We start from the raw sequence: 268,807 nt of genomic DNA on the forward strand, positions 1-268,807 counted from the left end.
GACACAGTTCTCTTTATGACAAAACAAACCTAATACACCGAAACAATCACAAAGTTCGTTTTTTTTATCTTTTCTCCTCCTCAAAGAGAAAAAAAAAGAGCAAAGATTTAAAACCGAAAATTAGACCTAACTTTTCAAAAAAAATTATATTTTAATAAAAATTAATTTAAGAAAGCAAAAAATATTAAAAAATTATTTAATTTTTTTACATAAGTTTACGTTTAAAAATTATTGTTTTTTAAAATCAAAAAATAATAAAATTATTTACAAATTAATTAAGGTTTAAAATTAATTTTATTTTTTTTAATAAATATTTTAATTAAATAAACCGCAGTCAAGTGTAAAATAAATGACTCTTAATCAAAAACAAGAAAACTTAATAAAAAAAGAAAAAAGGGAGAGATTAGGATTTGTTTACATTAAGATATTATCAAAAGTAAGTCTTTTAAATAAACATTATTTACACATTAAATTTAAACGACTTACCGTTGAAAATTATGCAAAATTTCGAAAAATTTAACTTTTATTACATTATTTGTTGTAAATAAGATTATGTTACCGTTTCGGTATGTTAAATATTTAAGTAAAACTTACAATTTTTTGTCAAGTTTAAAAGATTTAAAAACTAAATTTTACCCCATAAAATAATAATATTAAGTTATCAAACTATTCATAATTAACAACAAACAATAAATTAAAAAATTTGTTGAAAATAAGATAAATAAATATAACTAAATATAAATTTCATTTTAACATCAAAATAAATCATATTGTTTGAAATTAAAACATTTGAATATTAATTTTAAAAGATTTTACCAAATACATTTTTTTTAAATATTTTTAAAGTGTTTTTTGTTCATTTACACGGGTTCTATTTACTTCCTAGCGCTTAATATGCTTACACTACACAGCATATCAAATTTCTCTTACAAGATAAAGAAAGAGAAAGGCGAGAGGAAAAAAGAGAAAGGTGAGTAATTTCTAGCTATCGAGTAGTTTCCTAAACTGAAATAAATTGATCTATTGAGGGCTTGATTTTAATTTTCTTAATCTTTAACCCTTTAAAACTTGTATGTTAAATTAATTAACACAAGATTAAATATACTGAAATTAAATTTCAAATTAATTACATACTAAAAAATAACTTAAAATCTCCAATAAAAATTATAATAACAAATAAAATAATTTTAAATAGTGAAAAATTTGTAGATGCCTTTATATTTTATAAAGAAAATATACAATTATTTAAAATTATTATTTTTATATCTTGAGGTTAACCGCAATTAAAATGTTTTAACATCTGTTTACATATGATTTTATTTCCCAACAGAATATAAAGTTGAATTTGGTGTATTTTAAAATCACTAAAACTATCCTAAAGTGTTAAAATAAATAATTTATAATTTAAATTTAAAAAAGATAGTTAGAAATATATGTTTAAAGTTGTATAAAGTTACACAGAAATTTTAAAAATCAAATTTTTTTGAAAATAAAATAAAAACGTTTTTTCTGTGTATATTGAAATCGTTAACACAAAATGTTATATGTAAATTAATTACATTTGCTTAGAAACAAATTATTCTTGATACTCATAAATTAAAAATTTTGTGCAAATTTTTTTGGCATGTTTTTAAAAACGGACAAATATTAAATTTCAATCGCTTCCTCTTAATAAAAAAGTGAGAGAATAAAAGAGAAAAAAAAAGGGAGGAAGAGAGTTCTCTTATCTTACTTTGCACAATGCCATCTGTTTATTAAGGCAAACGAATTATAATATCACTAACTATGAAATATTAAAGAAATAAACAATGTTTTTGTACTGTTAACAATGCCAACAATGGGTTATTTAACAATGAAATTAAACTTCGAAAACACGCTGTCCATCTGTGTTTACATAAAATGAATTTAAAACTATTTTAAAAGTAAAAAACTGTTCATTTTTGGAATTTTTGTGGTAAAAAATTTCATTTTTTGTACGCTGGTATTGAATTGTTTTTGTAGTATTTTAAAAAGGGGGTTTTCTACATTTTGCCTTTCCAATAAATGTCATCAAAAAAAGGAACCCAATTTTCAATTTAAAAAAATAAATTTCCAAATAATTATGACGTCATAGCGAACACAAAACGGACACCTTTTAACGCTTTGTCACTGATATTGTTAACAATCAGCGACATTAACGTGATAATACCGCGTTTTATGACGTCACAAACAAAAAATCGCGGTCACGGACCGACGGACGCGAAGAATAAAAGCCGAAAGAAAATTCTGCGGTGTAATAAATCAAAATCGCCGTGAAAAGCAAAACAATCTGACGGTGTAATATTAAGCATCGAAAAAAGATAAAAACAGCGGTAAATAAATATGATCAGGAAATAAATGTAAATACCAATTTTTTTTATCGTCAGAAACTGTTAAAAGGCCGCATTTAAATTAAAATCATTAAAAAAATTAATTAAAATAATAAATTCTTTCCTATTGTAAAATGTGTGTATATTTTTAACTGGCCAATGTTTTACAAAAAAATCTGCCAAAGCTTTATAATTACCAAAAAACCACATGTATTTAAAATTATAATACTTCGAATTTTAAATTAAATTGTTCTCTATAACCCTTAGGATTTCAAATCAAATTAAACGCAACAGTGAATATTAGATTGGCAAAAATCGATTTCAAAAAATAAACTAATTAGAAGATTTTAAAAATAATTTTCTTTACAAAAGTTTAAATTATTAAACTATTTATGTAACAAAAAATTTGACATACTTTTGCATTTATTTACAATTTTTAAAACTACATAAAAATAATTTGTTTAAATTTAAATCTAAAATCTATTTTTTTGTGTTATTTTATTTAAATTTGAATTTTTTTGATTTTTTAATTTTGAATATTCTTTTCTACCTCGCGGTCGCATTGTTGTTGTGACATAACAATGGAATTTCGCGGTTCGCTGACGTCCGACATCGATCGCAAATTACGATCGTTTAAAGTTTCGCTTCGCCGTAATTAAATAACAAAAGCGAAAAAAAGATTTTCTCGCATATTGATAATTTCGCGAAAATGAAATTAACTTTGACTGTGACGTCATAGAAAGTGTTCGTCACGTGATTCGTTAAGTCAATAAACAACAACGTTTATTTACAAAATCAAAAACAATCAAGCATTTTAAAAATTTTTGAAAAATTAATTTTAATTTAATTTAACAACTTAAAAAAAAATATGAAAAAGGTTTTTTAAGAAAAACTTTTTTAATTTTATCGATAATATAAAAGGTTTTTGTAAACCCCAACATTTGTAATATTATAAATTGTATTTTTTAACATAAAAATATATTAAACCAATGTGACCCAATTTACAAGCTTTTGTTTAGCAATTCTAGCGTGAAAAACAAAATATTTTTCAAAATAACATTTTTTAAACAATTTTAATTTAAATTTATTTTTAACAATTTTTGTCCAAATTAAAATTAATTTTTTACAATCTTTTTGCCGTTTTAAGGCATATCCACAACTCGTCAATCCAGTTAAATTATTTAAAAATTTTAAAAGCGAAATAAAGCCATATTAAAGCTTAAAATAAACGCTAAAATGGTATGCGGTTTTACGCATACAGACTTAGTTTTATTAAATAAATAAACCAAACAAAAAATGAAAACAATTTTGTCAGAACTTAGCAGGAAGTAAGCGAGACGGTTAATTATTTTACAAGCTGTTTGTTTATATTAACACAATAGAACAGATTTTTTATGAAAAAGTTAATCCTTAAAACAAGTAAGTAGTGATATAAAATATAAGACCTACACAATGTATTGCTAATCTGTTTCGAATCAACTTAATTCTTAATTTTAAAAAATCGTGTTTAAAATTTTTTTTTTTTAATTATTGTAATAATTATTTAAACTAAACGTTAGATAATGTTTTAATCTATATTATTATTTTCCATTTATGTTAACAAATGCGTTAAAAAGATTAAAATGAAACAAGATATTCTTTAAATAAAGCAAACCAAACACGGATCTTTAAGCCTGATAACCCTAGTCTATTTTCAAATACCTGACGCAAAAAAATTGACCTATTTATAAAGTGATCACCCCTTTGTAAAGTTTTTAAAGTAATAATTAACATTTTATTTAATAAGTTTTCAAAAAATGTTGAGTTTGAATTGCAAAATTACCAATAAATTTAAATGTCTCATGACATTTTTATTTGAATGTTATTAATTGCTTAATTTTCTAATTTTAAATTGAGTCCAACTAAAATCGATTTGATTTCTCTGATAAGAATTTAAATTAATTATGCAGTAAAAATTGAAAAACCGTTTATCTTTTAATAAAACAAAAATTAAAATTAAAAAAAATTTAAATTTTTACAAATTTTGACATTGTTTTAATTTAATTCAACATTTGCTTATAATATTTTTTAGTAAAACCAAATACACAAAAAAAAACAAAATGTTAAATAAAATAAATTCTTCAAAACCTTAAATGTAAAACCATCAACGTCGCGTTAAAAACACAAGTGGTGCTTACAAAGTACTTTAAACAAGCCTATCATAACGTAGTAGTTAAGTACCATAGCCTAGCTTACTTAAAGCGCATGCATTTAGCTACAGGGGGCCTATAAACACTCAAGATTTGGGCTATAAAGTATCATAAACGAGCGTATAACAACATTGTTTATTAGTTCTTACAAATTTTATAAGATGATTAATAAATCTACTTTCTTTGTATTAAACAAAAAAATGGCTTTAACATTGTTTTATATTGAATATAAAACGTGACTTCCTTTTTTTAAGAGTTAAATAGCTCAAAATTTTAACAAATAAAGGTCAATAGTCTGCCTTGTTTAATAAAAATTTTAATATAAACAGTGTCAAAGCAAGTTATATCAAGACATTTTTTTAAATTCAAGTATCATAAACAGCTTAATTCTAATATAGTTTAAATTTCCATTACAAATTAAAAATCAATTTTTAGGTCAATATTGAATTTAATCGATTTAAAACACATTTTACTTAATACAACATAAACCCAACCAAATATATTATCATACAACCATTGTCAAACTTTGTAAAATATCAAAAACTTATCAGTCTATTTAACAAGTTCTTACCTCGCCGTGCGTTGAGTTTCTTCCTGCAGGTGTAGTCTCGGGCAGGTAATACAGCCTCGTCGACACTAAGTCCTGTCCTGAATGTTTATCATGCCACAAGAGCTGAAGTTCTCCGACACAAACCGGATCTTCCGGACGACATTGCACGAAAAAGAATTCCCCCAACGCTAAAATCCGCTCATCCGGTGTTGTGTTATTCTCACTCGACTCCGACTGCTCCGAGTTCGATTCCTCGCCTACGCCATTTGTTTTTGCGTCGATGACGTCACTATAGCTGTTGTGACGTCGGTCGCCGCGCGAGGATCGACTGCGAACCGTGACGTTCGAGTTTGCGTTTTGCGATGACGTCATTTGTGGACATAGACGGAAACGGAAAGCTTTGTAGAACACGTAAGATCCATGTCTTCCGCAACTATTTCCAACCCACTAAAATAAATTTAAAAAAAATTTTAAAAATAAAAAAAAAATTAAAAAAATTAACAAAAAAAATGTATATATAAAATAAATTTGGTTCAAACTGTTAATATTTAGACAGCATTAAACTATATTTAACTTTTTTTTTTAACTATAATTTTTTAACTCCTTAAAAGTAAGACTGGGACGAAGTGACACATGTCGTTAACTCGCTCCTATAACACTCCGTTTTAGGTTGTTTATTGAGGTTGCACAATTTAAAAAGAAATAAATTTGACAAAGGACGCGCAGTTAAAACGATGACAGCTATAAAGTTAAACCATAAATTTAAAATCACCTCCATTTAAACTTTACACACAGTTTTTTTATGTATTTATATCACCTTAAGTTCTAATTCAAAAGTTATTAAATATTAATTACACAAATATACCCAGTCATGTCTAATTATGAAACATTATTATATCACAACGTCATCAATAATATTAGCAATTGATCTCTTAGCACCGTGCGCGGTAATGCAGTTACGACGGGGTCACGTGACCGCTAATACGTCACGCTTGACGGTAATCCTCGCCGCGCAAATAACATGCATTATTAAAGCGACAAATATAACATATTGAATAAAACGTATTTGCGCTATTAGCCGAGATCTTATATTAAGACAGGTTAAGACAAAATCAATATTTTTCAAGTATTTCCAATTTTCATTTTGCAAATATATCGATATAATAATTCAAATATTACTAGCTCCCAGATATTTCAAGTGAATATTTGGTTATAAAAGTAATTTTAAAAAACGCATTTTTTTAGGGACAAATAAGGTATATTTCGTGTAAAATAATTTGTCATTAAAAACGATAAAAATTGAGCAAAATTCAGTTATTTTGTTTCGATAATTAAAAAACCTTATCTAAGGATTTAGGAAATAATTTGTTAAGTAAAAATGCAGATTTAAATATTTGCATAAATTACCGTAACTGCTAGATCCCTCTGTGTGTTATTGCTTCGAAACGAGTTCGAAGTTTGGTACCTATTCGTCATTTCTTTTTACTTGTTTCTTTTATTCTCTTTGAGGAGCGAAAATGAGGAGCTCTTTTCCTATATTGCGCTCACACTAATTTGGTGTACGCAATTTTAAATCAAAGTGTCAGTGGTAGACCCTAAATGTTAGATTTCTAACCAAGTTCTTGTTAAAATCCAGTGTATATTGTCCATCTTTTTGTCATTTTTTGCCTTTGAAAAAACTTCGATTTCAATAAAATAATCCAAAATTTCAAATAAAAACTCTAATATCAATCAGTTATTTTTTCTTTAAATAAATTACAATTTATATAATCTAGAAAATAAAAATAAGGGTATTACCTATATAGACATCTTTATACACATTATATTCAAACTAGCAAATGGTGATACTGGTAATTAATCATTTCTTTATTTATACCACTTCCTTGCTTGTAATATATGGACAAGACAGACTAATCATTTTGTAATACACTTAACTTTTATGTCTTAAACTAAACAAAATTATTCTAATTTTACCCTTTCGTGTATATCAATAATGTTTACGCTTCTTTCTTTACGAGCCTTCTTTTTTACGCCTTTGTCGCCGCGCTCTCTCACAATGCCAAATTATGACGTCATAACACCAAACAATGGCGCATTTAAAACTTGGGCGTTTAAAGTGATATTTTTTCGGTTATGTTTATCGTGAAGTGATTCATTCGATTTTTATTCAATGTTTACGTTATAGTTTTGATCTTACGCGCTAATGATAATGTCACAATTCTTTAACAGACTTAATTATAATTCTAATTTTAAATAATTAACAGTCTTGCCTTAATTTAAAACTATTACTTGAAACTCTAAAATCTTATATCATATAGATTTATAATATTTTTTTCATTTTTGACCTTACTAATTTGGTTAAATTTAATACTATTATCCTATTTGTTTAATATATAAACAACTACTTATAAATAATTGATGTCTCAATAAAATATTAACTGTCATGTTAAAACCTGATTTCTAAAAAAAATTCATGTCGCTTATTTTTAAATCACGAGTAAATTTTAAAAAGAAATTCTTTAAAAACTTCTCTACGTAGTTATTCATTGATTGCCCCTTAAAATAAAATGTCTTTCGAGCACAATGACATAACTAAAACAGCACTGTTAAATTGTGCGCTCTCGTTTTCTTCTTTTTTTCTCTCTTCCTTTCTCTTTCTTTCTCCTGCGCGCTCTCATTTCCTTTCTTTCTTTTGTCAATCAACTGCCCCGAAATCGTTTCTCCTTTAAAGCGAAATTTAAATCAAGTTTTGTCAAATCAAAAACCTTATGTTTAAATTAAAATTTATATAAAATCACTTTACCCTATAAAGTAAACCACGATTTAAACTTATATTAACGCAGGAACTATGTTCATTATTCCGCTAACTTACACATACACGCTAAATAAACATTCACTAAAGCTGTTATCTCAAAATTTAATCTACAACTGTAACAGTAACCTAACCTTTAAAATAATTCGAATTTCAGGTAAAGTTATATTTAAAATGAAAACTACCCAAGAATATTTAATTATCTATAACTTAGGTTGTCTCCTATATAACCAAATTTACTATACAATACAGTTTACGACATTGCAATAAAAATTGCTGTAAAATATTATGCTGACTCTTAAAAATTCGCTCAAACAAAACTAGGAGTCAATAATAACAATAAAAAAACTTTAAACAACAGCAACAACAAACTTGTTTCAAATTAACTTCAAATCAAAAAAACACAAGCACATATTTCTAGTAATTACCCCCGTAAATTGAATTGTAATCTGCTCTAGCACTAAACCGATTTGAAGATTGGCCGCGCAAAGGCCGGTAGCTAAAAAGTGCGCAGTACAGGAAACACGTAACAGAATTGTGTGTATAGTATGTTGTGTGGCTATTAGCATACTGTTGTTGGCGTGCAGAATGCAATTTCAAAAGCGTTATGTCATTTTAAAAATTTGCTCCAAAAAAACAAAAAAAATTTAAAATAAAATTACGATTTTCCTAATAACAATAAGTCTTTTTTTTTTATAAACAACACATAATAGAAGAGAGTGGATATGTCGCCCTATTTAAGCATTGCAAATGGCCTGTCGCCTTTGTTCAACTGTGGCTAATAGAAAACTATTTACAACACCTTTTTATATTTTAAAATACACAATCAATACCGTACAGTTTAATCAAAGACCTATCTTAAAAAAAATTAAAAAATTACAAGATAAAGAGATTACCAACAATATTATATGGCTTTAAATCGAAATTCGTGAAACTTAAATCGAATTCGAAATCTAAAAATACCGCTTCACGGTCATTGATTTTGACTGTTACGTCACAGAGTTCTTACAGCTGCAAGACAATGCCAGTTTATTTACTTTTAAAATCAAAAATCGCCAATCGTCATTTTAGCACCTTGTGTGTTAGGAAAAAATAAAAACGTCTTGATAATTTATTTATTCTAATCTTATTTTTAACGTAATCTCTTTTACATTTAAAAAATCAATTTTATTTTGACCACTATTAAAATATCACATAAACTTTACGGTCCTAACTAAATTTCTTATTCTTTTACGGTTCTTTAAAATATATATTTATATATATACTCTTACCCTATATATACATTAAATATATGTATGCTAACTCAACAATATGTCTAATAATAGAAGATTATTTTTTAATCCAAGTATAAATAATAATTTTTTTATTTTTTTTTTCTGAATGTTTATTTTTAAATAACATATTAATATTTACGTAAAATGTTTAACAGTTTGTTTAAAAATTCACTAAAATACGAGAATTATCATAACGCCACACTTAATTCTAATTCTTAAAATAGGCCGAATTTTTAATTGTTTTAAAACAATACCTACTCGAAATAAAGCGGTGTAGTAATATAACAATGACAATCGTCATACACACAATAACACCATTATTACGTCACAGCTGGTTCTATGACGCTTTGACAGCGCGGAAATGTAGCTATCAGTTATAAAGCAAATCTATATGTTAGTAAAATAAAATATCTAATAATTTAAAAATTAGAAAAAAATGATAAAATTTTTAGATTCTTTGCTTTTTAATACTACTTGTCTATCATAAATAACTGCCCTAATTTTAATTAACTTTATAATGAATAATACATATTACATAATTATCGTATTTTAAACGATGATTTTTACAAAAGAAATATTTTTTAAAGATATTATTAAATAAAATTCATTTTATAATTACTTTATTTTTTTTTACATTATTTTAATAAATCACCGGTCTAACTTACTTTTGTATTTCTAATTCTGTGTACACGTAAAACTAAATGGTTAGTAATTAAAGTATTAAAACCACGCCGTAGAAATCAATATCTTAAAATTTATTACCGTCGTTTTAAAGCACAAAAATTTTCGCGTTATCAATTTGAAACCCTGGCTTGCAAAATCGTTTAAAACTTAATTTAAATCTAAACTACTGAAATTACTAGATCAAAATCTAATATAAAAACATGTGGTACTTATGTATAGCATAGCGACTCAATTTAATCACTTTTTCCGTCGGCGCAGCGCTCTTTTTTTGTGACGTCACAAAGCGTGTTTGTTTCTTTTATTATCTTTGAGTATTTGTCACTTTTTTGCCGAAGTGCCCCAAATGGTATGTTCGATGTTTTTATTTCTCGGATTTTGAATTTTTGTGTAATCAAAATCAAAGTGAATATTGAATACATAAATATATTTATAGGACTAAAACCGAATATAAATCTATACAAAAACATATCTGAAGTAAGTAAAACATAAATGAATTAAAATTTTTTAAACACAATAAATTTTTTTTAATATTTGCATTTATGTGTTAATATTATATTAATATTAACTTTACTTAAAATGATTTTAATTTTAATTCAAGTTTTACTAATGTCAAATTTATAATCTAATGGATTTAATTTATTATATGACGCCAATTTACAAAACGTGCTAAGCTCTTAAATCCCTTTGCAAGGCCAACAAACTCTTTAATTATCAATGCTCAACGCCATGCGTTAAATTATTTTTAAAACTCACTTAAATTAGCTGACGTTATAATTTTACAACCTTGGAACGAATACGTTAATTACATATCGATAACCTATGTAAAAAAACAACTATTAAAATATGTTCAAATTCTTTCAAGTAATGTTATTATATTAACATACAAACTAGGCTTAGAGCATAATGTATTGTGCGCTTTGATAATGTAATCGATAGTTTAGTTCAATAAGGTATTATTCTCTTATAATACGTCCGCCAATTGTGTATTACCCGACTTAACTTAACAGTTTGTGTTACAGAATAACATACTATGATATGTTTAAGCTATTTTCTTCAAATAACATGCAAAAATTTAAGGTATTTTTATATACCTTTTTGACGAAAAGGCCTGTTAAGATTAAATGTAAATATTTAAACTGGTTATTATCTGAATTTTAAAATGAAAGGTTTTCTTAAACTATATTATTACCTCAATTCAAAGTATTGATTACATGAACTAATCAATAGACTGTTTTAAATATAAAATTACATTCAAAAAAGGATTTAATTAAAACAAAAATCAAATCCTTATTTATCATTTGTTCATAAAAAAGAAATTTTTAAATTGTCAGCAACTTTTTTTATGTTTTTGATTTAGGTTCAAGTAAATTAAAAGCCAAGATTTCGGCTATACCAATAATCTTTTTATTTCGCTTTACACGGCAATTACGCGATGTTTACATACTTTAGTGTGCTCTGTATGAGACTATTAACAGCCGTGTGGTTTATTTACGACATGTCAACATTCGTGATTAACTTACAACATTTTGAGTTATACAAGTTTCGGAGAAACAAATTATAAATTTTTTACAAAAAAAAATAAAAATAAAATTTCGATCAAAATTTTAATTTTTTTTGGATCAAGTATGTCTTTTTACATAATATTTTGTTTTGAAGTTTATTTTTACCTAATACAGTGTTTACGCATATAATTTATTAACAACAACATTTCGAACACTCTATTTAAATTCGTTGCGCATAAAAGCTGAATATTAATAACTTTGTAAAGATAATCAATAAAGATTACGATGTCGATAACTGTCAATATTAGCCTTATAAGATAAAATAATCCAACCAGTCAATGTTATCTAGTTGTTCATTATAAGCAATTACATTTTAGCAACTACATTTTTGTAATAAAACCTTTGAATTTTTGTTAAATCCAAAATTGTTATTAAAATACCAAGTAATATAATGTGGTGAATTAAAGTTTTTTTAATTTTTTTTTAAGTATTCTTTGTGTAAAGTTTGCTGTTGTATTTCCTTATTTTAACACAACACCAAACAAACGAAATTAAATGGGGCAGAGAATCTAATTTAGAACGACAAGGCCTTATCAGCTGTCGGTTTAAACGACTTGAAAGCATTGAACCTTAACAAATAGAAGAGAACCTTATCTTACAACAAAAAATATCCTACTGGGCATAAAAAATCAAAAATTATTCATGAAATTTTAAATTTAATTTGACACAACAAAACAATTATTAAGTATAGAAAAAAAATTAATTTTAAATTTTTTTTTAAAAGTAGCTTTATTTGTAAATTAATTTTAGCATCACAAAAATTTCGTTTTGATTTCGGCGAAATTTTTTCTGAAACGGGATTTCTTGGTTAATTTACTTTCAATTTAAACCTCGCTTCAATTTGAAATATTCAACCGTTTGTTAAATAAAGTTTGCGGTCTGGCTTATATTCAATACAGAAGTGAGGTTAATACACTTACCGTTGCTTAAATCAGATATACATAGCTTACAATAATATTTATACTACCAAACCAAATTCAAAAAGTTATCTCAAATTTTTTGGAAAGTTTATATATTTTAAATCTTTTAGAAATAAACAAAATAAATATTAATTATTAATTTAAATAAATTTTAAAAACACAATTTTTCTTTTTTTTATATTGGTAATAATGTTACTACATTACAATGTCTTTAAAATTTAAAATGAAATTACACGATTTAAGATTAACTATGACAGGCAAAGATAAACATTCAACATTTTAAAACACAATATTCACGTTAAAAGAAAATTAATTTTTAATACGAAACAGCGCTGCGGTTTTAGACACAAATGTGCCAAAGTGGCTTTTATCTATCTTTGCCTTTTATATGTGGTTCACATTTATTAGAGGTATTTCAATAAACATGGTGTATACGGATAATATATTAAATTTAAACATAAATATCACATGATATTATTTAAATATTCCTAATATTTATAATTTTACTTGTAATAAATGTTCAACATACATTAATTTGCATAGATATATATGCATGTAAATATGTTAAATCATATTGTGATATTGTAATTATAATTTTCCTTAAATTTATGCAACTAAAATCAAAGACCTGTTTTTCGAATACTTTATGCAATGTTATAGTAGAACATACAGGCCCTAATTAGTCATATCCTTGATATATGATACGAAAGGAAATTGTTGGGCTTACTTGATAATAACCCAAAAAAAACTTCAAAATAAATGATTTTTATTTATAGCGTTATGTTATAGTCATTTATATCAAGTGTTATATATGTCTGGAAATAAAAATTGATTTTTAAAACACGCGTAATTTAACTTTGAGTGTTTATTTTAAATTAATATTTATGTTTTGTATTATTAAATTATTACCATCATAATATGCAAAAAAAACTTCGGTGCTTTAGAATACTGTTAATTACTATTTGCATTGATTTAAAATAAATTTCTACTTCAATCAATATTGTTTAACGGTCGATATTTCTATAGTTTAAAAATCAAACCAACATATTTCGAATTATTTACCACATAAAATTCAAAACCTAACACAAAAATTATAAAGTAAAAAATTCTATGTGAAACATAGCACATTTTTATAAAATTTATTAGATGTTGACAATCCCTTAACCACTTCGTTTGTTTAGTTACGCAATTGTGTGTGCGTGTTTATTCAGTTAAGATTAGGACAACATGACAAGGAGATTATAATTAGTGTTCTGCTACAATGCTGGGTCAATAATTTATCCATTGTACACAATATATATATTCAGAATTACTTTGTTTACTAAAATAATATATGACCTAAAAAAATAATTTTCCATTTTAAAAATTTATATTTTGTAGTGTTATTTTGAATTTATTAAAAAAAATAATTTAAATCGGTTCATTATAAAGGTTTACACAAATTCACATTATCACATATGTTAAAGTCAAATTTCAAACACTCAAACTTTGTAATTTAAATTTTAAATAAAAAACATAAAATTACAACATATTTACATATGTTGTATATTGACATATTTCCAAAGCGTAACAGCATATGAACATGTATGTAGTAGTCGTTACTCAAAGCCCTGTAAGTGGTAAACTATTTAGTCGACACGAGATCAGGTTACAGCGTTCGCTTAACACAGTAATTCTAATAAGCCATTCACGCCGCTAAACAAACAGACATATTGGATTCAAGACTGTGTAATTAATTTTCACGCTTTAAAATCGTTAAGGTATAAATAACATTACTGATGTTAAACTTGTAATAATAATAATGGTATTTTAAGAATTTTTTTTATACAATTGATCCTAATAGTTAAAACAATATAATAAGCAAAAATAAATTATGCTAAAACATAGTTATTAAGATTATTTATATGGTTCATAGTTTAACATAAAGTTTCTGCCAAATCCTATGTTATTATTAGCATAAGAATTATTGTGTTTTTTTTTATTTATTAATTGAAAACTTAATGCATTTTAGCCTAATGCATTTTAAATAAAATTTCTGTTTGTGCCAAATTTTTAATACAGATGTTAGAAAACTCTAAACAAAAACACAAACAAATTGAGGTAATAAAAAAAGCTTAAGTAGCCATAAAACCACGTGGTCGGAAAATAATTCTGGTACGAAATTTTACAAGGCTTTTCAAGTAAAGAGAAAGCTGTCGAAGTGATTAAAGTTTTATTGTACTTTAGGTACCGCATATAAATAGCAATACCCATACATTACTTTCTGATGTAGATTTTTACTTACAAATGAAAAATTAATAAAATAAAAGATGTAATTTATACTGTTGTAATTGTATAGGCGAAAATTACTTTTATATGATAATATTGGGAAAGCTTAGTTAACAGCTTAAATTTAAGGTATTTTAATATAACCTAACCCAGTTTCAAATTACCAACGCCTACTTAAGATATTACTAATCTTATAAGCCTGTAAATCCGTGAAAAAAAAATTAAAAAATTAAAAATTTACAAATTTAAAAAATATTGCTAAAAATTTAAAAAAACTTAAATTTAAATTTTTGTTTACTACAATTGTTCACGTAATATGACGTCACTATTAAACAATAATCACTTTAACAGATAAGGCTTTAAGGCGTTACATTATCAACGTGTTAATATTTATAATTCGAGTTCTAATCCGGTTTTGTATACAATATGCGGTCTAAAAAATAACACGTCAGCGATTTTTTATTAGCTTGAATTTTACCTCCTTTTAGAGTTATGTTTATCAATTTACAGTTACTATAAAATTTAAGTACAAAATTAAGTTAAATTGTGTGTTTGTATATTATATATTTTAAGTTAATTCTGATAGTTCTTTTAATTAAAATAATTTTTTTAAATATTTTTTTATTATTTTAAAAATTTTTACGTGATTTTAATATTGTCATTACTAATCCAATAAATGTCACAAATTTAAAAGTTAGAATTAATAAAAATGTCATTTACGAGAAATTCGCGATCAAAGAAAAGTGAATTATTTACGCTACACGGCACCGAAAGCGCGCGCAAAGATAAAAAAGAGAAAAGGGGAGAAAAAAAACGTGAAAAGAGGAGATAAACAGATTGAGTATTAAAACGAGAGAATCGCATTGGCCATTGTGACATTACAACACGTAACAATGGGCATTATTACTTCCCGTTATTTTAGCGGAAATACTTTGCGCAAGCATATGCAGTCATTGTTCAAATTCAATTCTTGTTTATTTTTTTTTAATTTAGCAAAATTTCAGCAATATAGTTATCAAAAACAACAGACCTTTAAAAATTCGTGTAATTTCAAGCTGTTTGTATTTAAAAAACACTATAACATTAAAGATACAATTTTTTACCTTATTTTTTATATATTAGTTTTTTTTAAATTCTTGCAAAATCTTAACGAAAATTGTTGTTAATTAAGTTAAACTCAATGTTAAAGTGCCGAGGTTGAAACTTAATATTTTAGTTCATTCAATTACAATGAACCGAAAATAAATTCACAACAAATTTCTCAATAGGGCACTCATATTATTACAACCATAAAATAGGAATATACATTATTGAAAATAAAAAAAAACTTAAAGTGATAAATTTAAACATTTTTTTAAATAAAATTTTATCTAAAAAAGTTTTAAAATTTTTTTATTTAATTTCATTGACCTATTATTACAAAATAAAAAGAAGTCAGTTGTGTTTACACAGACGTTAGCTATTTAAATACAACTCCACCCTTTAAAGTGTAATAACTCGCTAACTCGTTTGATTTATTACACACCTTAAATTTAAACATAAATTATTCATAACAGTGAAAATATAGAAGCACAATTCAACCTTGTATATTGGCTAATTGCCCTAACAATGCAATTTAAATAATTTTTTTTTTATATTGTTTAAATAAAAACATTATAATTTAAATATTATCCTAAACATAATACTTTAAAGGTTAATTAACGGTATAATCCAATTTGCACACAGAAAAATTAATCATGTTTTCAAATAATGACGTCAATTTAAAAAAAATAATTAATTATCATTAATTATATATCAATTAAATAATATTTTTTTAAATCTATATATAATAAATAATACACAAGCATTTATTTAAAAAAATAATAACAATATTACCTTATTTAGTTATACTTTTTTCTTTATTAATCAATTTTATCGGTGTATCTGTTTTTTTTAAGTAAAAATACTTCAATTGTTATGATGACAATTTGTAAACAATCATTAAATAGCTAACAATAGAACAATTAGCTATCGTCGCATACCATTGCCTTTTTACCAAACAAACATATTTGACCAGTAAATTTAAACCAGCACTTTTAAATTCCACTTTTTAAGCATAATTTATTTAAAATATATATTCTAACTATCTCAATCACTTTGAAATTGATAATTCAACTTAGCTAACCGCTAACTCGTTATAAATCGTGCGTAAACGTTTTACATTTAACGTTTTAAAACAACTTCAAAACGGCAAACTATATACTACATACACTTAATAATAAGTAAACCCTTAAAAGTAATAGTATAACATTAATTTACATATTTAGATATATATATATTCATATAACGATATATATCTTATCTGAACTATATAAAATCCAATACTTTCATCTTATCTAACATTAACCTTTACTAAGAAGAAACGCACGGTAAATGACGTGAATTTAAACATATATAAAACATAGCCCACAAATTTTCAATTTTAAAATAGCAGCTCTACTTTTAACAGTTAAATTTTAGCCCATCGTAGTAAAAAATCTACAATTACATTCCCTTAAAGCCACAATTAATTTCAAGAAAAAACTGAGGGATACTTCAAGCGATCAGTAAAAAACTTGTTTTTTGTTTGTGTGTGGTCGTAATATTACGTCATAATATTTACGCTTAAATCGAATTTGAAACCATTAAGCACAAAATACTAACTGCTTAGCTTTTTGGTATAAGTTTAATGTTTATGTTAAGCTTTGAGTAGAAATTTTAGGCTATAAATACACTTGTAATATTTATATGTGGGTATAGGAATGTATTAAACTATTTTTAAAAGAGCATAGGAAATTTATTATTTTTTTATATGTCTTATAATGTACTGGGGTTAATATTATATTTAGAAATATCAAATTTCATACATAATATATCTGGTTAAAATCCTGTGGCTATTTAAACAGCTAACACATACAACACACTCACAGAACCAATAAACCATGACGTCATTGTTTAGTTAAGAATTAAACTCGTTTGTGGCAATTTAAGTGTGTTCCTTATTTAGGTAAGCTAAAAGTCAGAAAACAAAAAAAATACTTAAAAAATTAAATTTTTTGTGATGTTTTTAAATCGATAGAAAAAGTAATTTGAAAAACGATTGAAATTATCGATTTCCTATTTGGCTTATGTACTTAATTCTTTATAACTAACAGCATTTCGCTATGTTGTTTGGTCTTAAGCCAACTCTTACAGACTTAATTAAATTAAGGTTAGGCGGGGTTAAATTATAGTATTTGCTATGATATTTAATTGCAATAAACAATTTAAACAAAAATTACCGAATTTTTAAAACATACAAATTTTGAAATTATACATTGATTCAAAAATTCATAATTTGGCTTCATAATTTAGTATTTATTAAATATACTTAAAGGGCTTTTAAATTTGGACAAATATTGTTTAAATTCAATGGAATTGCGTTAATTTTTAACTTTAAAATCCAAATTTCTATTTCTGTCAAGATAAAAAAACATTCCTAAATCGAATCGATATCAAATCAATGCGGTTCGCTCTCTCGAAAATCACTTGCTCTCTCACTTTTTCTCCCCTTTTCTCTTTTTTTACTCCAAAAAAGAGAAGTGCGAACAGATGTAATTTTGCGTTTAAAATAGGTTGAGATCATAAACCCTATAATTACTTACATAATTTAACGATTTTACAATTCTCTTCTGAAATAAGTCAATTTTAATGTAAACAATATGGTACATTTGCCTGTTATGATGTAATTTAAAATTGCAAAAACATATATAAAAGTCAAACTAAAAAAATATCAATTTTAGTAAAAATTCAAATTTTTTTTGTAATTTAGTTTTAAAAAATGAAACAAAAAGTCGTCTGGCTTGTTAAACGTTAAAAGGATTTAAATTTTGTTAAGTACCCTCTTAGCAGTGTGATTATATGTTTTGCAGGCGGTTTAAAGTTTATAAATGACTTTGCTAAAATAAATATTTGCCAGGAGTCAATATTTCGTTTACATTTTTAACAACGAATTCTGTTTTATCAGTTTTTTAAATAAAGTAGCCCAATGATAAAAACTTATTAATTAAAAATTTATCATTTATAATATCATCGATTTAAAACTTTTAATGTCAATTGTTTAATTTTTTTTTAAATTAATAATTAAAAAAAAGAAAAAAATATTTTTATACAAACAACACGTTTTATTAATAATAGGGAAATAGGAAATTATAAAAACGTGATTTAAAAGAAATATCACAAATTTCTAAAAATAATTCATTTGATATTTTGGTCAAATTTCTTCGGTTTAGATATTAGCCTTTTAATTATTGATTCGATTTTTTGTCTGTGTACAATCTTAGACTATTGCGAATACAAAATTTTACACATTCATGAATTATAAATCAAATACATTTGAAAAAGGTTATTAATGTATTTGAAAATGCCAGTATAATTTAAGCATTTGATGGCCACATTTAAAATTTTTAAAAAATGTAAAAAATTTAAAATAATTGTAGTTGTTTGTAAAAATGATCAAACAATTTTATTAACACTTAACTGTCAATAAATAAGACTTCAGTGTGTGTGTAAATAGCGCGCACGAGTAATATAGTTGTTTACTTTATAAGATCGCTCTTTTTAAATGAAGGACGACGACAATTTAAATAATGATATTTAAAAATCAACTTTGGATCACTTTTTGGTTCTCGTCAATTTCTTATTACTTTTATGGTTCTCAAAAAATATATTGATATTCTATATAGTTTCTAATTTCCCAACTCTATAATCGTTATTTATCTAATATTAGGTTATTGTAATTTTATAATTGTGATAATTGCTACATGTTATACTTGTTAAGTTTACGGATCTTTACGCCTATTTAAATTTACGGTCCGAGTTTTTGGGGACCGTAAACTACAAGTGACCCCCTTTTTAATTTTTTTATGTTTTATAAATTGAGCGTGTTGGTTATTAAATTATAAATTAAAAATAAAAAATTCTATTTATAAAAACTTAACATTCACGTATTTAATTTTTGTTTCAATTTAAACCTCCTAAATAATTTCCGTATTGACCAAATTGGTTTAAAAATAGATTTCAAATAGTTTATTATATTGATGAAATTTAAATCACATTGATTTGATGGTAAATTAATTTATTACGTAATCCAAAAATTGACTAAAAACTTCACAATATTTTTGTATTTATAAATTTATAGTCAGTATAGAATTTTTTTTTATAAAAAAAACTTTATGTATTTTGGTTACCAATTTAAACTTTACTTTTTGTTCAAGAAATGCGAAGTGTAAACAATCGTTAAGAATGAATAGAAATTCTCTCTCACTTCTGCTTTCTTGTTTTTTTACTTTCTCTTTTATCTTGAAAAACAAAATGCGCAAACCTCGGAGAAAAAGATTAATTTCGCGGCAAAAAAGGGTCGAAATCGCGGCAAATTTTTACGTTCGCCCCCGTTGAAATTTCTAAAGATATTTGATATGTTATTAACCTCTTAAAATCAACTCAGGTACTTAAAAACCACACACGGAAAGGGTAACAAGGAAAATATTTGCCCCTTATTCAAGCAAGGTACCCCAAGGATCATTAATTTTGTTTTTTTTCAAGATAATTCCAAAAAATATTAAAAATCCGATAAAATTGTTAAAATTTTTTTTATATTAATCTTTTTAGCGCCTTCCTTTAAAATAGCGATTTAAATTAGCGGCGTATTATGACGTCATGAAAGGAGATTACGTCGGAACAATGGCGGTAAATCCACGATAAGTGGACCCGGCCGAGCGATTAGCGGGTAATAATATAAAAAGTTAATTTTAACTCAGACAATTTTTTAAATTAAAATAAAACGAAATAGATTATTTAAAAATTACAAATTAAACCAATAACGACAACAAAACAAGAATAAATTTTTATTTTATTTTTTCAAAATAGTTTTTTATTAAATTTTAAAAATTTTAACCGAACTTTGATTCTTAATATTTTGACACGTATATAGCAATGTTTCTTAGTCAATGATCCGACGCAAAACAAACAAAGCATTGTGACGTAACAAAGGTGTATGGGGGTTTGTCTTCACTCAAATACCAGTTTGTAAAAAATATTTTCAAAAAAGAGTTCAAAATTTTTTGTTAAAATTTTATAAAAAGAAATATTTAAAAAAAATTCCAAATTAAAAAAAAAATGTAAATTATTTTTTAAATTTTATTGAAGTATTTTTTAATTATTAAATTATCGAAACCGCTTCAACAATTTCCAAATATTTTAAAGTTTTTTATTTGCCAGACAAACGAACGATCCAATTTAGTTTACACTTAATAACTAAACCAATATTGACATACCACGCTTCTTTATGACGTCACCCAACGATTGAAGGCAAATAATGGAACACGTGATCCGTTTAATTTAATAAGCTTGTGTAGTTGTAACAAAAATTAGACAAAAAAAATTAAATTAATTTTTAAAGTAAACTTTTATGACAGCACATTTAATTGTGACGTCATAATTAATATGCCACTACGTAGAGCTGTCAAAATTTTGTTATCAATTAGGATATTAATCATTTCTTAACACAAAAATTAAATTTGAAAGTTATTCAAACATAAATTATTTAATGAAATTTAAAACCAAATAATTAAATTATTTTACAAAGTGTATTAAAATTTCAAAACCTAAAAATACAAGTGTATCGTATATAACACTTATATAATTTAATAATAAAACCCAACCATAAAATATTTTATTATTCAAGATAGATCTAAATGTGCTTAATATTTACCCAAAAATTGCCAAAATTATAAATTTTATTTTATTTTTTAAATATATTTTGTGTAATATCTTGGTTTTATTTTATGTTTTTACAGTATTTATACAGTATTAATGACCTGTAAATAACGACTACCAATAATGTTGTAAATTAAACAAGAAAATGTCAATTTTGTTTTTAAGTGTACGCCGCATTTATTTTGCTGATACGAGAAATAGTTGTTCGTTTTTTCTCCAAAGAGAAAGAAGGAGAATAGAAGAGAAAAAAGAGTGAGAGATAACGATCAATATTATATTTTATAAGGGAGTAATGCGAAATCAATGTCGTGAAATTTGTAAATTGTTTTGATTTTGACTTTACTAAGAATAAAAACAAAATTAAATGCTGATTTTTATAGCCCTAATATATACCTAAAAAAACACAACATTTTTAGAATTATAATATATTGAAATTAATATAGAAAGTACAATACTATTATTAACTTTAAGTACTTTGGCTAAAAAGTATGGTGAAAAAGCAATAAGCCTAAAAACTGTTAAGTCAGCTTTAATACAAAAATTTACAAAAAAGAAGAAAAAAATGCAGTGAAGAGTTTATTTTTAAACTAATATTTTGCTTTTCCAATTGGTAATAATTGTTTAAACATTTTAAATTAGCAACATTATAAAAAAACAACACAATTTTAAAGTAATTAAAACTTAACATTATAAAAATTGTTATTATTTATTTTTGTATGTTTAACTCTTATTACTAATCTCACAATTTCCGGTTTAAAAAATCAACTTTTCAAATTTAAATTCCAAATTTGACCCCCCGCATATTTCTTGCTTGACCTTTGGAAACGTCTCGTTAAAACAAGTTGCCTTTGTGACGTCCTATTTAAATATCACGTGACCTTTTCCCGACTGCATTGTTAGCAAGTAGAGAAAAGGAAATCGATAACAGATTAGTATAACAATTTCCAAAAAATTCGAATATTTAAATATTTTTTGAAACAAATATTTTTTTTAATTTTATATATATTATTTCTTACAAATTAATTTTCATTTCAGTTTATTTTATCTTTTATTTGTTTAATAAAGTCGGTTAAAGCCGCAATATTTGTAAAATGAGTTTTCCAATTTTGAGATGACGATAAGGCCCATACTTTACCTGATAAGAGTTAGTAAAATAACACTGGAACGGACTCTATTATGTAAATAAAAGATATCTTTAATTCTTTGCGATAAAATTACTGAACAATTTGTTTAAAATATTTAAAACTAAATGCACGAAAATTATTTTAAAATTTAAATCAAATTTGAATAAAAAAATTTAAAAAATAGTATATGTATGTTTTTTTAAACAAAGTAAAATTTTAGTGTGATATTTAATATGTGCTTAAAATATCTAATTTCAAAATTGGCTGCCCCTTAATTAAACACGCGATTTAATAATGATTCTTAAACCTTAATTATTGGTGTTTAATAAATTATTAATAAAGTAAGACCTGTTCGCAAAATAAAATAATATCTTTCAAATATATCATGATTTGTCTAAATTTTCCGTATATTTTAATCCTATCAATCTTATTTATTAAAACCGTGTTAGTGCTATTTGTGGAATAATTCAAATATTAAGTTTTAAAATTAAAAATCAAAAAAGTTAAAGCCAAAATTAAAAAAAATTGAAAATTCGAAAAAATTTAAAAAATTTTACTTTTACTTTTGGGATAATATTTTTACAGTTAAAAATCATGGTTTAGTCATTTTAATCGTGTTATTACAGATAGTCATGTAAATATTAAATCATAACCCACACAAAAAATGTATTTTAATAACACAGTTTATAAATGATAGTTTAAATTTCGATAAGTTACCTATACCCAAATTTAAATTTATCTTTATCCAAATATGTATTTAGGTATTTAGTTATATGATTAACAATTTAATTTTATTCTATTTTAAGGTATAAATATTTAAAAATGTTTTATATTTTCAAAGAAATTTTAAAAAACTTGTTTGAGTGACGAATTACACACAAAGTGTAGATTACTTTGTAAACAAACAGGTTTTTGTGACGTCATAATCGTGTTTAGCAAGCCTTTCAAGGCGGTATTATTACATTTGCATAACGAGACAGTTTTTAAATTAAAATAAAGAAACAAAAAAGAGAACAATTTAGCAAAACCTTATTCTGAAATCAATAATGTAATTATAACCTTTCAAAAAGATAATTTAAACAAATATTATTATTTTTAAATTTAATCTAGCATTTTAATAATCTAAAATTATTTAATATATTAAGTTATTTAAATATTTTAACAAAAAAACAACTAACTGACTTTTATATTAGTAAGTTTTTAACATAATTTATATTGACAATTTTTTTTAAATTTATATAATTTAAAATACCATTTTCCAAGTTTTTTTATTTAATAAAAAATTCATTAAAAAAGTAAAATTTTTGCCCATCAATCAGTTGTTATTATCACAAACTAATTCCTAGAAACGCGGCACTTTGCTTAAAATACCGTGAAATACAACTTTTCAATTCGAGTTATTTTTAGAAAATTTCTGTCATTTTTTAACGAGATTCCAATTCTCAGATACAAATAATGCCAATACGGTAATTAATTTAAAATTTCATGTAGTTTATAAAATGTTAATATTTTTACCGTTAACAAATTAATTTGTAATAAAATTATGTTGCAATTTTAGATACAACTAAGACAACGTTGCAAAATTAAAATTTATTATTGCGCAATTGCGCATTTATTGTAAGTACTTAGCTATTACCGCAGCTCAATACCGTGTTATTATCTCAATTACGTTTGTTTATAATAATACCCTTTGTATAAAGAACAACAACAATTTTAATTGTTATAGAAAATAAACTGTTATTGTATTAAGATACTTTTTGAATTATTTTAATTCTCGATGTAGAAGAGCCGACTTTACGGCCTTAACATATGATAATATTTGTTACCTGAACCAAGTCTAGAGTCGACCTTTAAAGTTTAAGATATTATTGATGTTACAACTGCCCGATAATTAATCTGCTGAAGTTCATATCGGTAGCGCCTTACTCAAGAGCCAACAAAATCGCATAAATTTAACTATTGTTAAATACTCTTCAAATGTTGGATTTGATTTAAGTGTAGTGGTAGTATTTTATTTATTGTAAAATTCCTATAAATTTTAATAAAAGTTTTATACGTTTTGCTAGCTAGGGTAAAATGTAAATAATAAAACAGCACGTACACAAAGTAAATATTTATATTTCCCAACATTCTGTATGTATTGCAATAAAATCCATGTCTTACAATATATAAATAACCGTTTAACATATTTATTTATTAAAATCAAAATTATATACAAATTTCGTTTACCTTTTAAATTAAAACTGCGTTTAAATTAATATTCAAAGAGACACTTGATCTAGTGACTCCTGCATGCCATCATGCGGGAGTCAATTTTCTTATAAAATATGTATGCAAACGAACGATGGTAGCAGAGAAACTTAAAGGTACTCGATACTCGACACGACAATATAATCAGCTTGTCAATTAAAAACATGCCTATATTATTATTTTAATGTCGCGAGATAAAGCTTTTTATTAATTTTTTGTTATAAAGCATAAACTAAAGTAAATAATTTTACATTTTGGTCTAGTTAAAATTTAAATCAATACAAGTAATAAAACTGTATTTGACCTTAAAACTGCATACGTGCAGTAGCGCCCTTGAGTAAAGCCTTAGAAACAGTATAACTCCTGCTAAACCCAAGACCAATAAGCGTATTAATTTTTGGGCAATTGTAATCAGTAAAATCAAAACTACCAAAATTAAATTGAGACTGGGTTTGGGTAAAAAATGTAACTCTATGCTAAGGCAGTGAAGTCAATTATTTTATATAACCAATTTTTAAGTATAAAAAATAGAAAGAAATTAAATTAACAAACAAATTTTACATATATACATTAAATCGAATTGTAATAAAAACCATTCTCTAATTAAAGTAAAAAGAAGAATAAGTAATCCAAACAACATGGTCATGTTTCTATCAACGCACGTCCATTAGCGAACCTCTAATTACATGCTCCATTATAATTACATGCTAACTAACGATGAATAATGGATAGATGGATTTATAAATTATTAAAAGGGTCAATCAAACGTGGTTCAAAATAAAATAATAGCTTTTAAGAATAAGCCAAAAAATATAGAAAAATAATAACTGTTTTCTGTATAATGCAATAATGTATAGATCCTCAGATACAGCAAAAATAGGGGCAAATTAATTATAAATGTATATATATACCTGCTATAATTTTTCTACAAAACAAAATATTTTTTCTGCTTCTTTTAAAATATTGTTTTATTTTTTATGACACTTATAAAATTAAAAATAGTTTTCTTAAGGCCCATATTGAGCCCGGATAAAAAAAAATCGTTTTCAATTTATAAATAAATTAAACCTTTTAGACAAAGTATTCGCTATCGATTTAAAACCATCTGTAGGATTTAATTTAGACCAAGAACAAAAAACTATCAAATAAATTACCCAATTCGCGCATTTAAATTAAATATTATTGTGTCAGCGGCAAATAAATACACTTTTTCCTTATAGAAAAAAAATATATGTATAACTAATTACTAGATTGTAGAAATATCGTATTTTAAAAGTATATAGCGTAGAGCGGCAACAACAAAACAACTATGAATTATTCATAGGCCCTTGGTTTACCTTTGTATATACGAATTCATTCAACAGAGAATTAGATGTAAGGCAAAAAAAAATAAACTAAAGAAAACAAATCGAAAGATTAAAAAAAGTAAAAAACAGAATAAAATCAGTTTTTTTAAGTTTTATTTACAGAAAAGTTATGAGTCCCTTAACAAGTTAATTAGTTTTTTTTAGTACGCTCTAAATGCAATCAATGTTTTTTTAATTGACTTCTCTTATTACCATCACTTTAATTTCCCCTGCCTACGTAGGTCCCTTAGTGTAAGTTATATTAATCAATACCTTACAAGAAAGGTTAATTAACTATTGCCATGTATATATTTATAATGTTAGATTTAATTTACTTTTGCATAAAAGTTAGTTTTTATATTAACTTTGCTGTAACATCGTGTCATATTTTAGTTATGTTTTTTAGAAAATTTCGACAAATTATATATAATAATCCAATCTTACTAAAATTATAAAGCACATTAATACTGAAGCTATTATTTTATTGTTACACCAAGCATAGCGGATTAGAGTTACAATAGTGTCAAAGGTATCAACAAAGGTAATGTCAGTTACTCCTAGTATATCGTTCAAGAAAAAGGGAAGACTTTTCCGTTTAGATTGTTAATTACTTTTTGCGGTTACTTAAATGACACGGCCTATTGACAGCCTAAATACCCTTGGCAATAGAATACAACAAATAAGTCTTGCGCGCAAAACTCAAACAGTTGCGAAAAAATCAATAAAAAAATCAATACAGCATTAAAATAGTTATATAAATGCAGAAGCTTTTGTGCCAAGCAACGCATATTAAACGAGCTTTTAAAAAAGTAGTATTGTATTTATGCTTATAGATATAAAACTGCAGTTTTAGAGAAATATAAATCAGATTTATAAACAAAAGAACAGAGTTCAGCAAATACAAATTTGGATGAAAATAGAATTTTTGAATAAAGTTTTGAATAAGGAAATTTAAAGATAAGTTACAGAATGTTGCAATGCGGCATAGGTTACGTTGTATTTAGTAACCTAACTATAAAATGACCTTTTTGGATATTTACATTGAATTCAATTATTTATATGCTTACGTCACAGATATAAATAATTTAAATTATTTGTTTAGACTAAGGCACTAAATATAAAAAAAATTCTTCAAAAATCCACCAGAAATTTTTTATAAAACTATTGTATTCTATAATGTAATAACCACATATATTTTTCTTTACAGATTTGTTAAGACACTTACATAAAAGCTATTGATTTTAAATTGAAATTTAAATATGGATTTCATAGTAAAGCAAGCCCTAGGAGGTAAGAAAATCATTCATATTTGACCGTTAAGAAATTCATAGGCGTTTGGTTTGTTTTTATTTGAAATTTTAACACGATATCAATGAATTTTAATTTAAATTTTTTATAAAGCTTGAAAGCATATAATATGAGTATGGCATATGTTATATAACATCTTGGATTTGAAATATAAATTTTTAATCGATTTAAAAAGCCTGGATAAACAAATCTAATTAACTTCATAAATAATTAAAGCCCACTTTGCATAAGTGCCTATACCATATGAATTTACCATGACGGTAGTAAATACAAATCTTCGTATCAAGTGTAATATAATATGTATCGCATGCAGAATGTAAAACGTAATTGCGTGAGTTTGGCATATCTATGCGCCCATTTTAGATAACATATGGTTTTTAATAACTACAATTTTGTTATTATAAAAAGTTTTAACATATAAAGGCTGTTTAATAAACGCCGAACATCCTTATATATATAGAAACTTAGTGGACATTAATATATATGTATGTCCAACTTATATGCCTGCAAAATAAAACAAACTTCCGTTTGTGGTACGTGGGTAAATTATCGCGGGCATATATTAGTTAAGGGTTGCGAATATGTTACGACAATTAAAATGCCGATCATGGATCGGGCTATCCCTAGTTTTAATAATTAAAATATTAAAAAAATAATTTAAAAGTCTAAATCCTATTAATTTTTTTTTCAGGAGCAACAAAAGACCTTAACAAGATGATGGACAAAGGAGGCTCAGAAGAAGCAGATCCAAAGCAGTTGGAGGCAGAAAAAGAGCATTTAGAAGCAATGGCGGAGCAAGAAGCAGAGAGGAAAGCAAAACATCAGAAAGCTGAGATCGAACGAGAAAAAGAACGACAGAGAATAAGAGACAAGGTTCGAATCCCACTGAGAGACATTTTTAATTTTTTTTTAAATTAATATTTTTTAACATTTTATATTTTCAAACTAAAATTAAGTTATTTAAAACGACATAATATAGAAAAATGATGCTAATAAGACTTAATATAAAACCACAGTAATATTACAGAATATGTTTAAAATATTAATTATAAATGTCTCTTAAACTATAATCTTTGACGCACTTACTTTCAATCAATATCGTCATCTCAATCTTTTAAGCTCAACCTTAAATCAATAAATCGTTAGATTTTAAATGACTACTCATATTAACTTGCCAATTATCTCCTATGGAAGGTTACATAATATCAGATAATCGAGAAATCAATACAAATAAACAAATTGATTTTGGAATATAGCTAAGACTAAAAATGCAAAAAATTTGGGTAAAAATTATTTTTTTTAAATTACATAATAATAATATTTTTTAGTATGGTTTAAAACGTAAAGACGAAATTGAGGCCGAAGAAAAAGCAAACCGCGAGAGGGAGACAGAGGGCAGGTTGACGAGATCCAAAAAGCCCTCAGTTGATGAAGATCAAGAAGAAGAGGAAGAAAGTAAGTATCTAAAAACGGGGACTACACAATCTTGAGTTTGAATCCCAACAAACCCACTTTTTAATAGCTTTTAATTTTTAATCTTTAATTTATAAAATCATATACCATACAATATTGGGACAATTAAATAACATTAAAAAAACATTTTAAATTTATTATATTTTTCTATAAAGCTGTACTAGGTCAAGCCGAAAAACACTTCAACGAATTACAACAAAAAGTTACAACAGCAACCGAAAACTGTATTATATCATAAAAAAAACAGGAGTACCAAAAATTCCAAAATTTCTTCATTTTAAAATATACCTACACTGTTATATTACAAATTCTGAATTAAATTTTAAAAATTTTGTACATTATATACAATAAACTATTGCATTTTATTTATATACATATTTACAATAGCCATATTTTATTTTTAGTAATATTATAACAATCATATGCGTAAATTTTTCTTGCTAAGAGCTATAATTTAATTAAAATAGAGTTTATTTATTGATTTATTGTATTAACAAAACATAGTCGATTTATATTGATCTAAAATTCCATTTAAACAAATTAATATCGATTTTATTTTCACTTTTAAAAACAATATTTTTTTGCTCGTTTTTGTTTAGTTTATATGTGTTTGTGTTGATTTAAATAAAAACTAAAATTTTAAAATTGTAAATTTTTTATTTTGGTGACGTCACTTTTAATGACGTCATGTTATTTGCTGGTGCGTTGGTATAATACAAAACCAACTTTAAATATTGTTATTTTTTTTGTAGAAAAACATTTAAAGCAATAAAGGGTTACAACTTTAAATAATAAAAATTCACAACAAAATATAAAAACGTGGTGTAGTGACTAAAACATTTTCTACACCACATGAGGTCCGTGGTTCGATCCCTAGTGATCTCATGCTGCAGCGCCTTTGAGTAAGGCGCTATAAACGGTATAAACCCCTGCTAAGCCAGCATTTAATTAGCAGCGTAATTATTGGGCAATTATAATCTATAATATCCAAAACTGGCCCAGGACATCAAGACTGGGTCGGGTCATTTGTTGTTACTCTATGTTTAGGTCGCGCATTCGACCTTCCCACATCGAGAATAAATATATATATATATATGCAAAAAAAATTAAAAACGAGCAAACATTGGCTTTAGAATAACCCTTATGTAATATATCAATTCCCTGTATTATAACGTTATATTAATAAAACAATAACGCAGATCAATTTTATCGCATTAACAACGAATCAAAAATTCCCAATTTTTTTGTTTATGTTTTTCATTGATAATAAATTCAACTCAGTGAGTTATTTAACGTTTTTTTAAACGTTAATTTATTTTCCTACACAACAACAACAGCGCTCATTTTATGACGATATCAACCAAGATATAACAACAATGGCTCATCAGTAAAATATATTTAAACATCATTTAGCCATTTTTTGTGCAAATTAAATAAGTTGCTAACTATATGATTTTCTATCTTAATTTAATCTAAAATTTTGCATTAATATGCCACAAAAAAATTTACAAAAGTATTACAACTTAATTTTTGGGCATATACTTTTGCCTTGGTTCAATAATAAGTATAGTTTGTACAAGTTACTAAGTCCATTTTTATATAAGTTATCCTAAATGAGTAGTCATTTACCATGTAAACATTACGTACTTCTTGATAATATGCACTTTTACGGTTTAAATCTTGCATTTTAAGCTTTAAACATAGCACTGTGCAGGTAAAACGTTATTGATATGCAGCGCTACCACAGAGCATTATTATACATCTGACTTCTCAAAAGACGGATTTTCTTGACCTACTGAAACGTCAGTCTCTACGTTAACTGGGTCGTTCTCAATGATATTTATAATCGAATCAGCAACAACACCAGAGTCTTGGTTTTCCGACGATATGTCCGCTTTATCGTCAATGACTGGCGTCTTATCCCCTTCATTTTTATCTTTAGTTATTTTTCGTTTCACGTTATCGATAACATTTAACGATACCCTTCGTATATGTGTAATGGAGGCTGTTTTAAACGCTTTCACGTCGTTTAATATTTTTTCACTTTTTTCCACACCTTTGTATCTTAAAAACGCAACCAGTAACAATCCTTCTGTCAGTTGGAATACAGAATACAAAAGTGGAAATACGAAAAAACTTCCAATTAAGTGGTTTGGGAACGCTACTTTAAGAATAGCACAGCCAAGTTGACCGTTTTGGCAAGAAGTCTCTATCGCCACCGTGCGGCGTTCAACATCGCTGAGTCGCGCAAAAGCCGACAGCGAAAAACCGAGACTAAATCTATATCGAAAAAATATTTTCAGTAACAAAGTATAACATGAGCGTTATATAATAGGACATGCCAAATAAAGCTTTAACATACCCAATAACTGGCATAAATACACATATAAGCCAAAGTTCCTTCGGCATTAGTCTAAGTAGACTGTCTCCATATAAAACAGCAGCAAGGATTGCCAAACTTATAATTGTAAGAACAAGCAAAACTTTACAACCCTGAAAAAAATAAAATAAATAAACTATATATCAGGAACCGCTACAATTAGGAATAACATATCGCAAGCTTAAATTAGTTTGCTTACCGTTACTATTTTGGAAGCAATACCAGGCTGTTTCCAGTTCAATATAATTCCTATACATACTGGTACCATCATAAGTATAAGAGATAATACCACGGAGGGTATAGGAATTAAATTTCCATAATTTGTGTTTTCAGGAAGCCAGTGGGACCCGTATACGAATAAGTTAAATGGGATAAAGGCAAATGCAAGCATCGATGAGCACGTGGTCATTAACATACTGTAATAATAATCTCGTTACTTAATTAGCAAAATTCTAAAACAGCAACAAGGATTTGTTTATTACCTTAAGGCTAAGTCTCCTTTAATTAAGTAAGCCAGTATATTAGACAGGCTGCCTCCCGGTACGCTTGCCGTTATTAATAAAACAATAGCTGCTACCCTTGGTAGGCTAAACATCTTTGCCAAGCCGAATGCTATTAAAGGCATAAGAACAAATTGGGTTAAGGCAGCAAGACCAACGCCTACTGGCCTTTTTATGTGGTCCTTTAGTACTTTTACATCCACGGTACACCCTAAGAAAAAGAAAATAATAGGTGACGATATGAACTTGACGTAGGCGCTATAAACAGTATAAACTCCTGCTGAGCCAACACGTAATCACAGGCAACTCGAGACTGGGTCGGGGTAACAGTTGTTACCCTATGTTAAGATCGCTCATTCGACCTTCCCACATCGAGGATAAGGTGTATACAAAAATATAAGTCTATAACCTCATAAGATGTATACAAGGCAAATTTAATTACCTAAACCCAACATGACTTCAGCTAGAATGCAGATAGACAGCCATTTTATAGCATGATCAATCCTTAATTTTTCCGGATCGTTCGAAAAGTCGGCAAAATTGTCAGCCGGTATCAAGTTGATGTACTTATCCCAATCGTAAAAAGTCCCATTACCAGTTATGTTGAACGAAGGTAATTGAGATTGGTTTATATTTTGTATTAATCTACCGAATGCATCATAACTGGCCATAATAAGTTAGTACTAAATTCCGATTCTTAGAAAAAAAAAAACAGATTTAAAATTTTATTTAATCGCAGATTCTATCAACTTGGTTCTATACTAAATTATAAACTGTATATCTATATGCCTAGTAGTTAGTACTACAATTTAGTAAGTTTTAAATTTAAATCAGCTTATATTTCTTTATTCTCTATTGAAAATATTTTTAAACAGCACCGCAATCCTTTATTTAATCTTAGGAAATCGTACTAAGCCTATTTTTGTATTTCGTAGCATATTTGTATATAACTGCTTCTAGATAACAGACTTTACTTACTACTTTTTTGGTTATTACACTTTTTGCAGTGCTTTTAAAATAGGATTTATTTCTACAGCTAAAATTAAAGGTATAACTTAAGTTCTTATTCTAGAAGGTTGGCTGACTGGCGCTTAACAAAAGAATATTATAACGTAAGCGCTAATTACATTCGCAGGCAATTACACTGCCTATTAATTCAATATGTCGTCAGAATGCACGTAATGCTTAATAAGACCCCATACTATTGCTTACACTACTAATGAAGTAACTGTACTATAACGCCGCGCATATCTAGTGACTGAATTAACATAACAGGCTGCTATTCTTTCCGTTTCATAACAAATCATCATTAAACGTTGGCAGGAAGCCATAGTTGATATCATCATGAACACTTCGGCCATGACACCTTAGAACGTCAAAAAGTTAATCATTTTGGCAAATGATTAAATCATTTTTTAAATAATTCTATGAATGTCAGAATGTTAAACTTGTTATAGTTTTGTAAAAATGAAACTTAAAATATAGATTTTTAAATTTGGGTACTTGACTAGGGTAGCGGTTGAATTTGAGTGGTACTTTTCTAGGTGTATTGAATTTAGTAGCCATGTTTAACTAAACCGATAATTTTTATGATTTAACAATACTAGTTTTGCACAACCTACCTTCCAATAAAAAATCAAAATACCCAAAAGATATAGCATATCAAACTGACAATAATTTTAATTTAAAAACCAAACATTATCTTCTATTTTTTTTTATTTTTAAACTCTTTTTAGTAATTTTAAATCGGCATTGGCAACGGTTCGTCCATCTCTTTATCTCTACATTCAGCACTCTGTAATTGTCGTCTGATTTCGAAGGTAATTTGGTCATGTGACCTGTGACGTATTAACTCTAATAAACTCTCTCGCTGCTCACTTGAAATATCACTCCTGTAAAAATTAAAACAAACTTAATAAAACATATTCTATGACCAATACAGTTAGATATTATATAATTTACCTATAAATTTCAGAAAAAGTTAATAAAGACTGATGCCATAAAACTGGTAGTGGTCTGTGTTCAGTTCGAAAACTCAAAAAATGAAACACCTAAAAGAAATTCTTGTTGTTAAATTTGGTTCTACAAATAAATAAAAAACTAAATATTTTGTTCACTTACCAATGCATCGATTACACGAAAAGGTAAGGCGTATTTTTTAGTAAGAAGAATTCGTAAGAAGATACTATTAGCACCACTATATTTCATTTCGGCAATTTTTAATAAGGCAGCGCTAAAACATAATAAATAATTCAAATTTAGAATAAAAATTTTAATTTTAATATAAACTAAAAGTGCTTACCTAGCATGTAAAACAGGTATTGAACATTTAGCCATTACGCTTCCAATGATAGTGGCTTCTCGTAATGAGCAAGTACCATCTTCACATAAGGGTAAAAGAATGCCTTTAAAAAATGCTGCTGGTCTAAATAAGGTCTTTTTTAATGCCTGTATAAAAATATAAAATAAATAAATATCTAATAAACAAACTTTATAATTTAAACAATAAACAGAATAATTACTTACCATAAATAAATGAAAATTCAGTTTTTTATAATATTGGATGTCGTCTCTTATTCTTGGTAGTAAAACTAAAAAGTAAAATCGTTGTGCCATATGCACGTTCATGTTTGAGGCAAATATTCTTGTTGCCTAGTAACAAAAAAAATTAAGAAAGTCAATATTAAATTCATAATTAAAAAATTGAACCAGCAGCATGGTGTAGTGGTAAGAACTCTTGCTACACCACCATGAAGTCGGGGGTTTAATCCCCACTGCTCTTATGTTGTAGCTTTCTTAAGTAAGGTGCTATAAACGGTATGAAGTCCTGCTAAGCCCACACTTAATCAGCAGCATAATTATAAGGCAATTATAATCAATAATACCTGGATGTTACTCCAGTTAGGTCGCACATTTGACCTTCACAAATTGAGGATAAAAATATATATATAGAAAAAATACAAATTCATATAGTTCATTACCGCTGGGCTGATGGACAAGTTATGTGGCTCGAACATGAAACCCTTCAGCTTATAGCCTTAACCAGCAAACCACACTACATAACAATTTAAAAAACTAACTAAAAAATTGCCAACCTGATACATAGCTGCAGCACTCCAAGTGTCAGGTTCTGTTACATATAAGATTTCTTCCCAATTTCTTAAGTGGGGAATAACCTACAGAACATAATTTATTAGTTACATATAACTAACAGAAGAAAATTACAAATGTAATGAAATAAAATTACAACTTTAATAGTAAACATTAAAATATATTAAATTTTGTCTATTTTGATAGAAACTACCTTAAAAGCTTTGGGTAGTTTGCCACATCTATATCGCACCAAAATAGTTTTAACATCTCTATAAACTTCTAATATTCTGGGATCCATATCGGGCATCGGTTTTTCAAGATCTGGCATTAAAGTTGACACGTCTGTCTGTTTTTCTATTTGGATAATAATGTATTGTTTGAAATTAACTAAAGTGAAGTAGTTAAAAATAAATTTAAATAAAGAAAATTCTTAAAATTTTCAAATTAATTTTTTTTAAATATTACACAGAATTTTGTTAAAGAAAATACCGTTAATTTTTTCCATGATAATATCTGAGAGAGTTCTTCTGGATGGTGGATTCAGATTCATGAAAGCCTCCAATGCTTCCTGATCTCCCGCATCCAAACTTAATTCCTCTTTAAACCCAACTTGATCTTCTCTTCCTCCAGACTCAAGTTGAGGCCACTCTTCTTCCCCCTCCTCCTCTTCAGATTCATGATTTTGCTGAAAATATTCAATTTTTTGTAAAAAAAATTTTAACTGTTAAAACTTTTAGTTAATCATAATTATTTTTTTTAATATATTATGTATTCAAGAAAAGTTACCAATCTAAGTTTAGTAAGTGGTTTAGAAATATTTGTTGTTTGTTTCATGTCTTCTAATTCATCTTGTTGTTTGCGAGCTGCATCCAGAATCTTTTTCGTAAGTTTGTCGTTAACATATTCACTTTCTTCCTGAAAAACACCAAAACTTTTTTTTATTTCAATGACATCCATTATGGATATCACTAAGTCTAAAGTTAAAAAGCAATAAGCTTTTTGTATATTTGTTCTGTGTTATTTGCTGTATATATAATTTAAATGCCAGCATTGGTAATTAAACCAGCTACGTTAGGTTTTAGGCATCTAGAAAAAAATACATCATATCAAAAATCATTTAAAATACCTGCCGATTTCTTTCTTTGCTTCTTTTTTCCTTTAACTCTTTTTCACTGCTTATTGATCCCTCCAAATCAGTTCCATGTTTGCTTCCATGGGGACCTACTCTGTTCCTCAGCTTTTTTACTTTTCCCATTTTAATAAAATTTCTTATATCTGGAATTTCAAACAAGTACAGTTTTCATACATACTCAAGTTACTTATTAATATTTGAGAATTGACATATAGAAAATGTGTTTAAAAATGAAGAGACTTGACACACGAAAAAAGGAGACTTTAAAATATAACTAACCAGTAAAATCAGCTTAAAAATGTAACAGAATTGGTAACCAAAAACATAAAATCAATAATTACCAGATACATAAGTTTTAACTTAAAACCAACTTGTAAGAAATTGAGAATAATTTTAAGAGCTATATTATCAGACTTGGTAAACAATATATACAAACAGCAAATTACAATTTAAATTAGTTGTGTGTTGTGAATTCTACTTAAATTGTTTCAACATTTAATCAAATATATTTATAACCAAACTAGGGGTGCAGATATTAAACGTTTAATAATCAAGAAACTGCAGGACTTAATCCCAGATGAAGATTTTCAATCTCTGTACTCCCGATCCCCGCCTCTTTGATTTCCATATCTCTGTTGACTACCGTATCCGCGTTGGTTGTGTCCACCATCATTGTAGTCACGATTGTAACCACCACCTCCACCACGGCGATCCCGACCTTCACCCCTGTATCCTCCATCTCCTCTGTATCCTCCTCCTCCTCCTCCACTGTGGTATCCTCCTCCGCCTCCACTGTTATATCCTCCACCTCCTCTTGGAGGACCTCTTGACTTTTTCTCAGCCTTCCTTACATTGAGTTCTCGTCCCATCAGATCAACTCCGTTGAAATCATTTATAGCTTGGTCCACTGATTCCGGCTCACCAAAACGAACAAAACCGAATCCGCGAGAACGCTGAGTATTTTTATCAAAAATGACCACACAGTCTTTACATTCAAGACCCCTACTCTCAAAAAGATCTTTTAGATTTTCGTCTCTAGCATCCCATGATAAGTTTCCCACAAACACCTTGCAATCATCTTCATCGTAATAATCCCCCATTTTAAATATAAGTGGTTATTGAAATTTTAAATTTGCCTGCTTCAACGAAATATTTCTCTAATTATATAATTTAATTTTACTGAAGATAAATTTTACCATTAAACCAGGAGATATAAATTAACAATAGCATTTATAGCGAACTGCCAATACTGATTCGCACCTCTCCTTGAACTGCTCGTCTTAAGTTGAAATCTGTATATTCGGACATTAAAAATTAGGAAAGTTTTATATGAATGTTAGGTTTACACTTCAACATATTATACCTTTGCTATAAAAAGTAATTGGCTGACTGTCTAAAACATTACCCGATTAACAGAAAAATTTAAAAAAAATTTTTTATATATAAATATGTTAAATAAACCGAATAACAAATTATTCTAACACAAAATTAATTTAAATATTAAACAAACCAAACCTTAAGTGCATGATTATGTATCATAAACAAGTTCCAAAGTAACTTACATACTCCATTTTAATTAATTTTATTCTTTTTAACCGCCATTAATTCACTAGGCCACGAGGGTTTCAGACAAACTAAAAAAAATTTTATATCTTTAGAGTTGCCAACATTTTTAAATAAGTTTATTTAAAATCGATATGTAGTTCACATATTTCAAAATACCTTTCTACTTAAATACTATAAACAAGTAATAAATTATATTTAAAGATGTTTAAAATTGTATAAAGACATAAATAATACGTTATTACAATTTTCGTTTACTTTACAAATATTTAACGGAAACATTTCTTAACTTGTTTACTAGTATAAAAGTTTTTATTATTTATATCTTTATCCTCGATATGGGACGGTCGACTTAACGATCAAAACATAGAGTAGCCTTCAATAACTAAAATACTGAACAAATGCTGGCTCAGCATGAGTTAATACTGTTTATTGTGCCTTACTTAAGGGCGCTACAGCATGAGAGCAGTGGGGACTGAACCAACGATCTCTTGCAGTGTAGCAAGTGTTCTGGCTTAAAGATGCCATAATATATAAATTTTAGTAATTAAACTTTTTCCCAAGAACAAAACTCCATCAATAATATTTATTTTAAAACTCCTGTCTTATAATTTACAAGAATACCTAAATCTGTATAGTAGCAAGACAAACACGATGCGCATAATTTATGAACTTTTACTGCTGTAAAAATAGAAAGTTAAAAATAAATTACGGACCAACGATATCACAAAAACAGTTGTCAAACTTTTTTAAAAAAGCGTAGACAAAATAAAAATCACCAAAATAACCTTTTTTCCGAAAACAAACAAGTAAGTGCATTAAGGAAATTCAAGAAGACGTTTCAATAGAAGAAACAGACAATAAACGGTCTTTACTATGGCTGTCCAATGAGAATGCCTGATCGGTGTTACGTAACTGTGACGTCACAGAATGAATATGGTCAGCTGATGTCTCAGGTCGATCGGAATTACCGATACCGGTCGCAAAATCGGCAGTTTCCATATGTAGTATATAGGGTATAATTGAGTCTATCTGAACGTTGCCTATCAGGCCAGCGAAAAAAACTTCTTCAGTGACATCAGAGCTAAAAGAACGTAGCAGTGGAAGCATAATAAGAAGGTTTGAAATCCTAAAAAAAAATTTATTGTTGGGGTTAATTGATAGAAGGCAAGTTTAAGCAAAATTAAAAAAAAAATACCTGTCGTGGTCGTCAGGTGAATTTTTTGATTCGTGTTCACGAAATTCTGTTATTGTTCGATTTTGAAATCTTTGGATTTGGGTTTTGTGGGCAGGCTCGACATGGTCTTAAATAATAAACAATTTTACTTAACAAATTTAACACAATTAATGTTAGATTACAATTGTTTTAGTTGTTCAATTTTATATTCAATACAAAAATAAAATTTTTAGGGGGGTACAAGTCAACTAGCATAGTTAATTTTTTTTCGTCTTTTAAAACCAAAGGCTTTGGGTTCGATTCTATCTGATGTTATAGCGCTTTTATTAAGAAATCAAACAGTGTTTTTAAGTTTTAAAAAAAAGTAATATTTGTTAAGTTAAAGTACCTGGACTAAATAAGGTTAATGCTTTGAGGTAAGCATATTCATAATGTGTTATATCCAATTTCTGCATTCTTGAAACAAATTCCTTTAAAGTTTTGATATGTGTCGTGATGTGTTTAACTCTATTAGCTGATAGCTTGCCTAAAAAATTAAAATATAAAATTTTTTATAATTAAAATATTTTTACTTGAAGTTTTTTTACATGCTCAATACAAAGTTTTTAACATTTATTCAAAATTGTTTTGAAAAAGTCAACTTCACAGGCCTAATAAGTGCAGCTGTTGTTACCCTGACTAAATCTAAAGTAGCCTCTGCTATTTTGGGAGTTTTTTAAACTACCTTGATCTAATCCTAAATATTTTTTTTCATTTTAGGAATATTTACAAGTGGTCTTGTTTCTTCATTGTCTTATAACTTAATTCTGTCTTAGTATAAGATCTTACTTAAATTTGCTACAGAACCTAGATATTAACCCTTACCTTGATGCAAATTTAACTTCATGTGTTTAATAATTGCGGTGATTATTTTATTAAGGTCCATTGTTCTCGAACATTGAGCCAGTCCCAATGTAAATAACTCATGCCAACATTCTTTAAGTAAAGAGGTATGACAATCAGGCCTGAAAATAAAGAAATCTAGTATTAAAAATAAAATTAACATATATATTAGTTAAAAAATTAAACACATAAAGTTAAATGTATATACACCCAATATTATAAAAATATTTTACTTAATTTGAAATTTTTCTAGAAGAAAAATAATAAACCTTAATAATTGGAATGCAAATATCGATCTTGCCCACTGAGCCGATAAGAATAATAGTCTGGAAGCAGACTCACAGATGTAATGAACGTTAAATGGGTCACGTGATACTGGAACAGGCATGCTTAACTCGAAACTAAAATTGTCTTCTGTCATTAACGGGCCCTAAAAAAAAGCAAAAACTTATTAAAAAAAATTAAAAAGATATTTTTTCTATTTTACTTTAACTGAATTTGGAACATTTTTTAACTAATTGAAAAATAAATTTAATTTCTGAACACAATGTTTTAATTTAAAAAAATTATTAAAAAAAATTAAAATAAAAAAAAAAAAAAAAACAATCTTAAGTTTTTGTTGAAATAGCGGTTTATATTTGGAAAAAAGGTTACAGTCAGGGCATGGAAATAATTATTAACAAAGTTCAAAGTGACATATTTTCAAAGTCTCCTCATGATAAAAATAGAAAACTGTTTGTTATTTGGTTTGTGGGCAAAACCAAAGACTAAAGTTCATATTTAAACCATAAAGTTATATAAAAAAGTGTTTACTAACTACTAATATGCAAAAAAAAATTAAAAAGGTAAAAAATTTGAAATTTAAATATGTTAACACATAAGGTTATAGTATTTATAAGTTTGTGGGGTATACGTTATACAAGTATAGTGATATTAAATAATGTTTAACTTTAAATCAAATATTTTTGTTACCTCAAAGTCTAGTACTGGAGTTTGTGTAAAAATAGATTCCGGTAAATCGATTTTGCTTAAAGTTTCGTTTAATAATTCCATTGCACTAAAACATAAAAAATTTGGGTATTCTTTTGCAAAAATTAAATTTTTTTTTTAATATTTAATATTTTATTTTAAATTTTTTTACCTTGCTATTTCTTCTTTTCTCTCATCCTCTATATTTCTATGATTTTCCTTACTTCTAACTTTATTTTTACCATCTAAGTACCCCGTTCTATTCATATGAGCCATAGATGATACTACATTGGCTAGCGTACGTAAATTGCCCTGAAATTAAAAGTGAAAGAGTTAAAATAAAAAAAGGTCACAGAAGAAAATTTTTTAAAAATTCTTATTTATAGTCCACTTTAAAAAAAGTCAAATTTTTGTTTTTTAATTTTTAACAAAATATTATAAATTTTAAAATAAATAAATTCTTACCTTATCAAAATGATCAAGGGCAGGATTTGATCTAAAATATAAAAAAAAATAAATTGTAAATATTTTATATTTTTAATTTTAACAAATTTTACCCCTTTTATTATTTTTATCATATTTACTATTCATCAATTTAGTTTTTTTAGTTCACACTATAACAAAAAACAATTTAGTTTACACTATAACAAAAACTAATAAATAAAAAATTAACTTACTCGTCAAATTGGGAATTTCGACCCAATTGTGTTTTATAAAAACCACCACTCAATAATTTCGAATTTTCTTCATATTTATGCATTGGTGATCGTTCACACTGTACAGCTTTAAAAATATAATTAATAAAAATTTTAAAAAAATGAGGGTTTCAAAATTTAAAAGTTTTATATTAAAATATAAAAAAAAAGAATTATTTTAAGAATTATTATTTTTTTTTTTTTTAAGAATTATTTTTTTTTTGTAATATTAAAAAAAATTTATGAAAAAAAATTAATTGAAAAAATTTCCAAACTTACAGTCTGATTTCATGCCCATTGAGATACACTTTTGTAGCCTGCAATATTGACATCTGTTTCTGTGTGTTTTATTTACAGAGCAATCTCTACTTCCTCTGCATGTGTATGCTAGTTTTTTGCGAATACTTCGTTTAAAAAAACCCTTACAGCCTTCGCAACTTTTTGCGCCGTAATGGCGGCCTAAAAATAAATATTTATTTTAAAGTGTTTTTCAATTTCTTCACTATGTAATGAGCCAAAAATAAGGCCTAAAGTTTATACTATCTGACCAAATTACCGCAAACCATTTAATCGAATGTACATATTTCCTTAAGAACCAAAAGCTTAAAACCGCCATTTTACTGAAAAATGGCAACTTTTGGCCTGGGGTTTTTAGTCACATGTCTACTAAGTAAATTGTTTTTTTGGTGATATGACAGTTATCCAAGTAAAACAAACTTTTTCGACATTTTCGTGTTTAAATAACAACAAAATATTAAAACAGATAAAGTATCTTAATAGTAAACCACGTTAGCAAGGGTTGTGCCATAATACTTAAAAAAAGCAGTAAAAAACTTGTAGTACTAAAAATTGGTTTAAGGTAACAAAATAATCTTGTCTAAAACAGCCCAGCCTTAAAACATCAAAACAAATTTCAAATAAAAAGGCCTTAAAATTCGTTTACATACCTGAGGCTCTGTCCCCACACACAACACAAACGTCGTGGGTTTGTTGTTGCTCACCCATCTCATCCTCATGTTTTATCACCCCCAATCTATCCAACCCCAGGGGATGGCTTCCCCCGGTGACCAAGTTACTGCCCCTGGTGCTTACTATAAACGAAGACGTAGGGCCGGCAACTGGTGCTATCTGTAAACCAGAAAATTTTAAATTAAAAATTTTTTTTAATTTTTTTAAATATTTTTAAGACACTTGCCTGTAGTAATCCCTTGTTTTGCAGTTCTATAAGTTTCTCTGGAGTCAGCTGATCGAGGGTAAATATCTGGTTTGCCCCACCTAGTGTTGAAAGTGCATGAGATTGGGCCGAGGAAACCATGATGTCATCGACCACTTGTGAGTTGGGGTTAATACCTCGAGACACGACCATCGATGGCGCTACAATTATTAAAATGTTTTTTTTAATATTTGAGTCCAGAAGTGTGGTATGCCAGCAATGAGGTTGATTTACGAACTAAAAAGTTTCGAGTTCGAGCCTCACTAATGTCATTTTTTTTTTATATGCTTAACATTTTTAAAAAGCTTTAACATATCAAAAACAGAAACTCTTTTCCTTTAAATTTAAAACCTATCGCTTTAAGATGATATAGAAATAAATTTTAATTTCTGCATGCATTTTTTTTAAGAATTTTGTAATAATGTAAAATTGGAAAATTTGTGAAATAAAAAATCCTAAATTCTTACAGTTATCTTCAGAAATTGTGACAGTTTCAAGAATTGAATTCTCTTCCCTGCTTCCATTTGATTCTGTTCTTATTAGAAACATTTTCCCATCACAGTCTAACTCTGCCTAAAAATTAAAAAAATTAATTTTAGGTTAACAAAAAATTTTAATTTTTAAGAAAAACATTTTTTTTTATTAAATAATTTGACTTACTGTAGAAAAATTAGATTCTTCTAGTTGTTTTTCATTAATATCTTCAACTGAAATTGTATCTACCAACACCTCACCATTTCTATAACTCTATAACAAATAACAACAGGTTTTAATAAATTATAAACCTATGTTAATACTGCAGGAAAAAAATAAATTATATAAAATTATTTTAGAAAAATTCCACTTCTATTAGTTTAGGGCTAAGGTTAATACATAATATGATAGGTATTAAGTAGCTTTTAATAATAGAATGCCGACGATGTATTAATAATTAATTATTAGTCGACCATTTTGTTTAATTTCATATTTTTAAGAAATGATTTCAGGCAGCGGCCAAAATTCCAAAAACAATGAAATTAATTAGATGAAGGGATTTATAAAACTAGTTTTAGTAAATTACAAATAAAATTTGGTGAAAAGAGTAAATAAATTACAAAACCGCACAAAAATTAAAAAATAAAAATAAAAAAATTTATAACCTGTGGAGAAATATTTGTGTGAGTTGAATTATTATTTTCTTCTGTATTTTCTATTTCATTTAAACTTGTATCAAGCATAGCAGACATTCTAAATAAAATTGAAAAAAAAAACAATTTAAAGTTAAAACTTCTGTCTAAAGTTTATTTAAAAATTCCTAAAAAAAATATTTTTAGCGCTTAACAATTAATTAACTAAGCACCCTATCCCAAACATTTTAATTTAATAAGACAAAATTTAAAAATTGAAAAACATAAAAAACATTATTTGACAGGACATTTATAGCTATTTTAACCACACTGCCCAGACAATTGTTTAATACAAATTGTATATAACATTTAACTTGTTCTATTACAATTGATATCAATAAAAAACAATAAAAAATTTAAATAGACATTTATCCTTATGAACTAGCTAAAAGGCTAACTGTAACCACATTTAAAAATAGTTTTTTTTATTCCTAAACAAAACAAAACCAAAACATTCAACACAATTTAGGGTTAAGGAAAGGTGAAATGCTTAAAAACCCGCCAAAAAACAAAAAAAAATTAAGCGCTTTTAATTACTTGTCCAACTAACCGCGTTGGAAAAGATTTTTTTCCCACATTTTTTAAGCACTTTATTTGTAATAAACCTAACAATAACAGTATATTATATTAATAGTATATATTATATTTATCATAAGGTCATTAGTTTAACTGACTGCAAAACCACATGGCACTGTCACTGACGTATAATACAAACATGTTTAATAAATGCAATGTCACGTCAGAACTTTAAAAAATTTTCAGAACTTAAAACAAAGAAGTCAAAATTCGCTGTTAGCCATTTCATCATTAATACTTTAAAGCCATTACTTTTACTGAAATTCTTGTTTTTCTTAGCGCTATGCATTAAACCTGTTTTATTATATAAAGCAGTCTGTTGAGAAATTAATAGTAGTTTAATGTCGTTTTCTAAAACATAAGTTAGGCGACGTGCTGTTATTTCTAACCTGCTTTATAACAAGCCCAATTTTAATTTAAACATCAACAAAAGGCTACATAATACACTAAAAAGCACACTACCTTAACGCTAACAATAATAATTCTCTTTAAGATCCGAGTACATTATACAGACGACCTTTTTAGCAGCTTCGCCTTTCTTTCTCTCTTACCGTAAAGGTCACGACTGTGACGTCATAGTTCGCGGCACGGCGAACAGAGGTCGATGACGTCACAGCTTAAACAAATCAATGAATACGTGTGTGTCATGGCGTAGGCATAACAATAGTTATAAATGATATCATAGAGAAATGTAGGAAACAAAACAGCGGGGAGTTTTGGAATGGCAAACTTTGTGACGTCATAAAAAAGCAATTTTTGGTTTTGGAATGTTCAAAACCGCGCGTCCTAAAAATCCCCAATTTTTAAAAGTTTTGCAAAATTTACAAAATTTTATTAACTTTTTTCCGTGTTTTAAATTTTTAATTAAAATAGATAAAAATTTGCGCAAATTTAACGTTAGTATATTGATTTTAGGCAGACATTTAAACCTTGACCTAGTAACTCGAATGAACTGATCGAACGCTTTTTCCAGTAAATCAACACAAAAACTCCTGTTTAAATAAACCGAACATGTCGTACAATAGGCCATAGGCCATAAGGTTAAAGTGCAAAAAAATACATTTAAATTCAACAAGTGATCACATAGAAAGGAAAAAATATATATAAAATATTTAAAAAAAAATTTGTTTGTGAAAAACAGCTTAAATTTTTTTTTCATTTTAGAAAATAACTTAAATTAAAAACAAGATTGTTATTTCATTTTATTTAAAAATTGCTAAATAAAGTTCAATAGTAAAGTTTTATATAACGTTATTTAAACTTAATAAATAAAAGCGGTAAATTGCACTAAAATATTAAATAAACATTATGTTAAGTATGCTTAAGTTCATTTTAGTATTGAAAATTGTTTTACTAAAAACATATACATATTTAATGCATGAAAAATAAAATTTCTAAGCTGTTTTTTAAAAACTTGGTTTAAAAATTTTTTTATAACAAAAAACTGCCAATCAACTTTTATTGATTTCTGTAAGAAAAAAAAAATATTTTAAAGTGTGATGAAGTGTTAGAAATTGACCTTTTAACTAAAGGGCAAAAAGCCAGGGTCAAAAGTCAAATGCTAAAAGCCTAAAAGTAAAATAAAAATAAATTCTAAAAAAAAACATTTATGTTATAGTCTAAACGACAAGGCTAACATTTAATAATTTAAAATATTGACTTTTAAGTTACTAAAATAATAAAAACACAATATAACAGTAAGACAGCCTAATAATATAAATCCATACCAAAATAAAAATATATATAATTTAATAATAAACGATATCTAAAAGTCAAATCTTTTCGTATTTAAAATTCAATTCATATTAATTTAACCAAAACATTCAATTGTCGAATTAAACTAAGTGTAAACGCATGTAGATGTATAAAGAATATGTTATACTGATTTCCTATACAAACAAGTGTACTGGTGGTCATGTGACACCAAAAAAACGGAAAAACGACTGACAATTAAAACAATATGGCGAGATAATGTGCGTAATTAAAAATAAAATATGCGCGAAATATTAACATCATATTTTTTGAAATTTTTAAATATAAAAAAACTTGCACCAAATTTAAATAACTTGTAAAAAATATAAAAATTTTAATTGTGAAATTTAAAATATTTTTTTAAATAAAGCACACAAAAATATATAAATTATTTTAATTTTTGAAGTGGATTTTTTTTAATAATTTTACAAAAAATTTAAATATCTTTAAATTCTAAAGTGCAAAATTGTATACACATAATTTATAATACTCCAAAAAAACAATTAAAAGACCCCTATAATAAATTTTACAAAACCGGTTTTCAAATTTCGCTTTTAAGAATTTTCTCGAAAAAAAAAACAACATTCAGGAACTTCTCGTCTTAAGCCTAAAAGCCTGAGTTCAAAAGTTTAAGTTAAGGGTCTTTAAAGTCGTGACCGGGTCGAATAAATAAAATCCCGCGATAAAAACAAACCGCATCGCGTCATTTCGTGGAGATATAATTTGATAGTAAAACCGCATTACATACATTTATACCCTCGCTTTTAACGACCTTTGGAATGTGTTAAAATTCGAAGTCATTTAAAAAAATACATAAAAATATAAAAAAATTAATATTCTTTTTATAGGGGCGCTTATTTTTTAAATTTAACTAGAACTACATACCAAATATTAAATTATTTTAAATTATTAATTTAAAAATAAATTATTATACAATCATTGACGTTTTTATCACCAAAACTTATATATATTATTTTTACCCCCATAAGTTCGTTTTTTTAAACAAACTAAGATGACTTCGCAAACTTGCCATACAGTAAAGGTCAAATACAGGTTACTTATTAAAGAGTTGGCCAGATGTTAGGAAAATTAAATTTGTTTTAATTTTGTTTGATTGCTCTACGCACACATTTGTTTTCCGGCATTTGAAACTGTTTGCAATTAAAAATATTAACTAATTCGTTTTAAATATTTTGATTTCTAAATAAATTAAATCGTTAAAAAAACTTAAAATAAACGATTAATTTGATTAAACAAAAAAGTTACAAAGTTTACAAATTTTTAAAGCCTAATTTTAATTTATTATTTTTATTTTTTTATTTTCTTTATTTTTTTTCCGCATTTATATTGGTTAATACAAATTTACAATAAATATGACATTAATGCTAGAAGAAAAAAATGACAAAATCAACTTCATAATTTAAAACATGCCATAAGTATTAATGTTTACCTAAAGATTTCAAGTTTGTTATAGCATGGTCACTAAAGCCACATCAAAAAATTATAAAAAAATACAATAAGCAAAAAAAATGTTGTTAAACTAGACAAACCAAACCAATATGCACTGTGAAAAACGTGACACTAGCTAATATTTGAACATCATGGTTCAAAACAGGGCCAAATGGTGAATTAATAACAAAACTGCTGCCAACTATAGAGTTAGCAAAGGTCGCGAATATGCTAGAGACGTTTCAACCTCTATTTTATATCCGATTTGAAAAACGTGAAATACTGCGCGGAAGTAAAGGTAACATTAAAAGTGCGTTCGCAGGTCGTAATTTCTATATTTAAGTTCGCGATATATGATAAGCAAGTACGTCTATTCAATGGTCTGCATTACACAAAATATTCGGCTGAATGTTACAAAAAAAAATTAAAAATTGTATTTTTTTTACAAATTGAACAAGAAAGATATATGTTATTTTTTGTTATCGCATTTGTAAACTACCAATTAAAATAAGAAAATCTAATTTTGGACCACCGAATACAAAAACGTCGATAACTGCAAATTGGCAAGTAACCCACGGTCCCCAATTAAGTAACACAAAGCGTGTGAATACCACTTCCCTATTTATTCAACCCGGGTTCAAAAGCTGTTATTGTCCGGCCTACAAAGTCTGTAGTGACTCAAAATACGCACAATTGGCGCGTGGCCCTTGTTCAGGATACGTCGTTAACCTTTTTGCTACATTACAGTATGTCACATATACAGCCGTGATATAGTATACTGAGTGATATAAATACAGGCATATGCGCGCAATTACCTTTGCGCTCCAAGGTCGTGTACTTCAAGGTCATAGGCGGGACAATTATGGGTCATTTGCCGCCGAAATTAGCAAGAAACCGACCCTTGCACGCTATTACTTGGCAAGGTTTTATACAGCTAATTATAATAAGGCAATTAGGTATAAAAATAACAACAGGAGATAAAAATAATTACGTCTTTGGCTAGACTACAAGAAAAATACATTTTTATATCAAATTTATATGCTAAACAAAAAATGAAATGGCCTTACATAAAATATTATATGCAAATTTTTGCTTTGTAATATAGTTTAATTTTGTATAGTAAACTAACTAAAGGATTAATTCAACATTTTAAACAAAGATAAATAAAGATTCAACAACAGCTTTGAATTTCAAAGCTATAATCTTAATCTGAAATATTTTAAATAAAAGTTGAATATTTACCAATATTACACATACAAATACTAATGCCCCAATTCCAATAAATAACTTAAATATTGACTTTTTAAACCAAACTTTTACCCTTCTTATATTAAGTATTTACCAATGGTATCTTACATTATACTTGCTAAATATCTGGTTTAGTTCTAATATATATAATATTATATATGTGACAATATAAATATAAACAAAATAAAATTATTGTCGGTTTTGTATTTTTCTTTAAACAAAGCAATGTATTATCAAGTTTATATTATATTATAGTTAACCATTTCTATATATAAACCAACAATAATCACTGTTCTTCTAACAACACCACATTGAAAAAAAAAACAACTGTTATTACAAATCACAAATATTAAAAACAAAAAAATACAAAAGCTCATTTTGGGAATACATAAGAGAAACAACAAAATTTAATATTGTTTTACTACAACTACCAACAATTTTACTAACATAGTTTTAGAAAAAAAGGTTCTAAAAAGATTTCTTTTCATATTTACTTATTCTTGTTGTGCGAAGGTCGACTTCACGACCTAAACATAGAGTAACATCCGTTACCCCAACACAACATCAAGTTGACTTTGGCAGTTTAATAAATAATAAATTATAACTGTCTTTATTATTAAACTGCTAATTAGTTTTTGGCTCAAGTTTATATCGCTTATAGGACCTTACTTAAAAGCGCCACATTAAGAAAGCAGTAAGGAATAAACCCAGGACCTCAAGTTGTGAAGCCAAGCATCTTTACCACCACAACATGCAATTTTAAAGCCAAACAATGTAATTAGTTTTAAAGGCCAGAGTTTTAAATACTATTTTTAACTCCCAACTTTCGTCATAACCCTAATTTACATATAACCTTAATCCGGGTAAATATTTATTCATTTGTTTATTTGGTGTTTGGGGTCAGAGAGACAAACAAAGAAAAAAAATTGGCATACCTTGTCAGCCTGTTGTGTTACTTCTGTATGAATATATAGAATTAATATCTAAATAACAGTGAGAATATGATTGTATCGTTCTTAACAGATATGAAAATACAGAACTACCAGATTAGAAGTCTGCAAGTTACTCTTTAACAAATTATTAGATTATGTTAACTAACATTCTGAAAAAATAACAATACTGTTAACACTGGCTGTCAAAAAGTCACTTTGAAGTCATTTATTTCTAATTTTGATCTCAATAATGGCCCAATTTAATTTGAAAATTAATTTACTAATAAACTACCACGTTTTAGCAGTTTATGACCCTGTCTATTGTCAACAACTTTTCTAAAAACACTTGGACGTATTGACAAAAGAGGATAAAGTATATTTCACAACGATTCAAACGAAAAATCAGAATTTTTATTTATCGATCAATTTAAAATTACTTCAAATGTTTTTATCACTATAAAATACCAAAAAGGTCTTTTAATATTATATATCATACACCTTCCAAAACTAAACTCCTCCTTATGCTTTTATTTTCCTAATTTAATTAGGCAATACAAAACACAACATAGTTTTTAATTTGTTTTATTTTATTTCAACTTATTCTATCATTTCTTCTTCTGATTCTGACTCCTCATCAGAAGTTACATCGGGATCAGATGCTTGTAAAACACATTTCGTACACTGGCAAACAAACAAGTAGTTCTCCCTGCAAAATAAAAAAAAGTTGTGTATTGTCGATACTTCAAAACTAAAAAACAATGCTTTCTAGTAAAAAAAACTACTTACTTTAAATAGGCTTGCCTTGAATGCCTGCTTCTATTTAATTCACATTCACTTAAATATGAAATATTTATTTCTTCGCCTTCTTTTATATCTTGTGTTGCTTTTAACGAAAGCCTTTAAAATATAAACTAAATTTTTTTAAAAAGGTATAGAAATCAAAGATATAAGATGGTAAATAATGTCATAGCATAAATAAACAGTTCGTAGGTTGGTAATAAGACAATTTTACAAAGTAATAAATATTCAAATATCAAACAGCAAAGTAGTTATTAAGTAATTATAGTCTATAATATTCCATACTGCCTGAAACAATTCGAGACTGGGTCAGGGTAACTGATGTTAGTCTAAGTTTAAGTCGTAAAGTTAGGCTTCACACATCAAGGACAAAAAATTTTAAACTGCTAGGAAACTTATGTTTAACATTTAAAGAAAAAGGCAAATGCATAACCAATTTTTAAGTACAACATACAACAAAAATAATAATAAATGTTTCTTACTTATGATTGTTATAAAGAAAATTGACCTCGGCATTCGGCATACAACTATGATTACTTTTACTCTGATTCAAAAACAATCCAGAACCTTCACAGTTTAAAAAATCTCCAGCAACTACAAAAAGCATTCAAAATTAACATTTAAATTATATTTACAAAATAGAACTTTATAAATATTTTTTACCATTGCCTAATTCTTCATATATATTGTCAATTAACTTATCCAAATCCTGTCTTTGCATTTCTGGTATTTTTAAATCGTCACAATTATGAACCCAAACACTCAGTGAACTTGTCCCAATACCTTGTTGGTTGGTACCAAGTAAAGCAAACAAAGACTGAAAACCTTCACTAGTAAACCAGTGCTCTACTATAGGATCATAAATTACCTCTTTAAGTTTGGTTCGTAGCATTTCGAGTTGAGCTGCAAAAAGGAATTTTTTTACACTGGTCTAGTTCTAAGAAGCCATTGCTTTAATAACTTTTGGAAAGTTTAAAATCTTTTTTTAAACTAAATTTTGTCACAATATTTTACACAATTTTCCAATTAAACTTGCTTTGAAATTTTTCCCCTAGCAGTTTGTGTACAATTTGTGTTGTTTCATTCTTATATTGATGACAAAAAGATTCAATTTGGCGAACAAAATCTTCTTTATTTTCCAACTAAATCCAAAAAATAAACTAAAAATATTATAACAAAATCATTTAATTTTAATAAACATACAATTTTTTTATATTTACTTATGCTTAATGTGGAAGGGATGAGTTCGCACCTTAAAAATAAAGTAACAACAGTTACCTCGACCCAGTCTTAAGTTGCCTGAGCAGTTTGGGATATTATAGATTATAATTAACTGCTATTTAAGCTAGCGATTAAGTATTGGCTCAGCAGGAGTTAATACCGCCTTACTCAAGGGCGCTACAGCATGAGAGCAGTTTGGATCAAACTTAGTACCTCATGTAAAAGCCAAGTGTGCCTTTTTTATTAAATTTAAGGTAACGCTAAAAGGTAAATAACCTGCTTAAGTTTAGCTATTAAACGAACAATAAGCATAATGGAAGTAGTTTCAGGGGGGTAATGTATTTCTCTCCACATTTTATCAAGTTCTTCCAAAGCTAATTGATTACAATGTGGTTGGCCAGCACATAAAGTCTAAAAAATAAAAAACAAAAACATATTTACAAACTAGAAAAATAATTTACACAAATAGTTATATATATGTAGTTATGTAGGCAGCGTTTACTCAAATATTATTGCTTTTACAAATTAAAAAAATTAAAAAAAGGTTAAAAAAATAAAAAAATTGTCAGCTTACCATATGGTATTCTTTGGATGCCCTTTTCTGGCATTCAACTGAACAATACATAATCTAAAGTAAACAAAAATATAAAAATTAAATAAGACCAAGTTAAATACCACCATGAGGTCGTGGGTTCAGTTCCCACTGCTCTCATGCTGTAGCGCCCTTGAGTGAGGCGTTATAAACGGTATGAACTCCTGCTGAGCCAGTATTTAATCAGCAGCATAATTATCAGGCAATTATAATCTATAATATCCCAAACTGCCACAGGCAACTCGAGACTGGGTCAGAGTAACTGATGTTAATCTATGTTTAAGTCGCGCATTCGACTTTCTCACATCGAAGATAAAGATTATATTCAAAAAAAAAAAAAATCGTTGTTCCACATTTAGTTTTAATAACAGTATTTTAAATTTATGCTTAAATGCATTATTTTATTACCATATTTATTAGCTAAAATAAGCAAAGTATAAAATAACACAAATCAAAAATAAGACAATTAAACTATTACTACAATTTTTATAAATAGATTACTTTACAAGAAGGGCAAGTAACAATATCATCAGGTTTGGAAGGGCAACATTCAGGATGTGGTAACGCAATTGAAATATTTTGTGCCAAACGCTTGCACATTGCCTCAGCTGTTTCTAGCGATTTCATACAATATTCACAAGCCTGTAAAAAATATTTTTCAAAAAATATTTATTAAACTTCAAAAAATATTTATTTAATGTATAGTTTTTACAGTTTAAACATAGAATCACATTTTTATATTTACAATAAATTATATTTTATTTTTTTAGAAAATGAGATAAAGACAAAATACTTAAACAGCCGAGTTAAAAAAAGTTAACTTGAATGTTAAACAAATATTAAAATTAAAAATTGCAGGGTTTAAATACTTTTAACATTTTTTTCTTTGTTTACAAATTTTCCCAAATTAAAAAAAAAAAAAAAAATTCTAGTCCAAAAAAGTTATTTTTTTTGAAAAAATTTCTGATATATCCGGTATTGAACTGGTTCTGATTCAAGTTTGTAAATGTAGTATGAATTGCCTGAATGAATAGGTATTTGGCGTGCATGAACTTGATAAACACAACTTAGAAAATTATGCTATTTATAAATGTTGCCAACAATCAAGACCGATGTTTACATTGAAAAAGGTAATTTCGAATTTTTTCATTAACGAAAATATGATGTTTATGTATTTTATTTATTTTTAAAGTATTTATCAACAAGATAACAAAGTAAATTCCTTTTAAAAAAATATTATTTTAATTTTTTTAACAAATCTATTTTAACAAAAGGGTTTCTATTTTTATTAAATTATTCAATTCAAAACTTTATTTTGACATAAAAATATCACAACCCCACCCGCTATCACAGGCAATAACGGAGGCTAACTTAACTTTCTGTTTTTTACAATATGACACATTAAAAATTGGCTTTAAATCAAATTGTACTATATTTAAACTAATTTTAACTTAAAATGAATGACGACGAAGAAAAACACATTCAATTTATTGGAGAAGATATAGGTTACAAACCCGTTCAGTGTTTACCTGGAATTGATGAAGTTAACAATTGTCACTTGCACAACAAAGGAATAGTCCTGGTATATTCAAACATTGTTATGTTACTAAAACTTAATATTATTAAAACAAACAAACTCCTTTTAAATCTTTGAACATATTAAGAAATTGGATAGAAATGGTTAATTTTTGAAACAATTTTAAAGAAAAATGGTAAACATATAAAAAAAGTTTTATTATCCCGCATTTTTTTTAAAAGTTTAACAAAAATGACATTTATTATTACCAAGACAAAACAAGTGTTCTTAACCATAATTTTTATCCTGATTTAAATTACACATGTTGTACCAGGCTTCTCAAGTATTTCAAATATACAAAGAGTTAAATAAAGATGAAACAGCATTTATTGTTTGCATGCAGAGAACTTATCAAACTCCCTATCCAGACTGCAGACTGATCTATAATTGTCTACACCAATGGAGTAAAAATTTTGATTTTTCATAATTCACATTTTTTTAAATTATAAAGTTAAAAAAAAAGCTTCTGTTAAATTTATTTTATTTTTAATAAAAAATGGTTTCGTTCACATTCTAATTGTTTTATTTCATTAGGCAGTGAAATGTCTGCTTTCATAAATTACTTTATGCAGTATTCTTAACACAGTACATACAATTACATACAAAAACAGTTATATATATTACAGGTTATAAAAGACTGAAATAAAATAAAAAAACAAAATATATAAACAATGTTTAAAATCAAAAATATTAATAATATCATAATAATCACCAGATATTTATATAATTTGTTCCATGAGAACTGACAACTGATAATAGGTTCCTCCTCGAATATTATTGTTCCATTTTCAATATTGCTACTTGCAAACATCCCATAACCCTAAAACGTAACAAAAAATTTAAAAAAAAAAAAAATTTTGATAATTATTTCCAAATAAATTCACAAAGTATTTAAATATTTTTTTAATTATTTTTCACTTTTCAAATTTAGTATATATCAAATTTAAAGATTTGCTTAGAGCTAACAAAATTAAAATCAAAAAAAATTTTAATAAATTGTTTTACCTTTTCTTCGCTTATATGTTTTATATGCCACATTTTTATACAAATATCACTCAAGCTGTTTTAAAATAAAAAAAAACAAATTAAATGTGATTAAGTATAAGAATTACAGTGTACAAAATGTAATATAATACATATAAACAATAGTATCACAAAAATATTTTAATATAAAAACTGCATTATATAACATTGTTTTTTACACATTATTACAACTACCCATAATGTCATGATATATTTATGATTAGCATGTTAAGTTAAAAAAAAATAAGAAAATTACATTGCTCAGTAATATTGCTATATTCCAGTTTTAATCTTTAAGCATAATATTTATATTACATTGTCCTTTACCACATAATGAAATCCAAAAACTAACAATTATTAAATAATAAGTAACTATTTTAAATTACTTCTTAATAGTATGATATTTTGTCGAAATGATGATTTTTAAAATTAAATAATAGCCTATATTTTTTATATCATTTATAATTATTAAGTCATGTTTTAAAAAACATTTACACAAAAAACAAAGTAAAGTTGCATAATATAAACATAATTTTTTTTACTTTACGTTTACTTTAATATCGAAAATTAAAAGGCTAGATTATAAAAATATATTATAAATACCAATATTAATTCATATTAATAAAGTAGGCATAACAAAAAAAAATTATAGTATAATACATTACAACAACATAGCAAAACAATTAAACAAATAGTACCTTTGAACAATCTCAAATTTTATAAAAAAATTAATATTTATAAACCAAATATAAAAAAGATTTAAAAATGAAGATATTTCATTGAGGCAGAAAATTTTATCTTAGCGGCACTTTTTAGCTCTTCAAAAATAACAATCTCATTTTGACCTTGCTTCAGCCATGGTGCAGGCAAATAAAGGCATAATTGTGGCCCAATTGACCAATACCTACCTAAATTTTTACCGTTTATAAATACAACACCTTTTCCCCATTTAGACATATCAATATAGGTGTCCAATGGTGTTTCAGTAATCTTAAAAGTTGCCTTGTAAAAATACGGAAATTTTAAAGTACCAGTTTCTTTTAATACTTTCCACAAAATAGATTCAGATAACTGATTTATAAATTCAGGTTTCATTTCATAAGGAAAAATGGTCCATTCTTTAACAGGTTTGTCATTGACTAATAATGGACCAATTAACCCCTTTCTCTGTTCATTAAAAGATTTCCAATTCGTTCGGCCTGCATTTTCAACTAAAATATCGACTTGAATTTCGGAATTACCAGTTAGCTTACCAAGATTAAAGTTATTCGATCTGTTATTTGCGTCAATATATAAAGTTTTAATTTCATCAATCATTAAAATACCCTGATCTTTTACGTTATCGATTCCACTTATTTCTACAGAAGTTCCACTGTTAATATTAACTTTAGATCTGTAGAAAATGTAACCGTAAGACTGTCCGGCTTTGTCATTTATATCTAGCATTTCCATACAAATAGGATCCTGTGACATTAATCGTGGAACGACGTTTAGACTGTCCCAAATAGAGAGTGACAAAAAGTTGTCAATTGTCGGGTATGCACGCATATCAACTTTCATTGGAATATCATGGTCATTAGAAGTTGGTGGAAAATAATGATCAATTATTTTTTTAGCCTTAAAATACTTCTCTGTTAGATCTCCGTTTTCTGCTATAAGCGCATCATAATCGTAACTCGTTGTCACAGAAATGTACCCTTCTTTTCTAGGAAAAGCCCCATTCATAAACCCAAAATTAGTACCTCCATAAAACATGTAAAAATTTACAGAAGCCCCAGCACTAAAAATTCCGTTCAGTGATTCGGAGAATTCTTGAATTGATAAAGTCTGATGTACTTTGCCCCAATTGTCAAACCAACCCGTCCAGAATTCCATTACCATCATCGGAGCATCAGGTTGAATAGACTGCAATTGCTCAAAGTGATCTTCCAAGTATTTAAAATTCACAGTCCTTAGCACGTCAGGAATATTTTTCTGCGTAATCAAACCATTATTATTATCAGACAAAAACAGAAGCTCTTGTATTCCATGCTTTATAAAAAGCTCCTTTAGAAAATAAACATGCTCAGGGTCTTCGTAATATGATCCGTATTCGTTTTCAATTTGAAAAGCAATTATAGGACCACCACTTTTGTATTGGAGAGGTCTTACCATAGGAAGTAACTTAGAAAAATAATTAACGACAGCGTCCAAGTAGTTAGGGTACAAAGTTCGTACTTTCATTAATGGGTCCCTCAATAACCAAGAGGGTAAGCCCCCAAAGTCCCATTCTGAACATATGTAAGGCCCCGGTCTTAAGATAACAAGAAAGTCGAGTTTATAAGCAAGTAGCAAAAATCTCGTTAAATCGAGGTCACCGCTAAAATCAAAATTCCCCGGCGTAGGTTCGTGCAAATTCCAAGGCACGTAAGTCTCTATTGTATTTAACCCACATGCTTTCATTTTCATTAACCTATCTTGCCAATATTCAGCAGGCATGCGAAAATAATGAACAGCCCCACTAATAAGGGTCAATGGAACCCCATCTAACTTAAAACGAGGTCCATTTGCTGTTAACCCAGTCCGTTGTGAAATTGCATTAAATTTAGAATTTGAGATTTTTTTGCCAAGCAGTTTTATTACTCTGGATTCATCTAAGTTAGATATTTGAGTTTGCCATGCAAATAATATCCAAACAATCCCCATACAAAGTAGAAACCCAACGAAATACTTAAACCTACTTGGCCGCAAATTAAATATATGAAATTTAGACATTTTTTCTGCAAATGAAATAACACGTGTCAACTTTATCATTTAAATTTGTTAATTGCGTTATATAATCAAAAAACTAAACAATTAATCCGTTTTATTACCTAAAAAGTATAGCTTATTTTTTTAAATAATTACCCTTATCTAACAGTCTAACTAATTCTTGACATACTTTAGCTAGCTTGACTAATTTGATTTCGTTAAAAATGTAAACAACTTTATTTTGCATTAGCAAAACAACGTGATAGTAATATGTTAATTCAAGCGATACTGAATAGCGACAATATATTTTTAATTTTTTTTTAAATAATTTGTGTACTAGTGATTTTATAAATGCACTTAATTGCACAGTGTGAATCGACCTATGTACCGTATTATTAAAAGCAAGAACAAAGTCCATCTTAATAAAAAAAAACAAGTATTTAAAATGTACGTATTACACCACACTACACTTCTATTCGCACATGTGTAGAGTAAATAACTTTTACTAAATTAAAACTGAAATCGATTTAGGTATGTGAAATAAAAACAAAAATAGTGATTTTGAATAAAATGATTATATAAAATAGTGATTCTGCATAAAATAATTCCTTGATAATAATAATACGACGTGCAAAAAAATAAAAGTCTAGTTGCTATTATATATAAATAAAAGGCTAGTTGCTGTCATATACAAATTGAAATATAAAAATTGCATATTTATGACACTTATTTAAAAACGTTATCACAAAAATTTGATATTATTTTTTTGCTAAAAAATATTTGTACAAATAGCCATAGTTTTTAGACAAATATGGGGCCCTATTGGGTTTATAAAAGGTTTTTGATTTGTTAAAGTATCAACATATTCAGCATATGGAAAACTTTTAATTGTTCTGAAATTTAAATTTTGTAAGATTTTCTGGGAAAATGCTGAGGTTGCTATAGCAATAAGATAGCGGTAGTTTTCGGCTTCAACTGCTGATAATATTCTAAAAATAAAAAACAATAAAAACTTACTAACTGCAATATCATAAACAACAAGGTCAATATATACTACAAATCATTCTATCAGTACAAAATATTAAAAATAAATCACCCTCTGACTAATTGTGTGGCAATCCCACGCTTTTGATAACTTTTATCTACAATTAGATAGTCTAGCATAGCGCAATTATTCTTCTGCAAAATTTTTTCCACTGGTTTCAAGGAATGGTCGTACAACTGCAAAAATGAACAGTTTTATTTATTTTAAATAACATATACACCTACTAGAAATCAAATTGTCCATACCCTTGATATAGTTTGCAGTTTGTCGCTCAATATATTCGTTTTTTCGTATTTTCCAGCATAAGTATATGCCACAACAATACCACATATATGTTTGTTTGTTGTATCAAATGCTATAATGGAGTGTCCATTTAGCAGAATGTCCTGTAAAAGGCAATATTATAAAAAAAATGTTTCTATAAACAATGATACTATAATAAAATACTTTAAAGCCTACCAAAAACAATATTTAGCATTTTTAGATTATGTTGAGTCATATTTTTAACATATTTTATACCTTAAGTTCAGTGTCGTTATCTGACAAGGCTTCTTCTTTTGTTACGTTTAACATTTTTTCTGGAGGCTCAACATTGGTATTCTGTCTAACAAATTCAAATACACTGTTAAAGTACTGTGCATTTAGCTTAAAATACTCAATACATACATTATCTTCCATTCTAAGCTGTTGTTACTGGTTATTTAGTAACAGGTAAGTAAATCTTTAATAAAAATTTTATTCTTGGCAAGGTATTAAACATTTCTAGGCCTTTTATATAGCCTACGGTGTTAATTTTGCGTTTTTTATCTTACCACAAATAATTTATTACATAAATGACATAACAAAATTACTACAGCCACGTAAAACAGCGTCATAATTATTAATTAACATCATGCGCCTAATAACGAGTAAACCTTTGGTTTTTATCAGAATTTACTACGTACAGGATACGTAATATACGCAAGTGATTAATAATGCTAAACTGTGAGTAAGAATTATAAAGTCTGAACTTTTGTTGAAAAAACGTAGTAAATACATATAAATAAAAATTGCATTTTTTGCAAAAAGTATTTAAATTCTTATTTTTTAAATACGCAGTGAAATGTCGTATTTATTTTATCACGTGGTCTATCCTTTAAATGACGTCATAATAATTTAAATCACAGCTGATAAGCCTAAAATTCTTTGCTTGAATGTTTTTGCAACAAAATATGAACCTAACACCATATTTTTGAACCTAACATATGAACCTTACACCATATAAATGAATGAAAATAGGTTTGCAGCTAAATTAATATGAAGCAGATAGTCATTTTATTAACAGTATTGGGACATTTTATTATACCAGTTCAACCTGAACAAAGTAGGTTAAGTTAACTTAATTTTAACTAAAGTAAACTACTAAATTGGAAATTTTTCTTGATTTTTGAAATAACTTTTGTTGTAGAACTGGAATGTTATGATTGCAGTGGAATGTCCGATAACGACCAATGTAACTTAAATAAAGCTACTTGTAGCTCTAGTGAGGTATTGGACAACCTGTTTAATACAAACTAACCTTAAGTAAATTATGACATGGTTTTTACATTATTTAAATCTATATTTTTGTTCTTTAGAAATCGTGTATGAACGAAATTCGGATTGTCAGCAACGTTAAACAGATTTCAAAAACTTGCAAAGACTTAAGTAGTTGTAACGCTCAGACACTACAAAACGAAAATTTCTGTCATTCGAACGGGTCAGATTCTGTATGTTATTTCTGTTGCCAAAGTCCTTTGTGTAATGCAATGGAAAATACAACAGGTATAAAAGTATGTTGTTTAGGCTACTAGATATGATGCCATGTTGTAATTTTACTAAGTAAAGTAACCAATAACCTATTTAAACATTTAAAAAATGGATATTCTATATAAGGGAACAACTTGTTTACTTATTAGGACAATTGAATGGGCCATTTTATATTATAAGTTTATTTTAAAATATTTAAAAGTTTTTTAATCTTTTTTTGTATTTGCTTTAGCCTTAACTACTGCAGCATTCACAACAACAATACAGCCATCAACAACACAAACAACAACTGTGACATCACAGATAGTACAATTAACAGGAATCAGCGACCATCGAGTGTTTTGGTGGGGAGGTGTCATAAAATGGGAGACTTGAAGTCGTGTTAGTTTGTTTTACCTAGCTAAAAGACTAAATATAATTCGACTAGGTTAGATATTTGAATTTTCTATGTAAATAATATTCCAACAACTTCTATACAAAGTATTTAATCAATAACTTATCTTGTATACAATCTTAAAGAAATGAAATCAAATTAGATAACAAAACTGCTTTTAAATGAAAAAAAGTTGAGCTGCATCTTATAAAAAATTCAATGTACGCTACATGCGTTTTATTATGTATTTAAAATATGACGTAGAAGAAAATACTCGCTTACTAATGTAGTGTAACTTTACTATTAGCAAAAAGAAATAAGGTAAATTTTGACAACGTACTTCTTATTTTTTTTCATAACCATTTTATATTGCTAAAATGCTCACCTTTTATAAAATAAAACTTATTTTATTTTTTTAACGTTAGTTTTGATTTATTTCAGCAAAAAAATAAACAATCAAACAACATTTTAGTTTAAAATTTAACTCAAATGGAACGGAAACAAATGGAACAGAAACAAATAGAACAAGAACGATTAATACGAAAACAAATAAAACAGATTTTAATGAAGCGGACTTTAGACAAATATTTTTTAGCGAAAAAAAAAGCTAATGAAATGAATCTCAGTTCAGCAAAACAATTATATTTAAAGCTAAAACTGTTATTAACTTAAACTATACCCCAACTTTTCTTAATTCTATAAAAATCTTAGTCTATTACCCTAAATGTTTACCAAACAACTCAGTTGAATACCTTTGCCCAGTAGGCTATACTGTTTTTGGTACTTTGTTTTGCATTAGAACACGCTTCGTGGCTTTTAAAAAAAAATAAGTTACTTAATACGTTGCAAAAACATTTCAAAAATATCCAATAACGCATAAAAAACGTCCCGTAATTATAAAAAAGGGCAATACAACACTTATATTTAAGAACTTGTCTAGGCAAAAACGGCTTAAAAACTTTGCCTTTACTTTTTGATAATAAATTTATTGCTAATTTTTTTTTAAACTTTACAACATAACTCAACCAGTTTATTTTCTCTTTGCTGTATTTTGTGTGGAATACCTTTTTATAAGTAACATGTTGAAATAAGTTATCAAAATATATCTAGTAAGTGAAAACTTTAATGCTAATTTAGTAGTGGCCAGGCATTTAAACCTCTTTTACATAAACACCTTACATTTAAATCCATGTAAGAAATTTAAATAGAGGTTTAAATAAGAAGGGTTTAAATAAAAGTTGGTATGTAAAAGGTTTAAATTAAAAGGGTTCAAATAAATTTGTTAAAATGTTAAGGGTGTAATTAAAAGGGTTCAAATAAATTGGTTAAAATGTTAAGAGCGTAATTAAATAAAGTTTAAATAAAAAGATATTAAAAAAGAGGTTCAAATGTATAGGGTATATATATTTATGGGATTCAAAAAAAAAAAGATTAAAAAATAAGGTTTAAATGATGGGGTTTAAAGTTTTAAGGGGTTTTAAAGTAAAGAATTTAAATGTGAGGGGTTTAAACGTAAGGAGTCTAGTTTAAAGGGGTTTTAAGGTAAAGAATTCAAATATAAGAGGTTTAATTGTAAGAAGTCAAGTTTAAAGGTGTTTTAAAATAAAAAATTTTAATGTGAGGGGTTTGAATGTAAGGAGTCCAGTTTAAGGGGTTTTAAAGTAAAGAATTTAAATGTTAGGGGTTTAAATGTAATTTATTTAGTTTTAAGAAGTTAATAATTTATATCACCTGCTGTGTATATACAACCTGGTTCAAATAATTGTTCAGTTTTAAGGGGTTTAAATAAAGTGGTTTATTTGTAAATTAATAAATGTAAAAGGTTTAAATATCACAAAACCAAGTAATACATATATACTCTTTTTTAAACAATTATAAATTTATCTATTAATGGCTCGCTTTAAAACCAACTGCAACACTGTTAATGGTTAAATAAACTTTAGTTTAAACTTATATAACTTATTAATAAACAGTTAACAACTTAATTTTTAAATATAGAACTAAATACATAAGGCAGACATCACTACTTAGTACTCAACGTTGATTTATTTTATTAACATGTTATTTTATTAACAATCGCTCCAAATTTTGGTAAATTAAAATTGTTTCAAAGTAAATGTTTTTTTTTAATATTTTTTCATTTCTTCTTTATTTGCACACATTGTTATTCCATTATTTTCTTTTCGGTGTAAGGCCCATTTTGCATCTTTGCCAATTGATTTTTTTTATAAACATTGTTAGCTGTCTTTTTAGGCATTGTATTAATATTTTCTTTACGTTTAGTTTAAATATTGTTCCTGTATATACTTTTCTTAGTCAAACAAAAGCAAACAAAGAAAAGAAATTTCTTGGCGCCTTTTTTATTGTTTTAGCTAAAAGTTGCTTTTTTTTTATCTCCCACGTTTTTTTTATCCTCAATATTATATTTACCCTATCTCGATTTTTTGTTGTAACAATTGGTATTTTAAAAAACAAAACGCAAATACTTTTGATTTTGTTATTTTAAGAAATTTTTAAGAATCGTAAAGTTAATATTATTCAAACAAAGGTAAATATTCAACAGATTAATTTACCAATTAAATAAAAAAGCGATGCATTTTTATTGCCTTTAAGCAAAAAAAATTGAGCTTCGCCTACTAAAAAATTCAATTTAGGTTTCATAAGTTTAATAACGTAATACAAAATACGAGATTGAGAAAAATTCTTGCAACTAATGGAATGCAACTTTATTATCAGCAAAACTAGATATGCCAAATTTTAACAATGTTCTTTTTTTTATCATTAAAAGACACTTTATAGCTAAACGCCCGCTTTTTTAAAATAAAACCCCCCATTTAAAAAAAATAAAACCCGCCTTTTTTAAAAGAACCCCCCATTTTTGACCTTGTGGTTGATTTATTTTATCAAATTGAATATGCAGTCAAAAAGCTTTTAAGTTTTGACAAACATCGACTATTATTGTGGTTCATCAGATGTGAAGCTTTTCTCCTTTCGAAGAGAAACCGAAACCTTGGTAACACGTTGTCGAGTTGGGCTTGCGTTCATTTTAGCTGTACTTTGCCTCTTAGTCTTTATTGGCCTGTTAATTGTCTTTCGGGTCATTTTTTAGATATTTATGCCTATTGGTTTAACACTTAAGTATTTCAGAAAATAAGCCCTCTGGTTCTGAATGTTGAGCTTATATATTGTCGCCCTACATTCTTTTTGCAGTATGCATTGCGTTGCAAGTTTTAGTAATACTTTTATTTGCTAGATGAGGTTGCAAAATAGATTATACTGTTTGCAAAACTTTGTTCTATTTTTCAAACAAACTGAAAACATAATTACGGTTGGCTGTTTTAACAGCAAAAATAATTTGCAATAATGCAAAAATACAAAAATTAAAAAGGTAAATAAGTTTTGACTTAAAACCAAATATAAATTAAATATTTGTATCACGTCTTTTAACAAAATTCCTTTAAATTAGTAACGTGATATGTAACACAATTTTGCCCTGAAAATATTTGACTTAATTTGATTACCTTAAAATCTGACTAATGTAGTTTGTAGTATAAACGTTTTTTTGCCAGCATACTTGCTTTCATAAAAATAAAATCATTACTTTTTAATTGAGATTGATTTATTTTTTATAAACTGGATACGATCACACAAGATTTTGCTAAATTAAAGAGTTTCCAAATCAATACATTTTTCATTTTTTGCACACATTTTCTTTTATTTCTTTTTAGGTGCAGTAACTTTAACAGTCTGGGTTTGGGTATTTCTGACTTGAACCCTGTGACCGCTTGGAGTAGTATGACAATTAGTTGCAACTCTCTGATGAGAAACACTTGCAGAGTTCCTATTCTGGGATCTTGCAACAGAATTATTGCTGGATGTCTTTTTAGGCATTGTATTAATAGTTCCTTCACTTTTAGTTAATCTTCTAGATCTAGTATTTTCAAAGAAATGACAACTGGTTTAAATATTGGTCCTATATATATATCGGTTTCCAAGCCAATGAATTTTTTTAGACAATGTGTTGCAATGTTAACTCTGTGCCTAAATATGATTGGACAAAATGTAAAAAATATTTGCTTACCGGTTTATACTGTTTACAATACTTTATTTTTGACTTCGGGAAATTACCGAACGAGAAATTTTTCTTTTTTATTATCCAATATTGTTTGTTTTGTCATTTACCCATTCTTTATACCTACATTAGATTTTATTAGATTTTTTTTCATTTATTTACATTTGGAAAATGTTACATAACATAGTATACTACTCAAAAAAATAATTTAAAACTGCGTGACCCCAAGTTAAAGTTTAATTACTAACGTAGGCCACCGTTCAACTGATGTTTTTTTTATAAAACTCACATTTTAATTATTTGATACTTGCTTTTTTTAGAAAGAAACTTAACTTTTTTCGTTTTTCCTCTTTTTTTAAAACGAAGATACTATCACACAAATTCATTATTTTTTGTTTACTTCTGCTTTCGTGGAATAACTACTGTATTGTTTGCGAAACTGTATTTCCATAAAAAAAACAAATTTTAAATATAAAAGAAAAGGATGTTTCATATATCTTTACAAACTTAAAAACAATTTTTTTAAATTTTTGTTGTTGATTTATTTTATCAAAATGAAAACGTCATACAGAAATGATTTATACAAAATGATATTATTAAATTTTTTTCTCTAGATATTTTTGTTTCGTTTTTTTTTTAGAAATTCTTGTATCAAAAATATGTTTTTTTCTTTTATTTTTTCTTAGGCTCAAAAACTTTGACTTCGCGAATGTGATTATCCCTGACCCGTGCTATTTTTCCATTGGGAAGACTTCTTTCAGCTACAACAATATTTTCTTGACGTAACCTTGCAACAGGCACCTTGCTGTCATTTAAAGCAACTTGCCGCAGGTTGCTAGAACCAGAATTACTATTTCCCGACTTTTTTGGCATTTTATTGACTTTTTCAATATTTTAGCCTAACAATTGCAATGGATAATCGCAAGAATAAACTACAGATTTTAGTGCTTGTATTATATTTACCCTATCTCTAAAACAAAAATTTGTTAAAAATTATGCTGCCATTTCTATTTATAATACGTATAAGTATTTAATTTTTGAAACAAGGTTTACTTGAAAAAATAACTAGTAACAATTTGTAAAATTTTAAATTCCATAGGTTGAACTTAAAAGACTAATCTTCATGGCAACCCTGTGCTTCGAGTCCCGAATATATCATTTCTTTACAATCAGTAAAACTTTATATATAGGTCCTTCCAATAAAGGTTCTTTCAAGCCAATAAATTATCTTAGACTATAGGTTGCATAGTTTAATCTGTGCCGAAATGTGATTGGATGAAGTGTAAAAATTATTTGCCTACCGGTTTATACCGTTTACAATACTTTATTTTTGACTTAGGGAAGTTACCGAACGAAAAATTTTTCTTTTTTATTATCCAATATTGTTTGTTTTGTCATTTACCCATTCTTTATACCTACATTAAGTTTCATTTATTTACATTTGGAAAATGTTGCATAACATAGTATACTACTCAAAAAAATAATTTAAAACTGCGTGACCCCAAGTTAAAGTTTAATTACTAACGTAGGCCACCGTTCAACTGATGTTTTTTTTATAAAACTCACATTTTAATTATTTGATACTTGCTTTTTTTACTTGCTTTTTTTAGAAAGAAACTTAACTTTTTTCGTTTTTCCAATTTTTTTAAAACGAATATACTTTTGTTTACTTCTGCTTTTGTGGAATAACTACTGTATTGTTTGCGAAACTGTATTTCCATAAAAAAGCTAATTTTAAATATAAAAGAAAATGATGATTTATTTATCTTTACAAACTTGAAAACATTTTTTTTTAATTTTTGTTGTTGATTTATTTTATCAAAATGAAAACGTCATACAGAACGATTTATAAAAAATGATATTATTAAATTTTTTTCTCTAGATATTTTTGTTTCGTTTTTTTTAGAAATTCTTGTTTCGAAAATATGTTTTTTTTTTTTATTTTTTCTTAGGGTCAAAAACTTTGACTTCGTGAATGTGGTTATCCCTGAACCGTGCTATTTGTCCATTGGGAAGTCTTTTTTCAGCTACAACAATATTTTCTTGACGTAACCTTGCAACAGGCACCTTGCTGTCATTTAAAGCAACTTGCCGCTGGTTGCTAGAACCAGAATTACTATTTCCCGACTTTTTTGGCATTTTATTGACTTTTTCGTATCTTTTTGCTTAACAATTCCAATAGATATTCGCAAAAATAAACCACAGATTTTAGTGCTTGTTTTATATTTACCCTATCTTTAAAACAAAAATTTGTTAAAAATTATGCTGCCATTTCTATTTATAATACGACCCTTAAGTTTAAGAATTTAATTTTGAAACAAGGTTTTCTTGAAAAAATAACTTGTAACAATTTGTAAAATTTTAAATTCCATAGGTTGAACTTGAAAGACTAATCTTCATGGCAACCCTGTGCTTCGCGTCCCGAATATATCATTTCTTTACAATCAGTAAAACTTTATAAATAGGTCCTTTCAAGTCAATAAATTATCTTAGACTATAGGTTGCATAGTTTAACCTGTGCCGAAATGTGATTGGATGAAGTGTAAAAAAATATTTTCCTACCGGTTTATACTGTTTACAATACTTTATTTTTGACTTAGGGAAATTACCGAACGAAAAATTTTTCTTTTTTATTATCCATATTGTTTGTTTTGTCATTTACCCATTCTTTATACCTATATAGGTTTCATTTATTTACATTTGGAAAATGTTGCATAACATAGTATACTACTCAAAAAAATAATTTAAAACTGCGTGACCCCAAGTTAAAGTTTAATTACTAACGTAGGCCACCGTTCAACTGATGTTTTTTTTTATAAAACTCACATTTTAATTATTTGATACTTGCTTTTTTTACTTGCTTTTTTTAGAAAGAAACTTAACTTTTTTCGTTTTTCTATTTTTTTAAAACGAATATACTTTTGTTTACTTCTGCTTTTGTGGAATAACTACTGTATGGTTTGAGAAACTGTATTTCCATAAAAAAACAAATTTTAAATATAAAAGAAAATGATGATTTATATATCTTCACAAACTTGAAAACATTTTTTTTAAATTTTTGTTGTTGATTTATTTTATCAAAATGAAAACATCATACAGAATGATTTATAAAAAATAATATTATTAAATGTTTTTCTCTAGATATATTTGTTTCGTTTTTTTTAGAAATTCTTGTTTCGAAAATATGTTTTTTTCTTTTATTTTTTCTTAGGGTCAAAAACTTTGACTTCGTGAATGTGGTTATCCCTGACCCGTGCTATTTGTCCATTGGGAAGTCTTCTTTCAGCTACAACAATATTTTCTTGACGTAACCTTGCAACAGGCACCTTGCTGTCATTTAAAGCAACTTGCCGCTGGTTGCTAGAACCAGAATTACTATTTCCCGACTTTTTTGGCATTTTATTGACTTTTTCGTATCTTTTTGCTTAACAATTCCAATAGATATTCGCAAAAATAAACCACAGATTTTAGTGCTTGTTTTATATTTACCCTATCTTTAAAACAAAAATTTGTTAAAAATTATGCTGCCATTTCTATTTATAATACGACCCTTAAGTATAAGTATTTTATTTTTGAAACAAGGTTTTCTTGAAAAAATAACTTGTAACAATTTGTAAAATTTTAAATTCCATAGGTTGAACTTGAAAGACTAATCTTCATGGCAACCCTGTGCTTCGCGTCCCAAATATATCATTTCTTTACAATCAGTAAAACTTTATAAATAGGTCCTTTCAAGTCAATAAATTATCTTAGACTATAGGTTGCATAGTTTAACCTGTGCCGAAATGTGATTGGATGAAGTGTAAAAAAATATTTTCCTACCGGTTTATACTGTTTACAATACTTTATTTTTGACTTAGGGAAATTACCGAACGAAAAATTTTTCTTTTTTATTATCCATATTGTTTGTTTTGTCATTTACCCATTCTTTATACCTATATAGGTTTCATTTATTTACATTTGGAAAATGTTGCATAACATAGTATACTACTCAAATAAATAATTTAAAACTGCGTGACCCCAAGTTAAAGTTTAATTACTAACGTAGGCCACCGTTCAACTGATGTTTTTTTTTTTATAAAACTCACATTTTAATTATTTGATACTTGCTTTTTTTACTTGCTTTTTTTAGAAAGAAACTTAACTTTTTTCGTTTTTCTATTTTTTTAAAACGAATATACTTTTGTTTACTTCTGCTTTTGTGGAATAACTACTGTATGGTTTGCGAAACTGTATTTCCATAAAAAAACAAATTTTAAATATAAAAGAAAATGATGATTTATATATCTTCACAAACTTGAAAACATTTTTTTTAAATTTTTGTTGTTGATTTATTTTATCAAAATGAAAACATCATACAGAATGATTTATAAAAAATGATATTATTAAATTTTTTTTTCTAGATATTTTGTTTCGTTTTTTTTAGAAATTCTTGTTTCGAAAATATGTTTTTTTCTTTTATTTTTTCTTAGGCTCATAAACTTTGACTTCGTGAATGTGGTTATCCCTAACCCGTTCTACTTGTCCATTGGAAAGACTTCTTTCAGCTACAACAATATTTTCTTGACGTAACCTTGCAACAGGCACCTTGCTGTCATTCAAAGCAACTTGCCGCTGGTTGCTAGAACCAGAATTACTATTTCCCGACTTTTTTGGCATTTTATTGACTTTTTCGTATCTTTTAGCCTAACAATTGCAATAGATATTCGCAAAAATAAACCACAGATTTTAGTGCTTGTTTTATATTTACCCTATCTTTAAAACAAAAAAAATTTAACACTTTGTAAAAGTTTGAATTCTAAAAGTTTAATTTAAAAGACTAATTTTCATGGCAATACTGTGCTTCGCGTCCCGAATACATCATTTCTTTACAGTTAGTGAAACTTACGAAGTTAACAAACACACACGAATCAACTGTAACGCTAAGTTGAATAGAATTTTAACTGTATACCACTGTCTTATGGTAATTAAATCTTTGTAACTAAAAAAACTTGTTTTCTGTTTGTAAATTACAAAGAATTTCTTTAATTGATTAAAAAATTCACACGAGTCAATATAACGCTAAATTAAAAAGATTAAGTTACTTCGTAATCAAACTTTTGTAACTGATGAAACTTGTTTTATTTTTGTAAATTAAAAAAAATTACTTTATTAGTTGAGAAGCTGTTGCTATGTTATATACTTATGCAAAATCTAGTATAGTATCACACAAAAAATAAGTAATCAAGTTATTTATAATTAACAGATTTTTTATAATTTTTTAAATTTGTTTTTCTTTTATTCCTTTTTTTTTTTTATTCCTTTTTAGGTTTAAAGACTGTGACAATCAATGATATTGTTTTCTGTTACATCTGTAATCGGAACAGTAGTTGAATCAATAGCAGTTTTTTGTTGAGAATCGTTCGCAACCTCTTGATTAGAAGAGAAAGAAGGACTACAATTTGATATCTTCTTTGATGTTTGTTTCTTGTCCATTTTTTTCTAATGGTTTTTAAAAAAGCATACACAAATATAAGCCAAATATATAATTTATTTACAAATATTTTTTGAACAAGCATACGCAAATATAGGGCCTGTATGTTTAAATATTAGTCTTATATAGATTTTTTAAGCCAATAAAATAACTTGGATAATATGTTGCAAAATTTAATTGATGCCAAAAAAAATGTTTAATGTATAACAATACTAAATATTTATAATATTTGCGAAACTTTGTTTTCAGAAGAGGGTTAAATATATCAAAAGGTTAATACACATAAAATAAAATTCCCGAACGAGAAAGTTTTTTTCGCTCATTGTGGTTTCGTTTTATCAAAATATCTAAAACTAATTTAAACAAAACTTTATAAAAGGTGTGTGTAAAACACAAGTTTCGTATATGGGATTTTATACTTGTAGCTCTTTATGCTTTTGTTGAATAAAATTACATCACCTGTTTGTAGTTTTTATTATGTTAAAAATGTTATTATTTTAAATGGCGTGACGTTTTATGAGTTAGTTAACTGGTTTATAAAAGTTTAGTGTAATTGTGAAATTTTTACAAATACTTAATTGTATTGTTATATAGTAGCTTTGTAACGTAAAAATAAAGCCCAACGTATTAAGTTATCATTTTTATTTACTTTCTCAAAAATAGATATACAATCATCCACAATGAGAGTGATTTATGTTTTTCTTATTATCATAATGACAATGTACAATTTTGCTATTCTTGTGATTTTTTTCTAAGAATAAGAACTGTTAAAAATATTAATTGTTCTTCTTTTTACTCTTCTTTTTCCTTTGCGTATTTTGATATTTTTTACCCGGTATAGCACTTTTCTTTCTCTTTGCAGAAGTAGAAGATTTTAAAGAGGACAGATTGCCCTTTCTTTTTCCAGGAACTTCGTTTTTCTTTTTTAATTTTGTGCTTTTTTTAGGTCCCATTTTCTTTGTTATTCCCTTTTCCGGCTTATTTTTTGCCAGCACCCGTTCTACCCCCATTGTAATAATTCTTCGATTTACTTAGTATTTTGACCCTAACATTTAACAAAAACAAGACTGGCAGTTCTTAAATTTGCATTTATAACCCTTTTCAAATAACACATTTCAAAAAGTGTTGCAATATTTTACGATTGTGACGTCATTGTTTGTTCAGTAGCGCAATATTTAATAGCGCGCTGATCAAAATATTTGCTGAACTGTTGACGTTACTTTTTAAAGGGGATTTTTTTGAAGGTGAAATACTTGTAATAAAACACCTGATTTAAAAGTTTTTTTATTTGTATTGTCGTTTGACCGTTTTTCTAATATTTAATTTTTATCTAACTTTGTTGATGTATTTTATTGATTTAAATTAAGTTGTCCAAATTAAAAAACAAAAAGTTGTCTATCCAAAAATTTTAAGAATATAAAGATAAGACTTGATTAGTACTTTTGTGAAACAAGTTTTTCAGGCAAAAACTATAAGTTCACTTCGTTAAATTAACGTCTAAAAAATCTAAAAAATATGTTTTAGGGTACACTATAACTTACAAGTAATCCATTTTCTCCATAAATAAATGCGCGCCAACTTTTTAAATTAAATAAATGCGCACCAAATATTTAAATCAAATAAATGCCCGCCAAATTTTTAAACTATTAACAACCTTGATTTACATGGTGGCATTTCATTGCTTTTTGGTAGACATGCTTTTTCATGTGAATACATTCCAATACTTTAATTTTAATTGTAATTTATTACATTAATATGAATATACAATCACAAAAAATTTAAGTAATCGAGTTTTTAACAATTAAAATTTTACAAACATTTTTTTATTTCTCATTATTTTTTTACGTTGTTTAATTTTATTTCTTTTTAGACGGAGTAACTTTGATGGTCTCTGTTACTGTTTTTGTAGCTGTAACTCTTTCTCCAGTTGGAAGATCAACTGTAGAAGAAGAACGCTGTTGTTGAGAAGCTCTTGCAACATCTTGTGATCTCGCGACTTGTTGTCTCAAGGAAGAAGTAGAAGAGGAAAAAGAACTACTGCTTGATGTATTTTTAGATTTAGCTGCCTTTTTCGGTGTTGGTTTCTTGGGCGACATTTTTATTGTAATTTCTTATTTCAATGTTATAACTCTCTAGCAAATATTCACAAATATAAGCCTGCGTGCTTCGATATTAGTCTTTTATACATCTTCCATACCAATAAAATGACTTGAATAAAAAGTTGCATTGTTTAGTTGGAAGCATAAAACATGTATCTGTTTGATGTTTAAAGTTATTTAATATTTAGTTTATTTGCAAAACTTTATTTTCGAATAAGGGATAAATTTATTTAGAGGTGAATACAGACAAAATAAAATACCCGAAATGAAAAGTTTTCTTTTCGCTTATTGTAAATATTTGTTTTGGCAATTGGTTTCGTTTTGTCAAAGTATTTCAAAACTTTTTTAAACGCTTTAAAGGAATTATTTATAATATAATATGTTCGCAAAACTTTAGTTTCACATCTGGGATTTTATATTTATATATGTCAAAAGCACGAGAATAAAATAAAAAATTGTTGAAGCCGTTTTTACTTCAGAGCTTTTGTTTTGCAATAGTTTATATTGTGCAAAAATGTTTACTTTTTATGGCATGAGATTTGCTGGGCTTAAAATAAATTGTTCTTTTTTACATAAAGTTGGGTATAACTGCAAAAACTTTATTGATTCCAATAAAATCTCAAATTGTTGTTTAGTAGCTTTGGTATTTTAAATACGATCTATTTTATGAATGTCGATAACGTAAAAATACAACCCAACGTAATTTTTTTTTGTTAATTTATTAGATCAAAAGAAGGATATACGATTAATTGGAGTAATTTAAATCTTATTCATTATGGTAGGTACAGATTTTCCATTCTTTTTATTTTTTCCCAGGTTGATAAGTACGATTTGAAAAGGTAATAGTTTTCCTTTCTACATTTCTTTTCCCATTTTCACGAGAAGTAGAAGCTTCAACAGAGAATTGACTAGTAACCCTTTTCTTAGTTATTTTGCTTATCTTTTTTGGTTTTGTAATTCTTTTACACCCCCTTTTACTAGCAGCCACTTTGCCCCCATTAATTTTACCGGCAACCTTTCTTCCCATATTTTATTAATACTTCATTAAACTACTGCAAAAATCCTCACACTAAAATTTTTCTAAAACATAGCTGTTGGTTTAAAAGAATTGTATTTATACTCCTTTCTAAATAAACACATTTCAAAATGTGTTGCAATAATAAATAAGTCTGACGTCACTGTTTGTTCAACAGCGCAATATTTGCACAAAATATTTACTAAACAACTATTAACGGTATTTGTTATTGGAAATTTTTTGGAGGTAAAAATCATTTAGTAAAATACCCAGATTAAAGTTTTTCTTTGTTTGTATTTTGGCCGTTTTTTTAATTAAATATTTTTTTTTATTCTTGTTGATGAATTTATTAATTTAAAAAAAGTTGTCCAAAATTTAAAAATAAAAAAAAGTAGTCGAACCAAAAATTTTAGGAATATAAAAAAGACTTTTTTGTTCTTTTTGCATAAGAGGTTTTTAAAAAAATCTAGGTAAAAACTAAATTCACTCCCTCAGCAGCAAAATGCAGAAGACCTAAAAAAAATTAAAAAAAATTAAAATCACAAAAAAATAATATAAGTTAAAAATTAATTAGAAGAAAAAAAATTAATTAACTTACCAGCCAAGGCCCCCTGGAATCCAGCATTGTAGTCGGTAGCTACTTCATTACTGATAAAATCACTTCTATCATCATCGTAGTTTCCGTTTATGTCAGGACCTCCTACCAGAGCCCCATATAAAACAAATGGGTTGGGTCCTGGGTTGTTAAATGCGTTCCAACTACATACCGGGGGGTTGGGGGAAGTCCATTCAGGGCAGGAACTTGATTTAAAATTTGGGGTTAAAAATTGAAACATTTTTGAGCTTATTTTTTGGATATTTTTTGTTTGAAATTTATTAAAGTGTTATATTGGAGACTTTTGCAATTTTGTAGGTGATATATAGATAGCACGTTATTTTAGTTAAGATGAACATTAAAAACCAGGTTACCATATTTTTTGTTTGACGTAGAAAGTACCAACTGAGCGTAGTGAGTGCATACAAGCTAGTACTTTATACGCCTTTACAAACACGGCTTCAATTTAATTAAATTTTTTTAAAGTTCTATAACTTTAAAAATATGTAAAATTATTTAATTTTAAAATCATTTTCGTGTTCAGTGACACCAACTTTGTCAAGTTTTGAGTAAAAAGAAATTGCCAATATATGATTTTTAGATGTTAAAAAAATTAAACTTAAGTACCTTGATCTATGATGTGGCCTTTTGGGGGAATTCCCCTCCATCCCGACAACGTAACTTGCTCCATACTCATTCAAACCCAACATATAGTTAATCTGCCTGGCAGCATATTCGATATAAGAATCCCTGTTTTGTATTTGGGGTTCCAATGTGGCTGCTTGCAAGGCAATAAACGCGTAGTTGGCGGCGTATCTGTTTGGACCCCACTGTATTCTCCAGGTAAGCCCCATAGGGGTTTTGGGTAAATTGTTGACGAAGTTCATAAAGGATGCTACGTTGTCTATGTATTTTTGTTCACCAGTACATTCAGCCATCAAGACCTTCAATCAAGAAAAGTTATATATCTTGATAATTATAGATAAAATTTGCAAGATAAACAAGACAAAATTTGTACATAGTAGCTTACAGTAATTTAACATTAAAACCTTGAATATTAAAAATTTAAAGGAAATACCAAACCATAAGGGTTAAAAATGTAAAAGTAAACTTAGTAAAATTCACAATCAAACTGTGTTACGTTATTTGAAGTAAAATTACATTTACAAAAGTTGAATTAATTTTTGACAAGGTACCAAAAATATTATTCAAAAAATTAAAAAAATTGTTTATACCTGCACACCAGGAAATTTGTTATCCCAAGAATATTCCTGAGCGGTAGAGCTGGCTCCAAAGTTGTTGTAATTATTCTCTGCATAATTAAGGTAAGTGTTGTCACCGGTAGCTTTAAACAACCAGACAGCAGCCCATAACAACTCGTCTTGGTATCCACTCCAGGATCTGTAGAATTGGGCAGCTTTGGGGACTGAAACGTGGTACGAACCCCTTTTAAGTAAAAAAAAGTTGTTAAATTATTTTAAAGTTGATTTATATTATAAGTTTGATCACTACACAACCCAAAGTAAGTTTGCTCTTTGTTTGGCTAGTCGCAAAATTCTTTAAATTATGCCCAATTTGTGTTATTTTGAATTCTTAACAGTTTTAAATTCAATTAAATAAAAATGCTTGCAGTGGGAATCAAACCCTTCTCCTCTTGGACAAACTTCCCATTTTTACGGATAAAATTTTATTTATTCGCCATTGTAAATTTTTAACTTTGGCTTACCTATATTGATCAGCAAAATCAAATAATTGCTTGGCATGTCTGATCAATTCGTCAGAATATGCTTGATCGTCGCTAAACACAAGAGATGCTGCTGCCATTGCCGCTGCGCTCTCTGCCGCCACCTCGCTACCAGGATTATTCACATCAATTTTGTAAGACATTCGAACGAAGTCTGCATCTTCGGGTCTCATCCACTGACCGTGATCTCGGTCTGGGTCTCCAACCTATATTAAAATCAATTGTAAATATAAGAACTACCATAACATTGTCTATATAATTACATGTATTATACTCATCTATATACTAGTCGACAGCCCTTCCAATAGTCGGAATTTTATTTATCGTAATATAGTCAACTAATATTGTTCACGATAATTTACCTGCGCACCACAAACGGCAGTTTTTTTATATTGCAGGGCTTTAAATTGGACATCGTCCACTAAGCTACATTGAATATATATAAAGCATTCAACCAACTGTACCTGGACGTATAATTCATTAGCAGATGAATGGGCTTTGATAAGATAATCTGTCACCCATCTCAAGTTACTTCTTGCTTCATCGTATTCACCTCCTTCTATGTAAGCATCTTCAAAAGACAACATACCCCAAGCAAGTGTGGTTGCTGAATAAGCCATTGGGAAGCCAAATTTAACATTGTCACCAGCTAAAAATAATAAAATAAAAAATAAAAACGATTTCTAAATATTTGAAAAAATTTTCAAAAAGTTAGAAATGCCAGTTACCTATAAAAAATGCCATTAATAATATTATTGATATTTATTTTCTAAACAAAAAAAGTGTAAAGTTAGTTGAAAATGATTTTAAGAATTACTTATTTTGCAGAAATTTTTCAAAAAATTTAACATAATGAATAACAGGTTATGACACAATAGCTGACACAGTAATAAGTTAGTTGAATCATTTGTTGTTTACCACTTTAACAATCTACCTATGATTAACATAAAATACCCCAAATATTAAAAACAAAGAAAAGAAAATGACTCAACATTGTTTTCTAGAAAACTTTAATATATAATTTTTTTAAATTTTTTTAACAATTTTTTTTTAAATGTCAAAAAAATATTTCTTTTAAATTTAATAATTTTAAAACCAAAAAAACTTGAATCACGTGACTTACCATCATACCATCCTCCAGTCAGATCACGACCTACATCACATCCGTCCTTGAGTCCGGAGTCACCTCTCCACGGGATGCGGTTGTTGTTGGGTTGGCTTCCGGAGCGCTGAGCCTCGTAGAAGAGATTCGAAAGATGAAGGACCTCATTGTAATCAAACAAAGTAGGATCTAAAAAAAAATATCAAAAATTAAAAAAATATTTAAAAATTAAATTCCTTTTTTTCAAGTTAATTTCTATTAAAATTTTTTTAATTTTTTTTTATATTAACTTACATGTCGATCCGATAAAGTTATTTGGATTTGTCTGAGCAGAGGAAGATGGCAAACCACCAAAAGATGATGAAGACTGACATCTAGTGGCAGATCCCGGAGCTTGAGTGGAAGATGAGACAACTACCTGGGAAGTGGTTGTGGTGACCGGAGGTTGGGTGGTGGTGGTGACCGTAGCGCTCCCGGATAATCCGGTACCGGGGTTGGCTCCATTTCGGCAGAATGTAAATCGAGCTAAAAATTAAAAAAACGTTGAATTAAATGCAACAACTTAGTTTAATATAACAAACTCCCAAATTGTTGTATAGCGGTTATGGCATTGGCCTATGAGCCAAAAGGTTCCGGGTTCAAACCGCACCAATGCCACACTATTCGCCTTAAAGTTTTCAAATAAAACGAAACATGCTACAAGAGCACACTCAAAATATAAAACCTATTATCTTAAGGTGATATAAAAAACGGAAATTTGTAAGTATAGTTAAAGTACTAGACACTAAATATTGTAAAAACTGTGGACTTTAATACGATCCCAAATGCTCGCGTCCTTGCTTACGTCTGTCATGCAGAAAAAATTTAAATATCTAAGTTTAAGAAATTTAACTTTATTTACCGTTAGGAGCGGTGTTTCCAGTTGTAGAAGCGAGCATAGAAACTTGAAGGGGGCTTCTTCCCTCTCCGTTACCAACTCCGTCATTGTAGTCCATAGGATGCATCAACCACACTAATCCACCTTCGAACGGGCCTTCCTTTCGGGCAACAGAAGGCTGTAAAACATTATAAATTAAATAAAGTTAGTATAAATCCGAAAAATATACCAAAAAATCTATTTTTTTAAAACTTTAAAGCCAATACTATATTATGTATTATTCAAGATACTAAAGCGAATTTATAAAATACTTGGACCAATTGTACTCTACGGTTCTCGGTAAAACTTAGAACCGTAAATTACGAAAGAGAATTAGGTAGGACCGTAAAGTACAAAAGAAAATTATGGAGAATCATATTGTGCCAAACAATATTTGCTAGGACCTTTAAGTACGACAGTAGTTTAAAAACCGTAAAGTACAAGTGGTCCGAACACTTAAACAGAAACAGTTTACTCTTAATACCTGAATGTCAGAAACTGGGAATTCAAATTCCAATTTCATGATCCAGTTTGCCAAAAGTCCCTTGTTGTCTGGGAACTTGTCAGCTCTAGCGGAAAATTTCCAAGAGTTGCCATCATTCCATCCCGGATTCAAAATCTTAAATCCCTCCTCATCCATAGGAGCGTTGCTAGGTAAAACTAAAAATAAAAAAAATATTTAAATTTTTTTTTTATATTTACTTGGTTATAAACTTTTATATAACTAGCTTTGGAAAAGTTGATAAACAAATAAGTCAAACAGCAATTTTTAAAAGTTTCAGATAATCGATGTAATTAAATAAGCTGCGTGGTAAAGTGGTCTAAACCCGTGGCTTTACTACAAAAGGTCTTAAGAGTTCGATCCCCACTGCTCTTATGCTAATAGCGCCCTTGTAAAAAATTAAACCAGCACTTAATTAGCAACTTTATTATAAGGCAATTATAAACTATAATATCTCAAATTGCCAAAAACAACTTAAAACTGGGTCGGGTTAACAATTGTTCCCCTATGTTTGGGTCATAAAGTAAACCTTCCCACTTTGAGAATAAATAAAAAAAAAATTGTATTTCTTTTTTTTTCCATATCACCTTAAGGTGATAGGTTATATATTTTTTATTGGGGGAGGGTGTGCAGTTGTGACGTGTTTTGAGCTATCCGTAAACGCCGGGCTCAAGGGCGAATAGTGTGACGTTGGTGCGGCTCGAACCCGAACCTTTCGGCTCGTAGTCCGACGCCATGACCGGTTCGCCACACTACCCGACAAAATAAAAAAAAATTGTATTTCTTACCTTCACAGTCTGGGCTTTCAGTTGGTGGTCCTTGAGTGGTAGTAGTAGTCGTTGTTGGTTGAGTGGTAGTGGGCGCTCTTGTAGTAGTAGTTGTCGACATTATAGTTGACCTCGTGGTTGATTGAATGGTGGCAGTAGAGGACTGTGCGGAGGTAGATGTAGTTGAAGCAGTGGTTGTAGTTGGTAAAGGGCGAAGGGGGCTGATGACTTGAATGCACGAAGCGTCTTCAATAATATGGTCATAAAACAAGGCCATAGCTAAAAAAACAAAATAAAATCGATACAAATATTCCATTTTGTAACATTTTAAACATTTTTATCGATACTTCAAAACTTTAAATATGCTTGTTAGTTATAATATACCTGAATAAGCAGATTGGCTTATATCTTCAGGCATGTTATCGATATGAAGATAGAAAGAATAAACTTCCAAACTAGAAATGTCCATATTATCATCCATGCTGTTAAAAGTTACAATTTTTCGATCACTGCTCATGGATCGAACCATAACATTACCAGATTCAATATCAACATTTTCAGGCAAAGGTCTAGAAATAATAAAAATAATTAATTTGACGAACTACTTTAAAAATCTTAACAAAATTTGAAATAAGTACATTTGCAACTCTAAATAGAGTAAGGGTTTAATCAATAAATAAGCCAATTTTTCTTAAAAAAAGGTGCGAAAAAAACAACTTACGATTGAAACATTAGTGCGACTGACCACCCTTGCGAGGCTGAAACTGGAGGCAAAATATTCACTCGTAAGATGGCGCCCTTGGGCCACACATCGACAACAGCGTAAGCTGCGGCCATAAAATCAGGAATTGGACATTGAATAAGATCAGGAGCCTCTGCACAAATAACAAAAAAATTATTTTATTTATTTAAATTTAAATTCCTTTTTTGTTATTACTAGATAGATAAATATTTTAATTCGGTTAAAATAAATAAATAAATCAATCATGTTTATGTTTGTGTATTTTAAAACCTAATTAGCGGAAGTTTATAATAATAATAATATTTTTTGTTTATAAAATGTTTAGAACGAGAAAATTGTCATCAACCACGGCCGATCATGTTAGTTTACTAAACAATTTAGAATCATTCTAAGCATATAAACAATCAACAAAGTATTTTTAAACTTTGATTTATTCATAACAAACTATATCGTTTTTTTTCAACAATATTTTAAAAACAAAATCTTTAATGCCGATTTTTAATATTTTTAACGTACACTAATTAAATATTTTTTACTTTAATCAACACATAAATATATTTTTTTGTACACCCAACAGGTATGTTGGGTTTTTATTAAAAAATACGTGTCATATGCATATATTACTAACCTTTATGAGTAAGCCGCCTAATAAGGAAAATTTGGTATTAATTTTTAATGATATTTCTAATAAGTTATACGTGTTGGGGTTATCACAAGTTAAATGAATCATTTCTTGTTTTAACTTTTATGACGTCACTTATTATATTAATAATGTAATGACGTAAACTGTCTTTATATGTTTAGGTGAACGCGTATGACATTTTTTAAATAACGAAGATTAAAGAAAAATTAGTTTTTAATTTAAATTTTAACCTACAATAAAAAGTCTTGAAAATGTCATTTTAAAATATAATTAAAAACCATAATTTTGTGACAATTTTATCGTATAGAATTGGTGCGATTCGAACAACGAACCTATCGGACTGTTTCATGACAGACAACAAAAGTTTAATACTTACAAAATTTAAAAAATTTTGGTCGAAATTATTTTTTTGTAGTACATTAAAATAAACCTTTAAAATTCATATGTTTAAAAACACCAAATTTCGCAAAAAAATCGCAGAAAATGACAAATAATTCCAAAATTTAACCAACTTTTTTTCCCGTATCACCTTAAAATAATAACTTTTTATATTTTTATTGGAAAAGAATGTGCTGTTGGGACGTGTTTTAAACTAATTGTGAACGCCAGGTTCAAAAGCGAATAATGTAGCGTTGCTGCGGCTCGAACCCGATACCTCACGCCTCGTAGTCCGCTGCCATGACCGGTATACTACACTACCAAACTTACGATGAAAAAAACCCAAAAAATTAACTTACGAAATTCACAAACAGCTTCGTTTCCTCGCCAAGTACACACATCTTGGCTAGTACATCGACATCTTCGGTTCCGCGAGCTGTCAGCAGAGAGTTCATATCCTTCATCACAGCTTGTGGTACATCTGCTAAGTTCTTGTGCCCCCTCAGTGCAGGAAATTGTTCCGTACCTGGGAGGTTCAAGGGGCAAACACTCCCTTTGAGCTGTGGGGAAAATAATGTTTAGTTGCAGTATTACTAATTTATAAATTCTATTTACGTTAAAAAAATAAAAAAAATAATTTTGTTTTCATTTATTAATTTAACACGAGTTTGTGCTTTTTTTACTATTTAATAAACTATTTTATTCAAACTGCAATATTAATAATACAATATTTAAAAGAAGTTTAGCATATTACAAAGCTGCTCAAGCTAAAAAATATTTTATTCTATTTTCAAAATTTTATAACCCGAAATCTCTTATTTAAAACGATCTTAAATCAAAAAATTAACAAAACAAAGTAATCTAAAAACTCTTATTTATTTACCTTGTACAAAATGGCTCATATATAAAACACATATTGCTGAAAACAGCAAAAAACTGACAAAACTTCTCATAATTCGTCGAAGTTAAATTTTATCTATCTCAAAAAATATATTTTCTTTATAATGTTCTCTTTATAATAATGTCTTTAGACTGAGTCTACCTTTTTTTACAACAGCTTTTAAACAGAGCTTATGATTGTAAAATCGCCATATTTAGCTATTCGAGAAAAAAAGAAAATATCCTTGCATTGTCATAACCTTATGAGTAAGCATGGGCATTGTTATTAACAATTAAAACAATGACGTCATAGTTATGGTTCGCTGTTCGGTGATATTTCGCGGAAATGCGTTTTAGAACAGGTCATTCCGGCAGAGTGTTTATTTGTAAAGTTGAGTTAAATAATAGTGCTTATAACGCATAAGGTAAATAAAGGTAATGTACGTACGAATATTGTATATGCAAATATTATTTGCTTAAAACCTTTATTAAAAATATTATTCTTTTAAAAAAAAAAAGTTAATAAAATAACTCAAACTTTTAAGTAATAAAACTCCTGATTTTTTTAATATTATTCTAACTTTAAAAATTACTTAGATTGATTACGCATCAATTAAAATTTAAAACTTATTTGCCATCTGAAACAGATATAACAAGTAAGCAAATTAATTTTGTAAATTACATTTAAAAAAAGAACAAAATATATAAATATGGTTTAATTATTTAAACTCAGTTTACTAGAGCTATGTCATATATGGCAAACCCGTTTGACATTCCCAAAATAATTGAGTTTATTTAAAAAACGTGATGCTAGCAGATCCTATCATTTCCTAACTAAACTGTTTCTATTTCCTTAATAGTAACTATCTACGTAATGAACTCGTTTTAGATTTTTTTAGATTTACTAAAATATGTAAATGCAAATTCTTAGAAATTAAAATAAACCAACGGAAAACTTTTTAAAACGATTTCCTTATTTGAGCAAGTTTTTACCTGGTGTGCCAGTAGAAGCTGCTGTTGTTGTTGTAGGTGCTGCTGTTGTTAATGTGGTTGTTGGTGTGGCTGGTGTTGTCGCTGGTGTTGTCGCTGGTGTTGTCGCTGGTGTTGTCGCTGGTGTTGTCGCTGGTGTTGTCGCTGGTGTTGTCGCTGGTGTTGTCGCTGGTGTTGTCGCTGGTGTTGTCGCTGGTGTGGTCGCTGGTGTGGTCGCTGGTGTGGTCGCTGGTGTGGTCGCTGGTGTGGTCGCTGGTGTGGTCGCTGGTGTGGTCGCTGGTGCGGTCGCTGGTGCGGTCGCTGGTGCGGTCGCTGGTGCGGTCGCTGGTGCGGTCGCTGGTGCGGTCGTTGGTGCGGTCGTTGGTGTGGTCGTTGGTGTGGTCGTTGGTGTGGTCGATGGTGTTGTTGTTGTTGGTGTGGTTGTTGGTGTGGTTACATTAACCGAGATAGTAGTAGGGGGTTCTAAATGACACATTTATAAATACCTTTATACATACAAATGCCACATCAAATTTTTATTAAAATGAAAATTACAATACCCGTGGCATCTTCCAATTCGTTACAGTAATCTCCCAAACAACAATAATAACAAACAGAGTTGACTGTACCATCGTTACAAGAGTTAATATTCTGTTGTAATTGGTTTTCACAAGCTTCTGTCTGCTTGCAAGTTTTTGTGATTCTTTTAACGTTGTTATTCACTCGTATTTCGTTTAAACATGTGGGCTAAAATATTGTAAAAGCACATTAATGATTTTAAACATTATCTATTTGCTGCTAAGTAACAATTAAAAATAGCAAAAATTAAGTGCATTTATTCATATGTGAACAAAGTCTTAAAACTAACAGGACAAAATAAACTAAAACAAATCCTTCACTTGACATTATATTATAACTTAAAGTTAAAAGCACTTAACCTAACTAGGCCTACATGCTCAGCTTAACTACATTTTTAATGCTTATACATAGTTGAATCCAAGGGCAATCAACGCCTAAATTTTGCCAGTACAACGTGCTTTTGCACTTGGAGCATTTTTACTTTTCGCAAAAAAGGTTTTTTACTTAGCAGCTGGAGCTTTAGCCTTGATTTTAAGCATAACTATTGTGCAATTTCGCTTAGGCCGTCAAAAGCCTTAATTTAAAAAAACAAATATACATTACCTGCAAGTACTTAACAAAAATATAACTTATTTTTTTACCTCGTTATCGGGACATGTTCTAATATTCTGATTACATTCTTCATTGTCTGTTAGACTGTTACATGAATAACATTCCGTACCTAAAAATATAATAAATACATGAACAAAATTGGCAATTGCTTTCTATGTTAATAAATGAATACATTTGAAAAAGCTGCATATTTTTATGAATATTATCTTTATGAAATGTATCTAGACTATCTTGTACATAGATAAGGCAAATTATATCGATTTACTTATTTTTCTTACCAAAAGCCGGGGTATACTCTAAATTTAAAGCAATTAAAACAACTGCTAACCAATATATTATACTCATTCTTGTTCTTTATAGGCTTAAGAAGTATTTTAAGGTTAAAATAGTAGCTTAAGGTTAAAATACTTTTTAGCAAGTAATTTCGAAATAGACAAAGGAAAAATAAACAACCTAGAAACGTTACCAATAACATCACAAACAAATCGAAAATATTATTCACTTTGGGATATTACGTCAAAGAAAATGGGTTCCACGTCAATTTAAATGTAATGGTTCTAAATGTAAACAGTAAGAAATCATCTAACTACCTCTTTCACAACCATAAGATTACGTTAGCAATAAAACAACATATAGACTGGCATGATAAGGCACATATTTAGTTAAAGGGTTTAAATAAAGACAGTGTGCTAACAAAAAGGTGATTCATTATTTTGCAGTTTCTCTAAATACCCTTTTTACTTTTTTAAATTGGTTGTGTATTTTCCTTTTAATATATCATAAGCAATAAAGTGAACAACAAAAACTTTAATAAAACTTTTTTAAATTAATTAAGGATAAAGCCAATTACAAACTTTATCGGGAAATTCCCAAAGCAAAAAACACAAGTCAGCTTATTTGTTTTTATTTTTTAAGTAAACAATTTTAAATTTAACGATTTTTAATGCTTTAAACATGAATTGGACACGACACCATATTGTGATCTTTGTTTTAACATTTTTCAGGTAATATGAAGATGTTATTTAATTTCTGATTTTAATAACTAGAAATTAAGCCTAATAATTAATTTATATTTTTCTTTTTTAACCTAATAAAATGTAATATTTTTAGTTATTCGTTGTTTCATGCTACACGGAAAACGTTTAGTAATATAAAAGATGATTTATCAAATGAGTGGACCCCTATTTCATGTAATAAATCGTGGCCTTGCCCTTTGCCAAAAGAGGTTTACAAAACTGAATAAACATTCTATATAAATTGCAAAACAATTTTTTTCTAACAATCAAAAAAATACATTTGGTATTTATTTTTAGAGATTTAAATATATTTAAAATAGATAGTTAAGTTTTAAATTTGATGTATTAAATTTTAATTATTTCAAAGAGATGGGCAGCACATAATATGTTTGGTGATTATAAAGATGCTGAACCTTTCTTGGGCATACTTGATACTGTGTTCATGTTTTCATATGCTGTGGTAAGATTTATTATAAAGTTTTTAAATATAAAAAAAGTTCTATAATCATTCTTACTGTGATTCTTCTTTTTATTATCAAGTTTATATTTGTGGTAACTTTAATTGGTATTTAAAAAAAGTAAGCTAACAATTTTTTTAAATTGACTGTTTTTCAGGGTTTGTACTTCAGCGGAATTATAGGAGATAGGTATTAATAAAAATTGCTTTAAGTGTTATTTTAAATGTTTAAATCTATAGAGTATAATATTGTAAAGAAATCAAATTAACTTTTTTGTGATAAAATGTTAAAAAACATTTTTTTAGAATTGATTTAAGAAAAGTTTTATCTTTTGGGATGTGTTCATCAGCTTGTATGGTACTTAACATTTTATTGACTTCAAATAATAAATCCTAACAGAATTTATTAAAAACAAAATAATAAAATTAACAACAAAATAAAATTGATTTTTATTCGATTATTTAACAACCAACAAAGGTGGGAACTAAATCGTTAACCGTTGATTAACAAATTTCACTTTTTTAATACAATTTAACTTTTAAGTTAAATTTGAAAATTATAAACGGACCTCTTAACTTTCGTTACATTGTGCTTCTGTTAGTTACAGTACGTTAGTACCAAAAATGTCTTAAATAAACGAGTTTTATGTGATTTATTGACATCTTACGAATTAAAAAAACGTTGTTTTCGAACAGAAATGCGCCACAAAAACGAATTAGTCGTTATAATATAGAGGTTTACTTGAAACTTGCCTTCAATAAGCAAAGCAGATGGACATGTTACTTCAATAAATTGTTTTTTTCGTTGCAACGTTTTAAAGATAACTTGCATACTTATATTGTAAAAGGTGGCGCAACAAAATAAAAACATGACAAATGTGGCGCAGTTTGGTTAAGTTTTTATTGGCTTCTTGTTGCGCCATAACGGTATGTTCGATTATAAAGACTGTTAAGTTTAATGGTACTGTCGACAGTAACATTTTTAAAATCAGTTTTGCATAGGCATTACATTAACCTAAATTTACTTAATAACCAGACTTAGGTAGTTTTAAAGTTTGGACGAAGTAAACGATATTTTTGTGCTGCGTAAAACTTCTAGCTTTTCCGCGTGAATTAAGTTTAATATCTAAAATAATCCTTTGTATCTTTAATAAAACGTGATTTCTGCAACTGGCCGTCTCCATTTTGTTTTGGAATACAAAAAGAATTATAACGCTCTCGGTAACTTTCGATATATTCGTGTTTAAGTAACGGAAGGGTGTAGTTTTATCGAAGTTTACGATTTCATTAACGGAACACCTGTTATAGAAGTTTATGTTTCAAGTAACGGTGCCCACCTATGACAACCAAGTAAAAATACTTTTTTTACATTTTTCGATATTTTTAGGTTTTTATATTTGGGACCTTAACTGAATGGACCCATTTTTATCAAAAACCATTCTACATTGTAATATGGGGTATTGGGGGATTTCTACAGTCAACAGGGTGGCCTAGTAGTGTAGCTATCATGGGTAACTGGTTTGGGAAATCGGGACAGGGTCTAATATTTGGATTATGGAGTGCATGTGCTTCAGTTGGGGATATTTTTGGATTGTTAATGGCAATTGCACTTAATAAATATGGATATGAGGTTTTAACTTGTTTAAAATTAATATCAAAATGTGGTATATATAGTATATGCTGTATAGTTTCCAGTAATACTGTGTAGGTGTTATGTAACATAATTAGTATTTTTGAAAGTTACAAACTAACCTTCAGAAATTGATACCATTCCAATTAAATAGTTTATATTAAAGCATTTACTTAATATTATTTTTAAAAATATTTGATTTTTTTGTAGGAGGTAATGTTATGTTCTTCCTTTGCTTTATGTAGTGGAGGAATTGTTGTATTTTTTGGTCTGGTTAACTCACCTACTGAACTTGGACTGGAAAGCCCAGTAAATAACGATGGAAATTCGGATACAAGTATAATTGCCCAACTTTATTATACACCAGGTATTTGTAAACAATTTTTTTTATCAAGATATTGTTTTTTTTAATGTGGAAAAGCCAGATTTACAGCTTTACCTTGACCTAGTTTCAGGTTGCCTTTTTTGGAATATTATAAACCTTTAATATAACCTCCACCAGTATTTATTTCTTAAAAGGCTAAAATTTTGAATTGTGACAAATTTTTAACCTAATATAATTATATTAGTTGAAAATGAGGATACTGTTGAAGAAACAACGTCTAATGACAAAGAGTTAATTTCAAGTGAAAAAACAAAACCAATCAATTTTTTTCGAGCTTTTTTACTGCCTGGTGTAATACCTGTAAGTAAATATTGACTAAATATTTGTTTACATTTATTTGGAAAGGTTGACTTTACAACCTAAACATAGAGTAACATCAGTTACTCTGGTTTCGAGTTGTCTTTAGCAGTTTAAGAAGTTGGCTAATAATTAAGCTGCTGATTAAGTGCTGGCTCAGAAGGAGTTTATACTGTTTATAGTGCTTTATTCAATGGGCAGTATAGCTTGATTGCAGTTGGGATCAAACCCAAGACCCATTACAATACTTTGATACCCTTATTTTACATACTATAATTATACTTAAGCAACACTATTAATAGTTGGCCCAGTATAAATGTGCTAAGTTTGCAAAAAAGATATTTTAATATTCAGCATTTTTATTTTTAGTATGCTTTTGCTAATGCTTGTGTAAAATTAGTCAACTATGCATTTTTGTTTTGGCTACCTTATTACTTAACCAATGAATATCACTGGGCTGACAGTAAAGCTGATGAAATTTCTATTTGGTATGATGTTGGTGGAATTATAGGTAAAAAAATTGGTAAAATTTATTAATATTTTACAAGAAAAATATTTCTTAAGGTAATTTCTCTTATTAATTTGGATTAAAATAATATTCCACTGTTAGTTAAAAGTATTTTTTGTACATTGTGATAATTTTAAATTCTTATTCTTTAGGTGGTGTTTTATTTGGTTTATTGACCGACTATTTTGGGACCAGAAGTCCAACTTTAATATTTATGTTGGTGGCTGCACCGTTTGCTATATGGGGATATCAAAGTATGATAAGTTAATTTAAAATAACTGTATTATGTTTTTTTTTCGTAAATATCTTTATCCTCGATGTGAAAAAGTCGAATGCGCAACTTAAACATAGAGTAACATCAGTTACTCCGACCCAGTCTCGAGTTGCCTGTGGCAGTTTGGGATATTTACAATACTTACATTGATTAAATCGCTCTAAAAATTAACAAGTTAATAGGTTGGGTTGACAGAATATCAAGGTTGACAGCATATCAAACCACAAAAGAAACTTTACGACTAAAAAAGGGTAGAAAATTTTTTCTATAATAGAGGGGTAGTTTGCGGTCTTTAAAAGAAAGAAAAGATATATCATTGTTGAAAAATTTTCTTTAATAGACTCCCCCAACAATGTGCTAATAAACAGTGTTTTATTGGCTGTGGTCGGTTTATTCATTGGGGGTGCATCGAAAATTATCGGTGCTGCTGTAACAGCAGATTTAGGAAAACAACCGGCTATAGGAAAAAGCACGAAAGCCCTGGCCACAGTAACAGGTTAAAAAAATATGTTTCAGAAATTAAAACAAAATTTTTTACAAAATCTAAATTTTTGATAGGTATAATAGATGGCACAGGTAGTGTAGGAGCAGGTATAGGTCAATTTTTAGTTGCAGTTATACAAACTAAACTAGGATGGCAGCAAGTATTTTACAGCTTTATAATTATGGTAAATCACATTATAAAAATATTTTAAAGTTTAGGCCTAAAGTTTAATTCAATTTTAAATTTATTTTTAAACAAAATTGATTTATTTAATAAAAAAAATTAATTCTGTTATTTTTTTTAGATTTTTTTGGCTGTTCTTTGCCTGTTACCAATATTTGTGAAAGATGTTAAAGTTTTTTGTTTCACGTTTATGGAAAATCGAAGAATTCGAAACGAAAATCGAAATATAAGCGAAACTTTACAAAATGAAAGCGCAAATAAATAATCCAAAATTTTCCTTACAATATTTTAAAGTGCAATAATTTATCTATACCAGTATAATTTTACTTAAAATGCTAATACTTCAACTTATTTTATGTTACTTGATATTATTGACTTTAAATTTACACTTTTTATTTTTAAAAACTTTTTTGTGTTATTTTTGTATATTTCTTAAGTTTTTATATTTTTTAAGTATTATAATCATTAAATTTTTATAGTTTTAAAGTTTATTACATGATTTAATCATAAATTTTACCGATGTCAAACAAATATTTTTTGGAATATTACTTTTATAATATTTACTTTAATATTATTAAAAAATAAGCCAGTTTTAAATGTATAAAAAAGACGAATAACCTATCCTCACAAATAATTTAAGTAAACAAGCCTTATATTAACACTTTTTTTTATATTAAACAACTTTAGTTTTAAAATCCATAACAAAAACTTAAAAAGGCCTTTTTAATTAATTAGGGATAAAGCCAATTACAAACTTTATCGGGAAATCCCCAAAGCAGAAAGCACGAGTCAGCTGATTTGTTTTTATTTTTCAAGTAACCGTTTTTAAATTTAACGATTTTTAAAGCTTCTTAAACATGAAATGGACACGACACCATATCGTTATATTTGTTTTAACATTTTTCAGGTAATATAAAGAATACTTATAACTTTAAAATATAGGGGTTAACCTAGGAACTAACTTACATTCTTCTTTTTACTTTTTCAAAATGTAACTTTTTTTAGTTATTCGTTGTTTCATGCTACACGGAAAACTTTCAGTAATATAAAAGATGATTTATCAAATGAATGGAGCCCCACTTCCTGTAACGAATCGTGGCCTTGCCCTTTGCCAAAAGAGGTTTCAGAAATTAATCAAATATTTTATAAAAATTCCAAATGAATTTTATATTATCCGGCAGCGTGGTGTAGTGGTAAGAACGCTTGCTACACCACATATGGGGTCGTGGGTTCAATCCCCACTGACTTCATGCTGTAGCGCTCTTGAGTAAGGCGCTATAAACGGTATGAATCCCTGCTGAGCCAGCACTTAATCTGCAGTATAATTATCGGGCAATTATAATCTATAATATCCCAAACTGCCACAGGCAACTCGAGACTGGGTTTGAGTAATTGATGTTACTCAATGTTTAAGTCACGCATTTAACTTTCCCACATCAAGGATAAAGATATATACAAAAAAAATTATACATTTTTAAAATTTAACTTTCGAAAATTCACTTTTTTATTGATTTTTGTTAATTTTGCAATTTGATATTTTTATTAAAAAAAATACATTTTATAATTGATATGTTTTAAATTTTGATATTTTTAAGAGATGGGCAGCACATAATATGTTTGATGATTATAAAGATGCTGAACCTTTCTTGGGCATACTTGATACTGTGTTCATGTTTTCATATGCTGTGGTAGGATTTATTTTAAAGTTTAAAAAAAATATCCTAATTATTTTTAGTTTAACTTAAGACTGTTTTTATGTTTATATTTTTTAAATTTTTTGGGGGCTTTAAAAAAAATTGAATTTACATATTTTTTAAATTGATTTGTTTTTCAGGGTTTGTACTTTAGCGGAATTATAGGAGATAGGTATTTATAGAAATTGCTTTAATATTTACTTCAAATGTTTAAATCTATAGAGTATAATATTCTATAGATATTAATTTAACTATTTTGTAGTAAACTGTTAAACAATTATTTTTAGAATCGAGTTAAGAAAAGTTTTATCTTTTGGAATGTGTTCATCAGCTTGTATGGTACTTAAAATTTTATTGCTATTAAATAAATACACCCAAACTTAATAAATAACCAACAAACTAATAAAGCCTAATTATTATAAAATTTTTCAAACCTATTTAACAACCAAGTGAAAATAATTTTTTATATTTTTTTTAGGTTTTTATATTTGGAACCCTAACTGAATGGACCCATTTTTATCAAAAGCCATTCTACATTGTAATATGGGGTATTGGGGGATTTCTACAGTCAACAGGGTGGCCTAGTAGTGTAGCTATCATGGGTAACTGGTTTGGGAAATCGGGAAGGGGTCTAATATTTGGATTATGGAGTGCATGTGCTTCAGTTGGCAATATTATTGGAGCACTAATGGCAACTGCACTTAATAAATATGGATATGAGGTTTTAAATTGTTTAAAATGAGTTTTTTTGTATATATCTTAGGAGCCGTGGGGATCGACCCAGGATGTATAATTTTAAGTAATACTGCCTGAGTGTTTTTGTAACTTGATTTGTCTTTTATAAAGGTTTAAACTCACCTTCAAAAAAAGATACCATTCCAATTAAATAGTTTATATTAAAGCGGTGTATCTCTCTATTTTCAAAAAAGTCTGTTTTTTGTAGGAGGTGATGTTATGTTCTTCCTTCGCCTTATTTAGTGGAGGAATTGTTGTATTTTTTGGTTTGGTTAATTCACCTACTGAACTTGGACTGGAAAGCCCAGTAAATAATGATGAAAATTCGGACACAAGTATAAATGCTCAACTTGATTATACACCAGGTATTTGTAAACAATATTTTTATCAAGATATTGATTTTAAGTGAAGAAACAAGTTCTACAACCTTACCCTGACCTAGTCTTGAGTTGACTTTTTCCTTTATTATTAGTGAAAAAAATTTGGATTGTGACAAATTTGTAAACCTTTTAAATTTTAGTTGAAAATGAGGATACCGTTGAAGAATCAACTTCTGATGACAAAGAATTAATTTCAACAGAAGAACCAAAACCGATAAATTTCTTTCGAGCTTTCTTGCTACCTGGTGTTATACCAGTAAGTAAATAGTTATTAAATTTACTTTTTTAAATTTATTTATTTTTGTGGGGGGTAGACTTTAGGAACCAAACATAGAGTAACATAAGTTACCCAAACCCAGTTTTGAGTTGCCTTTGGCAGTTTGTTATTTTATAAATGACATTTTCCATATAACTATACTGCTGATTAATTGTTGGCTTAGTTGGAGTTCATACAGTTTATAGTGTTAAACTCAAGTGCGCTACAGCATGATTGCAGTGGGGATTAAACTCAGGACCTATTAGATTATTTTCGTACCCTTGTTTTACATAACATATCATTTTATACTCATAGAAAACTGATCTTAGTTGGCCCAGTATAAATGTGCTATGTTTGCAAAACCAATTTTGAAATAATCAGCATTTTTATTTTTAGTATGCTTTTGCCTACGCTTGTGTGAAATTAGTCAACTATGCATTTTTCTTCTGGCTACCTTATTACTTAACCAATGAATATCACTGGGCTGACAGTAAAGCTGATAAAATTTCTATTTGGTATGATGTTGGTGGAATTATAGGTAAAAAAATTGAAAATAAACATTTAATATTGTTTTATAAGAAAAAAATGTTTTTAATTTATTTAATTTAACCTTCATTACTACATGAGGTTCTGTGTTCAAAGTGTCCTTATGCTGAAGCGCCCTTGAGTAAGGCGCTATAAACGGTATGAACTCCTGCTAAGCCGACACTTAAACAGCAGCTTAATTATTGGGTAATTATATTTTATAATATCCCAAACAGCTAAAGGCAACTCGAGACTGGGTCAGGGTAACTTATGTTACTCTATGTTTAGATCATGAAGTCAATCTTTTCACATCAAGAATAAATAAATATAAAAAAAAATAAATAATATGGTTTAAAACAATATTCCACTGTCAGTTAAAAATAATATTTTGTACATTGTCATAATTTTAACTCCCATTTTTTTAGGAGGTATTTTATTTGGTTTATTGACCGACTATTTTGGGACCAGAAGTCCAACTTTAATATTCATGTTAGTGGCTGCACCATTTTCTATATGGGGATATCAAAGTATGTTAATTCAAAAATGACTGTATTATTTTTACACTAGTAATTAAATCATTTTTAAAAATTGAAGAAATGTTTATTACCCATTATGTTGGCCTTCAGTACCCTGTTAACCAAAACTCCCATTGGTTAAGTCCCAAAAAAATGTATTAAAAATACCATAAAACTAGGTTGAAAATGTATCAGACTGAAAAAAACTCAAGAATAAAGCAGGTTTTTAAATTTTTTTTCTATAATAGGATAGAGTTTGAGGCTTTCAAACGTCAGAGATATATTTTAATTTAAAAAAAACTTTTTCTTTTAGAATCACCCAACAACGTGCTAATAAACAGTGTTTTAATGGCCGTGGTCGGTTTATTTATCGGAGGTGCGTCGAATATTATCAGTGCTGCTGTAACTGCAGATTTAGGGAAACAACCGGCAATTGGAAAAAGCACGGAAGCCCTGGCCACAGTAACCGGTAAAAAAACTGTTTAAAAATTATAAAAAGAATTTTTTTTACAAAGCTAGAAATTTTTTTACATAATTTGAATTTTTTTTAGGTATAATAGATGGCACAGGTAGTGTAGGAGCAGGTATAGGTCAATATTTAGTTGCAGTTATACAAACTAAACTAGGATGGCAGCAAGTATTTTACAGCTTTATTATTATGGTGAGTTTACCCATAAAAACTTTTATATGGACAGGCCTACAATTTATTTCGATTTTAAATTTAAAAAAATAATTGACATATTTTATATTTTTTAGATTTTTTTGGCTGTTCTTTGCCTGTTACCAATATTCGTGAAAGACGTAAAAGTTTTTTGTTTCACGTTTATGGAGAATAGAAGAATTCGAAACGAAAATCTAATTATAAGCGAAACTTTACAAAATGAAAATGCAAATGAATAATTTTTAATTTTCCCTGACATTTTTTGTGCAATAATTAAATAATTTAATTATACCTATATAATGTTACTTAAAATCCCAATACTTCAATTATTTCTTTGTTACTTGAATATTTTTGGCATTCATTTTAAACCCCCTTGCTGTTTTTAAAACGTTTCGCGTTGCTTTCGTATATTTTTTTAACTTATTATATTCGTTAAATTTGCATAGTTTATAACATAATTTAATCATAAATTTTATTAATTTATTTTCAGAATTATTTTTGGCACTTTACTTAAATATTTTTTTTTACTAATGTTTAATAAAAAGCCATAAATTAGTAAGGTTTAATAAGCACACATTTTAAGCTTTTACCTCATAATTGCAACTATATAATTAGCAACTAGCATATATGATTTGATTTCTAATTAAAGAATAACATGATTATAAGAATTAATGTGTTGAAAACTAATTAAAATTATTGTTTAACAACTGTGTTAGTTATTTTGCCTATTCCCTCAATTTCGCATGTTACAACATCACCCGCCTAAAAATTAATTATTTTAACTTTTAGTTAAAGTTTTTGGGGTTTTGGTGCTAAATTATTACCATGACATGAAAAAAAGTTGCCCAAAATAAAATCCTAATTCCAAAAACGATTTTGTACAAAAAACAAAGTAAACTTAAAAAAATAAATTATTTAGTTAAAAATAAAATCTTACCTTAAGAAAAATAGGTGGTTTTCGAAATACCCCAACTCCACCTGGGGTACCGGTCAGTATAATATCACCCGGGGTAAGGGTGCTAAACCTGGAGACCCACTCAATGCAAGCAGAAGTATCGAAAACTAATTGGTTGGTTATACTTTCTTGCATAACTACATCATTTACTAAACATCTGATAGGAAGGACATGGGGATCTAAAAATTAAAATTTTTTTGTATATATCTTTATCCTTGATGTGAGAAAGTTTGATTGCGCTACCCAAACATAAAGTAACATCAGTTACTCTAACCCAGTCTCAAGTTGCCTTTGGCAATATTTTATATTACAGATTTATTATGCCCTATAATTAAGCTGCTGCTTAGGTACTGGCTCAGCAGGAGATCATACCATTTATAGCACTTTACTTCCAGTAGCTACAGCATGACTGGGGATTGAAGCCAGGTCCTCGTGTAGTGTAGAAAGTGTTTTGACTACTACACGACACAGCCGGTTAAACTGTTTATTATAACTAGTCGATCCCCCACCCTACGGTCAAGATTTCCAACAGTAATTTATTTGCGGACCACAAACGACAGTTTTAATTTGTTTTTTAGCCTATAAATTGAACATGCATATATATTTTGTCCACTGAGCTCTATTATATACAGATTTAGTAAATGTAACAAAGTATTTTTTTTTAAATTAAAGTTGTCATTGATAAAAAAGGATTTTTTCTCCATTTTTAAATTTGCTATTAACTTTTTTAAGTATGATAGTTCATTTTTTTGGTTTAAAACAAGCTATAGTAAATACCTTCTCATTTTTAAAAATTTTGGGTAGGCCTATATATATTTAACCCAACACTTACATTTAAAAAATTCTACTATGAACATAGTGGTATAACAGGTTAAACAATTAATTTATTTAATCCTAAAAAAGTTTATTTATAATCTACTAATGTGGTGCAAATAAAAGAGTTACAATACCTTAAGGCCCTTTAAAATTAGTTAAGAAATTAAGTTTAAAAAATAAAAAATGTGTATTAAATGCCGACAAAACCAACAAAATTTTTAAAAACTCGCCAAAAATACAAAAATTGACATTTTTAAAAAAGTTTAAATAAAAATTACCTGGTATGCTATCTTTTGTAGCTAACACAGGTCCTAGTGGGCAAAATGTGTCAAAAGTTTTGCCCAACAGCCATTGGTTGAAATTTCTTTTCATCTGCCAATCTCTTGCGCTGACATCATTTGCAACAGTATAACCCGCTACATAATCCATTGCCTCACTGGCCTTAAAAAAGAAAGTATTTATATTTTTTGTGGCATAGAAAAATTGTTAAATGGTTCAAATAAGTTAACATGCTTTTTATGCTATTGAAAGGAAATAATTCATCATCAATAAACGGTTTATTGATACTCAATTTATCAATGATTTGTTTTAATAAAGGGTCAAATCCAGGGTAAATGTACAGAATCTGAAACTTTACTTTAGGACAAAACTGAGATTTTTGAACATACTTTTATATGTCTTCCCGTTTTTCCGATAACCACAGCTAATTCAACTTCCCAATCCACTGAATCACTTATATCTGGCAAAACTATATTATCCCCATTACCTGTTTATATAATAAAGTTTTAGATAGTAACATAGCAGTACAAATAGGCTTATATTTGTTTAAAAAATATTTTAAATATACCGGGTCTAAAAATTTACAAAAAAACACAAAAAAAATCATTTTTTTGGAATATTTTAAAATTTTAGAAGCCTAAATTTTACTTACCACAAATAGCAGTTGGAAATTTATTAAAAATGACTGGCTCTTTGGGGAAAGGGGCATTTTGTTCAATACAATGATCTTTGTAATTTAAACCAATGCAAATGACCTTAACAAAATTTTAATTTTTGTAAGTAAAAACTTATACAAATTGATTTTATTTTTAGCTATGTGTACCATAGCTTATTTTACCAATAAAGTTGTACTTAAAAATATAAATACATAATGTTGCTTACCTTTTGACAGTTAGTTATAGGAGCCAATATTTTAACATCGTCTTTTTTAATAAAACTTTTGCAATTGGCAACTATTCTACATAAAAAATAACAGTTAAACAAAGAAAACACAACTCAACAAAAACAAACTTTTTAGGGAGTTAACTACACCAGTTAACTGTATAATAACTTGAAATCTTTACCCCAAATAAAAAACAAATTTAGAATTTATTTGGAAATTTCATTAATATACTAACTTACTCTTTAGGTTTGTTTCGTAATACTTCCCCTCCTTTCAGGAAATCCACCATATTGCATGGAATATCTTCACCACTTAACTTCACAATTTCATTTTCCTTTATAGCTCCAATACTAAAACATTTAATTCAACTTTAAGATATGCAGAAGAGTAATTTTTATACAAAAATTTGTTTCATAGATAACTTGAACTGTATTTAATTTACGTTATAAAACTTTTTTTATTACTTTTGTCAAATAATATTTTTCAAAACTTACAAAAATATCATAAAAAACTTGACAAAAATATGGTTAATGCTATAAAGAATTTAATTATTTCATTTACCTTTGTTTTCCATCTTGGATAAATTGAACCAAATGCATTTTTCTACTTTGTATTTTACAAAATCCCTTCAACAAACCAACCAGGTTATTTTGCAGTCTGTAACTTTGCTGTAACACATGGCTGCACATACATTCACTAGTTTAAGGCTTTGTTTATTTAAGAATTTTCTATGCAAACAACAAGGAAGATTTTAAGGCACTTTACATAAAGCTACAGTATTAATAAATCTGATGCAAAACGCAAAAAAATTAAAGTGATAGCTTTTATTATAAGTGCATGTTATGAAAAAATATTGTGAATTCTTTATATGAGGAAAAAATAGTGGGTTACTGCTTAGAGCAGTCCAAGTAAGTAAAAAACAAAAAATGAATATGTGTGAATTTATTAAAAATAATTATTAATTTTAAAATTTATAAAAAAAAAAAAAAATTTTGACCTATTTTTTTGCAAGTTTTAGGTGCACAGTTAAACTAACATTAAGATAGGTTTAATTATTAACGTATTATTTATTGCAAACTAGTGTAAATGTTTAAGGGTAAAGGGTAAACAACTGTTGAACAACAAACATGTAAACTGCAAAAGTTGACACTTTACGAGGCACTTGTAAATATTTCAAAAACAAAATAATATGGCTCTTCAGCGCTTATATATTATTTACACAACAGATCAAGCTTTAAACTAAAAATACCCACAGTGTTATATTTAAAATTATAAATTTTTTTAAATTGTTTACTTTTTTTAAAAGTTAATTATAACCTGATTTCCGCATTTTGTGCAATTTTTTTTTGTTCGGCTACATTAAGTTTTAACATTTGATTTTTTAGCTATATAAATATGCACCATGATATAGGAATAAACATAAATTTCTTGAAACTATTTACAGAAAATAAATAAAAATATAACAAGACACCAGTTTGTACTAGGCTATATCAATAGTAATAGGTTTTTAAAATAAGAAACTAAATTGTTATATTACTTTCTACTGTAGTGAAAAAAAAGAATAAAAAATTAGTTTAAGTAAAGTAATATTCACAGAATAACCTTCATAAACAGCGTTGAAACTTTAAAATAAACAAGCTGAATGCATACAGATTTTAAAATTTTACAAAAAAAAATCTTAAAAAAAAATTAAAATTTTTTTTATTGAAATGCATCATTATCACTCTCCTCTGAACTTTGACCTCTGTTCAGGGTCAGCGACTCCAGTTCCCCGGTTTGGTTGTCATAGGTCACCCTCATGTTGCCCCCATTTGCCGTGCTTCGTCGCCTTAGTAACCCTTCTTTTGACCCTTGGATAGCCATGCGCAGTTCTTTTAATGATACCACCCCAACCAATCGCCCTATACTTGTAACGTAAGCATGGTCTAGGCCTAATAATGAGAAAAGTGAATGCACTTTGTGTAATGACGTACGTTCTACTAGCTGAAATGGTGAAGGGTCAATCTGACAGTCGTCTAAATTAACTCGCTGGTTATAAAAATCAACACCGTCATTCTCAGTTGTGTTTTTCTGTGAATTTGAATTTGAATCACTATTTTCTGCGACTACATCAACTAAATCTGCCCCAGCAGAATGATTGCGCTCGTGCCCATTTTTAAGGATGATTGTTTCGGTATTTGTTTCAATATTTAAAGTTAGATCGTCTTGTTTAAATCTCTCTTGTCTTAAATGTTCATCTAACAGATTTTCAAGCGACATTCTTTGCAAAGAACCGATTAAAATCATCGATTCAGGTGAATCAACTAGCGGTAAAGTCTTCAAAGTCGTCCTTTTTAATATCTCGTCCAATTCTTTATATGTTGAAGTGTAAGATATGAACTTGATATTTCTAACCATGAAATCCTGCACATAAACACTATACAGCTTTCTGTTGCTGGTTGTAAAGTCGGGTAAATAAGGTAGTCCTTTAATTTGAATGATGCTATCATATATAGAAGGTGATAGCCACTGCGAAATTGCATTTGAAATTAACACTGAAATCATTACAGGAAGAATATGTGATATCTGCCCAGTCAACTCGAACACAATAACTGACGTTGAAATTGTGTGGGTGACTGCCCCGGCTAAACTAGCAGCCCCGACAACCGCATACCCACCCGGAACAATCCTAAAGACCTGTGTCCCACTGTAAAACCCATCGGGGTACAATGCTGCCATGCTTTCACCCACTAGTCGGCCAAATGCAGCTCCAATTAAAAACACAGGCATGAACACGCCGGAGGGTACGGCTAAAGTTATTGCAACAGCTGTCATAAAAAAGTGACAGATTATAAATATCACCAAAGTTACATAAATATTAACAGTTGGGTGTTTCCACCCAGCTTGGACATCTGTTAACACATCTCCCTCATCGATGTAACCTAGTTTAGCCCACGTTTTGTTGTCAAACAAAGTGTCAAGTGCTTCTTTTGATGTTAATTCTCCAGCCATGAACTGCCCCAACCCTCTTGGGTATGTCATAGAACTTATTACAAGTGAAACAATAAGAGGGTAGATAAAGCGATTTCGTTGCAAAAAATTCTTGATTTTTTTGTGGTTTCGGTTCAAATTAACTATTTGGCGATGGGTGTAAACAAAAAGAGCACCAGCAAACCCAGACACAATTCCAATAGCTGTGAAACCTAGAAGTTCTTGCAAATCAAATGGAAACTCCACTCTAAAATTAGTCTTAAATAAAGCAGTAATAGTCTCTTCTTCTAGGTTCCACACTGCAAGTAACCTGAAGGCAAGAGCTCCACAAACTGCGCTAAAAAAGCCTCTCCAATAATTTCTAACAGCAAAATATGTCGAAGTTACTTCGATACTGAACAAAACCCCGCCAATTGGAGCAGCAAAATTGCAAGCCACGCCTACTGCACAAGCAGCTGCCAACATCTCATAATTCCTTGATTCATTTTCAAATGGTGATGTAAAATTGATTAAAAACTTGTTTAGAAGCGTAGCGACAATACTCGCAATATGTACAAAAGGCCCTTCTTTTCCTATAGGTAGCCTACTACCTAGAGACGTTGTAAGTCCGATCATTTTTGATACGAGAACTCGAAAAGTTAAATATTCGTGTAAAACGACTCCCCGCATTATTGTTTTCATTTCCGGTATGCCAGACCCAACTGCTTGTGGTGATACAATGTGAACAAAACCGACCGAAAATGTGATAAAAACAAGAGGAAAAAGTACCCAAGCTAAGTATTGTAGCACTGCATATTCTTGAAGCTCTGTGTATAGCCAGTAATGTGCTTTCTGGCATTTTTGTATGGTGTAGTCCATAGCGAAACTTAGCAATGCCATTATGATACCTAGAAGTAATAAAAATATCCATTCTGCACCGATGCGCTCTAAACACCAGTTCTTACACAGCAAGAACTTTTGTTTAAAATTTCCCCAGCATGAAGTTTCATAGGAATTTATCTTGTTTTTCTTTTGCAGCATTAGCACTTTTTCTTCTTTAATTCTTTGTGCTTGCGTTCTAGCAAAATCACTAAGCTCCGAACTGTATTTTCCGTACATGAGTGTTGGCTCATAATCCATGTGTGTCTCTGGTTGATCCGTCGCCGTTGATAGCCTTGGTTTTTCCATTGTGATGTCACAATTACTTAAAAATTAAAACAATGAACCTATTTTTCCTGTAATGAAAACAAACAACAATTAACATTTTTTAGAAATCAAAATGAATGAAATAAATAAAGATTAATAAAATTTCTTTTTTTGATTTTTAAAACAGTTTCTATATATACAACATGAATTTTAATGAATATTTATAAGTTCAATTTTATAAATAAAAGTACAATACAATAATAATAGCAATCATTATTGAGTACAGCAAGTTATTTTAGCAGCAATTTAAGTTACAGTACCTTAACCAAGTAAATCGACTACCTAAAAAGCATTTAAAAAATTCAAGCTTTCCTAATGTTAAAACACTATTGCAAGTACTCATATAACGAAGTGTTTATATAAAAAATTAATTTAAGTTAATTTTTTTAATTTATTAGACTAGACATAATTAGAAAAATAGACATCATAATACCGACTTATTGTGGATAAAACATTAATTAATTCATAGAACAGTAACTCAGTTAAATAAATACAAGTAAAAACATAAGAAGACCAATCAATTACAAACTATAAACTTCCTGAATTTATAACACTGAAAAAGTGTGAATTTGGAAAAATTATTTAATAATCTCCAAAAATATTTACTAAATTAAATAATAATTTTTAAGAAATTTGAAATGGCTAAAACAGTCAAAAAAACTTTATAAAGTCTTTGTTTATATAAAAAGTACTAAAATATTATCTTGATAAAATAAAGTTAGTTTAGAGCTTCAAATTTATTTATTAATACAAAACAATTTACCCCGAAATGTAAAAATATGTTGTTTTAAAACATAAAAAATTGCATTGCAAGCATAGTAGCATTTAACAAAACTCCAATCAATCATATCTTTATATAATCTAAAAAAAAATCAGACAAATGCATAGTTCGTTAATTAATAATGTTTTCCATTTTGTATAGATTTCGGCACAGCTTTAAACCCAGTATCATACAAAGCATCAATAAATGCATGGGATATCTCAGATACAATCGACCGATCTGGTATCGATTGTGCCAATCCATATATTGCCCCGGCTCCGGTTGTCTTCTCCCTAGGGCTGAGCAAAATTTCGTCCACACATTCCTGTATGTCTCCTAAAAATCTTTGTGCAACGCCAGGTTGAGTGTGCGGCATCGTACAACATAAATGAATACTAGAAGGAAACTGCAAGTTGTTTAGATTCCACCCTTTAAGAACCAGACTCGACGAAAGCCGAAATATATCAAAATCCAAACTTCCTATCCCAATGACTGACATCTCCGGTTTACCAAACACAAAAATGCCATTGATTTTTCGTAGTCCATTTTCAATATACCTAGCTGTTGTAATAATTTTCTGTGTGTTGCTGACATAGCCATCATGTCCAATATACACCATTGCTGCCCAACAAGCAGCTACAATTGCACCACTTCGGCTGCCAGCAAACATTGGCGTGGCATAAATTCCTCCTTGCCAGTCTGGTGTTACAAAATATTGGTGTTTTTTCCATTCAGGGGATTTGTACATTAGAACTGATGAGCCCTTAGGTGCGTAGCCATATTTATGGGTATCTGCTGATATACTGCAAACCCCAGGAACAGTAAAATCACACGGAGGGATAGGGTAGCCAGCTTCTTTCATGAACGGTAATAAAAATCCACCAAGACAAGCATCAACATGTACAGGTACACCATAACTTAAACCAAGTTTTGCAATTTCTTCAATAGGGTCTAAAACTCCATGTGGAAATTGCGGAGTAGACCCTACTAGCATGCATGTTCTGCTTGAAATTGCACGTTTCATTGCATAGACGTTAACTTTTCTTGTTATGGGATCGACAGGTACATGAATTATTCGTATTTTAAAATAATGAGCAGCCTTCTCAAATGCAGCATGTACACTTATTGGACAAATCATTTCTGGTTTTTTGATGCCTTTTGCGTAAGCCCAATCGCGGTATGTTTTACAAGCAAGTAGAATACTCTCAGTACCCCCTGCAGTAACAAACCCACATGATTTGGGACCCCCGTTGAACAAATTGCAAGTCATTCTTACTACCTCGGCTTCCATTTTGCGTAAAGACGGAAAAACCTCAGGATGAAGTGGATTTGACCAAGCAAATTTATGGTAAACAGTGGTGATCACGTTTGTTAAGTCCTGGCCTCCTCCATAAACGGTTCCAGAAACGTTACCATTTGCCCAATCAACCGTGTCCAATGATAAATATTCTTTAACGTCCTTAATAACTCTTTCATAAGATTTTCCGATATTTGGTAAAAACTGCAAGTATTGCATTCCTGGTTTTAGTTTAAACAACTTTTCTGCAGAAACTTCGTGCAGGACTTCGGCCATTTTTTCTTGAACAATAGATCGTATAACTGGTAACCGCTTCGCGTAATAAAAAAATCCTGTTCTCATTCGGTCTAATAGACTTCTTTCTGCATCATAAATCTCGTTGTATACGAACTGAATGGCAAAAATAGTTGATAACGTGGCTAAGACGATTTGCCATGCTTCTAAACCTTCACATATCGAATTAATTGAAGTTTTTCCAAGTTCCACATATTTGAATATAAACCCAATGATATAAGTTAAATATTCCATGGCTAGATTTGCCATTTTTTTCTTTTTTCTTAAGATTTAAAAAAATTATAAGCAAAGAAATATTCCTTAATATATCTTAAAGAATTCAGCCTATATAATTGCTACATAATATGAGTAATACCACAAAACAACAACAATTAGTAATTTGAACCATTTCCTATATAGTAAAAAATTATACTGTGAAATATCGCAAAACTAATGACTGACGTAATAGTGTAACGGTTACTATTTAAACATAATGTCAATGTTGTTAAAGTGGCAAAAATATATTAAATTGGATTACCAACCATCTATTCAACAAAAAATTTATTAATCAATAAAAACCAATACCAACGGCGCTTACTGCAGTACACGTAATTTGTAATATTCGCAACATGGTATACAGTTCGGCATGTAGATAAATAAAGTCTTTATATCCCTAGTAAAACTAGAAAGGAACTAATATTACCACAGATAAGTAAATGAGGGTAAATTTTTAAGTTTTTATTACAACTCCGAGAAAAACTGTGTCAACAAAAAGTCATGTGAACGTCATTCGAACAAAAATATTAAACAAAACTTTTAGCTTATTTGCGACACAACAAGTAACGTAACTTTTGATTATGAAAGTTGACACGTTAGTTATCCTCGGTGGACTAAATTACATTTTATTTTACAATTGTTAATTATTTAAAATTACACGTAGCCAATCTCTCTTAACCTGCCTAATAGATTTTAAAGAACTTATACCATTTACATCGGCTTATTTAAGGGTGCTTTATCATGGAAGAGGTGGGGATTAAACCCAAGAATTCATGTAGTTAATAAAGTCAAGTGTACCAACCACTACACTGCATTACATGTTCCTGTTTAAATTATTTAGTAAGATTTTGCAAAAAATCAAAAACACAAAGTACCAGTTTTCACAATTCTATTTCTCGATTGTTCACAGAATTTTAAGTTGTTTTTACACCATTAGGAGAAAGAAGAAAAACAATTAGGTCAGAAAAAATTAATTTTAAAACCAGTTGTCAAAAAATTTAGAAAAAATATCCACTTTACCAGTTTTTTAGTATTGCATTTGGTCGAATACAAAAAAAAGAATTAAAAGAAATATTAAGGTTTAAAAATCATTTAACTTCATTTTTGTCCTCAGTTGAAATAAATTCATAAAAAAAATTTAATTCAGAATTCATGTACATTTAAAAATATTTTAGTTTTTTGCAAAAAAAGAGAATTTGAAATTTTTTTTTGCCCAAACAGTTGAAAATATTTTATTTTTTAGAACAAAGACTTTAATGTTAAAATTGAATTTACCACAATACACCAGTAACAAAATAAAGCCGACAGACAAGACAGTAACAGTGCATGAAACAGGGCTTCTAACTAATTTATGTCAAAGCAGGACCACAGAAAATAATGAACAAAATTAAATTAGAATTAATCATGGTTCAAAGAAAAAAAAGGCTGTTAATGTTTGCAAAAAAATCCATAACCAAAAAAAAATTAATTTTTTAAATTACGATTTAACGAAAATTTTTTCAGAGATATTTTATTTAAAACAAAATTTAAAATAAGGGTTTTTGAACTGTTGTGTATTCTGTGCCTAGTATGTTAAAGTGAAGATTTGCCAGATAAGGTTTAAAATTACAGGGTTGCCAGTTTTTTTCAGGTTATTTAAAATTTAAAAAAAAATTGATATTTATTATTTATTAAATTCTTGTTAAAACATGCCATATTGAAGTTGGCATTAGACTGTCGATTTTTTCCAGCAAAAAAGTAATTGGCGTAATTAACATCCCAACAAACTAAAATAAAAAAAAATTATTAAAAACTTGGTTCAGACTTTTTTTTTTAAATTTAAAAAAATATTTTTTTGCTTACCTCACTGACTCCCCTAGCTAGTACAATCATTAAGTCGGGATACTGATGTGTTAAGATGGCAAGCATTGCTGTAAACGAACAAAGCGACCCAACAAATACTAAAAAAAATGGCCATTCTTTCTTAGGATACACCGACACATAATGAAAACCTACAAAAAAATTAAATTAAAAAAAAAACAGAAAATTAGAGAAAAATAATATATTTGCAAATTTTTTTACTTACTTGGCAATAATTCTCTGTCAGCGGTTTCTGTGCAATTAGGATAGGGATAAAACAAATGCCCTTTTTCAAGTGGATAAGGTATCATTCGAAATGCTATAACAGAATTTTTTATAATAAATAATATTTAAAAATCATAAAAATTAGTTAAAAATAAATAAAACACAAATCAGTTACTTACTTCCCTCCCAAGTACAGTGAAGTAGGTTAAGAGCTCCATCCACGTTCTTCCAAAGCGGAAGATGATAGAAGGAATACGCAATGGCTTCCGAGTCCCCTCTCTTTAGAATGTGCTCCGGAGGCAGAATTAGCGCTTTCATTTCCAATAAATACTAAAAAAAAATTTTATTTTTTTAAAAAGTTGAATTATTTCATTTTTTTTTAATTTGAAATTTTTCATTTTTTTTTAAATTTTTCATTTTTTTTTTATTTTAAATTTTTTCATTTTTTGTTTCAAAAAATATATCAAAGTTTAAATTACTTTAGGTACATGTGGGTTAAACTCGACAGCTCGATGAATCGCTTCCACTGCTCCCATTTCAGATGAAGTTAAACCTCTTTTAGTGGCAACTTCGAGTGAAAATTTATCGCAAACTGCTCTTGCTTTTAAAAGTGCCGCCGTGTAACAAATGGTCGCTGATTTTGGAAGACTAATATCTAAAAAATAAAGAATTTACGATTGAGATAATAAAGCATTTAATGGTGCTAGTTTTAAACAAATGAAATAGCGTCTTTTAAAGCCTTAGTTCTAAGGTTTGATTCTTACTGCTGGCAAGATACAAAAATAGACTAAAGTTTGACTTAAAAAGAATCGCCAAGGTTCTTGGTTTGAATCCTTCAGTCAGCAAGTTTAACTACTTTTTAAGTATGTGTTGCACTTCAAGTTTTGGGTTTATATCTTATTTTAACCCTGTAATGTTGTTAAAAATGCTAAGGGGTGAACTTTGTGTTTATAATCTAGAGAATTTCTTACCATCATATTTATACAAAAGTGCTTGGGCATCTGCATAAGCTTGTAACTCCAATAAACTTTCCAGCAAGTTTTCGTGAATATTTAAAACGTTTAAAAGAGGAAATTCTTTCATTAACTAAAAAAAAAATTCTTTTATTTAAATTTATCTGTAGGGCAAAGTTAAGAAAATTTAAAAAAGTATAGGGCTTAAGAGTTTTAAACCTTCATGTTGTACATGTTATATTATTAATATTATAACAACAACATTTCGTGAATATTGGAAATTCCATGTGGTAAGATAAATCTATTACAAACAACATTAATATAAACATATTTACAGAAAATCAATATTTTGAAAAAATGACAAAAACACATAAAAAAAATTTAATGCGCCCTATTAGACAGTTAGTCTCAAGAAAAATAAAGACTTAATAAAATGTGGGGTAAGGGGTACTTTTTTGGGTTATTAGTAAAGTTTGGGTAAAATTAGCAGTAAGGAATTACTTTTTATAGGCTACCAGTAAACTCCAGGTAAAATTGGGGCTAAAGGAGTACTTTTTGGGGTTAGTAGCAAACTAAAAATATTAAAAAAATCTCTGTCTAAATAATAAATATTAAGTTTTTTTTTTGTATATATCTTTATCCTCGATGTGGGAAAGTCGAATGTGCGACTTAAACATAGAGTAACATTAGTTACTTCCACCCAGTCTTGAGTTGCCTGTGGCAGTTTGGGATAATATAGATTATAACTGCCCGATAATTAAGTTGCTGATTAAGTGCCGGCTTAGCAGGAAGTCCTACCACTTAAAGCGCTTTACTCAAGGGTGCTACAGCATGAGATCAGTGGGGATTAAACCCACAACTTCATGTGTGGTGTAGCAAGTGTTCTTACCACTACACCACGCTGCCAGTATCAGTTAAAAATTTAATTACTCACATCTCTCATCATTTTAACAGCTTCACGAGTTCGACCCAACTTTTTTGAACACATTGCAAGCCTCCGTTTTATATAAACTAGTACGTTGGTATCTCGTCCTAAAAAAAGAAAAAAGTATTTAATGTATAGCTATATAAGTCTATATGCTTATATTTAATATACAGATACGTAAAGAAAGTCAAACACTTTAACATTGTTTTATTTTTGATAACACCTTTTAATTGATATATATTTAGCTTTTCTAACACCCTTACATAAAATATACATCATAAAATGTATTACAACATCATTATATTTACAAAATCCATATTACAAACGGAAAGTAATCAATTTTAAATCCTAATGAAACTTAAAAAAATATTTGCTTAATCAATTTAAGATGATAATAAAGTAAATGTTGTAACAAGATTAAATAAAAATAAACAGTTTTTTAATATCCAAGGTCAGGCCAAAATCAAAAAATTTTAAATAAAATTTAAAAATAATTTTTAAATTAAAAAAAAATTTTGTATTTCAACTCGAGGATAAATTTAAAACTTTTTAACTTACGATGTTCAGCCTCATGCATGGAGCTATGATGTTGAAGATTTTGACTTTTCCGATACAACATTTCACCCGATTTTAAAGCTCTTTTAAACAGACGCTCGGCCTGTAAAGTAAGTCAAAAAATATGTAGTAAAATTTTTAAAAAAATTTAAAAAACGCAAGATTTATTAGTTCATTTAAATGTTAATTTTAAAAAGTTTTTTGTTTAATTAATAGTTATGTTTTAAAACTTTTCAGAAATGTTGTATTAATTTTTTTTAATTTTCGAAAAAACTAACTTCTAGTATAGATGTGGCTTCTTCTTCAGCTAATAGTATATATCCAGCAGCACAACTAAATATAAAATAATAAGTTTAAAAGTATCACCTCTATATAAATGCTTACATATAAATTAACAATTTAAAAATAAACATAATAAAAATAAATTAAAAACAAATTAGGATAAACAAATGTTTTAATATTATTATACAATTGATATATTATAATACAACAATATACAAGGCAAAAACTCCAAGTTTAATGGTACGGTATTAGTGGTATTTTTAATAACATTAAATCCCTAAAAAATTGGCAAACCACAAACAAAAACAATTCCAAGAAAAAATGATTAAATTTTTTTAAAAATCAACAAAAATTATCCGAATTAAAACGACCTTTAAATAAATACTAAATTAAAAGATTTTTCAATAAAAAAAATTGTGAAATTGAAAAAAAAAATTTAAAACTTACTCAGAGTCTTCTTTAAGGGCTTGGTGTGCAGCTTTTATTCTTGATTCTGGATTTCTTTCTCGCCAGGCTTTCTGCATGACTAAATACAACAATCTTACTTAAATATCAAGGTATAAATTTATAAGAAAAATAGGATGGTGACATAAATATATCAAGTAATTTTAAAATCTTATAAAAAAAGAGATTTTTTAAAAAAATTTACATAAATCCAAAAATATTTTAAATTTAATTTTATTATTGCCACCGCTTAGATTTAAACCCCAACACTTAATTACTTACTGTTATCTGCTGTTCTCAAGCTGTCGGACTCGCAAGTAAAAAAAGTTTGATGATCCTGAGCTGATAAGTTCATGTCATAATATGTTAGTGGCTCCTGTCCAGTAACCCATTGATACCTAGAAAAAAAAGAAAAAGATTTTTAAAAAAATGTTATAAAATGTATATATATTAGTTTTAATAAGTGATCAGTTAATCCAAAAATTTCAAGGTACATAAACACGAAAGTTGTGTAGTTAAGTTGGTTTATCTTAGAATAAACTGTAAAACCTACAAAAGAAAATTTAAACTTAAAAAAATAATGCTAAAAATATGGCCTCACACAGTTATGGCTACATTTTTTTAAATTTAATTAATGAATTTTTGCATAGACTTACTATATAAACCAAAATGCTTATTACTTATGTAATAAGTAGGTCAGAAATATAAGAAAAATTTGAACTACAGCCTAATTTAATAGCCGAGTAATAATTCTATATAAGAATACGTGCACAAGATTGAATACAGTTTCCATTACTTCCTTAATACGTTGCAAAAATAAAATTTTTACTTAACGTTAAAGAAATAAGATCGACGTTTTATAGAGTGTTAAGGGCATAAATTTTAATATATTAATAATATTAAAAAATCACGAAAAATATTTTAAAATTAATATGGGTTTTAACAAATTTTTGGTTTATTTTTTACACAGTAATCTATTTGATCTTTTAAAGCTAGCACCATTACGATATGTATAAACACCAAAACACAGTGTTAAAATAAAACCACATTTTTATTTATTCAAGAAATTTGACAGATTTTTAAACACATTAAAAATGTCGATTGTGGCTCTTAATTAAAATAAAATACAGACGATCAATAAGACAAAATATTTAAACTTTTATTGACCATCATATCAATTAATATTTTTTTTTATAATTAAATTTTTTTTTGTAGTATAAATTAATTAAATTAATTAAAAATTTGTATAACAAAAATATTTATATATATACCTGAAAAACAACTATCTGTCTATCAGATTGAATTGTTTTTTTTTGTTTATTGATTAATTAAAATAATACCAGATAAAAAAAACAGGATATACATAATTAAAAATAATCTATATACAAACCTATTATATTCTGAACCTCTCAATAAATTCAGCGGGTTTCGCCAGACTTTACATTCTGTCAGAAAAAACAAATAGTTAATTAAAATAATTAAGAAAAAAATGTTGCTAAAACTTTTAAAAATAAATAGAAATATTTTTTAAATTATCATAGGCCACAGTTTAAGTGTTTCAAGAGTTATTTAGCAAAACAATTTGGTTTAAAATACTACAAAAACCTTAAAATTTTTTTTTTTTTTTTTGATTAAATTGTTATTATTACCTCCACAAGTACAGGCCATTCAATTGAAAAAAAAATACAAGAAAATAAATTTTTAAATCCCAAAAAAAATAGCTTCTTTCAATATAAACTAATTTGCATAAAAACGTTATTAGAAATCTTACATAGTTTTATCACAAAAATAAGGCAAACTATCTGATTTCAATATTATTAAACTATTGTTTTAAATATATATATTTGAAATACATAAGATGCTCATCTAGTAAAACATTTCATATTTTTTAAATTTTTTATTACCTAGATTTCTAAGACTTACTTTGACATTTAAAATTGATTGTAAATATGATATATTACATTTAAAATTGTCCCTTTCATCAGATAAAATTATCTAGTACCTACAATTTACATACTTTGTTTAAACAGAATTTCAAGGGAGTCTAAACTAGGGAAATGAGGTGAAATGAAAGTGAAATAAATGGGACTAATTGGTTGTGTCTAAATATACAATAAAGAAAATTGTATCAAAAACAATATGTTAATGTTTTAGTTTAAAAGAAATAAAGAAAGGGCATACATTTATTTCTAATGTTTTAAACATAAGGTACCATAAAATATAGGTCAAAAAGTAGAATACTAAATAAATATTTTGGATTCAAAAACTTAAAAAAAAAATAAAAAAGTTGAAAAATTTACTTTAAAAACAATGTGTCAATCATTAAAAAATAGATAAAAATTCAAACAATTATGAGGAATTAGATAAGAAAATGTAATCTAGGCTACTATAAACAAACTACCAAAGTTGTATTATAAATATATATACTAAAATATTAACAAAAATATTGGCTTAGATCGAAATTAAAAAAGAAAAATAAAAAAAAATATGTTTAAACAACACTAACTTTGTTTGCTTTCGTTGTTGGGGGTTTGGTTAGTTTCTGGGTCTTCACCCCCTAACAAGGGGCCCAAGTGGTTGACAGAAACTTGTTCGATAAAAGAGGTCCCGTATTTGCGAAAATACCACCACTCAAAAATCTAAGAAAATATTTGTTTAACAAAATTTATTTTAAATTTATAAAAATCATGTTTATAATATTTATATTTTAATAGTTAAAACAACACTAAAAAAATAAATTAAAATATCTTTTTTTACCAAAATAATTCCTGATAAGAGGGAGGAGGTGCCAGTCAAAGCCACATAAAATTTTGGGGTCAAAGAACTCACAAAAATACTCACTAAAAATATAAAAAATTGTGAGCAAATGGTATAAAATTAGGCGAAGTCGGTATCAAAATTCAATAGGTTTTTTAATTATACCAGATTTAATGAATTGAATGGATCAGTGGTTACCAAATAAATCAGTGTATCTCAAATGGTTATGGAATGACTCAAAAGGATTGCAGAGTTTAAAACCAACTTTTAATCTATTTAACCCATCCGATTACCATTTGCTATATATACAATGATCCATTCTATCCATTTAATCCATGCAATTCATTTAATCCAAGATAAGTATCAAAAATTCAACAGACCTAAGCCAAAATTACAAGCCAAAAAAAGTTTCAAAATCCTTACTTGCGCCCAAGTTTTCTGACAATCTGAGCGGAATTCTTAAAAAGTAAATCAAAAATCCAACAAGAATAAACCAGATTGCCCACAAATAATTCCAAGACCAAGCAGCAGAAATATCAGAACAAAGTTTTTTGGTATAGTTCCAAGGCCAACTAATAACCGTCTTTACTCCTTCAAGAAAGTTAGAACCTACAGCCATATCCTACCATCTTTAAATAGAATATTAAAATATACTGAAGCTAAAAAATGTTGATGTTATAGTAAAAATTACATGAAACTTGATTGGTTTTGTAGCAAAAATTTAGCTTATAGCCACAAAAGAAAAAACACGTAAACCTACAATTTTAACTCTGGTAATTTTGTTATTGAAAGAAAATATAAATAAAAAAATAAACGGGGTAAGGAAAGCGTCACAAAATTAGGCTTTCATAACCTTTAACACTTTTCGGCTACAACTCTTGTTGGGATATGATTTTCTGTTCTATCAGAAATATATTTAATGCTTACATATCTTAATTTTTAAATATTAACAATTCTTACTGGGGTTTAATGGTTTTTGGTTTATTTATGATGATTAGCTCTATGCTTAATCTAACATGTCATTTTACTTAAATATTGTTAAAACAAATCTGTTAATTTACTGTTTTTTTTGTTAAATTTGTTACATATTTGGTTTGTACACAGATCTCAAGTATTTATGACGTCATATCAATTTGCACGTTCCTTCTAACAGTTTAAAGCTCTTCGTTTTTTTAAATTATAACATGTTTTAGAGGTTAAAACACAACACATATTAAAATGGGTGTTGGTATGTAATAACTGCACATACTGACCTACTAATTGAAAACCAATAATTTTAAAAATTCTTTAAACATACCATTCACCCAATTAATAATTAACGTAAACTGTATTGTTGACTTTTTGACCAATCTGTTGGCTAGTGTGCAATTGAGTTCACGTTCATCTACCCCCCACTAGTGGATTAAAAATGTGCTTTAAAATTGTGACGTTTTAACTGATTGAATACATAAAAATACAAAATTAAAGCGTTTATTTAGGTTTTGCATATGCAACTATAATTCTTTACTTTAAATAGAGATTTTTTATTTATTTAACTGCCCTACCGCATATATCGCTTATATTATGCTAAAATAAAAACGTTTTCAAACAACTTAATAATGCATAGTTTTAAAAATACCAATTAAATTAGATTTTTTTAACAATTATTGAATAAATTTAAAAATTATGAAGCTTAGACGTCCCATTTACTTAAAAAAAATAAACATAGAAAAATAAATTTTGTAAACGTCATAAATTTCTACGCTTCGGTGAACACAGGTATGTTTACATATGACGTCATTTGGCAAAATAAAATGGAATTAAGAATTAAACATACATATACAATTAAATTAAATATATTAGTGGTAATTTTTCCATGTAACTTAACATTATGGATTTTTTTTGTTAATAAAATAATTTAACTTTTTTAGGTTTTAAGTAAATTAGAAAATAAATTTTAAAAATGAGAATTTGTTTTTTTGAAATAAAAAGTAATCAGAAAGCAATCACAAACTTTACAAACGCTATGAAATAAGGCAAAAAAAATTTAAAACAATGAATTTAAGTACTACAGAATTTATACGAATTTTAAAATCAAATTTCTTGAAACTATGCATCCTTATATTTGTGATTTTATTACAAAATCTGAATCATGCAATAAATATTAATGATCACTTAATTAAAAATGACAATGGTGATACAAGTACTAATTTATGGACTGTAAAGTTTGCCAATACATTTACTAGTAAAGAAAACCTACACAAAAAGGCAACAGATATTGCTACCTCATTAAACATGGTTAACCATGGCCAAGTTGGCGAATTACCTAACATTTACGCTTTTTCATCGAAATATCATCAATTGGATTTTCATGAAGTTTTAGAATTTCATCCTGAGATAGAATGGCATGAACAGCAGGAACTGCTAAAGAGAACAAAGCGATATCCAATCCAGAATAACTTAATCCATTCAAGAACAAAACGCACCACTGTACCAACATTTTTCGACCCTTTATACCCCAAACAATGGCATTTACATAACAAGGGAAATAAAGACTGCAATGTGACTGGTGTATGGGCAAATAACATTACCGGAAGTGGGGTTGTTGTAGCAATAGTGGATGATGGAGTAGAATGGCAACATCCAGACCTAAAAGATAACTACTGCTCCGAAGGGAGTTTTGATTTAAACTCAGACGATAATGATCCAACTCCGAGACCAGATTTTAAGGATGAAAATGCTCATGGAACACGATGCGCAGGTGAAGTTGCCGCTGTTCCCAATGATGTATGTGGAATAGGTATTGCATACCGAGCTCAATTTAGTGGGATTCGAATTTTAGATGGACCTATGACTGATTCAATTGAAGCAACTGCATTTAACAAAAAAATGGACATTAACGATGTTTATAGCTGTTCTTGGGGCCCTGAGGATGATGGTAAGACTGTTGATGGGCCCCGATTTTTAGCCCAAACTGCTCTAAAACATGGGGTTCTAGCTGGTCGCAAAGGCTTTGGGTCAATTTTTGTGGTCGCCAGTGGTAACGGTGGTAAAGACGGGGATAACTGCAACTTTGACGGCTATGCCAATTCTATATATACACTTACTATTGCAGCTGTTGATGAGTTTGGTAAGACCCCTGATTACGCTGAAGAGTGTACCTCCATGTTAGCAACTACAGTAAGCAGTGGGGGGAGTAATGGGTATCCTGCAAGGATGATAACTACAACAGATTGGAGCATGGGCCATGTAAGACAACAATGTACGAGTTCACATACTGGCACATCTGCCGCTACCCCTCTAGTGGCAGGAATGGTGGCTTTAATGCTCGAGGTCAGGCCTTGTCTTTCATGGCGTGACGTGCAGCACATAATGGCTTTAACCGCTGTTCCGTTTAATTTAGAAGAAAAAGGGAAAAAATGGGTCCCCAACCAAGCTGGTTTTTATCACAGTTCTTTTCATGGGTTTGGTTTATTAAATTCATGGAGACTGGTCAATGCTGCTAAGGTTTGGGAATTGGTACCATGGTTAACATCAATCAAACAGCCTCTCGATAAGGTTAATTTGGCAATCCCAAGTGACAATAAAAACCCTCTTATTGTAAGCACTACTGTAACACAATCTGATACCGAAAATCATTTGCTTAACATTTTGGAGCACATCTTGGTTACGTTTACACTTGATCACCCGTTAAGAGGAAATTTAAGGTTTGTGATAATTTGCCCCAGTGGTACTTCTGCTGTTATACCACCACGCCATAAAGACAAAACATCAACTGGGTTCACTTCTTGGACATTTTCAGTATTATCGTGTTGGGGTGAAAAATCCTACGGAACTTACAAATTTAAAATCATTGACACATCGAATAAAAAAACAGCTCAAACAAATGGTACCTTAAAAAGCTGGAAATTAACACTATACGGTTCACAGTTAACCTCCAATGACATCACAGAACGCAGGGACTTATTGAAAAAAGCATACAGTGGCGAATTTATATCACCCGATTCAAATTTCAGTTTACCATGCCCAGTCGGGCAACCTTTATTATTCGACGTTACTAAAGAGCTTTCTGAGCGCACTCTTAAACTTGTAGCACTTTTGTCATGCTTTTTTATGTTCTGGGGCGTTTACTACTCGATTGAAATGACTTTTTGTAACAGTGAGGATAAAAAAGAAGAGACAAACTCAGAGCCACAATCAAGTGAAAATACAACCCCCATAACAAGTGATGTTGTTACTAACTATAGCACAATGGAAATAGAAGATGGGTAAAGTATTTTTTACTCTGCCTAAAATGGGTGCAACTAATTCTAAGCCAATTTTTAATGACAAATATTATTCTTTTTGGTAATATTCAAAGATTTTGTTCGTAATATAATTTTCATATATTTTTACCTGTTCAATTTTTAATAGTGCCTACCCTTTAGAAAAATTTTAATGTTTTATTAAGTAATATAATTTATAATACATTTTTATGGGTTCATTTTCTTATCAATGTTTTTATAATTGTAACATCGTTCTAACAATACATTTTAATTAAACTAATATATATACTTTTAAATCATGTTTAAGTGCCTTACTCACATATTTTAAATTTTTTGCTGCTATAAAGGATTTTTTAAATACCTATGAAGGGTAGAATAGTTGTTTTTAATTGTAATTTACCTGTTGCTTTAAGAGATTATGTTTTATTATTTGAAGCTTGTTTTTAATGTCAAGTTATATTTCGTTGCATATTTAATGGAGCAAATTTTTACATTTACACAATTAAATTCATATAAATTTTTTATATATATTATGTTGTTTTTGTGTATTTACATTAGTAGGTAATTTTAAATTTATTTTAAATTTAACATCATATTATTTTTCTTACCTAAAAAGTATTTTTAAAAAGGTAACTGAAATGTATTTTTTAAAATGGTCATTTAAATCATCAATTTTTTTGTAAACTGTAATTCTGCATATTTAATCATCATTATTGTACTTGTTTTTTAATATCGTGACTTATTATTTGTTTTGTTACCAAATCTGTTGGTACTATTGTTTCTTGTAAAAGAAACACTTAACTTATACAATCAAATGCTGCCTAAATGTGCAATGATTATCTTTATGCTGTTTCAATAAAAGGTGAATATAATGTCAATGCTTTTTAATGAATATTTTGAAAGTAGTTTCCTTTTTGTATACGAGATATAATATAGGTATTTTTTATGTATATATATCTAGCTTTATCCTTAATGTGGAAAGGTCGATTCAAGACCTAAACATAGAGTAGCATCAGCTACCCCAACCCAGTCCTGAGTTGCTTTTGGCAGTTTGGGATATTATAGACTGTAATTGCCTTGTAATTAAACTGCTAATAAAGTGATGGCTTAACAGGAGTTTTTACCGTTTGTAGCACCTTACTCAATAGTGCTACAGCATGACGGTAGTTGGGATTAAACCCACAACATCATGTAGTGTGGCAAGTGCTCTTGACACTACACCACACTGCCAGTTTTTACCTAACGGCATCTTGTCAATCTAACCCTAAACAACTCAAAAAAAGCTGCTATGGGCAATCTTTTCTTACACCAATTTTTTTTTAATAAAATTATCCCTTAAGGGTTAAATTGTTGTTAAATTATTTTGACCAAAATTAATTCTGTCCAAAAAATCAATATAACAATAAATGAACAATATAAACAATTTTTTATTCCAAACATGATATTTTTACAACAAAGAACGAAACAGCAAAATGTAGACAATCCAGTGATAAGATGAACCTAATCATCAATGACATAATTTGGGTGAACAACAATAATTGAATCTTCTTGTGTTTCTATGCTATCTGTATCTTTTAAACCTGTTTGGCCCAGTTCTATTAGAACATGGTCCTTAAAAAATAAGATCAAGAATCAGAATTTTAGAGAAATTAAAAAAAAAGAAAAATAATTATTGCAAAAACCTTTGGTTTAATTGAACATCGAGAATAAATATGTTAAAAACTAGACTTTTTATATAGAATCAGTCTTTATACCATGTACAAAAGTAAAATGTCTTTTGATGTTCATTGTCAAAATCATATAGAAAATTGGATGAACAACTTACTCTGTGTATAAGTCTGTAAATGACTTTATCAACAACCGACTTTTTCTCCAGTAATTCATCTTCTGATTCAAGATCGTCTGCTATTTGTTCCAAATACCAATTTACCAACTCACTCTTCTTTAATCCTCCAATCTCCGACTCCGATTCTAAAGAAAAAAATTTTAACAAAACAAAAATAAAATTTTACAAAAGAGTAAACTAAATTAAGTCTTCTTACCAGCTGACAATTCTTCTTCCTCTTCTTTCTGCCTCATATATAAAACCAACATATTACTTAATCTCTTATAATCATCAAAACTAATCTTCGATGATGCTTTTTTTGCAGCAACAGACTGAACAGTTTGTGCCAAAAGTTCTGAGTCTGTCGCTGTTGTAGTTGTGTCTCCATTTTCTTGTGCTTGTTGTGTGTTGTTGTCTGTGTTTTCTGCAGCTGGTTCATCTTCCTGTTAAAACAAAAACAATTTTAGAATTTATAATTAAGGATCACTTGTACTTTACAGTTCTCAAAAAAGTTTAGTCTTTGCAGTCGTTGCAAATTCTCTCTCAAATTTTGCGGTCCTGGCTAATTCTCTCTTGTCTTTTGCGGTCCTAGCGAATTCTTTTTTTGTACTTTTTGGTCTTAGCTAATTCTCTCTCATAGTTAGTTTTTTAAAGGACCGTAAAGTACAAGTGATTTATAATGGAAAAAGCCACTTGATTCTAATAAAACACATTATTTACCTCAATAAAGTTAATGTCAGGTGTCTCGACTCTAATAATAGATTTGTTCAAAAGTCTTGCAGCTTCTTTGACATGTTTTGGCAGAACTTCTTCCAAGCAGTGAAGTCTTGCCATCGCTTCCGACAATCTAAAAAACAAAATTTTTTGTTTTTAATTTTGAAATTCAAAAAAAAAAAATGTTAAAATTTTTTAAACTTTTTACCTGATTAGACTCTCGAGTTGTCTTACTGTAATTCTCCAGGAAGATCTTGCAACTCCGGAGGAATCTCTCTCCCGCATCTTTTTGTATTCTTCCACCATAAACTCACCAGCAGCTTTCGCGATCTAAGAAAAATTCCAAATTTAGAAAAAAATACAATTTTAAACAATTTCAAAATTTTTTTTTTAGTACCTTAGGTTTGAACATCCTTGAAAAGATGAGGTATCTTTGAATTTCTTCAAGTGAATAAACTCTGTCAATTGATTCTTCTAATCTGGTATGAAGATCAACTATGCGACGTGCTATCGCATAATCAGTTACCTTAATTGAAATACTCAAAAAATTTAATTTAGTATTCTTAAACAATAAGTTAACAAGATTATCGAGTAATGAATATTTTATTTTTAGTTAAAGTTAATACAATAGTCAAAACCCAAAATTTTAAATTGGCAATTTGGTGTAGAAGTTAACAGAAGGTTTTGGGTTCGCCCCTCCCCCTGCTTTTATATCATGTCCCCCTAGGTAAGGCACCATAAATGGCACAAACTTGTCAAAAACTATTTTGCAGATTAATTATCAAGCAACAACATTCTCAAACTTTCAGGCCAAATCAAGACCGGGTTTGAATAACTAATATACACCACACATGAGGTCGTGGGTTCAATCCCCACCGATCTCATGCTGTAGCGCCCTTGAGTAAGGCGCTATAAACGGTATAAACTCCTGCTGAGCCAGCACTTAATCAGCAGCATAATTACCGGGCAATTATAGTCTCTATAATATCCCAAACTGCCACAGGCAACTCGAGACTGGGTCGGAGTAACTGATGTTACTCTATGTTTAAGTCGCGCATTCGACTTTTCCACATCGAGGATAAAGATACATACAAAAAAAAATATATATATAATTGTGAAGTTAAGTTGCGAAGTCAGCCATCTCACATCAAGCCTAAAAATTCACAAACAAATTACCTCATTGCACTCGTCCACAAGAATAAAGAACAAATCAAATCTGGACATGATTGGTGCAGAAAGAGCGATATTCTGTCGGAGAGATTTTGCACGGTCGTATCTGCCACCTATTGGGTTGGCAGCTGCCAATATTGATGTCCTTGCATTTAAAGTGGCCTGAAATTTAAAACTCATTGCCATTACACAGACACTATATAGTTTAATTAAAATTACAGAATTAAAAAAATTATACATGACTATACCACCTTGGGTTCGATCCCCACAACGCTTATGGTGTAGCACCCTTGAGTAAAGTTAAATAAATGTTATAAACTGCTGCTGATCCAACATTTAATCAGCACCTTATAATTATCGAGCAATTATAACCTATAACATCCCAAACTGCGAAAGGCAACTCGAGACTTTATACATATACACTTTCCATTTAGACTGCAATGCAATTAAACTTTTACGAAAATTTCAACAGCCCAATTTATGCATAAAATTCCCAATTTTATTGCTAATGCAAATACTCTAGTAAAAATAGATATGTTAAAGTTAAATTTACCTTTACACCAGCTTTGGTGATTGAGATAGTTTGTTGTTCCATAGCTTCGTGAATAGCAACCTGGTCGTGTGCTTCCATTTTATCAAATTCATCAATACAACAAACGCCATTGTCAGCTAACATAAGTGCCCCTATTATAATTAAATATTGGCTAAAAATGAAAACCTTCTGGTTACTAAACAGGGCTTGATTATCATGCTGTATAATACTTTAAAATCACATACAAATATTTATAATTTGGCATGTTTTAAATACCGGCAGCGTGGTGTAGTCAGAACACTTATTATACTACACGAGGTCCTGGGTTCGATTTCCAGTGATTTCATGCTGTAGCGGCCTTAAGTATGGTGCTATAAACAGTATGAACTCCTACTCTTTGTTCAGCTTCCGCATTCAACCTTTGCACATCGTCAATAAAGATTTATATATACAACAAAAAACGTATAAATTAAATTTTTTTCCAACCATCAATTTAACATTAATTGAATATATATATTTTTTCTTGTATTGTTGTCAAATTAAAAAAGTTTAAAAAAAATTGGACACTACTAACCAGCTTCAATAACAAATTCATTCGATTCTTCATCCCGAACAACTGCTGCAGTTAACCCAGCAGCACTAGAAGCTTTACCACTTGTGTATACTGATCGAGGACTGAATTCTTCCACTTTCCTTTAATCAACAATATTTTAAGGACATAATTAACAATAATTTTTTTTTTAGGTGTTTATACTCTTTTTTTGTATTATTTATTCCTGATAGGGAAAAATCGACTTCACGACCTAAACATAGAGTACAATCTGCTATCTCAACCCTGTTTTAAAGCAGAAAAGTAGTGGGGATTAAACCCAGAACCTCATGCAATAAAGCCAAGTGTTCTGACCACTACACCATGCTGCCAGTCATGGTGTGTTAACAAAAATTAGCATTTCTTTTTAATGCTTTTGAAGTAAGTGACAGTTTTTGTGTTGCAAAATAATAAAAAAATTTCTGTGTTGCAAAATAATAACTTACTTCAAAAACTGGCTTTTAGCTGTGCTAGGATCTCCAACAATACAGACATTTAAATCCCCTCTTAATGTTGTTCCTTCTTCTGTTACTTTGGGAACTCCGCCAAAAAGTTGGAGCAGTATTCCTCTCTTAATTTCATCATTACCTAAAAATTAAATTTTAAATGAAAAAAACTTTGTAGTGATGTAGTTGGTAGAACACTTGGCTTTACTACATATGGTCCTTGCGCCAATTTTCACTGCTTCCATGTTGTACTGCCCTTGTGTAGGGCTTCAAAAACAAGCTAAAGAGTAGGTTAATTACATGCATTATACTCAATAATATTTCAAACTGCTAAAGGCAACTCGAGCCTAATTTAGGGTAGCAATTACCAATTATCACTCTATGTACATTGCAGAATATAAAAATATTCTATCACATTGAGGATAAAAAAAATTTTTATTTTTATTTTACCATGTATAGTTGGAAAAAGACTGTTGCAAAGATTCGTATAAAGATGTTTGTCGCACGACATTTGATAAACTTTTTCCCACTCTGCTTCGGTCATTTGATTCTTTATTGTTTCAATCGTTTGTTCATCTGATCTCACCTCTTTGCCACCAAACTAAATTAGAAATAAAAATTTCAGCAAAGTCATCTTTCAATAAATTAATTTAAAAAAGTTTAAACTAACTGTTGGGTTGGTTGCCGTGACATGGCAAGCAAGAAAAGCTTGTTTGTAAGATAAATCTCGAACTCCGAGCGACTTCAATCCTCTTATTCCTTCGGCTTCGTTTCTCTACAACACAATTTATAAAAAAAACAAATAAAATAAAAGTTTTGTTTGAATAAAAATCTATTTTTTTTTAATTTAATTTTGTTCTATTCTACCTGATCCCTTCCCTTTAAAGGTTCTGCTCTTAACCCTGGGGTTGAAAGTTGCCCCACATCAGGGACTACAATAAGGGTTCCAATAAAGTCACATCTGTCACCTGCTTGTGCCATCTCTACGGCTTCGGCTCGTACCACAACTTCGACACTGCCCCAATTTTAATAAAATATAAAAACTTAGCAAAATAAAACAAAATGATTCAAAAAAATTTTAAAATGCAAATCAGTCACAACTCACGTTCTCGGTATAGATCCCCGGGGAAGTTCTGCTTGTGTTTCCTGGATTCGAACCTTCTGAAAATCGACAAAGCGCGACTTGTTTGCGTCTAGCATAAATTTTGCCCGATTGCCACATTGCGTGTTCCGACAAATAGTAGGCTAAAAATTAATAAAATATTAGAAAAATAATTCAAAATAACTTTAAAAATAGTAATTTAAATTTTTAAAACATAACGTTAAGTAAAAACAGACAAAAAAGTTGATTTAAATATTTTTTATGCTGACTTTACCTGCATGTATTTGAATTGCTGTTCAACATCTTTTATCACAGTCTGACAATCAAGACAGACAAAGGTTCCACTGATTAGTTCAGGGTGGACTGGATGAGTTCGGACAACCTGCCCGCTGATACGCATGAGTGATCCGATTCGACTGTTTCTCATTTCCCGAATCCTGTTAAAAAAAATTCAACAATGTCAAAAATAAACAAAGTATATAATATAGTTAAAAATTTTTTTTTATATATATATATATTTATTTATCCTTGATGGGGGAAAGTCAATTTCATAACATTAATAAAGTGACATCCATTACTCCAGTTTCAGTTGCCTTTGGCAGTTAAAGATATTTTAAATTATAATTGCCTAAAAAAATAAGCTTCTAATAAAATATTAGCACAGCAAGTGTTCCTACAGTTTATGTCGCCATACTTGAGGATCAAAGCTCATATAGTGAAGACAAGTGTTCTGACCGATACGACACACTGCGAGTCTAATTGACTAAATAATTATCTGGCATTTATGATAATATCCCAACCTACCAAGTCAACTTTGGACCAGGTCAGGTTAACAAATGTTACTTTTAGTAGGCCATCCCACATTGGGAATATATATATACAAAAAAAATTAGGTAAGTCCAAGTAACTCACTTTTGTCTAGTTGGAACTTCTTCCAGGGCCAGATACAGATCTTTATTGTTGGGTATTCCCCTGTAGTGATCTCTAGCAAAGTTCTTTACAGCCTTGCACAAGTAAGGATACAATCTGGAAAAAAATCAAAAAATAAAATTTAAAAAAATAACAAAAAATGTATTAACTTGTGTGCTAAAGTTTAACCACTGAACCATCTGTCCTATCTGTATGAATCTAAAAGTCATAAGGTCCTGAGTTTGATTCCTACTGTTGTTTTGCCTAAGGGTAACAATAAATGCTGTATATATATAAATCTCAAAAATAGAGAAAATTGACAGAAATTGTAATTTTTTAATTAACTTGCCTGTAATATTCCTCCTGGATTGAGGTGGCAAGTTGTTGATTAAAGATTTCAATATCAGTAAAACTAACAGTAAGGGTGTTTCTCTCGGGCCGAACCATTCCTTCAGTAGGTTGCAAATATTTTTTCTCACCATCAACTGAAAACCTATCCAGAAATTAATAATCTTTTATCTTAGCAACATTCAGAAGTAAAGATTTAAAGAAAAAACACAGCAACCAGTCTGGAAGTTTTTCGACAAGATCTTGTGCGTGCAAGCATAAAAGATGGCATGAAAACATGCGTACACACAGCCAAAAATTAAAGAGCTATGTGTGCACACATGTTTTATGTTAGCATATCTTTGTTTTAGGTGTGCTGAAAAGTAGGGCAGTTTTCGATGAGATCTCGTGCGTGCAAGCGTAAAAAAATGCACCAAAATTTCCGGTTTAGGCGTGCATGCGTGATTTATGTTAGCATGCTTTAGGCGTCAGTACTGCGCGAGCACATTTTTTTAAGAAATCAGGCGTGCAAAACGCTAATTCCAGGCGTGCATTTTTTTTAATGAAAAAAATCTCGTGCGTGCACAGTGCCCTACTTTCCAGACTGGTGCACACTGCCTTACTTTTCAGAGTAGCACAGCAGCACACTTTTTTATAGAACCAATTTTTATAAATTTCGCATTTTAATTTTTTAGTAAAAAACACATAAAGGACGTTTTAATAGCTAACTTGTAAACCTTAATACTATTGACTATGACCTAACAGATTTAGAAAAAAAATGAAAAATAAACCCAGTGTAAATTACTATTTATTCATAATATAATCAAATCTTTTAGATAATTGTTCAGTTTATGCTACTTAACTAATTTTAAATGACTAACCAACAAAATATTAAAAAATAAAAACAACTTACTCTTCCAAAAAATCGACGAATAATTTTTGAACTCTTTCTCCAATCACGTCAGCTGACCGCTGAACCCTCCCAGATTGATCAGCAACATCCATGATTAGTTTTTATTTAAACTTAAACGTGTTTCAAACAAAAAGTAACATAAAATAACGAAAATTTAACGAACTATGCTAAAACCCAAGTTTTCTTTTATGTTGATTTCGCATTCGCGCCATGTGTGCGTTTTCCCGCGAAATTGCAATGATCCATAGAAATTTACGTTATTTTGTTTATCCTCTTTTTAATTTTACAACTTTAGTAATAAAATCGCAAACCAAAGGTTTTAAATTTTTACTGTCATATATAAGTTTATATTTTAAATTTAGAAATTTTTGTAATAAATTTTGCCAAAATCTTGACCCATTAAATATGTTTTATTTCAATGTCTAAACGTGTTTCGTTTTATATTAACCAGACTTCACAATTATATGGTATTAGCCACCCGAGTTAGAATTTTCTCTTGCACGCCCAAATTAATTTGAATAGGAAGTTAGAAGGAACTTGTTTGCTTAGAAAGACATTAGTATTTAGATATAAAAACATTTCAAATGAACCCTTAGAGAAAGAAAACATCTTAATTTAGTATAAACAAAGTAAGGGGTAGTTGAAGAAGTAAACAAACCACCATTACTTCAAAAAGTAGTAAATAGGCATAGGTGAGCACAGTTAAACGAAAAAGCAACTTCGTTAAATGGTTATTTGTTACACATAACAGTAACTTCGCTAACGTTTTTTCGTTAAATTAAACCAAGTGTAACGGAAGTTATCGTTAAACGTTAACGTTAAAATTTAATTAAAACAAACAAAGAAATTACCTTTTTTATATAAAAAGATTTAAAAAAAATAGTTTTTTTCTTAATCGATGTTTTAACTTGACGAAAATGGTTTAGAAAAAGTTTTTAAAACTGGCTTAGCCCTAATGCCCAAATAACAGTGGCCGGATAGTAATTACTTACATCGTTTAAAAATTGCGACGATTAAACCCGATAAACGGCGATTTTAAACATATATATTCCTTATATAACCATGGATTTACTTGTAAAATATTGAGTTAACGGGCTTAATTTAACGGAAGCACAATTTAACGAAAGTTAACAGGTCCGATAACGATTTTTAAAATTAACTTAAAAGTTAAATTTTAACAAAAAAATTAACTTCGTTATTTAACGTTTAACGCATTAACGATTTGGTGCCCACCTTTGTAAATAGGCCTTTTTATACCATGAGTAAATAATATATAAAACGTTGAAAAAGTTTTAAAAATTACGTGGCATAAATAATTAATCATTATTTATAATCGCGTTAGTAAGGTAATTTCCTAAATTAGTGTTTTTAGCAACGTACAATTAAGTTATATTATCAGTAATTAGTCTAAGTCGTTTAATACAATGAAGGTGTATAACTCTAAATGTTTTAAACAAAATCACTATCACAGGTTACTTTAAGCTTTATGTGCATATAAGCTTAGCTTGTACACAATGCTATGTTATAAGATGTAGGCAGAAATTAACTTGTGTTTGTATAGTGTCAAAATTATTTGTATAGCGTTAGTTTCTAAGCCTAGGTTATAAAAAATGTTAACAAAAATTAATTTAATACGAATTTTTTTCGGTTTTTGTGTGTTACTCGGCTTTGGAAAACTAATTCAACTGCTTCAAGGTAAAACAGAAAGTCCAATAGACCCGAAACTATACCTGGAAAAATTTGACGTCGAATTTTACACAGAACTTCTACATAATAAAGACTTCAGAAAACCGAAATACAAACTCGGCAAAGCAAATATGAATAGCACTTTTACAATAGCAATAATACATCATTCGGAAAATGGCCCGATATACTTATATGAAACCATTCATAATTTTTTGTCAAAGGCATCTTTCGACGATAAGAGAATTACGACGTTTGTTGTATACATCGCTGAAACAAATTTTACATATATAAGAAATGTCGGAAATAAGTTAAAGAGAAACTTTCCAACAGAATTCAAACTGGGAACCATAGAGGTGAAAATTACTAAAAATTCTAATATACAAAAATTTGCAACTCAAAACAAAAATCTATAAATTTTTAAATAAAAAAAATAAAAAATTATGACATCAACTTTTTAATGATGTCATCATTCAGGTGATCAGTGAACCATATCGTATCCTGCCAGGTTGGAGAAACCAAGTAAAAAGAATGTTTCGGAAGACGATAGGACAGTCGGTCGTGTTCGGCAAATTTAATCTCGACTTCCAGTTTTTAGCTACCTACGTCATCACGACCTTTGACCCCGCCTACGTCCTTTTTATTGACGATGACGTCATAGTGGCGGATGAATACGAGAAAAAAATATTTAAAGTAAGTTTTTTTTTCAAATTTTTTTTAAATTAATTTTTCATTTAACATTTTTATTTTTAAGATTGTAAACTTAAAACCCACTCAAACATGGAGTCACTTGATTTTTCCATACCACAACAAACCGAATGAGCAAGCTATATTATTCCACGGGTCCTCCATTAAAAATTTTTCGCAGTTCTTGCTTCTTTTTTGGGACACAAAAATGTTAAAATACTTGTTGAAAGAATTTGTCCGGACTCGAAATTGCGGAGGCGACGATTCAAAAATAATTTGCGACCATAAAGAGTTGGAAAAAACAATAGATGGACCAAAAGGCGTTTTTATAAAAAATACTTATTTATAAAAAAAAATCTGTATATACGTTATTTAATACGAGGTCGAAAATAAGCTTGTTTAACTACCTGAAAAAACTTTTAAAATGTTATGGCTAAATAAATATATGCAATTTATAAGCAATTTCTTATACTGCCATCAGTTTACAATTTTTTTTATATTTATTTATCCTCGATGTGAGAAGGTCGACTTCACGACCTAAACATAGAGTATCAGTTACTTCAACCCAGTCTTGAGTACATGGTCTGAATTAAAAAAACAACAAATTAATTCGTTTACTTTTAGTTTGCAACACAATTTAATTGCTTACCAAACCAAAAAAATATAATACATAATAATATTACAACGTAAAACTGCATAATAGTATAGAAATATTGCATACAAAAACAGTGCTACAATAGATTTAAAATAAAGAACAACTTTTACGAGAAAAAATATAAAATAAAAACTTTAGAAAAAAAGGTGTAATGGCTATATTTTTAAACCACTTTTACAAGTTTAAAGTATGATTTAAAGTAAAAAGGCGTTTAAAAATTGAGCTTATTTTTAAATTAAAATATTCGAAAAAAAATCAAAAATATAGAATCTGAAGGCACTTTTATATCTTATTAACACAAATTAAATATTTAAAACAAAAATCTAAAAGTCTTGAATAATTTAAAAATAAAAAATTCCCCCAAAAACCTTATGTGTAAATATTTTCCGTAGTATTACCAGGGTGAAGAAATAAAGAAGTATCGGTTAATTGAATCGTATCATCCCCCCTTCGCCAGAAATACATCCCAGGCATATTAAGTCTATGTCGATATCTAAAATACAAACATATAAAAAAATTTAAAAAAAAAATTCTGCAACTTTTTTACATACAATTGTTGCGAAAAATTGTTGTAATTTTTTTTTTTAATTGTAAAAATTTAACATTTATGACATTTAAGTTACTTTTTTTTTAATTTCTATTTTTTTAATATTGTAGAATTTTTTTTTATATTTATCCACGATGTAGGAAAGTCGAATGCCCGACTTAAACATAGAGTAACATCAGTTACTCAGTCCCAGTCTCGAGTTGTCTGTGGCAGTTTGGGATATTATAGATTATAATTGCCCAATAATTATACTGCTGATTAAGTGCTGGCTCAGCAGGTGTTCATACCGTTTATAGCACCTTAGTCAAAAGCGCTACAACATGGGGTCAGTGGGGATTGAACCCACGACCCTATGTGTGGTGTAGCAAGCATTTTTACCACTACACCACGCTGCCGGTTTAATAACCAAAACATGTTTTTGACTATGACCTTAGTTTAAATGTTTTCTAGGATGTTTTTTACTGTATTGTTTAAAAATCGTATTTTTTATGCAAACACAATTTACTTACTTTACTATTGCAAATATAATCACACCAACAAGAAATAATACAACGATGACAATAAATGCAATCAAAGCTCCAGACAATTTTTTGCTTGATCTTCTGTGAACGACTACAAAAAAAATAGTAAAAAAATGAATTCTGACCATAAAAAAATTTGTAAAATAAAATAAGTATAAATGAGCTACTAATATAATTCACAAGCATTAAAGAAAATAATATTTAAAAATGCTGCTTAAAAAAAACATGCCAATTTTTATTTCAAATTTCGCTTTTGATGTATATCCGTTTTTAAATTAAAATATAACTCAGCAAATTCTTTAAAACTTTGTTTTTTTTTTGCAACAAAGCATAAATAATTATAAATTAACAAAATATTTTTCAGGCTGCGTATTAAGTTAGCACCCATGCCAACTTACTGGTAGTATTACTAATGCTTAAACTTGGGCTAGTTATTGGGGGATATGTTTTTGTCTTATAAGTAGTAGAAGTAGTAGTAGCTAAAATGATATTATGTTTAATTTATAAGCAGTTTTTTGACATTTTTATTCCAAATCGTAAGTTAGAGGCTTAGTAACAAATACTATGTTCATTTGGAGCAGATGAATAATCAGGTTATATTGGTAGATCAATTATGTCGAAAAATGGTATTAACTACAAAAGATTAGGTTAAGAGAAAAAATTACCTTATGTTTAGATTAAATGCTAGTATTTTTATAAAAGAAAATTTACATTTAACAACTTTGTTTAATTTAAATTTAGGCTTACTTGGTGAGTTAACAGTTGTGGTGGTTTGAACAAAGGGACAAGATATATCTGAATACGTCACCCAATCTTTTGTGATGTCACACATATACTAAAAAAAAGAAATTTTACATAATAAAATAAGCTAAAAAAAATTCCTAATTATGAGAATATTTAAACTAAAAGATTTTAAATTTTAAGCGATTTAATATTATTTTTTAATTACCTCAAATACAATATGATCTGCCCCTGGGCACGAAACATTTAGTTTTGATCCGTACAAGTTACCGCAAGATGGTGTTGTTCTTATTGAGCCAGTAGGTATACTTACGCTGTCGAAACTAGGACACGTAACAGCTAAAAAAAATTAAAAAATTCTAACAAAACATGTAAGTACTAAAAAAAGCTAAAGAGTCCGGTTGTTTGGTATAGTATAATAACCGGCAGTGGTAAGAACGCTTGCAAAACCACACATGAGGTCGTGGGTTCAATTCCTACTGGTCTCATGCTGTAGCGCCCTTGAGTAAGGCGCTATAAACGGGATGAACTTCTGCTGAGCCAGCACTTAATCAGCAGCATAATTATTGGGCAATTATAACTTATAATATCCCCGACTGCCACAAGCAACTCGAGACTGGGTCGGAGTAACTGATGTTACTCTATATTTAAGTCTCGCATTCGACTTTCCCACATCGAAGATAAAGATATATACAAAAAAAATATTGTTGGCATCGGATTACGAGCCAAAAGGTTTTGTGTTCGAACCTTACCAGCACCACACTATTCACCATTAAGCCTAAAGTTTGAGAAAAACTCAAACACGTTGAAAATTACCCCCAGTTAAAACTTAAAAACCCAACACTATGGGCTGTTAAAAAAAGAATTAAGCCCAGGAGTTTATAAGGTTATACCCAGCAAAATATTTACTTTGTAATACATTACACAATTACACATACAACTTATGGGTTATAGATAATGAATGAAACTATAACATACCTGTTGAAAATACAATGTAATTACAAAAAGCTGTATTTCCGCTTAAATCTGTGGCCGTAAAATGAAAAATCCTTGGCCTGGATGGTGCAATTTGGTAAGTAGGTTGTATCTTAAACTTTTCAACAAAAAGTTGAAAATAAAATTTAAAATAATAAATAAGTTTAAAATTTTTTTTTTTTTTTATCAATAAGGATAGAAATCAAATAAAAACTTACTAACGACTTTACGGAAACTTTTCCCGAATCGTCGGTAGCGTTCGGTTGAACCAACCGATAGGTGGCGGTATCGGAACATTCGTCGACCGTGAGAAATACTGTACCGGAAGGGCATGAGGAACCGAAAGATGGGGGCGTGACGTCTCCTGTAATGACGTCATAACTGATTTTTTTTAAATGCATCACATGCAAACATAGTTAAATAAAATTAATTTATTTTAGAAATTGTTTTTTTTTTTTTTTTTTTTTTACCGTCTGGGTGGGTTTGTATGCATGAGTTATTCGAACTCTCATAAACGTAATTATCTCCGCATATGCACCGGGGTGTGTAGCTAGCGGTTGGAAAACAAATTTGGGGGCAGCCACCTCTATTTGCTGTACAAATATTTTTGTCTAAAAAAAAAAAAAATGGTGATATATTATTTTATTTTTTCGAATAAAAAAAAAATCGTTTTTTTTAATAATCTAATTTTTTAAATGAGTTGTGTTGTTTAAATTTTTTGTTTTTATTTATTTATTTATTTTTTTTGATTTATCAAAAATTTTTTCTACCGAATTCATGATTATCCGAAGAAAATGTTCTTATTCCCTTTAGGCGGAAGAATACCTTGGGTCCGTAAGGCTGAACTGCCGATGAACCTGCGACGTCGTTCATGACGTCCTTAACCGAAACACGTTGAACGAATTTTTGAAGATGATCAATCAAATAGAGATTTCCAGAAAGGTAGGAAAGGCTCTCAAGAAGCGCCTTAAACAAATTTAAAAAAATAAAGAAAAAATTAATAAAAGAATCAAAAAAAATTAATAAAAAACAAAATAAAAAAGAATTTAATAAAAAAAAAGTTAAAAAAATTAATTTCAAAAAAAATAAATAAAAATGACTGTTGCTATTTTAACAACTTAACAGCACCATATTTGTAACTGATTAATATTTAAAAAATGTAAAAAATAAAATACATACGTTTGATGACGTCACGAAGTATATTCCTTGTTCTTTTGTGTTCATGTTCATCCAACCTATTTTACCTGTCCTATACTCAGTCCAGTACAGAAAGTTGTCTAAAAAATATAATTTTTTTCAGTTTAATATAAAAATATGTAACCCTAGTATTTATACCCCAGTCCTAACTCGATATTTACTATTATTATTATTTAATAATCTGTATAGAAAATGCTATATTGTCCTTTTTACATTTACGATTCTCAACAAAGCTGTCAATATTTTTCTTTTTCAAACAATTCAAAAAATATGGATAAGTTTACTTTCGTAGTCGATAGTTACTCCGTTCGGATAAGTTGACCCGTCAACCCAGACTGTTCTATTACCGCCGTCCAAATCTACCGACTCAATAGCGCCCACTAACGGACCGTTTGCGTCGACTTGGCCCCAGTCGGACCAAAACACTTTTCTTCAAAATCACAATTTTTATTATTTAAATAAAAAAAAAAAAATAACGGTTGCTTTGTACTTAACAGTTCCCCAAAAAAAATTCACAATACTGGTAAAATTAGACCAATTTTTACATCAAAAGTTATGCATTACAAAGCGGTCAGCAAAATTCGATACTTACCCTAGCCTGCTACTGACATATATCTCTAACACCGTATAGATGTTATGAACTTGCAGCGTGCTAGTCACGTTTCTAAGTTCTAGTGACGTCACGACAATTGAATCGATGACGGTGTTTGCGTAGTAAAGGTTGCGCGAAGAATGGTCGATAGCAAACGACACGGCTAAAAAAAAAAATAAATAAATAAATAAAAAATTAACTAAAAATCTTGTAATAAAATGATTGCAAGTTTTACCATGGACGTTGTATGCAAAAGCTTCTTGATTAGATCCATTTAATAAGCTTTTATAAATTATATCAGCTTTACTGTCAAGCCAGTAAACAGTTTTAGTTATTGGGTCGTAGTCTATCGCTTCTACGTGACCAATATTTGGTATAGGAAGACTAGTATATTCTGATGGGTTAGACAGCAAAATCTAAAAAAGTGTTTTTGAAGGGGTAATATAAAATTTATAAAACAAATTTATTGGTTGGCAGTTTACCACTTGAAAATTGCAGCTAGAAATATGGTCGCATTACACAAAGATTTTCTAAAAAAAAATTTTTTTCAATATAATCACAAATTTTACTGGTGATTTTCTTTTTTTTTAAAAGGACATTTTAACTTACTTTTGTTGTTTGCCATTTAAAATAACACAACAATGTATAGTGTACAGTTGCCAAATTTTGCGCACCACAAAATCTGATTTTATAATGATTTTTAGCTTTCTAAATTTTTATTTCGTTTTAATAATTGCCATTAAATTAAACCTTAAAATACCTGATATATTGCAATACCTGATATATTTTTTCGTGGGCCGAATCTATTAGCAAAGCAAAGTTGTCCTCGAATATATCAGTTTTACACGAGTTACCATCGTTACTAAGATACGAGCCGAAAGAACATGCACAAGTAAAACTATCTCCATCTCCTGGTATGCAGATTTCTTGGCATGAGTGACTAACACATGGATCTAAAATTAATGATAAAAAATTTAGGAAGACAAAATTATAAAAGTGCTAAACCATATTGCAAACAATTTATTGCGCAAACTTTTTTTTACATTTATTTATCCATGATGTAAGAAGGTCGACTTCACGGCCTAAACATAAAGTAACATCAGTTACCTCGAGCAAGTCTCGAGTTGCCTTTGGCAGTTCGGGTAAATATGGATCATAACTGCCCGATAATTATAAACTGCTGGTTAAGGGTTGGCTTAGTAGGAGTTTATACCGTTGATAGACCTTAATAAAGGGCGCTACAGCATAAAAGCAATGTGGATCGAACCCAGGACCTCAAGTATTATGTCTTTTTATTGTAATAGTAAATTCATTTGTACTTTATACAAGGCTACAGAAAAACCGTTTTAATTTAAATTATTTCATTAAGTTAAGCACAAAAAACAACTATTATAAGCCTAAGCATAAAGTAACTTTATTTATAGTCAAGCCTATAGTTGCTTTATCTTTTTTGTCAGGATACCAGTCTAAAATACAACAATTTTATTAAATTAAAAAAAAAAATTTAGAAAATATTTTTACTAACCGTTAGATTGTTCTTTATTTAAGGGCTGCAAATATTCGCTGTAAATAACAACAGATCTAGGATGTTGATTTCTGCTGAGGCTAAATTGATATATTCGGGATGAACTTGTTTTATTCAGAACAAAAACAGATTGCTGTAGCTTATCACAAACATAAATGTAATTCTACAAAAAAAAAATATATATATATCTTAATAAGACTAAAATCTAATTATTAAAATGTGTAAAGATTAAAATATTAAAACTTCTATTAAGCAACCTATTACCTTATAGGTGGTCATAGAAACATACACCGAAGATTCGGAAAGGTAAACAGTGTTTACCGTTTCGGGAGAGTCTAGCGCGAAATATCTAACTCTACTATCAGTTGTTGAAGTCGTAGCGGTGGATCTTAATCGTTCGGTCCAGTATAATCTATAGAAAACATTGACATGTATTAGTAAAACTAGTTTCACTATGAAAGATTATTGTTAAGTTTCTGGGTCGATTGGCAACAATATTTTAAGCTTTTTTAAAAGAAAACAAGTTGGATAAATTGGAAAGGCGCCGAATTTAAGCTACTGACTATTACAATATTAGGGTTTAGTAAATCAGTAAAATTACTTGTTCTTGTTAAAAAAATTCTAAAGTTACCAAGCAATATTAACACCTGTTCCCGATAATTTACAACATTTTATAGGCTAGAATGAATAGTTATAGTTTTTTCCCATTAAAAATTAAAAAAAAAAGTTTATTAACAAAAAAACAATTATTCACTTTACTGGTTTAATAATAAACTGTAATAGACAATCAAAGGCCTAATCGAAACAAAACACGTTCAAAAAACATGTAAAAAAAAACTATTTTAAACTCTAAAGGAAACTAGATAAATTATAAAATACATTAAACGTCTAATTATAGTAAAAGACTAATAAACATGCTGCCTATAACGTTTGTGTGATCAGAGTAATTCATTAAAAACGTAAAACAAGCTAAAAATGTTACATTTAAATATACCTTCCATCGTTGACGTCTAATGATAGAGCATCTATTGATGAAATATCAGTAAAAACATGAATTGTTTTGATGTTATTGCCGCCCATATCACACTGCATTAAACGGCACTCTGTGTCGCCCACCTCCGACCAAAAAACTTTCCTTTGAAAAAAATAAATAACATAATTCGAAGTGTGCAAAAGTTTTTTTTATATTTATTTATCTTTGATGTGGGAGGGACTTCACGACCCAAACATAGAGTAACATTTGTTACCCCACCCAGTCTCGAGTTTCCATTGGCAGTTTAGGCTATTATAAATTATAACTTGCAGGTTAAGTGTTGGTCCAGAAGGAGTTTAAACCGTTTATAACGCCTCACTTAAAAGCGCAACAGCATGAAAGCAATGAAAATCGAACCCGAAATAAGTGCTACGTTAGCTAATCTTTGCTATTTTTAAATTTTTAAAGGTACCTTGCTACAGAATCAACCGCAATACGGGCTGGCACTTTGCTTGTAACATTCGCAATGTTTATGTAGTAAGTGAACGTGTTTTCAGCCACCATAACCCAGTGTTGACTGGTATCCACCCAATACACGTTACCAGTATACCAATCTACCGACACACCGTCGATGCCATAGCTAAGCCCTTGGAATACTGATTTATGCTCATGAGTCTGTAATAAATAAAAACGAAAATTTGTTAGTGTTGATTTTGCCATTTAAAATGTGGTTTCACAAATAGCTTACTAAGGATTATACGTTCATGACTGAATAGTTTCCTTGTTTAGCGTTTTGTTAGTATAACAGGATTTTTCTGAAACTGATAACTTTTTAATTTGATATTTCTTTTTAAGTTTACTTCCTTATTACCACTTTTTAATAGTAATAGATGTTTATTTTTAAAACCGTTCTAACATTAAACTAATTAATCGTTAAATTGACCAAATGCATCTCCATACTAGGCAATATTTTGTTAAAAGAGTGGTACGTTAAAGCTATAGCCTACTATGTAACATTTTAAGCCAAAATTTAAAAAACGTAAAACCCAAATTTCCTTAAGGCAAAAAGCACAAGCGCAGAGCCTACTCCGCTTGATTATGTAGTTTAAAATGCAAAATGCCATAGTTTAAAAAAAACATAGTTTAAAATTCGAAAGCCTTTTTGTTTTAATTCCTTTTTAAAAAAAATTATTTATAAGTTATGTAATTTATAACTTTTACATACCTTAACGTTGTATACACCAATAAAATTAGCGTAGTAGTCTGTATAATAAACCAACTGCCTGTGATAGTCAGTAGCCATTGCCCAAAACTGAGACGAAGTTTGACCATTCACAGCAATTTTGTTGCCATCATTTAAATTCAATTCCCCGTCGAAATTGTCGGGTTCTAACGAATATATCCTGCTACTAGAAGGCTAAAAATAATTAAATATAAAATATTTATATTTAAACTCTCGTTAGTTTATATTTATTACAATTTTTTACCAGAAATATGAAAATTGAAGCAAATCTAACAGCTAGATAAAGTCGGTTAATAGGGGTTTGCAAAGTGGTTGTTACAACTCCTGTTGTTGTTGTAGGTGTTGCTGTTGTTGTTGATGTTGTTGTTGTATTGCTTTGTCCTAGGATTGTTGTTGTTGTTGTTGTTGTTGCTGTTATGTTAGAAGCTACTTCCGGTGGATTTGTTGTGTCTTCTGTAGTTGCTGCAGGTGGCAATATTGTTGTGTTGTTGTTGGTTACGTTTGTGGCAATTGTTGTCGCAGATGTAACTTCCTAAAAAAAACGGGTTAACCTATTGACTATTGTAATGAGTTTTGGTAAAATAACGGGGTTTTAAAGGCTAAAGTAGCTTTGCTAAACACACAGGCCCTATATTTTTCTAAAAAAAGTATTGTATTAACCAACGTAAATATATATTGGCATTTCTATAAGAAATAGTAATATTAATATTCAATGGGTATATTTAGATAATGTCAGTTTCTACATCAGATAATGTATGACGTTTTAATTCTTCCTATTAACTGCGCAATTCCACTATTGATAAAACAACAAACGTTGTGACTACATAAATTCGGTAATAGTTTGTTTTGTAATTTCCGCTCATCTAAAGCGTATGTTTTGACTGCTTTAACTGAGTCATATGTTATTTTTGGGATAAATATTGATGGCAAACAACCATTAGTTATAATGAAGTAACGTTAGAAATATTCTACTTAATACTTTTACTTACATTTATTAACGTTGCATTTTCAGGGGAACCTGTCAAATTTGTCAACGTAGACGGCGTTGTTATACCTATGTTAAATGAACCGGATAATTAAACTATTTATAACTTTGATGTACAATGTTATAAAGAGAAAGAAAATTCCTATTACATACAGATTACCTGTTGTTTCAGCAGCTGGTTGTGTTGTTTGACAAAATATAAGTGGACTTTGATTTAAAAACATCAAAATGAAACTAACTTTTAAAAAATCCATGTCTTATGGTATACCCAACATTAAACACCTATACAATTCTACCAATTTTTGTAAAGTTACATAAAAAAATAGTAAACGTTTAGGTAAAAATACAAAAAAATCGTTTATTTTAATAATTTAAGTTTAACTCGCGCGCCGCAGTGAACGCCACAATCACAATATAACAAAATAAAGCGATAGACCTATACTAACTAAACACCTTGTTTTTTATACGTTAATAACATATGGTTGGGTTCATTAATAAGCCACAAATAGCTCTGTAAAACGCACAATGGATAACGAAATGGCTGGATGTACATGATTAAAATATCACTGTTTAAACAATAACCTTAAAATATCACTGTTTAAACAATAACGAAAAATTCATTTTCTTAAACTGTAACTTAGTTAAAAACATTATTCTAAATAAATTAACTATATAAAGCCTTCTACTACAGCAAACAACACGTGATATTACTAACCCCATGTAATAGAGTAAAAGTTTCATATTAACTAAGCTAAACTGACGTATACTAAATTTACGTGGTATATTAAAATATTAATAAACGTAGGCTATAGCAACTAATGCACCACCGTGTATCCTGTTTTAAAGCCTGTCGTTTCGTATGAACAATAGCGTGAATAATAAGCTAGATTTTACCTTGTATATTAAAATAGCCCAAGTCATAGTAGAAACTATTTAAATCACAAAATATTTGTAATACAAAACTTTAACTATAAAAAAGTGGTATACAAAAACTCTTTAAAACGTTTTTTAATTTTCTAAATTTAGTATAACATTTAAAAGCACTAGTTTAATTACTATTTTAATTACACAACCATTCATTACATTAACTTTTTATTATATGAGTTGCAAAAATGGGTATAACTTCTGTTCTTTTTATTGCCGCCGAATTTTTTAATGTTGTCAATTTAAAATATGTATAAATATTTAAACGAAATCTGTTTGCATACATTTCACAACAAATGCATATACTTACAATTATAGTAATCACATTTTGTTGATTAAGGCTAAAAAAAACGCAAGGTACCCTAAAAAATTAGATGATATTTGTACGGTAAAATATACGATACACAAAATAAATAGCGTTTTGTTTTAAAGTCCCTTTAAAACTATTTAGTTTATTGAAAAACCATTTTGTTTATTGGATCAAAAAAAATTATCAATGGATGAATGGCTGCACTGTAACCACTGTTATACACAATTTGGAAGATCAAACCCAGTAAAGTTTTACATCACAAACTGTGCGCATATATTCTGCGAGAAATGTGAAAAAACAGGTAGGCCAAGGCTACAAATACATAACTTTTCGATCCTACCCTAATTTTATTCTGCAAAGTTAATAGTTTTACATAGGCTATATTTAAAAAACTACCATAGCCCATTGAGCTTCCATAGTAATAGGTTTTGTTTTTTAGCTACTGTGCCAGTTTGTATTGTCTGCAATGAAAGGTGTAAAACAGCTATCCTAAATGAAAAGGTAAAAACATTTTTTTGTATATTTAAATGTCTTCGATGTAGAAGGGTCAACTTTATAACCTAAACATAGAATAACATATTGTGTTATCCTGACCCAGTCTTAGGTTTTCATTGGCATTGTAGAATATTATTGATAATAATTGCCAGATAATTAATCTGTTGCCTTAGCAGAAGTTTATACTGTTTATAGCACCTTACTTAAAAGGCTACAGCATAGAAGCAGTAGGGATCAAACCCAGGACCTAATCAAACCAAGTATTCTAATCACCATACCATGCTGCCAGTACCTAAAAGTAAAAAAAATCATTTTTTCATTACTATATGCTTATGCTTAGTTACCCTTTAATAATCAAAAGCCTATTTATTATTCAAAATAGAGAATAAGCATTATGTATGTTTTAACATTGTGTAAATATTTTAGTTAGATCCATATGCTGCAACATTTTTTAAACCACCCCAAGAATTAGAGAAAAAGGCTGGAGAGGTATAGTAAAAAAAGCACTTAGATTTTGGACTTATCAAAAATTTGTGATTTTTTTTAAAATAATTAAAGGTAAGACGATTTCAAGAAAACCAAAGACGAAGATTAACAAAAAAATTAATACATAAGGTAACAAAAAAGTTTAAAAGATTAAATTTACCCTTAAAGGAATTTAAAATTAAAGATATAACATTTTGATTAATATTTTTAGCTTGAACAACAAAACCAACTTTTGCAATCTTCAGCAATTTCCATTGAGTATAATCTTTTTTTTTGTATATATCTTTATCCTCGATGTGGGAAGGTCAAATGCATGACCTAAACATAAAGTTACATCAGTTTCTTCGACCTAGTCTCAAGTTGCCTTTACGGTTTGGGATATTATTGATTTTAATTGCCTGCTAATTATAAGCTGCTAATTAAGTGCTAACCAAGTTCATACCGTTTATAGAGCCTTACCCAAGGGCGCTACAGCATAAGAGCAGCGGGGATTGAACCCACAACCTCATGGTGGTGTAGCAAGTGTTTCTTACCACTACACTTCGCCGCTAGCAAATTTTGTTTTTTATAAAAATATATTTTTAGAAAGTTGAAAAAAGACAACGCGAAATTAAAAAGTGAAAATTCAGACATAAGAAGATTTTTGCGACATAATAAAGCTAACCTGAGGTAAATTCTTTCACATATTTTGACTTATAATTTTAAAATAAAAAACTTAACTTTCTATTCAATAAAAAAAATCTAACTGCCGAATCTTTAAAAATAAATTTGTTTTCAGCATTTCTCCGAACAGTTCGTTTTTGATGTGCAACAGCCCAGGTAAAACAAAAAATAAGATTTTTTAGTCTAATTAAAAAAAAAAATTCAATATAACTTAACACCCGAAACCCTCTTTTAAAACCCTCTTTTTTAGAACCATCGCCCAGGGGTACCCCCCGCATTTCACCCCACAATATGATCACCCAAAGTCCTCTGGCCCAAATGCGAATTTCACCCAGCCCCCAAAAAGGGGTATTCCCCAGCCCCCGTAAAAGAATTTCTCCAAGCCCAGCTCCTAACATAGGAAGGCAACAAAAAGCTCAGTTTAGTTCTTCTTCAAGTGCTCCAAACACGTAAACCAAGATTTTTATTTTTAAAATTTAGATTTGTTCAAATCTCTAGTTAAATTAAGTTATTATTTTTTGATTTATATTTTAGACCGAATCAAATTCGAAATGCTGGCAACATGCCTAACAATCAGGTAAGATTTTAAATTAAAAAAATACATTAGTTTTTTTTTTTTAATTAGGAAAAGTTCAAATGTTTATGTTAATAGACACCACAGTGGGGGGATTTTCACAACAAGGGAAAACGAGTTATAATTAGTTCACCACCGGTTGATGGAAGAATCCCATGTCGTAAGTTATTTGCAATTAAAAGGATTATTCTTAGAGGGTAAATCAGTCTCAACAAGTTTAAGGGTTAATCAGCCCTTCAAATTAAGGGTAAATCTGTTTAAAAATTTTGAAATCGGACCTAAAATGTTTGGCATAAATAAGTCTAAAAAAATAGGGGTGAATAAGACCAAAAAAATTGCCGTAATCAGTAAAAAAAATGGGTGAGTCAGACCCCAATGGTTATGGGTAATCAGCCCAAAATTTGGAGGGCACATTAAGAGCTAAATTATCTCAAACTTCTTCCTTAAAATTGGCCAGTATAATGGCCAAGAATATTTTGTTTTAATTTTTAACCTGTTTATGTTAATTAGGTTCACCAAGTGCAAGTCAACTATACAGGCAAGGTTATGTTACTTCAAATGGGATAGTCTCAAAACAAGCAAGGTTAAATATTGTTGTTATATAACATATTAATTAAAGAGTTTGATAACTTGATAAAAATTAGGCCCAATTTTTGCTATCACCATATGCAAGCAGTTAAATTAAAAAAAGAGTTTTATGTTTTAGTGTTCTTGATTTACATTCCTCCCCAAAACCCAAGTTTAAATATCCGCCAACACCAAGTAAGTAAAATATAACTCCACTTTTATGTTGTTGTATGTAAGAATATATACTATACCTAAAAACTCCAATGGCAGCGTGGTGTGGTGGTAAAAACACTTGCTACACCACCACAAGGTCGTGGGTTTAATCCCCACCGCTCTCATGCTGCAGCGCCCTTGAGTAAGGCGCTATAAACTCCTGCTGAGTCAGCACTTAATCAGCGGCATAATTACTGGGCAATTATAATCTATAATATCCCAATCTGCTGAAGGCAACTCGAGACTGGGTTGGAGTAACAGTTGTTACCCTATGTTTAAGTCGCGCATTCGACTTTTTCACATCGAGGATAAAGATATACACAAAAAAAAATGATAAAAAAACAAGTACTTATTTCAAGTAAGAAAATAACTTTTTATTTTTAGAGCAAACTTTAAGTCAAGCAACCCCACATTCCACCCCAACCGCTTATCTTAAACCAGCTGGGTAAGTAAAAAATATTTAGAATTTAATATTAATAATCCCTTTAAATTTGTTAAATTCTTATTTTTATATATTAGGGCTATTGATTATCTTAACTGTTAACTGGTTTATTTAGAAAATATTGTTTTTCTGAATTAAACAAAATTGCTTAGATATATCAAAATATTTTTTGCTAGTTTTTTTACTAAAAAATACGAAAATGAGAAAGAAAAACATAAGCCATGAAAAAACAACAAAATATGAATATTATTTGTTAACTGCCAACTAATTAACAGGACTAAAAAAAATTTCCAAAATCTCACTGAAAGTTACAAAAATAATATGTCAATCTTTTTAAAAAAGGAAAAAAAAGGTTAAATTTATCATTTTTTTTTAAAAACAGCCAATTTTCCACACCCCAACCAAGTAGCAAATTTTGTTCATATTATGGTTTATCAGCAAAACGAAAGTTTTGACTACTGGCGACTTTTTTGTGCCACAAGTCGCTGCCGCAGATTTCTTACATCTTCCATCAACTGCTGTTCGGTTTCGTCAAGGTTACCACGGTTACGATTTACTGAGACTAGATTTTATATGATTTTTATTATTTTGTGATATTTTTGAAAGGAAGTTTTTTAAACAGTTTAAAAAACAACTAAATTTTAGTTTATTTTCGTAATGTTGTTTTATAATATTGAAGTCAAATTGTAAAAATATAACCCAACTTTTAAAAATATTTTTATGTTAATGCAGCTTTAATGTTCTTGTTTTTTTACACTGTTAAAAAATAAATAAAGTTATGAACAAGAGTTGTGCTTACATGAGGTGACGGTCAGGTCATCATCTTTGTTTTGTAACTCAAATTGTTTTGGGTAGGTAGTGTAATCGTCATGGTTACTGTCATCTGTAAAAAACACTAAATATATTTAAAAATTTTTAACTTTTTAGGGTTTTAAAAAAAACTTACTAAGCCGTTGATGTTCTTTTCTTAACCTCCCTGCATGTTCTTCCATCCTCTGTTCTGACTCCCTGATTCTTCTTCTGCATTGATCCATGTCCTGATCCTGGATCAAGCATCTTCTTCTCTCGTCTCCCTCATTTCTAATCGATTCCAAAAACTTTAATCTCTCCCGTGCTTCAGCAATTTCTTTGTCCTAAAAAAAATAACTTTTTAATAAAAGTAAAATATAAAAAAAAAACTTAAATTACCTTTGCAGTTCGTATTTCTTTTAATTGATCATTTATCTTTTTTTGAGATTTAAAGTTTTGTATATTTCTAGATAAGGATTGGGCTAGAGATTTCTCCCGGTCAATATCATTGTACAACAATCTAGATACAACCTCTGTTCGATGTTTTAGGGCATTTTCTTTAAGCTCAGTTGCAGCTAATTCCTCTTGTAGCTCCTATATGAAAATATTAAAACACAATAATATTTATTCTTATAAAAATGCAATATTAAAATAAAAATAGCATTATTGACATAAGTAGTATTTAAAAAAAACTAGCCTATAGCTTACAGGCTACATTTATTTATTTTATTTGTCATAATATGGCTACAACATAAAACTAATATACCTTTGCACCACATATAGCATTTTTTGAGGTCATTTATTTTGGACGTAGGTTACACATACATATATATACCATTCATTAAATTTCATTAGTATATAGATTGTTATACATATATATGCATAGCATGTCTAGTTTACCTCCTATAAAAGTTGTTTTTTGTACTTAATTACATTGACATGAGCAAATACAGGTTACAACTATGTTAAATTTTACCGTTTAATTTTATTTGCTCATTGTGAAATAACAAAAACAATTAATTAGTTAAAAAGAAAGTGGAAAAAATGTCATAATTTAAAACAAATTGCCAGAATTTAGCAGAATTTAGAATTTAGCTTTAAAACAAATTGCCAGAATTTATGATAACAGATTAAGTGAAACTGTAATAATTGATATTTATTTTTACCTTATTTCCATCTATATTAAGTTGTTGGTCCACAACTTTGTCATGTAATCTATTCTCATATTCCTCCAACTTTCTACGACGTTCTAAATCCGTTCTCAATTCGTCTTCCAATTCTATTTGCTGTCTTGCCATCTAAAAATGAAAGTAAAAATTATTTAAAGTAAAATCAAAAAATAATTTTTTTGTATGCTATTAAATGTTAATATCTCAATAACTTTAGCTAAAAAAAAACAATAAAAATACCAAAAATTATTTTTTTTATTTTTGAAAATGTGAAAGTTTTTTTGTACTTTAATTTAAATAGCATGAATATACATACCTGTTGTTCAAGAGATGCCTTATTTGCCTCCAGTTCCAATCCTTTAATTTCAACATCTTCCACAGCTGCTGCTGTTTCTTCATCTCTTAACATTACCTAGTCAAATAGTCAAATATTAGCAATATATTTAATATTTTAATTTAAATTATTAATATTCGAACATTAAGAAAAATTTACTTTTCTTTGTAACTCTTCTTCCAATCTTTTGATCTCAATTGTTTTCATTGTTTGTTGATGATCCACAAACCGCATCCGAGATTTATCCAATAACTCCAACTCCCTGATCCTTAGCTCCCTTTTCATTGCTCCTAATCTGGGAGTGAAAAAAAAAATTATAAAAAAAATAAATTGAGTTGACGAAAAAATGTTTAAATCTTTTTTTACTGTTTTCGTTGTTGAACAAGTTTCTTTTCTTCCTCCACAAGCAACTTTCTTCTCTGCTCCTCCGCAACCTCTAACATCTCCTTTCTTTGATAATAGCCCTCCTCGTGCAACTTCCGGTCTTCCATTTGCTCATGAAGTTCCTGTGCAATGTGCCTTTTGAAAAATTACAAAAATTAAAAAAAGTTTTTTTTTTTAATTTAAAAATTAATTTTTTTTAAAGACTTACTTTTCTCTTAAATATTCAAGTTCGTCTTTTCTTATTCTCTCTCTTTCTTGAGCTTGGTAATCAACAATGAATTTCGGATACTTGTTAAATATTGGGTAAGTTTCACCCGGCGGCAAAGGCTGTAGTGGCTCCATTGAATTTTTCGGGTCAATATTTTCCGGAGTACACTCAGACATTCGATATGCTTCCTTGATCACAGCGTGAACGTCGATTGCATTGCGATGATGGTAAAAATACTGACAAATTTTTTATATTTATTAATTCTTAATGTGGGAAGATCGACTTCATGACCTAAACAGTATTCTCAGTTACCCCGACCCAGTCTCAAGTTGCCAAAAGCAGATAGGAATTTTAAGAATATAATTGCCAAATAATCTGGTTGCTTTTAAAGTGTTGACTCAGCAAAAGTTTATGTAATTTATAGCACCGTACTCAAAGCCGCTACAGCATGAAAGCAGTGGGGATCAAATCCATTGCCTCAAACCAAGTGTTTTGACCACTACACCATGCTGCCTGTAATTTTGTATGTTAACTCAAAATTGTTATTTTTTCAAAAACTTACAGCAAAATCTTCGGTTTGAGTTGTTCTAAGCAAAGCAGATCTGCAACAAACAGAATAAGCCACAACACAGTAATACAAGAAACTGGGGTGGTTACTAAATATGTTGTCAAACAACTTTAACCATTCGTCTCTAGTAAATATTTCCGACATAAAGGTCTGGAGTAAAGGCCAAGCATATATCTGAAATTTTTTTTAAAAAACAATATCAAAACTAAGGTTTTTTATTGAAGTAACTTAAGTAAAAAATTAGGGCAAAAATTGCTTCTTGAACAATATTTTTTTATTAAACCTAACAGAAATAGCTTATGAAATCTTTTTTTTTATTATGACATCATCAATTACCTGTGTTGTGACATCACATTTCACAAAATGCCCGAGTAGCTTTCTGTCGTGATGATTCAGCAGATTTTCAACAATACTCAGCACATTTAAGGGAGGGTTAGGAAAGAATTCGAACCAATGTTGACACCAGTTCACTAAACAATAATTTATTAAAATGTTAAAAAATAAATATGCAAGAAAACATGAATTAAATAATTAAGACTGCATTTATTGATTAATATAGAAAATTTTACAAAAGTAACAATAACTAAATTTTTATTTTTTTGTTATATTTATTCTCACTGTGGAAAAAGGGAACTTCATGGCCCAATCATAGAGTAATGTTAGTTACCCTTACCCAGTCTTAAGTCTACTATGGAAGTTTAACTTTATTGTTTAAAATCGCATTATAATAAATTTACCTATTGGATATTGGCTCAGCAGGAGTTGGTATTTTTTAGATTTATAAATGACTTACAGACAAAAATTTATGCATATTCCCATTTTTTTTACAACACATTTAATTTTTTCTTAAAATGTTGTTTTTTACCTAACACAGTTGCCACCATTTCAAAACAGATGAGTTGATTATTTCGAAATAATTTAATAAAGGGGAAAACTATCAATGGTAAATAGTCCAACTCTGAAAATATCGCTGACCAATGAGCAAGCGATGAAAGAACCCTAAAAAATAAATTAAAATTTTGAATTCTGTTTTAATTACTTGAAAAAGTATATACCTAAAATGAAAATCTGAAAACGAATTTAAAATTATGTATAAGTTTTAGTTCATTAGGTCATTCAGCCAAAAATTCAAGTGAAGTTTAACTTTAAAACACGAAAATTTTAAAATTTAATTTCCAATATTAAAATTTTTTTTTGTAAATCAAAAATAAAAAAAAAAAATTTTAATTTTTACCTCTGCATAACTCTTAACAGTTTTCCGCTTTTGACTGGAAATTTTTCCTGGATGGCTGCATAAGAAAGATGTGTTCCTTTATCAATTAGGGAGGAAAACGCGGCCTGATTCTCAGGGATTTGAAGGATACTTCTCCAGATGAAGAGACGGTATTGTGCCGGATATTCCCCAAACCATCGCAGAATTCGGAGCAATCTTGGGAAGTTGAGACCATTTGGAAGTTGATCTTCTTCCTATTAAAAAAAAAAATAATTTTTACACTATTTTTTTCAAAATTTTTTTTTAATAATAAATAAAAACTTACACTAATATGCTCGGCACTATTATTTTTCATTTTTCTAGCAACTATTCTTCCTGTGCTCATTGCTCCATCTAGAGGTCGCCTTGCTGATCGTTGACTAACATCATTAATTGTGGAACTTGACTTTGTTGATTTAGATGAATTGTTAAAGGTTTTTTTCTTCCAAACTTCTTTGACGACGCGAACCAGTGGCCCAGGTGGCTAAATTAAAAAAAATTAAATCACTTACATATATTTTATAATTTCAAACAAAAAACTTATGGCCTTAAAGTATGAGAGAGAATTAGTGAAGACCGTAGAGTACGAAAGAAAATTAGCCAGGACCACAAAGTATGAGAGAGAATTAGTAAGGACTGTAGAGTACGAAAGAAAATTAGCCAAGGCCACAAAGTATGAGGGATAATTAGAGGCGATCGTAAAGTATGAGTAAGGATTAGCCAGGACCGCAAAGTAGAGAAAAGAATTAGGTAGAACAGTAAAGTTCGTGAGTTTTTCTGAAAACCGTAACGTACAAGTGATTCAAAAATTTTACACAAAAAAAAAAAATTTTTTAATTTAATTTAATTTTTACCTGATTTATTTTATTGGTTAAAGCATTGATGCTATACACAACCAACTTTCCTCCTTCACTTATTCCAATAATATAATCATTACCCTCTTCATCACAACATATTTCACTCAACTTATCTCCTTCTTCGGGTAAGTATAACTCAAACAAAACTCGACATGAGTCAATACTTATATAGCGAGCTACCCCATCATGGCCTAGAACTCCAAGAACCTTAGTTAAAAAATGTTTTTATTAAAAATAAAAAAAAATTATTTTTAATTAAAATATTTTTTGTCAACTTGGATAGATCAACTTCACAGCCCAAACATAATAACATTTGGTTACCCTGACTCAGTCTTAAGTTGACTTTGACAACTTTAAATAATATTTAGCAGATAAAAGAATGGTTTTTAGGCATAGTGGGAGTTAGTATGGTTTATAGAACTTTAGAACGTTTAGAAGCCGGCAAAAGGGAAATCAAACACTAAACCCAACGCAGAAAATGCGTTTTTTAAAAGTATTTCAACCAGATATTCACTACACCAGACCACTGGCATTACCTTGTTAGCTCCATTGTCAAATTTATCTCTGATAAAATGTAGTTGTTTGACAGCTTGGACCTCACTGGGTAGTTTAACAACTTGAATTAATTTGTAAGTTTCAAGTGAATAAACGTGAAGTAAATTTGATTTTCCACCACATATTAAAGTTTTACTATCTCTGTTGAGAAAAGTACAAAATTAAAAAAAAAATAAAAAAGAAGCCTAATTAAAAAAAAAGGAAATAAAAATTTGAAAGTTTTTTAATATAAATAACCCATTACTTTTTAATCCTAATTTACAGTTATCTTATTTTTTTATAATAAAAATATTTTTTTTTTCATAAACAGGTATATACTTTAAAATACTTACTTAGTAACAGCATATGCTTTGTAAGTAATAGAAGGTTGGTTTTGACTTTCAAGTTTAAATTTCCAGTTAAAACTGTCGCTCTCCCAACCAAATATTGTGTCATCCGTAAAACAAGTTAAAATAGTGTTGCTCATCGGAAGAAAAAATACCTAAAAAGACACAAGTCGTTTTACAATAAGTATTTGTATGGTTTTACAACATAAGTAGATTTTGACTTTGTATAAAAGGACTTTGTTAATTTAATTTTTAAAAGAAAAAGGGGAATTTGATTTTAAATAAATGACTTGCTAAATTTAACATTGTTTAAAAAATAGAAAATAAACTTAGTTTTCATTTATTTAGCAATAACTATATAAAGATTTCTTGTATATACTTTACGGCCCTCACAAATAAATTACAACCAGAAAGCTTGAGAAAAGAATTAGCGAGGACAATAAAGTATGGAAAAAATTTAGCTAGGATTGTAAATAACTGGAAAGAATTAGCTAGGACCGTAAAATGCTAAAGAGAATTAGCTAGGACTGTATAATACTAGAGAAAAATAGCTAGGGCAATAAATTATAAAAGAGAATTAGCTAGGACGTTAAAAAACTGGAAAAAAATAGCTAGGACCGTAAATTATGCGAGAGATTTAGCGATGACTGTTAAATTTTACAATTTTTTTTTTTTTTTTTTTTTACCTTTTGAATTGGAACCTGAGATTTCACGTTAAGCTTTCTGACTCTCTCGAAAGAGTTGAGGTCCCAGAGTTGAGCTGTGTCCCTGGATGTTGTAATCGCAAATCTTCCACTTCCATGAATTGCAATCGAGTGAACTGCCGACTCATGTCCCTTCATCCAACCAACCAACTCTCTGTTTTCTATCCGAGAAAAATAAAAATCATCAAAAAAAAATTTTAAGAAAAATTTAATTTAAAAAAATAAATGCAATATTTTTTTAAATCACTATGTTAGCTGTAACTTCTTAGGGACTTAATATTTACTGCATAAACCTGTATTAAAACATTTGATTGAGGCATCTGCTAGACCAACCAAATACTCATTTTTCCTTTTTAATCCAGTTGCAATTGCTGTACAAGACTGGCCAGCATTTTGAATCAAAGCATATCTTAAATAAAAACAATTATTTAATTTAAAAAATTAAATTTCAGTTAATATTTATGCAATGGGTAATATTACAAATTATTAGTATTTAAAAATTAACGTCATTATAAAAATTAATAACTTCTCACCTATTTTTTTCCAAATCAAATGAATAAATTCCACCTAAATGATCGGTTGCCAAAACTTTATTTTTAAATTTTTCAAACGAAACATGAAGAAACCGTCGCAATCGACCAGTTTTTATTCCTTTACCAGAATGCTCCAAACTGACAATAATTCTAAAACAAAATCAAATAAAAGTTATTAAAACAAAATTGTGTTAATTGCTAAGATAGTTTGTTTTAATTTTACACAATCCGATAGTTTAAATTTGTATGAACTGTGCAATATTTTTAAATAAAAATTATTTTTTAAATTACCCATTTTCTTCATTTGGCGCCGGGATCCTATGCCATATTTTGCCGGCAGACTGCCCAGTTATGTCTCGTCTTTGCATAATTTAAATACTTTAAGGTCAAACACTGAAAAAATTCGTAAAATTCAACAATTTAAATCAGAAAAACACGAGGATTTTTTACAAAAATCAAAACAAAGCGCTATCGATACAATTTTTCTTATTTGTAGCGGTTGCTCAAATTCTAAATTACAAATAGTTTTACAATTTAAACAAATTATATGTAAACAACATATTAAAATACTTCTTAAAAAGTCAAAATAGGTAAATAATGATAAAATATGATTATTATAATATGAATAATGTCGTTAGAAAAAAAACAGCTACATTTAACGAAAATGGTTTACAAGACGCTTTGTTTTGATTTTTTTACAACTGAACTTTGTTCACGTTTTGTTTACAATAGTGTTTAGAAGTCTGGTTAATAAGTTGCGCTTGTGTTTAATAATTAAATAGATAATAATAAAGTAGATAAATTCGCACAAAAATTAGGATTTTAAAAATTTGTGTTTGATTGTACCGATTTTTTAAAAGCTGTGTATTTTTTTAGGGTATTAATAATAAAGTAACATAAATAACACCTAAAAATGGCGTTTGCTCCTCCATCTAAGACAAAAACATCGACTCAGCTTGCAAAAAGTACATGGACTCCTTTAAATCAACCTGAAGCTAACAGTCAAGTATTTCAAGAGCGTAGAGAAATAATGCAGAAATGGTTTCAAAAATGGCACGAATCACAAAAGAAAATTATCGTGGATGATATTTTGCAAAACTTGTCCACTAAACATTTAATCAAACTGAGCGAAACGCTTAAGGATAAATTTCCACAAGAGAAACATGATTTTACAAAAGTTTTACCTAGAGTTTTGACTTTGTACTTGTTTTCGTTTCTTGACCCAAGAACCTTATGTCGTTGTGCACAAGTGTCTTGGTATTGGAATTACCTGACAGAAATGGACTGTTTATGGAGACCAAAATGCTTAAAATTTGGCTGGTATCCAACATACCAACCTTCGCCTTTTGAGCAAAAAGTCTGGAAGCGATTTTATGTGACAACTGTCCATGATCTTAATTATGTTAAAGCAAAGGGTCTTGAAAGCACCACAATTACAAATGATCTCACAAATCTCAACATCACTAAAGCTCCGGACACTGCCCGGAGTCGATATTCAACCACTAGCAGACCGGCTTCTTCTATAGGGATACGAAAAGGACCCAGTACCCCAGTCTCCAAAAAGGCTTTGCCTGGCCCGAAATGGGAGCCGCCCCCTTGGAGAGGATCGGACCCCAGACCCAAAGATACAATGAGGTACAACTACTTTGATAACTCATCAGGTGAAAAGAAAAAGAAGTCATCAGGACAGCCAGAGAGTCGTCCTTCTTCCAGAAATGTGAATCGGCCGCAGAGTGCCTTAAACAAGTCAAGATCTGAACATCGCAGTAAAAATACAAATGAAGTTATCACAGACATACAACCTAATAATACCGACGGTCTTCCCACAAAATCAAAATCGCAACAAATTGAAGAAACAAACAAGGAAAATGCATCTATTGTATTTACAAATATTTCAACCGATGTAAATGCTCATCCCCCTCCAGTGAGAAAATACACCCCCCAAAAAGCACCCGTCAAATCACCAAAACCAATAAAAGAACCAGAGATAACTAAATCGCCAGAAATAACACCAGTTAAAACGAACCAGTCTATACCAATAGCAAATACCAACCAATTAGAAGGCAGAAAATGGAAGCCACCAGAGTCTGATTCAGACGACGAATTTTAAATCAAAATTATTTATAAAAAAAACTTGAAATTGTTAAGTTGTCATTGGTGGTTATACTAAGAAAAGGGGGAATTTACATAAAATGTAACCCAAAGAACAGTTACAATAGATGGGTTGTATACACTTGATTTTTTTTTACAAACATTCTAAACAAATCTATTATTATAAAAAGAAATTAGAACATGACTATGTTAAATAGTATTAGTTTTACGTATTTAGTTATTGTTATAAAAATTACAAGTATTTTTTTAAGTTTTTGTATATATATAATTAGTTTTGTGAATCGTGGTACTAAATTATTAATTTTTTCTATGCCACATAATTAATTCATATATAATTTAGTTAAGTTTTGTAACCAATAATGTGTAATTGTTAATCTGTAATAATTGAATTCAAACGATTATAAGTTGTAGTTACCTTCTATTTAATTTGCTATTAAATAAGTTATTATAAAAATAAAACCAAAATTTATTTTTTACTTAAGCAATAAACGCTTAAACTTAGTCACGTGACTTAGCCTTTTTAAATCTTAAGTAAAGTAACTTACCTTTAGTTTAAATGGAGAAGTAAGTATTTCCAAAATGTGTTAATTGCATTATCATTTTAATACAAAATTTTCTTTGTAAATTTTCTGTACTTACTTAAAAAATTCCAGATTTAAAACCTTAATATTATTGTTAATACAAAAAAACGTAATTTAACTACGCTATTTTAACTCCTTTTTAAAAATTGTGGGGTACTTTTTCTGCTATGTCTTGCCTAAACTGTATCGAAAAATTTCTAAGCGTTTTTCGCTAAGGAATTTCTCGTGGGCGTCTTAATTAACAACGCGTAAATCACAAAATGCGTTTTTTAAACAGTGTAAGAATTTTTTAAAAAATTATATATTTATAAACTTAACTAATATATTATTAAAATACATACACATATATATAACAATTCATTTAAAATTAAAAAAAATAAATTAATTAATATATCTAATTTACATATAATTTCGTTTTTTTTTTAAATTAACAAAATGTTTGTGTCGTTTTTTGTTAGTAAAGAATTGTTAAAAAAAGGCAAAAGTTAAATGTATTTTGACCTGTTTACCATTCAAATGCCTAAACTTGAATGCTAGGTGCCGACTTTCTTCTTAAATGTTGACTCCAATGAGCTATCCACGATTTTTTGGTATGTGTTGATGTGTTACTATTATTACTATTTTCGTTTGCTTGATTTTGTTCTACATTAGGGGATTTTTTTCCTAATGTTTTGAACCAACAATTTGCACAAACGTCTTTGAAAGATTTTCGGAAATTTGGATCACGAATACTGTAGACTAACACATTTGCAAAACTAAAAGACATAAAAAAATGTTAAAGTCATTTTTAACAACTCATATACGATTATATTTATATAAAAAATAGCCCAATTATATAATTTCATTTACTATAAAAAATGTAACAAAATTTTACCTGTTTGCCATTCCGAATGAAAAAGATATAAAATAGGGAAGAGAGATAGTATCACAATTAAAAACCCCAGCATAAAACATAACCATACAAATAAATTGAGGTACTAAATAAAAAAAAAATAAAAAAATAAGTTTTTTTATATTGTTCATCCTTGATGTGGGAAGGTCGACTTCAAGACATAAACATTGAGTAACATCAGTTACCCCGACCCAGTCTTGAGTTTTCTATGGCAGTTAGGGATATTATTAATTATAATTACATAATTAAGTTGTTGATAAAGTATTGGCTCAGCACAAGTTTATACCGTTTATAGCGCCTTAGTCAGAGGCACTTCAGAATAAGAGCAGTGGGAATCAAACCGAGGACCTTACATAGTAACAAAAGTGTTTTGACCACTACATCATGCTGCCAGTAAAGTTAAAAAAAATATTTAAAAAAATTAAAAAAAATATTTATTAATAAACCATACTGTATGTGTTAATAAAAAATTAAATTCTTACAAGCTATACTCACATACTGTTACTGTAAAAGCTACTTGCATAAGCAATACAGTTTTAAGTAAAGCTTTTTCTTTGCTGTGCGAATCTTTGGCATTTCTATTATGGACATTAGAATGATGATGGGACAAATTAGAAGCTTCTTTTATATATTTTCTCCCAAAGTACCAGGCCGTTATTACAAGACCAGTCTTAAAAATTAAAATGTCACATTATAGCACAGTTTTAAAAACTTTTTAATTCTAATTATGTCACTTTTAAGAAAATGAATTTAACTTTTATTGGTATGGTTTTAAATGTATGGTGCTTTTATTCAAATTACTTTGATTTTGACCAAGTCAAATTTAAGTGATCAATTTAAGTTCTTAATTTTGGTATTTTAAGTCGTTCCAAGTACGTCTTTTTACATGTCAAAATAGCTTACACAAATAGAAGTTCAATCTTACCATTATAACGTACGGAAAAACATACAGAAAAGTCGCAATAATAATTCCAGCTTTGAAATCATCTCCAATTTTATGTTGTTTGAATGCAGGTAGATATAGAAATATAGCAGGAAAATAGGTATACGTGAAATATTCTTGAAAAAACGCTAAAAAAAGAGAAATTTTTAATCTATAAGGTTTCGTATAAGCAACCTTTAAATTACCAATGACGTTTATGACTTAAAAATAAAATAAAAATTTTATACAAATGTCGGAGGTTTCAATAAAACACAAATTTTTATAAACAACCACAAGTCACGTTTTTAAAGCGATTATCATTTAGATAAGGGGTACCACTACAGGAGAAATTTTTTTGTACCACTATTGAAACCAATATTTAAAAAAAACAATACCAATTTACCTTAAAATAAATCATAAAATAACTCCTGTATAAATCTCTAGGGTAGATGGGGTTTGTAAAACTAAAATAGTTTAACCCACTACCCTTTATATCCAAATAATGTAGTTATAACTTAAACTAACCTGGGGCCGAGGCAAATATGAGTGCCGAAATCCATACAAGAGTTATTCCCAATGTCGGTGTTTTATTCTTTGTTGTTTTGTATTTTATTGGCCACCTGATTGCATATAAACGTTGCTGGCCCATAAACAGTAAGTGAAACATCGATAAAACGATCGTGAAAATATCAAAAATTCCGCCGGCAAAAGCTGACGGAGTGCCCCGCAGTCCAAGTTGCTTGTAGTCGAGCTCGTCTATGGTTAGACCAAGGGTCCAGGTAAAGTAAGGAATTGCAATACCAAATATTTGGACAGCTAAAAAAAAATTATAATTTATTTTAAACGATGACTGTAATGTTTTAATGAAAAATCGAAATCGAAATTTCGCCATAGGCGGGAAATATTTATACACTGAAGTTAGTTTCAAAACATTTACTAAGCTGTTTATTACATTATAATTGGCTAATACCTGTTAACAGATCAGCTACTGCCAGCGATGCCTTAATTTTATTGTATTTGTCAGCGAATCCGCGTTTTTTTCTTAAAACATTCCAAATAACAAGTAAATTTCCAAACAAAATTAAAAGTCCCAAAATGCTTAAATATGTCCCAATAAATGCGGTGGAAACCATATCACATTCGCTACAGTCTTTTATAGTAATATTGTGACATTTATCGACGGCCGAACTACTACAAAATGGTGGGAAACCGCAGAGCTTGCTTTTTAAAACACGTTCATTTCTCAAGTTGTAGGTAACGTTTTTTGTTTGATTAAATCTAGTTGAAATTTCTATACCAAACGTAGTATCATTTGTATAGTAATTTGTTACATTGTTTATAATGGTTAAGGGCCTAGTTTGAATTGAATTTTTAAACACAACTTCTTCTGTAAAGGGGAGGTTAACTGGAGTATTCGGGTTTATAGTCGTGTTCAAATCACTATTAACCGAACTTTCAGCTATTGCAAAACCGTTGGATGTAAAATCTTGTTCAACTGGCAGAAAAAAAGACGCAGGATTTTCAATAACAGGTTGTCTATCTTGTACAATTTCATCGCGTGGCAAAGTGCTTGTTTGTACAATTTCTAAATTGTTTGGAAAATTTTGAGGAAACGCAAAATTTGAACCTGGAGAGTTTTCGAAAATGTCTTGAGAATTGGCTATCGGAGGTTGGTTTTCAGAAAAAGTGTTAGTAGTTTCTCTAACCGGGTTAACAGGAGGGGCAAAAAATTGTCGATCAATAACAAATCCTTCTATCCTTGGTGGTTCTATAGCTGGAAGACTCCTTGTAAATAAAGGTGGTAGTGTAAGAGTATATGTGATAGGCTGAGCCTGCTCAGTAACTTCATAGTAAAATACACGATCCACTACGTGATGGTATACTTTAGGAGTATAAGTTTCCCGAACTGTTTTTTGAGTTGTAGGCACAAAAAAGTATTCCCCGGTTTCGATAACTCCAGACCCTTCTAAAGGAATTGAAAGTTCTAATCCACTCATATTTTATTATTGACTTTTTACTGTACAGCCTAACTTTAAGCACGGACAAAAACAACTAAACTTTTTTACTCTATATCAACTTTACTAGCTTAAACGTCCAGTTTATTGATATGGTGCCCCAGGCATGTTTTATTCTGAACTTAAATTACAACATCACGAGTTTATAATTGTCATGACTTGCTGTTATTTTCCTTACGTTAAGTGGATTTCGCTTAATCATTCTCGGAAACGTGGCATTTTCCATGTAAACAAATAAGATTTAAGTAGAACGTAAACGTGAAAGATGACGTCATTCTTAATGTCTTTTAATTTTGATTGAAATATCCTTTTGACTGGAATTGCTAGAGGCTAATTTTAAAATGCGGAGTTATGACTTTATTGTGTTTACACTAACAAACTAAATCTAAACGATGAAGAAGTAAAACATTTTTTATAAAGAAAGACCATTAGAATCGGTGGTATTTTTATAAGTCACAAAAATTGCATTTGCTAAGTCATCAAATTTGGGGATAAACTAAAATCCGGTGCGCACTCAAGCATTGCGCTCATCATAAACTGTGACGTCAACAAAAAAATGAAAAAATACTACAATAGTTAAGTTATCAAAATTTAAAATAAAATGGACGACAAATTCGCTTTTCATGAGCAATCGAGTTCAAACGATAATTGGAATGTAGATGGGAAACTACTTGATACACCCAAGGGTAAATTTTTTGGTTGTTATCTTAATTTAAACTATAAATAATGTTTTAAAATGTGTAGGTTAATTTTAATTTATAAGTAAATTTTTTTTTTACATCTATTTATCCTCGATGTGGGACCAACTTTACAACCTAAACATAGTGTAACATCAGTTACCCTAATTAACTGTTGACTCAGCAAAAGTTTATAGTGCGTTATTATTTAAGGGCACCACAGCATAAGGGGAGAGCAGTAGGGATCGAACCTATGACCTCATGTTGTGAACCCAAGGGTTCTGACTATTACACTGCTGATCATTCTAACTTATATTAATTTGTACTAACAGATGCAGCAACATTGGATCTTGATGGAGACACCCACACATTTACTAAATTCCCTGACTCTGCTATAGATGTTGAAGAAGAGGATACAGAAGACACCTCACAACTTCTTAATGATCCCAACAAGCATCCAGTGTGGAGTTTTGCTTACTACCAAGCTCTTTTTAATGTTGACACATCAACCGTTGCTAAGCGAATTAAAGGCTCAATGATACCTTTACCAAGCAGTAATTTCAACAAATCTTACATTGGTGGAAGGCCTGATATGTATGGCCCAGTTTGGATCTGTGCAACCCTTGTGCTTGTTATAGGGGTGTGTGGCAATCTAACAACACTATTTAACCACTTAGGGGAGGAGAATTATCATTACACCCCACAATTTGAACGTTTAACCATCGCCGGGATCATAGTGTACAGTTATGCTTTTGTAGTGCCATTGTTAATTAAAGCCTTGTTCTGGTGGAGGCAAAGTACAGCCGGATTTTCTGTCACAGATATAATTTGTACTTACGGTTACTCGCTATTCGTATTTATTCCAGCAGCTGTACTTTTGTTGGTGCCATTTAATATATTTGATTGGATTGTAATTACACTTGCAGCAGTTCTATCAGGCTCTGTAATTGCCTTTAGTTTATGGCCAGCGTTACGAGACGACAGTAAAAAAATTGGTTTTATCATTATGATCGGATTATTTTTTTTACACATTGTTATGTCAGTTACTATTAAACTTTTGTTTTTTACCCCAATTTCAATAATGACTGTTAATAACTCGACAATAAAAATAACTAAATCTTTAACGACAGTAACCAGTACCACTTAAAAGAAAAAACAATATTAAATTTTTTAAAGCATTGTATTGCATTTTTGGGCAGTAAACTTTTACATATAAAGCTGCAAAGTTAATATATTTATCATGTTGGTGTATATATATATAGCTTATATATAGACTTGTTAATTGTAATTATGTCTTTAGTTTTAATAAAGTTAAAGTTCTATCCGAATTTTTGTTGAAAAGTTATTTAAAATTGTGAGATAACACAGTGTTACTAAAGACAAATTTTTGTTTAAATATAATCCATATATACCATATATAGATAAATTAAGCCAATTGTTTGTAAATTTATCAAATGTGTTTCCTGTTTTAAGAAAATCAATAACAGCATAACTGCCTGGTTTACACACATAACAATACATTGAAGGTTTACAATTAATTTAAACTCTCACCAAGCTTAAATCGACAATAATAGGAATAATTTCAAAGTGTTTTAGTATGGAATAAAAACTGTTTCGAATTAATAAATTCGCCTGTGGTTGTATAGAAACCAACCATTTATCAACCAAAACGCGACGGTTATTCCGTAAATACAATAATCTCGTTTCTGTTTCTGTTTTTCTTCCTGCTGGGTTTCCAGGACTGAAATGCGGCGATGCATTTTAAAAAGCTAAAAATTCATGAAAAATCTTTAATTCAAACTGCCAAAAATTCCCCTTACATGAAAAACATTAGTAAACACTTTTTTTAGGAATTTTGAAATTTTGTACAAACCTGTTTTCTCATAAGTGATACATCTTCCATATCTTCACCTGAAGATTGGTCTGTTAGGGCATACCTAAAAAAAAATAATTTAAGCATTCTGTTTGAGAGATTAAGTATATGAATAAGCAAAATAACATTAAAGCATAAGCATACAACATTAAATAATGACTGTATATACCAACATCTAAAACACTTCCTTTCTCTGCTAACATTGTAATGCAACTGAATCAAAAATAACAACATATAGTAAAGCGTAGTAAAATTCTGAGTTGAGTAGCCTATAGAAATTTACACCAAAAATAAAGTTTCTTCCAAAATAATAAGGTAAGCCACAACTAAAATATCTAACTTGCAAGACTGCACATAAACAAATTGCCCTTTACAACATAGCATCATTCTTCACAGCAATACAAACAAGCCTTTTTGCATTTATCACCTAGATAAATCACTACAATCAGACACAGTCGAATTCATGCTTTGTCGCATTTCACGATACAGCGCAACTGCGTCTTTCTGACGGTGTTCAGTAGGTTCTAACCCATTTTCGCTTTCCGAATCAGTAAGTTCTTCTTCTGGCACATAATTCAGTTTCACCAAAACTTTTTGACAAATATTTTGGCCCTCACGTTGAAGATTTTGAAGCACAGAATCACTGGATTTTTCAGGTGCGTCGTAATCCAAAACACGACGTTCGTGTAGCACTGATTTGCTTAGATCTAATTCGATCGGTCGTTTACTTTGATTTGTGCTATCCAAATGTAAATTGTTCAGTTCTTTATTCTCTAAGTTAGTGTTTAGTCCCTCCATTTTACAACAACTTATTAAATTATTATTTACTTTACTGCCAATAGAACTATTTTTAAACCAATACACTTAACTTTTAATTTAAATAAACATTACTATATTTCATATTTTACTTAATGTTTAGACCAGAAGCTGACAATGTTAAGTAATTGATATTTAAGTATTAAACAAATTAACTATGTAACTAAGCAATAATAGCATAGTCAAATATGTACCCCTACGTAATACTACATCACTAACAATCATCATAATAAATAAAAAAGATTTAGATCATAAAATATTTAAGTCATTTCCTTTACACAGGAAACAACAGTTACCTCAAAATACAAATCAACAACAGAAATTACAATAAAAATTATAAACAAATTACCGATTTTTTGTTCGTGATTCTTCAACGTTATCCGAACTTTGATTTACCTTAAATAAATAATTTAAAATTTTAATAGAAACTACTATAAAAACCTAAATTTCTTGGAAAAAAAATTTATCTTACTACATCAAGTGTGTCAAGATTTCGTTCCTGCAAAGTTAGGACCCTCGGTGGAGTTTGTAGGGCAACAGGGGGGTTTGTTGACCCATAGTTGGGGTTAAATGAAGGGGTGGGTAATCTGGTTTCACCCTGGCTATACTCGGCCCCTTTTTCACCCACTATACATTAAAAACGAGATAAAGTTGTTTTTTTTTATACTGGCAGCATGGTGAAAACATTTGACTTTACCCTGACTGCCTGAAGCTCCTTTGTTCAATTCCCACTGCTTCCATGCTGTAGTGCCCTTGAGTAAAGCACTATACATGGTATGAACTTCTGCTGAGCCAACACTTAATAAGCAGCTTTAAGCCAATACTTAACCTGTTAATCAGCATTATCGAGCAATAATAATCAATATTATCCCAAACTGCCAATGGCACCTCGAGACTGGGTATATGATGTTACCACATGATTAGGTCATAAAGACAATCCTCCTATATCGAGGATAAAGATATATAAAATAAATTTTTTCAAATGGAAAATGTATAATACCTGATACGATAATTCTTTCCGGGACTTCCATTGCTAGCGCTGGGTTGGCATGACTGTAATTTTGTTGATAAAACTCGTTGGGTTCCCCGTAATTATGATCATAAGTTCCCTGATTTTTTGCTGCAACTTTTATCGTACCTGGAACCCTCATTTTTTGGTTTATATCTTCGGTATAACGGCCGTCGTAAGCAAGTTTTTGCAGAACAGAAGGATCTATTTCTGCATCTGAATTTGGCATTGGCGATGCCATAGTGTAATTTAAATATTTCTATTTGTTTTAAAAGTAATTAGTGTCTAAATTTAAAAAAATTTCAAGACACAGCCTTTTTGTTTATTTACATTTAAAAATGACTTTCAAATTTGTTTAAACCGCATCGATAGAGTCTGAAATACGTCATGCGAAACTATACACAGTGGGGTCCTTAAACGCGTCATAGATTGTTTTTTAGTTTATCCCCGCATTAAGGTAAAGAGAAGAATCTCAATTTTTACGTAAAAAATTAAAATAACCCAACAATTTTAACAAAAGGAACGTAAATATATAAAAATAACTTCACACACAACATAATTTTTTAAAACAAACTACATATTATAAACACATAATTTTATTTTAACAATAAAAATAAAAGAATAAAAATTATTTTGGAATTCTTTTTAATTCATGTGAAAGCCAAATAGCTAAAGAAAGTAAAATTAAAGAACCAGACTGATGTGTTGCTGCAGTAGCAGTTGGTACATAAGTTAAAAGTGTAGTTATTCCTAAAGCAACCTGTAGAAAAAGTAACACTTAACAAGATGTTTTCTTTAACGAAAAATATATCTTTTTTAAATATTTTTTTTTTTGCTACCTGTATAACACCCATAATCATCATGCAATTAGAAGCAAGTATAGCTCTACTATGTAAACCTTTTGTTTTCTTTGCAAACCACCAAGTTGTTGTGACCATGGCTAGTGATAAATGACCCTTTAGTATAAAAATAATTCATTATTAAGGCCTTAACATTTTTAATTATCTTTAACGACTATTTATTGTTTATTGCTAAAAAAACTAAAAAAAAAAAAGGTAATTTAAAAAAAACAAATTTTGTACAGTTAAAAAGTATTTTTCACTAAATATTATAATACATATAAATACTCACATAGCTTATTTACTAATACATTAACAAATTTTTTATTACCAATATTCTGTGATCAAATTGAACTGTTGTAGGGTTTTCGAAATAGTTTTTCCACTTCGGAGAGAAAGATAAAATATCGGGAGGTATCCAATGATCTCCCATTTTCGGGTAGGAATTATAAGTTAAACCAGCATCTAACCCAGCTACAAAAGCACCTAAAAATGCAAAAATTTAATAAAAAATTACCATACAAATAATAAGAATTTATTCAAAAATAAATCAACCATTTCTTAATATACAAACACATGTGTAAATTAAATTTCATTGCTAATTATTCATTGCAAATTTTCAAAAATGTACTAACGATTTGCCTACCTGACAAAGCTGTTATAAACACCAGACCCTTAGTACTGTGGGCACACATTCTTAATGACCTCACTGCCATACTTTGTACAATCGGTCGTTCAGGTAATAGATGTGTTAATGCATTATATAAAAGACCGGTGTATAATAAAAACGCTGAACCTAAATGTCCAGCTAATCTAGAAAAATATAGTCATAAAAAAGTTACAAAAGAATTTACCCATAGATCTAAATTAAGTGTATTATAAATTTAGATTAAGAAAAAGTTGTCAAAACAAAAATATTTTGGTCTTACCTGTATTGGCTAACTCTGGGTACTTCATTTTTTTCTTTAAATCTGTCCTCAAGTCCACTTTTAACCATATACCAGCCATACAATCCCTTTAAAACAAGATTAATTTAATTTAAATAATACAACTCTCTTATTGTTGGTATAAAGTAAATTAAAACATAAATAACCTCGAAAACAGAAAAAAATTCTACTTCAAAAAAATTATTAGTGTAAACAAATTTTTGATTGCTAAAAATTCAAAAATAAATTTTGACTGCAATTTTAAAGTGGGTCAAAACAACAAAATAATTGTTAAGGAAATTATTTGACTACGCATGTAGTATGTTCTATTTATAACAAATGCCATTTGTAAATTAGTTTACAATAAACAGATACATCTTATAAGATGTATATCTTGATTCTTAAAAAAATATTAAAGGTACACCTTATTAGTAATGCCCAACTTATGGGCTGCCTTTTTACGTATTTGGCAAGTTACTATTAAATTGCTTGCTTTTTTTTGTATATATTTTTATCCTTGAAGTGGGAAAGTCGAATGCGTGACTAAAACATAAAGTAACATTAGTTACTCTGACCAAGTCTCGAGTTAACTTTAGCCATTTGGGATATTATAAATTCTGATTTGCCCTATAATTATGCTGCTAATTAAGTGCCGGCTAAGCAGGAATTCATACCGTTTATGGCGCTTTACTCAAGGGCGTTACAGCATGAGAGCAGTGGGGATAGATCCCACAACAAACCTATAGTTATTCGCATACCCCAATCAAAATTTTTTAAATTTTTAAATCATATATTAAACATGTATCGGGCTTAGTTATATATAAATGGCTATTTAATTGAGTACAAAAGCAATTTTGTTTACCTGGAACAACAGCAATCCTCCCATTAATCCTGTTTTAATTTTCATTGTTTTATTTAGCCAACCCCTCTGGTAAAAGAAAGCTAGGGGTAAGAAATAAACCAGTCCTATCATTCTCCCCCACATTCTGTGCCCGTATTCCATATGCCATATTGCTTTAAATTCATTCAACGTCATTTCATGATTTAAGCTAAGAAAAGTTAAAAATGGATTAAAATTTCAGGATTTGATAAGAGAAACATTTTTCAGCTTACATTTTAAACTCAGGGTATTGTTGATATTTCTCAAATTCTTTCAACCATTCTTCATGACTTGAGGGTGGTTTCATTCCTTTAATTAAATGCCAATCAACCATAGATAAACCAGACTCAGTCAATCTTGTTACACCACCCAACACCACAGCACCAAATGTCTAAATTTTAACATTAGCTTATAACCTTATTTAAACAAAAAAAAAACAGAAAAACCAAAATAATCTACAGCAATAAAAAATTGTGTTATTTTAAGGGTTAGGGTGGGGGCAATAATTTTTTAACCCCTCTAATAAATGGCTTAGGGTTAATAATAATTACCAAAATTTTGCATGAATACTGAATGTTTCATTTTACACTATTTTGTTATTGTCGTACAGTTTTTAATTAAGATCAAAATAGACTTACCATGCCACAACAGCCTGCCAGCCACCATCCAATTATTTTCTTTTGTCTGAGTGGATTTCCTTTCACTATTGCATCTGTTGTTGTTTTTCGAACTAATATTCTAGGGACGATCTAAAATTTTGACAAAATTTATGTTTTATATCATGATTTTGTCATTTTTTGGTTTTAGTGCATCATCAATTTTTGCCAATTGTTTAAAGTTATTTTAAAGTACATTGTTTTGTGTAGCAACTTTTTTTTTTTAGATTTGTTATCAATGTAACTTTTGTTTATCGGATACATATTTTACCTAACATTGTATTTATTTTTAAATATTTGCTTTTGATTAAATGATAACCCAGATAAGCAGAGTAAAAACAAATATTAAATAATTTTAAACAAATGATGTGAATTTTTACAAATGTAATAACATTGTTTAAAAAATGTTTAGTTAAAACCTAAATAAAGATAAAAGCCATGCCCACATTTTTGCACTTAAGACTAGTTTATAAATTTTAAAACGTACCTTTATATTTTTAATTGCATCGTGCGAAAATATAGTAGAATTTTTAAAGTTGCATAATTTTTGTATTGCCCATCTGCATCCGAGAGCCATTATTGCAATTAAATATGACCCACTTCCTACTTTAATATTATTGATTCCCTTAATTTCATAAGTGCAAAATCCTATAAAGAGAAATTAATGCAAAAAAGGTTATGTTATTGTAATTACGGGAGTTCAAAGCTAAATTAAATTGTTGCTCAATACTAAAAAATATCATGTATATATTGCAGTTATTTTATTGTTATTTATATGACTGTTAAAATGAAACTTTATTTCCTATATTACCGCACAACAATTACTAACGTTTTTTATTAAATAACAATTTACTATCTTACCTTGTAGGCTGTTATTAAACTGTAGATGTCCAATTAAAATCTTACTCTTTTGAGTGTATTACAAATGTTTTACCTATTTTTAAACCGATTAACAACAAATTTATCTACTAACAGAAGAATTTTATTAACGTTTAAGCGAAATGTGAAAATAGAAATGATAAAATTCGCCTACTTAATACAATTTGTAAATAAGTTCCTAATCTGTTTTTTGCTACCAATGCTGTAGCTTAATCAAAAAAAAAAACAATAAAATATACAGTTCACAAAAAAATGTAATTCATAACTTTATATGCAGACCAAAATAGAGAAAAATACGTTTCGAAATTCCAATTAAAACATGAGTTAATATTAGTCTTATCTCACATAGAGTGTATGGATATCACTATAACCTATTATATTAATATACATAACATTTATAAAGTAATTTTTTCATGCAGAATAATTTATGTTGTGATCTTAAAGAATAGGAACAGTATTTACATTTTCAATAATAGAAACTGAACTGTACATAAGATTATGTTAAAAAATGTTACTGCACCATACAAATGAGATGAATTCAACAGCAAATAGCAGCTCATGATATTATTACCTAGATGCTACATGTTTTCATTTATATAATGTCAGTTTTTTTGTCGGTGATTTGGTATATAATATAGGGTGAGATAAAAGTTTATTTTTTCGGTGGTTTTTGCTTGTTTCCAGAATTTCTGGGCGGTGTGACGGGTCGTCCTGCATTCAATCCACCATATGGAAACTTCTTTTTATCGGCTGGTTTCAGAATTTGGAAAGAGCACATTAAGGTTTCGTCTACACTCATCATAGCACCTGCATTATCGAATTCACCGCAGTAATTTGGAGCTGAGAATAAAGTGACGACTTGACGTTTTGCAAAGAACTCATACCCATCTTCTACTACTTGATGAGCTCTGCAAATTAAATCTAGATCGTGTTTGTGCAGGAACTTAGCCACAACCTCTGAGCCAAACGTGAATGAAACTCCCCTGTCATTTTCACCCCAACCAAACACTTCTTTGTCGGGATCAGACCACAAAAGATCACACAAGAGACCTTGATCTGGGACATCAGTTGGTCTCATGATCCTCCTGATCTGCTCCATAGATTGAAGATCGGGTGACAATCCTCCATGACAACAGAAAATCTTCTCATCTATGATAGCAGCTAGGGGAAGACAATTGAAGCAATCAGTGAAGGTCTTCCATAATTTGATGTTGTATCGACGCTTGCATTCATCATAGAACCCATAAATTCGATTGATGCTCGCACATTCATGATTACCTCTTAAAAGAAAGAAGTTTTCAGGATATTTTATCTTGTAAGCAAGCAACAAAGCAATTGTCTCCAAAGACTGCTTTCCACGGTCGACATAATCTCCCAAAAATAAGTAATTTGACTCTGGAGGAAAACCACCATATTCAAACAAACGGAGGAGGTCGTAATATTGGCCGTGAATATCGCCACAAATCTTTAGAGGGGCTTCTAGTTCGAGAAGAATGGGTTGACTTAGAAATATCTCTCTTGATTTTAAACACAATCCACGGATCTCGTTTTCAGAAAGTTGTACATTTTTTCCTGGTCTTGAGCCGCGAACTTCCAATAAACTTGCAATTATTTTGTCCACATTAAATTTTTCACTTTCAGCCATGTTTTTAAATTTAGTAAATTTTAATTAAAAACTTAAAATAATTTAGAACCTAATTTAATTCTCTTAATAACAGTAAATTTAAGTTAATATTTGATTTCATGTTAATTCACATTTATATAAAGTTTAACATAAAGACAATGTTATACTTCAACTTAGGGTTTTGGTATAAAATATTTAACACCGAAACAAATAGGGTTGTACCGAACTATCCAAAAGATTATGTAAAAATTTACAACAACAAAAAAGAGCTACAGTTTAGAGAGTAGGAGTAAGGTTATTCGACTATACATTTAACTCCAATAATTATATATTAGAACAATATTAAAAGGTTATACACTAAATACATCAACAGTTTTGTATTGTACCAAATGCTTGGCAATTTTAAACATATACAAGACAGTAAAAATTAAGAAATAAAATCCAAAAATTGTCATTTTTTAACCTGCTAAAACAGTAAAAACGAGCGTTTAAAAACAATCTATAAGATGTTAAGCTTAACATTTTTAGACAAAAAGCAAAATCTAACTTAATTACTAATAAATCGATTTCCTGCAGGTAAGTTTTAAAAAGTCGCACAATGTTTATGCCAAAAATCGATCAACAACTCACCGCGCCTCCGCGAACCGATTATTGAAGTGGTTCTGACGTCACAAACAAACAATAGAAATCTTACTTAAACGTTTCGTCAGTTAACAACTTTTCCTTGGTATTGCACAATATTGTTTTAAATTTAATTTTTTTAAACCAATAACGTTTGTATTTATTTAATAAATAAAAAACTGCGTTTCAAAACGTTTTTTATTTACTTTCTAACCTGATTTTATTTACAGCTTTGTATAACTTAAAGCTAGAAATTTGAATTAAACTAAACAATTTTATAAAGTTACTATTACACATTTTTTGGTAAAAATAAATTAATAAGAAAACAAATCTTTATAAATATTAGTTGAAAATATATTGAAATTTCAACAAAAGTGTTTACCGTCTACTATTTTTTCTGTTATTCTCTTCTTTAAATGTCTTTTTTCAAAACTTGACCCTTCTCTTTAATTTTTCAGTAGAAGCTTAGCTGCAACTCTTATCTAGTCTGCTGGTAGTTAAAAATGAAAGCGTTTCATAAAAGAATATTAGCCTGGACTGTAGCGGTGCCGTTAACATATAGTATGGTGGTGCAAACACATTCAATATACCACATGCATTTTGGAAAAACACGAAATTTTAAGGAGAGTACATGGTTTTTAAATTTATCAGAAACCGAAAAAGAAAACGTCACGCAAAGACGTAAACCAATGGTGGATAATTTAAAGGGACTCTACGAAATGAAAGACACAAAATTAAATTCATATTTTTCCGATAATGTAAAATATGACGACGTTTTTTTAAGATGTTATAACAAAAATGAATTGGAGACTTGTTTTGGCCTTATGCCGAAATCGATTAAATCACAAGTTACTAATAAATTTGACATATCACATTATGAGAATTTTATTCTAGTAGAAAGTGAGCGATCTGTTTTGTTAAGGCAATACGAAATTTCAGAAGAAGTTAAGAGTTGTCTTAATTTGACATTGTCAAAGGAAAACGACAAAGAAGTTGTAACGCACATTTTCGACAAATACAACGGTTTTGAAATTTTGGGACCAGAAATTAATCGATACACTGGTCACCTTGCCAGGTTCTTTCGTAGACTAAGAACACTGTACAGTATTAATTTGCTTACAAAGACTAAATCTGCCTCTGTTTATGATGATATTGAAAATTCAATTCGAGGTATTTTTAAAGAAGAGCCACCTCATTCAGATGAAATGTTATTAGAACAACCTGTTGCTAATTTTAATACAAGGGGGAATAATGAATAAATTCTAATTAATTTAAGTTGTTCGTATGTATACCACGATTTCTATTAAATGTTTGTATTTTTTGTTTTTTAGATTTAGAATTTTGATTAACTTATTTAACTATGTAAATAAACTAAAAATGCCACAACGAGAAGGTTCTGAAATTGCTATTTCATCCGTTTTAAACGGTCTTAACGATGTTGAAAAATTTCCAAAAAAAGATGCAATGTTTTTAAAAGTCCTAATGGAAAATCCTGTTATTCAATCACTTGCCAAAGCACAAGAAATGTTGGAAAATAAAAACGGACGCCCAGTAACAGAAAATGCATGCGACATTGTCACGCAGATATACCATGACAACGAAGATTCAACAAATCCATCTGTACAGGAACTTATCAGTATTTTAAAACAAAATCATCATGTACAAAGCCTACTTTTTGCTCATGACTCAATAGCAGAACTCAGACCCGATCCTCATAAAAAATCAATAAATGAACTTGCCAACTACGATTGGAAAAATCCAATTCGACTGGTTGGTTTATCCAAAAAGCCCGGTGAAAACTTAGGCATTACAGTTGGTGTTAAAGATGGTAAACTAGTTGTTATGAGAGTTCTACATGGAAGTTTAATACATAAACAAGGATTACTTAATGTAGGCGATGTTATCCTTGAGATAGATGGTAAGCATATCAAAGGGGATCCAAATATTGCATATGAGTGTTTAAAGAAATCGTCATCAACCAGGATTTTATTTAAAGTGGTGCCTAGCTATACAAAGAACAGTGAAGGAGGCGGGATTTTCTTGAAATGTAATTTCGATTTTAAACCGGAAAGTGATTTGCAAATTCCTTCTTCAGAAGCTGGGTTAGCATTTTCGAAAAACGAAATTTTAAAAGTTGTAAGCCAGGCGGGTGTGTTGTGGTGGCAAGCCCAGAGGGTGGATAAGAATGGAAATGGTTTCGGTCGAGCAGGTTTAATCCCAAGTCTTCAATTTCAAGAAAAAAGAATCCTAGAAAAACATAAATCGGCCAAAACAAAAGCGACAAGAAAAATTTACAAGCTAAGTGAGTTCGCATCTTTTGATTGCAGTGATTTTCCTCTGTATGAAGAAATGACGTTTATGCCACCATTTACACGAAAAGTTGTTACATTATTGTCACACGATGGGGCTGCAGCTCATGCAGTTAAAATCAAACTTTTTCAACTTTTTTCCGATTACTACAAGCTACCAGTGACCCACACTACAAATCAGTTATCACAGAAGGACGGATATCAGTTTGTAGAAAAAGCCAAAATCATATCTGACATAAAGTCAAACAAGTATTTTGAGTACGCAGAATACAAAGACAACTTGTATGGTACCAAGTTTGAATCCATTCGAAATGTTATGAAGTCCGATAAAATATGCGTAAAGGACACGACTTCAACTAACCTCAAGTTTCTTATGAATTCAGAGTTTATGCCTTACGTTATATACCTTGATGAGGACAGCCAAGGAAAGGCTAACAAGGATAGGTATATGCATTCAATTGACAAAGTATTGCCACATTATTCTGCCGAGGAATCTGCAAAATTGATTCACGAAATTATGCAAAATTTAAAAGTTTCACAACAGTGGATTCGACTTAAATGGTTGTTTTAAAAACTATAAATATACAAAATAAGTTATATTGCATAAAATAAGATTGATCTTTTTATTTTATATTGCGATCAAATATTTTAACCACATCCTCAAGTATTTTAAAGCATAATTATTTTCTTAAACCAGCAAATTATTTATTTAATTATATTGGAATTCGGTACGCTTTAAGTCTTTTTGATTTTTTGTAAATATTTTAATTCAAGGTTTAGGGGCTTTTATTTCACATTTCTTTTGTAGTTTTCTGTATATTTTTAAAGTTATTGTTCAATAAGTTCTGTTTGTAATATTTTTTCCTGGAAAAAATGTGTGTTTTTATAATCAATTATTTTTTTTTTAAATATCAATTTTTCTTTAGTGAACAATTGTAATGCAAATTATTTAGCATTGTGTTGTGTGTTAAAACTGCAATATAGCTTTTGTTTTTTCCTATAAAAATCATCATCAATTACACTATTCATAACTATCATGCAATAAATTCTAAATTTTGTTGTATTAGATGATATTATATTTTGCTCTGGCAATATTAATAAGTAAAACATATTGTTTCGATGTTCCAAACCATCACGAAGCGTGTATTAAATACAACAACCCTAACTATAAAGTAAATTCTGATAATGTTAATGTAACTTGCTGTTGGGGGTATGAAAAAAATTGTTTATTGCAACATAAATTTGGAAGTGAAACTAAAAATTGTAAAACAGAAAAACAACTTAATGATTTTTGGAAGCTAGTAAGATATTTTTTGTTATAAATCTAAGCAATTTACTATATATAACATTAGTTACATACATTTTTGTCTATACTTTTATTATACTTTAAATTCCAAAAATTTAAACTAGAATTAAATCAAATTTTAATTAAAAAGATGGTATTTAATTTTAAATTACATTTTCGTATGTTTGTTGTTCAAACAAAATTAAATTAGGTTCTTTAGCACCTAATAACAATGTTTGTATATAGGCCAATAAATCAATAAAATTAAATTAAGCTTCTGTAATAACATTTTTATTTATATCTTAATGGTAGGGTTTTAATTTACAATATTTTGTAAATTCAGATGTTTTTTGTTACAGGCAGATTTTGGATACATTGAAGAAAGGAAAACAGAAGAAACAGTATTTTGTAAACCGAAGAACAAAAATGATTCGTATTTAAAATGCTCTAGGTAAAACTTTACTTAAAAATCTTCATTTTTTTTTTCTAAGACTCAAATAATTTTTTCTAAAACAATATGTTATATTACCTACTATATACACACAAGTTAAATTTAGATTCCTCCGGTATTGCAATGCTGGGAATTTGTATCTTGATTTAACTAATTTACATCAACCTAATAATAAGGACAAATTTCGAGAAGATGTTTTCAACAAGGGTCAGATCGGTGGTTATTGTGACCTTGATGAAAAAACTTTAAAAAATCATGGGGGTCATAAAAGCTCATTGCAATCTTGGTAATTAGAAAATAAACATTTATTTTTAAAAAACTTAGTTTTTAGGTAACTGTAATAAATGCTAAAAATTTAAATTTTTTTTTGAAAATCTACTGATGGCATGGTGTAATGGTTTGAATCTTTGGCTTTACTACGGATGGTCATGGGTTCGATTTCCACTGTTTCCTTGTTTTTTTTGTTAATTTTATGTTTCTTATTCCTAGGTATGCAGAATTGCAAAACTTTACATCACTTTCGTTTCAACCAATGCAACAATCAGAGCACTGTGATGTCACAATCAACAAAACAGTTGTGTTTATGAAATTAGACTTTGGCGGGAATATGTTTCATCATTTTTGTGATTTTTTTAACCTTTATCTGTCGCAACATTACAATGGTTCGTGGTTTGGAAAAGATATACAGATTGTTATGTGGGACACAGTAAGAATTTACATTTTTTTATTTAACTTTTCAATTTAAATACATTTCCTTGATGTAATAAGGTTAAATTTACAGTCCAAACATAAAGTAACTTTGTTGCTGTAAAGATTTTTTGACTTAGCAGAAGAAATTCATGTAATAACTTTATTAATCTATGACATAAAAGCAGTGGGGATTAAACCTGCAACCTCATATGTAGTTCTTGTAATACCTTACTCAACTGCGCAATGACATGAATGCAGTGGAGATTAAACCTATGATCTCATATGAGGATGCTCAGTACCTTAACTACTAAGGCGGGCGCAGAATTTGAGGGAATGAAAAATATAGGAAACCAAAAAAGGAGAGGCGGAACCTTATCAAAATAAAACCTGGAAATTGCGTTGACTGTTTATTTGTATTTAGGTTAATAATATTTTAAAAATTGAACTTTATTTCCCAAAAGAGGGTTAGAGTAAGCTGGGGTTAATAAAAAGTGTCCCATTGTCAGTATTTGATATTTGATCAAATGACAGTATCCTTAAATAAACAGTCAATGCAATTTCCACGTTTTTATTATTTAAGATTCCGCCTCTTCTTTTTTTACTTTTCTTTTATTTCCGTCCCTCATTTTCGGGCAACCCCTTGTAGCTGCACCCAGAAAAAAAAATTTAAAAAATATGATTCCAAAACTAAAAATTTGTACTAATAATATTACATTTTTTAACACAGGCAACTACTTACTATTGGGACCCATTTGCCGATTCATGGAATGTTTTTACATCCCACCCTGTACTTCCTCTCCTTGAATGGAAGGGGAAAAGGGTTTGTATCAAGGATGTTTTGTTTCCCTTTTTACCCAGGATGAGAGGGGGGCTATACTATAACTCTTACATTGTAAGTTTATGTAATAATAAAGTCCCTTAACGGTTTATTAGAACTTTTAAAAGCAATAAGTGGGGATCATTTTTGTGGGGGGGGTAAATACCTTGTAAATTGGTAGATTATGGGTGTTGACCAGAGTTTTTTTTATGCAATTAATTTTTTTTTTCTTTTTTACAAGATTTAAAGCAAAATACATATTTTGTCATTTCATTTTACATTTTTTTTTAATTAAATTTTTTTTTTTTTTATTTTTGACTTTGCAGCCATCCCCCTGCTCTGGCTCAAACCTATTTAAAGCCTTCTCCGAACATTTTCTACACAGAATGGGGGTCAAGCAACATGGACCTTTAATCAAAAACAACAAACCCGTTATTAGGGTGACATTACTACAACGGGGTAACCCCCAGAAAGAAAACGTTTACCGACAAATTAAAAATCAAGATAAACTGGTTGAGATTCTAAATGGATTTCAGGATTTTTTTGTTAAGGTAATTCTAATTTATTCATAAATGTAAATTGGTGCTAATAGTTTAAAATTAGGTTTTAAAATTGCAACCAATATTGTATTAAAGGGTGGATGGTTTGTTCTTGTTGTATTTTACTTTAATAATTAATCAAACAAATTGAATTTATATTATTTAAACTACCACTAACACAAAGCTTATAAATAATTTATTTTCTTTTGTTGTTTAGGTTGTAGAGTATGATTGGCAAACTATAAGCTTTAAAGAACAGTTAGAAATAACTCATAATACCGATATATTTATTGGTATGCATGGAGCTGGGTTAACTCATTTCTTATTCTTACCTGACTGGGCTGTTGCATTTGAATTGTAAGTAATAAAAATGTAATCAGATAAAATTACAAAAAGGGGATAAAAATGGAAATAAATGTTTTTTTAAAATATTTGTTTAAACCAAATTTTTACTTAAGATTGTCTTGGTTTTTAACTATTCGGCAGCATGGTGTAGTGGCCAAAACACTTGGCTTTACTATATAAAATCCTGGGTTTGATCCCCACTACTGTCATGTTGTAGCCCGCTTAAGTAAGATGTTATAAACGGTATAAACTCCTGCGGAGCTAGCAAACAATCAGCAGTTTAATTATCAGGCAAATATTATTAATAATATCCCAAATTGCTAAAGGCAACTTAAGAGTGGATCGGGGTTACTCTATGTTAAGGTTGTGAAGTCAACCTTTTCACATGGAAGATGAATAAATGTAAATTAACAATTGATTTTTATTTAGGTATAACTGTTTGGACAAAAATTGTTATTACGATTTAGCCCGATTGCGTGGGGTCAATTATATCACCTGGCCCGAAGATGAAGTTTATAAACCAACCCCCCATGATCAGGGCACCCACTATCGCTATGGTGATAACCCCAAGTTTTGGAACTGGTCGTTTGACCCAAAAAAATTTGGGGAGCTTATCTCGGGCGCAAGAAATAAAGTTTTGGCACATGAAAAATTTCATGATTTTTGGAAGCAAAATAAAATAAAAAAAAATGAACTCTAACTAATTTTATCACTGTATTTAATTTTTGTTTCTTAAAATTCTGTGTGATTTTAATTTTAAAACTTTTTTTTTTCGATATTGCCTCTTTATTTTTTTAGGTGGTGTTATTGTTCTTTTATTTGTTACCTATATACGGATCACTGTCATTTAACTTACTAACTTTCACTATATTGCAAGCAATCCTTTTTTTATTTGCCTTAATCAAGTTCGTACTCTAGTGTTTTAGCTTAAATTGAATGTGTTTTCAAGTGTTTTATTTAACTCTTTTATCTACTGTCATATTTTTTAGTTAAACTTTTTGCCATTGTGAATAAACTTAGGTTTTACAATCAGGAAAAAGGGAGATTTATTAATAGGCAAAACAGGATGTAATTAAGTCATTTTCGAGCTCTGCTGTTTCCTATTTCCAACCCTGTCGTATTTAATGCTCTGTTGACTCATTATGGCTCGCGTGTTATTGAAACGCACGGTGGTGTTTTACGGCCTTTTCGTATAATAAGACTTAAAACATATGCGTAAAATACCTACTATTTAGACATTACTTGGTACTGTAAGACGGCTTCTAATTATTATAATTGGTTTGGTGCCAAGTAGAACCTATTTGTCAGTAGCCTATAGAAAAATCAAAGTAGTAGGTACCGTACTAAAATGAAGTTGTATGTTTTGATATCGTATGTAAGCTTGGTATATAGTTATGACTGGAAAAGTCTAAATTTAGTAGATAGTCATATACCGCAAGTTTTTGCCAATCAACCTGAAGTAAAACAGCGTTGTTTAGACGATATTAACTGCCCGTATAAGGTAAATGCTTGTTAATATATTTTACTGTTTTTAACGGGTATTTTAAATTAATTGTTCTTGCTATGTGCTGTAAATTAGTTGGCTTTATTTATGGTAAGTGTTACAGTTTACAGTTTAAAAACTAATAAATTAACGCTTTATAATTAAAAACACTATGTGTTTCGGCTTGTATAATTATAGTAAAATAACGTATTAATAAAATTTTTATGCCCAGGTTGAAATAAAAATAACCAGCCCTAATAAAAACGCTTTATATTATTTGTATATACGTGTAATTATTTTTTTTAATAATCCTTTAAATGTTTTTTTAAATCCCATAATGTTGCGAAAAACAATTTTTTCATAGAAAGTGATAGAAAATAACGAAGGGGCATGTTGGGGGTTCGAACCCGAGTGCGAGGAGGTATCGAGGTGGGGGAATAAAATGGAAACACTGGATTGTGCTAACGAAAGAATAAAGAACAGATATTGGAGACAGGTGAAAAAAAATTTAAAATAAAAATCAGTAAATTTTTGGGTCACTTGTACTTAACGGTTCTCGGAAAATCTTAGAAAAGTTAAGTACGAGAAAAAGTTAGCTGGGACCGCAAAGTACGAGGGTTTTTTGAGAACCGTTTAGTACAAGTGATCCAAACTTACTATTTAAAACCTTGATAAATTTTTTCGTTGTATTTAAAAAAAAATAAAACTTAACTTAATTAAAAAAAGATTGAATTAAAAATCGCTATTTTTATTTACTATAACAGGCTGATTTCGGATATTTAAAAGAAAGGTTAGCGGAGCTAGAAAAAAATAAAGTTTGCAAAGCTGATCAACAAGAAAAGTCTACACTAAATTGCGTACAGTAAGTAAAACGTGGGCAGATTCTAGGTGTGACGTCATTTACCCACGCGGAAATAAAATTGATGACGTAATCTCCGTATTTGAAAAAAAATTTTAAAGCTACACAAAAAAATTTTAAAAGCTACACATTTTGCATTTAATGCTGTACTTATTAAAACTAGCTTTTTAAGTTATTTTTGTGTCGAATATAATTATCTTTGAACAAGCAATTGATTTGGAAAGTTTCATCATTATATATTTATCCTGTATATTAATGGATTAACTTGACTCGTGATTTAAATTACTGATAACGACTTACAAAAAAATTCCAAACCAATTTTGTATTTACTTCCTTGTTATTTAGTTTCCATATTTAGTTATTTGTTAAATGGTTTTAATAGCAGTAATTATTTTATAAACGAAAATTCGAATTTTAATTTAAGCGCTTTACTGGTAAAGTATATTTATACACCTCAGATTGCTTTAACTTAAAACGATCCAAAAATGATCGTCTTTTATTTTTTCGTATTTATTTATCCTCGATGTGGGAAGGTTGCCTCCACGACCTTAACTTAGAGTAACAACGGATACCCCAACCCAATCTTAAGTTGCCCCTAGCAGTTTGGGATATTATAGATTATAACTTCCTGGTAATTAAGCTGATCAGTGGGGATCGAACCTAAGACCTCACGAAGTAAAGCCAAGTGTTTTGGCTACACCACACTGCCGGTAGTAGGTGAAAACAATTCAAAAACTGAAAAAGCATATATGTAAAATTGATTAAATTTATTCAACATTTTCAAAATATTTTAAGCATTTTCATTTTCAATTTAACACCATTATAATTTACATTTCACTTAAATTTTTATTAGGTATGGTTCTATGTGTACTTCGACTAATTTATATGTTGATCTACGCAAAATTAAAGAACGAATCGTAGAGAGAGATAGAGTGGTCTTACATAAAGGCGAGATAGGAGGAAATTGTAACCTAAACCAAGTGCTTTTAAACGAACTAACCAGCACGAAACGACAGCTAACTTCATGGTAATTGAACACAAAATTGGGTTTTTAGGTTGAATTAGCGACAATTTTGTGTAAAAGTTCCAATATTTAAACTTCATTATTTGGAATTTTTGCAATTAAAAAATTTTTTTTTTAACAAAATTCTATTTAGGGGCGAATATCTATCGATGTACACCAATCTTGAGCATGACGTCACGTCACCAGAGCATTGTGACGTCATATTCGACAAACCAGTCGTGTTTGTACAGTTAGATTTTGGGGGGAATATGTACCATCATTTTTGCGACTTTTTTAATCTTTATTTGACGCAGTTTGCGAATAATTCTTGGTTTGGGACAGACGTGCAAGTCATAAGATGGGATTATGTGAGTAAAAACTTAAGTAATTTTAAAAGCCAAAATTATTTTCAGTTTTTTAATTTAAAATAATAAAAAAATCCCTTAAAAAAATCTGTTGAGTGTATTTTAGGGGGATCTTTTTCCCCCGATGGTAAGGGGTAAAATACCCCTATGGTAAGGGGTCATTTTTAAAGAGTACTTTTCCAAGGGTAAATTTTTTGGGTACACAATTTTAAAGGACTTTTTATTTTTTTATGTGGGGGGAAAGGTATTCAGGGGGGACTTTTTCTAAACCACTAATTGTTTACTTTTTTTTAATTTTTCAGTCTCCACGGTACGGAGAAATGTTCGGGGAATCGTGGGATGTATTCACCGACTACCCCCACAAATCATTGTTCGACTACGCAGGAAAAAGACTTTGCTTTCCCAAGGCGACCTTCGCTTTTTTACCGAGGATGATTTTCGGATTGTTTTACAACACACCAGTGGTACAGCATAAAAATTTACTCTTTTACCCTAATTGTAATATAACTACCAGGTTTTATGCATTTTTAGGCATGTATTGCCGTAATATGTGCGTACTTTTATAATTTTTAGCAAGCATATTTTGTAAATTTGTAATTTAGGAAGTAGATTGTCGTGGTAGCAGCCTTTTCCAGGCATTCAAAGAACATTTCCTTTACCGAATGGGTGTAATCGACCAGACCGGGTCAAATTTAGTGCCACCGTTAGACGTCGTACTAGAGCGCATACAAGTAACCTTCCTAGACCGAGGTGAAAACCCAAGGTACAAGGTTTACCGAAGAGCTTTAAATCAGGATGATATGATTAGCGCAATAACAGAAATACCAGATTTGGACGTAAAGGTATTATGAGATATCCGCTTTGGACATGGTATATTAGAATGCCAATGTAAAAAGCTTAGTCTAAAACACAACATTTTTCTTATTGTAGCTTGTAAAGTACAATAGGGATGTACCGTTTAAAGAACAGTTAGAAATAACTCATAATACCGATATATTTATCGGTATGCACGGAGCTGGGTTAACTCATTTCTTATTCTTACCCGACTGGGCTGTTGCATTTGAATTGTAAGTAATTTTATTTATTTAAATACCTAGATAGCATTTTTTTTTTAAATTTACTTAAATCTTGTACTGTATCACCATAAGATCCTAGGTTCGATTCCCACTGTTTCCATGCCGTACCGGCCTTGAGTAAGGTCATTTAAACGGTGTAAACTCCTGCTGAGCTAACACCTAATCAGTAGTTTAACTATCGGGCAACTACAATTAAAAATATCCTAATCTGCCAAAGGCAACCCGAGACTGGGAGGGGAAACTGATGTTACTCTATGTTAAGGTCGTAAAGTCAACCTTTCCACATCGAGGGTAAATAAATGTAAAAAATAAAAAAAACGGTAGTTGCTTATTTTTAAATTCTTCTCAGGTACAACTGTGGAGATATTAGATGTTATCGTGATTTACCGAGGCTCAGGGGGCTGCGTTATTTGACCTGGGAAGACGGGAGTAAAATCGAGGAGTTTGACAAGGACGAGCACGAAAATTACGGAAAACACGCAAAATTTTGGAATTATAAGTTTGATGTTGAGGAGTTTGTGAGATTAGTTAAAAAAGCTAAATCCTGGGTACTCGAGCATGAAAGGTTCGCTCATTTAAGAAAAAATCACGAAGAGTTATAATTTTAAGAACCTCCTTAATGGAGAGTTACCCTAATACGATGACCCGCTAAAATTTACCCCTTTTTTACAATTTATATTAGTATATTTTACCCCACAGGTACCCTTTTTAGAATTAATATTTAAATACCCCCAGCCTTAACCCCCTTTACCTTTCCCCACAAAAAAATTTGTTATACCCCTTAGCGTAAAAATTTTGGGTTCTTAGTATGTTCCCTTTAGGTTTAGTTATTTAGGGGTTACTGTCTTGTATTAAGAGGGAGGGTTATTTTTACAAAGGTTTGTTTTAAAATTTTAAAGTTATGCAACACAATTTAAATTCAATATTGCCTTTTTATCGGAAAAATTTTTTATTATGCATTTTTCCATTTTTTAATTTATTTAATTTTCTTTTAAACCCAGAAGTTTTCAAATTTATTTTATATGCATTTTTTTCACTATGTTGCTATTATTTATCGTTTTTGTTGCTAGGTATATTACAGGCGATTATTCAAGCAAATATTTTATGTATACTGTATGTTATTTAAATAAAGTCTAACTTATGCAATTTAAACTGTATTATTTCAAATTCAGAATAAATTGATATTATAGTAAATCAACTGAATCCATAATTTTATAACAATGGTATTAACAGCTTTTTATAAGGTCAAAACATTTCTATAAAAAGACAGACATAAAAACAATTTATATTTAAATTCATAATATTATGAATACGAGTAGGAAGCTATTAAAGCATCAATCCAGTTATAACTGTCTATAGTATTACATACTAAACGCATGGTCTATCAAGCGTTGATAACTGAGCTGTTACAAATAGTGTAAATTGAGTAGGGGTAATACCAACTTAAATTAAACAATGTGTTTTACTTAAAATATATTACTAGTAAGGTTACTAGATTGGAATGCTTATAGGTTATTTAATAGCATTAGGCAAAAAGCATAAATTATTAACGTTTTTATATGAGTGGTAATAGATTATAAAGTAATAAAAATGTGGCATTTGTTTCTAGATATGTCGATTTTAGTAGATAATTTAGTTGTTATTGTGATCTGTTTAATTTGTACGGAAAATGGAATTGAAGGCATGTTAACATTAGATTTACCAGAAATTCACAAAAATATTTTTTTAAAGCGGAAATTGCCAGAAAAATGTGCCCAAACACCAAAGTGCAAGGTAATGTGTATTATGAATAAAAAGGCCTAATTTCAACTTTAAAATTCTATAAATATAGTTAAAATAAAAGCTGTCGATTCTTTACTGATAATACCGGAAAATGAATATCCTTTTTAATCTTAATAGATAGACCGTGTGTTTTTATAAAAAAAAACCAACTGCTTTTTTACCCACTCAATATTTACTTAGAATTACTTATATTTTTTTGAAGTGTAGCGCATTGAATTATAATAAAACTAATAATACTTTATTGTTTTAATATTGCCAATACCCTTCTTTAAAAAAATCTTTTTTCATCTGAATAAGAATGTTTTCCTTGCTAAAATCTTATTTTTGTCCAAATTTAAATTTTTACCCTTTAACGCTTTGTTTAGAACGGGCCTGGGTGTTATGGTTACGAAGATGATTGTGAGGGTCGTAAGTTCGAACCCGACTGGCCGCAATTTTGTGGGAAACAAGAAAAATGGAAATACTGGACCCAAGTAAAAAAAAAATTTTCTGAAAAATCTAAAAACCAACATCAAGAAATAATTGACATATTTATATCAGATTTTCACGTACTTTTAAATACAAATCAAGTTTGCGTTTTTTAAAGGGTGACTCTGGTTATATTAGAGCAAAAAATGATCAGATGGGGGACATATGTAAAAGTAAAAATCATTCCTCTTTTATTTGTACAGAGTGAGTATTTTTAAATCTATTTCAGTTTAATTCGTTATGTTAATGTTATGCTTGAATTGTTGCAAATACTTTTACTATACGGTATCCTAAACATAAAACATTTTAAACCAGATTTGTTTCAGCTATATTTTAAAAATGTTAAACTTGCCAACTAATGGAAACAAATTACCAGCGATGCGATGGTTAGAACATTTGAATTCACCACATAAAGTCCTGGGTTTGATTTCCACTGTTTCCATACTGTAACACCCTTGAGTAAAGCAATAAAACACCCACGCCAAATATCAATAGGTCAAAATTGGGAAATTATAATAAATAATTTTTAAAACTTTTAAATTCTCGAGACTGGTAGGGTAACATTACTCTTAGGTTTAGGACGCAAAGTTTACATATTCCCACACCGGGGATAAGTAAATACAAAAAAAATCTGGTTAATAAAAAAAATTAACTTTAAAAAAATAAAACTAAAAAATTTGATCCTTAAAAATACTTTTTGAATAGACGGATGCAATATTGCAAAGGCCGAAACATTTTTCTGGATTTTCGTCGCGAAAGACAAAATAAATATCAACAACATCCTGATCACGTGTTCTGGAAGGGGGAAATTGGCGGAAAATGTGAAGTAAACGAGGGTGAAATAGAAAAAAGAGAAACGCCAGGGGTGGACGGAAATCTTAGATCATGGTAAAAAAATTTGGCAAATTTTTCATAAAAAAATTTTGCTTTAAAAATAAAAAATGTACTTCAAAAAAAAAATAAATAAATAAACAGGTTTCCTGAATTACGGAACTTCTCGAACATCAATTTTTACAAAGACGAAATTGACAACCATTCAGACTGTGAACTGATTATAAGCAAGCCAACCGTGATTATGAAACTGGATCAGGGTGATAATATGTATCATCATTTTTGCGGCCTCTTAAACTTGTACATGACACTGCTGTTAAACGACTCAATTGAATTTAGTAAAGACTTTTACGTGGTGAAGTGGGATTGGGTAAACATTTTAAAATAATTTAAATATAATTTAATTTATCCTTAATTAAAAAAAATCGAACAGTGCAGCGTGTTACCCAATTTAAATAGTTATTAGGCATTTTAGTAATAGCGCCCCTGTTTAGACCAAATAAATAATAAAATTATTGGTTTCAGACTTGTCGCGTGGAGTTTTACAAAATGAAAGAAGTTGGAATCAAACACAAGACCTTATTTTAATGATATATAGCATTGTCATTTTGCTACATAATTATTTCCAAAAATAGCTACAGAATTAAAGCGATGGCATAAAATTATACGATTTTTTTATGATTTTTTAAAATTGTTATTAATTTTTTTTTATTTTGCAGTCCAGACGGGGTTATGTCGGTTATTTTCCCTCGTCCTGGGACGTTTTTACCCAACACGAAATGTTGGACGTTCGCGAGTGGGCCGGCAAAAGAGTTTGTTTAAAAATCGTTTTGTTTCCATTACTACCTCGCATGCTGTTGGGGTTGTTTTATAATTCACCGTTGGTATACTAAAGTTTTTTTTATATTTTATTTAAAGCTTAATTTATTTTGTATATATCTTTATCCCCGATGTGGGTAGGTCGAATGCGCGACCTAAACATAGAGTAACGTCAGTTACCCCGACCCAGTCTCGAGTTGCCTTTAGCTTTACAGCATAAATAAAGAATAACATTATTACTCCAACTTAGCCCTTAATTCCCTTAGTCTGTTTTAGATATTATAGACCTATGTTGTTTTCAAGCCCTGTATAAATTAATAAACATGAAAGGTGCGGGAATCGAACTCAAAGTCACATGTAGTGATGCCTAGCATTTTTATCAACTGTTGGTGTAAAATAATTTATAAAATTTTGTTTTGTCCAGGGAGATGAATGTAAGGGATCTGGATTGGTAAAATCTTTTACTCAATTTTTTTTGCATCGAATGAAAATAATTCAGGTTAAAAATATTATAAATAACTTAAATGGACAACAAAAAAATTTCCCCCAAGAATAGTTTTTAAAAATTTTTAAGGCCATGTTATAGAATTTATATAAATATTATTTTTCACCTTTTAGTATTTTAAAAAAGTTTAACGTACACTATACTAACAAACAACCTTTCAACCAAGTTTATCTCTCTATTTAGAGAAGTCCAATAGTAGGACGTATAAGAGTAACTATGTTGGTTCGTAAGTCTTATGAGAACGCAGATAGGCCGATGTACAGACAAATTTTAAACCAGGATCAGTTAATTGAAGTACTCAACAATGTGCCTACAATTGACTTAAAGGTATACATTTACACCAGTATTTTTTGTATATAATTATCCCTAATATGGGAAGGCTGACTTTAATATAGAGTAACATTTGCTAATCAAAACCATTTTGAAGTTGTCTTTTTTAAGATATTATTAATCGCATTGCCTAAAAATTTATATGTTGGTAGGTTTTGAACTTATAATTTTTTACATTGCCTTACTTGAAAAAACTAGAACCAGTGGGAATCAAACCAAAGTCCCCACGACGTAAAGTCAAGTGTTGTTACAACCGCATTACGCTGCCGGCAAAAATATACATATAACTTGTCAAAAATCGATAACTTTTACTTTTTTGTAATTTGTAATTAAAAAACCACTTAAAGTTGTAAACTGACTTTCTAAATTCACTACCTTATGTTAAAGGTAGTTGAGTACAACCGAGACATGCCGTTTAAAGAACAGTTAGAAATAACTCATAATACCGATATATTTATTGGTATGCATGGAGCGGGGTTGACTCATTTCTTATTCTTACCTGACTGGGCTGTTGCATTTGAATTGTAAGTAATACTACATACCTATAACTACTATGCTAGCCTAAAATAAATACAAAAACTTTTCTTACCAGATACGACTGCGGGGCAAAATGCTTTCGTGACTTGGCAGGACTCAGAGGGGTAAAACACGTGACTTGGCAAAACCACGATCTTATGACTAAGCATAAAGTGACACAAACGACCAACGAGCGATATTGGAATTTTAGTTTCGACGTGAAAGAGTTTGAAAGACTAGTTTTGCATTCTGTACAACTCCTAAAAGAAAATAACTATTTTAACGCAATTTATAATAGAACTTTAGAAAATATTAATAACAAAAATACGGAACTTTAAATCTTCATAAATCCATTGGGTAATTTATTTAACTAAGCTAACGTTTTACCTATTTAATATACCTTAATTTAACATTTTATATAGTCAGGTTTTTTTTTATGTTTTTGTGTTACTTTCATAACACCTTAAAGGATTCTATAAGTAATATATCACTTTAAATAAATTTCACATGGCTGCAAAATTGAGAATGTGAAATACTGTTGCCAGTAAAATTTATATAATGGTTATTTGTTTATTAAAAGCTCAAAGAATATTCTAAAACCTTAGCAACAACCCAACACTTGTAAACTATAACTAAATTTAGACAATTTAATATTTTATTTTAACTCCCAAAAAAACATAATTTTTCGAAATTCTTTTAACTTAGACATTAAAAAAAAACAAAAAAAAAACACAGACCTCCAAAAAACTAAAAAACAAACCACTATTATTTCCTAAAGTTTATTCCAAACTCTAGAGCTTATAAACTACATACAACTCATCTTCATATTTAAACTACATTTGAGACTTTATCTGTTAACCTTTCAAAAAAACAAACTAGAGTAATCTATATAAACTCCCGGGTACGTTATTTTATTGAACGAGTTAAAAAGGTAGAAATAAAAGAAAGAAGTAAAGGTAAATACAATTTTCATAACATCCCTCGTCTCGCGACAGTTGCGGTGCTCAGGTGACGTCACCACTAAGTGTACGTGACGTCATCATCCATTTGACGTCACCGTCGACCACATGACTAAAATCCGCAGCAATAGAGCAGTAGTAAGTAAGTAAGTTGGGGTTAAGTAAATGGTAGTATTGGCTAAGCTGAACACGCGGACTTACGCGCGCGTGGTTGTGACGTCATCAATCTGGTGACGTCATCATGTGCCGTGACCTCATGTTCATCGGGTGAGTTCTCCTCATAAATAGTGGAATAAATATGTGTAACATGTTGTTCTCGGGCATCATGTGTGTGCGGGTGGGAGAGGAGGGGACGTGCGGGGGAAAATCTGCCGGCCTGCTGGAGCTCGATTCCGGCGGGCGGGAGCAAGTTTCGCCCGATCACCGCGAGGCACGGTGTTTAAGTGCGGGGGAGGCGCGCGGCTTTTCGCCTTGGCCTTTCTCCGATTTCTGAACAAATTTATTTGTGGTTTATTTTCACGGGCAGGTCTCGGGTCTGATCAAGGGCATAATTGCTACCGGGTCAATCGTCATTCTCAGGACCACAGCAGTGCTAATCGCAAAAAAGAAAAGATTTCAACATGAGGTTGGCATGCATAAAAATAATAACATGGCTTGTTTTTAAAACGACCGTCAGTATGTTAAATTACAAACAACACCCAAAACTAACTTAAATTTAAAAAAAAATCTGGCCACGTGATCGCGCTATAGAGTACTGGATAGTGAAAACGGACATTTATTTACTATTTAGTTTAGTATACTATAGCACAGTCACGTGACCAAACCGTTCATTTTTTTCCAAATTACCACCCAGAAATGCCATGTTTTAGAGATTAGTTGATTAAAGGTTAATTGAGATTTGAAAATCTGTTTTTAGCTACTTTTAAGTTAGTTTTAAACTTATTTTAAATATCAAACATAACAAAAACACCACAAACTAAAATCAAACAAAGAAACTAGCAGTCAAATTTTACAAACCAAATTACAAAATTTTAGCTTGAAAATTACTCTACATGCATTTAAAACAGAATTAAAAGCGAAAAAAATTTGGCATCAATCTGAATTTCGAGGTTTTACACTAAACAGACATGATATGCATGCATGAGCTCACACACGTAACAATGTTAAGTTATGACGTCACAAATTCTTTTAAGAAGAACCTCTTGACGTACTGATAACAAGAGTGTGATGTATTGCGTGTTATAATAAAACAAATATAAAAAATAAATAAAAAATGTAAAAAATATTTTAAGGCTGAATTTTTTTTTGTATAAAAAAAAAATAATTATTGTGTTTATATGTGTCTTTAAAATATTAAACTATTTTACAGACCTATTTTATAATTCTATTTTAAAATTTTACTGTGTTTATTTAATTTTTTTCTTAATTTGAAAGGTCGTTTTTTAAATATCGTTTTGGCCCTGTTGTTTTTATTTTCCAAAAATAAAAACAAAAACTTCTAATTAAATTGACAAATATTGCGTAAGCAACATGTCATTAAGCATTCGGCATAATTAGCCTAAAATAGGATTAAAAATAACGGTAAAAAACATGCTAAATCGCTGCTACATACGAATTAGTGGAAAACGTATATCTATTATTAGTAAATCTATTCGGCATGCATTAAATTTGCGTGTGCAGTCGTGCGTGACATGACGCACGCGTGACGTCACTAAAGCGTGACGTGCGAAGCATGCAGAGAAAAAAGTCGTTACCTGTCTGCTAAAAAGTCGACTGAAAAACCCTTTTTTGTTTTGGTTGACTTGAAGATCTAATGGTATTAGATCAGGCGTGGGACCCCCGTCATGTGCAAACACGTTGAGGTCATTGTAAACTGAAGTATCACACATCTAGAAAAATATTTATTTTTTTTATTTATTTAACCTCGATGTGGAAAGGTCGACTTTACGACCTGAACATAGAGTAACCTTAGTTACCCCGACCCAGTCTCAAGTTGGATCAAACCCAGGATGTCTTGTAGTAAAGCCAAGTGTTTTGGCCGCTACATCACGATGCCCCGACCCAGTCTTGAGTTTCAAGTTTCAAGATTTGGTTGGTACCGTTTTTTTCTTCTTACTTAAGAAGGCTACCATATAAAAGCAGTGGGAATCGAACTCAGAGCCTCATGGTACAAGCCCAGCAAAAAAACAATAAATTTAAAACTTAATTCTAGCATTTAAGTTAACTAAAATTTTCGAAGAAGAGTGGAAGTGCACGTTTTTCAAAACACAAACATTAAAAAAAGGCGATTTGAAGACCGTAAAATGTCAATTAAAGGCGAAATGTGGCCACAACTACGGCTTAAAGGATTAGAAAGTTAAATTACAATTCTCCTAACATATAAAAAGTACCATAGCCTAATCTTGATTCGGTTAACCATATTGTATAACAAATCATCTACTACAATGAAATTTTTTAAACAACTTTTACAGCATTTTTTTAAGTTTGGCATACCTTAGAATTACTTTTTATTATTTATTTTAAGTTATTTATTAGTGTTTTGTTTAATTACATTTTAATTTCATATTATGTTTTTAAATGGCCGTTTTAACAGGACTTTTTGTGCTAATGATTTTTAAATGAAGAATATTGGGTATTTTTTTAACTAGTTAAAACATATCAAAAATTGACCTTTAATTATGTCACACATTTCCGCGTATTTAGAACCTTGTGCGTAATATTACAAGTTTTAAATAGAAATTACTTTAACGTTTTTCTAGACAAGCATTAACGTACAGGCAATATACATTATTTATATTTAAATTGTATAGGCTATACCGTTACTGCAACAATTGCAAGAAAAATAAATTATTTTTTTCAGATAAAATTTGATTTAAATTTAATATGTATTTTTTATTACAAATTATTTGTACGCTATTAATTATAAATATATTTTAAATAAACCCGATTTTTTTTCTGGTATCTATATATCTGCAGATATTTTTAAAGTGGGCATACCCCTAGAAAAAGGGATGTAAATTACACTCCTGTCCCACAAAAATTTCTATTTACGAAAAAAACAAAAATAAACTCAAAAAAATTTCGAAATCCGTAACCAAATAACAAAAAATAGCAACAACAATAGAATAAGTTTTTTATTACCTCGTTTTGCCAGGGAATAGACACAGAACCTGTTGAAAATTTGGCGTAAAAGTCGTTGTCTTTTTGCTCGATGGTTACACCTTTAACCGTTGAAAACTGTTCAATGTCTAAAACGTCTTTTGCATATACAGCATGTGGCTAAAAAACAAAAAAAATATTTAAATAAATTTGCTATATAAAATTAAGACATTTTAATACCTATAATAAATTTATAAATTTAAACATTATTTTAATATTTTTAAAGAAATGTAAAGTTCAAAATAAGAAAAGGGCAATTTTAAAATTTAAATTGTAAAAAAAAATGAACTTTGCTATATAAAATTAGAACATTTTAAAAATTATAATAGACCATCAATTTAGAATATTATTAAAACTTTTAACTGGTAACTTAATTAATTTGTATTTTTTCAATAGTGAAAAATGTGTTAATTTGGCAACGAATCTGTAGCAAAAAAACTGCCCTCTTTTTTGGAAGTGTAAATTAATTTGTCAGCAACGTGTTACAGGTTAGAAATTTAATGTTTACACTTCGTTCAGATGTTCCGATTAATTGCTAAACCGTGTCGTTACACGAATGCAACGTCATAATGCGTGTACTGTGTTTTATAACTTCGGTGAATGATCTCTTATCGAGTGGCGGTCGTTAATTAACGAAGCAGCGAGAGAACGTGTAGAGTTATGTTCGTTTTTTCCGCGCAGGAAAAAAAAGAGAAGGAAAGAGAAAAAGGTGGGAGTTAATTGTTTCTCAAGGAGTGGACGTCATAATAAATAATTCATAGCAGGACAATCGATCAGACGACTTTATTACTAGCTCTATATTTAAACCTGTTTAATGAAAGTCAGTTCACGTCACAAAGCAGGATGTGACGTCACTAACAGGCAGCAGTCAGACCAGCACCTCTCTGCTTAACAAATCTCAACCCTCTACCGACCAAGTTACATATATTTACGATACAATATAACTATTAACTGCACTTCGTCGTGAAAGAGTGAAGAGTAGAAATGTACAGTTTAACGCGCACAAATATGTCGCAAAACGTTGCCGGTGGTTTTTAAAGAGTTTAAAAGGATTAAAAGTCCAGATAATGCCTTGAACTTTTTACTTACATCCAATTCGAACGGAACCTTGTCGAAGGGTGGATTCCCGTACGGTGCATTCCCGGCTTCGAGCCTTCGAAAGTTGATGTTCTTGAAAAATGGATGAGCTTTGACGTCACTGGCACACGTGACATTGCGACAACCCAGCCTCTCACGTATGTCCTTTTTTAACAACTGAACAACAAAAATTTTGAAGTTGAAATTCGGATTTTTTTTAAATTATTTTTTTAAATGCTTGAAGCTTAACTAAATGTCTAAAAATTTCTTTTTTTCCATTTACTAAAAAAACATTTTTTTATTTTGAAACAAATAAAAAAATGTATTTCCCAAAATTTTAATTAGGATAATAAATGACACAAATTGAAGCCCCTGTGTTTCCTGTATGAAGCAATGCTCTTACGAAATAAAAACATTAAAAGTTGAATTGTGAGTAGGTTTAGGATATCAATTGTTTTTATTTAAATATTTTCAAACTTATTTTTTAAACTAATTTTTTTAATTTGTAAATTTTATGTAGAAAAAATAAATATGACAATGGTCCTATTAAAAGTAATATAATTTACAGTTTTACGGTGTTGTTAATAAAAAAAGTTAATAATTTATTAGATTAATTACTGTATTTTTGTTGTTATATTATCTGTTTTTATATCATGATATATTTCTTAATATTTAAAATAAAAAGGCTAAAAATATTGACAAATTCAAAAAGTTCTATTTTAATTTGGGCTCTAAACCATTTTTACTTACGAACTCTTTGTTGTTTTAAAGTGTTAGGGTTTTGAAGCGTAAAATACAAAAATAGATTAAAACCTTATTGGAAGACGATTTGGTCATGCCTACTGGTTTTCTAACTTACCCCCTTTTCTGCACAGGTTTAAAATGCAAACCAATACAGCTACGGTTTTAACACAAAATGTTTTTTTCGACAAAAAAATAAAAAAAATAATTGTCAGTATTCAAATTGAAACGAAAGGAAATTATTGAACCCTTAAATATTTTAAAACTTAACAAATTTAAATTTCAAAGCAAAACTTAAAAATTTTTTTTTTAAATTTAAAAAAAGTTTTACCATGGAGCAAATCGATTTAGCTTCCTCCGTAAATTTTTCATTATAAGCTTCCGTGTCTTCCTTTACTCTTCGATCCACCTCCTCTCGCTTCACTTTTTCTTTTCTTCTCCGAAAAGGGGCCTGACCCATGATCATCTCATATATTATACAACCTAAACCCCACCAATCGGGGCTTAGTTCATACTTTTCGTTCCGAACAACTTCAGGAGCTGCAAAAAAATATCAAAATTTTTTTTAAATTTTTTTTAATAATTCAGATATATTTTAATTGAGAAGTAATATAAAAATATATTTTTGTTTGTTGTGTATAAAAAATGAGAATCCGTTTATTAATACAGTGAATTTACTGGAACTGTTTGTTTGAATATATCACGCGTCATTAGAAAACACACATAAGCGAAGATCTACGTCAAACTCTAATGTCAATAAATCTTAACAACCTTACAAATATTAAATAAAAGATAATAAAGCTTTGGGAAAATAGGCAATAAAAAATAAAACGAAAATCACTGTAAATTACTTTTCAAGTTAATTTGTCTGCTTTTGGAAAATAAAAACCCCTTTTAACTTTTTTGTAAGCCTAAAATTTTAAATCCAAATTAAAATGCAAAACAGCAATACTAATTTGCATATAAAAATAGATTTTAAAATTAAAGTGTTACATTCATTATTTATTTACTGTCTAAATTTATCATAAGACTTTCTATATCGATATCTAGTAAATCATTTTTGTACGTGACATAATATAATTAATATGCAATAAATTCTGAAGTGCACACATTAAAAAAATGACGTCTGTGTATTGTTTGAGAACAAACAACTATGAGAAAACGACGCAAAAAAACTTTATGTGAATTCGAAATTCCTACTTCCACCTGTGTTAATTTTATCAATGGCTCTGCGTTGGTAAAGCGCCGTACGTCAAATAAGTTAATTATTTACCACCTTAAAATCTGATTAAGTATAATTTAACGCCTAAACTTTAAGTGGCATCGCTATTGTGTGTCTAAGATAAGAAGTATAGGTGCTTAAAGTGTTATAATACTCAATGCATTATAATTATAGGTGTCTAGACTTGAATACAGAGTAAATAAAATACTGTGAACTTGGATCACTGATAACTCGTTCTAATTATAAACCATAAGTGGTAAATATTAATACCAAGATTTAACACTTTATTTATAGGCCCATGTACTGTTAGCATACCAATTTAAATTAGTACAAAACACAAAAATAATTTAGATCACACATTCATTTTTAGTAACACCAATTTAAAAATACTTAAAAAATTCCTTTTTTTTTTTGTATCAACTTACCCATATAGCCCACAGTCCCCACTCTACCCTTGATTTTTTCACCTTGTGGAATTCTAACAGCAAGGCCAAGATCGGAAATTCTAATATGGCCTGCAAAAGAAATTTCTAATTAAAAAAAAATTTAATTTAAAGCGGTTTAAAAATAAAATATATTTTGGACAGTTATTCCAAAAAATCTAATTTTAAATTTATTTAATTTGTCAGGTCAATTTGCTTACACATGTTTCAAAGACGTCATTATAAAAATAATAATGTGAATCTGGGTGTATATATATTACATTTTCTATTTCAAGATATTGATTAAATGAACACTATTTATACATTATATTACAAAGGGTTTGCTCATGACAAAGAAATAGCAAATAATTACATTGTAGGGCTATTGATGTTTATGTAAAAACACATAAATCAAAATTTGACAAGCCGAGGAAATTGGGTCAAAGATAAGACATGGATTAGCAAAAATTTGTGTGATTCTTTTTATTTATCGCCGAATTAAACTTTTAACAAACCTGATATTTTAGCTTAGGGCTGTATGTAAACGACTACGTTTTTTAGGTTTTGAGAATATTACTAATAACATTTAACAGTTTTGACTTACCATTGTCATCTAGTAATATATTTTCTGGTTTCAAATCCCTAAAAACAATTAAAAAAAAATGTAAAAATGTATTTTAAATTTTTAAAATATTTATATTTTGGGAATTTCTATTTTTGAAAAATGTTAGTTTTGTCTGTAAATTGACGCATGTTAACAGAATTTTAAAAACGGGACATGATTTTTACGAATTTTCCCAAATAGTTAATAAACTGGCGTTAACTGACATATTGAATATTTTTTAAAACGTGTTTTAAACAAAACTAAAAATAATTCTTACTTCCTGGATATGCAAGAAGTATTAGAAATTTACCATTTACCATAAGGTTAAAAATAAAAATAAAACTGTATTAAATATTACAAATTTTGAATTAGTAAAATTGATTCTGTAATTAGGTTTTAACAATTGCTAATTTCAATATTTTGTAATTTGATATAAATTTGCATAATTTAACTTTTAATAACTTAAATATTAAATTGACTAGCTAATAATCTTAAACAACATTAATTAAATAATTTAATAAGTATAAAACCTAATAAACTAGTAAGCAATGCAAATTAAATCATAATTTTTACACAAGTTTAATTATAGCCAAAAAAAAGTGATCTAACCTGTAAACTATTCTTTGCTTGTGCAAATCACCCAATCCACAGGTTATTTCAGCAGCATAAAAGATTGCACGATCCATACTAAACCCGGGTTCGCTGCCCATGTTATGGATGTGAAATTTCAAATCACCTCCATTCATTATTGTTAAGATCAAATTTAAAGCATCTTTAGTTTCATAAGCATAGCCAAGACTCACCTAGAAAAACATTTATAATAAATCAAATATTATTTTTAAAAAAATTATTAGTACACTAATATGGTTTGTTTCAATAAAATATCTGCGAAACATTTTACAAAAATATGGTCTTATTTTTTCTAAAGTGATTTCTTTTACTGAGGTTCTGTCATATAAAAGGAAAGTGTAATAAGGTATAATGTGATTATATTTTATTGGTTTGAGATAATACGATTAAAAACAGTTGTAACATGATATAATTACTTTTTAACTTTCATTTCGTAAAGGCTAAGCCTACAAAAATTTTTAAAAAGCTTTCGTTATTCAGTGTTTTTAAACAAATTATCACTTTTATTCTGAAAGTAAAATTTTTAAATTTATTGAATATTTACTTAATGTCAATCAGTATTCAGAAATATTAAAATAAAATCTAGTTTTACTTTAAGTTAAAATCACCTTTTTTAATTTTTTTTTATTTTAAAATTAAATGTCAATTACTTAAAAACACTTCCTTTTAATAAATTGTAGTAAAAATACCAATATGTTTAGAGTTATTAATAATTTAAATTTTATTCCTATTTTAACCAAGACATAATACCAGCCAAAAAGATAGGCATTAAATGTATTCTATAATTCTTTATAAATGGCTTTATGAATATAATACAGCCTACAATTAGAACATTAGTTTCCACTTAATATAGAGGTATTTATAGGACCTATTAAAGAATGAACAGTCAATTATATTTTGTTATAGGATATTATATAATAACCGCTATCGTTCATATGTAAATTCACCAGACTTAAATTTAAATGAGCAAATAGTTTAAAATAGTTTTTAATTTGGCAACTTATTATATTTTGAATAAACCAATTTAAGATAATTAAAAAAATGCCATTCAGAAAAAACGTAGCAAAATCGTGTGGGGAGAATTTATTATTCATGCCTTCTTCTATTTTATATTCAGACCTCATGCATATTTTATAAGGCCCGAATAGATAATCAAGCCAGAAATCACATTAACAGAATACCAAGATGCATATTACATTGAGGCAAATGAAGAAATAATGACTTACTTTACCAAGGTCTTAGTTTATTTTGAAACTATATTTTATCATATTAAAAAAGTCCTAATACGAGTGTTTGGTGATAAAATCTTTTGATTAAGGAGGAAGTAGATTACATCCCAAAGTAAACATATGAAAACAAATTATTATTCAAGTTAAGGACCATACACTTGAAACTTTGCCAGAGCTAAAAAGTCGTTGTGTATATAATTACCTAATAAGGTTTATTATATGACATAATATTATAAAACTTTTTAACTAATTTATATATACACGATAAAATTAATTTTTTTTATTTTAAAATAATACTAAACTAATAAAAAATATACATAATTTTTATTGTTAATTTACAATATATTTTGTTTCGATTTATTTTAACATACAAAAACTAACTTGTAATTGCAAAAATAATCAAGGTTCGACATTACAAACACATTTTTTTAATAAAATTTAATAAATTACTTGGTTTGAATAACAAGTTTTGTGTAGAAGACATATTTAAATATATTCTAGTTAATTGCCCGTCTTACAAGCTGCATTTTAATTTATGCAATATCTTAAAGGGATTTAAATTATATATAATTGTATATATAAATCGTCCACTAATCTCCAGTTGTTCACCATATTATATTATATAATCAACCACTACTAAATGACAATCTGATAACTTACCACAAATCTACTGTTTACAGATTCCAATATTTGTTTTTCATTTAAAGCCATAGCCTCTCCTTTGCGTTTTTTAATCCGCTTTTTTTCTAAACGCTTGCAAGCGTACATTTTCCCACTGCTCCGTACTTGGCAAGCACAAACCTAAAATCAAATAAATTTTTTAAAAATTAACTGAAAAAAAAAAAAAAAATAAGAATAACTGTTAATGTGCCTAAAAAGGTCTTAAAATTCTTAATCTATAAAATTAAAACTTTTTAAATTGTAAAATTAAAAAAATTGTTTTTCCGAATTTTTGCATATAAAATTGTATGGAATTTTAGTCAAGTTTAGGAAACAAAATTAAACAAAGGCCTACCTCCCCAAAACCGCCTTTTCCTAACACTCTATATTGCCGGAATGTATTCTTTGTTACTGGTTGTCTAAAAAACAAAAACTTTTTTAAAATTCAAATTACAAAAAAAAAACAGTCTAATAACTATTAAAAGTAAAATGCTAATTGCTAGTAGTTAGTATGCTAGTATAACAAAATTTAAATTAAAAAAATAGCAGTCTATAAAGTTGACAATATAATGAACCATAAAAAATAGTATAAAAGAATGTAAAAAACACATTAAAACAGTATTAAAAAGAATGTATGTAAAAATAAACTACAAAAAAATGTCATAAAAAGAACATAAAAACTGTGCTTTTTATATATTTATTTTTAAACTTCTGAACAAAACACTAATTGGAAATCGAATTTGATAGGTAGGAGTAAATAAGAATGAGAATTGGTAAAATTCTAGTTCCCACAAATTTATCACAGTTTATTTTAACATTAAATTCCTAGTAAAAATTACATAAACTGCAAAAATATAACACAACATTACACATTATAGGCTACAGTAAATACACTTTATTATAATATTGAACCAAATTTTCCTAATTTAAAAATAAATTAAATGCTACATAATATTAAAACCTTTTTATAAAATATTGGTTCCATAGTTAATAAAAAATAGACACTTGAAATAGATCAGAAAAATAAAAAAAAGACATTTAAATGCTTAGTTTACCTTTCTAGCCATTTCCATTGTAGAAATCTTGAAAAATACATGGACTCCAAATATTCTTGAAACGGTTCTCCACTGAGGTAGACAGTAATTGAACTTGCACATTCGAAAAATAAATCCTGATTTAGTTCCTCTTGATCGCACTCTGGTGGTGCTTTTAAGCGTTCTTCTATCGTTTCGATCATTTCATCTGTAACGGTTGAAGAGGGAAGTCGACTCTCAGTCTGAAAAAAATATTTTTTAACCTTATTTTTTCATTAACGGAAACTTTTTATAATTATTTGAGGTTTGAATTGGCAACGTACAGTTTTAGCTTAAGTTTTAAAATATTTTAAGTTGGCAACTCTGTATTTTTCGCCCTTATATTTAAAAAAATTTTTCAAATTTTATTTTTAAATTAATTGTAAAATTTTTTTTGTCTCGGTTCAGGTCAAAAAGGCTAATCAATAAAAAACATTTAACATTTTAAATTTGTATAGGAAGCTATGTATTAAAGAGTTAAGATCAGTCAAATTTTTCAGGCACATTTTCATTATAGAGACAAATTTTACTATTTCTTTAATACATATTTAAATAAACAAATCACAAATTTTGCCTAGGTTAATCTTATATTAAAAAAACATGAGTACAATTTAAACAAGTTAAATCGATAAATAATTCTTTTATTCTTGGAATTTAACTAATCATCAGTAATGGTTTTAGATTTCAATTTCTTGTGTTGTAATTAAAGCCCAGATCAAAAATAGAACAGGCTTTGTATAACCGGCTCTTTTGTAATTTGAGGCTTTTAATTTATGAGAGTTGATATCGTTATGTAACTTAAGTCCTGACATATTATTACATCATTTTTGGTTTGTTGATAATTGAAGAAAGCCTACCTTATAATATCCTAAAGTTTGATTAATAGGGACAGTCTATGGTGGCTTCCTGTATTAAATGCCTTTGTAAATACACCACGTACTGACATGCATTGTTAGCAATTCATCTTGCAACAAAAATTTCAGTTGCGCGTGGCATTACTCAAACTTACAAACTTGCTACGTGGTTAAATTTAGGTTGCGAAGCACATTTTTTCAATAACATTTGACTTATAATTAGTCAATAGTAATTCAATGTTAGTGAGAAGCCTTAGCAAACACTTTTTTAAGTTTTTAATAAAGTCTTTCAAGTGTAAAGAATGTATTGAAACTGTTTAAATATCCCTTTGTTTAATATTTTGCCAACTATGCTCTACGCATACATTATATTAAAGTGTATGCATAAAGAATAATATTGTTCTATTGATAATGGTTTGAATTGAATAAGTATATGTATTTAACTTTGAGCACTTACCCTGTCCTTTAAATATTTATCAAATATTTCTTGCGCTACTTTTCTTCTGTCTTCCCATAACGTTTCTTCGTAATCCCTCTGTTAAAAAATAATTAAATTTGAAAATACACGAAAAAAACAAAATGCAGCATTCTCAAAAACTGAAAATTTTTACTTTTATAAAACTATGTTAAAATCAAATATCTTTTCAAGTTGAACCACAAACATTAAATAAAAAAATTTTAGATTTAACCAATTCTTAAATTATTATTATTACAAAAATAACCAAGGTAAAACATGATAGAAAAACAGGACTTAACAATTATGTTGTGTCTGTCTACGTCAATAAAAAAACTGTATTGCTATTAAATCATAGCCAATTGAAATACACTTAACCTAAATTGATAAGTAGTTTTATAATAATTACATGTTTCAGTCTTTTAATTGATAATGCATTAAGGTTGAATAAGTTTTTTGACCTCTATATAAACTTTACAATACACACTACTGCCTTAAATTAAAAACTTGAACAAATGATATTTGTCGATTTTTTTAAATATTTTTTTTATCCAAAAATTCAATTGATGCATTTAGGTCACAAAAACTGGAATAACGTCATATGTGGTGTGCAAGACTATTGTATATGCCACAGATAAAATTCCACAAAACTAATTAATACAAAACCTAACCACACGATGACAAAAACGTGAATAAAACAATGTGAAAAAAAAAATGTTTTTATAATGATAAAATATGACAAATTAAAACATGACAGCTTTAAAAATACACCCTACTTTTACAATCCATAAAAAAATTCTTTTCATATTTATATCAACCATATAAATAAACACACCAAACATTATTAAATCAACAACTATGGTCTAATCCTAACAGTTGACTGTCCGGTATATTTAACTAGCAGTTGGTATGTAAATATTAATTAAGTGAGTGTAAATAAGTAAATAAAAAGTATTAAAATTTTACACATTTCAGTTTTTCTTGGACACATAATTCTACACCAAAAATTTGTCAACACAACATTTTGGGCACCTATAAGGTACACAGCCTATATATACTGTATGTTAATATGCTGTACTTACCATTGCTTGTAGACAACTTCTACAAATTGATAGTTCTGGTTTTGTATTACAAAACATTTCAAAAAGTCGTTTTCCTATAGGCTGCTCTTCGCATATTTCTGTGTAGTCTTTTTCTACACCAAAAAGCAGAAAAAAATTGGTGAATTAAAAAAAAAGTGCGCTATGTAATTAATAAAAGATATATTAACAGTAATAAATGTGGACTTATGCAAATACTTACTTATAAGTCTTCTTAGTTCATCAGTTTGACTAAGATGTGGGAATTTTAACATCTCTCTCCATTTCTTACTTTTTCCTTTACGCTTACCACCCCCACCTAAATATAACACAACAAAGTCAACAAAAACAATACTATTAACTCTGTGTACAATTATATGTGTTAACGTTATGTAAAATGAATAATTGAAAGAATTACTGTATATATATTATTATGCATGTATCATTAAAAAGGTTATACCGCAAATGAAAATACTTTTAAAGTAAAAGGTTTTTATCTGCAAACTAAAATATAAACAAAAAACATGCTTAAGTTATATAACCGTAGTTAAAATTTACAGCATATTAATGTTTTGTCGATTTTAAATGATTAAAATATGGTTTATTAATCAGTTAAACTAAAAAAATTATCCAAAAAACAAGGAATAAAGTCACTTATTTTCACTTTATGAAATCAACATTAAAACGAAAAAATAAATGCATGTTAGAATTAATAAAAATTAATATTTTAATTTTTTTACTATAACGCCAATGTTATCTTATCGTGCAAAATGAAACCATAATTCACACATTATTCATAAACCAAACATGCTATTTACCTGATGACACTGTTCAGAAATTCGCATGAAACAAAAAAAATAAGAAACATTAAATTTGAGTTTAATGATGCTACTAAAGCATGAGTTAATCATCAACAAAGTTTGTTGAGTTTACTGACAACACATCGTAAAAGATAAATTAGTTGAAAAAGTTTAAAATTTTATAACCGAAAAAAAAATTGATGTTCGAATATTATTTAACAAAAGAAAATAAGTTTTGCTAAGTCAACTTTCAAGTATTTTTTCTATAGAAACAATTATACAAAAATCTAACAACAATAAAGTGCAGAAAATGCCAGATTTTAAGAAAACTAACAACAAAAAAACTTGCTGGCCAAAGGTTTTTTAAAATTAGCAACTTTTTAATCAAAAACACATTTTATTTTTGGTACTGATAAAATCATTTATTGTCTTCTTCGTTTCGGTATTAAATAAAAAGTAACTTAAGTCTGTAAAAAACCCTGCAAAAATCGAATTTTTGATAGCCTAACTTTAACTTAAAATCTAAATACATTACCTTCTCTGGCCTTTAAATACACCGTATTGGCAACAATGTTTTCCAATTCCATATCCATCATTGAAGTTTTATTGTTCCATACAACTTAAAAAACCTTATTCATTAGTGGCCTACCACTGCCGGTAGCTTAAATATTAATGGGTGTATATGAAATCAACCGAATCCAGACCTCGGGCCTCGGGGTGTGGTGAAAAGCAACTTAGCCAATCGTAAGCGGTGGCGAATCTGTCCAATCAGCTGATACATTCAATTACGGTAGTTGAGGATAAACTTTGGTTGTTTTACGGTAGAACGTTTTAATAAATAGCTCTCTCATGTTTTATTAAGTTATGCCAATTTATTAAAATATATAGTTAAATTATTAAACTGTAAGGATGATATTAAAAAACAAAAAAACAGTGTTGGCACTTTACTTGTAAATTTGATCGAATCTACTTAAAACATGTTTTTAAAAGGCTTTATCACATAAAGCACCATAAAGGAAAAAAAGAAACAAATATTTACAATATTTAAGTCAAAAAAGTCATATTATTTGTTAGAAAAATCGGAGCTCATTTTAAATTTTTTAATTATTCTTGGCTTATTTTTTCTGCCTTTCTCCATGTTTTAAAGTTAAACAGCTGCCATACTGCGTTGATTACTCTAAAAAGCGCGTTTTCTTTTAGCCTGTTTAACCTACTTAAACTTACTTTATGGTTTAAAATGCTTTTTAATTTGAAAGGTGAACATAAATCAAAGGCGGTAAATATAAAGTTTACAAAAATTTTAATCAAAACAGTCTTAGTGGAAGTAACCTATACCTAAAGTAATGATAGTTATGTAATTAGTATAACTTTTTAACATTTAAAATTTTTGTAGCGTTGCTGATTTTCTTACAATGGGCGTAAAGTGAAAAAGCTTTTTTAACTTTTACTTTTGTTGTAACTTCCAAAATCCTGCTGTCGCTAGTTGGTCGTAGAGAGCAGTATTTAGATTTGGTATAGGGTCCAGCTCAGTAAGTTCGCTAGAATACCGGTCATGATATATGTTTGCAAAACTAAGGATTTTGGGTTTAAGTCGCACTAACCACACTATTTGTTCTTAGCATTGCGATAACAGATAGTTTTAACAAACCGCAACAGCTTACCTTTCACAATAAAAACATAAGGGTTCCAAAAATTGTCGTTAAAAGTCATATGAAAAAAGTAAAAAAAGCTTATTAATTATAAGATTGTATTTTTTTTCGAAAGATCTTTAATTTAAGCCTTACTAAAAAAGCATTGGTTAAAAAACACTTTATAACACTAAACAACACGTTATTTTCAAGTGGACCAAATAACACGTCGTCTCCAAGTAATCGAACATTGTATTTTGTAAGTAACCATTTTTTCTTTTAATTGCAAAAAAATATATATCTTAGTATAAATATTTATTATTTTAATGTAAATTATTATTGAAATTTTTGCGATGCGGACATAATAACAATTTGAACTTTGTCGTTTCTCCTCATTATCCCCATGCCCATCTCAAAATACAGCATGTAACAAATTTTTCAATTTTTGTATCGTTTCTGGTTAGTGGGCACATGCAAATAACGTTGTTTGTTTGTCGTATTTGTGTACATAATCCGCATGTAAGTATTATTGTTGCTTGTGTTAATCTTAAGCCCTAGGCAAATAGGATGCGACCGCAAAGCACAAGGCTTTTAACTGAAATCCGATTCGTTTGTTAAGTGTAGTTTTTTAGATACACACTTTCGTTTTTAAAAAAAAATATATAGGGAGGCAATAATCTAAGTATTTTAACATTTATTTTACAAATATGTATAAAATTAACATATTTAAAACTTTAACTTAATTTTGCTGGCTTTAAAATATTAAAAAGATATATATAATTACTTTTTTTTCTATATTATTCCTAAATATTCAAGTAAAAAATAGGAACCAAATATAGTATTTGTTTAGCTTGTTTCGGAAATAATTATCCTCAAAAAATGTTTTGCTAAATTGTTGTTCTAAAACATAAGACATAAACGTCATAATAAAACAATATTTACATTGACAAATCGCAGTACATTGTTTAGGGCATTTCATGCCTTGTAATTGTTTGTTTTCAAAAACCCTTGTGTTCTAGTAGCGACTGTCGCCACTTTACCTAAACATTTTGTCTGAGTAAAAGTAAATAAACAAAAGGGATTGACGGGTTTTTGTTTGTGATGTCATAATCTTAACACCGTAATTAATTGTGAAACGCCAATTAATCAATGTGTTAATGGCTTCTTCATGAATATAGCAATTAAAAATCAGTTTTTGTTATTTTATGTTTGAATGTTTTTTTTTATTACAATATTTAAGTTAATATCCAAAAAAAAATTAAGACTTTTTTAGATTTTTTATGTTATCCAATAGGTTATATATAACAATATATTTTGTGTTTGCTATATCACATTATGTCTACCGCCATCAAAAAAAAAACAGAGTTCTTCACCTATAAACCACTTTTGCACCTTAAAATAACCTCTACCATGCCCAATACAACTATATATCCTTATGTCCATAGAAGTACTCAATTAGCGAAGTTGCTACTGACCATCATCAAAGCCATAAGAAATAGTGTTGAGTTACTTTTAAACCATCCATCACTTAGCGTGACGTAAGAGCACAACAACCTAAAAATTGTTTCTTATTTTAACCCTAAATTCTCGCCCTTTATCACAAGTTAAAATTCGATTTTTGAACCCGTTATTTTCACCTGAACAGCATCAATATTTTGCCTCTAGTAATTGATACTAAGGCATGCAAGACCACCGTGCCCTTTAAGAAAATAGTCTTTTATTTCAGGTAAACAGACACATATTAACAACAAACAGATCATGACTTTTAAGGGGTTAAAACGCATTTAAAGTGCTCGCTTTAGTCGTAATTTACGAGGTTTTTTATGTTTTATGATATGGCTAAATTGCTGTTTGAAACAAAAGTGGTTACGTGTCAAAAACTAAGCAAATATTTTGGTCTATAGCACACGTCCATAAAACCGCTTTCGTAGAGTTTTCTAATCTATTGACCCCATGTTTTGTGAAGATATAAAAGTAATGTGTACACGTCGTTCCAAAATAATCGGATAGGCTTAACAATGCGTTACGCGTCATTAGCATTATCGACAGTAAACGAAGATGTCACTTATCGGGGTAGCTTTGTCGTTATCGCGTTTACACGATCTGGGAAAACTTTGCGAGGTGTCGTACTTGATTTAAATCGGTGTGAGTGTAACTTGCTTAATCCCCGATCAATTATCGTTGCAACTTCTCGAATTAAAATAATGATAAGACTCCGTAATAAATATCAAGTTACCGGTTACAAGTTTTCGTTTGTTACATTTTAGTTTATCCTCGATGTTGGATGACCGACTTTCCCGCCTAAATACTGAGTAGTTTTTGTTACCCTAATTCAGTCTCAAGTTGCTTGTACCAGTTAAAGACAAAATTAACTATTTTTGTATGGAGAAACTTGTTCTGTTTCCACTAAATATTGAATAAACGACATACACTGACTAGCACAATCAAATAAAGTGCGAAAAACTAATGACCGGTTATGGTTTTTAATCGGCTTGTTAATCTTGAATTGTATTATGTCACCTCGTAACTGGAATTTAATTTGTTGACATGGGCACTAAGCAAGCCATCTGCGAGATATGTTAATTGTTACATTTGCACCAGATTATTGATACCTCGTGACGACATTTTTAACTGTGTATCCCGTAATTATAACAGCCACAGTCGAAAGCTTCTGACGTCACAAATTGGTTTTGAACTGTAGGCTAAATTCATGTAGCCTGTCGATCAGAAGTCGACCTGCTTGGCCTTATCTGTTCTTGTTTGTTGTGCAATAATTGCTAGGCTTGTATCACAAGAGCGGATTAACGGAGAATAGACACAACAAAAACCTGCGCAAACTTTAATTATTTCGCGCCGTGGTCTATCATTTACACGGTAAATCTTGCCGTATTTGGACCGCGTTGCTAGCCCGAACTGCACTGCCGTTTAAGCCACTTCGTTCAAGCTGTGAATGTTGGTGTACAGCTAAGCCGTACAACTGGTAATTAGCCTGTCATAATTTCCGAACAAAGAAAACTGCCGACTGGTAAGTTTTAATGAAATTATGATTTAATTTGGACTTCAAATAAGTTTTGGTTTTCACGCCCCTATCACTTTGAAAACAATCAAAGTAACATGTCAGATTATTTGTTAGTTAAAGTGATTGCTTTGCCCTTTTATTTATCTTTATATGACTCACTACTTACTTAAAAAGTTGTTTAATTTGAAAAATACTTGTGATGTTGTAATTGATCTATTTTTATTCTTTCGTTCAGCGTTTTTTATTTAATTTTATACACTTAATCATTTGGTGGTAAAAAGGTACTGGAAAATGTTTTTATATTTTTGACGATATATTTCGGGAAAAAATATTTGTCTTGGCATAAAAGTATGAAATAGGTGTATGTTTAAAATTTGCGTTGGCGAAAATTCCATGTTTTTGTCTAATTTGTCTCTTATGCAAAACTAAACCAATGATTATTGGTTTGCTTAGGTAGTGATAGATGCCCTGAGTTCATGACGCATTTTTCAGAGAAAGGCACTAAAAGCCAACACCATACCACGTTTAATATATTTGTTTTCAGTCTTCTAAGCCAATTAATTCCGATCAAAAGCCTAGAAGAAACGGCCCACATGCCTTCGACCACCCAAACATAAGGTACCAGATCATACTACATGAGCTAGCCAAAGTAATGAGCGATTAGCCCAACACTACTTTAGGCACCTGGCTTAATGTTTACATGCTCGTTGCAACGTCCTAATTTATGCGAGACTGGCAAATGAGCAACGAGTATTCCCTCTTCCTTAATCAAACTGTTTTGTCGTGCGATATTTAATCGTGCGTGTCATAGCCGCAAACATTTTTCTGTCGGGTAAAGGGGTGGCCTCTTAAAAGCACTAAAGGGGGCATACATTTTTCGTTTGCCTGCTATTTACTAGCAAATACGAGGGTGAAAATATATAATACTCAATAAAAGAAAGAATGCATTTTTGAAATCCTAAAAAATGCACTTTAACTACATGATCTAGCATTAAGGAACTGCTTTAGAGTATTTTTTAAGCTATCCACCACCAATTTAATGGCTAAATTGAGCTAAGTTCTGAACAAAGTGCATTTCGTGCGCTTTCACTGACCCATGATTTGTCATTTTTCTTTCTGTTGTGGCATCTTGTCTGTACGTGTTGGCACAATTGAATAATCCGCTGGGTTCCTTAACGAATTGTCACCTCTAAAAGGTTGAAAGGTCACACAAACTTTACTCGAAATATGGCTAACTAAAACCGGACCATTACAAGTCAAAAAAGTTGTTAACTACGAAACACTTTTTTTTATTTCACAGCAGCAATTGAATATAAAAAAAACAATAAAATAAACAAAAACATTTAAAAACGACATTTAAATCTTCGAAGATGACGTCACGTCTCGTTGCCGCGGCAACAAACCGAATTGGGGAAAAGAATTTGGAAGCAAAATTGGGTAATTGGGAGACTGGGGGAACAAAAAACTGGGGTAATTTGAATAAAGGGGTAAAAACGGGGGCCTCGCAAGTAGAGGTTGGGTGAGGATTGACTCCGGGTAACGGAGTGATGGAGATGGAGTAAAACTTGAGTCAAAACTCGAATCAGAATCTGGAGCGAGTTTTGTGGGCTCCTCCGATCCAGAGGAACAGCGACTTCTGTTCGCTGAGTCACTCTTCCGATCCTCTGTTGTGACGTCACCATCGTTATTAACACGTGACTTTCTAGGTGGGGTCAACCAAGGTCGTTCAATCACGTGGTTGGTTGATGACGTAGGGAGGGTTGAAATCGAGCGTTCCGACGTGTAACGTTGTTGTAAACCCAACATGGCGGCAGAGGTAGCTAGTTGAGCGTAATATCGTTCATAGGGGTTGACACTAACTGTTTGCTCTGGGGCTAAAAGTCTCTGTTGGGGTTTAAATCTGTCTAAGTTGGCGAATAGGTTGGGGTAAGCACCGGGGTATATGTTTTGGCCTCCACCAAATACTTGAGCAAACGCGCGTCGTCGAAGTGCCAATCTTCCTCTGTAAAAAAACAAATATTTTATAAGAATGGATACAACATAAAGATTCGTTACGTTTAAGGTCCTGGGTTTAAACCCTGTCAGCGGTAAACATTGTTATTGTTAAACTTCACATTTAATCTACGTGTGAACTGGAGTTTAGTAGTAACAGATTTGCGGCGTGTTTTCTTTGATAGATATTTAGCAAAATGGTTCAACTTGGCTTAACCATAAACAACGGCATGGCTTTGATTTCTGGATTAGAGTCCGCAAAGTTAAGAAAAAATATAATCTGCCTTGTGGCGTCGGCAAGTCAAGTATATTTTTGCCACAATGAGAAAATAACACGACGTCACAATTTCACATTTAACTTAAATATATATTGATAGTTTTGTAAGCGGGCTATGAGAAATTGAGATTGTTTTTGATGAGAAAACTTAAGAATAAATTTGACGGACAGGTTTTGATTTCAATTTTGATATTGTAGCGTTTTAATTTGTGTTTGTGTAAACAAATAATTATATTCCAATTGAAGTTTTTAAATGTTTTTTTTTTTATTGATAACAAATCTATTTAAAAGTTTGTTTATTTTAGTAAGTTGTTTATTTGATATATTATTTGTTTATTTAATTTATTTATTGTTTATCGTTTAACACTTAGTGGTTTTGAATTTTTAATGTTATAATTTTGCAAACTATTTATGTATAAATATCAGTATGAAAAAAAAATTGTTTTTTTACATAGTTTATCTAGATTATATATTTTTTTAATGTGCCAATATTAATAAATAATATTTTTGAAACAAATTTATTTTATTTATAAATTATATTTTTTTTACCTTGAACTTGTGCCGGAACTTTTTCTTCTTAATTTCCCGGTGCTACTTCCAATATAAACATCATCACTTGACGGGTCCAACATCCAATAATTACCCTAGAATAATAGTTTTAATTAAAAATACCAAAATAGTAAAAAAAAATTCAGTTTTTATAAGTTTACTATTTGCATTACTAAGTCTTTATAAATACGTTATTTTAACTTTGCAGACAAAGTTAACTTTTTTTTAATTAATTTATTATATAAGGAGTTACTTTTCTTATTATAAACTTAATATTATATTAATTTAAATGAAATACCTTGCCAGGGTCATCATAGTGTCTTGGAACTTTAACAAAGCATTTGTTCAAAGATAAATTATGTCGAATTGAGTTTTGCCAAGCCTATAAATATATTATAAATAAAATATTACAAAAAAAATATACTATTATTCCCCCCACAAAAAAAAAATTTATCAAGTTGAAAAATATTTGTTAAATAGTTTGTTATTTTTTTATAAAATTATACTGTTTTAATTACCTGTTTATTTTCTTTATAGTACGGGAAGTTGGATGTGATATAAAGATAGATTTGACTCAGTGTTAATCTTTTGTTCGGACTTTGTTGAATTGCCATCATTATTAAAGCGTTGTAAGAATATGGAGGTTTTTTACCAAACTTGTTGCTAGGTGGACTAAAAATATAAACAAAATATTTAATTGTTTTTATTTTAATAAATATTTTTAAATTTATTGATATACTTTTTACTTTTTATGAATTTTCTTACCTGTTTGTTAACTTCGTATCTTTCGAATTTTCTTCTTTGGTTTGTTTTTCTTTTACGTCACTTTCCTCTATGACGTCATTATTAATTTTCACTTCGTCGACCTCTTCATGGTCTGTGACGTCATCAACTTTGGCGTAGCCAGCGACGCCATTTTGAGACGACGTCGAGGCGACCGAAGCTTCGTCGTCACTTTGACGGGGTTTCGGCGGCGAAAATCCGGTAGAGAAGTCTTCCATTTTTTCAGGCAACATTATAGGCGATGTGGTCTCAGTCGAATGCGAAAAACAATGATCAGCATTAGGCCGATACATAACCGGGCTTTCTCTCTTTGTCGCGCCTGGAAAATGGAAGAAAATGTTATTTTTTGCGCCCGGTATTAAGCCGGTTAATTACCTGCTTCGTAGGGGTAATTATTGGGGATCGGAAAAGTGGTTTAGTTGTTGTTTTAGACAAAATTAAAAAACTAAACAACGAAATCAAATTAAACATATAAAAACAAAAAAAAAATAATTATTTAAAATCCAATCTTTTTAAATATCGTTGGCAACATTTTATACGATTTAAAAAAAAAATATTTAGTCTTCAAAACAACAATTGATTGGCCTATGTATGTGATTTAAGCTCATGGTTAAATAGAACCTAGAATTAACCCAGATTACAACGTTAAACTTGTGATTACGATCAAGCTTAAAAAACGATTTAAACGCTGTAATAATCGAAATATTTCAATGCTGACGTCATCAAATAAACGCCCTATAATTTAAAAACCAAAACATCTGTGACTTTAAAGCAAATACTAATATAATTATTTCTTTTAGGCATTTTTTCTGGGTTGTTAAAAATAAATATTTTGTTTGATGCTTTACCTGTGGAAAATGCAACCGCGTGGATTCGCTTTCGTTGCTCTTTTATGACGTCATTGGCCTTGACGTCATCTTTTCGTAAAAGCGTGTCAACGCTAAAGTTTTTGAGATTCATTTATTCTTAAATTTGTTTAAAAACAATTAAAATAAAAATGATTTCTAAATTAAAAAATTTAAATACTTGAAGATAAATTTAAAGGTTTTAGAAATTTTGTGATCTTCATTTTTTCATAAATAATTAATACGTTTGTAGTTAAACAATTCTTCGTACAGTTTCCAAACCTCGCTGAATGTTGATTCAACGAATGATTGAATTAATAATGTACGTTAATATGTTTTCTTATCTTTTAATTGCTAAGGACTGAACTGACCTTCTGTTACCCATATATTACATTACAGAGGTTTCTCATAATTATTTAATCAACAAAAATAGAAAAAATTTCTTGTAACTATTACTATATCGTGCTTGTTATTATTTCTGGTAGTGTTGCTTTCTGTCTGCCTTTTTACATATGACAACTTTCGGATAATGTCCTGCCATATATTTTGCCGAATTGTCGTCTCCAAAAAAAACTTTTAAAATCGCATGTTGTTTTAGCTTTTCGTGCTAATACTTTCTTCCCTAATGCGAGCGCGTTTTGGGTCTATGTAAACACGAGTTTTGTTATTGTTAGTTATTTACTGAGACAATGCGGAAACTCATTTACAAGATAACCGATCATTAGTCCGTAAATGGGCCCTCGGCCTCGCAGCGAAGTTAGCAGCCACGCGCCCGGTGTACTAACACCGAGTACTGGCAAACGCGTTAACTCCAATTTCGATTAAAAAAATGTGCGATCACTTTTTAAGTGCGAGTCAGAAAACTTGCGTTTTTTCGCGTGAGTTTTCAGGCTTTCTTTAAGCGTTTTCTGGGAAAAGCAACGCCAATGCATCCGCTGTTGCTCTCGATCATGGCTATTTCCACTTGTCACGTCACAATACGGATGGCTGGTGTACTGTTACGTCATCGGTCAGTCTTGGACTCGAGCGTTAATTTGTTGCGCGACGATCGGCGGTCAGACTGTGTCGATGGACAGATAAGAGCAGTAAACTAACATTAGTTTAAGTCATGCGACGGCGAGTGTTGTTCTATTGCGTGCTAAGCTAGTGTTACCTATATAGATATAAGGCCTTGAGAATGACAAATGGGCTTGGGCGAGCTAATGAACCTCAAGACTGACTGGTCGGGGTATTTTATAGGCAAGCAAACAACAAATTTCTTTTAAGTTTGTTGACGAGGTTTAAAAATGTCGACCTGACGGGGTTTAGTGATCAAGTATCACGAACATTTTGTTTGTGTGCTTGTTTGTTTTATTTAAAGAAATTAAATTATTTTTTTTAGTTTTACACTAAGAAAGTTAACCTTAATAATTAGTTTTTAATTTTTTGATTAATTCAAATACAATATTCGACTATTTATAATTAATTTAGGATCATGGGTACGTCACCTTTTTTTGCTGACTCATTCATTAACTTTATTACCTTTACGGCCCTCGTCAAATTCTTTATTCCTTTTTCCATTTTTTAGATTTATTTATATATACTCTAGCCCTATACATAACCAAATATATACTTTTACTCTAAAATCACTATATATCTACTAATGGGTTATTAGTATTTAATGGTCGCAAAATTTAATTCATACTGATTATATTACTGTGATGACTGTCAAACAACTTTTGAAAAATCAGTGCAGTACTCATGATTAACAAACTGTTTTGTAATGACCTCCCAACAAAATAGATTTGTTAAAAAGTAATTTTAAAGCAACTTAAAAGATTTTATTTTTATTAAACAAACACATTGCTGTTTATTTAACACCCAAAACCGGAATTATTTACCATTGCTTTATAGTTATATTAATTTATGCTCCGTATTTAGCAATAGGGCACTCTTCGGGATATTCCAGATATGCTGCTCCATGCAACTCCAACTTCTCAACAGTAGGATCCATGTATACGTCTTGGGGATAAACGCAAGCAAACGCTATTTTGTTTACTTCTTGTTTGCCAGTTCGCGTTGGAATATCTTTAAGTTGGTTATGGTGCCACTGAGAAAAAAACATTTTATAGTTTTTTGTATAAGTTTTTTTGTAGTAATTTTCGTCTAAATCATTCTTTAGTAAAACATATTAAAAAGTCTACATTTTTAAAAACAAAGTCTTTACCGAAATGACTGCGCGTGGGTAAAACCACCTTCGATATCATCTTGTTCTTGACCAAAAATTAATACTCCACCTCCAAGAAATCCATTATTTAAGTAAACTTGCGAAGACTTGTGTATTCCATTTACATAAACACCAGCTCTTTGGTTGGAAACCGAGAAGTAATAGCAAAAGTGGTTCTGCCAAACAATAAAGAAAGCATTAATATTATAAACATTAAAATCGGTAGTACGCAATTGGTTAAAGTTAACATTATTTGAAAAAACTTAATATATTTTTAATCAATAAATTTAAATTAGACAAACAAATACAAACCGCTTGTTTATTATCATGAGCGGTATAGAAAAGCATTTTATGATAATCCATAACTACTTCTAGTTCATGAACGTTTGCGCCTATTAACAATGAATTAGTGTGCATCTTATTTGCATATGAGAAAAATATTGGATCAGCTTCATAGTTAAGGCCGTTTTCTTCAAGCCAAAAACAAACTGTCGCTTCTTTCATATCAGGGATAGGGTAAAAATATTTAATATAGTCCGTCACCTGGTTTAAATTCGGAAAAACCATAGACAAGTTTTTCGCCCTCTAAATTGAAAATCAATTTACGCTAATTATTTTTAATATTTTTTTAAATTCTACTGTTATGGACAAAACAAATTTACCTGCTTTGGCTGTAATGCCAAAAATAAAAACAAACATAACAAAAATCGATGGCAACTTCATTATCTTAGATTTTTAATTCCCTTAAAGTATAAATTATTAAATATTAACAATTTTTTTGTTATTATTATTGTTATTAACTTGAATTGTTGGATATAAGACTCTGAGTATGTGTACGGCCTTTTATACTTTATTTTATTCTTGTGGGAATAAAAACATATGCCTCAATATTTGTAGTTTAAGTTTATAATGAGTTTATGTTTTTTTATTTAGTTTCAGTTCGTAGAATTTTATTTAACCTCATCAACAATTATTATAAATTTGTTATAAGAGTTTTTGTTTTTTATCTCAATGTAATTTTGAGGTTAACGTGAGAACGAAAACATAATGTTATTTAAGTTGAAAGTCAATATAATTAAAAACTATCCAAACCACATATTTTTCTAATTCGTAGAAATGTTATGAGCCTTAACTTTTGATAATATTTATTTTAAACAGATGTGGGACTAAGGGACTCAAAATGTTCGATGTCAATTTAATGTCTCCTTGGAAAATAAAGCATGTGTATTAATATCTAATATGTTCCAAGAACTGTATGTTGCAATAAAATTATCATAAAAGACTATTGCTTTGTCTTTGCTATGTCTTTTTCAGATGGCACTTTTATAGTAAACTAAAGTAGTTTTCATAGAATAATAAATTTTATTATATAATATACACAACTACATACAGACAACAAAGCATTATTTGTGTACTGTTCTTACTTTAATACTTCTTGAGAATAACAGCATAAGTTGGATATTTGTTAATTGCTGTTTTTAATTAATATACTAGGAAATGTTTTTGATTACTCTTATCTAATTATAGTTTGTAAAATATTAAAATAAGGTAAAATGCAATAATGTTTACTAAATATTATTGTGACAAATGACGTAAACATTGCAGTTGCCTCAATCTTTGTTGCACTGATGGCCTTGTAAAATAATTATCTGTCCTGACACCTTTTGATAGGCGCGTTTTTTTTTGGCGCAAATTAATAGGTTAAATAAGTTGTGTAACATTGAAAAGCGTCACGCTTTGATAAACCTGCTGAACGGTTGTGTTTGGTTAATGTTGTGTTTGCCTGCATCTTGTAAATTAATGTTATATGCTGAACCCTGTGCTAGTTTATAAGTTGTCGACTAGAAACGGCAGTAACTTGACATAAAATACGTAACATTATTTATCGATTTCAGTACAACCAACCTTAACCAAAGGTACATTAGGTATAAAAGTAAAAAAAATAAAAAAGATTTAAAAGTTAATGATTTTCCGGAAAATTGTCCTAAAAAGTTGACCAAATAAGTCTTTCATTTTTAAATAGCTTTTGAGAGGCATTTTTTTATTAAAGTCAGTTGACATAAAGTTTAATACTTGTAATTATTTGTTTAGGTTAAAGGAGCTGTATTAGGAAAATAATTATATTGACATTAACAACAAGCAATAAACAAATTACAATTATGTTTTGGGTCCAGTTTTATTTATAAAAATATTTTATTACAAAATAAAACGTCTTTGTCATGTTAAAATGCCTTTTTTGTTAAAACTAAATGTTTTCAGTAAAAACGTTTTTTATTTTATTATTATTACATATATACTATTTTAACTATAAAGAAAAATACATTAATTTATTAACTACTGAACCTTATGTGTTAGTTTTATTAAGCAAACTAGTCTAACCAATATTTAACTGAGAATATTAACTGGAAAACTAAGTGTATATTAAACTAAAACATAATTTATTAAAGCAAAATTTTATTTTTCTGTATTTCTAATAAACACATTTATTTGTTACATTTTTTACCAGAACCCTAATTAACCACCATTACATTAGTGTTGTATTAATTTATGCTTAGTAATCAGCAATAGGACAGTCATGTGGGTATTGAAGATAGGCTGATCCGTGCAACTCTAATTTGTCAACAGATGCATTTAGGTAAATATCTCGTGGGTAATCACATAGGAAGGCTATCCTTGCAATTTCTTCTTTTGTAAGTTCCCGTGGATATATCTTCAAGTTTGTAACAATGCCACTATAATTAAAAATTATTTTAAAATTATTATTATGAATTTGATTTCTTAACAAAGTAAAAACTTCAATTAGTCTAAAATTTTTTTGATATATTTTAACATATAAATTTTTCACATATACCTACTCACTTTATCCAATAAACGCTAAAGAAAATGCTAGTTAACAAAATAATTACATTAACGATTGATTGGGATTAAAGCCGCCACCAACGGTGTCTTGTTCTTGGCCAAAAACTAGTGACCCGTCTCCATGTGCACCGTAGGTTGCCGCAAAAGGAAGTTCATGTTTTAGAACACCATTTATGTATATACCAGAACGCTGGGTTGTTACAGATGCGTAGACACAAACATGGTTCTATATGTTCATTTAAGTTAAATTTGTTTATAAGCAAATTACGTATATAATTTTACGATATACATTAAGTATTTATCATTTTCTTTCAACGCAAATACACATTTTGGCTTACTCTGTTTTCTAATTTAAAATGTCCATAGATAACAAACCTCTATGCTATCATCTTGGTAAGTGCTAAAGTGCATTGCGGTCCCCCCATACAAGAAATGAATCTGATCATTATGTAGCTCTACAGTCATAGCATTTTGATTTACGCTGGTGGCATAAGACATGACAGCAATGTAAGACGTGTATGCAGCCTCGTACTCTCTTAGCCAAAAACAAATAGTAACATCGTTGAGATCAGGTATTGGGTAGAAATAGTTAACCCAGTCAGTCACCTGACCTGAATTTGGGAAAACCATTGACAGGTTTTCGGGTTCTAAAGGTAAACGTAATAAAGGTTTTATTAGTAATATTTCGTTCAAATTTGAAAAAAATTATACTTTTTTAAAATGTTGATAAAAAAATAACTTACCTGCTTTTGCAATCAATAAAAAGCCAGAAATAAAAAGAAGCGTGGCGAAAATTGACATTACTTTTGACATATTTTGTTAAGTTTTTGTTAAAATAGTTGAGCAATATTATAGCAATGTTATTTTAACTTGAATAGATAGATATAAGACACTGAGTAAGTTTATGGCTTTTTATACTTTATTTTATTCTTGTGGGAATAGCAACATACGCCTCAATATTTGTAGTTTAAGTTTTTAATGAGTTTATATTTTTCTATTTAGTTTCACTTCGTAGAATTTTATTTAACCTCATCAGCAATTATTATAAATTTGTTAAGAGTTTATCTCAAGGTAACTTTTGAGGTTAACGTGAGAACGAAAACATAATGTTATTCAAGTTGAAAGTCAATATAATTAAAAACTATCCAAACCACATATTTTTCTAATTCGTAGAAATGTTATGAGCCTTAACTTTCGATAATATTTATTTTAAACAGATGTGGGACTAAGGGACTCATAATGTTCAATGTCAATTTAATGTCTCCCTGGAAAATAAAGCATGTGTATTAATATCTAATATGTTCCAAGAACTGTATGTTGCAATAAAATTATCATAAAAGACTATTGCTTTGTCTTTGCTATGTCTTTTTCAGATGGCACTTTTATAGTAAACTAAAGTAGTTTTCATAGAATAATAAATTTTATTATATAATATACACAACTACATACAGACAACAAAGCATTATTTGTGTACTGTTCTTACTTTAATACTTCTTGAGAATAACAGCATAAGTTGGATATTTGTTAATTGCTGTTTTTAATTAATATACTAGGAAATGTTTTTGATTACTCTTATCTAATTATAGTTTGTAAAATATTAAAATAAGGTAAAATGCAATAATGTTTACTAAATATTATTGTGACAAATGACGTAAACATTGCAGTTGCCTCAATCTTTGTTGCACTGATGGCCTTGTAAAATAATTATCTGTCCTGACACCTTTTGATAGGCGCGTTTTTTTTTGGCGCAAATTAATAGGTTAAATAAGTTGTGTAACATTGAAAAGCGTCACGCTTTGATAAACCTGCTGAACGGTTGTGTTTGGTTAATGTTGTGTTTGCCTGCATCTTGTAAATTAATGTTATATGCTGAACCCTGTGCTAGTTTATAAGTTGTCGACTAGAAACGGCAGTAACTTGACATAAAATACGTAACATTATTTATCGATTTCAGTACAACCGAACTTAACCAAAGGTACATTAGGTATAAAAGAAAAAAAAATGAAAAAAGAATTTTATTAAGCTTCATCAACAATTATTATAAATTTGTTAAGTGTTTTTGTTTTTTATCTTAAGGTAACTTTTGAGGTTCACGTGAGAACGAAAACATATTGCTCTTTAAATTATAAATCAATATAATTAAAAAATAACCTAACCAAATATTTTTCTAATTCGTAGAAATGTTATGATCCTTAACGTGCACAAAAACAAACAAATAAGTATAGAAATTTTCTTGAGAATAAGAGCAAATGTTTTGATATTTATTATTTTCAATTTTAGCATCTGTTTTAGCGTGAACTTTCTAACGGCACTTTTCAATAACCTATAATTCATAATAAACGGTGCTTTTTTAACATTGTTATGTAAATATATAATTACATAATTTAAAAAATAATTTTCTTTAAAATATAATAGTCTGAGGATAATTTATTATTTTTACATGATCCGATGTGAAAATAACCGTAGATGGATACAAAGATGCTTAAAAATATACAAGTTAATTAACGAAATTTAAAAGAACAATTTTGACAAAATTAGTATTTAAAAGTTGCATGTCTTAATAAATATTCTTTACAACAATTAAACAATGAGTTTAAATGATTACGAAATTCTTCGATCTATTGGTAAAGGAAGCTACGGCGAAGTTTCGTTAATTCAACACAAAAAAGAACGAAAGCAGGTTTCAATTTATATTTTTACGTGTATTAAAAAGTAGTAAATTAAATAGTTTTCACTTCAAAAATTAAGTTGTTGTAATGTTTGGGGTAATAAATTGTTTAACCGTTTTTTTTAATTTACATAAGCAGATAATTGCTTTTAACTTTCAATCATAGGTTATTACTTTTTTAATATTTGTTTATCCTTGATGTGGGAATGTCGACTTTACGACAGCAGTAACTATGGCTTAGTCTTGTGTTGCTTACGCCAGATATTACAGATTATAATTGTTTAATAATTAATCTGCTAATTAAGTGTTTGTTCAGAAAAAATTCATACAATTTTTAGTGCCTTACTCAAGGGCTCTAGAGCTTGGGAGTAGTGGGGATCAAACCCAGGACCTCAAATAGTGAGGCTAAATGTTCTGACCACTACACCAGGTTGCCAGTTTAATCTATTATTTCAACCCCTTTCTTTGTTACTATAACTTATTTTCCCTAAAATTGGTAATATTTTCTGATTTGTTATTGTAGTATGTCATCAAGAAAATGGCATTACATAAAGCCTCAAAAAGGGAGAGAAAAGCTGCTGAGTTGGAGGCCAAATTGTTGTCGAACCTAAAACATCCAAATATTGTTTCCTACAAAGATTCATTCGAAAGTGAAGATGGGTTTCTTTACATTGTGATGGGGTAAATATATTTATATAGATTGTATAATTTAATCAATTTTTTTTAGTTTTTTTTTTTTTTTTTTTTTATTTTGGTTTTTCGCGCATTGATAAAAGTAAATAATAAATACGATATACAATTAATAATACAACAATGCGACGGGTAAAAATGACAAAATCAATTTAATGATTTAAAACATGTCAAAAGTATTAATGTTTACATGAAGATTTTAATTATTTTATGGCATGGTCACCAAACCCAGTATAGATTATATTATTATTAAATGCGATATATAAAATACATTTTACAAAATATACACCAAAAAAATAAAACTATAACAAAGGAGTGACGAAATAACAAAATAAAATTGTACGAAAAAAAAAGAAAGTTACGACACATTTGATTTATAATAGTAGAGCAATCACTGTCGATGGTAGTTACAGTGTAAAAAATAACTTAAAGAAAATAATAATTACATTTAATATAACCCAGTATGGCTCTAGTAGGAAAGCACGAACTGGTCACGATAAATTGCATGTGATAAAGGGACTAACCGAAATAAACCTACCTAAAGAAAGAACGTCCCAGAATGGCCTTTCACAACGTATATCACATACAACGCACAAAAATATTAAACAACCCACCAACTAGTGGGGGTTCACGTATATAGAGTAAGTGAATATAAATGTTTAAAACTAGTTAATAATAGAAAAGAAAGAGGAAACTTGATAAATTAAAATATATTACATTGATAGTTTGATTGCATAATTAAGTTAAGTTTGTGACGCAAAGTGTTAGAGTAGCTGAATGAATAAGTAGCTTTGTATGGTCCAAATTATTTGTTCAGGGTGGTTGGAGGAATATGGTAAGGTTGGTGTTGCTTTTTGAAGTATATGGTCTGAGAGCCCAGTCTGAAAAAACAAAAAAATTTCTCGGCAGTAATAAGTTCTTAGTTAATGTATTTATAAGGATAATTTACTGGTAATTTATTGAAAACGATGCTACTTTGGTGTTTTGACACTGGGTTTGGCAAAATTTTAAAGGGTAATTAAGCAGAGGAGTTCTGGAATTGTAGCACACAGTGTAACAGAAAAAAAAATATACAAAAAATACATAAAAAAAACAAAAAAATATATATATATTTATTGTGAGTACTGAGGTGCAGTCAAGGAATAGTGCAATTACAAATTTAGTGAAAAGGTTAGTAAAAAATAAATTAGGAAATAAAACTGTTTCACAAGTTTGGCATGACCTGTTATCAGCATGGACTGCCTTTCGGAACAACGAACTATTGCACAGCACACTTACAGTGAAAATTACGGTGGCATAGGCATGACCTGTTTAAATACATGGACTGCCTTGTTTAAAAGTGAATATTTTAAGTACAAAATAAATACAATAAAGAATAAAATAATGTTTTTTTTTTGTTGAAAGAATAAAAACATCACAAGCAAATCTAACAGTGAATATGTAGTAAGAGAAATGGTGGTTAGCATGCATAAATAAGTATAGGTGCTTATCTGTGTGTGAATTATTATTTAAGGTTAGGGTGAATAATTTCGGACAATAGATGGTTTTTGAGTTTTTTATTGAAGGTTTTGTTTGAACAGTTTAGCTTAATAATTTTATCAGGTAATTTATTCCAGATTTTAACACCAATGTACTTAATTGATTGTTGTGTCAAGGTTTTGTTATATCTGTATTAAATTTTTATCTATTTTATGACTTTCTTGATTTAGTACTACATAAAATTCATTAAAAATGAAATGCAATTTAACGTAGCAGTGGTGGGAAATGAACCAGGGACCACTTATTCATACAAAAAGTTGCAAAATATGTCTGCAAATTTTTTATCAACTTTTTAAAACTAAATTATATAAATATATAATAAAATAAAATATGAATTTTTAAATAACTTTTTTGTTTAGATTTGCTGAGGGTGGGGATTTGTACACAAAATTACGAGAACAGCGTGAAAAAGAAGAACTTTTATCTGAGGTTCAAGTGGTTAGGTGGTTTATTCAAATATGTATGGCAATCCAGTATCTTCATCAAAAAAGAATTCTTCACAGAGATTTAAAAACTCAAAATATTTTTCTAACCAAAACTAAAATGATCAAAGTAAGAAAATAAATAATAATTTTTTTTGTATTACCATATAAACAATTTTATAAATATTTTTTGGTTTTATATAAGTATATTAATTTGCAAAACACTTTTATTAAGCTAGTTTTGTATTTATTTTGTTTATGTTAAATAAAGGTTGTTTTATAGCAAGTTAAATTAAGTATCAATATCTTAGTACTAGTATTACAATATTATTTATTTATATAGCATACATAATATTTTTATTAAAATTTTTTTTTTCTTAAAAAGTTTAAAAAAATGGTTCTTTTTATAAGGTTGGAGACTTGGGCATTGCAAGAGTTCTTGAAAGTAACACTGACATGGCAACAACATTGATAGGAACTCCTTATTACATGAGCCCTGAGTTATTTTCAAACAAACCTTATAATTATAAATCAGACGTTTGGGCATTGGGGTGTTGTGTATATGAAATGATGACGTTGAGACATGCATTTAATGCAAAAGATATGAACTCACTGGTTTATAAAATATTAAAGAAAAAGGTAGGTTATGTTAGTCACACATTATGTAAAATTGTTAAGTTTATACTTAAATAATTATCGATTTAATTTAAAACCTATTAATTTAAAAAAAAATTTTAATGTCTTATTTAATGTATAGGTATATAATATATAAATATTCAGATCATTTTTTGTTCATAATTTTGTTATATTTTTCTAATATTTGTTTTAGATGCCAAAAATGCCAGAAATATATTCTCTTGAGTTATGTGATTTAATTAAAATAATGTTACATCAAAGTGCTGAGAACAGACCAAGCGTGAATCGAATTTTAAGAAATTCTTTTGTTAAAAAACACATCCAACTTTTTTTGGATGAAAGTAGCAAATCAAGGTAAAAAATTTTACTTAAATAGATGGTTCGTTCGTAGAGTTTCTTTTTTAATTATGTTGGAATTTTTCCAACTTGCACGAGGATACCACTATTTTAAAAATTGGTCAAGTAGTTTTTGAGATATCGGGATTTGAAGGTAAATATTGTAAATAGGGAAAGTCCCAACGCTCGCGAGTCACGTGACGCACGGACGTCATCATCGTAAGATCATATGCTGGCAGACATAGGAAAATTACCTTATTTTGTCCACATTGAATTTTTTTTGCAGAAAACAAACTTAACATAAAAAGCAATATTTAGCCATATTATATAAGACATTTTTTACTTTTAAAGTATTTTTAATTAGGTAGGCTGTATTTGAAAAATTCTAACAAATTAAGGTGATGTTGTTAATTTTGAAAATTTACAAGCCAGAAACGGCCAATATTGGCTGACAAACACTTTAAACAGACAGGTCAACTGAGTGTTACTGAAGCAAAGTTTATGTTGGAACAGTAAGTTTTGCTTAAAACTTAATATATCCGACAATTTTGTTGGGTATCATATACAAATAGTTCTAATCACTAAACGTCACATGGGTTAAGACACATAAAGTATATAATACATCAATAAACTATAAACTAAATATTCTGGTTAACATCTTTTATGGATTTTTTAATTAATAATTCCAAACAATTTTTAATATTTAACTTACAATATAGTACTGGTACCCCTGGCAACAAATATTAGTGTTTGCTGCCCTTCTTAACTTTAGTTTGTGCTTTACACTTGTAAAAATATAACTACAATAATTGTTATAGTATAACCAAAATAAAAGTATATATCGTCTATATAGGCTATATACGCTAATTTAAACAATTTGACAATATATTAGTTAACAACAATGAAGTGATTTTATTTTAAACAAAATTAAGACTGTGTTAACGATAAACTTTGCTTTAATAAGACTTAGTTGACCTGTCTTTTTTTTGCAAAAGTTTGTAAGCGTTTTTGGCTGGTAAATTTTCAAAATTAACAGCATAGCCATAATTTGTTAAAATTTTTTAAATACGGCCTACCTAATTAAAAATACTTTAAAAGTAAAAAATGTCTTATATAATATGGATAAATTTTGCTTTTTATGTTAAGTTTGTTTTCTGCCTCCTGCAAGTTGGAAAAATTCCAACATAAATAAAAAAGAAACTCTACGACCGACCGAACCATCTCTTTAAATTTTTGTAAAATTGTTTTTTGTATTTATATTAACTAGTCAACAGCAATTTATCCAACTTTTCAAAATGAGCAGAATAATAGGATGTATGTTAAAGTTTTCATAACAAAATGTATATATATAGTAAAATTAATCTTTTTTATTCCTTTTGAACTAAATTGATACTTAAATATTTACTTTATTTTAGGAGACCAAGATCTGGTAGAAAAAGAGAAATTTCATTTCGTAAAAGTTCAGTTGTTTCAAATCAAAGTCGGACAAGTTCAGCAAGTTCAGCTGTCAGTTCACCTCAGGTCACAATTTTTGCTTTTTTTTAAATAATTAAATTTTTTTTATTGAATCAATAAAAACTTTTTATTGTTTTTTATACCCTGTATTATAAATATTTCCAATAACTATTTGTCAATTTTTCAATTTTTTATTTATTTTTTTTAAATTATTAGACTCCTATAGCCCCAGTAGCTTCAGTATTAACCCCTCGGATTACCAACAAAAATTCCGAACACATTTATGAGGTCATAGTTGACCCTGTGACCCCATTGTCACAAAACAATTACCACAACAATCAACAACAACAAAAACAACCACAATATGAGAAAATTAAAACTAAACCGAAACCTGTAGAACCAGCTTATGAGAATGTTAAAAAAATTGAACCAGAAATAAAAGAAAAAAATGTGGAGGAAAAAATTAAACTAGTACCATCTCCCCCTGTAAGTTAATTAATTAATTTAAACTAACTTAAAATTTTGTTATATCGGAATTTTATTTTATTGATGCCACATTTTTTACTGGTTGTTTATTTATATTACTTCCTGAATTGTTTCCTAAATTGAGAAATATAGTTTAAATATATTAATCTGTGATGCAAATTTATTTGCAAATTAATGTTAAAATTATATTAGCTGGTTTATTATAAGGATATATGTATAAGATTCAGTTCTGATATGTGTTAGGTTTATTTTTGATATCTGTTTTTTTTTAAATGTGTTTTTTATATAACAGACCCATAATTTTTTTATTTTTAACCTGCTGATTGTTTTTAACTTTTTTTCTTCTATGTAAGTGTTGTTAACAGCTTACTTAAGGATGCTACAAAATTACTTGGTCATTGTCTTATAATTAAATTTTTATTTTTTTAGCCTGCTTCAAAACCAACTTATATAAAACTTGATAAAGAAAAAATAGAAACTGTGAATCCAGCAGTAACTCCTACTAAGGTTAGATTAAATTTTTTTTGGACATTGATATACTTTGAATCCTGATACTAATTAGGTTAATTTGATTATATTTTTTTGATGGAACTTAAAAAAAAATTATTTTTTAAGGAAACGAAAATTTCAAATCCATCTCCAATTTATTCTTGTATAAAATCACCATGTGGAGACAAAAAGTAAAATTTTAAACAATTAAATTTTTACCTTTTTAAATTATTTTTATTTTTAATTTTTTATTATTTATAATTACGATTAGGTTTTCTTGTTTATAAAATCGATATTATAGTTTTATATTTTTAATAAATGTTATTTAAAAAAATAAATCCTTTAATTAAAAAAATTGAGAAATAAAATCTTTTAGTATTAGCAATATGCATTATGGTGATAGAAAAAATTTAATTAAAACGCTGCATTTGTACTTTAAGTAATGTTTATTTAGGAATGAGTTATCTGAATCGAGTGAAAGTTTTTCTTCAATAAATACAGAGGGCAGAGTAAGTGGAAAATTTATTAACTAACCTAAAATAATATTTGCTTTTTTCTAAGTGGTATTTTATGTTTGGTATATAATCTTTTTTATTTTAAATTGACTGTTAAATATATCAAGATTGTAATTTTTTTTTTAAATTCAAAAAGGTTAAAATTATTTTTAATAGAGTACTGCAAGAGAAAGGAGAAGAAGAGAGAAGCAAAGAAAAAGGGAAATGACTAAGAAAGCTGGTGATAACCAAAGTAAAAATTTTTGTAATGTTTTTTCACTAAAATATGTAAAGCTAAATTTAAATAGTGAACTTCCAGTTATCAATAAATACAAATACATGTGAAAAATGTTATTTTATGCCATTGTTATTTTAATCTATAAGTAACAGGGTTTAATCCCAACTGCTTTCAACTGAGATTGGATATAAAATTACTTTATATTTAGACTGTAAAAATAGTCTTCTTACATCAAGGATAATTAAATATATTTGATTAACTTTTAAGTTTTTTTTTTAGTTTTATTTCCCCAAAAAACTGAATCTACATCATTATCACCACCTCCCCCAAATAAAAAAGAAAATCAAAAATCTAAAAACAGGGACGATAACAGGGTTCCAATTAACACAGAATCACCGAAGTAAGATGAATAAAATTTTATTTTTATTTTCTCACTTATTGTTTACTCAAATTTAAATTTTTTTAAAATTTTACTCAACTTTGAAATCTTAGCAAAATAAAGGAAAATGCAGAAGAAGATCAGTTTTACACTCTTCTTCACACCACCCTTAAGATAACCGAAGATTCACCCCCTGACACCCCTCCCAACACCCAAGATGACCCTACAGTACAGGGGCTTTCCCCTGTCCCTGAATTATCAGAGAGTGCAGCTTCAAGTATTGTTCTCCAAGAAAAGGTTAAATCAAAATTAAAAAAATTAAAAAAAAAATTTTTGATTAATTTTGATCTTGTTTAAAGGTCAAGGACAAAGCTGCAACCCCATCTAGTGGCAACACCCCCCAAGCCACCCCCGTGTCTTACAAACTACCTCAAAATTTAAAACCCAACTTTAACACAAGGGCAATATCACAATGTAAGTAAATGCAGTTTAACAACAATTAAACATTTTTCTTAAATTTTTTTTTTTTTTAGCTACATTAGCATCTACAGGTAAGTTAATGGACAGAATTGTGGCGTTAAGGAAAGATTGTATCCATGGTTTAGGAGTACCCATGTTACATCGGGCTTATGAGTTATTAGATAGTAACGTCGATGAGGAATTAATGGAGGTAAATATATGTTTGGAATTTTTCAAATAAAATAATAGGCTTACAGCTTGTTATAGTTGTTTAAACACTTGGCTTCACTACATAAGGGCCATGGTTCGAAGCCCACTGCCTCCATGCCGTAGTGCCATTGAGTTGAACCCTATAGATAGTATAAACTTCTGCTGATTCAAAAACCTATTAATGTTTTGAATATCGGGCAACTATAATAATATTCCAAATTGCTGAATTAAACTTTTGACTTGGTCTGGGTAACTATAGTTACTCTATGTTAAGGCCAAGAAGTTGGCATTTTCACAAATTTTTTGGGTATTTTTAACAACCCATATGTAGCATTTACAAAATATTGTTTTACAAAAGTTTAAAATATTTAATCAAATTTTTGTTTAAAGAAACAATTGATTGAATTATTGGGTGAATCGAGATTTAAACTGTGGGCTGGCAAGATCTGGCAGCTCAAGTTTTGTGAAGAATCAATATTTAATCATTGTGGGTCTATTACCGCTTACAACTAAAGGATTTTTAATTTTTTGTTTGTTTTATACCTAGGGGTGCTATACTGTAATTTTTATAGGTACAATAAATTGGTTACATTTTTCTACTATTTTTACATCTTTAGGGATAAATCTTTATTTTTGTATTTTATTTTTCATATTAAAAAACATTTTAGAGTAGTTTTTGTAGCATACCATAATACCCCTCTACAGGCCTTATAACAATATCAAAATTTTATCATTTTTGGGGTTTTTAATGTTTTAAAATCGGCTGCTATTATTTGATATGCATTAAAGTAAATCACAAAATGATAAAGAAAACTGCCAATATTTTGTTGTTTTTGTTTTAATTCCCAATTTCTTCAAAGGCTTTTTGTCAACCCAAAGATGTCCCCGTCTTGCCTTATTCAACCGACTGGATGTCGTTAATGTGTGACGTCACGTAATTAAATGACGTCACATAATTAAGTCACGTCTTTAATAGCTTTGCGCTAAATATTTTTAATGTGTTAGGTTTTGTGTAATTATGACGTCAAAATATATGATCGATGACGTCATATTTTTTTGTGTCGTTTTTCTTCAAACATTGATTCTTGTAATTATCGTAAAATAATAAAAAAGATTATATAATTTTTTTTGTTGAAGTACGTTATTTTTGATAACAAAAACTTGAAGTGACAAGATATATATAAAAAGTGCACCTATATTTAAAATATAAAACTTTAAAATTATCTTCTATAAACAAAGGTCGCATTTTTTATAATCTAGTTGATTGGTTAACGATGTTTTCGGCGACTGATTCGTCCAATTTATTCCAGAAGTTTCGCCAACTTGTTGTACTGGCACTAAAGTGAGGTGCATGAATTCCTGATATTAATGATAATATGGTATGTACACTACCTACTGTGTTGTCGTCTTTTGTAATATCCTAAAAAAGAACGTTTTTTACAAGGGCGCCAAATCTGTTGGAAAGAAATTAATGAAATAAATTTAAACACGACATGAGGTAGTTGGTTTGAACCCAACTGCTCTCATGCTGTAGCGCTCTTGAGTAAGGCGCTACACAAGGTATAAACTCCTTCCGAGCCAGCACTTAATCAGCAGCGTACTTATCGGGCAATCATATTCTACAATATGCCAAACTGCCACAGGCAACTCGAGATTGGGTCGGGGTAACTTATGTTACTTTATGTTTGGGTCGCGCATTTGACCTTTCCAAATCGAGGATAAAGATATATACAAAAAATGAGAAAAAAACTAATGAAACAGAAGCAGTTGTTTTCGTTTTATGTTTAAAGACAATATTTATTTCTATAATTTTCAATCACGTTTTATAAAAGCGGATTTGTCACTGATTTGTTAGTTGTTTATACTAGTGGAAGTAAATTTTACACTAGTAACTTGATTTTTAAGCCTAGTTTGAGTTCGACTCCCGCTAATAGCCAAGAAAAAAATATCTTTAAAATGTACTTACTTCTAGTAGTACAGGTATTAGCAATCTACATTGTCGAGATTTGTGCAAGTGCGCTAGAGCTACTTGTACTTCATATTGGCACCAACCACTAGCCGCATATTTTCTTGATATTACCAGAATTACTCGACGTGATGACCCGATGCATTCTACAATATTCTCAGCTATACTTTTACCCGGTGTAAAGTCTCTTTCGTGTAAACACACTTTTCTGTGTCGCTGGTCTTCTAATTCCTTAAGATAAAAAAAGACTTAATTTAAATGGAGAGATAATGATAATATCAGGACATAAACTTATGTTTGCCTGCTCAAAACATTAATTTATTTATTTTTTAATTTTTACCTCCAGCATCTTATAAACAAAATCTTCATCATTTTTCTGCCCTCTGTAAGACACAAAAGCATCATACTCATAGGTTGGAGCATCCCGAACCCCTGTCTCGGCGTCCGGTTGGTCGTTCCGGAGCGCTTCTTGCTCCAAGAGTTCCTTAAATCCCTGAACAATATCTTTTCTTTCCTGTAGCTTACGCCTCTGTAAAACACAATCGAATAAAGTTTATTTAGATAAAAAAAAAAAAGGTTAAAATGGCTTTAGCGACAAGTTACTATTTCCAAATACAACTATATCTTTACAATTTATTACCTTGTTGTAAATTATATTTGTAACTACAACAATGATAATAACAACTAGGACCATCGCAGTTACTGCCCCAACTATCATTCCAACGTTTACACCAGGACAATACATTTCTTCTGTGACGTTGACAATAGCTCTGCCAGACAATTTAGTCGGAGAATGACAAGCCAAATTCTGAAAAAAAAAATTAAGAAAAATTTGTTCCAATTCTGGAGAAAAATTTCAAACATGTCTGTCAGAATATAATTACATTGAGTTGATGGTCATTAATGACGCCCTGGTTGTCTCTGTTGCTTTGAATATAACCCTGTAAGGGCTTTAGGGTGCAATCGCATACTAGGGTATTTCCCTCTAGATACAAGCTGTCGATTAAATGAAAAATCCCAATCCTGCTGCTTGGAATTGTTCTAAAATATTTAATCAATATTTTCTATAATTGCAAAGCTTGTTTCGTTTTAATAACTACTTCGCAGTCGAAGTGCTTTAACCCATTACGCTATCTCTAAATTCGTTTTTTTTTGCCATATAAACTTATATTTACGCTAGCTGGTTGTTCCTTAGGTCAAGTGTTTCCAAAATTGGAACATATTCTGACAATTCTGCAGCAGCTGGCAATTTAGTGATTACATTTCCCGCTAGATTTATTTGTTTTAATTTAGTTGGGAATTGATTCAAAGGAATGTACGTCAGAAGATTACCTAAACAAAATTTAAACTAAATATGTATATGCATAAAAAAATATACGTTCATATGTATAAAAAAATATTTTTATTAATATACCTGGTGTTTTAAATTGTTACACATTTTTATTGGTTTTCATTTAGCGGAAGTTATCGACTTTTAGTTTAAAATAAATTTCACATTGGAAAATGCATTATATTTTGTAAATTGTTATATTCAAGTTAAGTTACCTGATAGATCAAGGTTGATTAGCTCAGGAAGTTGTTGCAAATGTATTTCGTCAGCTTTAAGATCAATGTTGGAGATATCTAAGGTTCTCCAATATTTATTCTCGGGTATTGACATTGTTGTAAAGTTATCAATATATGGTAACGACGACGTTTCTATTTTCTGTAAAAGTTTATATTACTTTTAAATTCTGGTAGTATTTAATTTTTTCAGAATCCCTTTTTATTAAACATTTCAAAAATAGGTTAATATTGCCAAACACTATAATGGTTAATATTTAGGCGTGCTGTTTTGACATTTAAATTGATCTTATTAAATAATTAAATATTTGTCAAATATTACTTTTTTTTTCTGATAACATGTTACCTCTTGTACTGCTAATGAGCAGTTTAATGTTGGTATACCAGAGGTCCAAATACATCTATCTGGTGCACATTTATATTCGTATCTACAAATATATAATTTTGATATCGTTTTCTTTATTTTGACTTGTTTCGAAAAAAAAGTATATATATAAACTTACAAATAGACACCAGTTAATTGTAATAAAGTACTTCCTTTCGCAGATTCGGGGCTAACGCAGTGTGGACGAGTTATCAGGTTATCACTTGTTTCTAGTTCTCTGTTTAGAATTAACCATTCTACAAATGACTGCAAAGAGCAATCACAAAGCTGTTTAAAACATTAAACAACTATTTTTAATTTGGTATAAAGTTAACCAATATTCTTATAAAATTGTTACAGAATGCGAGCAATGGTGTTTAAACTCTAAACGTTGTGTTGTGTACAAATACAAAAGCTTGTTTAAAAGTATAGCAAATGTGTTAATATATATACAATACTTTACATTAAAAAAAAATCCTTTAAAAAGTCAAACAATTTTTACAAAATGTTTTACCCAAGGATTGTTTAACAAATATAGCTGTGTCAGCGACGTCATCATATCGAATTGGTAGTCAAACACTGTAGTAAGATTATTGCTTGATAAAACCAATATTTTCAAGTTAGCAAGACTTGCAAAAGCTTCTGGATCTTCCGGCAAATATGAGATTTTGTTTCCGATCAAGGTTAATATATTTAAAGATGGTGGTAAACCGATTGGAAAGTTTGTTAAACCATTAAAACCAAGGTCCAGACTAAAAAAATAAACTTTTCATACCAATTTGTTTGTTTTTGGTTCAAGGATTATTTAAAATTTACAAAAATAAATATCGTTAATCTTACATTTCAAAATTGGTTTGGGATTGGAATAAGTTATCCGGAATATTTGTTAAACTTGGATTATTAGCAATTTCAACTCTTCTCAACCCGTTGGGTGGCATTTTAGGAAACTCAGTCAGTTCAGCTATACTTGCATTACAGATCAGGTTTTTAACGTCGTAAGTGCAAGATGGAAAATGTGTTCCAATATATTTAATGTAGGATAGGATGTCGTCTATTTCTATGCTGCCAATATCTGAAATGTAAAACATTAAAATTTAATACAATTTATAATTTAATTTAAGGTAACAAGGTACAGTCAGCTTGGTGTAGTAGTCAGAACACCTGTTATTACAACATTAGATCCCTGGTTAGATCCCCACTGATCATATGCTTTAGCGCCTTTGAGTAAGGCGTAATAAACGGTATAAACTTCTATTAACCTAACACTCTATCAGCAGCTTATGGTTAGCGGGTAGTTATAATCAATAATATTTCAAACTGACGTTACTCTATGTTAAGTCATGAATTTGACTTTTCCATCGAGGTTAAATTACGGGAAAAGGGGTTAAATTAAAAAAGATTTAATGTAAAATTATTATGTGTATTTAAAAATATAGTTCAACGGTTGAAAATTTATGTTACCGTCTTTTAAAGAATTGCAAACGCCGCTAACTGTAATTCGAACAGGATTTGTAGCTTGAATAGGTCGGGTTTGAAACCATATTAACATTCTTATTAACTCATCGTCGCATACCCATGGGTTGTTATACAAGTTTACTACAGTGCAGTTAACACAGTAGTTGTATTGGTTCGCCGACTGGATAATTGAGATTCGGTTGGAGTTAAGATTTAAAACCTTCATGGTGCTGGGCAAATTTCGGGGCATATTTATAATCCTACAAAAATGATTCAGTTTTTTAATTGTATTATAGATTTTTTTTAAAGTGTAAAAATTTAATTTACAAATTTAAAAACATTTTTTTATCCGACTCAGTCTTGCTTTGTCTTGGTTAGTTTTATTTTTATGTTTTAGAGTAAGTCTAACATGAAAAGGTGCAAAATTACTTGTTTTCCGAAACATCAAGTCTTTCCAAGGAAGTAAGATGTGAAAATGCAGTGTTGTCAAGAACCTCCAAGTTATTCTCGCTTAAATCAAGGATCATTAAGTTAGTTGGAAGCCCTCTTGGTAGCGACGTTAGCATATTAGTTTTCAGATACAAATTCTTTAAGTTTACAAGTCTAGATAACGCTTGTTTTTCAATACTAGCAATATTGTTGTTGCTAAAATCTATTGTCTCCAAAGTTGTAGCCAAGTTTATTGGAAAAGTTTCAATTTGGTTGTTAGAAAAATGCAAAGTTTTAAGTTTTGTAAGGTTTACAAAATTGTTCGACACCAAACCTTGTAACTTACAATTTCTGATGCTCAAGTAAGATATATTATTATTTTCTGCCCACTTTTGTGAGAACTTGGGCAGTGGATTTTTGCAATTTTTTATAGTTACACTGCGCAAAGTGCTTGGTATATTCATAAACAAGTCGTTGTCTATTTTAGTGAACTGTGGGTTTGAAATATACAAATATTCCAACTTTGGTGGCAAAAAAGAACTGGCGTTAATTAAGTAATTGTCAGTTTTATTACCCCCTTCAAACCCTAGTAAGGGTATATTAACTAAACTTAAAATAGTCAGTGTGTTAGGAAGGCATTTTGGTATATGGTGGTAGTTTAAACCGGTCAAATATAAACGAGTTAGGTTGAGGGTTGTTGGAAGCACACAAGCGCCAACATGCGGACTGTAAAATTCAGTTGGTGAAGAGGAATGTGAAATAATTAGTCGTTGGCATGTTGCTAAAAAAAATGATAATATTGTTAGCATTTTAAAATATAAATAAAAATATGGATAATTACTATCGATATAAATATATTGATATTAGTAATTATGTGTCTAAATTTAATAACAAATTCGTAAAAAAATAAAATTGTAATGATAAATATTAACTATAAAATATTATCTATAAATATATTCAAAATAAATCTATACATGGTTTACCTGGTAACCAGGCCCAATTAAATTCAGGTAAATTGGTGTTTGCGATCCTCAAACTGTTGCTTAAATTTAAATTTCTTAAATCCCTTAAAGAGGAAGTTGTAAAATTACTCTCTGTGAAAACATAATGATTGCGTATTAATAAACAATGGAGGTCTCGTGATACATAAGATGACGTAATTTACCTGAAATTACAAGTCGAGTTGTGTTAGAATAAGGAAGTAAGTCTATACGGGGATTTAAACCTGAGCATGTGACGTAGATTCCCTTAAAATCTTTGTCATTTTGGCACCTGCAAAAAAGGTTAAATTTGTACTAAAAAATTTTTAATATTTTTTGTAATATTTATAATAATATTATGGGTAATTCAATCTAGGGTTTACTAAAGTTTTTTGGGGAAGACTTTTTGGGGGTTACACTAATTGTTGTGGGTTAAATTACTGGGTTTCTGTAAAGTTTAAAAAAAACTTTTTAAAAATAAAAGTTTTTTCGGTAAAAAAATTAGGTTTAAAAGTAAAGTTTATTATTTATATGTTTACCCTGTTGTAAGTCATTATGGGAAAACAAAATAAATTTTCCTATATGCCCTACTGCTTTTTAATGTACAATTTGCATGGTTTGATGCCCAATAATGATATTTAATTTTTGATTAGTAAATAAATTTAAATAGAATTTTTTTCTCAGGTTAAAAATTATTTTTTATTGAATTTTTGATTCAGAAGCAATTTATTAAATTTTTATATGTCACGCAATAGACGAACTCAAAATTTATAAATTTAAATTGTCTATGTTTAATATATTGCTAGGCAACCATTATTTAAAAACACAAAACAAACTTAATAGAATTTCTACATACCTACAGCCTGAAGCGTTTTGACAAATCTCACTTTGTACTTGAGCTAAAAAGATGGTTAAACCACAAAATATTGCAAAAATGTCTTTCATTTTTAAATACAAATAAATCTTTAACAAAATAATATAAACTTTAATGGAGATATTTTAAATATTTCAAAGGGAAGTTGTTAAAATTTATAGGCTTACGTAAAACCACTTACTTTTTATTAAGGTTTAAATGTAGACTATTGCCTAACCTTACTAAAAGACTTCTTTTTTAGTCAAATTAACATTATGTCTTATAACTGAATACTTTATAAAATTACAGCTGTTTTTTTACCCTTACTAAAATATAAATTAGATGCATTAGTTTAAAACATTGCTAATGTTATGTTATTGTCTGTTTTTACGTTAATTAATCATTATTAAAATCGCGTATGCCCTTTGCTGCAAAATTGTTCACTGTCTTTACCTAACTAAACGTTCTGCTTGTATTTCCTAAATAGATACACTCACAACTATAACGCATTTTAAAATTGAACTTTTTTACCTTATTGCGTTGAATTGTAGTCACCGCAAAAAAGAGAATGATATCTGCTAAAGTTTTAAATAGCCACTAAAGCATTATAGTATTAACTTGGAAAAACCCTACTAAAATTTTTCTACAAAATCGTAGTGTTTTGTTAACAAAGTTTTTGATGTCTTATTTTAGTCGATAAAGAACAAGCTTTTTTTCTAATTGGCTTTGCGTTTTTCAAGTGCTGTCGGATTTACAAACCTTTTGTTAGTGGTGCGCAAACGAGGTTTAAGTTCATTATTTCAACACTGGTATAATAAACAATATAATAAAGTGTATAATAAACATTTTGCGATTTCGCATATTTAAGAAATGAGTAATACTAGTTTTAATAAACGGGAACCTTAACTTAACTCTTTTATTACACTCTTTAATTTATTGTTACGTTATTTGAGGTACGGAGTCAACTTTTTGGGCCCATGGTTTTGTAAGAGTTTTTGCTGCGTGTATAAAATTACTTAGTTATATAACCGAATACAAAGATATTGAGTAACCATAAACAACTATTTTATGTACGATAAAAGTAGTGAAAATAAAATAAATTTGAGAAATTATTTGTTGTAAAAAATAGATGTTTTGTGATTGAAGGGTAGAATTAACATTTTATTTACGTTAAATAAACAATGAACGAAAAATATTAAATTTTAACATTTTTGTACAACAACTTTTACTTGCAAATTATTAAAAAAAATTTATTTAATTTAGAAATTTGAATAAAATCTTTATGCCCGCTTTTTAAAATAAGCTTTAAATACAAACGCTATAGGTTGTGTTTTAATTACCCTGTCTAAAGTTACTATACCATATAATATCTTGTTTAAAATTTCTTTGAACATTTTGTTGTGTTACATTACCCGTGCCCAACCTTTTAAACGTTCTATTCCAAAACGCCGGGCATTTAAAGCCTTTTGTTATAAAACGCGACATAATAAAACTATTGTTGTCATAATATTTTTATTGTAGGATTAGTGTACAGGTACTTAGGACATACCGGCCTTTTCTATCGGTTCAAGTTTGAGTCAATATTAAAATACGACTTAGACAAATTTATTTAACTACTGTAAGCTATGTACATAAGCTTAAGTAAAGTAATAATTAAACATAGTATGTTATGTTATGTTTACCGTTGCCCGTGGTAGTCATGGTAAACTATATTCATTTCTCTATGTTGTAAAGTTGTTGAGATATATATCATGTATAGTTTGTGTATAAAACAAAATAACACAGTTTAAAAGAAAGTATTAGTAATTTTAGTAAGATTCTGCGCCTAAGTAAAACATCCATAGGCATTCCTCTTTAAAAGAATAAAAATACCAGTTTAACGTTCAGTTTAATAGCTCAGTAATATTTTATAGTTTTTACAAGCAATTAAATTTAATGTATAAGGTTAGGTTACTATGTTAATGTTGCTATGGTAACGGAAGACAATTTTCGGTCTGAGTTATATAAAGGACCCGGCGGTCGTCTGACCTTGAATTTATCTGACCACGGTCTTCACGTGTTACCGCTTTCTGTTTGTGACGTCACAGAGCTGCAATGTCTAATTTTGAATCGGAATTTTATCAAGGAACTTCCGCCCGAAATCGGGTAGGTTTAAATTTTGATTGTTTGTTAAATATGACGTCACAATAACAAATTCTGCACGAATTATTCTAAGCATTGTGTTGCGACAATGCTCAATTTGAAATAATTAACAATGGGCATTGTAAAACCATTGTTGTCAATTTTTTTATTAATTTCGAAAAAATTTTTAGAATCATAATAAAAATTGTCTGTAATATATTAACAACTCATACTGGAGTTACAAAGAAAAAAATCATCGTTTTTGCCTATTGCGTTAATTACCCTTTTTTTTAAATTCCGACATTTTTTAAACTAGCTAAAACGCTTTAAATATAAACCCGTTAGATGTAAAATTTTAAATTAGGTTGGTTACTAAATTAAAGAATTTTTTGTGAGTTTTTTTAAGTTGTAACTATTGTTAAAATAGGACTTTTGTACGTTTACTTTTAAACTTATAAATATATTATTTGTCCACATAGGGGGTAAACTATAAACTGATAACATCTAAAACCAATAAATACAACAATATACAATTTAAACTGTGATTTTAGCAAAGTGTAATACAGTATACTTATCAAATATTATAATTTATAGTAAACTGAGTTGTTTGCAAGCTTTTTCGATAAGAGGGAATCGGTTGAAGCAACTACCAAAAGAAATATGCAATCTTAAGTACCTGGAGTATTTGGAATGTAGCGACAACGAAATTGAGGTAAAGTTTTTGAATGTGGTTTATAGTTAAAGTGAGCTGGTATTTTAGAAACATATATAATACAGCGATGTTTAAACTACCTATGTTATAAACTATTGACAGGTATCAACCAAAAACTTTTTTTAAAAACTTGGGTTAAGACGGGTTAACAAAAAAAAACCTTTTAAATAAAATTATAACGAAAAAATGTCAAATTTGCCAAAAAAAATAAAATAAAAATCATAGGTTGTCATGCGCAATATTTTGTGACTTGCAACTATTTTTCGACCAAGGAATTAATGACGAATTATTTTAAAAATATTTAAAAGTTTTTATTTTATAAATATTTATAAGTTTAACTGTAAGTTAGGGTTCATTAACCTAAATAAAATACAAATCAAAATAATAAACAAATTTGTGGTTTATTTTTTTGTTCGTTCACCACAAGACTCTAAACTTTGTCAAGCAGCGAAGCATAACACATTGTGTAGTTAACTTTGATATTTTATTGTATTTTTGTTTAAAAATAAACTTCGGTTTGCCGTTCAATAACACTTTAAGTGAATACTAAATACAGTGGAAAAGAAAATTATGTTCTATACAAAACTCTTGTATTTAAATTTGGTTTATAATGACCTGTTTACAAAATATTTTGCTAAAATTTTTATTTTTTTTAAGTTTTTACCCACCGATATTTCTCGCCTAAAAAACTTGACTCAACTTTTTGCAAATCGAAATCAACTGACGTCACTACCCGATGACGTCATATATCTATGGCAACTTCAGATTCTCGGACTTAATGGGAACAAGTAAGTTTTATTAATATCTAAAAAAAAAATTTAGTATATTATGTTGTATCTCAATTTTATAGACTTACTGGCTTACCACGTGACTTAGGAATCTACTCCCAGCAGATTAAAGTAATTGGGTTGAGTGACAACAATATTTCTGCAATCCCTACTGCCATCTTCCGGATGAAAAAATTAATACGATTGGGACTGTCTGGAAATAAAATAAGATTGTAAGTCTTACTCTTGTTTAAATGTTATATTTTTTTAAAGCGTTAAATATTAATACTAAACTTAGACTTAAAATGTATGTTATTTAATAGAAGAATTTTAATATTTTTATTTTTGTTAAAGTCTTCCGAAAGAAATTTGTGAGCTGATAAGTTTAAGAGATTTAAGGATGGATGATAATCTACTCAAGTTTTTACCTCGGCAGTTATTCACACTTAAACGACTAGAAGAGTTGGCCTTGTCAAGGTAACATATCTAAACAAACCCAGTGTATTAAAATTCAATATGTGATTTTAAATTTTATACTTTATTCTATAATTTTTAACAACATAATATATAGTCTTTGTAAATTATAAGATTCTGCTAAATATTTTATTTCCTTAAAAAAGCTCTTAGTATGTAAAATTGATCCATTTTTACAGCAATTTTATAGTATTAGTCGTACTGTTAGGTTAAGACTGTAAAATTTTATATTTGACAAAGAAAAATATGACATTTTTATTTTTAGGAATAAATTTCGTCGTTTTCATTTTATGTTTCCGAAATTAACTTCACTTCGTAATCTCGGTTTAAACGAGAACTTACTTACAAATTTACCTGCTGAACTTGGAGACTGCAAACAACTGGAAATATTAGGCTTAGAAGGGAATAAACTTAAGAGTTTACCCCCTGAAATCGGTAAAACTTTTTTATACCAATACTTGTGTTTTATTTTTTTTTTTATTTTGAAAACCTAGAAAAATTTTAGTTTTTTCTTATCATATCTACATTAGGTCAATACATTGTTTTTTTTTTTTTTTACATTTGAATTAATTTATAAATAATGTTAGCTATTATGTTTAAAAACAATTTTAGTTAATCAAAGTTAATATTCACAGGTAATCTACAAAACCTTAAGGAGTTATATGTTAGTAATAATTATTTAAACGGACATTTTTGTATTCCTGATTCAATCCAAAGATGTCAGAATCTAAACGTTTTTCTGATGGCTGGAAATCAAATTTCAACTTTGCCAATCGAACTTAAATCATTAACAAATTTAGTAGAGGTATTGTCACGTTATAATTTAAGTTACGTGAATTTTTTTGAAAATAAATATAAAACGAACTAAATTTTTCAGAAACAGTAATAGGCATAATTTATTAATTTATTTTAGCCTTAATTTTTTTAAAAGGTAGCATACCGCATTTATTTTATTTATAATTTAAAATGTAATCATTTAATTCAGCTTTTACTTTAAATATATTTTTATTTTAGGTAAACGTGTCTAATAACAATTTATCTGAGCTTCCAAATTTTCTCTGCTCTTTAATGGAGGTCACAAGGTTAAACTTTGAAAACAACGACCTCTCGCGGCTGCCACGTGACTTGTGCAAACTATCTTCGCTGCAACAAATTGTGCTAAAGAAAAACAAGTTTGGGGAATTCCCTAAGGCGTTGTGTGACGTCAGACAGGTGAGAAATATAATATTTTTTTAAGAACTTTAAAAAAAATGGTTTGTGTGAAAGTTACAATAAAAAAATTGCAGTGTAAAATTCAAGCACGGGTGTTTGGATTTTTAAAAGTTGTTTTTAATTCTTTTTTTATTAAATTCTTTTTTTTACATTAATTTAACTTTTTTATTTTATTTAGGTTGAAGAAATTGATTTTTCTCAAAATTTTCTTGAAGATTTACCTCATCACGTGATCACTTTAACTAATTTAGTCCGACTAGATTTAAGTTCAAACAAATTCTCAGACTTTCCCACTCAGCTAAGTTTAATCACTTCACTCACAGATCTTAATTTGGCCCAAAATCAACTTAATGATATTCCATATGAGTTTAAACATGTAAGTATAAGACAAAAAAAAGTTTACCGTAAAAAATATTCAAAATATTTTTTAATTTTTTGTCTAATAAATTCATTACTTTAACTAAATTTTTTAAATTAAATTTCATTGCATAAAAATATTAAGTTATTCTGTTGTGGTGTTGTTTTTAATACAAAATTAATGAAATAAATTTTTAGCTTGAAAATTTGGAAACTCTGAACTTGTCAGACAACCAATTCGAAAGTTTTCCTCTTCGAGTTTGTTTTATGACAACTCTGAAAAAATTAGTCTACGAGCAGCAGAATGGTTTAAAGATAATCTCATTACCCGAAACAATAACCCAATTAACTCAACTTGAGGTAAAAATAAAAGTTATTTTTTAAATTTTACAAATATTTACAGTTTTTTTTTAAATTATCAAATTTTTATTTTTTTGAATATTTTTAACAAAATTTAAATTTTTATAATTTTTACCTTCTGTGACGTCAGGAGCTCCACGTGGGCTACAATAATCTTACGCAATTGCCTACGTCAATAAAAACGTGCGTAAAATTGACGCAATTGACGTCAGGAAATAACCAATTAACTGAATTACCGGAAGGGATTTGTGAACTAAAGTTTTTAACGAAATTAGAATTGAAAAGTAAGTAAATATATATTTTAAAGTTTAAAGATATTTTTTTACATTTAAGAAAAAAAATATCAAATGTTTATTTGGTTTTTATAGACAACTGCCTTACTAAACTGCCTGCCAAGTTGGGTCGTCTCATTTGTTTAGAATTTATTGATATCTCGGGGAACCCACTTAAACGACCCCCGAAAGAAATCACGCAAACGAACGATATTAATCCGATTGGAAGATATGTTGGAAAAGCTGAATCGAGAGAAGGTATTTAAGATTTTTTGTTTTTTTAAATACATAAATTTGTGATCAATCTGCAATAAATTAATTGTATTTGCATTTTAAAATTTTGGTTGCATTATTTTTAATTTTTTATTAACTTTTTTGAAATGGTTAAAATTAGTTTGTAAATTATTAAGTGATAGTATTTTAATTCAATAAAATATATTTTTTTGTATTTAGTAAAACTTGTTAATATAGATTTAAAATATAAATATGGTACTTAGTCTCGTTATTTTACAATTAAGTTGATAAATAAATATGTGTAACAAAACTTATTTCGAATTCTCCAAGAGGTCTTATTAATGAAAATGTTACAAAGAGTTTCCATTGAATGTCCGATCGACGAATTTGATCGGCTTTCTACCAAGTTACATTTACCAAGGGAAACACTGCTGGAAGTGACGTCAGACAAAAACAAAACAGAGAACGAACAACTATTATTATTGTTAACGCAATGGAATGCCAAGTAAGATCAATTTGAAACCTAAATTTCATAACTTAAGAATTTACCAAAACAAAAAAATGCTTTTAAAAATTACGTTATTACTGGTTTAATTTTTTTTAAAAACATTGTCACATTATATCAACATTTTTAACGTTTTAAATAAAGAATTACTAAATAAGACTTATTGTCAGTATTATCAGTATTATATATTGTAACATATTTAGCCACTTACAGTTAACCCTAAAATAGATACTTGATAAATATTTGTACATTTTTAGTAATTCATGCACCGCAACTGAATCTCAAGAAAAATTAATGCATTTAGTCGACTTAGTTGATTTACCAAAATTACTTACACAACTCAAAGCGATGCAATTATATTCAAAAGCTTTAAAGCTTTAAAAACTGAAACTGTGATTTATTTATTTAAAATATCAGGGAATAAAATGTAGTTATGATTTTTCGCCTACATAGCTTTATGATAAATAAATAATGGGTTTAACAATCTTTATAAATCAGATGAAATATACAACATACTGGGTTTCGATAACATAATATGTGAACTCTTATTTTTGTAAATCAAATTTAAAATCTCATAAGAAATACTTGTTTGTTTTTACTTAAAGCTGTAATAAACAAGTTTTTATTAATAGTTTCTTTGTTTCGGTTTGCATCGAAAATGAGAGGTAGTATCGATTGTAACTATAGAATAAAATGTTTTTAATTTGTTTACTAATAACCCCACACTAGTTTTAAGATATAAAATGCTTTGCAAACGTTACATAATAATAAATACTAAGGTATAAAGTGTGATAAGCAAAATATAAGACTATTTGAACTCTGCAAATATTACAGAAATTTAAAGTATATGTATTAGCTTTGAAAATCTAGTGGTATTGGAAAAAATAGAAGGAGTATAGCAATTATGTTAAAGTTATTGGGTATTTCTTTCGTTGTCATAACACTACTGCAAATACAATCAATTACTTCTCAAAGTTGTCCTACAAGTTGGACAACATTTAAAGACACCGACGAGGGACCATATGCCGCACCGCCATGCCATGTAAACTTCAAGATACGCAAACAAATACACAATTGCCAAGGCTTCAAAATTTTCAGAGTTATACGAAGTGTGATAAATCCAATTTACGGAACCGGGGTTTGTGGTATTGCGTCAGGTCTGGGGTCTTGTGAAGACACATGTATACAAAACGTTGATGAGATCACGGTTCCATGTACAGGTGGGGGAGAACTGCACGACTGTAAGTTTTCATACATCAACAAAAACTGCGCAATTTTTCAATGGAGTTCGTGGGCAACAACCCAAGACTGTCCAAGTTTACCTGACGGTAAAACCACATTTTATTTGACTAGAACTCGATCTTGTTTAGACTGTGACAAAGATGAAGCTAATGCTGACTACTGTACTGGAACTTCGACCGACCAAGAGGTTTGTTTTTCTTCTTGGGGCGTTTGGAGCGTTTATGGAAGCTGTGTTAATGGGCAACGAATAAGAACAAGACAGTGCTTGTACGATGATGGGAGAATTATATTTGACACAAGCTTGTGCTTGGGGCAGAATCAACAAACGGTATCATGCAACTTACCAACCACAACAACTTTAAGTACAACAACCCCAACTACAACAACTCCCACTACAACAACTTCTACCACAACAACCACTCTAAGTACAACAACCCCCACCACAACAACTGCCACCAAAACAACTACTCTAAGTACAACAACTCCCACTATAACAACTCCCAAAACAACAACAACAACTTTAACTACAACAACAGTTGGCGCTACTACTTCTACGTCTTACATGTGGGGGTCTTGGGCAAACTTTGGATCATGTTTAAACGGAGAACAAATTAGAGAAAGGCGATGCTTACAAGGATTTCTCAATGCAAGTACAAGTTTATGTTTTGGAAGGTCGCAAGAAGCAAGAGCCTGCAATAATACCGCTACTACAACTAATACGGTAAATCCAGTAACTACTACAGTAGTTTCTTTGAACCTACCTGAGTGGGGAAAATGGGAAATATTTAAACCATGTACGCTAAATGCAATAAGCGGAATTGGCGAAGAAGTTTTAAGAAGAGACTGTCTATTTGAAGATGCAGTTGTCGATTCGTTTGTTTGTCCAGGTAATTTAACAGAGCAAACGTTGATGTGTAACCCAAGTAATTCGACTCTTACTTACGACATATCATCTACTGTAAGTGGGTTGTATAATCTGCAAACACATTCAAGTATAACTACTAACCGAACCGATAATTCAACCGTTAAGCAAGCTCCGCAGATCGAAACTGAAGGCAGCAAATCTGTTACTGTTGCTATTATTATTATTCTTTTAATTATGTTTTCAATTTTTGCTAGCATAATTTATTTTTGGCAAAAACGAAAAAAGCAAATGGGAACCTACACCATTCCGGTTCATGAAATGGATTGTGCCCAGTGTGAAGTTCCAAGCGACAATACCGGCAAAGTTGAACTCACAAGTGATATTAAAATGAAAATGACCGACGAAACCAATATTGAACCAGAGAATGGATCTACTGAAACTTTACCAGAAACTTTGAATGCCGAAACGACAAGTGTAGAAAATACATATAAGGTTACTGAGTGAAAAGACTGTTCAAATTATTAAAAAATATAAAAACAATGCGCTACGGCAATAACGATATATTGTTTTCTTTAAACTTATTTTAACTATTTTTAACATTATTTTTCATGTAAACCCTTTACTTCTTTTACTATCTTTTTCGTTTATTTTTGTCAGAGGAATGCACACTAATGTAATGCGGGGTTGTAACTTATATGGTTAACGAATTATATTACCCAAAACCAATTTACGGAATGAACGTTTTACCAGAAAATCGAATGTCCATAAAACAATTTTGAAACAGTTTTTATAAGTTCGAATACTAAGATACATAAAATTTGTTTAAATGTTATTCTTTTTTTTGCTATTTGTTGGTTCAAATTAACGCAAACTCAACTTAAAGACGTATAAAATTTGTAAAGTTATTTGTCATATGTAAATAATTGCATGGTTGACATCTTTAAAAAAAACATTTACCTTATAAAAGTTTCAGTCTTTGCTTAAACGAATGTGTAGATTACCAGCTGTGAAATTTAAAATTCCGCCTGAGTTTTGTAAAGAAAAACGTTTTTGTAAAAAAAGCGTGCGCTGTAGTTTTGTCAAGGCAAAACGTCGCGCTAGTACTTTAGTATTATGTTTAAAATTAGTGAATAAATACAGGCAGTAGTAATTCGCAGAAAAACAACACAACTAATATTGGTATGCAAGGTACGAAATATATATTGGTAAGTTAAAATTGTTAAAAACAAGTATATATGGTAATGTATAGAAATTGTTGTTTATTGATAAATCATGCAATAAGCACTTAAAGAAAAAATAATTAAGTTTAAACGACCAGTCTTACAATAAACGTTATTAAGATAAGGTTTGTAAATTAAGTTTTTAAACTTTGTAATATTAAAAAAAAAAGGTATTGAAAAGCTCTTTAACAATTTTGTTCATAAAAAGCAAAAAAATGACATAACATTTAGGCAACATTTTTTAGTTCAAGAAGAGTGAGTCATTTGTTATACGGCACTACGCCCTCTCCTACCGCAGCCTCCCGCCGGCCGTTTGCTAGGGCTGCTGTAACTGCCTGTGCATTTGCAACACCTAATAACAGTTTTGTAATCTATTAATGATGTTAACTGTTAAAACAATAATGCAGCAGATTAGCATGTTAATTCAAAACGGGACAACTAAACCCTAGCAACTTAACTGCTGTTTTTTTCGTTTATTTAAAAAAACTAAACCCTTTGATTTGAGGGTTAATTTACTTTCAAGTTAAGTTGTATAAATTAAAATTTTTTTGGTAACAAATTAACGAATTGCCGGTGCATAGTCTTTTAGCGATGCCTAATGTTAAAAAACAATAACGTATATTTACCATCCGTCTTTTACCGAAGCTCGGAAGCAAGGGATCACGTGATCATCGCCGTACTTAGCAACATACCTGTAAGAGTCAGTTCCGTTAGGCTGTAAAATATAAGTTTTATTAGTTTGTTTGTTGTGTAAAATGTAGTAAAGCATTTTTTATGTCCTCGCGGTTGTAAAGTTGCATTGTTTTATATAATTTATTGTTTGCAATAAAGTAAAAGTAAATGAACTCAGTTGAGTTTTTACAATAATTAATTCAATTTATAGTTATTGTGGTGTGCCTTTTTATATTTTTTATTTTTATCTATATTACGCTTTTAAAAATCAACAAAATCAATGTTGGATATAACTTACTTATTATTTTACGGTTTGTGTAAATAATATTTCAAAAACAATGTTAGCATGTTGTTGTTTTTTGCTTATATTGTTTAGATATAGATTTATAAATTATTAAAAAAATTATTACCGCAAATCCACCGCACTGATCTAAACTTGCTGTGTAATCGACTCCATTATAAATCGCCGAGTCATAAATAGCAAACCCATCTAATGACACCCCAATGAGGTAAGCAGTTTCCCCCGTGACGTAAGCAACATGATGGGTACCGTCAGATTCGTAAAAACACCTAAAAAAATATTAAAGTTAAAAAAAAAATGAAAAACATTAAAATGAATTTAAAAATAACTAATTTTTAATATTTAAAAATTTTGTTGCGGATTTAAAATCACTGAACATAAATTTATGACCCTTAATTAAAATACTAACGATGGGTTGGGTGCAAGATGGTAATGGTAATTTCCCGAGCCCCCTGGGTGTCCGTTACAATCGTCAAATTCTATTCCAACGTCTAATACGTCTTCACACGACGATTCGTATTGGTTGAAAAACTGAGCCCCGCATGTGGCCACTCCTATGACGTCACAAACATAACTTTAAGTAATTTGTTTATATAATTAAAAAATCTTTTTTTTTCGCGCACTGATAAAAATGAATAATAAATACGATGTACAATTAATGTTACAACACATGCCATAAGTATTAATGTTTATACAAAACTTTTAAGTATGTTATGACATGGTCACCGCAAATCCAATATAAATTTAGGCTTATCGTAAAAAAAATAAAAACTGCTATATTAAAATGTCTTATCAAAATATTATATATATAAATGCATTAAAATTTAGTTATTTAAATAAAATTGCACAACATTTTTTTAAAACTTTAATAACATGATTTAACAATCTTTATAATTTGGTATTACGCTTTAGTATTAATTCGTAATTCGTAATCTAATTTGAAAAAATGAAAAATTAATATGAGATTATACTAGTATTAAACTTACCAACGTAAGACTGTGGTGTACAATAATAAGTATCCTCCACAATTGACACAACTTTGTTAATTACAAATTCGCTTTCGTCCGAATAAATATTCTCAATAGTTCTAGGTCGACCTGAGATCGTGTTGTAAACTTCCGCTAGAAATTAAAACAAAAATTATGATATAATAAGTACTAAAAAAAAAATTTTTTTTACAGAATATAAGCAAACATCATGTCTAAGTTTTATCATTTTTTAGCTTAATGTCTTTAAAACCCTAATTATAATAACATTTTTTAGAACCCTTTCAGGTGGCTACTAATATTTAGTATTTTGTTAGAATAATTTTAAAAGTTTTAATCTTTTTTTACCTGTTTCCCAGAACACTACAGGATTTTCGACTTTAATTCGATAACAATCTCCTTCGTCTGTTATGCTAAGTATTCCTTTGGATCTTTCAGCAGCATACGTCATCAATGCCCCTACCTCATTGGCTGTCAACCCGGATATTTCCACGGCCCAGTAACCAATCAGAATTAGGATGATAATTCGTTTCAACGTCATTGTAATCGTCAAATGAAACTTCCCAGCGTTTAAAGTACCTTTATATATTGTTGTTACTGTTTTATTCTGTGTGTTTATGGGATAATTTAAATAATTAAGTGGTAAAAACTGTTTTAAAATATTGTAAAATAAAAAGGTGTTTTACAATAGGTCATGTAATATAATTACTGATCGATGAGTTTTTACAGTCTAAATTTGACCCTAATTAACTTTTAATTATTTTACGATATGACGTTACATGACGTCATTACGCGGAATAATACATTTGCCTAAATTAAATGATTTATCACTATGACTACATACCACGACTTTAAGTTGGTTGTAAAGTTTGTTAGCTTAGCGGATAGAATTATTTCCTTTCTTGCCTATTTTTGTCTCCTGTTATTGGCTAATACCGTGGGTTTTTATTTATTGTTGTGGCTTGTAATGTTGTTTTTAAGTTTAATTTTAAATATGAGTCGGCAGTACCAAAAAGACGCTGTATATTGTTTATGTTTTTACAACGCCTTTAAGTTACAAATTTAATTTCATACCTTTATTGCTGACAACAGACATTTATTACTAATTTATTAAAAAAACTTTAAAAGGTGGGATTATGAACAACTCATTTTAAAACAAACAAAAATAAAACAACCAAATTTAACCGGCACATATCTATTCCACTAAAAACGTCTATTTTGTGGGCTAAAATTTAAACCTTTTATTATTTTAACACGCATAAATTTTGTCCTTATAAATTGTGTACAAAAGTTTAAAACGTATTAAATCTGTACAAAAGCTTTTAATTAAGTTTGGTTATCCAAAAGATTAGGAAATATGTGGCGTACCTATAATATATAATTTTAATTGTAAGATAGATTACTTTTAGTAAGTTTTTAACTTTTTAAAGAATTTGTATAAAAATAATTTTTTGAAAATATGTTTTTAAAATTTTTGCTTTTTTTATTATTTCCTGAAATAATTCTATCTCAAAATTGTCCATCGTCTTGGACAGTTTTTAAGGTTCATAACGAAGGCCCCTATTCCTCTGAACCCTGCAATTTACTGTTTCGGGTTACGCGTACAACTTACCAATGTAGTTCTCTGTTCTTGGTATTTAAAACTGAGAGATCAACTGTTTTGGAGGAACATGAATCAATGCCAGTCTGCGCACAACCTGCTGATTTTGGAACATGTTCTGGGTCGTGTATTAAAAAAATTGTCAACGTTTCGAATCAATGCCTTAGTAAGGATACCAGGAATGAACTTGTAACCTGCACGTTTTCATATACCAATCAAAACTGTCCTAGATATCATTGGAGTTCTTGGGTCACCACAAATTGTCCAAGTACATCAAACGGTGTTTACACTTATTATTTAACTAGAACTAGAACCTGCTTGGACTGTGACAAAGAAAGCGCTGATGTGAAGTATTGTGAAGGTAGCTCAACATATCAGGAAGTTTGTGTTTATAACTTTTGGAGCCATTGGAGTGTTTATGGAAATTGCGCAAATGGACAACAAATAAGAACAAGGCAATGCCTTGACAATGACGGTAGAGCAGTAACCAACACAAGGCTGTGTTCAAGCGGTCAAGCCCAACAAACAAGGACATGTACCATACAATCTACAACTACACGTACAACAACCTTAAAATCGATTTTTCCAGCAATTACAACACCCAAACCGAGTATAGCTTTTATATCTAACGTTCCATTTTTATTCAACCAAACGTTTTGGGGTGCTTGGTTAATAAACGGTCCTTGTGTTCAAAACAACATAACCGGCAATTTTAACCAAATACAAACTAGAAAATGCTTTTACAAAAATGGGACAGAAATTTTAAACACAAATCTCTGCTTAAATGGATCTAATTTGCGAATTATAGGATGTGACGTCAACACTACAATAATGCCGGAAATAGATTTCTTTACTGGTAATTTACTTTATTTCTATATTGGAATTCCGTCTACTTCTGTTTTACTATTGCTTGTTTTCTTAATTGGATGGAAGGCAAAGTCTTGTCAAAATCGTACACCTACTCTGAAAAATCTTGTTAATGTTCAATACGCAAACACAGGAAACACAATTAAATATGTTTCAAATCCACCTACGAGATATGAACATCGCGTTGATGATGCTTATGAGATTCCTATAGCAACAAAATAAATTATTTTTAGTGTCCATTTTTTTTTTAAATTTGTGAGGGTATTAAATATATCCCAAACAAAAATTTAAAAATGATTTTGGTTAATATATTTTGATGGAATTTCTATTAATATATTATAAGTTCTTAAATTATTTTTTGATGCGCTACAAAACGTTTTGGATAATGATTTATATATCTTAGTTATGAACAATGTAATTATTTAACATACGACTTGGAGACAATATCAATTTGATTATTTTTGTAGCTCTTTGCTTTGTTTTTAATAAAAACATTTAAACTATGTATAATTAATCTTAACAAGCTCCTAAACTTAAATATGTATTTATAAATAGGTTAGAAGGAAGTCAATAAAAACTATATAAAATGTCGTTACTCTACTCTTTATACTAGTGGTTAGTTAACAGGCTTTAAGTAAGTTTGACAATGTATAAAAGCTGCATATACAAACTGTGAACTATTCAAATCACATTTAAAAACATAAATACTTGTTTTTATGTATTCATTTTTTTAAAAAATTTTTGGTTGTTGAATACTGTATTCTAGCATGTTTCACGCTATTGTCTTTGGATACTTGTGGTTTACGGCAGTGGTAAACTCACAAAATTGTTCAGCAAGTTGGAAAGTTGTGGAAAATACAGAAGAAGGTCCTTTCCAATCACATCCTCCGAGCACTTCTTTTTTTATTGTTAAACTTACCACCCACCAGTGTAGCAGTGATGTTACATTAATTAAGACTGAAAGATCAGTTTATCTAAAACATATTGGCAGTTTGCAGCAGTGTGTTACTACTCCTCAATTAGAAACCTGCATGGGGAAATGCAAGCAAGAAACAATTACAGTTGTCGCCCTGTGTACCAAAAAACGTGCAAGGGCTGCTCCACGTTTGTTTACTTATACAAGTAGAAACTGTCAGGGGTATCATTGGAATTCATGGGTAACTACAATGTCTTGTCCGAATTTACCTGATGATACTTATACTTACTATTCGACAAAAAGTCGAACTTGTAAAATTTGCAGCGGACAAGAGTTTGATTCAAGCTACTGTACTGGAAGTTCAATATCTCAAATTCTTTGTTTTACATCATGGGGTCAGTGGAGTGGATATGGAAGTTGTATTAATGGACAACGAATAAGAACAAGACAATGCATGGACAACATCAACAGAATTGTATCAAACAGTGATTGTCCCGATGGTCAAAACCAACAAAGTTTAACATGTACAACCACGACAAAAACAACTACGACAACTACCACAAAAATAACAACAACATCTAGGGCAGCAGGATCTGCTTGGAGTACATGGTCAGAATGGCAACCTTGTTATAATAACGAACAAACAAGGACAAGAAAATGTTTGTACGAAGACAAAATCGAAACTTTGAACACTAGTTTATGTTCGGACGATGTAGACCACGAAACATTAGCCTGTATTATTACTATTGTAAACACAGTGCCTACCTATACAGAAACACTTAATTCAAGTTTACGCACTACACATCAAGATAATACATATTCCTCCATCTTGAATTCAATAAACAGTGACCGATCAATGATTACTGTAATTATAATTATTATTGTATTAGGTGTGCTATTTATTTTTGGAACTGCTTTGCTTGGTGTTGCTTTGAAAAGAAAGCAAAAACGTAGACAAAATTCTGGGATTCAAACTAGAGAAGAGAACAATGATAACCAAGAACAAATTGAGACGCGTGAAAATAATTGTGACGTTATCTATATTGACGTCACTAATCGAGCATCCTGTTCCTCTAGCATTAACAAAGATAAATCTCAACTCAGTAAACTAACTACCATCGAAAATGATTCAGAAAAAGATGCAGTCTATGCAGATTCGAAAAAGAAAATGTCAACGTTTTTTAGGAAAAATATAAATCAAACTGGCACCGTGACCAAAAGATCACCTGAACCCACTTGTGACAAAAAAGGGGCCAATAGTTTCGAAACAGAAGAAACGCTGGACGTCTAGGCTTCTGTTGTTAAAAGGAAATAAACCGCACACTATTAAATATATTTAGTTGTTTAAAAATATCCCCACCTAGTTTTGATTTTTTCGGCTCATAACATTGTTTCAGTTTCGATTTAGCACAGGCCTATTTAATAACAATATCTTTTATTGTTTTAATTAACTTTATAAAAATTTGTTTGTTTGTAAAAATGTTTTTTTGGATTAAAAATATTTACCCCTTTTAAATTATTTTATTCTTATTAATCAAATTATTTAAATTTTTTGTATTATTTTTATTTTATTAATTTATGTGTTAGTTTACCATAGTATCAAAGTAAAACTATATTGGGTTAAGCATAAGTGAAGTATTCTATTGTAAATTCAATTTATTGTAAATAAAATAATAATAAAGCTTATGCTTTTTTTAACCACCAAAAATTGATTGTGTAATATATTTATTTAAAACATATATGTAATATATAATAGATCTTTGGTGTGTTGTTTATTTTTGGAACTATATTGCTTGTTATCGGTTTAAAAAGAAAGCAAAAGCAGAGACAGAATCCTGGAATACAAACTAGAATAGAAAACAATGATCCTTAGAACAAGTGACGACCTCAAAAAACAATTGTGGCGTCATTTATATTGACGTTACCGACCGAAAAACTCGCCTGCTAACGTTAACCAAGAAAAATGTCAAACCAGTAAACTAAGCGCCACTGAAAAACATTTAACCCGATGTTGATTTTACAGAAAAGAGAAAAAAATGTCAAAGTTTAAAAAAAAAAATTAACCCGAAACAGTAAACAAAAACCAAACTTTTAATGACTTATGTCCGGTAACTAAAATATCACCTGAACCTACTTAACAAAACCATTTAGTTTGAAAACGAAAACGGAAAATAGCGTCGAAACGGAAGATACAGTAGATGTTTATGCTGCTGTTGATAAAACGAAGTAAACCACAGACTATCTGAGATATATTAAGTCACACTATAAATATTACAGCGCTTTTATTTACTACATTATACTTTAGTTTTTAATATCTACCTTAAGATTTTTTACACGGCTTCTTTAAATTACACAAAACGTTGTATTTTAGTGGTTATTTTGTTTATTTTATTAACATAATGATTTGATATACAACTTTAGTAATAAATTTGCTTTAAACAAATTATAACTTAAATAATATTTATTGATTTCGTAATTTAGCTTTATATTTTATATTAATTCTAAGACTGTTGCGTTCTAACAATTGGCTTACTTTTATGTAATTTTATTTTTTTATTAGTTAGAAAAGTAAATTGTAACATTAAAAAAAAAGATGTGGTGATTTAAACATAGCCTTTTTGTGATATTTTAACAACCAGTTTTGTCTAATTAAAACTTTTATTTTAAGGACTCAAAAACTTTTATTTTAAGGACGCAATATACAATAGTTCATCTTAATTGGCATATATATAACATATAAACGGTTGAGTAATTTTAAAATTTTTTACTTATATTTTTATGACATTTTCATATAACCATGCATAAAATTTTGTAATTTGTTTACTTAATCAAACTTTTGTTTTGATTTTATATACAAAAACTTATGTTTGATAGCATTTGTTTAAATAATTACTTTGTAAAGATGAGTTTCAGGTCTTTAGTTGTTTGAACAATTTTGTATTTTGTGCTAAATGATAAGTTTGTTGGATTTTCTTTATTTTCGTTAACGTAAACAGGGTTTAGATTAACGTTAGTGTAGGTATGCGAGGTAACGTTCGCAATATGGGGAACATTGTTTTGGTTAGCAATCGGAGGTTTGCTTTTATTTGATTTAATCTTCCATATATATAAACCAACACCAACTATAAATATCATATTGCCAACAGGAATACCAATATAAATGTAATTTAAAATATTCGAAGTGGTGCCGTCACATATATTAAATTGCTGAAAAAATGCATTTGAGCAAAGTAATGTGTTTAAAATTTTAGTTCCATTTCCGTCCATGCATTTTCTTGATCGTAACTTTTTTACATTTCCGGTTATGTTGTCAAAAATACAAGTACTGTACTCTGACTACTTACTCCAGGTAAATAAAGCAAGGGGTTTATTAGTCACTGTAATATTACAAGATAATGTTTTCTTTAAACATTTTCTTGTCCTTATTTGTTCGTTGTTATAACAAGGTTGCCATTCTGACCATGAACCCCAAGCAGCTTCTGCTGCCCTAGATGTTGTTGTTATTTTCGTAGTGGTTGTCATAATTGCTTTTATCGTGGTTGTACATGTTAAACTCTGTTGGTTTTGACTACTAGGTTCTGTTAGAATAGTCTGTACAATGTCTTGTTCTTATTTGTTGTCCATTATAACAACTTCCATATACACTCCACTGACCCCATGATGTAAAACAAAGAGTTTGAGATGTTGAAAATCCAGTACAGTAGCTTGAATCAAACTCTTGTCCACCGCAACTTTTACAAGATTGACTTCTTGTCGAATAGTAAGTGTATCGATTATCAAGTGAACTTGGACAAGCTATTTTAGTAACCCATGAACTCCATTGATATCCCTGACAATTTTTACTTGTTAAAGTAAACGAATGTGGAACTTTTCTTGATCGGGTTGATACGAAAAAAACTTTCAAAAGTATCAATAAAATGTATACGAAATTTATATACAACATATTAAATTTAATTTTTTTGTGTTTCTACTATACAGTTGCTAACAATCGTATTGTTTCTTTAAACCCAATTTTTTGTCAGTTTAGTAACGTAGATTTAAATAAATAATTTTTTATGGAAATTTTAAATTGGTTTAATATTATTTATCGTAACTAAAAATATAAATAATAAACAACGTTTTAAACTACATATTTTTAATTACAAAATATTTGAGATATAAAGGATTTTATATTTATTTATTTGTTTTTATGTTACAATGATAAAAATAAAGTTATGTAGGTGGTTTGTTTAGTTTTGGTATGACTTAACTTATTTTATAAAAAAAATACTACTTGATTATTTAATAACGAAATATATTAATTGTTATACTAATAAAATAATAAACATAAAAAAAGTTAAATTTAATAATCAATAATAATAAAGTGGTTAATGTTGTTTAATAAGATTTTTCAATGACCACTTCGTTTAATTTACAAATTTCTATAAGTAGTACAAAAAAAATATTTTTTGTTTTTTAGAACATCATCCGATTTTCAGGTTTACTTAACAACTTTTTATTTGTTGGTATTGCATAATTTCTTATCGTCAGCATACTTTAGCAACACCGCAATTTTATTGGCTGCCAATCAGGATATTTAACGATTTATCAACCAATCAAATGTAAAACAGGTACCGATACATTTAATTTTTAATAGTTTATTTGTAAATTTATAAAGATTATGGCATCAATATGCGAGTTAAACTATTTTTGTAACTAAGGAATTAAAATAGGACCTATTTTTACCGACCACGTAAAAACAACATGTGGCTGTATTAAAATGTCTATTTTTTGCCGTGGGTTAATACGTATATGATGTAATAGATTGTCATAATTTTGATTTATTTTTGGAATATGTACAAGAAGGTGTACTATGTTTATGTTTTTACAACGCCCTCTAAAGTATGACACATTTTAATACTGAAACCAACACTTCTCTAAACTATAAAATATATGTTAAATAGTGTAGGAATATGACGACCTATTTCAAAACAAATCAATTAAGTTAACGCGTCAAGTGATAAAAATAGCAAATTTAACACATAACATTACACCCTACATAAAAAACATTAGGTTTGTAGGCGTAGAAGTGTTTTAATTTTTGATTTTTTACGCATAAACATGTTATTCTTTTTCATAACTATTTTTTATTTTATGTAAAACTAAAAACCTACACAAATTAAACAAAACAACAAAGTTGATTTTAACGTTTAAATAAAAACATGAATTTAATTAACAAACTAGCTTTTGTGGTAACTTCAAATTAATAAATATAGAAGACACGAAATATTAACGGTTTTACTATCTGGTGTAATAAAAATTATTTAAAAAAGACTCATGATGAATTTATTTTTTATGTAAAATAAGTTTATTTTTTATTTCGTGTGTAGTCCGACTTTTTTTGTTGTAATTTTTGTATTTAAGCAATTCCAAATTTTTCTTGTTTAAAAAGCTTACATAAATATCATACCAATGTTTGATTGTTTGCATAATTTGAGGTTGCATATTACAAAAAATATATATATTACTGATTACAATTATGTTATTTTTAAACTAAGTTGTTGTTTCGAATCTTTTTTAAATTTGTAAAATGCTTAAAGTCCAAATATTTGATGGTTGAATAATACTTTAATTAACGAAACTAATCAACATAAAAAAAGGAAAAGTTGTTATAATTAAATAAGGTTTTCAAATGTACTGGGCATGAAATTATGTTTAATTTTATTAATTAGAAACACAAAAACTCGTACAAAGTTTGTTTTTTTCAACAATAAGTCACAGGTAATTATTAAATGTTCGAAGAAACATAAAATTGGAAACAAAGAGATTAAAAGAAAAAATTACGGTTTTATATATTAAATTTATTTAAAAATAATTTTGATGGTAGTATGGTAAATAAAATCAATAAAATAAAATGAAGCGTATATAATAAATGTTTAATTTTTGTTAGTTAATTTGTTTAAATAACGACTTCGTAAACAATGGTTTCATACGGTTTATTCTGTTTTGCTTGTAAAATTTCGTAATCGTCACTTTTGGCCATGGTTATTGAGTTTTTCTTGTCTTCTTTTACGTCAGTGTAAACGTGTGGTGTAACATTAGCATAGTGGACAATATTGCTTGGATTAGCAATCAAAGGTTTTGATTTCTTTAATTTTTTTCTCAATATAAATAAACTAACAAAAGTTACAGAAAATATAATGCCCAAAGGTATACAAATAATGTAAAACAGATATCTTGGATTGTTGACGTCACAATTTATAATCTGCTGATTAGAATTATTTGAGCAAAGATTTGTGTTAATAATTTCTGTTTCATTTTCGTACAAGCATTTTCTTGTTCTTGTTTGTTCGTTGATATAACAAGGTTGCCATTCTGACCATAAACCCCAAAAAGCTTTTGGTAACGTAGATATTGTGGTAATAGTTTGGGCGGTTGTATTAATGACAGTAACATAAGTTTTTGTTACATTAAGACTTGTAGTTGTTGTTCTATTTTCACATGTTAAACTTCGATGAACCTGCCTACCAGGACAGTTACTGTCTGCTACAATTCTGTTAGTGCTGTCAATGCATTGTCTTGTTCTTAGTCTTTGTCCGTTATAACAATTTCCATAACTACCCCAATGATTCCATGAATAACAGATAGTTTGTGATGATGTTTCACCAGGGCAGAAAGTTGAATCAAACTCTTGCCCGCTGCAACTTTGACAAGTTCTACTTCGTGTCAAATAGTAAGTGTAAATATTATCAGATTTATTTGGACAATTTAAAGTAGTTACCCACGAACTCCATTGATACCCCTGACAGTTTCTACTTGCAAGGGTAAATAAAGGTGAAACTTTTTCTGATCGTGTTGTTACGACAAACAGTTTCAAAAGTATTAATAAGATACAAACAATTTTTTTATATAACATTTTAATTTTTAAATAAGTTTATGGTTTTTTTGTATTACCACTAAGCAGTTTTTGAACGGTCAGTTAGACACTTTTAACTTAATTTTTTGTCAGTTTAATAACGTAGATTTAAACAAATAATTTATTGTAGAAATCTTTAATTGGTCTAAATATTTATCGTTACTTTAAACTACGTAACTGAATACGTAAGACAAATATGGAAGACATAAATAATTTTATAATTATTTATTTGCTTTTGTGTTACAATACATGATAAAAATAAAGTTATGTAGGTTGTTTGTTTTGTTATGACTTAACTCTTTTTATAAAAAATACCACTCAATAGTTAATAAACTATTATGTTAATTGTTCTACTAATAAAATAACTAACATTTTATAGAAATCATCAATAGTTACTAATAATAAAGTAGTTAAAATCTTTTAATTAAAATTTAAGTCATTGTTGTTAAAGTGATTATTTGTTTTCGAATTTATTTCTTGTAAGGAATGTAAAATAGTAAAGTCATTAGGGCTATAGGTTTTAAGCAACTTTTAATTACCAAATTTTTGTTTAATATTTTAACACTAACGAAAAAAAAATACTGGTAGTTTAAAAAAATACGGGTAAAAACGCCGTTGAATAATATGGTATATTCTGCTTTTATATATTAGTGTTAAAATTTAAATTTTTGTGTTTACGAAATACTTTAAATAAAATAGAATGGTTTGTTTTAGTTATTTTATATAGCAGGTAAAAAATTTAAACCTCCAAAATTGATTAAAAAGTTATAAATCAATTGAAATGTTTTACCAGAAAATATTGGTTTTAAGGTAGTTTTATTGCGTATTTTTCGTTGGTCCAGTTCAAGCATATTACATATATAATTCAACTTTTTTTACTTGCTGTTATTTCGTATATTTTACAACCGAGTATACCAATTTTAAGTTTTCGATTTGTTTTTGTTTGATTTACGTAAATATACACATTGCTTATTTGATTACATAAATATACACATTGTCGAATTTAAAAAAAATGTTATATAGGTTTTATGTTAAATGTTTAGGGTGTTATAAGCTTGTATATCGCTGATCGTATTACTTTTTATGAAGTTTTATTGTTTATGAAACCAAATAGGTTATATAATGTTTGTGTGGTAAATTATTAATTGATATGGGAAAATGAATTATTGTAGCATTCTTCTAACCAGGTCATATTTTTGCAATAACCTGTAAAAAAACATAACGTTATTTTAGTTATGAACAGTTTATAAGTCATCTATTAAACTTTATTGTTTTATTAAAACAAATCGTTGATTTCAGTTTAGTTTGTCCTTAAATACCTGTTCACACCGTGATGTTTTAGTTTATTATTTAATTCTTATTAAATTTATTTTTAAATCGTAAGTAGGCCATATCGAAAAGACGTGGTATAATGTTTATGTTTTACAGCGCTTTATAAGATATGGCTTCCCATATTTAGACGCCAACGATCGAAACCAACAGTTTCAAATTTTAATTACATATAACGTGAAATATCGTCAGAATTACGTGTATTAAATAAAGGTAGCATAAAAAAGAGTCAAGGCATTAGGAATAGCTGTTTAAAAAGCATTCGTTTGATCATTTATCGCATAAGAAATAAAAAATACTAAAATGTAGTTTATCATATTGTTTTTAATAAGTTTTAGGAAAATATATAATTGTGCGGAAAAAGCACATAACCATATATAAACAATTAATAAAGCCTTGGTTTAGTAAAATATCTAAATATAACTATATAAACTTTATTGTAGGCCATATAATATTTCGCAATTTAACGCATGAATGACTTTTAAACTTTGGTGATTACAAACGATTGCTTTACAGTAGCAAATTTGGATAAATTATAGTTAAACTTACTTGTTGTTTTAAAAAAAATTGCTAAAAGCATAAAGATGTATCAACATATCGTCCTTGTATGCCTATTGTTTACCACATTGGTAAATTCAGTGCTGTCTAAAAATGTCCCACGCTCGTTTACTTATACGAATAAAAACTGTCAGGGATATCAATGGAGTTCCTGGGTAACTACAATGAAATGTCCAAGTTCACCCGGTAATCAGTACACTTACTATTTGACAAGAAGTCGAACTTGTCAAAGTTGCAGCGGGCAAGAGTTTGAATTAAGCTTCTGTACTGGAAGTTCAACAACTCAAACTGTTTGTCCTTCTTCATCATGGAGTCACTGGAGCGGATATGGAAGTTGTATTAATGGACAACGAATAAGAACAAGACAATGCATAGACAATGCTGACAGAATTGTATCAAACAGTAACTGTCCAGGTGATCAAATTCAACAAAGGTTAACTTGTACAACTACGACAAAAACAACTACGACAACCACTACAAAAATAACAACAACATCTAGGGCAGCAGAAGCTTCCTGGGGTTCATGGTCAGAATGGCAACCTTGTTATAACAACGAACAAATAAGGACAAAAGAGTGTTTGAACGCAGATGTAAGCAAAACTTCAAACACAAGATTGTGTCTGGGTGATTTATACCAAGAAACTGTAGCCTGTAATAATATCAATGCAAGCACGACGACTACGTTTCTAGATAATGCAAATTCTACTAATCGACCAATGACATCTGTATTAATATTAATTATTGTCTTAAGTATGTTGTTTATTTTTGGAACTGCATTGCTTGTTGTTGGGTTAAAAAGAAAGCAAAGGCATAGACAGAATCCCGGAATACAAACTATAATAGAGGACAACGATAACCAAGAACAAGTGACGACCCCCCAAAATAATTGTGACGTTATTTATATTGACATCACCAACCGAACACCCTCATCTGCTAACGTTAATCAAGAAAAATATCAAACCAGTGAACTTATCACTGAAAAACACCCAGCTCTTGATGTTGATTTTACAGAAAAAAGAAAGAAAATGTCAAAATTTTTCAAAAAAAAGAAAAATCAATCTGACCCTGAAAACGAAAACCAAACTATTGATGACTCATGTCCTGTAACTAAAATTCAACCTGAAACTATTTGTGACAAAAAGAGAACCAGTAGTTTAGAGACCGAGAATAGCTTCGAAGCGGAAGATACAGTAGATGTTTATGCTGATGTTGACAAAAGGAAGTAAACCACAGACTTTATGAGATATATTTAGTCACCTTTTAAATATCATATCCCTATTATTTATTTTATTATATTTTAGTTTTTATTTATCTATCGTAGGATTTTTTCCAAAAGTCTCTTTAAAATACACAAAACGTTGTATTTTTGGTTTAATTTTAAAATCGTATTATAATGCTTTGATATACAACTTAAATGATGAATTTGCATTAAACATACTTTTGACTTAGAATTTAGTTTGGTTATATTCGTAATTCAGCTTTATATATTATACTAAATTTAAATATTGGCGCTTTTTGATTAGATTATTTTGTGTATTATACTAAATTTACTATTTTTTTGATTTAAATAATAATAATAATAAAATATAAAATATATTATTCTCCGGTTCCTTTATAATATTGTAACCAATTAGTTGGTAGTAACAACTTTTACATTTTTTAAGATTGATTTTTTGTTATATAAACACGACATTAAAAACAAATAACATACAAATAGATATTTTATTTAACAAATGATTTCTAAAAAGTTGGTTAATTTATAAAACTTTCTACTTTATTGCATGACGTATATGTACATGCATAAAAATTGTTGTAACGAGTTTCTTATACACATCAAAGTTAAACTTATGTTTTGATTTTACATACAATATTAAAGTCATATTTACTATATTTTTTATTTAAATTGATAAGTTGATGTCACTGAACATCAAAATAGTTTTAACTTCAAATAATTTCACCTACTTTTTAAGTTATACAAATTTAAAAAAATTAATTTAATTTAATTAAAAAAAAGAAAAGGGAAGCCCTGTTTGTGAAGAAGTAGGAAGTGTCACTGTCGCTCCGCTCACTTTATCGCTAAATGTAAACAAGCGAAGACTGTCTGTATAGCGCATTTGAATTAACTTTTTCTGTCGATCTTTGGATTTTAGTTTCAAATATGACAGCTACATTTTTAGCTGGTGCGCCAGTCTTCTTGATTCGGTTTTTAAGTTTCCCGCAAAGTTTGCTTGTTTACATTCGCGACGATAAAGTAACACTTTCTACGTCACACGAAAAATATGGTAACCTCGTTTTTTGATGTTTATTATTTTCAATATTTTTTGAAAATTAAATTGTAAGTACCACAGACATTTTTAGAGGTTCTAAAGCCCGTTTTGTAATTCAGTGTCACCCATACCACAGTGCTATATACAACACTCACCAAATTGCAAAACCAACTAACATAGCTGTTTAAACAATTCTGGTAGTTAATATTACATTAAGTATTTGCTTAACACAGTTTGTTTAAAAGACCACTTCGTAAAGATGAGTTTCGGGTTTACCGTCTTTATTTGTTTGAATAATTTCGTAATCTATGCTTGAAGATGGGTTTGTTGGATTATTTTCTTTTTCGTTAACGTAAACAGGGTTTAGTTCAACGTTAGTGTAGGTATGTGAGGTGACGTTTGCAATGTGGGCAACATTATTTGGAGTAAAAATCGGGGGTTTGCTTTTTTGTAATTTAATCTTCCATATATATAAACCAACACCAACTATAAGCAACATCAAGCCTACAGGAACAACAATATAAATGTATATCGGAAGATTCGATGTGGTGACGTCACAATTAATAAATTGCTGATAAGATTCATTCGAGCAAAGTTCTGTGTTTAACATTTTCGTTTCATTTTCGTCCAAGCATTTTCTTGATCGTAACATTTTTAAGTTTTCAGTTATATTGTTTTGAATACAAGGGCCGTACTAAAACAAGCGATTTATTTGTAACTGTACTATTACAAGCTAATGTTTCTTGATCTATATCACTCGAACACAAACTTGAGTTCAAAGTTTCGCTTTCATCTTCATGCAAACACTTTCTTGTCCTTGTTTGTTTGTTGTTATGACAAGGTTGCCATTCTGACCATAAGCCCCAGACAGCTTCTGCTGCCCTAGATGTTGTTGTTATTTTTGGTGTGGTTGTCGTAGTTGTTCTTATCGTGGTTGTACATATCAAATATTGTTGAGTTTGATCATCAGGACAATTACTGTTTGGTACAATTCTGTTAGTGTTGTCCTTACATTGTCTTGTTCTTATTCGTTGTCCATTAACACAACTTCCATATCCATTCCATTGACCCCATGATGTAAAACAAAGAGTTTGAGATATTGAACTTCCAATACACTCTTTTATTTCAACATCTTGTCCACCGCAACTTTTACAAGTTCGACTTCTTGTTGAATAGTAAGTGAAAATATTATCATGGAATTGTGGACAAATTTGTAAATTTGCCCATGAGCTCCATTGATATCCCTGGCAGTTTCTACTCGTTTAAGTAAACAAACGTGGAACTTTTCTTGATCGAGTTGTTACGACAAAAAATTTTAAGAGTATCAATAAAAGATAAGCAATCTTCTTACTTAACATATTAATTTTCAAATAAGTTTGTATTTTTTTGTATTACCACTAAACAATTTTTTAAAGAATTAGATAGTCACTAACGCAAATTTAATAAAAAATTTCTTGTAGAAATCTTTAATAGGTTTATTTTTTTTATTGTAAGTAAAAATATAATTATTAAACAACTTGTTAGACTATTCAACTTATCACAAAATATTTAAGATGTAAATGATTTTATAATTATGAATTTGCTTTTATGTTACAATGATAAATAAAGTTATGTAGGTTGTTTGTTTAGGTTTGGTATGACTTAAAATAAAGTTATGTAGGTTGTTTGTTTGCGTTTGGTTTGACTTATTTTTTAATAAAAAAGACAATTTAATAATTTATAACCTAATATGTTAATTGTTAAACTAACAAAATAAATAACATTTTTGTAGAAATCATTAAATTTAATAGTCTGTGATAATAAATTGGTTATATACTGTTATTTAATAAGATTTATAAATAACCATATTGTTTAAATTACAAATTACTATAGGCAGTACAATAAAATCTTTTTATTTTTTTTAGAACATTATTCTATTTCACTGTTTATTTATCAACAATCTTATTTGTTGGTTATACATAATTTTTTATCATTAGCATACTTAGGCTACACTGCAATCTTATTGGCTGTCAATCACGATATTCACTGAATTATGAACTAATCAGATGTAAAACAGGTAACTAAACGTTTTAACAATTTTTTCATTTATAAGATAGTTCAATCAAGTCTTTATAAATATAAAAAAGGGTTTATTCGGTATATAGATTTTAAATTTTTGTTCTACGTTACATTGGCCAGTTGTTATGAATTTTCATAATTTACAATTTTATTGTTTCATGTATTAAGATTATGTACCTCATGTTTTGTAAATACTTTATTATTGTGGGTTTGATTGGGATATATGATGTATTATGACATCAATATGCTAATACCATTATATTTGTAAATAACTTAAAGAGGTGTAAATAATAACTATTTTTTCTCTACCATATATAAACAACATGTACCTATAATAAAATTTAAATTTTGTACCGTGGGTTTATACGCGTATGATGTAACAGATTGTCATAATTTCAGTTTTAATTTTAAATGTGTACACGGTTGTGTATTATGTTTATGTTTTTACAACTCCCTCAAAGGCATGACGTATAATTAATTCAATGCTATAAACAACATGTGACATTTCTTAATTATAAAAAGATATCTTGAATAGTGTAGGAATAGGAAAACCTATTTCAAAACAAATAAATCGAGTTAGCGAGTCAAGTGATAACAAATAATAAATCTAACTTATAACATTACATCTTACATAAAAAACGTTAGGTTTGTGGCCGCAGATATGTTTTTAATTTGTGCTTGTAACGACTAAACATGCGGTATTCTTTCTTATAACTTGAATTATGAAAGACTAAAAAACTACACAAGGTAAACAAAACAACAAAGGTAATTTTAAAGTTAAAATAAAATTAAAAATTTATTTAATAAATTAACTTTTGCGGAAAACCTAAAATTTATAACATAAAAACGTAATTTAACAAATTTGTAAATTTATTTTGGTAGTTATATGTTTCACGGTTGGCTTATTATTATGTTACATTTACTTCTTTAAACAATGTTTTGTGTCTAGTTTTACCTAATTTATAAAAAAATTGTATTTGGGAATAATATTACGTTTAAGGCATTTAAAAAGCTTGCATCTACATTATTTAAAAATTACTAATAATTTAATTAGGTTTTGAAATGTATTGGACCTGTTTTTTTATTTAGCACAGTAATAGTTTTGGGTTGCCAACAAGCCTTTAACATTATGACTGATGTTTATTTTTTATTAATTTAAAACGCATTTCCAAAACACAATATAAGAAAAGCAGTTATGAAATAATATATTGATTATATTTTAGTTCTAACAAGCTTCAAAGTTTATTCGTTACAATTAGGTCACGTGAATTTACGCTCGATATATTTAAAAAAAAACATAAAATATAAAGATTAGGAGAAAATATTTTGTATTTACATTTACGCTTAAGCTTAAAATAATTATAATGAAAGTTTATTAAGCAATACAGTCACAATAGAATAAAAAGTATATAAGAAATTTAGTTGTTTTTTTAAAAAACGACTTCGTAAACAGTGGTTTCAGACGGTTTAATATCCTGTTTTGTTTGTAAAATTTCGTAATGGTCATACGTGGGCATCTTTGTGAATTTTTTATCATTCCCTTTAACGTTTATGTAAGTGTGTGGTGTAGCATTTGCATAGTGGACAACATTACCAGGATTAGCAATCAAAGGTTTGGATTTCCTTAATTTTTTCCTTATTATAAGTAAAATAATAAAGGCCATATGTCTTGGGGTGTTGACTTCACATTTTATAACTTGCTGATTGGAAACGTTCGAGCAAAGATTTGTCTGTAATATTTCAGTAACATTTTTGTGCAAGCATTTTCTTGTTCTTGTTTGTTCGTTGTTATAACAAAGTTGCCATTCTGACCATGAACCCCATAAAGCTTTTGATAACTTAGATGTTGTAATGGTAGTGTGAGCGGTTGTATTTATAGCAGTAACAGAAATCTTTGTTATGGTAAGACTTGTAGTTGTACTATTTTTACACGTTAAACTTTGTTGACTCTGACCATAAGTACAATTTCTGTTTGATACAATTTTTTTGGCATTGTCTATACATTGTCTTGTTCTTATTCGTTGTCCGTTTATACAACTTTCATATCCACTCCACTGTTTCCATGAAAAACAGATAGTTTGAGATGATGTTTCATCAGGGCAAAAAAATGAATCAAACTCTTGTCCGTTGCAACTTTGACAAGTTCGACTTTTTGTCAAATAGTAAGTGTAAATATTATCAGATTTATTTGGACAATCATAAATAGTTACCCACGTACTCCATTGATATCCCTGACAGTTTCTACTTACAAGGGTAAATAAACGTGAAACTTTTTCTGACCGTGTTGTTACGCCAAAAAATTTCAAAAGTATCAATAAAATACAAACAATTTTTTTATATAACATATTAATTTTTAATAAGTTTATAGTTTTTTTTATTACCACTAAGCAGTTTTTAAACAATCAAATAGTCACTTTTAACATAATTTTTTGTCAGTTTAATAACGTCAATTAAAACAAATAATTTATTGTAGAAATCTTTAATTGGTCTAAATATTTATCGTAACTTTAAACTAAGTAACTGAATACAAAATATGTGAGATATAAATAATTTTATAATTATTTTTTTTCTTTTATGTAACATACATATGATAAAAATAAAGTTAAGTAGGTTGTTTGTTACCACTCAATAGTTAATAAACAAATATGTTAATTGTTATACTAATAAAATAACTAACTTTTTATAGAAATCATCAATAGTTACTAATAATAAAGTAGTTAAAAAAGTTTTAATTAAAATTTTTAATTAGTTGTTAATAAAGTAATTATTTGTTTTCGAATTTATTGCCTGTAACAAATGTAGAATAGTAAAGTCATTACTATTCTATGCTATAGGTTTTAAGCAACTGTATAATTACAAAATTTTTGTTTAATATTTTAACACAAGCGCCATAATTTTTTTTGGCAAAATTTTGTGTGACGTAATGCAAATGACGTAATAAATACTTTTTCACGTGATATATGTAATAAAATGGTAGTTTAAAAAAATACGGGTAAAAACTCCATTGAATAATATGGTATATTTTGCTTTTATATATTAGTGTTAAAATTAAAATTTTTGTGTTTACGAAATACTTAAAATAAAACGAGTTGTTTTAATTATTTTTTATTAGAAACAATAGCAGGTAGACAGTTTAAACCTCCAAAAATGACTAAAAAATTAAAAACCAATTGAAATGTTTTACCAGAAAATATTGCTTTTTAGGTAGTTTCGTTGCGTATTTTACTTTGGTCCAGTTCAAGCATATTACATATATAATTCAACTTTACTTGCTGTTATTTTGTATATTTTACGACCGAGTATATACCAATTTTAAGTTTTCGCTTTGTTTTTGTTTGATTTACGTAAATATACACATTGCTTATTTGATTACGTAAATATACACATTGTCAAATTTTTTAAAAATGTTATGTGGGTTTAATGTTATATGTTTAGGATGTTTTGAGCTTGTTTATCCCTGATCGTATTAATTTTTATGAAGTTTTATTGTTTATGGAACTAAATAGCTTATATAATGTATGTGTAGTAAATTATTAATTGATATGGGAAAATGAATTATTGCAGCATTCTTCTAACCAGGTTATATACAAGAACCTGTAAAATTACATAAAGTTATTTTAGTTATGAACAGTTCATAAGTCAGCTATTAAACTTCATTGTTTTATTAAAACAAATCGTTAATGTTATTTTTTTCCTCCAATACCTGTTTTCACTGTAATGTTTTGGTTTATTATTTTGTTCTTATTTATTTTTAAACGTGAGTAGGCCATATTGAAAAGACGTGGTATAATGCCTACGTTTTACAGGACTTTATAAGATATGGCTTCTTATATTTAGACGCCATCGATCGAAACTAACAACGTAAAAAATTTGTAGTAATAATAACGTGTATTGTACGGAGGTACGGAGGAATATAAACGATTGATATACCCTCATAGGCGAAGATCTTAGTTTACGTATATTACCATTATTGTAGGGTATGACCGTATAATACTTTACGATTTATCAAGGCGTACCAATAAAAGACTTTTAAACTTTGGAGATTACAAACAAAGATGTATCAACATATCGTCTTTGTATACTTTTTGTTTACTGCATCGGTAAAGTCAGTGCGGTCTAGAAATGTCCCACGTTCGTCTACTTATACGAATAAAAACTGTCAGGAGTATCAATGGAGTTCGTGGGTAACTACTTTGGATTGTCCAAAAACATCTGATAATATTTATACTTACTATTTGACAAGAAGTCGAACTTGTCAAAGTTGCAGCGGGCAAGAGTTTGATTCAGCTTTCTGCCCTGGTGAAATATCATCACAAACTATCTGTTTTTCATGGAATCAGTGGAGTAAATAAAGAAGTTGTTATAACGGACAAAGACTAAAAACAAGACAATGTAAGGACAGCACTAACAAAATTGTAGCAGACAGTAACTGTCCTGGTGTGCAGGCTCAGCAAAGTTTAACATGTACCACCACAACAAAAACAACTACGACAACCACTACAAAAATAACAACAACATCTAGGGCAGCAGAATCTGCTTGGGGTTCATGGTCAAAATTTCAACCTTGTTATAACAACAAACAAACACGGACAAGAAAGTGTTTGTACGCAGATGTAAGTAAAACTTTGAACACAGGATTGTGCCAGGGTGATTTATACCAAGAAACCTTAGTTTGTAATAATACCAATGCAAGCACGACGACTACATTTCTAGATAATGTAAATTCTACTAATCGACCAATGACATCTGTATTCATAATAATTATTGTCTTAGGTGTGTTGTTTATTTTTGGAACTGTATTGCTTGTTATTGGGTTGAAAAAAAAGCAAAAGCAGAGACAAAATCTTGAGATACAAACTAGAGTAGAGAACAATGATAACCAAGAACAAGTGGCAACTCCCGAAAATAATTGTGACATCATTTATATTGACGTCACTAACCAAACACCCTCATCTGCTAACGTTGACCAAGTAAAATTTCAAACCACCACTGTGGAACATTTGGAAAGTGACGTTGGTTTTACAGAAAAAAGAAAGAAAATGTCAAAGTTTTTCAAAAAAAAGAAAAATCAACCTGAAACAGTAAACGAGAACCAACCTATTGATGACTCATGTCCTGTGACTAAAATATCACCTGATCCTACTTGTGACAAAGACAGAACCATTAGTTTGGAAACCGAGAATAGCTTCGAAACGGAAGATACAGTAGATGTTTATGCTGATGTTAACAAAAGGAAGTAAACCACAGACTTTATAAAATATATTTACGCACCCTATAATTATCACAGCTTAAGTATTTGCTACATTGTATTTTAGTTTTTTAATTATTACCGTAAAATTTTTACATAAGCCTTTTTAAAAAACACAGAACATTGTATTTTTGTTTTAATTTTAAAATCTTATTATAATGCTTTGATATACAAATCATATGATAAATTTGCATTAAACATTGACTTAAAATTTAGTTTAGTAATATTCGTAGTTTAGCTTTATATATTATACTAAATTTCAATATTGGTTCTTTTTGATTATAGTTTATTTTTGAGTATTATGTTAATTTTACTTTTTTTTGATTTAAACAATTGTAATATTAAAATAACAATATACAACATATTATTTTCCGGTTCCATTATAATATTGTAACTAATTAGTTGGTAGTAACAACTTTTCCATTTTTTAAATGATTTTTTTTTGCTATATAAACATTTTTTAGATGATTTTTTTTACTATATAAACATTTTTAAGATAGCTATATGATTTTTCGCTATTTAAACACGACATTAAAAACAAATAACATAAAAAAATTAATAATTTATTTAACAAAAGATGTATGCTTTCTAAAAAGTTGGTTAATTTATTAACCTTCTACATTTTTGCATTACATATATATGAACATGCATAAAATTGTTGTAATGCGTCTTTTATACACATTAAAGTTAAACTTATGTTTTGATTTTATATACAATATTAAACAATTCTGGTAGTTAATACTATATTAAGTTTTTGCTTTAACATAATTTGTTTAAACGACCACTTCGTAAAGATGAGTTTCAGGTTTAAGGTCTTTAGTTGTTTGAACAATTTCGTATTCTGTGCTAAATGATAAGTTGGTTGTTGGTTTTTCTTTATTTTCGTTAACGTAAACAGGGTTTAGTTTAACGTTAGTGTAGATATGTGAGGTAACGTTTGCAATATGGGCAACATTATCTTCCATATATATAAACTAACACCTACTATAAGCAATATAATTTCCAAAGGAGTAATAATATAAATGTATATCAGAAGATTCGATGTGGTGACGTCACATTTAATAAATTGCTGATAAGATTCATTCGAGCAAAGCTTTGTGTTTATTGTTTTGGTTCCATTTTCGTCCGAGCATTTTCTAGTACGTATTTTTCCCAAGTTTTCGGTTACATTGTTTTGATTACAAGGGCCGTACTTAGACCATTTTGTCCAGTTAAAAAAAAAGCGATTTATTTGTAACTGTATTGGTACAAGCTAATGTTTCTTGATCTACAACATTCAAACACACACTTTTGCTCAAAGTTTCGCTTCCATTTTTGTATAAACATTTTCTTGTTCTTGTTTGTTTGTTGTTATAACAAGGTTGCCATTCTAACCACAAACTCCAAGCAGCTCCTGCTGCCCTAGATGTTGTTGTTATTTTTGTAGTAGTTGTCGTAGTTGTTTTTGTCGTGGTTGTACATGTTAAACTTTGTTGATTCTGATCATCAGGACAATTACTGTTTGATACAATTTTGTTCGTGTTGTCCGTGCATTGTCTTGTTCTTTTCCGTTGTCCGTTATAACAACTTCCATATTCACTCCACTGACCCCATGATGTAAAACAAAGAGTTTGAGATGATGAACTTCCAATACAGTAGCTCGAATCAAACTCTTGTCCACTGCAATTTTTACAAGTTCGACTTTTTGTTAAATAGTAAGTGTAAATATTATCATGGAAATGTGGGCATATATGTAAAGTTACCCATGAGCTCCATTGATATCCCTGGCAGTTTCTACCCGTTAAAGTAAACGAACGTGGAACTTTTCTTGATCTGGTTGTTACGAGAAAAATTTTTAAGAGTGTCAATAAAATATAAACAATTTTCTTTTGTAACATATTAATTTTCAAAAAAGTTTATATTTTTTGTATTACCACTAAACAATTTTTAAACAATCAGATAGTCACTAACGCAAATTTAAATAAAAATTTCTTGTAGAAATCTTTAATAGGTTTATTTTTATTTATTGTGAGTAAAAATATAATTATTGAACAACTTGTTAGACTATTCAACTTCACACAAAATATTTAAGATGTAAATGATTTTATAGTTATGAATTTGCTTTTATGTTAAAATGATAAATAAAGTTATGTAGGTTGTTTGTTTAGGTTTGGTATGACTTAAAATAAAGTTATGTAGGTTGTTTGTTTAGGTTTGGGTTGACTTATTTTTTTATGAAAAAGACGACTTAATAATTTATAGCCTAATATGTTAATTGATAAACTAACAAAATAAATGACATTTCTGTAGAAATCATTAAATCCAATATTCTCTGCTAATAAATGGTTAAACTCTTATTTAAAAACATTTATAAGTAACCACATCGTTTAAATTACAAATTACTATAGGCAGTACAATACAAACTTTTTTTTATTTTTTTAGAACACCATTCGATCTTCATGTTTATTTATCAACGGTCTTATTTGTTGGTATTGCATAATTTCTTATCATCAGCATACTTCAGCAACACCGCAATCTTATTGGCTGTTAATTAGGATATTCACTGAATTATTAACTAGTCAGATGTAAAACAGGTAACTAAACATTTTTACAGCTTTATTTTTTCATTTATAAGATAGTTTAATCAAGAGTTCATAAATATAAAAAAAGGTTTATTCGGTTAAGTTTTTTATGTTCTACCTTACATTGGTGAGTTGTTATAAAGTTTTATAATTTACATTTTTATTGTTTCGTGTATTCAGCATATGTAATTCATATTTTGTAAATACTTTATTAAGATGGGTTAAATAAGGATATATAACGTATTATGACATTAATATGCTAAACATTTTATTTGTAAAGAACTTTAAGAGGTGTAAATAATAACTATTTTTTCCTATTACGTATAAACAACATACCTATAATAATATTTATTTTATACCGTGGGTTTATACGCGCATGGTGTAAAAGATAGTCATAGTTTTAATTTTAAATGTGTACAACGTGATGTAATATGATTTTGTATTTACAACGCCCTCAAAGAAATGACGTATTTTAATACTATAAACAAAATGTTGACATCTCTAAATAATAAAAGATATCTTAAATAATGTAGAAATATGACGACTCATTTTAAAACAAATCAATCAAGTTAACGCATCAAGTGATAAAAAATAACAAATATAACATTAAAATTACATCCTACATAAAAAAACATTAGGTTTGTGGGCGCAGATATGTTTTAATTTTTGATTTTTTAAGCATAAACATGTTATTCTTTCTTTAAACTTGTATTATAAAAGACTAAAAAACTACACAAATTAAACAAAACAACAAAGTCGATTTTAAAGTTTAAATAAAATCTGAAATTTAATCAACAAATTGGATTTTGCGGTAACTTAAAATTAATAAACATAGAAACGTTATTTTAGTAATTTGTATATTTATTCGGTAGCTGATAGTTGAATGTGATTATAAGCTGTTAAACGTTAAATATATTATAATGCTACATTTACTTTTTTGAACAATGTTTCTTGTATAGGCTTACTTTTTTTTGTATTTGAAAATTGTACAACGTTTGGGGCATTTAAAATGCTTGCTTGCTTCTATATTATGTAGGTGTTGGTAACTTAATACTAAAATCTATTTGTTTTAAGCATACAACGTACAGTTAAAATATGATTTTTGTGAATTAACATTCAATTTAAAACTCGTTAATGTAGAATGTTAATTTTCAAAATTAATTGCTGTTAGGTACATGTACTTTTTAAACATTTAAGAAGGTTTTGAAATTTGTTAGACATGTTTTTTTTTATTTTGGCAAAGTAATAGTTTTGGGTTACCAAAAAGCCTTTAATATTTTGATGTTTACTTTTTATTAATTTAAAATGCATGCGCAAATTACGATATACTAAAAGAATTGTAATATAATTTATTAACTTTATTAAAACTAAATTATATTTCTAACAAGCAAAAAAATTTTTGATTTTACAGAAAAATTTTTGATTTTACATATAAGCTTATGATAAAAGTTAAAAAGCAAAACGGTAACAATAAAATAAAAATGAATATAATTAATGTTTTATTTTTTTAGTTGTTTTTTTAAATAACGACTTCGTAAACAGTGGTTTTACATGGTTTAATATCCTGTTTTGTTTGTAAAATTTCGTAATCGTCGTTCGTGGGCATCTTTGTGAATTTTTCTTCATCCGCCTTAACGTTTATGTAAGTGTGTGGTGTAGCATTTACATAGTGCACAACGTTATTGGGATTAGCAATCAATGGTTTACCTTTCTTTAATTTTTTTCTCAATATAAATAAAATAACAAAAGTTATGAACATTATAATGCCCACAGGAATACATATAGAAATGTATAACAGATATCTTGGGGTGCTGACTTCACATCTTATAACTTGCTGTTTGGAATCATTCGAGCAAAGATTTGTCTCTAATATTTTTGTTACATTTTCGTGCAAGCATTTTCTTGTTCTTCTTTGTTCGTTGTTGTAACAAGGTTGCCATTCGGACCATAAACCCCAAAAAGCTTTTGATAACTTAGATGTTGTGATGGAAGTTTGAGCGGTTGTATTAATAGTAATAACAGAATTAACTGTTATAGTAAGACTTGTTGTACCATATTTACAAGTTAACCTTTGTTGAATTTAATCACCAGGACAGTTACTGTTTGATACAATTCTGTCAGCATTGTCTATGCATTGTCTTGTTCTTATTCGTTGTCCATTAATACAACTTCCATATCCGCTCCAGTGACTCCATGATGAAGAAGGACAAACAGTAT

The 268,807-nt window shown here is 28.9% G+C and overlaps 38 protein-coding genes across 48 annotated transcripts in view; 14 read left to right on the forward strand and 24 right to left on the reverse strand.

The window, feature by feature from the left end:
* The window catches only part of LOC145745508 (uncharacterized), a 22,438-nt gene extending 15,584 nt beyond the window's left edge, over positions 1-6,854 (reverse strand). Inside the window, exons 1-2 of the mRNA XM_082563604.1 lie at positions 6,495-6,854; positions 5,109-5,534 (exon numbers count right to left, since the gene is read on the reverse strand). Coding sequence (XP_082419730.1) covers positions 5,109-5,534; positions 6,495-6,563 — 495 coding nt within the window. The 5' untranslated portion in view covers positions 6,564-6,854. The remainder of the gene's footprint in view (positions 1-5,108; positions 5,535-6,494) is intronic.
* A 20,453-nt stretch (positions 6,855-27,307) lies between these two features.
* On the forward strand, positions 27,308-29,321 carry LOC145745507 (uncharacterized). The gene is made up of 4 exons (XM_082563603.1): positions 27,308-27,391; positions 28,101-28,282; positions 28,738-28,864; positions 29,038-29,321. Exons 1-4 carry the CDS (start codon positions 27,361-27,363, stop codon positions 29,118-29,120), a joined length of 423 nt encoding a protein of 140 aa, XP_082419729.1. The 5' UTR covers positions 27,308-27,360; the 3' UTR covers positions 29,121-29,321.
* A 1,114-nt stretch (positions 29,322-30,435) lies between these two features.
* LOC145745894 (hepatic sodium/bile acid cotransporter-like) lies at positions 30,436-32,433 on the reverse strand. The gene is made up of 5 exons (XM_082564075.1): positions 32,205-32,433; positions 31,745-31,973; positions 31,462-31,678; positions 31,245-31,375; positions 30,436-31,162 (listed from the first exon to the last, which is right to left on the reverse strand). Exons 1-5 carry the CDS (start codon positions 32,431-32,433, stop codon positions 30,637-30,639), a joined length of 1,332 nt encoding a protein of 443 aa, XP_082420201.1. The 3' UTR covers positions 30,436-30,636.
* Positions 32,434-33,388: 955 nt separating this feature from the next.
* On the reverse strand, positions 33,389-36,131 carry LOC145746079 (bystin-like). The gene is made up of 10 exons (XM_082564265.1): positions 35,982-36,131; positions 35,642-35,770; positions 35,345-35,540; positions 35,067-35,209; positions 34,858-34,938; positions 34,289-34,414; positions 34,065-34,210; positions 33,884-33,995; positions 33,725-33,813; positions 33,389-33,654 (listed from the first exon to the last, which is right to left on the reverse strand). The coding sequence occupies exons 1-10, from the start codon at positions 36,108-36,110 to the stop codon at positions 33,504-33,506; spliced, it is 1,302 nt and encodes a 433-aa protein (XP_082420391.1). The 5' UTR covers positions 36,111-36,131; the 3' UTR covers positions 33,389-33,503.
* Positions 36,132-37,618, reverse strand: LOC145746082 (uncharacterized). 2 transcript variants are annotated; one of them, XM_082564269.1, is made up of 2 exons: positions 37,550-37,618; positions 36,132-37,279 (listed from the first exon to the last, which is right to left on the reverse strand). In XM_082564269.1, exon 2 carries the CDS (start codon positions 37,085-37,087, stop codon positions 36,575-36,577), a length of 513 nt encoding a protein of 170 aa, XP_082420395.1. In that variant the 5' UTR covers positions 37,088-37,279; positions 37,550-37,618; the 3' UTR covers positions 36,132-36,574. The 2 variants fall into 2 exon arrangements, with proteins under 2 accessions (XP_082420395.1, XP_082420394.1); XM_082564268.1 differs by having other exon boundaries at positions 37,503-37,616.
* A 599-nt stretch (positions 37,619-38,217) lies between these two features.
* On the reverse strand, positions 38,218-49,754 carry LOC145746077 (orphan steroid hormone receptor 2-like). Of its 2 annotated transcripts, none has more exons than XM_082564262.1 (16): positions 49,613-49,754; positions 43,626-43,713; positions 43,147-43,233; positions 42,954-43,059; positions 42,469-42,647; positions 42,221-42,401; positions 41,553-41,732; positions 41,256-41,361; positions 41,044-41,074; positions 40,751-40,890; positions 40,582-40,666; positions 39,879-40,039; positions 39,592-39,731; positions 39,116-39,253; positions 38,749-38,854; positions 38,218-38,679 (listed from the first exon to the last, which is right to left on the reverse strand). In XM_082564262.1, the coding sequence occupies exons 2-16, from the start codon at positions 43,710-43,712 to the stop codon at positions 38,379-38,381; spliced, it is 2,028 nt and encodes a 675-aa protein (XP_082420388.1). In that variant the 5' UTR covers position 43,713; positions 49,613-49,754; the 3' UTR covers positions 38,218-38,378. The 2 variants fall into 2 exon arrangements, with proteins under 2 accessions (XP_082420388.1, XP_082420389.1); XM_082564263.1 differs by having other exon boundaries at positions 42,954-43,055; positions 43,143-43,233.
* Positions 49,755-50,185: 431 nt separating this feature from the next.
* On the reverse strand, positions 50,186-55,004 carry LOC145746080 (protein-lysine N-trimethyltransferase SMYD5-like). Of its 2 annotated transcripts, none has more exons than XM_082564267.1 (10): positions 54,802-55,004; positions 54,509-54,616; positions 52,722-52,862; positions 52,203-52,256; positions 51,905-52,039; positions 51,444-51,549; positions 51,191-51,310; positions 50,890-51,001; positions 50,396-50,506; positions 50,186-50,315 (listed from the first exon to the last, which is right to left on the reverse strand). In XM_082564267.1, the coding sequence occupies exons 1-10, from the start codon at positions 54,832-54,834 to the stop codon at positions 50,207-50,209; spliced, it is 1,029 nt and encodes a 342-aa protein (XP_082420393.1). In that variant the 5' UTR covers positions 54,835-55,004; the 3' UTR covers positions 50,186-50,206. The 2 variants fall into 2 exon arrangements, with proteins under 2 accessions (XP_082420393.1, XP_082420392.1); XM_082564266.1 differs by having other exon boundaries at positions 51,071-51,310.
* On the forward strand, positions 53,246-54,223 carry LOC145744889 (barrier-to-autointegration factor 1-like). Its single transcript, XM_082562856.1, has 3 exons — positions 53,246-53,350; positions 53,693-53,802; positions 54,071-54,223. Exons 1-3 carry the CDS (start codon positions 53,311-53,313, stop codon positions 54,221-54,223), a joined length of 303 nt encoding a protein of 100 aa, XP_082418982.1. The 5' UTR covers positions 53,246-53,310.
* Positions 55,005-55,400: 396 nt separating the features above from the next.
* LOC145746078 (beta-galactosidase-1-like protein 2) lies at positions 55,401-57,571 on the reverse strand. Its single transcript, XM_082564264.1, has one exon. It carries the CDS (start codon positions 57,502-57,504, stop codon positions 55,579-55,581), a length of 1,926 nt encoding a protein of 641 aa, XP_082420390.1. The 5' UTR covers positions 57,505-57,571; the 3' UTR covers positions 55,401-55,578.
* A 264-nt stretch (positions 57,572-57,835) lies between these two features.
* On the reverse strand, positions 57,836-59,398 carry LOC145745811 (uncharacterized). 2 transcript variants are annotated; one of them, XM_082563972.1, is made up of 5 exons: positions 59,261-59,398; positions 59,114-59,198; positions 58,840-58,980; positions 58,646-58,770; positions 57,836-58,538 (listed from the first exon to the last, which is right to left on the reverse strand). In XM_082563972.1, exons 2-5 carry the CDS (start codon positions 59,165-59,167, stop codon positions 58,319-58,321), a joined length of 540 nt encoding a protein of 179 aa, XP_082420098.1. In that variant the 5' UTR covers positions 59,168-59,198; positions 59,261-59,398; the 3' UTR covers positions 57,836-58,318. The 2 variants fall into 2 exon arrangements, with proteins under 2 accessions (XP_082420098.1, XP_082420097.1); XM_082563971.1 differs by having other exon boundaries at positions 59,114-59,392.
* Positions 59,399-73,534: 14,136 nt separating this feature from the next.
* On the reverse strand, positions 73,535-84,187 carry LOC145745895 (uncharacterized). The gene is made up of 18 exons (XM_082564076.1): positions 84,121-84,187; positions 83,872-83,951; positions 83,212-83,398; positions 82,739-83,134; positions 81,163-81,363; positions 79,762-79,915; positions 79,425-79,609; positions 79,062-79,319; positions 78,256-78,431; positions 77,757-77,910; positions 77,150-77,380; positions 76,877-77,044; positions 76,218-76,402; positions 75,736-75,959; positions 75,245-75,455; positions 74,637-74,953; positions 74,013-74,215; positions 73,535-73,927 (listed from the first exon to the last, which is right to left on the reverse strand). Exons 1-18 carry the CDS (start codon positions 84,185-84,187, stop codon positions 73,881-73,883), a joined length of 3,444 nt encoding a protein of 1,147 aa, XP_082420202.1. The 3' UTR covers positions 73,535-73,880.
* A 609-nt stretch (positions 84,188-84,796) lies between these two features.
* Positions 84,797-89,341, forward strand: LOC145745896 (sugar phosphate exchanger 3-like). The gene is made up of 13 exons (XM_082564077.1): positions 84,797-84,846; positions 84,953-85,067; positions 85,226-85,318; positions 85,474-85,505; positions 85,622-85,673; positions 86,703-86,945; positions 87,156-87,312; positions 87,515-87,630; positions 87,997-88,138; positions 88,288-88,389; positions 88,750-88,905; positions 88,968-89,077; positions 89,198-89,341. Exons 1-13 carry the CDS (start codon positions 84,797-84,799, stop codon positions 89,339-89,341), a joined length of 1,512 nt encoding a protein of 503 aa, XP_082420203.1.
* Positions 89,342-89,858: 517 nt separating this feature from the next.
* Positions 89,859-94,526, forward strand: LOC145746256 (sugar phosphate exchanger 3-like). Its single transcript, XM_082564495.1, has 13 exons — positions 89,859-89,983; positions 90,082-90,196; positions 90,672-90,764; positions 90,911-90,942; positions 91,058-91,109; positions 91,249-91,491; positions 91,714-91,870; positions 92,026-92,141; positions 92,538-92,679; positions 93,092-93,193; positions 93,495-93,650; positions 93,733-93,842; positions 93,938-94,526. Exons 1-13 carry the CDS (start codon positions 89,934-89,936, stop codon positions 94,079-94,081), a joined length of 1,512 nt encoding a protein of 503 aa, XP_082420621.1. The 5' UTR covers positions 89,859-89,933; the 3' UTR covers positions 94,082-94,526.
* Positions 94,227-97,498, reverse strand: LOC145746257 (oxaloacetate tautomerase fahd2, mitochondrial-like). Its single transcript, XM_082564496.1, has 8 exons — positions 97,337-97,498; positions 97,015-97,125; positions 96,775-96,850; positions 96,545-96,647; positions 96,282-96,379; positions 95,892-96,054; positions 94,780-94,976; positions 94,227-94,604 (listed from the first exon to the last, which is right to left on the reverse strand). Exons 1-8 carry the CDS (start codon positions 97,462-97,464, stop codon positions 94,536-94,538), a joined length of 945 nt encoding a protein of 314 aa, XP_082420622.1. The 5' UTR covers positions 97,465-97,498; the 3' UTR covers positions 94,227-94,535.
* A 254-nt stretch (positions 97,499-97,752) lies between these two features.
* LOC145745109 (chloride channel protein 2-like) lies at positions 97,753-100,954 on the reverse strand. The gene has a single exon (XM_082563103.1). The coding sequence runs from the start codon at positions 100,910-100,912 to the stop codon at positions 98,477-98,479; it is 2,436 nt and encodes an 811-aa protein (XP_082419229.1). The 5' UTR covers positions 100,913-100,954; the 3' UTR covers positions 97,753-98,476.
* Positions 100,955-101,142: 188 nt separating this feature from the next.
* LOC145745111 (sphingosine-1-phosphate lyase 1-like) lies at positions 101,143-104,016 on the reverse strand. The gene has a single exon (XM_082563106.1). The coding sequence runs from the start codon at positions 103,528-103,530 to the stop codon at positions 101,827-101,829; it is 1,704 nt and encodes a 567-aa protein (XP_082419232.1). The 5' UTR covers positions 103,531-104,016; the 3' UTR covers positions 101,143-101,826.
* Positions 104,017-104,408: 392 nt separating this feature from the next.
* Positions 104,409-112,171, reverse strand: LOC145745112 (suppressor of tumorigenicity 7 protein homolog). Its single transcript, XM_082563107.1, has 15 exons — positions 111,940-112,171; positions 111,517-111,599; positions 111,266-111,398; positions 110,150-110,204; positions 109,042-109,157; positions 108,763-108,841; positions 108,312-108,366; positions 108,037-108,136; positions 107,488-107,585; positions 106,572-106,686; positions 106,080-106,255; positions 105,780-105,930; positions 105,602-105,694; positions 105,379-105,527; positions 104,409-105,302 (listed from the first exon to the last, which is right to left on the reverse strand). Exons 1-15 carry the CDS (start codon positions 112,133-112,135, stop codon positions 105,207-105,209), a joined length of 1,695 nt encoding a protein of 564 aa, XP_082419233.1. The 5' UTR covers positions 112,136-112,171; the 3' UTR covers positions 104,409-105,206.
* A 1,261-nt stretch (positions 112,172-113,432) lies between these two features.
* On the forward strand, positions 113,433-116,066 carry LOC145745110 (proprotein convertase subtilisin/kexin type 7-like). The gene has a single exon (XM_082563105.1). It carries the CDS (start codon positions 113,551-113,553, stop codon positions 115,765-115,767), a length of 2,217 nt encoding a protein of 738 aa, XP_082419231.1. The 5' UTR covers positions 113,433-113,550; the 3' UTR covers positions 115,768-116,066.
* Positions 116,067-117,167: 1,101 nt separating this feature from the next.
* Positions 117,168-124,440, reverse strand: LOC145746099 (DNA replication licensing factor MCM6-like). The gene is made up of 18 exons (XM_082564287.1): positions 124,288-124,440; positions 123,397-123,540; positions 123,051-123,164; positions 122,413-122,575; positions 122,142-122,281; positions 121,904-122,051; positions 121,707-121,811; positions 121,487-121,637; positions 121,037-121,178; positions 120,576-120,694; positions 120,023-120,153; positions 119,476-119,631; positions 118,697-118,825; positions 118,508-118,629; positions 118,306-118,432; positions 117,803-118,028; positions 117,586-117,731; positions 117,168-117,371 (listed from the first exon to the last, which is right to left on the reverse strand). Exons 1-18 carry the CDS (start codon positions 124,377-124,379, stop codon positions 117,261-117,263), a joined length of 2,466 nt encoding a protein of 821 aa, XP_082420413.1. The 5' UTR covers positions 124,380-124,440; the 3' UTR covers positions 117,168-117,260.
* A 2,828-nt stretch (positions 124,441-127,268) lies between these two features.
* On the reverse strand, positions 127,269-136,905 carry LOC145745303 (low-density lipoprotein receptor-related protein 1B-like). 3 transcript variants are annotated; one of them, XM_082563339.1, is made up of 22 exons: positions 136,772-136,905; positions 136,616-136,680; positions 135,871-136,158; positions 135,609-135,800; positions 134,856-135,058; positions 134,405-134,545; positions 133,675-133,822; positions 133,411-133,573; positions 132,663-132,838; positions 132,121-132,301; positions 131,886-132,048; positions 131,578-131,723; positions 131,276-131,373; positions 130,867-131,062; positions 130,567-130,707; positions 130,315-130,460; positions 130,100-130,208; positions 129,330-129,460; positions 129,128-129,215; positions 128,779-128,859; positions 128,369-128,471; positions 127,269-127,805 (listed from the first exon to the last, which is right to left on the reverse strand). In XM_082563339.1, the coding sequence occupies exons 1-22, from the start codon at positions 136,863-136,865 to the stop codon at positions 127,682-127,684; spliced, it is 3,177 nt and encodes a 1,058-aa protein (XP_082419465.1). In that variant the 5' UTR covers positions 136,866-136,905; the 3' UTR covers positions 127,269-127,681. The 3 variants fall into 3 exon arrangements, with proteins under 3 accessions (XP_082419465.1, XP_082419464.1, XP_082419466.1); XM_082563338.1 differs by having other exon boundaries at positions 130,100-130,214; XM_082563340.1 differs by lacking the exon at positions 128,779-128,859 and having other exon boundaries at positions 130,100-130,214.
* A 4,552-nt stretch (positions 136,906-141,457) lies between these two features.
* On the reverse strand, positions 141,458-149,389 carry LOC145746470 (TBC1 domain family member 31-like). 2 transcript variants are annotated; one of them, XM_082564761.1, is made up of 21 exons: positions 149,256-149,389; positions 148,965-149,114; positions 148,725-148,840; positions 148,414-148,592; positions 147,734-147,882; positions 147,383-147,542; positions 146,844-147,053; positions 146,276-146,473; positions 145,972-146,204; positions 145,603-145,736; positions 145,074-145,207; positions 144,732-144,911; positions 144,170-144,405; positions 143,944-144,096; positions 143,737-143,872; positions 143,560-143,655; positions 143,241-143,372; positions 142,474-142,668; positions 142,232-142,418; positions 142,085-142,168; positions 141,458-141,847 (listed from the first exon to the last, which is right to left on the reverse strand). In XM_082564761.1, exons 1-21 carry the CDS (start codon positions 149,330-149,332, stop codon positions 141,741-141,743), a joined length of 3,246 nt encoding a protein of 1,081 aa, XP_082420887.1. In that variant the 5' UTR covers positions 149,333-149,389; the 3' UTR covers positions 141,458-141,740. The 2 variants fall into 2 exon arrangements, with proteins under 2 accessions (XP_082420887.1, XP_082420886.1); XM_082564760.1 differs by having other exon boundaries at positions 142,085-142,180.
* A 458-nt stretch (positions 149,390-149,847) lies between these two features.
* On the forward strand, positions 149,848-151,485 carry LOC145745343 (F-box only protein 16-like). Its single transcript, XM_082563392.1, has one exon. The coding sequence runs from the start codon at positions 149,878-149,880 to the stop codon at positions 151,072-151,074; it is 1,197 nt and encodes a 398-aa protein (XP_082419518.1). The 5' UTR covers positions 149,848-149,877; the 3' UTR covers positions 151,075-151,485.
* A 692-nt stretch (positions 151,486-152,177) lies between these two features.
* Positions 152,178-155,468, reverse strand: LOC145745897 (uncharacterized). The gene is made up of 6 exons (XM_082564078.1): positions 154,442-155,468; positions 153,997-154,287; positions 153,475-153,620; positions 153,045-153,219; positions 152,532-152,634; positions 152,178-152,412 (listed from the first exon to the last, which is right to left on the reverse strand). Exons 1-6 carry the CDS (start codon positions 155,466-155,468, stop codon positions 152,178-152,180), a joined length of 1,977 nt encoding a protein of 658 aa, XP_082420204.1.
* Positions 155,469-156,036: 568 nt separating this feature from the next.
* LOC145745848 (protein YIPF1-like) lies at positions 156,037-157,431 on the forward strand. Its single transcript, XM_082564020.1, has 2 exons — positions 156,037-156,172; positions 156,496-157,431. Exons 1-2 carry the CDS (start codon positions 156,088-156,090, stop codon positions 157,308-157,310), a joined length of 900 nt encoding a protein of 299 aa, XP_082420146.1. The 5' UTR covers positions 156,037-156,087; the 3' UTR covers positions 157,311-157,431.
* On the reverse strand, positions 157,338-160,331 carry LOC145745849 (mitochondrial fission factor-like). Its single transcript, XM_082564021.1, has 5 exons — positions 159,853-160,331; positions 159,325-159,479; positions 159,202-159,248; positions 158,037-158,100; positions 157,338-157,932 (listed from the first exon to the last, which is right to left on the reverse strand). The coding sequence occupies exons 1-5, from the start codon at positions 160,100-160,102 to the stop codon at positions 157,783-157,785; spliced, it is 666 nt and encodes a 221-aa protein (XP_082420147.1). The 5' UTR covers positions 160,103-160,331; the 3' UTR covers positions 157,338-157,782.
* Positions 160,332-160,474: 143 nt separating this feature from the next.
* Positions 160,475-165,765, reverse strand: LOC145745847 (uncharacterized). Its single transcript, XM_082564019.1, has 10 exons — positions 164,731-165,765; positions 163,650-163,740; positions 163,145-163,255; positions 162,740-162,897; positions 162,489-162,675; positions 161,630-161,715; positions 161,347-161,513; positions 161,032-161,186; positions 160,701-160,817; positions 160,475-160,621 (listed from the first exon to the last, which is right to left on the reverse strand). The coding sequence occupies exons 1-10, from the start codon at positions 165,684-165,686 to the stop codon at positions 160,490-160,492; spliced, it is 2,160 nt and encodes a 719-aa protein (XP_082420145.1). The 5' UTR covers positions 165,687-165,765; the 3' UTR covers positions 160,475-160,489.
* A 991-nt stretch (positions 165,766-166,756) lies between these two features.
* LOC145744605 (uncharacterized) lies at positions 166,757-167,574 on the forward strand. Its single transcript, XM_082562497.1, has one exon. It carries the CDS (start codon positions 166,790-166,792, stop codon positions 167,543-167,545), a length of 756 nt encoding a protein of 251 aa, XP_082418623.1. The 5' UTR covers positions 166,757-166,789; the 3' UTR covers positions 167,546-167,574.
* A 47-nt stretch (positions 167,575-167,621) lies between these two features.
* Positions 167,622-169,389, forward strand: LOC145744604 (protein PALS2-like). Its single transcript, XM_082562496.1, has one exon. The coding sequence runs from the start codon at positions 167,664-167,666 to the stop codon at positions 169,164-169,166; it is 1,503 nt and encodes a 500-aa protein (XP_082418622.1). The 5' UTR covers positions 167,622-167,663; the 3' UTR covers positions 169,167-169,389.
* A 58-nt stretch (positions 169,390-169,447) lies between these two features.
* On the forward strand, positions 169,448-173,755 carry LOC145744603 (EGF domain-specific O-linked N-acetylglucosamine transferase-like). The gene is made up of 8 exons (XM_082562495.1): positions 169,448-169,896; positions 170,240-170,331; positions 170,438-170,617; positions 170,821-171,037; positions 171,749-171,913; positions 172,165-172,389; positions 172,595-172,734; positions 173,152-173,755. Exons 1-8 carry the CDS (start codon positions 169,663-169,665, stop codon positions 173,420-173,422), a joined length of 1,524 nt encoding a protein of 507 aa, XP_082418621.1. The 5' UTR covers positions 169,448-169,662; the 3' UTR covers positions 173,423-173,755.
* A 287-nt stretch (positions 173,756-174,042) lies between these two features.
* On the forward strand, positions 174,043-178,610 carry LOC145746100 (EGF domain-specific O-linked N-acetylglucosamine transferase-like). The gene is made up of 9 exons (XM_082564289.1): positions 174,043-174,223; positions 174,570-174,701; positions 174,970-175,067; positions 175,918-176,091; positions 176,222-176,435; positions 176,735-176,896; positions 177,035-177,274; positions 177,363-177,499; positions 177,858-178,610. The coding sequence occupies exons 1-9, from the start codon at positions 174,071-174,073 to the stop codon at positions 178,108-178,110; spliced, it is 1,563 nt and encodes a 520-aa protein (XP_082420415.1). The 5' UTR covers positions 174,043-174,070; the 3' UTR covers positions 178,111-178,610.
* A 509-nt stretch (positions 178,611-179,119) lies between these two features.
* Positions 179,120-183,370, forward strand: LOC145745898 (EGF domain-specific O-linked N-acetylglucosamine transferase-like). The gene is made up of 10 exons (XM_082564079.1): positions 179,120-179,281; positions 179,656-179,763; positions 179,877-179,962; positions 180,464-180,646; positions 180,734-180,959; positions 181,309-181,473; positions 181,833-181,907; positions 182,097-182,240; positions 182,631-182,767; positions 182,836-183,370. The coding sequence occupies exons 1-10, from the start codon at positions 179,120-179,122 to the stop codon at positions 183,095-183,097; spliced, it is 1,548 nt and encodes a 515-aa protein (XP_082420205.1). The 3' UTR covers positions 183,098-183,370.
* Positions 183,371-183,661: 291 nt separating this feature from the next.
* Positions 183,662-198,422, reverse strand: LOC145746318 (G protein-coupled receptor kinase 6-like). Of its 3 annotated transcripts, none has more exons than XM_082564577.1 (16): positions 198,258-198,422; positions 197,741-197,749; positions 197,146-197,241; positions 196,926-197,038; positions 195,847-195,924; positions 194,518-194,738; positions 193,818-193,881; positions 193,463-193,603; positions 191,553-191,746; positions 190,944-190,981; positions 190,343-190,432; positions 189,027-189,235; positions 187,967-188,131; positions 186,860-186,997; positions 185,473-185,607; positions 183,662-184,207 (listed from the first exon to the last, which is right to left on the reverse strand). In XM_082564577.1, exons 1-16 carry the CDS (start codon positions 198,316-198,318, stop codon positions 184,139-184,141), a joined length of 1,821 nt encoding a protein of 606 aa, XP_082420703.1. In that variant the 5' UTR covers positions 198,319-198,422; the 3' UTR covers positions 183,662-184,138. The 3 variants fall into 3 exon arrangements, with proteins under 3 accessions (XP_082420703.1, XP_082420705.1, XP_082420704.1); XM_082564579.1 differs by having other exon boundaries at positions 183,662-184,310; XM_082564578.1 differs by lacking the exon at positions 197,741-197,749.
* A 5,303-nt stretch (positions 198,423-203,725) lies between these two features.
* LOC145745900 (uncharacterized) lies at positions 203,726-206,188 on the reverse strand. Its single transcript, XM_082564080.1, has 5 exons — positions 205,953-206,188; positions 205,706-205,859; positions 205,486-205,569; positions 205,188-205,282; positions 203,726-204,371 (listed from the first exon to the last, which is right to left on the reverse strand). Exons 1-5 carry the CDS (start codon positions 206,186-206,188, stop codon positions 203,726-203,728), a joined length of 1,215 nt encoding a protein of 404 aa, XP_082420206.1.
* Positions 206,189-211,572: 5,384 nt separating this feature from the next.
* Positions 211,573-212,681, reverse strand: LOC145745901 (pentraxin-4-like). Its single transcript, XM_082564081.1, has 4 exons — positions 212,624-212,681; positions 212,256-212,527; positions 211,928-212,106; positions 211,573-211,753 (listed from the first exon to the last, which is right to left on the reverse strand). Exons 1-4 carry the CDS (start codon positions 212,679-212,681, stop codon positions 211,573-211,575), a joined length of 690 nt encoding a protein of 229 aa, XP_082420207.1.
* A 1,716-nt stretch (positions 212,682-214,397) lies between these two features.
* LOC145746384 (uncharacterized) lies at positions 214,398-223,472 on the forward strand. The gene is made up of 16 exons (XM_082564657.1): positions 214,398-214,560; positions 215,072-215,229; positions 217,137-217,329; positions 217,611-217,838; positions 218,029-218,189; positions 219,587-219,692; positions 219,843-220,112; positions 220,542-220,619; positions 220,728-220,792; positions 221,056-221,110; positions 221,273-221,348; positions 221,613-221,733; positions 221,826-222,009; positions 222,072-222,186; positions 222,246-222,382; positions 222,772-223,472. The coding sequence occupies exons 1-16, from the start codon at positions 214,468-214,470 to the stop codon at positions 222,892-222,894; spliced, it is 2,163 nt and encodes a 720-aa protein (XP_082420783.1). The 5' UTR covers positions 214,398-214,467; the 3' UTR covers positions 222,895-223,472.
* LOC145746381 (uncharacterized) lies at positions 222,974-230,097 on the reverse strand. 2 transcript variants are annotated; one of them, XM_082564655.1, is made up of 16 exons: positions 229,995-230,097; positions 229,324-229,430; positions 229,142-229,252; positions 228,159-228,939; positions 227,736-227,989; positions 227,115-227,346; positions 226,789-227,026; positions 226,414-226,541; positions 226,257-226,338; positions 225,893-226,052; positions 225,523-225,679; positions 225,232-225,388; positions 224,988-225,155; positions 224,688-224,876; positions 224,348-224,578; positions 222,974-223,801 (listed from the first exon to the last, which is right to left on the reverse strand). In XM_082564655.1, the coding sequence occupies exons 1-16, from the start codon at positions 230,081-230,083 to the stop codon at positions 223,631-223,633; spliced, it is 3,255 nt and encodes a 1,084-aa protein (XP_082420781.1). In that variant the 5' UTR covers positions 230,084-230,097; the 3' UTR covers positions 222,974-223,630. The 2 variants fall into 2 exon arrangements, with proteins under 2 accessions (XP_082420781.1, XP_082420780.1); XM_082564654.1 differs by having other exon boundaries at positions 226,414-226,562.
* A 1,813-nt stretch (positions 230,098-231,910) lies between these two features.
* Positions 231,911-237,477, forward strand: LOC145746383 (uncharacterized). The gene is made up of 14 exons (XM_082564656.1): positions 231,911-232,136; positions 232,707-232,824; positions 233,482-233,612; positions 233,675-233,824; positions 233,946-234,068; positions 234,331-234,500; positions 234,701-234,870; positions 235,080-235,277; positions 235,456-235,653; positions 235,833-235,994; positions 236,125-236,278; positions 236,363-236,524; positions 236,831-237,005; positions 237,263-237,477. Exons 1-14 carry the CDS (start codon positions 231,961-231,963, stop codon positions 237,384-237,386), a joined length of 2,211 nt encoding a protein of 736 aa, XP_082420782.1. The 5' UTR covers positions 231,911-231,960; the 3' UTR covers positions 237,387-237,477.
* Positions 237,478-240,563: 3,086 nt separating this feature from the next.
* LOC145745902 (uncharacterized) lies at positions 240,564-242,832 on the reverse strand. Its single transcript, XM_082564082.1, has 6 exons — positions 242,640-242,832; positions 242,292-242,426; positions 241,715-241,859; positions 241,415-241,574; positions 240,959-241,047; positions 240,564-240,684 (listed from the first exon to the last, which is right to left on the reverse strand). The coding sequence occupies exons 1-6, from the start codon at positions 242,830-242,832 to the stop codon at positions 240,600-240,602; spliced, it is 807 nt and encodes a 268-aa protein (XP_082420208.1). The 3' UTR covers positions 240,564-240,599.
* Between the last annotated feature and the right edge of the window lie 25,975 nt (positions 242,833-268,807).

The sequence above is a fragment of the Corella eumyota genome, chromosome 3 (assembly GCF_963082875.1).
Source record: "Corella eumyota chromosome 3, kaCorEumy4.1, whole genome shotgun sequence".
Classification (NCBI taxonomy): Eukaryota; Metazoa; Chordata; class Ascidiacea; order Phlebobranchia; family Corellidae; genus Corella; species Corella eumyota.

Excerpts from the sequence above, each read along its gene's own strand:
- LOC145744603 (XM_082562495.1), top strand. The coding sequence starts at position 169,663 with ATGATATTATATTTTGCTCTGGCAATATTAATAAGTAAAACATATTGT. Across the intron at positions 169,897-170,239 it reads TTAATGATTTTTGGAAGCTA|GCAGATTTTGGATACATTGA; the intron begins GTAAGATATTTT and ends TTTTTGTTACAG. Across the intron at positions 170,618-170,820 it reads AAAAGCTCATTGCAATCTTG|GTATGCAGAATTGCAAAACT; the intron begins GTAATTAGAAAA and ends TCTTATTCCTAG.
- LOC145745898 (XM_082564079.1), top strand. The coding sequence starts at position 179,120 with ATGTCGATTTTAGTAGATAATTTAGTTGTTATTGTGATCTGTTTAATT. Across the intron at positions 179,764-179,876 it reads AATGGAAATACTGGACCCAA|GGTGACTCTGGTTATATTAG; the intron begins GTAAAAAAAAAA and ends CGTTTTTTAAAG. Across the intron at positions 182,768-182,835 it reads TGGGCTGTTGCATTTGAATT|ATACGACTGCGGGGCAAAAT; the intron begins GTAAGTAATACT and ends TTTTCTTACCAG.
- LOC145745507 (XM_082563603.1), top strand. The coding sequence starts at position 27,361 with ATGGATTTCATAGTAAAGCAAGCCCTAGGAG. Across the intron at positions 28,283-28,737 it reads GACAGAGAATAAGAGACAAG|TATGGTTTAAAACGTAAAGA; the intron begins GTTCGAATCCCA and ends AATATTTTTTAG. Across the intron at positions 28,865-29,037 it reads TCAAGAAGAAGAGGAAGAAA|CTGTACTAGGTCAAGCCGAA; the intron begins GTAAGTATCTAA and ends TTTTCTATAAAG.
- LOC145746256 (XM_082564495.1), top strand. The coding sequence starts at position 89,934 with ATGAAATGGACACGACACCATATCGTTATATTTGTTTTAACATTTTTC. Across the intron at positions 90,197-90,671 it reads CTTGCCCTTTGCCAAAAGAG|AGATGGGCAGCACATAATAT; the intron begins GTTTCAGAAATT and ends GATATTTTTAAG. Across the intron at positions 91,492-91,713 it reads TTAATAAATATGGATATGAG|GAGGTGATGTTATGTTCTTC; the intron begins GTTTTAAATTGT and ends TGTTTTTTGTAG.
- LOC145745900 (XM_082564080.1), bottom strand. The coding sequence starts at position 206,188 with ATGGAAGACTTCTCTACCGGATTTTCGCCGCCGAAACCCCGTCAAAGT. Across the intron at positions 205,860-205,952 it reads GATACGAAGTTAACAAACAG|TCCACCTAGCAACAAGTTTG; the intron begins GTAAGAAAATTC and ends TTATATTTTTAG. Across the intron at positions 204,372-205,187 it reads AGTTCCGGCACAAGTTCAAG|AGGAAGATTGGCACTTCGAC; the intron begins GTAAAAAAAATA and ends GTTTTTTTACAG.
- LOC145744605 (XM_082562497.1), top strand. The coding sequence starts at position 166,790 with ATGAAAGCGTTTCATAAAAGAATATTAGCCTGGACTGTAGCGGTGCCG.
- LOC145745895 (XM_082564076.1), bottom strand. The coding sequence starts at position 84,187 with ATGAGTATAATATATTGGTTAGCAGTTGTTTTAATTGCTTTAAATTTA. Across the intron at positions 83,952-84,120 it reads AGAGTATACCCCGGCTTTTG|GTACGGAATGTTATTCATGT; the intron begins GTAAGAAAAATA and ends TTATATTTTTAG. Across the intron at positions 74,216-74,636 it reads AGGCCACATCATAGATCAAG|TTCCTGCCCTGAATGGACTT; the intron begins GTACTTAAGTTT and ends TTTTAAATCAAG.
- LOC145745894 (XM_082564075.1), bottom strand. The coding sequence starts at position 32,433 with ATGGCCAGTTATGATGCATTCGGTAGATTAATACAAAATATAAACCAA. Across the intron at positions 31,974-32,204 it reads TGAAGTCATGTTGGGTTTAG|GGTGTACCGTGGATGTAAAA; the intron begins GTAATTAAATTT and ends TCTTTTTCTTAG. Across the intron at positions 31,376-31,461 it reads TTGCTTCCAAAATAGTAACG|GGTTGTAAAGTTTTGCTTGT; the intron begins GTAAGCAAACTA and ends TATTTTTTTCAG.
- LOC145746099 (XM_082564287.1), bottom strand. The coding sequence starts at position 124,379 with ATGGATGTTGCTGATCAATCTGGGAGGGTTCAGCGGTCAGCTGACGTG. Across the intron at positions 122,052-122,141 it reads CGGGGATCTATACCGAGAAC|TGTCGAAGTTGTGGTACGAG; the intron begins GTGAGTTGTGAC and ends AAATTGGGGCAG. Across the intron at positions 121,812-121,903 it reads CTTTAAAGGGAAGGGATCAG|AGAAACGAAGCCGAAGGAAT; the intron begins GTAGAATAGAAC and ends ATTGTGTTGTAG.
- LOC145745112 (XM_082563107.1), bottom strand. The coding sequence starts at position 112,135 with ATGGCTGTAGGTTCTAACTTTCTTGAAGGAGTAAAGACGGTTATTAGT. Across the intron at positions 106,256-106,571 it reads ACTTTTGTATAAATATGATG|ATATTAGTCTTCCAAAATCA; the intron begins GTAAGAAATTCT and ends TTTATTTTTTAG. Across the intron at positions 105,931-106,079 it reads TTAACCCACATGTACCTAAA|TATTTATTGGAAATGAAAGC; the intron begins GTAATTTAAACT and ends ATTTTTTTTTAG.
- LOC145746077 (XM_082564262.1), bottom strand. The coding sequence starts at position 43,712 with ATGTCTGCTATGCTTGATACAAGTTTAAATGAAATAGAAAATACAGAA. Across the intron at positions 43,234-43,625 it reads ACACAAATATTTCTCCACAG|AGTTATAGAAATGGTGAGGT; the intron begins GTTATAAATTTT and ends TATTTGTTATAG. Across the intron at positions 38,855-39,115 it reads ATTAACCTTATTTAGTCCAG|ACCATGTCGAGCCTGCCCAC; the intron begins GTACTTTAACTT and ends TTATTATTTAAG.
- LOC145746383 (XM_082564656.1), top strand. The coding sequence starts at position 231,961 with ATGGTAACGGAAGACAATTTTCGGTCTGAGTTATATAAAGGACCCGGC. Across the intron at positions 234,069-234,330 it reads GAAGAGTTGGCCTTGTCAAG|GAATAAATTTCGTCGTTTTC; the intron begins GTAACATATCTA and ends TTTTATTTTTAG. Across the intron at positions 234,501-234,700 it reads GAGTTTACCCCCTGAAATCG|GTAATCTACAAAACCTTAAG; the intron begins GTAAAACTTTTT and ends TAATATTCACAG.
- LOC145745847 (XM_082564019.1), bottom strand. The coding sequence starts at position 165,686 with ATGGCTGAAAGTGAAAAATTTAATGTGGACAAAATAATTGCAAGTTTA. Across the intron at positions 163,741-164,730 it reads CGACCCGTCACACCGCCCAG|AATGGCTCTCGGATGCAGAT; the intron begins AAATTCTGGAAA and ends TTTAATTGCAAT. Across the intron at positions 161,187-161,346 it reads GTTTATAACAGCTTTGTCAG|GTGCTTTTGTAGCTGGGTTA; the intron begins GTAGGCAAATCG and ends TTGCATTTTTAG.
- LOC145744604 (XM_082562496.1), top strand. The coding sequence starts at position 167,664 with ATGCCACAACGAGAAGGTTCTGAAATTGCTATTTCATCCGTTTTAAAC.
- LOC145746079 (XM_082564265.1), bottom strand. The coding sequence starts at position 36,110 with ATGGGAAAAGTAAAAAAGCTGAGGAACAGAGTAGGTCCCCATGGAAGC. Across the intron at positions 34,939-35,066 it reads AACTACCCAAAGCTTTTAAG|GTTATTCCCCACTTAAGAAA; the intron begins GTAGTTTCTATC and ends TATGTTCTGTAG. Across the intron at positions 33,655-33,724 it reads ACTTTTTCTGAAATTTATAG|GAGTGATATTTCAAGTGAGC; the intron begins GTAAATTATATA and ends TAATTTTTACAG.
- LOC145745303 (XM_082563338.1), bottom strand. The coding sequence starts at position 136,865 with ATGGATTTTTTAAAAGTTAGTTTCATTTTGATGTTTTTAAATCAAAGT. Across the intron at positions 131,724-131,885 it reads TATGTCAGTAGCAGGCTAGG|AAAAGTGTTTTGGTCCGACT; the intron begins GTAAGTATCGAA and ends GTGATTTTGAAG. Across the intron at positions 128,472-128,778 it reads AAGCATTAGTAATACTACCA|TCGTTCACAGAAGATCAAGC; the intron begins GTAAGTTGGCAT and ends TTTTTTTTGTAG.
- LOC145746381 (XM_082564654.1), bottom strand. The coding sequence starts at position 230,083 with ATGAAAGACATTTTTGCAATATTTTGTGGTTTAACCATCTTTTTAGCT. Across the intron at positions 228,940-229,141 it reads TAATTGGGCCTGGTTACCAG|CAACATGCCAACGACTAATT; the intron begins GTAAACCATGTA and ends CATTTTTTTTAG. Across the intron at positions 225,680-225,892 it reads AATCAACCTTGATCTATCAG|GTAATCTTCTGACGTACATT; the intron begins GTAACTTAACTT and ends AATTTTGTTTAG.
- LOC145745849 (XM_082564021.1), bottom strand. The coding sequence starts at position 160,102 with ATGGCATCGCCAATGCCAAATTCAGATGCAGAAATAGATCCTTCTGTT. Across the intron at positions 159,480-159,852 it reads GGAAAGAATTATCGTATCAG|TGGGTGAAAAAGGGGCCGAG; the intron begins GTATTATACATT and ends TTTAATGTATAG. Across the intron at positions 158,101-159,201 it reads GAATCACGAACAAAAAATCG|GTATGCCCTAACAGACCAAT; the intron begins GTAATTTGTTTA and ends ATTTTTTTTTAG.
- LOC145745109 (XM_082563103.1), bottom strand. The coding sequence starts at position 100,912 with ATGGAAAAACCAAGGCTATCAACGGCGACGGATCAACCAGAGACACAC.
- LOC145745902 (XM_082564082.1), bottom strand. The coding sequence starts at position 242,832 with ATGACGTTGAAACGAATTATCATCCTAATTCTGATTGGTTACTGGGCC. Across the intron at positions 241,860-242,291 it reads TACACCACAGTCTTACGTTG|GAGTGGCCACATGCGGGGCT; the intron begins GTAAGTTTAATA and ends GTGACGTCATAG. Across the intron at positions 241,575-241,714 it reads CATCTTGCACCCAACCCATC|GTGTTTTTACGAATCTGACG; the intron begins GTTAGTATTTTA and ends ATATTTTTTTAG.
- LOC145745811 (XM_082563971.1), bottom strand. The coding sequence starts at position 59,272 with ATGGAAGATAATGTATGTATTGAGTATTTTAAGCTAAATGCACAGTAC. Across the intron at positions 58,981-59,113 it reads ATAACGACACTGAACTTAAG|GACATTCTGCTAAATGGACA; the intron begins GTATAAAATATG and ends TGCCTTTTACAG. Across the intron at positions 58,539-58,645 it reads GCCACACAATTAGTCAGAGG|AATATTATCAGCAGTTGAAG; the intron begins GTGATTTATTTT and ends TTTTATTTTTAG.
- LOC145746080 (XM_082564266.1), bottom strand. The coding sequence starts at position 54,834 with ATGTGGCATATAAAACATATAAGCGAAGAAAAG. Across the intron at positions 52,257-52,721 it reads TTACTTGCCCTTCTTGTAAA|ATTATGTATTGTTCAGTTGA; the intron begins GTAATCTATTTA and ends TGTTTACTTTAG. Across the intron at positions 50,507-50,889 it reads TTTCTTTATAACAATCATAA|GCTTTCGTTAAAAGCAACAC; the intron begins GTAAGAAACATT and ends TATATTTTAAAG.
- LOC145746100 (XM_082564289.1), top strand. The coding sequence starts at position 174,071 with ATGAAGTTGTATGTTTTGATATCGTATGTAAGCTTGGTATATAGTTAT. Across the intron at positions 176,092-176,221 it reads AAACGACAGCTAACTTCATG|GGGCGAATATCTATCGATGT; the intron begins GTAATTGAACAC and ends AATTCTATTTAG. Across the intron at positions 176,897-177,034 it reads TGTTTTACAACACACCAGTG|GAAGTAGATTGTCGTGGTAG; the intron begins GTACAGCATAAA and ends TTTGTAATTTAG.
- LOC145746318 (XM_082564577.1), bottom strand. The coding sequence starts at position 198,318 with ATGATGGATATGGAATTGGAAAACATTGTTGCCAATACGGTGTATTTA. Across the intron at positions 190,433-190,943 it reads TATATTACTAGATGACAATG|GCCATATTAGAATTTCCGAT; the intron begins GTAAGTCAAAAC and ends TTTCTTTTGCAG. Across the intron at positions 184,208-185,472 it reads GTCGACTTTTTAGCAGACAG|AAATCGGAGAAAGGCCAAGG; the intron begins GTAACGACTTTT and ends AAATTTGTTCAG.
- LOC145746078 (XM_082564264.1), bottom strand. The coding sequence starts at position 57,504 with ATGGGGATTGTTTGGATATTATTTGCATGGCAAACTCAAATATCTAAC.
- LOC145746257 (XM_082564496.1), bottom strand. The coding sequence starts at position 97,464 with ATGTGCAGCCATGTGTTACAGCAAAGTTACAGACTGCAAAATAACCTG. Across the intron at positions 94,977-95,891 it reads TACAAAAGATAGCATACCAG|ATCCCCATGTCCTTCCTATC; the intron begins GTAATTTTTATT and ends TTTAATTTTTAG. Across the intron at positions 94,605-94,779 it reads AACCACCTATTTTTCTTAAG|GCGGGTGATGTTGTAACATG; the intron begins GTAAGATTTTAT and ends ATTAATTTTTAG.
- LOC145746082 (XM_082564269.1), bottom strand. The coding sequence starts at position 37,087 with ATGGGGGATTATTACGATGAAGATGATTGCAAGGTGTTTGTGGGAAAC.
- LOC145745901 (XM_082564081.1), bottom strand. The coding sequence starts at position 212,681 with ATGTCAATTTTCGCCACGCTTCTTTTTATTTCTGGCTTTTTATTGATT. Across the intron at positions 212,528-212,623 it reads TTTATTGATTGCAAAAGCAG|AACCCGAAAACCTGTCAATG; the intron begins GTAAGTTATTTT and ends GTTTACCTTTAG. Across the intron at positions 211,754-211,927 it reads AATCCCAATCAATCGTTAAT|TGGCATTGTTACAAACTTGA; the intron begins GTAATTATTTTG and ends TTTTAATTATAG.
- LOC145745848 (XM_082564020.1), top strand. The coding sequence starts at position 156,088 with ATGGACGACAAATTCGCTTTTCATGAGCAATCGAGTTCAAACGATAAT. Across the intron at positions 156,173-156,495 it reads ACTACTTGATACACCCAAGG|ATGCAGCAACATTGGATCTT; the intron begins GTAAATTTTTTG and ends TTGTACTAACAG.
- LOC145745111 (XM_082563106.1), bottom strand. The coding sequence starts at position 103,530 with ATGGCAAATCTAGCCATGGAATATTTAACTTATATCATTGGGTTTATA.
- LOC145744889 (XM_082562856.1), top strand. The coding sequence starts at position 53,311 with ATGTTGCCAACAATCAAGACCGATGTTTACATTGAAAAAG. Across the intron at positions 53,351-53,692 it reads CGATGTTTACATTGAAAAAG|AAAAACACATTCAATTTATT; the intron begins GTAATTTCGAAT and ends ATGACGACGAAG. Across the intron at positions 53,803-54,070 it reads ACAACAAAGGAATAGTCCTG|GCTTCTCAAGTATTTCAAAT; the intron begins GTATATTCAAAC and ends ATGTTGTACCAG.
- LOC145746470 (XM_082564760.1), bottom strand. The coding sequence starts at position 149,332 with ATGCAAAGACGAGACATAACTGGGCAGTCTGCCGGCAAAATATGGCAT. Across the intron at positions 147,054-147,382 it reads TTGACAATGGAGCTAACAAG|GTTCTTGGAGTTCTAGGCCA; the intron begins GTAATGCCAGTG and ends TTTTTAACTAAG. Across the intron at positions 141,848-142,084 it reads TGACCTGACCGTCACCTCAT|TCTCAGTAAATCGTAACCGT; the intron begins GTAAGCACAACT and ends TATAAAATCTAG.
- LOC145745343 (XM_082563392.1), top strand. The coding sequence starts at position 149,878 with ATGGCGTTTGCTCCTCCATCTAAGACAAAAACATCGACTCAGCTTGCA.
- LOC145745897 (XM_082564078.1), bottom strand. The coding sequence starts at position 155,468 with ATGAGTGGATTAGAACTTTCAATTCCTTTAGAAGGGTCTGGAGTTATC. Across the intron at positions 154,288-154,441 it reads AGTAGCTGATCTGTTAACAG|CTGTCCAAATATTTGGTATT; the intron begins GTATTAGCCAAT and ends ATTTTTTTTTAG. Across the intron at positions 153,621-153,996 it reads CATATTTGCCTCGGCCCCAG|CGTTTTTTCAAGAATATTTC; the intron begins GTTAGTTTAAGT and ends CTCTTTTTTTAG.
- LOC145745110 (XM_082563105.1), top strand. The coding sequence starts at position 113,551 with ATGAATTTAAGTACTACAGAATTTATACGAATTTTAAAATCAAATTTC.
- LOC145745896 (XM_082564077.1), top strand. The coding sequence starts at position 84,797 with ATGAATTGGACACGACACCATATTGTGATCTTTGTTTTAACATTTTTC. Across the intron at positions 87,631-87,996 it reads TACTGCCTGGTGTAATACCT|TATGCTTTTGCTAATGCTTG; the intron begins GTAAGTAAATAT and ends TTTTATTTTTAG. Across the intron at positions 88,906-88,967 it reads AGCCCTGGCCACAGTAACAG|GTATAATAGATGGCACAGGT; the intron begins GTTAAAAAAATA and ends AATTTTTGATAG.
- LOC145746384 (XM_082564657.1), top strand. The coding sequence starts at position 214,468 with ATGAGTTTAAATGATTACGAAATTCTTCGATCTATTGGTAAAGGAAGC. Across the intron at positions 214,561-215,071 it reads ACAAAAAAGAACGAAAGCAG|TATGTCATCAAGAAAATGGC; the intron begins GTTTCAATTTAT and ends TTGTTATTGTAG. Across the intron at positions 222,010-222,071 it reads GTATTGTTCTCCAAGAAAAG|GTCAAGGACAAAGCTGCAAC; the intron begins GTTAAATCAAAA and ends TCTTGTTTAAAG.